Consider the following 288,358-nt stretch of genomic DNA (forward strand, 5'->3'; position numbering starts at 1 on the left):
GGGCGGGGCGGACGGGCTGGTCTGCCCCGCCCCCCAGCTAGTCCCTCCTTCCGCCCATCGCCCCGCCCCCTCTAAAACCCAAACCGGTAACCTCTACCCGGCCGCCTCTCATTGGCTATGCAAATAAGCGAAGTCTGCCGGGACCAATAAGCCGAGGCCACGGCTTGGCGAGCGTCTTCCGGCCCACCCCTGCCACCCCGCCCCTGCCGCCCCCCCCCCCGCGCTTACCTCGCGAGCCGAGGGCGGTACGAGGGGCGGTGGGGGTGCGGCGCGGTGCGGCAGTGAGGCGACGCTGGAGTGTGTGGCGGCGCGGGCGCTCAGCATGGCTCGCCTGGTGCTAGGTAGGCTTGGGCCTCCTCGTCCGGGAGGCCGGGGGTTGAGGTGAGGGGAACAGCTTGAGAGGCCCGCGGCCCGGGGAGCAAGAGGGCGCCTGGCCTTGCCCGGGCCCCGCGCTGGCTAGGAGGGTCGCGGGCCGGGTCCTCGCGGAGGATGCCGCAGAGGCAGCCCCGGGGGCGGTGGGGGAGCTCCGCGAGACGAGACTGTCCTTGACCGGAGCTTCCCCTCCCCCGCGATGGCCCTCCAGCAGATGTGTGGGGCGCGCGGGAAAGTGAGGGGGCCCTTGGCCGGGGGCGACCGCATCCCACCTGGGTGGAGGTGGGAAGTGGAGTGTATGCGCGAGGGAGCCCCGAGGCTGGGCTCGAACCTGGGGCGCTGGGGACAGCCCCGAGCCGGGGGCCGAGTGCCGGACTCCGGGTTCTTGTGAAGGGGCGGGCGGGTGTGAGCGAAGGCCGGGAGCTGCGATCGAGCCCCCTGAGACCGACTATGGCTCGTCCCTGACCGTGGCTGGGTATTGGGATTGGGAGGAGGGGGGCACCTGGAAGGGAGACCTTGTTCTGGGCCTCGAGTGTTCGGGGGAAGTCACGGGCTCCTCATACTGCAGCTTGCCCTCACCACCTGTCTTATGGAATTCCCACTTGTGAAAAACCTGAAATATCAAAACCCAGTCCTGAAATCTATCAGAAGTTTCCTTCAAAGGCAGCAGTACCTTCTTAAAGCGGGTTTCACGATGCAAGAGCGCTTTAGATGTGATTGAACTTTTCAGAACTAAATCGAACCCAGACTAAGGTAAGTGTCTTAGCGACTTCAGTAGTGAGATGGAGGATCCCCTTCCTTCCCTTGGCCCTCTTGGTCCCAGTCAAGGCGCTGTAACAGTGGGTACCTGAGCACGCTCGTCCAGAGAGCAAGGTTTGGGCCCCAGCCTCAGTCCCCCGAATCTACTAGCTGGGTGACTGGGAGCTAGTTACTTAACCACTCTGGGCTTGTACTCCGTAGCGTTGTTCTCGGGATTAAGGAGTTTGTGTGTATATATATATACCTAAAGAGAGAAAGCAAGATAGAAATATTTGCCCTATTCTGTAGGGAGAATAGAGGAGGAGCGAAGAACTTAGTCTCTGTTTAGTTGCCTGCAAGTGAATTCAGGCAGGCTCTGAAAGCGTCTATTTTAAGGTAGTCAGCCTTTTGGGGCGCGCTCTGGGTTTCTAGATGACTTTTTGGGGACCATGTACTCTTGCTAGCAGGTGAGGTACAGAAAGGTTACTCATGTAGATTTATAGCATCCTTAACTATTGTTGAGGAATAATGGGAGGCCACAGATGGCAAAACCATCTGCTCACAAAGCTTCTAGACACTTGGATGTTCCAGTTTCCCATTGGTGCTTGTTATCAGTGAGTGGTATGACCATGTGAATATTAGAAACAGATCATTATGGATCAACATTGACCTACTCTTATCATTTTAAGTGAGCTGAGGGTTTTTGTAGGGGCTAGTTACTGACTGCTGTTACTGCTGTTGGATTTTGTGCACCTTTTAATGCTTTTGGAGTAGCATGTTTGATTTCCTTCTAACCCTACTAGGTCTTACTGCCTCTTAAAGAATTTAGTTCTTGAACCTTTATCAAGACATTTCCATTGATAGCCATTATATGGGGGCGGGTGCTTTTGTGAGATCCAGGCCACTTTATAGAAAGTTAGAAAAGTCCAGCAGCATTACTAGAGGGGAAAAAAGCTGAAATTTATGTTATACTGAGTGTCATTAGGCATGCCCATCTTCGTACCACATTCCTGAGATGAACAATTGAACAAAAATCACTGTTTAATGAGTGAAACAGTCATTAAAACATACTGTAATGACTCCAACCTGCTTGGAACAGCATGAAGAGGAGAGTGCCTTCTTCATTGCTCTTCCCGATTGACAGAAGAGAAAGAAACTGATTCCCCTGCACAGTCTGTAGAACGCCCTTCTGGGGTTTACTCCTGCAGGGTTCAGTCCTTTGGTTAAAATTTGGGGTTGGGTACCTAGTTACTCTTTAGTTATGTGGCCTTAAGCAAGTTACTTTTTCTTTTTTCTTGTTTTTAAACATCTATTTATTTATTTGGCTCTGCTAGGTCTTAACTGCGGCATGTGGGAACTAGTTCCCCAACCAAGAATCAAACCCAGGACTCCTGAACTGAGAGCATGGAGTCTGCCACTGGGCCACCAGGGAAATCCCTCAAGTTACCTTTCCTGTGTTTCCATTTCCTGGGCTGAAAATAGGCATGATGATACATACCGTGTAGAGTAAATGAGTTAGCGGTTCGAAGTGTTTTATAAGTGTTATACTTAGTTGAGATGTCAATTTTTGGAGGCTAGTTGAACAGGTACATATATAAAAATGGTAGCCATCCCCCATCCCCCTTGTAAGATTTTTTTCTTAAGGAAATAATCAAATTTATTTGAGAATAAATAGAATTTTTAGCATTGGCCTCTTAATAGAAAAAAAAATATGGACACCATCAAATTATGTCAGTAGTGAATTAGGAACATGATACAGCCATTAAAAATTGTTACATGGGGGCTACTTATGTAGAAAATGTAACTTATTTCGAGTGAAAAAACTTACAAAAGGGAATGTATAATAAGAGGACATTTATATAAAATTTTAAACCTCTGTATGATGTATAAAGATGTCAGTTACAATATCTACCAAAATATTAATAATTCATTCTAGCAGGACTGTTGATAGTTTTTTTTCTTTTTCTTACTTTTGAAAATTTTGCAAGGAGCTCAATGTATTGAATAAATAACAATTCATACAGTTTTTTTTCTTTAAAGAAGATAAATATATTTTAAAAATCCATAGAATATTTTCTAAGACCAGTTTTATTCGCAAGCTTACTGACAATTAGTATGGTCTCTACTTAGGTTCTTGATTTACTTGCTTTAGTGAATGTGTCCAACTCTAATCTTTTCTGCAGCAAAGATTATTAAGCAGCACCACCCAGTAGAAATACAATGCTTAATTTATGTGGTAACTTAAAATTTTCTGGTAGCCACATTTAAAAGACAAAAAGAAGTAGGTGAGATTAATTTTAATATATATTTATTTATCCAGTATATCTAAATTATCTCGAGGAAATCAGTATCAGAAATACTAACGAGATAATTTGCTCTTTTCCTCTATCAAGTCTTTGTAATTCAGTATGCTTTTTACACCTCCAGCATGCCTCCCTTTCGGGTAGCCCCGTGTGGCTAGTGGCTGCTGTGTTGGCCTGCAGTTATAAAGGGAGCTTGTCTTTGGTTGGCTTCATCTCCGTCCACACTCATGGTTCCCCACCTCTTGAAATGGAAGGAGTTCATCCTGTGGCAAGATACCCCTCTCTCTGACTTTACTCCCCTCCCTGTAATTCAGGCATTTTGTTCCATTATTCCCTGTAGTAGCCTCTGCTGCTCCACATATTTCTTCCCTTCATGCTCAAATCATTCCCATCCTTGAAACCTTCCTTGTATCCCACACTGACTTGGTGTCTCCTGCTCTTTATAAGAAACCTATTTAAAGAGATACTGTATTATTTTCACCAGCTTGTTCCCTCCTGCTGTTTCCAACCTTGTGCAGCCTGACTGCTGCTTACTTTCACTTCTCTACCACGACCGCCCGGGGCCCCAGGGACCTCTCAATATATATCCAGTAGGCAGTTTTCAGTCTTGGCTGCTTGACCTCCTGGTAGCCTTTGTTACTGTAGTTCATTTCATCTTGCCCTCGGTTTATGTGAAACCACTCTCCTGATAATTCTCCATCCCCTGTTCACATTGCAGCCAGAAGACTCTAGAAAGCAAGTCTGATCATACCCATTGCATGATAACCTTTAGTGGCATCACATCACTGTTAGAGTTCACAGTGAAGTTCCTACATTGTGGTAGAGTTCACGGTGAAGTTCTCACCATGCTAGTCATATATGTAATTCAGATGCAGTGTTCTCAAACAGTGTAATTGTTATTCATGCCCATGGCGTACTGAACCTTTTTATCTTGAGTACTGAAAAGACAACATGGTTTAATTGATAGAGCTTGGAAATAGGAGTCAGAGATGCTCCACCAGTTTTAGGTGTGACTGTAGATGGGCCATTTGATCTCTATCTGCCCTTATTTCCAAAATTAGGATGATTCCCACGTTCTAGTTAGTAGTGCTGTGAAAAATCAAGTGGATCCAATGTATTTGAAAGTGATTTGAAAGTTCAGAATGCCTTAGCAGGTGTAAGGTGGAGGATTGAGCAATAGAACAATTGACATCAGTATACACTCCTTCTCGAAGAAGTTTACCATTGGGTTATTTAAAAAGTTCCACATGAAATCTAAATCCTGTCTACAAAGTAAGCATATGAAATTGTGACGTAGGTGGCATATGAGTAGCCAGATAAAGAAATTTGGTCCGCAAGGTGGCTAAACTGTTAATAATGCAGTAGACTGTCTGCCCTCCCTTAGTCAGTTGTTCACGTGAACATTCAGAGCTCACCCAGCAGCGCTTTGAGTGCCTGATGATGTGCCATGGATAATGTTAGTAGCAAGAAAGATACTTAAAAAATCATTGTCCTTAAGAGAGTCACAGTCTAGTCAAAGAGTCAAATAATTATTTTTCCCATCAGAAAGCTTTAATAAAGATAGCATGCTAATAATGCATCTGAATAATGCAAGAGATAGTGGAAGGATTATCCAGGGTTTCAGAGTTGAATGGAACGTCCCAGTTTTTCAGCACCCTTGCCCAGAAGGTGGCAGTAATAATCCTGCCTCATAGAGTGTGGTGGTACAGAATGAAGGTGTTAGCATAGGGAAAGCACTAAGAATAGTATTTAAATCTGTTCCCAACACAGCTCAAGAGATGAGGGTGTGGGCCGTCTGCTCCCTTCTTGTTCAGCACTGTCCCAGAGAGAGTAAAATCCCAGGGGCTCCAACAGTAGCCAGGCTGAAAGTGGGGGAGTGGAGGGAGGGGGCTAGGAGAGAGCTGACCCAGGCTCTGCTCTGTGAACGGCCTTGGTCAGTTGAAAAGGACTTTTCCAGTCAGAGCGTGAATCCTGCTGTTGATGGTATGTTTCTTGTCATTCCAGGTCTGATGAGCTGTACCCTGTTTATAACAGTTAATGGTCTGTATTCGTCTAGTGATGATGTAATTGAATTAACCCCCTCAAACTTCAACCGAGAAGTTATTCAGAGTGACAGTTTGTGGCTTGTAGAATTCTATGCTCCATGGTAAGTAATTATAAAATAGTTGTCGGTTATTTATGGTACTTTATAAAATTAGGGAAAATACTATACTATGTATAATAAAAATGTGATTTTATTTAGCCATCTTGTTTACCTAATTTACTGATTGTTTAAAAGAGGTAGAGGACACATCCAGGTAATGCTAATGAAAAGAAATCTAATCTCATAATGGTAAAAAGTAACAGGCATAAGAGGGAAAGGGTTGATTGACTATTAAAGGGTGCAGAGTTTGAGTCAGTTACAAAAAAAAATGCTGGAAGTAGCTAATAGTTACAGGAAAGAAGGAATTTTGGGAAGACACACTTCTGGGGGGAGAAAAGAAACCTCCTGCAGTGAAGATGTAGTTCCCTTTGAAATGAATAGTGCACGGCTTCACACAGTTGACCCTTGAGCAACACAGGTTACAACTGCGCAAGTCAGTTAATTCACTGTTAATTCAGTTAATTCACAATTCACTGTGGTTGAATCTGTGGATACAGGGGGCTGACTATAAAGTTATATGTGGATTTTTGACTGCGGCAAGTGGGTCAGCAGCATCTGTAACTCAATATTCAAGGGTCATCTACACAGTATTGCACTGATCGTTTATATTGTTAAAATACTTAATGAAAACAAAACCAAAGCCCCAACAAATAGAAACGTAGAAAGAGATCAATGCAATCAGTGCCGAATAGGCATGAGACTGTCACTGCTGCAAACTGCAGGTGCCAAGTGTCTGAGAGGAGATGGAGCACCACCAGCAGTATCTGCAGGTGAGCTGTGTGCTGACTTGAGGTCCAGAGTGGTCCTCTGAGAGGCAGGGCGGGTAGTGAGTGGAACTCTTACAGACTGTCCTTGAGCAGGCACTTTTTAGGGAATGCCTGATGAAAGGTTTTCCTTTATTGCTTTTCAGTGTTTTCTTTGGAAAAAGAAAACAGTTTTAGAAACGGAGTACCAGTTCAGTGTAGTAAATCATGGTAAAATCCTTTACTTTAAAAGTTTGTTACCACATTATGAAAATACTGTTCATCTTAATGCCTTTTTTTTCAATTCCTTTTGTTTTTTTCTTTGTTATCCAAATAAGAATTCTTTATAGGTTCGTTCATTCATTTTAATAAAGGTACAAATGGCAGTTGTACAGGCTTAATATTGTTGAATGCCTTTGTATGCAGCTTTTACAAGTTTGATATTTTTTGTCATTTATGGCATTAGTAATTTACCTTGTTTTGGGGGAGCTGCAGTATATGAAAATATACCTCATTTCAAAACAAAACCAGTCAGCATGCTTGAGAAGATTCTGGATCAAGTAGTTAATTATTATTGTTAACTGGCAAAATTGTGCTTCATAGTGTCCTGGATGAGAGAATGTCTCATTAGAGAGTGTGCTTTTAACCTCTCGGTGTGTTTGAACTTTGGCAGCTTGGCGAAGACTATGAGTTCCTCCTTAGAATAAAGGTTTTACATGCATAGAATAAAAGCTATGGGATCACAAAGGAAACCTGAAATAATGGAAAAAGATTATTAAACTATTAAACTATCAAAGTAAATCTTGATATGGTTTTGTAGTCCTCATTTACAGGGACTATAAATACCAAGGTCCAGCAGCAGATTTTAACAGCTAGCTACCATAATTCTGAAATAGTGATAAACGTAAATGATGTTGAAAGATACTTGCACCAGCTATAGTGCTGGAGAGAAAATAGCTGTGATTTTTATTTTTGACAGAGTCACAAGTACTAACCCACTATGATATGTTATTACTGTTTATAATTGAAAGAAATCCTAAATTAATTATAGGTTAATGAAAATAGAGGATTTTCCCCCCATCAAAGCTTACAGAGCCCTTAAGTTTTTGTCCACTAGCCCTTTGGGGGTCCGTGGACCCCAGTGAAAAACCCCTGAGTTATAGGTGTGCTGCTATATTTATATTTGAGGCATTTTGATCTGTCTTTACATTGCTTAACATTGAAATTACAGGGTGTATGTACTCTGACAATCTCTGATTTAAGTTCTTCCTTCATTAGAATAAATTGAAATTAAAGAGGCACAAAGTCCTATAAAATTTTGACCCCTAGATTTCAAAGTAGCTTACCTGAATAGCAAAATATACCATGGGTAGAATCAGCATTTCAGGGCACTTTGCTGAAAGATCTTGACTTCTAAACTATTGGATTATGCTTAGGCCCCCATGGAAGGTGATGTTACATACTGACTAAGAGCGTGGGATCTGGAGTCAGGAAGACCTGTTGGGCAGCTCCGTCCCTGGGTGACGCTGGAAGGGTTTCTTACCTTCTCAGGCTCTGTTTCATCATCTGTAGAATGAAAATGACCACAAAGCCTGCCTGCAGGCTGGCTGTGCTGATGAAATGAAATCCTGTGTGAAGAATGCGCTTCATGGTGCTGGCACGTGGCATTGGCTCATTAGGTGCTTAGAGACCTAATTAGAAGAAAATTGACTTCGTTTAAAAAAGGAAAAAGTCACCTGTAGTTAAACTAGCTATGCTGTCTTCATACATGGGTATTATTATACAGTGATGAAAATAATGCAGCTGCCTATAACCTGGATGACTGATACATACATAGTAGGTTTCTGTATATATAATTTTTTTAAAGCACTTGTCTGTGTGCTACATTTCACAGTAATTTTTTTCCAAGGACTAATACCTAAAAGATGAAGAATAGTTTCCCTTGTATTGTGTGTCTCTGTCTCACTCCCCTAGTTCTTTTATCACCACCTTGTGGTGTCAGAGCTTTTCACTCCTTAGCCTTACTTGAGATTCCATGTGCATTTTAACTCCACAAGCTGCCATGGGAGCTACAGAACATTAAGACGCAGGCCCCACAGATCCAGGCTCTAAAACAGTCATCTCATCTATAAAATGAAAGTTCTGGACTATATCGGGGCTATCAAACCTTAACAGATTGAAGAATCACTAGTGGGACTTATTAAAGACAGGTTCCTGAACCCCTTCTCTAGGAACTGATTGCTTGGGGGCCTCGGAATCTGCATTTTGCTTAGCATGGAACTCAGACCACACTTGAGGCACACTCAGCAAGGTAAACACTGATGTTCCCCCTCAGGGATGGAGATACAAATGATAGTATTTGTTTAAACTGTTTAAATACAATTTAACTCAGCAGTAATTTGGAAGGTTTTTATTATGATTAAAAAAAAAAAGGATTGTAGTGAAATCACAACAGTGAGCTCCTGGTCGCTGATCATGTCTTTTTTTAGTGCTGTTCTCCCAGCATGCCCCTACCCCCAGTCCATGGCGCTCCCATTGGGGAGTGTTCCTCGAAATGGAATCAAAGACTGACTGTTTCCTTGTGTTTTCATCCCCTGCAAGGTGTGGCCACTGCCAGAGGTTAACACCAGAATGGAAGAAAGCAGCAACTGCCTTGAAAGTGAGTTTCTGGGATGTTCACGTTCACCTGTGTATGTTGAAATAAGTTTAAGCAAATGGGCTTAATGTACAATAGGCGGTCAGTTTGCATGTTGAAGCCCAGTACTCTTGTTCTGCTTCCAAGATTATGTAGGGAACAAGGGGATACAGTACATTCTAATTTTTGTCTTGTCTGTTTTTGTTAATTCTATTTCCCAGTGAAGTGGCATAATTGTACTTAGTCGGGCTATTTCTGGGAGCTGCTGAGTTTCCTCACAGGCTGACTTGCCTCTTGTCCAGCCCTTAGTTTAGGATTGATTTCCCAGGCTACAGCTGTCATCAATTCTGTTGGCAAATGGAACCCTGCCCTTTATTATCTTGTCTCTGAGTTTGCATCATCAGATGATGGGTTCTTGTGGAATCTGCTCTGGTTGAAAGAAAAACAGGTATTCCTTCTTTGTTTCCACAGGATGTTGTCAAAGTTGGTGCAGTTGACGCAGACAAACATCAGTCCCTGGGGGGTCAGTATGGTGTTCAGGGATTTCCTACCATTAAGATTTTTGGATCCAACAAAAACAAACCAGAAGATTATCAGGGTAAGAACTTTTCCTAATTACTTCATGCCCTTGGTTGGAATTCTAATGTGAGTGGGTAGGACCAGATAGAGAACCTGGGATTCTGGAACCTGTTGGCCCTGCTGCCTGCAAGTTTCTCAACCTGCCTTGTGCCTGAATTTCCTGATCTGTGATTCCTACATCTTCTGAGTTGTTCAGAGATTAAACATGTCAAACAGGTGAAAGATTTTTTTTATTATTATTGTTTATGCTAGCTTAGACCACATGGCCTTAGCAATGATAGAGTAGTGATGTTTTGTGCTTTCCTTTTTCTCATTAGCTTTTTAAAAAAAAAAACACAGTTATTCAATATTTTACCTGGAGAAGGAAATGACAACCCACCCCAGGATTCTTGCCTGGGGAATCCTGTGGACAGAGGAACCTCATGGACTACAGTCCACCGGGTCCCAAAGAGTAAATACAAAAGCAACTAAATAACAAGATACTTTTATAAGATACTTTACTCGTTACTATTTAATAAGTTTCTATAATTATATAGTATTTTTAAAGATCTGCAAGTGTTTTCTTGCTCCAATTGCTCATCCCTTCACTGTTAGGAGTTCGAGCATAAGAGTGGTAAAAGAAAGTCCTGTAACTGGAAAGTCAGTTTGAACTGTTGATATTACCGTGGAGTGTTTTGCCCATGAATCTTTAAGTCTTGTAAACATATATAGTATTTGAATTATTAAAGCTATCATTTAGTCTTTTAAACTGGTAATAATGAAGAAGTCCTGCATGTTCTCCTTTTTATAGATGAGGGAGTTGTATCTGCTGTGAGTTACTGAAGCAGCTGGAGAGGACTCTGGCTCCAGACTCTCAAGACTAAATGTTACTTTAGTCAGCTGTTCTTTTATAGAGTTGCCTGTTATTTAAGATGTCACGAAATAGGTATCATATTGAAGATAGTTCTAAAGTTCCATAAAACAAAGTTTCATTTTTCTTAGTAAACACCTGCTTTTCTGCTTTGGAATATAATTTTTTAATTTTGCTAATTTGTGAAAATTGAATGTTTAGAGCAGGGGTTAGCATTTGGTCTGCTGCTTATTTTTGTAAATAAGTTTTCAGAACACTGCATGCTTTTTCACTGGTGTTGTCTATGGCTACTTCCACAGTAAAGACAACAGAGTCAAGTGGTTACCACAAGCAGTGTGGCCTGCAAAGCCAAAAATAATGACTGTTGGATCTTCTGCAGGAAGAATTTGCTCGCCTTTGGTCTAGAATGAGAAAACCCTCTCTTTTTCCCTAGTGTGTTTCCTGATTTGGTGCACTTCCAGGTAGAGATTGTTGGGAGGGGCACTGACTCAGAAAGCAGGGTGTCTGCAGTAGATGAGGAGCAGAAGGCTGTTTTTGTGTTGCGGTCTGCCTGCCTACCTGTCCTAGAAAGTGACATGCTTGGTCACTACATCTCAGCCAGGATGTAGCAGACGATGGTCTGAGCACACTCTTGAGTACTGCTGTGCTGCCTTTTCTTTCTAATGTCAGGTCTGAAGTGTTCTCGGAAGCTTTTATCTCTTCCTGGGCAGTTTGATTAGAAAACTCTAATAAAGAAGAAAGAAAAAACTTTCTGAAGAGATTTTATTAGTTTTGCCTTTGAACTCATAATCTCAAGGCATATATTGTCCATTTTCTTCTGAGTAAATCAGGAGTCTCCTGACTTGTTCTTGAGCACATAGCCCTTGGTAAACTTCCCAAGGCTATTGTCACTGTCTTAAATACAGGGCTTGAAATTAAGAGCAAGTTCAACTACAGAACCTCAAAGCCCAGAATAACTGTGTTTAAACAAGGTAGAAGGAAGTGGGTTGCTTTCTAGTTTCTTAGCTTCAGATGCCTCATATCCTCCTTTGTCCAGTCTTTTCTGTCCATTAATCTCATTTAAATAGTTTTTTCCATTCCCCTCATTTGGTACTTTGTGTTTAGAAATTTATCCTACTCTGTTAACTAGATAACCTTTTTCATCTGTGTACATGTTACACATTCAGTAGACATTGTGGTGAACTGTTCTCAATAGTAGATGGTATTTATGGGTGAACAGAATGTCCTTGTTAACACTAATAACCTAAAACTGAAGAAAAGGAATTAGTTTTCCCAGTGTAAAGTTTAAGCAGGAAATACTTCCTAGAAGAAACTGGTCCTGTCTTAAAGACACTCGAGTTGTTAGGTCTGTTTGAACACCGGATGAAGCTGACAGACAGGTCTGTTGCAGTCTTTAGCTAGCATCAAATAGAGACACCCAGGCTGCCCACTGCTGCTCACCTGATGGCTGTGTCTCCCTGCAGGTGGCAGAACTGGCGAGGCCATCGTGGACGCTGCCCTCAGTGCTCTGCGCCAGCTTGTGAAAGACCGCCTTGGCGGCCGGGGCAGTGGCTCCAGTTCTGGAAAACAAGTAAGGCTCTGTATAATGTCAGTTTTTAACGTGTGTCATGATTTTGAAGCCTGATTGTAAACTCGGCATGAAAGTGAAAGTCGCTCAGTCATGTCCAACTCTTTGTGAGCCCATGCACTAGTCCATGGAATTCCCCAGGCCAGAATACTGGAGTGGGTAGCTGTTCCCTTCTCCAGGGGATCTTCCCAACCCAAGGATCGAACCCAGGTCTCCCACATTGCAGGCAGATTCTTTACCAGCTGAGCCACCAGGGAAACTCTGCAAAGAAGATAATTATTTTTAAAAGTGTTTTAAATTGGTGGACTTTGAGTTTTAAAAAAAATAATAAGAGGAGGTTGAGTCAAATGACTACAGAGGGAGTCAGAGCTGCTCGTGTGGCCCCCTGAGGTCTCTGCTCCTAGCCAGTCAATCCTGGGGCATCCGCCACAGCTGAGCTGCAGGCCAAGAACCAGGCCCCAAAATGGCTTCCTTGGACCCGGGCCTAAGTAGAAGAGTTTGGGAGACAGCAAGAGAGAGAGAGCTTCAGGCCCCGGAAGCTGAACTCTGGCCTCCATGATGTTTGTAGTTCCAAAGTAGTGAGAGTGATATATGCTCTTGTCCAGGTCAACTTAGGGCAAACACGGATGAAATATGGATGGCCTCTTGGCCTGTGTCTGTGGTAGTCAGGCTGAAATCCCTGGACGTTTTTATTCATACGTAATTGGATAGAGAGCCCAGGTGGTGCTCGTGGTAAAGAATCCTGCCAGTGCAGGAGCCACAAGAGATGTTGGTTCAATCCCTAAGTCAGGAAGATATCCTGGAGTGGGAAATGGCAACCCACTCCAGTATTCTTGCCTGGAAAAATCCCATGGGCAGAGAAGCAAGCCTGCTGGGCTACAGTCCATGGGGCCAGAAAGAGTCAGACACAACTGAGCATGTGTGCATATACACACACAGTTGGATAGGGAAGAAGATTCCTGTTCTATAGATGGATATATTAGATCTCCTTGTATGAAATGTGGATTTTAACCATGATGTACTTAGGTTTTTGTGAAAAGGCATTGAATTCCTGATACATGCAGGCACACCTCATTGTATTGCGCTTCTCAAATCTTTGTATTTTTTACAAAGTGAAGATTTGTGGCAACCCTGCATCAAGTAAGTCTGTTGGTGCCATTTTTTCAATAGTGTTTGCTCACCCTGTCACATTTTGGTAATTCTTGCAGTATTTCAAAAGTTTTTTGTTTTAATTATGGTGATCTATGATCTGTGATCTTTGATACTGCTATTACAAAGAAATTATGACTCGCCAGAGACTCAAATGAGGGTTAGCATTTTTTAGCACTAACATTTTTGAATTAAGTTATTTATTGTCTTTTAGACATAGTGCTGTTGCACACTGAATAGACCACAGTACAAAAATTATAGGCTACAATATAGTGTGAACGTAACTTTTATGTGCACCAGGAAGCCCAAGAAATTCATGAGTTGCTTTATTGCGATGCTTGCTTTACTGCAGTTTGGAACCAAACCAGCAGTATCTCCAAGGTCTGCCTGCGCACACAATAAAACGGCCCTTCACTCCTAGGAGACCAGTAAGAGTAGCTTCTTTATACAGACTTAGCTTATCAGAGATTTCGTGCCTTTTATCTAAATTTAAGACGTTTAATGAGCACAGGTTGCCTTTCCAACACTGATGGCTTTTGGCCCAGGCAACAGAAAGCATTATATAAATTCTGACTGCTTTGCAGGTTTAGTATTAAAGAAAATGCTTTGAAAAGATAAAAGGGTTAACAGTTGTTTTTCGCTTTCTCAAGTAGTAGGGACTTTATCTGAACTGTAGGTATCTAGGATGAACCAGCATGGTTCTGAATAAGAAGTATTACTAAAGTGGTTCTGTGAGCCACACTGGAGTTTCTCTTAATGAAGGTAGCAAAAGTAGAGTTCAGATTTATGTTACATGTGATACTGACTGTACTGGTAATTCTTTGAAAGTAAATACTGTTTTTCAAGTAAAAAGAATAATAATACTAAGGAATGTTCCCTATCTGAGTAAAATAGTTTTCACTTGAAAGAATTTAAAACTTTGTTAAGATGTAGAATTGATTATTGCTATATGTATATTTAGAATGGTGATAGTGTTCTTTTTGGCCAAGTTGTAACCTAAGGTTTAATGTCACAAATGACAGGGCAGAGGTGACAGTTCAAGTAAGAAGGACGTGATTGAGCTGACGGACGACAGCTTTGACAAGAATGTCCTTGACAGTGAAGATGTTTGGATGGTTGAGTTTTATGCTCCCTGGTGTGGACACTGCAAAAAGTAAGTGCTTTGTACCAGGTACTTTTTAAAGTCACAGTGCGTTTTGTCTGTTCACCTGGCTCACTTCTGAAGAGCTGAATCAGGTCATAGGTGATCCCCAATATGTTCTCCCCCAAAGTTCTGGCTCTAAGTGAATGTGAAACCTCAGCCATTTGTGCGGAGTGTTTCTTCTGTCATGTTTTCAGAGATGAGCAGGGAGCTGGCATCCAGCGTTGGGAGGGGCATGATGGATGAAGGATGGGGAAGTGAATGTGGGAGGGTGGGGCGTCATAGCTTTCATAAAGCTGCACACGGAGTGTTTCCCAAGTGTGATTTTACTGGACTGGATGGAAATGTGTGCAGCAGTTAAAGTATGTGTGCCTAGAGTTGGCATACCCTTTTAAAGTGCAGGGTGTTTTCTGTAGCCTAGAGCCAGAATGGGCCGCGGCCGCTACAGAGATAAAAGAGCAAACGAAAGGCAAAGTGAAACTCGCAGCTGTGGATGCCACCGTGAACCAGGTTCTCGCCAGCCGATACGGGGTGAGTGTGCTTGGGAGGCTGCTTTCAACTGTCACTCCATCGCGTACTCCTGGCCTCCCTAGGTGGTGGGAGGGGAGTTAAGCCGTTTTGTAATGGAGAAATGAACTCATTCACTATCTTAACTAGTAAATATGGGACTTAAGACTGTTGAGGTTTCTTGGTTTTGCTTTCAGCATTGCACTGCCTATGGGCTTAATGTGAGCCCAGGCTTTCGCAGGTTACTCAGTACTTTTGTCCTTTCAGGTGGGGAAAACTTGTCTTATAAATTCCAGCTTTTCATAACTTTCAGTACAAAAGTAATTGCACTGCAAGCAAAAGGTACCTTAGCTTCATTAAAATTGAATATAGCTTTTGAAGTTGGTCCCTTTGTTCTCGAGCACATATGTTACTGTATTGATGTATGTCCAGCGTTTGAATAAGATTTGGCTAAGCCTGGCAGTGAGACTGTTACTATCCCCTGACTGACAAACCTCTGCATGCTGTCCCTTAGACACTGATGCAGGCTAGGGAGTGTTTTTGTTACATTAAATTACCTATAAAGTAGTTTTAGCCATAAAGATCATCTTATTTATTATTAAATATTAATTTGATTTCTACTCTGATATTTTATTTTGGGGGCTTCCCTGGTAGCTCAGTGATAAAGAATTCACCTGCCAGTGCAGGAGATGTGGGTTTGATCCCTGGCTTGGGAAGATCTCCTGGAGGAGGAAATGACAACCTACTCTAGTTTTGCCTGGGAAATCCCACAGAGGAGCCCAGCGAGCTACAGTCCATGGGGGTTGCAAAGAATCAGACATGACTTAGCAACAAACAACAACAAAATTTTAATTTTTAATAGATTAGGGGATTCCCTACAATCAAGATATTTCAGAAAGGCGAGTCTCCTGTGGATTACGATGGGGGACGCACGAGATCCGACATTGTTTCCCGGGCCCTCGATCTGTTTTCTGATAACGCCCCACCTCCTGAGCTGCTTGAGGTAAACCTCTTCATCACCTGTAGTAAGGAGAGCTTTTCCAGTCTGATGAAAGACAACATTGAAGCAATAAAGACATTTTCTGTCTTTGCCAGTTAGCTCTTTCTCTTTTTTAAATTGTTCTCTTTAGAGTGTTTTTGTACTTTCAGATGGGGAAAACTTGTCTTATAAATTGCAGCTTTTCATAACTTTCAGTACGAAAGTAATTGCACTGCAAGCAAAAGGTACCTTAGCTTCATTAAAATTGAATCCAGTCTTTCATTTATCATTCTCAAAATAATAGCTAGCATTTATTGAGCACCTGGCCATGTGTTGAGCACTGTTCCTTTATGTAGATTTTTCTCATTTAATTCTCGTATGAACACTTGGAGGTGGATACCGTTTCTATCTCCATTTTACACATGGTAAGAGGCAAAGAAAGCCTCAAATCCACGAGAATATATAATACATGTTAATGTCTTTCTTACCTGTCTAAACAACTAAATGTCAGAGCAAGGCTGTGCCCAGGCATCCTGATTTCAGAGACCATTTTTGCATACAAATGGCTCACCCCCACCGCAGATAGATGGCTAAGAGATAAAAACGGAATCCTCGTTCATGTTTCTATAGCGCATACAGGAAGTATTATTTGGGAAGAGCCTTATCTAGCTCTTGAATTACTTTGCTCTTCTAAAATAAGCTTGACGATACCCAGTCTCTGTTCAAGCGCACCTGTGGGTTCTGTGTCACATGGCCTTCCAACACCCCTTGTGTTCTGGGCCCCGCAGATTATCAACGAGGACATTGCCAAGAAGACGTGTGAGGAGCATCAGCTCTGTGTCGTGGCCGTGCTGCCCCACATTCTTGACACGGGTATGGCCGATGGGGGCTTGCTCTCCATTACTTCTGTGCTGCCTGCTCTGAGAACACTTAATAGATGGAATTACTTTACCAACTCCTTTCTTTTTACCTGTAAAATCTTTGTCTGTTTAAATCAGGAGCTGCAGGCAGAAATTCTTACTTGGAAGTTCTTCTGAAGTTGGCGGACAAATACAAGAAGAAAATGTGGGGGTGAGTTAACTGTCTCAGGATCATTTGGAAAGGAGAGTGTAGTGCTGTTTGAAAGTGTTTCCCTCAGTGTTTCCTATAGTCTGTGTTCCTCTGCTCACTTTGGTGTGTTTTTTGTTGTTATTGTTGTCAGTTGCTAAGTCGCATCCAACTCTGATCCCATGGACTGCAGTATGCCAGCCTTCCATGTCCTGCCATCTCCCAGAGTTTGCTCAAACTCATGGCCATCGAGTCAGTGATGCCATCCAACCATCTCATCCTCTGTCATCCCCTTCTCCTCCTGCTTTCAGTCTTTCCCACCATCAGGTTCTTTTTAGTGAGTCAGCTCTTCACATTAGGTGGCCAGGGTATTGGAGCTTCAGCTTCAGCATCAGTCCTTCCAGTGAGTATTCAGGGTTGATTTCCTTTAGGATTGGCTGATTTGATCTCCTTGCTGTCCAAGCACCACAGTTTGAAATCATCAGTTCTTTGGCACTCAGCCTTCTTTTAGTCCAGCTCTCACATCTGCATGACTACTGGAAAAAAACATAGCTTTGCTAATATGGACCTTTGTCAGCGAAGTGGTATCTCTTTTTTTTAACATGTTGTCAAGTTTGTCATAGTTTTCCTTCCAAGGAGCAAGCGTCCTTTAATTTCATGCCTGAAGGCACATTTCACAGTGATTTTGGAGCCCAAGAAGATAAAATCTGTCACTGTTTCCACTTTGAAGTGATGGGACCAGATTCCATGATCTTAGTTTTTTGAATATTGAGTTTCAAGGTAGCATTTTCCCTCTTCTCTTTTACCGTCATCAAGAGGCTCTTTGGTTCCTCTTCACTTTCTGCCTATCTTAGAGTGGTATCTTAGATATCTGCCTATCTAATGTTGTTGATACTTCTCCTTGCAGTCTTGATTCCATCTTGGGATTCACCTAGCCAGTATTTCACATGATATATTTTGTATTTAAGTTAAAGAAGCAGGATGACAATATATAGCCTTGACATACTCCTTTCCTAATTTTGAACCAGTCCTTTGTTCCATGTCTTGTCCTCACTGTTGCTTCTTACCTGCATACAAGTTTCTCAGTAGGCAGGTAAGGTGATCTGGTATTCCCATCTCTTTAAGAATTTTCCACAATTTGTTGTGATCCACACAAAGGCTTTAACGTAGTCAATGAAGCAGAAGTAGATTTTTTTCCAGAAGTCCCTTGCTTTTTCTATGATCCAGCAGGTGTTGGCAATTTGATCTCTGGTTCTTCTGCCTTTTCTAAATCCATCTTGACATCTGGAAGTTCTCAGTTCATGTACTGCCGAAATCTGCCTTTGAAGAATTTTGAACATGATGTTGCTGGCACGTGAAATGAGCACAGTTGTATGATGATTTGAACATTCTATATCATTGCCTTTTTTGGGGTTTGGAATGAAAACTGACCTTTTCCAGTCCTGTGGCCACTGCTGAGTTTTCCAAATTTGCTGGCATATTAAGTGCACCACTTTCACAGCATCATCTTTTAGGATTTGAAATAGCTTGGCTGGAATTCCATCATCTCCACTAGCTTTGTTCATAGTGATGCTTCCTAAGGCCCACTTGACTTCAGGATGTCTGGCTCTAGATGAGTGATCACACCCTTGTGGTTATCCAGGTCATTAAGGTTTTGTATAGTTTTTCTATGTATTCTTGCCACATTATCTTCATTCTGTTAGGTCCTTGCTGTTTCTGTCCTTTATTGAGCCCATCCTTATATGAAATGTTCCCTTCATATCTCCAGTTTTCTTCAAGAGAGCTCTAGTCTTTCCCATTCTGTTGTTTTCCTCTATTTCTTTGCAGTGTTCACTTAAGAAGGCTTTTTATCTCCCCCTTGCTAGTCTCTGGAACTCTGTATTCAGTTGGGTTGTCTTTCCCTTTCTTCCTTGTCTTTTGCTTTGCTTCTTTTCTCAGCTATTTGTAAAGTCTCCTGAGACAATCACTTGGCCTTCTTGGATTTCTTTTTCTTAGGGATGGTCTTGGTCATCGCCTTCTGTACAGTATTATACAGTACCTCCAGCCACAATTCTTCCGGCACTCTGTCTACATCATCTAATCTCGAATCTGTTCATCACCGCCACTGTATAATCATAAGTGATTTGATTTAGATCATAGCTGAATGGCCTGGTGGTTTTCCCTAGTTCAGTTTAAGTCTGAATTTTGTAATAAGGAGCTCATAATCTGAGCCAGTCCCCTCCGGTCTTGTTTTTGCTGACTGTATACAGTTTCTCCATCTTCAGCTGCAAAGAAGATGATCAGTCTGATTTCAGTATTGACTATGTGGTGATGTCCATGTGTAGAGTTGTCTCTTGTGTTGTTGGAATGGGGTGTTTGCCATGACCAGTGTGTTCTCCTGAGAAAACTGTTAGCCTTTGCCCTGCTTCAGTTTGTACTTCAAGGCCAAACTTGCCTGTTACTCCAGATATCTCTTGACTTCCTACTTTTGCATTCCAATCCCCTGTGATGAAAAGGACATCTTTTTTGGGTGTTAGTTCTAGAAGGTTTTATAGGTCTTTGTAGAACTGGTCCACTTCAGCTTCTTTGGCATTAGTGGTTAGGGCATAGACTTGGATTACTGTGATGTTGAAAGATTTGCCTTGGAAATGAACAGACATCATTCTGTTGTTTTTGAGATTGCATCCAAGTACTTCTTTTTGAACTCTTGTTGACTATGAGGGCTACTCCATTTCTTCTAAGGGATCCTTGCCTATAATAGTAGATATAATGGTCATCTGAATTAAATTCACCCATTCCAGTCCATTTTAGTTCACTGATTCTTAAGATGGTCGATGTTCTGTCTTGCCATATCCTGCTTGACCGCATCCAGTTTACCTTGATTCATGGACCTAACACTCCAGGTGCCTATGCAATATTGTTCTTTATAGCATCAGACTTTACGACTTTACTTTCACCACCAGACACATCCACAACTGAGCGTTGTTTCCACTTTGGCCCAGCCTCTTCATTCCTTCTGGAGCTATTTCTCCACTCATCCCTGGCAGCATATTGGACTCCTGCTGACCTGAGGGGCTCATCTTCCTGTGTTTTTTTAATATATAAAAATAATTACCACCTAGGAAGAAACAAATCAATGCAAGTATCTTATTTATACCACAGTACACTTTTTCTTAAACGAATTATGTTCTAATGGTGGTTGGAGTCCTCAGCTAGTAAGCAAAAACCATTAGTAACAGAGCTGAATTCTAGCACAGCCTTGAAGGCTAGATAAAGACAGAAATAGAGGCACGTTTCTTTACCCTCTTCTGAGCACGGGCCGGACATTGGCAAATGTTCAGAACAAAGCTTGTCTCTTGTTTCCACTGTTTAATCTTTCTGCTCTATGTACTCCATCTCCGCTGTGGGTACAGGTCTCACACAGGCCTTGCATTGCTTCTGTTAGTTTAGCGTGTGCATGCAGGAGGCCGTGTGCCCAGGTTCCTTGCTCTTCATCCATGTATGAGTAGAGGGAGCTGACAGTGTGCAGCCTTCTCATTGCAGTGGCTTTCCTGCTGGGGAGCATGAGCCCTAGGGATGTGGGTTTCAGTGGGTGCAGCCTGGAGACTCAGTAGTTGTGACAATGGGCTTAGTTGCTCCACGGCATGTGGTATCTTCCCGTACCAGGATTGAATCTGTGTCCCCTGCATTTGCAGGCAGATTCTTATCTACTGTGCTACCCAGGAAGTCTGGTTGAGCATTTTTTACATGTGTGAATTATGACATAGCTTTAACTTTAAAAAAAAAATGTTGTTACATGCCCGAAGAACATTAATAACCCCAAATGATACTGATAGGATTTCAGGTAACAGAGAAAACTCATCAGGTTTATTGAATAGTATTTTGGGGACTGGGAGGAGAAACAGTCCTGTAGGTAGACCAGTCCACTTAGAGCTAGGGTGTAGGAAACAGGAAAGGAAGCGAGGTTACTTAGGAGCACATCTGGAACATGTTATTTAAAAAATTCATCTTTAGTTTTTGATTTTGTTCTATACCCATCTCATTCCATAAATGATTTGATGTGTAATCTTTTGTTCTTTAATTAATGTCTACTAATCGGGTTCTAATTAATTCAAAAGGGATCTTTACCCTAAAAATCAATCCGCTTTTCTAGATGGCTGTGGACAGAAGCTGGAGCCCAATCTGAGCTAGAGAATGCGCTGGGGATCGGCGGGTTTGGATACCCTGCTATGGCAGCTATTAACGCACGCAAGATGAAATTTGCTCTCCTAAAGGGATCGTTCAGTGAGCAAGGCATTAACGAGTTTCTCAGGTAACTTCTTCCTTCTTTGAGTTGTTTTTGTTTTGTCAAAAAGTTTACTTGGTTCTTTTGTGGTAATAGTTCCAAACTAGATTACTCCAGAGTATGCAATAAGTCGAGTAATTTTCTATTTCACATTTCGGAGAATAAATGTTCATAAATTAGAGCTTTGGAATCATCTTCCTGTGCAATGGAAGTGTTTTACTTAGCAAGTGATCCTACCACTTTTCTCCTCTCAGGCCCCTTTGCCATCCTGTGCACTTGGCATTGAGCCATCCTGGTGTACCAGCCTGCGTGCATCTGGTACACGCAGGGTCTGCCTGCCTGTGCTGAAACCCTCTGTTGTGCCCATACAGCAGTTTAGGGAATGGTGGGAAAGTGACTCCCTGGCCCAGAACATGGAGAGTGGCCGCATTGAGAAACCTGGGGCTCTAAAGTTAGTGTGGAATTTTGTTAATCAAGTATTATTGTTGGTCTAGCCCATGTTCTAGATCTACTTTGATCGTTTTTTACTTACTTGTTTTTTGGCAAGATACGTTTGCGCTGTTTTTCAAATTACTTGTAGTAACTGGCTTTATATGCTGCCAAAACCTTCCTCAGGAATTCCATTATATTGTTATACAGTGACCTTGTTGTCCGTGATGGAAAAGATAGTTCGTGAAGTACTTCTCAGGAGCAAAGAGTTGTTTCTTCACTGGCGCCAACCATCCATTGTTAACACACATCTTCTCATCTTCCCCTCAGGGAGCTGTCTTTTGGGCGTGGATCTACGGCCCCTGTAGGCGGTGGGGCTTTCCCTGCCATCAGCACCAGGGAGCCTTGGGATGGCAAGGATGGTGAGGTGAGTCCTGAGGGCAGCTGAGCCCTGAGCAGGACCCCCGGCTTCGGTCCTGCCTCTGACTTTCCCGACCCATCTTTGCTGCTTGTGACCCAAGACCTCTCCCTCAGACCTGAACCTTGATGTGAGCCTAGCCCTGAAGTGTCGGTTTCTCGGGCCTGTAGGTCCTTCATCCCATCCTCCCTGCCATCAGGTGCAGCACTGGATGTTTGTGACCAAGACAGTCAGAGAAATTCACCGAGCGTGCTTTCCTCCTGGCCCTCAAGTGAACATTTAACCTGGAATTCAGTAACTTTGAGAGAAGTGCAAAATTCAGGCTTTGAAATTAAATATATTCCAGTACATTTCTGCCCATCCTCCTCAAAGGACAGGTTAAATCACTGTTAGCTTTTGCTCTGTATTGATAGGCAGGGTTAAAAGCAGGAGCTGGGGGAGCAGAAGCTGTTGTGCTCAGAGCACCCCTAGAAGTGTACTGCTCTGTGAAGTGAGACCTCAGACTTCAGGGACCCTGTGGTTCTGCATAGACCCTGCAGGGCCTGACCGTGTGCCCTGCCTGTGGCTCTGTGTAGACCCTGCAGGGCCTGACCGTGGTTTTCTGTCCCACAGCTTCCCGTGGAAGACGACATTGACCTGAGTGATGTGGAGCTGGATGACCTGGAGAAGGATGAGTTGTGAGAGGCTCCGCAAAGACTTCAGCTTTCTTTTCTTGGGAGCAGATTTTCCTGCAGTAAAGGAACGTCCTTTCCAGTCCAAGGGACCTACCAGTGGCCTTTTTAACCGAGAAGTAACCCTTGACTGGTCATTTGAAAACACTGCAACAGTGAACTTCTGCATCTCAAGAAAACAATGAAAAATTCTATGAATTGTCGTAGCCAGTGAAATGAGTTGTATCCTGTCAAGTAATATTTTGAAGAAAACTGATGGGCTGTTGAAGCATTTTTCCCTCCCTCTGACTTGCTGCTTGGATGTTCTTGGAGGCTGTTTCTTACATACAAGTTTTTTAATGTGATCATTTTCATTTGAATATTAATAGCTTTTTTTCCATTAAAGAATAAAATAATATTTTGGACAATGCCAATAAACGTATGAAATCAGTGTCCACATGGTAAATTCAGAGTGCGGTATTCAGCCCGTACATTATTATTGTGAAGGGACGACCTTGACGTTTGTCCTCCCTGTAACCTGTGGCTCATGTGACACCGTCTGGATGCCTGCTGTCACACAGGTCTTACCTGTGACCCCCAAGGCCGGGGTCCAGTTGTAAATGTGGAAGGTAAAGCGAGTTTATATAGAAGGATGAGGAAGAGTGTGGATCATCAAGTGGGAACTGTCCTCCATGCCCAATCTTTTGTCTTTGAGCCATCACTAGCAACTACTAGGGAAAAGAGCTGGTTATACACTTAGCCCAAGGTTTTTGATATGTTATTAAACCTTCACAGCGTGTCCCGTTAAGACATGAAATACAGCAGCAGGTTACCAATTGATAGGAAGTCCCCATTCATGTAAGACCTTCAGAAAACTCAACTTTTAAATTACGTTAGAATATAAGGGAAGAGACAATTCAAAGGACTGAGAACATTTCTTTATTGTAACTTACAAAAAATAAATACAACTGTCACTAATCTTCGTGAGCAATTACTCTAAAAATCTAAATTCTGTAGGATACTTAAAATTGTTATCTGGCTAGAGGAAAGACAAATCTGTAGTAGTTCGCACGAATACTCAAGTTTAGCGGCACCAGCTCATCTTTCTAATCAAGAAGACTAAGGTCGATGTGGAAGTAGACGTAAGGAAAGTAGTCTTGGTTGCTGAGTTGGAGTCCAGGGATCTCCACGGATGCCTGCAAAAGATGTCACATTAATGCATAAGCTCATCTCGTTTTATGTTTCTGTGTGAGGAAAGCTCTCTAGGCATTGACCACAATTTCTGCCTGCCACAGTCCACCCAAAACTCACGCACACAATCTCTTGTTAAACTTTCACATTTGTGAAGTGTAGATTTTTCTAATATTCCGGCAGGTACTGTTTGGGGGGAGTAGCTCCATGTGGAGAGGCTGACCTTACTGTAAAAGGCAGCTTTCTCTGGATGATATACCTACATCCAATATACTTGCAGCTGCAACTTCATCCAGATGCCTGAAGACGGAGTTCAGAACCTCTCGTAAACGTTTGGTGCATGACTTCTTATGAGGCTGGAGGAGAACCGCCTGGAAGTTCACTGGCAGTCCATACCTGTTGAGGCAGACCAAGTGTGTAAGGGCGTTACTGACAGTATGGGTGAAATGAACCTGACAGTAAATTCTAGTAAGGGTGAAAAACCGGCCAACACAGCTTAGGAGAAGAAAACTCAGTTGAGCAGAATGTCAAGGGTCAGGAGTGAGGCCAATTATTAGATCTTTCAGCACAGAAAAATCTGTAGAACACGCTCAACAGCTTCTGATGGTGACCATTTTTGACTCGAGAGCCAAGGGATCCCTTGGGTATGTGTGACTCAGGTGGTAAGGGTTCAAGTTGAAAGGAGGCCATCCAACTTAAATATTGTAACTCCAAAGCCTGTGTCTAAAATGCAGCTTAGCAGCTTTACTTTTCTCCACTGAAAGACCAGCACACACAGATCTGGTTTATCAAGATTGTTCATTCCTTTTGCCGAGTTTTGGGTGGACAGAAAGGATTTTATATGGACTCTGGATGCCAGAGTATATGTAAAAACCACTTGCTGGCAGCTTTTCCTATTGTGTTAATCTCAACAAAGTATTTACATTGGGACTTCCCTGGTGGTCCAGTGGATAAGAATCCGCCTGTCAATGGAGGGTACATGGATTCCATCCCTGGTCCAGGAACATCCCACATACCACAGAGCAGCCAAGGGGCTGTGCGCCACAACTGCTGAAGCCCGTGGGTCTAGAGCCCGTGCTCTGCAACTAGAGCAGCCCCTGCTCTCCACTGTTACAGCAAGCCTGCACACAGCAGCGAAGACCCAGTGCAGCCAAAAAGGTTTACACCGAGTACTATATAAGTATACATGCATTTTGTAATGGGTCAGTGTTTTAAAATATATATATATACTACCAGTGAGCAAATGCTTGGATAGTCAATATTTAATCACCCATGCTTCATGCCCGAGTCAGGCATGTGAAAGCTAGCCTTGAGATGCCCTTTTACTGCCTAACCTGTTAGTATGACTTTGTTTTTATTTCAGTCAAGGCCCATAAATTAGGCCCTGACTTTCCTGGTCCTCATTTCTGGCTATTAATGGTGCAAAGCATTCACTTAAGTCCTGAGGTCTCCTAGTGGGTCTACAGAAAAGTAAAATGAAAGGGCCATTTGTAATTGCCTCACTGTAACCAAGCAGAAGACCTAACTAGCCCCATCGCCTTAGGACACTGAGCGAGCGGGGCCCCACCGGAGCTGAGAGGTGAGGAGGGCCACAGGGGCCGCTGATGCTGGCAGGGAATGGCAGGAGCCCCTGAGCTAGATGGTGGGTGACAGGATGGCCCAGCAGACACCCTCATTCCTTCTTTGCTCACATCTCTTATCATCGAAGTTCCGGCTACCCAGAGGACAATGAGCAGAAGGTCATAGTGCTTCCTGGAGAGCCCTTGTCGCTTGAATGAGCGGTGGCTCTCACCCTGCCTTCCCTCCTGAGTCCCATCCGACTCCCAGTGCCCTGGATGGAGACCCCATTGCACACCCACGACCTCACCAGCACAATGTCCCTGCCCACCACAAGGAAGTCCAAGCACCAGACTTTAGAGTTCTCAAAGGGCGACAGTCACTGAACCAGAGCCCAAGGTAAACGTGTGTCTGGAGACAGCATTCCAGCTCACAGACACAGTAGCCAGACCATCACTCTGCCACCCTCTGACCGGTCACCCCACCACGTTCATCGCCAGGTTGCTCTGGGAGGCTGCTTGCCCTTCCCCTGAACCAAGAGGTCATCTGCTGAGCTCTGCTCCCCTGACCTGCCCTTGTTCACCATGCTACCCCTGCATCTGGTGAATAACAGACACCCCTTGCCAGACACTGGCCACAGGAATGCTCCTTGCTCCTCGCCCAGCCTCGACGCTCTGGGCCCCTTTCTCATCCCACTCCCCTTTTGGTTTCAGGGCTTCCGCCTTCTTCCCAGACCCTTCCAGTCCTCTCCCTGCTAGCTGTCCTTCCTGGTCAGCTCGAACACCTCCTCCATTCTGCTCAGAACAGGCCTTCCAGTTACAGGGAGTCAGCTCTCCCACTCCTTTCTCCTCCAGCTGCCCCCAGGCGACCCACTTCTGGACCACTTAGTACAGGAGCCTCTGTCCTCTCAAGGCCCCCCACCTGCGCCCTCTGTACTAAGAAGGTCTCAGTCACCACCCCTGCCTGCTCACATGCCACCATCATGCCCTTTTTAAAAATTCCCCAGCTCTCATCCCACCTATGAGAGCATCCAGGGTCCTATGTCACTGGAGCATCCTTCAGTCACTAGTTGCTCACGTCCAGTGGTCCCATTCCAGAAACACGTCAAGCGTTAACTGTCTGCTTCCTGACTCACCCATCTCTCCTTCCTCTGGCCTCTGACATTCCCATGGGCTTTCTCTGCCCCAACTCCTTAGAGGCTGGGCTCCCCTTTGGTGTACCCTCTAAATGACCCTCCATAGGTGAGCTCATCCAAACACATCAACCGTTATTGGTGATTCCCTAACATCCATTCTCCACCAAGTCCTCTCCCAAGATCCAGACTAATTAATTACCCAGCTACCTTGCTGGCTTCTCCAATCTCATCATGGTCCCACCACTCACCCAGGGCCCGTTTCCATTTTCATCTTGAGTGATTTAAGTGCCTGCCAATGAACCAGCACTTCCTCCACTGAGGGCTGGTCCACTTCTCTTTGATGAGATTTAGCCCACAAACATAGAGTGCCTACTCTCTGTCTGACTCCGGGGTGGGTGACAGGCAGAGAGGCAAGTCACCCCGGCCCTCCCCTCCAGCTCCCAGTGTAGGGAAAAAGGACAGAACCAACTCTGAGGAAAGACAGAGCAGCAAGGGCCAACTGAAGGCAAACGCCAATGCGGGGTCAGAGAACAAGATAACAGGTGAACTGTAGCCATCTGCTCTAATCAAGTTGCTCTAACATCTGTTTTCTTAGCTTATGCTTGCTCCATAAGATGGAATATGAAAAAATCATGAAAAAAGATTGAGTATCTCTATGCATAGTGATGAGACTATAAGCAGATGAAAAAAACAAGTTGCAGAACATCAAGTATAAATAAACCAACTTGGGAAAGAAGAGTCTTAAAACCATTAACTGGGATAGTCCATGGCTGGTGGAACTGACAGGAAATTACTTTCTACAGTACTTATTTCTGAACTTGAATTTTTTTTTTTTAACAGCAGTGATGTGTTGCAACTGTTCAGGAGAAATAAAAGTATAAGTTTTTAAAATGCCATACATTGATAGTTTTGAATAGAATTGTTTTTGCATATACTCCATTTTATTGAGCTTAAACATGATATGCGGGACCTCTGTGGAACATCTGGACCTCGCTCTTGAGCAAAATGGGCCTCCAGTAAGGATGGCAGGCTTTGCTGTGCTGAGCCTGAGGACCAATGATTTTCAAGGTGAGCAGGGACAGACTGGGGCCTGTTGATGGCTGGAACACTCTGGGTTATCTTGAGTCTGCCCTTCAGCCCCTTGTCACAATGCTTGCTGTGACAGAGGTCCGAGATATCTGAGAGAAGACGAGGAGCCACGTCAGACCTAGCTTGTGTTCGGACAAAACCACATTGGCAGCCACATGAAGGATGAGCTGGAGGCAGAGGACCAAGAAAGAGCCTTTGGTGACAGCTGGGAAGGAGATGGTGAAAGAGAGAGCGAGCGAGGGTCAAGGCAGGATGGAGGCTTGTCAGGGGTGCCGTGATGTGGAGGGAGGGGAAGGATGTAATGAGGGGAGGGAGGCATCCACGGGGGCCTTGAAGTTTGGGGAGGAACCTGAGGCCACTGGCAGATACGAGGATCAGGAGGAAAGGACTTGGAGGGAAGATGAGCCAGAAGTCCAGGGGAAGCCTCTGGGGAAATGAATAGCAGGGGGCACCTATGAAGCTGAGCAAGGAACAGATAGCAGGGCACTCCACCAGGCAGGTGTGGGATGGGGTCCTGAGGATGCCTTCGGTGTAGGCAGGGAAGGGGCCCAGCAAGACCACCCCAGAGGGGCCAAGGGGCCACTGGACCTGCAGGCCAGAGCAGGCCGAGCTTTGGGAATGGGGGTGCAGTCAGCTACATGCAGTGCTGCCAAGACCCCCCCCGCAATAGTTCAAGACACAGGAGATGTTCAAATGGGCTTCAATTTCCTGCTTGACTCCATTTTTGTAAACATTTTATCAAAATCATGCGTATCTGCAAATTTAAAAAAACAATCTCAAAAAGCCTGAAGGATGCTAGAAACACCAGCGAGTTAGCAGTGTTTCCTCTTGGTGTTAAAGTTACAGGTGATTTTTCTTCATTCTTTGTGCTTACCGGTAATTGCCAAGTTTTCCACAAAACAGTGAGCCTATTTTGCGTTTGTTAAAAAGGAGGTAAAGTAAGTTTTGTTGTTGTTGGTTCGTCTGGGTTTTATATTTTGTGCTGCTTTTAGGACTAGGCCTCAAAAGTCAAGGATGGAAACAGTGCTGGTGTTTCTTGCAGGAGCTACTGGGCCCTGGAGGGTGGCAGAGAGTGGGTGGGGGGAGCAAGATGCCAGCCTGGCAGGAAAGACACAGAGCACCGGAGAGCAGGGGCCTCCGGACTGAGGGACGGTTTGTTCGAGTCAGGAATCCCTAAGCCTGTTGCCAAGAGCCAAGAATTGCAGAAGAAGAGGGTAGGAGGGCCAGGGCATGTCCCAGAGGCTGGCAGGGTCGGGGGGTCGTAGTTAGAAGGAGGGTGGCAGAGGCCAGGTGGCCCCAGAGCATCACGTCCACACACCTGAGCACAGACTCCACGAACACTCTCAGCGCCTTGATGTGGATCCAGGCAATAAAGGCTTCGCTGAAGTTGACCTTGAGCCACCGCAGCAGTGGGCCCTGCAGAGGACAGGAGAGCGGTGACCCCTCCCAGCCACTCCGCCCAACGCCTGGCCAGCAGAGGGACGTGGGTTTTGGCAGAGCGAGCCCCGAGCCGAGAAGAAATGCCCAGCGGCCCGTAGAAGCAGCAGGTCGGTCAGACAAGGCCCAGGGCCAGGCACGGGTGCGTGTGCTCCAGGGGATGCCTGGTGCCGGGGTGGCTCGGTGGGCCAGCCCACCCGGCACACACACGGGGCCACCGCCGACTAAGCTGCAGGGGGCTGGGTAGCCCCTGACCCAGGGCTCTCCGCAGGCGCTAGCAGGCTTCTCCATCTAACACTGCGCTGCCAAGGAGTCCCCCTTCCGCCAGGTCCTGGCATCATCCACCAGCACCGCTTCCAGGGGTCTCCTCACGGCCCCACTTCACGTGGCCTCAGCCCCTCAGCCACAGCAGCTATCACTAATGCTGGCGTGGCCGTCCTCCACGGATGTCTGCAAAGGTCAGGGGTGGGTCCAGCCAGGGCACCCAGGGAAGACAGCTGAGATGCCCGAGCACCACCACCCCCCCGCCCCCAGCCAGGATGTGCCCCATCACCAGCTCCAGCCACCTCCAGCCAGAACCAAGGCACCCTGGCCAGCAAGCACCCATCACTGCTGGGGGAGGGGAGGGCAGCTCCCAAGAGGCCCTGCGGATCGGGAGGAAGCGTGATTCTGGGGGTCCTTGAATTTAAGACCTCGAAAGCCACAGTAGGTAACAGGAAAGGCGAGGATTTGTTTTCTCCCAAAGGTGCCTGCGCGTGCGGGCGAGGACCTGCGAGCCGGGGAACCCCAGGGCTCCCGGGGGGGGGTTGCTTACCTCACCCTCGCCCTCACTCTCTCTCTCTCTGTCGCTCTGCCCCGCAGCAGGCCTATCGGGGTTCCCTAGCGGGGTTACCTTAACCTTGTGGTCCGGGAAGGTGGATGATCCCTTTTTAAGAGCAACACAGGAAGTTTGCTAAGGGCACAGAAATGATTTATTAATCTTTCAGCAAACAGGCATCACAAACAGAAATCATTCTCACGGCTTGAAAAGCACATGCCTGGCGACTCAGGAATGCCGGCCCACCGCCTGGGTTGGACTGGAGGGAGTGATGATGCCCTTGGCTCCCTGGGGGTGGGATGGGATGGGGGGGGGGCGGTGGCAGAGGCATTAGAGACCCGGGATTCTGTATTCCAGGGGCAGAGTCCACAGCCCCTCCCTCAGCCTGGCCAGGAGCTTTCCCACATTGGCACTGACCAGCTCCACATGCAGGACTGTGTGGGCTCCGTCAGGGTGTCTCCCCCAAGGCCAGACCACAATTGCCTCCTTGGCAATCGGAGTGCACTTAGGCATGTTGCAGGCAGAAAATGAGTCAAGCATCCTTTAACATCTTCCTGTGCAAACAGGGGCAGAGCCCAGGAAAATCCCAGGCTGTACTCTCAAAGGGGGCTGAAACCCGGGACCCAGCCCGGCCCCTCCAGTTAACATGCTAATGACGGGGACGCAGGACGCTGGTCCCACCTCAAAGAAGGCTAAAGGCGGGAAGAGATTTTTAAGCTGGGGTAGAGCTGACCCCAGCTGACCCTGCTTGCGGGCGCACCGCAAGAGCGTCACAAGGAACTAAATGTTTCTCCTTGAGTGAGTCAGTGTGTGTCCTTCGGGGCTCCGGTTCTCCCTCCAGAGAGACTGGGCAGGGCTCCCCAGGGCAGCCAGAGGTGCAGAAGTCTACACCACGTGAGAAAGCGCCAGTGAGCAACCTGAGATGGAGGTGCAGGCGTCAGGTTCAGGTGTATCACTATGATCTCCAGGGGGTCTGTGCCAGCTTGGAGATGGGTGCCAAAGCCCCCGGACACCCGTGAAAGGTGCCACCATCAAGCCCCCTGCAGAGACGCCATGGGGGGCTGGGGCCAGGACTGAAGCAAGCACAAAGGCCTCAGCTAGAGAGAGGGCTCGAACGTCCTTGGGTTATTTTGGTTTCGGGTGAGCTGGGGTAAAGGACGACACCCTTTGGACCTCGGCTCCTGCTGGTGATCATCCTTTCCACCGGTGAGTGGCGTCTGAGACAAGGGGCTTAGGGCTCCAGCTCAGTCCTTAGCCTCAGGAAGGGGCGCCAAGCCCTGGAGCCTTGGCTGGAGCCCGATAGATTACAGATGTAAGAAGTGTGCGTTCCCTTGTATGTGTTCGTGCCTTTCTCCTCGAGGAGTGTGTGTGCGAAGTCGCTTCAGTTGTGTCTGACTCTGTGCGACCCTATGTACGGTAGCCCCCCCAGGCTCCCCCCAGTCCACGGGATTCTCCAGGCAAGAATACTGGGGCAGGCAGCTATGCCCGCCTCCAGGGGAGAGGGGCTGAAACCCCCAACAGGTACTTCTATGTCATCAGTCTCCATTTCCTCCTCAAAGAAGGATGGCTTGATCCGGCGGGCACCGGGGGGCCCCATTCTGGGGGGCTCTGAGCCCGGCTCTCACTTGGAGGCCGTGTGTCTGCTGTCCTTCCTCAAAGGTCACTGACCAGTCAGGTGGCACAGGCAGAAGTCCCAGCCTGAGGCCGCAGGAGGCCCTGAGCGAACACACAGCCCACGGGAGGCACTCGCCCGTCACCCAGACACATACGCAGCCTCATGTTTACACACTGGACCTCCCCCTCCTCCCTGCTCTCAACACTAGAGGCCGAACTGGAAGCTTCTCCGAGGACCCTCACTGCTGGGGCCGGTGGGGGAGGGGACCTGAAAACATCCCACGGGGCTCAGGCTCGCTCTGAGCCGGGGGTGGCCGTGTCCCGGATGCGCCCATTTTACAGCCACAGCCGCACTGCTCACCCGTAAACACTGAAAACCTATTTTTCGGGGGAGGAGCCAAGATGGCGGAGGAATAGGAGGGGGAGACCACTTTCTCCCCTACAAATTCATCGAAAGAACATTTGAACGCTGAGCAAATTTCACAAAACAACTTCTGATCGCTAGCACAGGACATCAGGCGCCCAGAAAAGCAGCCCATTGTCTTCAAAGGGAGGTAGGACAAAATATAAAAGATAAAAAGGGAGTCAAAAAAAGGGAGTCAAAAGAGCTACGGACGGAGACCCGTCCTGGGAAGGGAGTCTTAATAGAGGAAGTTTCCAATCACCAGGAAACCCTCGCACTGGCGGGACTGGGGGAAGTTTTCGGCATTCTAACTGGGAGGAAAAATTAAACAAGGCCCACAGATTACGTGCCTAAAAGCAACTCCCAGCAGAAAAGTAACCCAGACGCCCGCACCCGCCAGCAACAAGTGGGGGCGGAACGGAGAGGAGCGGGCGGCATTGCTTAGGGTAAGGACCGGCCCGAAGACCCTGAGAGCAATCGGAGGGAGCTTTTTCAAACTGTGGGATAGCAAGGGTCAAATTAACCGGCCCGAACACACTGCCGGCGGTTCGCAAAACGAAGGGACTGAGAAACTCCAGAGAAGAGCCGGCCCATCCCCGCTGGAGGTAGGAGGCAGGGGGTAGGGGGAAAGGGCAAACTCAGCCCCTGAGAAGCCACCCCCTCCCACACTGCAAACAGGCCCGCGGTTCCTATCTAAAGACTTCCTGAGACCCGACTGGCGGCGCGCGCTGGGGCCGCGGAGGGAAAAAGTGCGCCGTAACCGGGGGGATTGCGCCCAAGCCTCTGGCTGCCTGAGCCACTCGCCGCGGGGGGAAAAGGCGCGCTGCACAAGGGGAGAGTACGCCCAAGCCTCTGGCTGCCTGGGCTGCTCGACGCAGAGGGAAAAGGCGCGACGCACCCGGGGAGAGTGCGCCCAAGCCTCTGGCTGCCTGAACCACTCAGGCCGGGGAAGGCACAAAACGCAGGGGCAACCGAATCCGCGCTTTTGTGGAGTACCCGAAAACTGGAACCGCACTCAACGCAGGGCCCGCTCCATATAGAGCAGCCGGGAGCCTGAGCAGTGTAGACGGGGAAAGCACAGACACCCGTGAGCGGGGCAAACCCAGTGTGGCCGGAACACGGTGAGCGCTATCCACACAGAGCGGTATCCGTCTGCAGCGCCCCGCCCTCCCCGTAGCAGGACTGAACTGAACTAGAGAACCTAAATAAGAGATCACCTCCGCCCGCCTGTGTCAGAGCGGAAATTAGACACCAAAGAGACGGCAAACAGAAGCCAAATAAAGGGAACCGCTTCAGAAAGGACCGGTGCAACAGATTAAAATCCCAGAAGGTAACACCAACTACACCGGAAGGGGCCTATAGATACCGAGAAGTGTAAGCTGGAAAGAGGAGCTATCTGAAATTGAACTGAACTACACTGACCGCAACAACTCCAGAGAAATTCCTAGATATATATGTATATATATTTTTTAATTAAAAAAAAATTTTTTTTCTTTACTTTTTAAAAATTTTTTATTTTTTCTCTTTTATTTTCTTTTAAAATTCCCTGTTACTCCCCCATTACTCCTCAACTTTCATTTTCATATATTTTTACGATTTTTTTAATTAGGGAAAAAATTTTTTTTTCTTTTCTCTCCTATTTCTTTTTAAAGTCCTCTAATACTCCTCTATTATTCCTTAATTTTCATTTTCATTTCACTATAACCTTGCCCAAAAAAGAGAGAGAGAGAGAGAGAAACCCTATTTTTAAACCAAACTTCATATACATTTCTAAATTTCTTGTGTGTTTTTGTTTTTGTTTTTAAATATTTTATTTCAAAGAGTCTAACCTCTACACTAGATTTTTAATCTTTGTTTTTCAGTATGTGATATAAATTTTGGACATTTAAGAATCCAGTATTCAGTTCCCATTTCTATTCAGGAGTGTGGTGATTACTCTCCCACTTTTGACTCTCTGTTTTCTACCTCAGGACACCTCTATTTCCTCCTTTCCCCTTCTCTTCCCAGTCCAATTCTGTGAATCTTTGTGGGTGTCTGGGCTACGGAAAGCACTTTGGGAACAGATAACTGCATAGATCTGTCTCTCTCCTCTTGAGTCCCCTTTTTCTCCTCCTGCTCACCTCTATCTCCTTCCTCCCTCTCCTATTCTTCATGTAACTCTGTGAACCTCTCTGGTTGTCTCTCATGGTGGAGAATCTTTTCACCATTAACCTAGAAGTTTTATTATCAGTGCTGTATAGTTGGAGAAGTCTTGAGACTATTGGAAGAATAAAACTGAAATCCAGAGGCAGGAGACTTAAGCCCAAAACCTGAGAAAACCAGAAAACTCCTGACTACACGGAACATTAAGGAATAAGAGACCATCCAAAAGCCTCCATACCTACACCAAAACCAGCCACCACCCAAGAGCCAATAAGCTCCAGTACAAGACATACCACGCAAATTCTTTAGCAACGCAGGAACATAGACCTGAGTGTCAACATACAGGCTGTCCACAGTCACACCTAACACACAGACCCATCGCAAAACTCATTACTGGACACTCCATTGCACTCCAGAGAGAAGAAATCCAATTCCACGCTCCAGAACGCTGACACAAGCTTCCCTAACCAGGAAACCTTGACAAACCAATCGTCCAACCCCACCCACTGGGTGAAACCTCCACAATAAAAAGGAACCACAGACCACAAGAATACAGAAAGCCCACTCCAGACACAGCAATCTAAACAAGATGAAAAGGCAGAGAAATACCCAACAGGTAAAGGAACATGAAAAAAGCCCACCAAGTCACACAAAAGAGGAGGAAATAGGGAATCTACCTGAAAAAGAATTTAGAATAATGATGATAAAAATGATCCAAAATCTTGAAAACAAAAGAGTTACAAATAAATAGCCTGGAGACAAAGATTGAGAAGATGCAAGAAATGTTTAACAAGGACCTAGAAGAAATTTTAAAAAAGTCAATTAAAAATTAATAATGAAATAAATGAGATCAAAAACACTCTGGAGGGAACCATGAGTAGAATAACAGAGACAGAAGATAGGATAAGTGAGTTAGAAGATAAAATGGTGGAAATAAATGAAGCAGAGAGGAAAAAAGAAAAAAGAATCAAAAGAAATGAGGACAACCTCAGGGACCTCTGGGACAATGTGAAACGTCCCAACATTCGAATCATAGGAGTCCCAGAAGAAGACAAAAAGAAAGGCCATGAGAAGTTACTCGAGGAGATAATAGCTGAAAACTTCCCTAAAATGGGGAAGGAAATAGCCACCCAAGTCCAAGAAACCCAGAGAGTCCCAAACAGGATAAACCCAAGGCGAAACACCCCAAGACACATATTAATCAAATTAACAAAGATCAAACACAAAGAACAAATATTAAAAGCAGCAAGGGAGAAACAACAAATAACACACAAAGGGATTCCCATAAGGATAACAGCTGATCTATCAATAGAAACCCTTCAGGCCAGAAGGGAATGGCAGGACATACTTAAAGTAATGAAAGAGAATAACCTACAACCTAGATTACTCTACTCAGCAAGGATCTCATTCAGATATGAAGGAGAACTCAAAAGCTTTACAGACAAGCAAAAGCTGAGAGAATTCAGCACCACCAAACCGGCTCTTCAACAAATACTAAAGGATCTTCTCTAGACAGGAAACACAGAAAGGTGGTATAAACGTGAACCCCAAATAACAAAATAAATGGCAACGGGACCATACCTATCAATAATTACCTTAAATGTAAATGGGTTGAATGCCCCAACCAAAATCAAAGGCTGGCTGAATGGATACAAAAGCAAGACCCCTATATACGCTGTCTACAAGAGACCCACCTCAAAGCAAGGGACACATACAGACTAAAAGTGAAGGGCTGGAAAAAAATATTCCACGCAAACGGAGACCAAAAGAGAGCAGGAGTCGCAATACTCATATCAGATAAAATAAACTTTCAAATAAAGGCTGTGAAAAGAGACAGAGATGGACACTACATAATGCTCAAAGGATCAATCCAAGAAGAAGATATAACAATTATAAATATATATGCACCCAACATAGGAGCACCGCAATATGTAAGGCAAGCACTAACGAGTATGAAAGAGGAAATTAATAGTAACACAATAATATTAGCAGACTTTAATACCCCACTCAAAACTATGGATAGATCAACTAAACAGAAAATGAACAAGGAAACACAAACTTTAAAGGACACAATGGACCAGCTAGACCTAATTGACATCTATAGGACGTTTCACCCCAAAACAATCAACTTCACCTTTTTCTCAAGTGCACACGGAACCTTCTCCAGAATAGATCACATCCTGGGCCATAAATCTAGTCTTGGTAAATTCAAAAAAATTGAAATCATTCCAGTCATCTTTTCTGACCACAGTGCAGTAAGATTAGATCTCAATTACAGGAAAAAAATTATTAAAAATTCAAACATATGGAGGCTAAACAACACGCTTCTGAATAACCAACAAATCATAGAAGAAATCAAAAAAGAAATCAAAATATGCATAGAAATGAATGAAAATGAAAACACAACAACCCAAAACCTATGGGACACTGTAAAAGCAGTGCTAAGGGGAAGATTCATAGCATTACAGGCCTACCTCAAGAAACAAGAAAAAAGTCAAATAAATAACCTAACTCTACAGCTAAAGCAACTAGAGAAGAAAGAAATGAAGAACCCCAGGGTTAGTAGAAGGAAGGAAATCTTAAAAATTAGGGCAAAAATAAATGCAAAAGAAACTAAAGAGACATAGCAAAAATCAACAAAGCTAAAAGCTAGTTTTTTGAAAAAATAAACAAAATTGACAAACCATTAGCAAGACTCATTAAGAAACAAAGGGAGAAGAACCAAATTAACAAAATTAAAAGCAAAAATGGAGAGATCACAACAGACAACACTGAAATACAAAGGATCATAAGAGACTACTACCAGCAGCTCTATGCCAATAAAATGGACAACTTGGAAGAAATGGACAAGTTCTTAGAGAAGTATAACTTTCCAAAACTGAACCAGGAAGAAATAGAAGATATTAACAAACCCATCACAAGCAAGGGAATCGAAACTGTAATCAGAAATCTTCCAGCAAACAAAAGCCCAGGACCAGATGGCTTCACAGCTGAATTCTACCAAAAATTTAGAGAAGAGCTAACACCTATCTTACTCAAACTCTTCCAGAAAATTACAGAAGAAGGTAAACTTCCAAACTCATTCTATGAGGCCATCATCACCCTAATTCCGAAACCAGACAAAGATGCCACAATAAAAGAAAACTACAGGCCAATATCACTGACGAACATAGATGCAAAAACCCTTAACAAAATTCTAGCAAACGGAATCCAACAACATATTAAAAAAATCATACATCATGACCAAGTGGGCTTTATCCCAGGAATGCAAGGATTCTTTAATATCCACAAATCAATCAATGTAATACACCACATTAACAAATTGAAAGATAAAAACCATATGATTATCTCAATAGATGCAGAAAAAGCCTTTGACAAAATTCAACATCCATTTATGATTAAAACTCTCCAGAAAGCAGGAATAGAAGGAACATACTTCAACATAATAAAAGCTATATATGACAAACCCACAGCAAGCATCACCCTCAATGGTGAAAAATTAAAAGCATTTCCCCTGAAATCAGGAACAAGACAAGGGTGCCCACTCTCACCACTCCTATTCAACATAGTTTTGGAAGTGTTGGCCACAGCAATCAGGGCAGAAAAAGAAGTAAAAGGAATCCAGATAGGAAAAGAAGAAGTGAAACTCTCTCTGTTTGCAGATGACATGATCCTCTACATAGAAAACCCTAAAGACTCTACCAGAAAATTACTAGAGCTAATCAACGAATACAGTAAAGTTGCAGGATATAAAATTAACACACAGAAATCTCTTGCATTCCTATACACTAACAATGAGAAAACAGAGAAATTAAGGAAACGATACCATTCACCATTGCAACAAAAAGAATAAAATACTTAGGAGTATGTCTACCTAAAGAAACAAAAGACCTATACATAGAAAACTATAAAACACTGATGAAATCAAAGAGGATACAAACAGATGGAGAAATATACCTTGTTCATGGATTGGAAGAATCGATATTGTCAAAATGGCTATACTACCCATAGCAATCTATAGATTCAGTGCAATCCCTATCAAACTACCAATGGTATTTTTCACAGAACTAGAACAAATAATTTCACAATTTGTATGGAAATACAAAAAACCTCGACTAGCCAAAGTAACCTTGAGAAAGAAGAATGGAACTGGAGGAATCAACCTGCCTGACTTCAGACTCTACTACAAAGCCACAGTCATCAAGACAGTATGGTACTGGCACAAAGAAAGAAATATAGATCAATGGGACAGAATAGAAAGCCCAGAGATAAATCCACGAACCTATGGTCACCTTATCTTCGACAAAGGAGGCAAGGATATACAACAGAAAAAAGACAACCTCTTTAACAAGTGGTGCTGGGAAAACTAGGCAACCACCTGTAAAAGAATGAAACTAGAACACTTTCTAACACCATACACAAAAATAAACTCAAAATGGATTAAAGATCTAAATGTAAGACTAGAAACTATAAAACTCCTAGAGGAGAACATAGGCAAAACACTCTCCGACATGAATCACAGCAGGATCCTCTATGACCCACATCCCAGAATTTTAGAAACAAAAGCAAAAATAAACAAATGGGACCTAATGAAACTTGAAAGCTTTTGCACAACAAAGGAAACTATAAGCAAGGTGAAAAGACAGCCCTCAGATTGGGAGAAAATAATAGCAAATGAAGCAACAGACAAAGGATTAATCTCAAAAATATACAAGCAACTCCTGCAGCTCAATTCCAGAAAAATAAATGACCCAATCAAAAAATGGGCCAAAGAACTAAACAGACATTTCTCCAAGGAAGACGTACGGATGGCTAACAAACACATGAAAAGATGCTCAACATCACTCATCATCAGAGAAATGCAAATCAAAACCACAATGAGGTACCATTACACGCCAGTCAGGATGGCTGCTATCCAAAAGTCTACAAGCAATAAATGCTGGAGAGGGTGTGGAGAAAAGGGAACCCTCTTACACTGTTGGTGGGAATGCAAATTAGTACAGCCACTATGGAAAACAGTGTGGAGATTTCTTAAAAAGCTGGAAATAGAACTGCCATATGACCCAGCAATCCCACTTCTGGGCATACACACAGAGGAAACTAGATCTGAAAGAGACACGTGCACCCCAATGTTCATCACAGCACTGTTTATAATAGCCAGGACATGGAAGCAACCTAGATGCCCATCAGCAGACGAATGGATGAGGAAGCTGTGGTACATATACACCATGGAATATTACTCAGCCATTAAAAAGAATTCATTTGAATCAGTTCTAATGAGATGGATGAAACTGGAGCCCATTATACAGAGCGAAGTAAGCCAGAAAGACAAAGACCATTACAGTATACTAACACATATATATGGAATTTAGAAAGATGGTAATGATAACCCTATATGCAAAACAGAAAAAGAGACTCAGATGTATAGAACAGACTTGTGGACTCTGTGGGAGAAGGCGAGGGTGGGATGTTTCAAGAGAACAGCATCGAAACATGTATATTATCTAGGGTGAAACAGATCACCAGCCCAGGTTGGATGCATGAGACAAGTGCTCGGGCCTGGTACACTGGGAAGACCCAGAGGGATTGGGTGGAGAGGGAAGTGGGAGGGGGGACCAGGATGGGGAATACATGTAAATCCATGGCTAATTCATTTCAATGTATGACAAAAACCACTGCAATGTTGTAAGGTAATTAGCCTCCAACTAATGAAAAAAAAAACAAAACTTATTTTTCTCCCCCCTTTAGCTCAGCTGCCCTCACACAGGAGAAGGTTCTGAGTGGCAGCGGTAGGAAGTTTCTGGGAGAAGCACCCACTCTTTGCTAAAAGCCTGGGGGAGGTAAATACAGGTGCTGGTGACTGGTCACGTCCCTCCTGGAGGTCACGCGGTTCAGGGCTTCGGGTGACTGCTGGCTGCGCTCTGCAAGGTGGTGGCCGCTCTTAGCACAAGTGCTGCTGCCTGAAGTGCCAAGAGCCTCACCCGCCCTCCAGGGGCTAGCGAGGTCCTCTCCCAGGGTGCTCGCGGGCCTATGAGCCTCACTTTCTCATCCCCAGGTCGGAGCCCGGAGTCCCTTCCCGGAGGGCAGGGCCTGGCTCGGTGAGATCTCCTGCTGCAGGGCTCGCGTGCCATCTCCGGGTTACCCTGCTTGTCACTGTCCCCCAGACCTGCCCCAGCAGCCCCTCAGGACACATCCCTGGGGGTGTGCACCAGGGGGAGGGGGATGAAGGGCACTGGGTAGGGGGGACTGGGCGGGGCCCTTCTGCTCCAGGCCTGTGCTGCAGAGGTGGGAGGTAGGGTGGGGTTGTGGTGGGGTGGGGACCACCCAGAACCTTCCTGAGGACCCTCCCGGCCAGTATCATATACTCACATATTGTTGCTTCTTATCTGACAGCAATCGGGTCATCTCTTCCCTTTCCCTTTTAATTTCTTTTTCATCATAGTAAAATTCTCGTACAGTGAACCTTAAAACAAGCAGAGTGGCTGTGGCTAAGAAGCTTCCAGTCGGGCCAGAGATCACCCCCTCCAAGGGCAGACGAACCAAACTCGGGGAAAACCCACCAAGGCTGGCCCTTACTTATTCTCTTTGGCTTTGGTTTTGAAATCATCGATCACTTTTCGAAACAGAGTCACGGTGAAGAGGCCACCCTCCTTGTCCTCAGCGATCAACCTGTTGGAGAGAAGGTCTTGTTCACTGGATGCACCACCAGGCCCCTGAGCTGGCCCGGAAAGAGTCCATCATCTCCCTGGGGGCGGTAGGTGGCTGCCAGGGGGAGCCCGGTGGTCCAGGAGCAGCGGCCCTGGAAGGAGCGAGGGCACCAGACGAAGGACAACCCTTCCTTTGTCCTAACTCCAGGCAGAATGTTGTCAGCAGCCTAACTCTGGCTCCTTTCACTCACCCTCCAAGCTAGAGCTGTAGGGGCCTGAGGCCCTGGAGGAAAACGCTGAATTCTTACGCAGATCTGGGCTGTTGGTCCGGACATGAACCGGCCAAGAGCCAGCTGACCATGGATCTCATTCACCTGGCATGTATAGCAAGTGCCCAGCTCTCGAATGCCATGGTGCAATGAAGCAGGGCAGAGTTCCCTGGTAAAAACCATCCCGCAATGGGCATTTCACGTCCAGTGTCACACTGCTCTAATTAGACACGGCCTCTCTGGCACACCCTGACGTAGGAGTGCTGTGGTCACTGGGACCCCTGCTCTAAGGGCCTTGGCATCCTGCTGACCACATGACCTGACCATGGGCGCCCATGGGTCTGGGCAGGGTTTCAGGTCACCTTTCCTGCTTCTCCAAGCCACCCATCAGGGCTGACCCAGGTTTCAGGAACCTTTCCACAGTCATCTCAGCAGGCTCACAGGTACCCCCTGACAATGAGGGCCTGGGGGTTCTAATCTGAGAAGCCAAGCCACCTCTGGTAGCAGCCTCTCCCTTCATGTGGCCACGGACAGCCAGCCCTGGAGAAAAGTGAACATTCTGGCCCAGCAGGCCAGCTTTGCAGGCAGTTCCTCTGCCAGCCTGCACCCCCTCCTCCACCTCCTGCGGGTACACTGCCCCCGGCTCACTCCTCCAGCCTCCCCTTGTGACCTCAGGCTGTGACTGTCCTGTTCCCTGCACCCTTCAGTTTAGTTCTTGATTGCTATCGCTTGAGAGCCTGGGACCCAGGGAGAGCCAGCCCTGCAGCAGGTGCCAGGCCAGAGGCCTCTGGGCTGGGATGGGGGTGGGCAGGGCTGCCCCCCTGCTGAGCTCCGTGTGCGCCCAAGTGTGTGTGTGTGTTAGTCGCTCAGTCTTATCTGACTCTTTGCAACCCCATGAACTGCAGCCCGCCAGGCTTCTCTGGCCCTGGGATTCTCCAGGCAACAGTACTAGAGTGGGTTGCCATTCCCTTCTCCAGGGGATCTTCCCAATGCAGGGATCGAACCCGGGTCTCCTGTACCACAGTTGGATTCTTTGCCGTCTGAGCCACAAGACTCACTGTCAAATCATTTCAAATGACAAGCTGTTTCAGACACAGGGAAAGGTAGAGAGAATGACAAATATCCATGGATATTTGGATATCAATATCAATGACAAATATCCATGGATATCCTCCCCATCAAGCTTAAGACATAGAACAATTTTCATACAATTGAAGACTCACGTGCCCTCCCAACCGCATCCTGCTGCCCACCCCAGGTCATCGCTGTGCTGTTCGGCATTTCTCATCCTCAAATACCCCGTGATCCGTGCACCGGCATCTCTCAAGGCACATACCATCTGGTTCTGTCCATTTGGAGATCTTAAATAATAAATGTCTTCGTGCTGTGTGTCCCCTTCTACAACTTTCTCTCCACTTCACATCGTGCAGTGAGATCTCTGCCTGCTCCTGCCTGCAGCGCTAAATCGTTGGTTTTCCCCACTGGGTGGCACTCATGGGTTGAATATGTTCCTCCATTCCTTCTAAGTCACTTTTCCAGCCCTCACTGGCCGCTCCTGCTCTGACCCCAGCAGGCCACATGCTAAGACTCTTCCTTCCCTGCTCGTGCTCTGCGGCCATCACAGCCAGGCCCTTGCCTGACCCTCGGGTGGGGAAGAATCCAGGCCAAGATGAGCATGTAGAACAGAGTGCTGCACAGGCCTTGCAAGTGCTGAGGGCCAGAAGGTAGTCAGGGAGGGCTTCCTGGAGGAGACAGCAAGGGAGCAGACTTCTGAAAGATGGAGGGAGTCTGGCCTGTGGCTGAGTGTGTGGCCGTGAACGCATGTGTGTGGATGGCTGAGGGCCCTTGCACTTCTGGGGTATGTTTGGTGGCTGGGTGTCTCAGAGTGCCCATACATGGCCCCCCAAACCCAGGACCTGAGGCCTCACTTACTTGGTTGACCGTGGGACGACCATGTCTGAGAGGGATTCGTAGGTTTTTTGCCATTGTACGTAACTTGGTCTGCAAGAGTACAGAATTGTTCAATGATTTTTGCAGAAAAGGTTGTGAGGTGTCCTGAATGTCTATGAAACTGCGTGCCCTTTTCCCTGAGGGACAAGGGGGAGCAGGGCTGAGGGCCAGACAGCGCCCCAAACATCCCCCGAGGCCCTGCCATGGGCATTGGAATGCTCACCTCCCCAGGAGGCCCCAGGCAGCAGGGAGGGGCCCATGGGAAGGACTCAGTGGAGACTGGGAGCTCTAATCCCAGGCCTGTGTGACCTTGGGCAGGCCAGCTGAGCTCTCTGGTCCCGGGACAAGGGAACAGTAACAGCCCCCAGGCGTGTGTGAGATGCCTCCTGTGTATGGCATCTGACAACAGTGGATGGATGTCTGGGAAATGGCCGCTCCTGTCACTGTGACTGCCACAAGCTCTATCACCTGCTCCTGAAACCAACTCCACAGCTGCCATTTAGGGCCCCGGGATCTGGCCGTGGTGGGCTCTCCCTTCCTCTCCACTGAGCAGGACGATTTCCTCTGTGATCGCCAACCCAGCCAGAAACCCCCAACTCCCCTCTCCCCCTGGCCTGCTCACTTGGGGACAATGACCAACAGCGTGATCAGGTACTCGGAATCCAGCACGAAGTCTTCTTTGCTCACAATGTCGCTCAGGGTCCGAGTGAAGAGGTTTCCCCTGGATTCACGGGTGACAAAGAGGTGGGGTCAGCAGAAAGGCACATGGAGGCACCCCTGGGCACACCCATAACACCCAGGGCAGCGGGGGACAGGAAGGCCTGGGACACTCCCCAGGGAGGGGCGGGGACCCTGGGCCAAGTGTCCCTCGGCTGTGTCTGGGCGGCCAGAACTGCAGTAACTGGCAGGACCCCAGATGCTATCACCAGTTGCCAGAGCTGAATTCAACACTTTGGCTGCCTGTGCTGCCCTGGCACAGGCCACCGGCTGTTGGGAGGGGACCGCTGGTGGCAGGCGACTTAAGTTACACAAGTGGCCACACAGTGGCTGGCTCAAGATGCCACCTGGGCTGTGCTGGGCAAACACAGCCCCGGTGAGGGCTCCGTTTCACATTACAAGCCTTGTCGGTCCAGCAGCGAGGAGACATTCACCTGAAACAGCTTTGCGTGTGTGTCCAGTGGAGCCTAGTCTTATTGAGGTCATGGTATTTTTTAGAACAGGGACCAAGGGTGTTGTACCAGCAATTGGGCCAAAATTATAGTTCTTGAGATTGTCTGTAGTATCAGTGCATAGTTGTTCAGTTGCTCAGTTGTGTCCGACTGTTTGTGACCCCGTGAACTGAAGCACTCCAAGCTTCCCGGTCCTTCACTATCTCTTGGAGTTTGCTCAAACTGGTGGTTCCAGTGGTTAGGACTCTGCACTTTCACTGGAGTGGCCTGGGTTCAGTCCCTGGCCAGGGAACTAAGATCCCACAAGACGCAAGGTGTGGCCAAAAAAACACCCCATTGCTCGAAAGAATGAACAGAAGAGGGAGGCAGACAGTGACCCGCTTCACCCTCATCTCCTTCACTCAGTGTATGTGCTCAAAGGATCAAGCACTGCCACTGCTGACCTCCCCACCCAGCACATAGCCCGTGAACATGCAGCAGTGCCTCTGGCCTGACCGCTCAGACACAAACAGACACAGACCTTGGTTCGACCAGTGATCTCAAACGTGCATGTATAAGCCCAGCTTGGACCCCAACTCAGCCAGGCCCTGAGGCCACCAGGATCTCGGAGCCCGAATACTCACATGGATTTCTTCTCCAGGTTCTCTAGGTTTGTCTTCAGAGTGTTGTAGGCAGCCGTTCGGGACTTCAGGTCTGTCTCGATCTGTGCCAGTTGCTAGTTGGAAAAGCAAAAGAGAATTTAAAAAGTTGGTCGAACTTTTCAAAATCACCGCAAATTGCTCCTGGGGCAGTTAAGGAAAAACACTGCACCCTGCCCATTTGCTGGAAAAGCTTACACTTTTCTCCCTTCTGCTTTCACAGACTGCCAGCATCCCAGCCCTACAGAGAGCCCCACGTTGCAGACAGGAGGCTTGAGATATAAATGGCTTTTCTGGGATCACTCAGTGAGTGGAGTCTTGTTCTTATCTCGAGCCCATCTTGTACTCTCACAACCCCCCGGTCCCCACTCCACATGCCCTCAGGCTGTCAGTTCAGTTGCTCAGTTGTGTCTGACTCTCTGCCATCCCATGGACTGCAGCAAGCCAGGCTTCCCTGTCCATCATCAACTCATGGACCTTACTCAAACTCATGTAGATCAAGTTGGTGATGCTATCTAACCATCTCATCCTCTGTCATCCCCTTCTCCTCCTGCCTTCAATCTTTCCCAGCAGCAGGGTCTTTTCAAATGAGTCAGTTCTTTGCATCAGGTGGCCAAAGTATTGGAGTTTCAGCTTCAGCATCAGTGCTTCCAATGAATATTCAGGACCGATTTCCTTTAGGATGGACTGGTTGGATCTCCTTGCAGTCCAAGGGACTCTCAAGAGTCTTCTCCAACACCATAGTTCAAAAGCATAAATTCTTCAGCACTCAGCTTTCTTTAGGGTCCAACTCTCACATTCATACATGACTACTAGAAAAACCACAGCCTTGAGATGGACCTTTGTCAGCAAAGTAATGTCTCTGCTTTTTATTATGCTGTCTAGGTTGGTCATAGCTTTTCTTCCAAGGAGCAAGCATCTTTTAATTTCATAGCTGGAGTCAATATCTGCAGTGATTTTGGAGCCCAAGAAGATAAAGTCTGTCACCGTTTCCATTACTTCCCGATCTATTTGCCATGAAGTGATGGGACTGGATGCCATGATCTTAGTTTTCTGAATGTTGAGTTTTAAGCCAGCTTTTTCACTTGCCTCTTTCACTTTCATCAAGATACTCTTTAGTTCTTGTTTGCTTTCTGCCATAAGGATAGTGTCATCTGCACATCTGAGGTGATTTGATATTTCTCCCGGCAATCTTGATTCCAGCTTGTGCTTCATCCAACCTGGCATTTTGCATGCTGTACTCTGCATATAAGTTAAATAAGTAGGGTGACAACATACAGCCTTGATGAACTCCTTTCCCAATGTGGAACCAGTCTGTTGTTCCATGTCCAGTTCCAACCATTGCTTCTTGACAGGTTTCTCAGGAGGCAGGTAAGGTGGCCTGGTATTCCAATCTCTTTCAGAAGTTTCCAGTTTCTTGTGATCCACACAGTCAAAGGCTTTGATGTAGTCAATGAAGCAGAGGTATATGTTTTTCTGGAGCTCTCTTGTTTTTTTGATGATGCAATGGATGTTGGCAATTTGACCTCTGGTTCCTCTGCCTTTTCTAAATCCATCTTGAACATCTGGAAGTTCTCGGTTCACGTACTGTTGAAGCCTGGCTTGGAAAATTTTGAGCATTACTTTGCTAGCATGTGAGATGAGTGCAATTGTGCGGTAGTTTGAACATTCTTTGGCATTGCCTTTCTTAGGGATTGGAATGAAAACTGACCTTTTCTAGTCCTGTGGCCACTGCTGAGTTTTCCAAATTTGCTGGCATACTGAGTATAGCACTTTCACAGCATCATCTTTTAGGATTTGAAACAGCTCAACTGGAATCCTAACACCTCCACTAGCTTTGTTCATAGTGATGCTTCTTAAGGCCCACTTGACTTCACATTCCAGGATATCTGGCTCTGGGTGAGTGATCACAGCTTTGTGGTTATCTGGGTCATGAAGATCTTTTTTGTATAGTTCTTCTGAGTATTCTTGCCACCTCTTCTTAGTATCTTCTGCTTCTGTTAGGTCTATACCATTTCTGTCTTTTATCGAGCCCATCTTTGTATGAAATGTTCCCTTGGAATCTCTAATTTTCCTGAAGAGATCTCTAGTCTTTTCCATCCTATTGTTTTCCTCTATTTCTTTGCACTGATCACTCAGGAAGGCTTTCTTATCTCTCCTTGCTAGTCTTTGGACCTCTGAATTCAGATGGATATATCTTTCCTTTTCTCCTTTGCCTTTAGCTTCTCTTCTTTTCTCAGCTACTTGTAAGGCCTCCTCAGACAACCATTTTGCCTTTTTGCATTTCTTTTTCTCGGAGATGATTTTAATCACCACCTCCTGTACAATGTCATGAACCTCCATCCATAGTTCTTCAGCCACTCTATCAGATCTAATCCCTTGAATCTATTTGTCACTTCCACTGTATAATCGTAAGGGATTTGATTTAGGTCATACCTGAATGGTCTAGTGGTTTTTCCCTACTTTCTTCAATTTCAGTCTGAATTTCAATAAGGAGTTCATGATCTGAACCACAGTCAGCTCCCAGTCTTGTTTTTGCTGACTGTATAGCACCTCTCCATCTTCGGCTGCAAAAAATATAATCAATCTGATTTCGGTGTCAACCATCTGGTGATGTCCATGTGTAGAGTCATCTCTTGCGTTGTTGGAAGAGGGTGTTTGTTATGACCAGTGAGTTCTCTTGGCAAAACTCTATTAGCATTTGCCCTGCTTCATTCTGTACTCCAAAGCCAAATTTGCCTGTTACTCTTGACTTACTACTTTTGCATTCCAGTCCCCTATGATGAAAAGGATATCTTTTTTTCTGTGTTAGTTCTAGAAGGTCTTGTATGCCTTCATAGAACCATTCAACTTCAGCTTCTTCAGCATTGGTGGTTGGGGCATAAACTTGGATTACTGTGATATTGAATGGTTTGCCTTGGAAATGAACAGAGATCATTCTGTCATTTTTTAGATTGCACCCAAGTACTGCATTTTGGACTCTTTTGTTGACTATGAGGGCTACTCCATTTCTTCTAAGGGATTCCTGTCCACAGTAGTAGATATAATGGTTATCTGAGTTAAATTCACCCATTCCAGTCCATTTTAGTTCACTGATTCCTAAAATGTCAGTGCTCACGCTTGCCATCTCCTGTTTGACCACTTCCAAATACCTTGATTCATGGACCTAACATTCCAGGTTCCTATGCAATATTGTTCTTTATAGGATTGGACCTTACTTATATCACCAGTCACATCCACAACGGGGTGTTGTTTTTGCTTTGGGTCCGTTTCTTCATTCTTTCTGGAGTTATTTCTCCACTGATCTCCAGTAGCATATTGGGCACCTATCGACCTGGGGAGTTCATCTTTCAGTGTCCTATCTTTTTGCCTTTTCATACTATTGATGGGGTTCTCCAGGCAAGAATACTGAAGTGGTTTGCCATTCCCTTCTCCAGTGGACCATGTTTTGTCAGAATTCTCCACCATGACTTGTCCATCTTGGGCGGCCCTACACGGCATGGCTCCTAGTGTTTCATTGAGTTAGACACGGGTGTGATCTACGTGATCAGTTTGGTTAGTTTTCTGTGATTGTGGTAGTCATTCTTTCTGCCCTCTGATGGAGAAGGATAAGAGGCTTGTGTTCCTCAGGCTCTGTTGGAGGTCAATTCTGTCTGACCCTCATCTTGGCCCCTCTAAACACCCACTGTGGCCGAGCCCTGACCAGCGCCCAGGTTTCCAGGCTCAGCTGTGCCCCAGGTAGCCCCTTCATGCTCTGCACAGGGAAGAAGGCTCTTCTCAGTTTGGAGAGAGGTCACCAGCCTGACCATAGGGAGATGTCCCTTGTTCTGGAAGTTTCAGGAGCGCATCCGAGTTCCCCTCTTCGATGGGCAGGGAAATGAGATCACCGAGGCCAAGACCCAGTTCCCTGGGTGCCTGGCCTCAGGTGCCCACCTGCTCTGGCTGTATGACCTGGTATCAGCTGAACCTCTCTGAGCTCAGTGCCATGGAGCAGGTTACCCAGGAAGGCGAGTCCTTTCTCCAGCAGACTGAGCCCCTCGAGGGTGGGCCTGCATCTGGGTCAACTCTGCAATTCTGGACAGAGTGGCCGGCACTTGGCGGTGCTTCGAGAATGTGTCCAGGACCAAACACTCCCAGCTTTGCTCCTTCTGGCCTCTGGCTGGCGTGCACTCCCCACCACCGAAGCATGTGTGCCAGGCAGAGCCTTGAGACCCCATGTACCTCCCTGCATAGAGATGCTTCAGGTGGTGGAGGTACCGGGGGCCAGCGCCCTGAGTGAGTGGACAAGGAGCAGGCCCCCACTAACCACTGTGGACACGCATACAGCAAAGAAAGAAACTTCGCTATTTACTGTAGGCCGGTAAAGATCCAGAGGCCTTTTAAGAACTTCAGTGTGACCCAGCCCACAGAGATGGACGCAGGCATGGGCTGGGCCCCCATCCTTGCTCCTTTTCATTAATGCAGACAGGTGCGCTCAGTTTCCAGCTGTCGGGAGGGTTGGGGGCCCAGCCCTGCCCGTGTCAGCATGGGGCACCTCCCGGGTGGGGAGACCTGCTTGGACACCCAGAAGACACTGGTCATTTTAGAAGGGAGTTTCTCTGACCAGGATATCTCTAGTTAACTGATTTGCATTTCCCACTGGGGGAACAGGCCTGAGCCAGTGCCGAGGGCATCACTCCAGTACTCCTGGGGCAGACACAGGGTGAGGAAGCTGATACCCAGACCCTCTGCCCATCAGTGGAGCTATCTCAGGGCTGCCTCGGGAAGCAGTGCCAGGTGCACACCTGAGACCTTCATCCCTCTCCTAGGGCACTACTTCAGCCCCTGCAGGGCCCAGGGGATGCCATGCCACCTCTAAGCCAACCTCCCCACCTGAAATCAGGGAAGGTGATACCTGCCCATGAGGGTGTGTGGGAAGTAAAAGTTCTACGCATATAGCAAGTGCTTTCAAACCAGGGCTTGCCTCCCCACCCTGCTTTTCTGCCATGGTCACTCTCTGGGCCCCCCAGGGGAGAGAGAGAGAGGCTAGGTTCTGTCCTCTACAACAGCTCCCCAATCAGCTGATGCCCCGATGTGTTCCGGGAGCCCTCATCACTGCCTGTGTCCCCGGGACAGCCATGCCAGCGAGCGTCATCCCCAGTTGACGACGAGCACAGCTCTGGCCATGCTGCCTGGCTCGGCCTGGCCTCAGCAGCGGCAGGGCAGGGAGCGACCAGCCCTGAACACCAGCACGTGCTTCCAGCTTGGGGGTGGAGGTGCACAATGTCCCCCAGGATGCCATACCTGGCACAGGTGCTCTCAGAGCTCCTCCTTGAAGGGCCTTTTAGAATCACTGCCCAACTGTCCCAGGACGGGCTGGGGCCTCTGTGATGTAAGGGGTGCCCAATGAGCCGCACCCAGATTCCAGAGACTTCGGGCCCTGCCCTCGTTCCCAGAGACACCGGCTGGAGCACCACCCTGCCAGCAGCAGACCCACAGAGGGGTGGATCCTGAGACTCATCTCCTACACCCGACCCGCCCAGCCACACCTGGTGGGCCTCAGGAGACATATGAGGGGCTCTGTGTGTCGTGGAGGGAGGTGGGACAGTGGTCATAAACCATCAGGTTAAATCTCAGAATGTTCATCAGTGCCCCCCCTCAGGGAGGCGACAGGAGTCAACACGCCGGGAGACACCCTTGATGTCCCCAGAGGGTTCCACCTTGATACTTTCATTCATGGAGCAGAAGTTGGAGACAATGGCTCACCGAGAGGGCTGAATCATGAGGCCAGGGCTTACTGGCTTCCCAGTGTCATCAGGGGTGGCACGCTGGGCGATGCCTTGCAGGAGTTAGGGCTCCTAAGCCCAATTATCCACTGAAGCTGATAATTTTTGTTAAGTCAACAATCACCCTGGCGGTAGGGGTGTCAGGAAGGGGCTGACTTCTCCATCAGCAGCTTTCAAAGGGGGGTGCAGTGAACAGACTCCAGGGTCTGGGGTCAGAACACTGGGGGCTCAGAGTGCCCCTGGAGGGGAGTGTCCTGTAAGATGAAGCCACCCTGTTGAGTGGTAGGTTTGGAAGAAGTATTCTGGCCTGGAGAATTCCATGGACTGTATAGTCCATGGCGTCGCAAAGAGTCAGACACGACTGAGCGACTTTCGCTTTGGAAGAGGTATATATGGCTTCCCCGGTGGTTGAGATGGTAAAGAATGTGTCTGCAATGCAAGAGACCCAGGTTCAATCCCTGGGTTGGGAAGATCCCCTGGAGAAGGGAATGGCAACCCACTCCAGTATTCTTGCCTGGAGAATCCCATGGACAGAGGAGCCTGGCGGGCAACAGTCCATGGGGTCACAAAGAGTCAGACGTGACTGAGCAAGTAACTCTGGAAGAGGTATAGGGGGGCAGGTGGTCATCAACCTGTTTCCAGGGTACCCTGAACCCCACCCCGCCCCCCGCCTCTGGCATCCTGGGAAGTGCCTCCCTGCTTTGCCGGGGTCCAAAGGCCATGTAGATTCACCCCAATGTCCCCAGATGGTCAGGGTCACAGGAAGGTAACCCGGCTGGAGAGAAGACCCTCCTCATACCTTTGCCAGAGTGTCCACCACGCTCACTAGCGGCTGCTTTGCAGGATACTTGGCCATGTCCCATTCAAAGTGGGTCACAAAGGACGTTAGGTCAACTGCAAGAGACAGACACATCTCAGCAGACAGTGGGCTTCCCGTCTCTCCTGAGACCCAGGCACCATGCCCAGGCCAATGTCCCCACTTAAACCAAGGAATTAGAGAAACTGAAGGACAGACTCGGGGCTCCCTCCTCTCTGGGAGAGCAGAGGCCGGGCCAGCCACCAGCCAGGCCTGCAGGCAGCTCCTAAACCCCTCAGAAAAGCCCACCACAGTCCCCAGGATGCTGTAAGGGTGGGCTCCTGGGCCCAAACTCAAACCCAGACAGTTACCCCAGAGCCCTGCGTGAGAGGCCCTGCCTTCCCAGGAGATGGACCCCAAGTCAGTAGAAACTCAGACACTGGGAGAATTCCTCGCCCTTTCCAGTAGGTTCAGCCATGCCCGCTGCTGAGTTATTGGCTTGAAGTACCCCAAAGGCATGCCAGAGAGCCTCAAGCCACCCCCCACAAACCACACAGCCTGTCATGGGTGCCAGCTGCCCAGCAGATGAGCAATCTTTCTGCCTCCCATGCCCAGCACTAGACAGGCCAGCGCCACATACGTCTGCTTTAACGAAGGCATTTTCAACGTTAGCAAAATACTAGTGTTCGCATATGTGGTTTTCACCACTTGGCACAGACGTGCTTTTATCAGGGTATCTCTGTATAAAGTCTACAGTCAGAAGAACCAATCAGTATCTTTTCAACAAATTTCCTGCTTTCCCTAACTTTCTTCAAAAGCAAACTAAACCTTGCATGCCCAGGGTGTTTGCGATTGTCTCTAACGAGCTGAGGGCAGAGGAAGGGGTTTGGAGGTCAGTGCTGGGGGCGGTGGGGCACCGAAACATGTTAGTAACCAACCTGTTTGCACCTCAGTCTCCTTACCTGAGAAGTGGGGGCACAGAGGGGGCAGTCTCTCGAGGGCCCACTCTGCTCAGGTGAGGGCCCGCACTCCTCTAAGGTGCTACCTGGGGGCCAGCTGCAGGTTACACCCCTGTCGGTCACCCTTTCAGTGTATGACATGCTAAGGGGGCCCCTGAATTCCTCAAAGCCAGCAAGAAGGACCTGGATTCTCAACCCAGATCATGTGGATGCGAGCCTTTCCCAGTCTACCCTCACGCAGATGCAGAGGGACTGGTCACCGTCCCTTGACATTCAGTCACCATGCCCAAAGGCCAGCTCGCTACCATGCTGGGGTCAGCAGGCCACAGCCCGCTCACCCTCGGTCTCCTGGGGACGCTGGTCTAACCTGATACCCCAGTGAGATGTGTGACATGAGGAGGGCAGGACTGTGGGAGGAGGGGAGAGCCAGCACCTGCCTCCTGCTCTGGGGGGGTGGGGGCCCCGGAGGGCTTTGAGGAGACCCTGTATTCATGCAGGTCCTAAGGGGGCCAGAGAGTTTGCCACGTGGCCAGTGAAGGAGGGGGCTGGGTGTCGACCAGGTGGACTGGCCAACATCACTTTCTGGGCATGGGGAATCCCTGGGTCAAGCTGATGTGCCGGGGGTGTGGACGGAGAGGGGTCAGGTCACGTCTGCACCTTCTCCTGCGGCGATCAAGACTCCGAGCCCGTTTACTGAGCCCCTCGTGCGTGCCGGGAGTTGGACACGCGTCCCTCCGACCCCAACAGCAGAGCTGAAAGCTCAGCAAAGCAGGTCGAGACACAAGCCTCCAGGGGCCACGTAGCCCGGTGAGCACACCTGTGTCCTGAGAAGTCGTCTCAGGGTTTGCAGGAGAGAAGGTAAAGCTTGGGGACCCAAGTCCTGCGAGTGGAGGCAGGAGGTCAGCTTAACAGGACGCAGGGACAGTGACCCCAGGGCAAAACGGGGCCTGGGGGGTCACTTGGGTTTACAGGTTGGGTGGTTGCATGGAAGAAGGGGACATGCACTCAGCCAGGAAGCCAGGAGGTGGCAGCCTGGGCCAGAGCAGAAGCGAGAGGAGCCGGGCTCAGCTCGAGATGAGCTTGAGTCGGACACTTGGGGTCTACAAGTCCCCACAGAGCAGATGGAAATGAAGTGGGGCTCTGGGAAGGGAAGAGGTCTGCGGGCAGAGCTGTTAGACGGGTCTTAACATAAGGATGGCTTCCCTGGTGGCTCAGATGGTAAAAATATCTGCCTACAATGCGGGAGACCCGGATTCGATCCCCGGGTCGCAAAGATCCCCTGGAGAAGGAAATGGCAACCCACTCCAGTACTCTTGCCTGAAAAATCCCTTGGATGGAGGAGCCTGTTTGCCCACAGTCCTTGGGGTCGCAAAGAGTCGGACACGACTGAGCGACTTCACTCACTCACTCAACATGAGGATGACGATGCTGGTGACGACCTTCACAGCCAGCTGACCTTGGTTGGTGCTTCACCTTGGCCTGGATGCATGAAATACTGGATTGGTCAGAAAGCTCATTTGAGTTTTTCCATAAGAGGATACTGAAAAGCTTGAACGAACTTTTTGGCCAACCCGGTATTTCGGTTAATTTACTTTTCAACCCTATTGGGTCTTATCATTATCTCCAGCTTAGAGACAAGGAAACTCTGGCACAGAGTAAGTCATGTAACCTCCACCAGAAAAGGAGACAAGGAACGTGGAGCTGGGAGTGGGGGGAGATCCTTCTCTGCCCCGCCCTTGGGCAGGTGAGGCAGTCGTGGAGGTGGCGGGGGGTCAGGGGGACACAGAGAAGCTGTCATGGGTTGGTCCCTTCCTGAGAACCACATGCCAGTACATCTGGTCTCACGACTTAAGAGAGGTTCTTCAGATTCCAAGGGCTTCCCTTGTGGCTCAGCTGGTAAAGAATCCGCCTGCAATGCAGGAGACCTTGGTTCGATCCCTGGGTTGGGAAGATCCTCTGGAGAAGGGAAAGGCTACCCACTCCAGTACAATACTGGAGAATACTGGCCTGGAGAATTCCAGGGACTCTATAGTCCATGGGGTCACAAAGAGTCAGACGCGACTGAGAGACTTTCACTTCTTTCAGATTCCAAAGGCGTTGAGATTGACGAGACTACCCCGGAGGCACCAAAGGCGAGGTCCTGACCCGGTGAACTAAGCGCCCTTAGAAGGAGACACCAGAGGGCCTGCCCCCACCCCTGCCCCATCCTGTGTGTCCTCCCACCAAGGAAGGGACGTGTGAACACACAGCGAAGGAGGAGGTTCTCACCAGGAACCAAACCTGCCATCAACCTGACCCTGAACTTCCAGCCTCCAGAGATAAATGTCCATGGTTTAAGCTCCAGTCTGGGTGTTTTGATATGGGAGCCTGAGCTGACTCATGGGATTTTGGTACTAATTTGGTATTAATATGGACTGGGGGACTGCCACACTAGGGCAGGGAGGTGACTTTGCAGGGAGGATCCAAGCCTGTGAGGAGCTGAATTAAGGTCTGGATGTTGGCAGGGGCATGGTCAGTGGCAGAACCTTAGGTCACAAAGGACTTGTTCTGTGTCAGTGGTCACCCCTGATGCTGCTACTGAACCCTACTGTGGGCCAGGCACTGGACAGGCATGACGGTCACACAGCTCCCATGCTGGTTGCTCACTGCCTGGTAGGCGCCGCCAACACCTCACCCCGCAACAGACCAGGGAACATCCCCCCCAGGCCGATGCCAGGAAGATGTGTGCTCTAGCGATCCCTACCACTGCCCCCTCCAGACTCCGTGGGCACACCACACCACCCAAGCCAAGCCACCCCCAGCTGTTCACTCTCCCTCTCACAGCTGCCCTTGTCCTGAACATCAGGATGGAGACCAACTCCTGAAAACCTGCCCAACCCTCCCTCCCCTTGCCGGCCAGAGCCTGTGGACGCTGGCCAACTCCTTCACACTAACGACGCTACACAACCATGGTTGACTCCCCTGCTCTTTCAGGCTCCTTGAGGGCAGTTGATTATCTCTGTGTCCCCAGAGCTCCATGACAGTGTACAGCCAGGGGCAAGCACTTCATACGAGAATCTTCCTAATAACCCTGATTACTGTCCTAACACCAGCCAGGTTGCTTAGGAGAGGAACCTTTCAGACAAGCTTTTGTCTCCATACATTTTTTACTAACTCCAGGCTTTCCAGCATTCAGACCAAAGAGAGTGAATGCATCCTCCTTTCCACTAGAACGCCTATAATTCCTCTACGACTCAGCCCCTTTCCTCGTGAAGGCTCCCAAGCCCTTGGTTTCCATGACAGTACATGAGGTGCTGCAGGTCTGATCCCCAGACTGTGAGCTCCTGGAGGGTGATCATCTCCGGATGCCCAGAACAGCACAGTGTCTGGTGCTCAATGGCCGAGCGTGAGTGTCTGATGAAGGAGGAGGTGAGATAAGGAGACTGTGACGAGCTCCCTGCAGAAGGCTCCAGAGACCTCCAAGTTGTGACTGTGACTTCCTCCTCTGACGTCCCCTCTCCCCAGTCAGTACCACCAGTTCCAGACACTGTGCCTCGCCCGGATCACGTAGACGAGGACCTTGCCCCTTGCACATCGCCTTTGGTGAGAATGTGGTCTGAGAACGGTCCTCAGTCTTAGGAAGCGGCAGCCCCAGGACCCTCTGGGTGCTCCCAAGCCACAGCCTCCTTTCTGCTTCCTTGTAAAGACAGGTTCCCCTCCCCTCCTGTCCCCGGGCTGAAATCCCGGAAGCCTAGTCTCCAGGAAGCAGTGTGTGCTTGGATCGAAGGCCTGTGAGGTCAGACCATGACCCAGGCAGGCTCACTTCGAATCAAAACACTCAAAACACACAGACGGCTGCCCTCAAGCAACAGTGGTGTCATTCAAGAACCCAAACAAAGACTTCCTGGCAGCAGCGGAACAAAGGACCGGTGACCACACCAATGGAGGCCAGACAGCCAGACAGACCATCAGGTGGTTCCGACCCTGAACCTTCCAGGGCCCCGGCCAGACCAGGGCATGTTTGCTCAGCTCTGGTGCAATCACACACGTCTGTGTCCTTCCCGCTTCAGACGCAGCAAGAAGCAAAGAACAGACGGAAACAAAAGGTGCCCAGGCAAAGCAGAGAACCGTAAAGGGATTAAGTCCATAGAGGCAAGAAAACTAAGACCCAGGGAGGTGACCTACCAAGGTCGCAAAGAGCCAAGCCTGACTGTTACAAGGCCGGGGCCCCTGGTCCTCCAGGAAACATAGCCCAGAAGACCTGGGGGGTAACCTCAGAGATCAGATTAAAATCCCACCTGCTGGTGAAACCCTGAGTTCCTGCAGTTAATTCTATCACTAGCTCCCTGGGTGCTCTCTAGAAGAAAAATAGCTCCTCGTCCATCCGAATAATATCAAGAAAGTTGAAGGTGTTAGTCACTCAGTTGTGTCTGATTCTTTGCCACTCCATGGACTGTAGCCCACCAGGCTCCTCTGTCCATGGGATTCTCCAGGCAAGAATACTGGAGTGGGTTGCCATTCCCTTTTCCAGGCGATCTTTCTGACCCAGGGCTCCACCCTGGGTCTCCTGCATTGCAGACAGACTATCAGGAAAGCCTGAGCCAAACTGTCTCAAAGGTTTCTTGACTGCAGTACTTTTCAGAGACTTTACTGCGCTGCTGTGCATGATGAACGTTCAACAGCAGGCCATGAAGGCTGCCCTAGGGTCCTTGACTTTTGTGTGCACATGTACTGGACCAGCTTTGGAAGGTCTAGGTTTGGAAAGTCATGGGGACCTGACTCCCAGGAGGCCTAGAGATAATGAAAAAGATGGAAACAAATATCACTGAATTCTCTCCTCCTGAGAGGAAACTGGGGATGGATACGATGTAATAATGACACCTAATTTTAACTGACATGAATTTTGAATAGAATGTAAGCATTTTGAGCATTATTGTCAAGTGAGCTCAAATTCTCGAATCCTCAGTTCAGTTCAGTCACTTAGTCGTGTCCTACTCTTTGCGACCCCAGGGACTGCAGCACCCCAGGCCTCCCTGTTCATCACCAACTCCCAGAGTTTACTCAAACTCATGTCCATTGAGTCAGTGATGCCATCCAACCATCTCATCCTCTGCCATCCCCTTCTCCTGCTTTCGATCTTTCCCAGCATCAGGGTCTTTTCAAATGAGTCAGTTCTCGAATTCTCAAGACCAGGTTTTTTAGATAGAAAAGTAGTCCTAAGTCAGCATTTCCATCTAAGGCCCTCTGAGTTACCTGCTGGGAAATAAGAGCAATTCATCAACTCAACAAAACACAGGCGAGGAATCTCAGTGAAATTAACAGATTGCATTTGGGAAGGCATTTTGGTGACTTCTGGTCTGCCAAGATTTGTATTTGTCCTACATAATGGGATTTGCTGGCTTTAATTCCACCAGTCTAAGCAGGTTGGAGAAAAACCAATGCAAATGACACCTCCTAATGGGGAAACCAGAAATGGCCTGTTTGAGCACAGAGGCTCTCCTAGGAGAGGCTTGAAGAGTGTATGAGAGACCCCCATCGAGGCCACACAAAGCTAAGCCTGGCATTTAAGGATGTCAGGGTCCACCCCACAGCCAGCCCCCGCAGGCAGGACGACGCTGGGGATGGCCATCAAGGCAAGAAGCAAACCACAATCAAAAAGATGCCAAAGTCGATACTGAACTCCAGGAGGCATGCGGTGCTGCTGGGGGAGGCAGGGGAGATGCAAGAAAGAGGGGGAAGGGAAGAAGCAGTTGCTGTCTGTGTTATATGGACACTGTGACCAAGCCACGAGGCTGTCACTCGAGAAATCCGTCGTCACCTGGTCACTGTATCCCTACAACCAGACTGAGATTCCCCCTTCCCAGGGGCATGCAGGCGTCACACACACAGCAAACGACACACAACCTACTCTTTAAACACTTCATTTTTTCTTTCAAACCTGCAACGTAAGAGGGTGGAGTCATTAGACTGCAGTAACATACAAAACTAAGTTCTGATTTGGGAATACGAGCATTTCCCTTTATCAATTTAATCAAGTGAATGTAACAGTTTCCAAGGTTCCCCGATGGGAGCTCCCTAATGGTCCAGTGGATAGGACTCTGCCCTTCCACTGCAGGGGGCACAGGTTCAATTCCTGGTTGGGGAACTAAGATCCTGCACACCATGCGGCACCCAAAAAAAATGGTTCCAAGGGGAAAAAACATGAATATATATGTAATAAATTCATAATATCTATATCTTAAATATTATATATGTGTAATAATGTATAATATTGTAATATTGCATAACATTATATATGTATAATAATGTATAATATTAATGATATGTACTAAATGACATATTAATATAGAATATATGCTTTCATTTTCAGTATACTGATGCATAGAGCCATGGGTTTAATTATCTCTACAGATATCGAAACACCTAATTCTAAGGTTCCCAAAGACTCAGTTTTTGTCTTGCACATTTTAAGGGCACTCAAATTGTCTGTACCCTAATACATGGACCAAAACATCCTTGGAATCTACAGGCTTATCCTATCAGTGTACGAGACAGAAATTCCAAATGCAAACCCGCTACACAAAGTGTTTTTGGTCTAACCTTCATCTAATTACTGGGCACAGCTGAAGAATTCAGTTTGAGGCATTCCAGCCTCCTCTGGGGATAGGATTAAATCGGTTAGGGTGTGGGGATAGAAGGGAGGCTGACAGAGAAGGTGGGTGAGCCAACTAACCCCTAAACCCCACTGAATCCATTTTCATCTCAAATTTCACTGAAGAGTTCAGCTACAGGTAAGAAACGCCAGGTGCTTTAGAAATGAGACAGAAGGATTATAAGGGAGATTGGAGTCTTCCAAACAGCACTGCCACTGTGCTCTAAGTGGCGTGCAAGCCTCTGCCTGGCCTGGCAGTTTGGCGCCTCCGTGGCGCCGTGTCATTTCAGCCCTCCTGTGTGGCCACAGCTGGGACCATGAATGGGCTAGAATGAGCTGGGGAAGGAACGCCATAAGCACGCTTCAGGGACCTACCTCCGTTGGCCAGAAGGTTCTCCTGGACCTTCCCCTTGGCGTCTTCCATCACTTCCACCACGCTCTGGGCCATTCTCCTTATGAGACTTTGGGGAAGGAATGCAAAGCCAGTTAAGAATAGAAAACTACTCACAGAACGCTCTCCCACTCTGCTGGGGCCACCCTTTGGGAAACAACTTGGCAATATGTACGAAGAGACATAAAACGCGAACTGGTAATTGAACCAGTATTTCCACTTCTGAGAAACCATCTTAAGGAAATAGGACAAACAGAAAAAGCTTTCTGAATAAAAAGATGCTCTTTGCAGCAATGTTGCTGACAGCTAGGAACTGGAAAGCACCGAATGGCCTAACAATAGATGATTGTTTAAGTAAATGATAGTATACCCAGCTGAGGGATTATTAGCAGCCACTGAAAGTAAGGTTTACAAAGAATTTCTAAGACTGTGGGACAAGGCATGTATTTTAATGTTACATGAAAAAGAAACTGCAAACTTATACAGACAGTATGGCTGCAGCCATGTGAAAATGTCCTTCCTACTTTACATATTTTCTATTATAATCCAGTATTGCTTTTATAGGGCTTCACTGGTGGCTCAGTGGTAAAGAACCTGCCAGCCAATGCAGGAGAGGTAGGTTTGATCCTTGGGTCAGGAAGATCCCCTTGAGAAGAAAATGGCAACCCACTCCAGTATTCTTGCCTGGAAAAATCCATGAACAGAGGAGCACGGTGGGCTGTAATCCATAGGGTCAGAAAAGAATCAAACATGACTTAGCGACTAAACAACAACAAATTGCTTTTGTAATTAGAAAATTAAAGCTCCTTCAGTCTTCAGAAAATACACTGAAGGCTCCAGAAAGTTTAAGAAAGGATAAGAAAGTAGGAGATTCAGAGGCATTCATATTTTCTGTGGCTCTGTCACATGTATGATTTTTGGCCAAATTTATTTAATCTCTGAGAGCCATAGCTCCCTTCTTTGTAAAATGGGATGATATCCATTTTGAGGAATTGTTATAAATATTAATCGAATAAATGGCAAAGAGTGTCTGCTCCTGGAAGCCCATCAGTTAGAATTGCAGGAGGAAGCAGGCGGATCACATCAAAGTCTCCAACGATTCACATCTTTGCCTCAGGCCCTCTCTCCTGGCTCCCAGGAGGGAGCGGCTGTTGGCAGGGAGGAGGAAGAAGTCCCTGAATTCCAAGTGGAGGACGGACTCCCCGGCTGTGGCAGGCACTGGCCACGTGGCCACTCAGAGGATGGCCCAGGGGCCCTTAGGGTCCAACACACAAACCTGAGGCAGAAGACACCGAAAGGAAGAGAGAGGGGAGGGAGGGAAAAAAAGAACACAGTAGTGGGGAAAGCAACTTGCTTTTTCATCTAACTGCTATCTGTTTGGGGCCAAAAAACTGATGAATACAAGTATAAAGTAATTAACCAAAAATGAACAACTACACTTTCCCACCCAATACCATGTTTCACACCCTTCGCAGGTCAACATTTTCTTTTGTTGACCACGTGCCAATTTCTATATCACTGTTATTGAATCATCACAAGAATTCTCGAAGACGGGTATCATTCCCTTTTCCAGATGGGGAGACTGTGGCCCAGAGTAGTATTAATAATTTGCCTCCCAACTATCCAGTCTGTCTGTGGGCGCCACAGCTCTGGGCCACCTGGGTTTAAAATCTCCACAGATGTTGCCACTTTTTAGGATAGTAGTTCTGCCTCCTCCTAATGATAGCTGGGGCAAGGGACCGAGCGAATCTCATCCCGTTTCCTCGGCAACATAGCAATGACACCCCTCCTCTCACAGAGTTTGGAGCAGTGCATGTAAAGAATCAGGCCCCCGGGAGTGTGTGATAAATACCTTCAGATGTGCAGCCTGATGGAGACACTCAGGCTCCCTGCCCTCTGACTCCCCAGGGGACTCAATAGGAGACGGGGGGGATGTGAATCTGGTTCTCTCCCAGTTCCAGTAACCCAACTCCTCTCGCCTCCTACAGCCTACAGGTGGGACAACATCTGTCCTTCTACCTGGGTTTCTGTACCATTCCATGTGCTTCTCCAACAGTCCTCACACCTCACATGCCCCTTCACGAATAATCTTTCCTCAAAATCAGAGTGTGTCTTCTGTTATTTTTTTTTAAATGTATTTATTTTTGGCCGCAGCAGGTCTTGGTGGCTGCGTGCGGGCCTTCTCCAGTTGCGGCGAGACGGGGGCTACTCCTCATGGCAGGGTGCAGGCTTCTCATTGCGGTCGCTTCTCTTGTTGTGGAGCCCGGGCTCTAGGCACACAGGTTCAGAAGTCCTGGTGCACAGGCTGCGTTGCTCCGCGGCACGTGGACTCTTCCTAGACCAGGGATCAAACCTGTGTCCCTTGTATTAGTAACTGGATTCTTATCCACTGTACCACCAGGGAAGTCCCTCTTCTGTTATTTGTTAGAACCCTGATTCTATCAATTCATTTGTTCACTCACTCATTCATTTAGCAAATTCTAGATATTAACCAGCTGTGTGCCAAGCACGGACGAGAGTGCTGTGAATGCAGAGGCTGTGAACAATTCAGCCCCTGCTCTCAGAGAACTTCTTTCTGATGCTGTCAAGGGTTCCTCTTTATCATTATTATAGTGACAATGCAGGTTGCTCTCTTTTATTATTATATCCTCGGCCGTACTTCGAGTAATGTCCTTACATGAGGGTTGTAACTCCAGCCCCAAGGGCAAAGTTTGATGCATAACCGCTGTTCAAGAAATGTTTGTTGAATGAATAAATGAATGTCAGAGCACCTAACTAACATACAGGCCTCCTTCTCAGTAGACCTAAAAGCAGAACCGACTTACCATTCCATTAATGACTATTTGCTGTTTCCAATTCTAGCCTCTAAGAAGTTTTTAACCATAACAAGTATGGTGGCACACCTGCCCCCAGGCATGTACACCACCATGGAACATCTCAGAATAGCATGGTCCGACGAAGCTTAACTGCTGGAAAAATTGCTTGTTGCACCTAACAAAAATGTCCCTGACTTAGCTGTGATCATTAACCACAGGCATCAGTGAACTGCAGTATTGCTAAATCAGAACACTTTTCCCATGGAAAGGAATCTGAGAGGCTAGATGCTGTTTAAATTTTTTTTTTCATTATACAATTTATTGTGAAAACTTTACATATCATGTTAGAGTTTCCTCATTCCTTTCATTAACTGCATAACATCTCATTGCAAATGTGAGTCGTAACTAATTTGCTCTATTGAACATTTGGGTTGCTTATGCTTTGATGGATTTTGCAACAAAACATATACTTTGCCCATTTGTACAGGCACATAAGCAAAGACATTTCTCTGCTGACAAAAGTCTGTATAGACAAAGCTATGGTTTTTCCAGTAGTCATGTATGGATGTGAGAGGTGGACCATAAAGAAGGCTGAGCACTGACATACTGATGCTTTTGCACTGTGGTGCTGGAGAAGACTCTTAAGAGTCCCTTGGACACCAAAGAGATCCAACCAGTCTATCCTAAAGGAAATCAGTCCTGAGGATTCACTGGAAGGACTGATGTGGAAGCTAAAGCTCCAATCCTTTCGCCACCTGATGTGAAGAGTTGACTCACTAGAAAAGACCTTGATGCTGGGAAAGATGGAAGGCAGGAGGAGAAGGGGACGACAGAGAATGAGATGGTTGGATGGCCTCATCTACACAATGGACATGAGTTTGGGCAAATTCCAGGAGATAGTGATGGACAGGGAAGCCTGGCGTGCTGCAGTCCATGGGGTTGCAAAGAAGACATGACTTAGCAACTGAACATGTGCAGAATAAATGGCAAAAGGATAACTACTGGGATAAAGGGTGTGACCACTTAACAGTGTTAACAGATAAGGCCAAATTATCCTTCAAGTATACAGAGCCAATGCACTGTCAAGGGCCTACCTCTTAAACCCTTGCCAACATGACACATTATGTACCATTTTAATCCCTGCCAATCTGAGAGCTGAAAAATTCTCATTGTTGCTCTGCATCTGTTTGCCTGACTTGCATCTGTTTGATCGTCTGTGAGGCTGGACAGCTTTTGATAGGTTTATTGACTCTACAAATGACTATTTTCTTTTGTTAAGAGAGTGTTAATATCTTTTGTTGGTTTTTCAGTGGCTTCTTCATTTTAAAAAAATTATTTTTAAGGGCTCTCAGGTGTTGCAGGGACTCAATTCTTGAGACACTGTTTTGAGCCAGGTAACATCCCCATTTTAAAGATGAAAAAATTAATACTTAGAGAGCTAAAAGTCACCTTATACTGAGCTATGTGTCAGAGCAAAAATTGATCCTAAATCTACATGACTCTAAAGCCATGCTCTTCAATGATAGTCTGGCTAAACTAAACTAAACTCTGGCTCCTTCCTCTAAAATACTGGGCAAAAACTTATACTAACCCATAAAGGAAGATGTATGAATCATATTTTAATTAAAAAAACAACCTGCAAATGGCATATAACTTGATTGGGGTGTTGGTTACACTGATGTACCCCAAAAAATTCATCAACCAGTTAATTTAAGACGTGCACGTTTAACTCTATGTACATTTTACCTGATTAAAAAATTGTTTTGATTGCCAACAGGCACATGAGAAGCATGTGAGCGTGAAAAGATGCCCAATATCACTAATTATTAGCAAAATGCAAATCAAAACTACAATGACGTATCATCTCACACCAGTCAGCATGGCCATCGTTATGTCTACAAAGGACTTCCCTGGTGGTCCAGTGATGAAGACTCCCTGATTCCAATGTGGTGGGCCATGGTTCAATCCCTGGTCAGGGAACTAAATTCTACAAGAGTTTTCATGCCACAACTTAAGACCCACATGCTGCAGCTAAGACCCATCACAGCCAAGTAAATAAATAAAGACTGTGAACCAAAACTACTGAAGTCCATATGCTCTAGAGCCCATGTTCTACAATAGAAGAAGCCACCACAATGAGAAGCTTGTGCACTGCAACTAGAGATTAGCCCCACTTGCTGCAACTAGAGAAAGCTGCACACAGCAATGAAGAACCCAGTACAGGCAAGAAATAAAATAGAATAAAAAACCAAAATTATAGTTACCATATGATCCTGAAATCCCACTCCTGGGCATATATCTAGAGAAAACTCTAACTCAACATAGACACGCACCCCAGTGTTTGCACTATTTACAATAGCCAAGACATGGAAGCAACCTAAATTTCCATCGAAAGATGAATAGATAAACCCTCCAATTAATAAAAATAAATTAAAAAAAAAAGAAAAATGAATAGATAAAGATGTGGTCCATATATATAATGGAATATTACTCAGCCATAAAAAAGAATGAAATTATGCCATTTGCAGCAACATGGATGGACCTAGAGATTATCATATTAAGTGGAGACAGAGAAAGACAAATATGATATAATATCAATTACATGTGGAACCTTTTTTAAAAAGTGATACAAATGAACTTCTTCACAAAACAGAAACCAACTCACAGACACAGAAAACAAACCTATGCTTACCAAAAGGGAGGAGGGAGTTGGGGAGGGATAAATTAGGAGCTTGGGATTAAGATACACACCCCTCTATATATAAAATAGATAAATGACAAGGACCTAATATATAGCACAGGGAACTATGTTAAATACCTTGTAATAACATATAATGGAAAGTAAACCAAATCACTTTTCTGTACACCTGAAATGAACATAGTATTTTGAATTAAATTTCAACCTTAAAAAAAAAAAAGAAAATTTACAGCAGATACTATCTGTTCAAGTCACCAGTAATGGGAAGACGAATAGCATGTGTCTCTTGATATGATGTACTGAGAAGGACACAACTTCACTTCCGGGGTATTCCTGCAAAAGTGCATAATCTGTATCTCATCATGAGGAAACATCAGATGAGTTCAAATTAAGAAGCATTTTACAAAATAACTGACTTGTACTCGTCAAAGAAACTCAATGTAAAAGTCAAAGCCTGAATAACCATTCCAGTTTAAACAAGCTGAACAAAACATGACAATTAATTGTGAAAAAAAGGGAGACAGCTTCATGTTTACCATTATCTAAGGAAAATATGAGATTTTCTATTGGTGATATCCAACTAAATCAGTAAATTACAATAATATTGCATTCCTGATTTTGATCATTGTACTAAGGGACAATGTTAGTGGCAGTCCTTGTTTTTAGAAAATATACATTAAAGTATTTAGAAGTAAGGGGACATTATATCTGCCAGGAGACTTCAGAAAAAGCAAGTGAGAGAAGATAAAGTAAATGTGGTAAAGGGAAATTCTTTGAATAGTCTTGCAATTTTTCTGGAACTTGTAAATTAGCTCAGAATAAAACATTAAACAATATTTGAGCATGTACAGTACCTAATTCCACTTTTGAAAATTATATGTCAGTATATACGTAAATGAGAATCCTGACACGCACGATTCTGTTAATGAGAAACTGTTAATACTGGTTTCCTTCAAGAAGGTAAAGTGTCTGTCCACAATGTGGGAGACCCAGTTTCGATCTCTAGGTGGGGAAGATCCTCTGGAAAAAGAAATGGCAACCCACTCCAGTACTCTTGCCTGGAAAATCCCATGGACAGAGGAGCCTGGCAGGCTACAGTCCATGGGGTCGCAAACAGTCGAAAATGACTGAACGACTAAACTTACTTTCTTTCTTTCTCTTCTTTTTCAGGTGTACAAAAACAGGGACTTTCCCTTTAAATGTATTTCTGTAATGTCATGCTTGAATTGATTAAGATGTATATTACTTCTGTAAGTAGAAAACAAAGAAAAATAAATAAACATAGCAGCATTGTTTACAATTGCCAAAAAAAGCAATCCAAGTGCTCATCAATGGATGCATAGATAAATAAAATATAGTATTACTCATATAATGGAATATTGCTGTTGTGGTTTAGTCATTAAGTCATGTCCGACTCTTTGCAGCCCCATGGACTGTAGCCCACCAGGCTCTTCTGTCCATGGGATTTCCCAGGCAAAGATACTAGAGTGGGTATCATTTCCTAATCCAGGGGATCTTCCCGACCCAGGGTTAGAACCTGCATCTCCTGCAGAGCAGGTGAATTCTTTACTGCTCAGCCACCAGGGAAGCCCAATAGTGGAATATTACGCAGGCTTTAAAGGGAAGGAAAGTCTGTCACATAGTACAGAAAGGCTGAACCTTGAAGTCATTATGCTAAGTGAAATAAAAAGATAAATACTGTATGATTCCGCTTATATGAGGTGAAAGTGAGTAAAGTGAAGTTGCTCAGTCGTGTCCGACTCTTTGCGACCCCATGGACTGTAGCCCACCAGGCTCCTCTGTCCATGGGCTTATCTAGGCAAGAATACTGCAGTGGGTTGCCATGAGGTACCTAGCATTAAATTCATAGAAGCAGTAAGTAAAATGATGGTTTCCAGGAGCTTGGAGGAGGAGGGAATAAGGAGTTAGTATATAATGGATTAGCAGAGTTTCAGTTTTGCAAGAAGACTTCTGAAGTGGTGATGATGGTTGTACAACAATGTGAATGTACTTAATGCCACTGAACTATTTAAAAAATGATTAATATGGCTATAAATAGGAGAGAATTCTAGGCATACAGAGGTGTTGCAAGCACCAGGAAACTGTCTCCCCATCTAAACAACAAGGACACTAGCCGAGTCTGTCTGATGTAGCCATTTCGGAACTCTGGAATCTACTGAAGGCCAGCAACTTCCACGGGGAAGCTTGAACCATAAAACTGCAGTTAATCTTGGTCACTACCAGCTCTTAGCACAGTGGCAGCAAGCCCTCAGAACCCCAAGCCCCAGGCAGGCAGCTGTGTGTTACTGGAGCAATTTGCACACAGTTTGGGGGAGCCAGGGTGGGCAAAGGACACTGTCCTCCAAATAGCGAAGAATCTGCTTTGAATGCTGCTTCTGAACGCAGAGGCACAGACAAAGAGGTGGGCACCCCTGTTGCAACCTCCCCACGTTGTGTTGTTGCAAGCCCCTCTCCCTCCAGGTGTGAGGCAGGGCAGGGAGGGAACAGAGAAGGGGGGGCGTCTTCAGGAGCTGAGCAGGCAGAATCCGGATACCTGGAATAGCAGGGATAAGAGTCGGGAGAGATGGAGGTGCCTATGACCAGGTGTGTGATGGACACGTCCTGTCTTCCCTTTCTGCAAACACTCTGGGGCACCCCTAGCACTGCTGATTTCTGGGCTCCAAGGACACCCAGAGCTCCCGCTGCCCCTTCAGGTGGATGGTGGCTCAAGAGCTGGGAGCACCACCAGGCAGGTGTTCTGAGATTTCTATGTCCACCAACTAACCCTCCTGCAACCTGGAACTCATCTGACTGACCGGCATGCAGGGTCCCAGGGCTCTTCCAGGCATGGGGCTGTGGGTGGGAAAAGGCTGGCCCCACTAGACAGAAGTGGAGGAGACCACTGACCCCCACGCACCCGAGCCCACCCCCCGCCCCCCGGGGCTCAAGCCCAGATGAGATGCTTCCTAAATGGTATCTCCAGTACAGATCGTGCACAGCAGAGCATCCCTGCAGGCCACACATCCATCCAGGCGCTCGGCTGGGCCATCTGCACCTACCTGCCTCACCCCTGCCCTGAAGAAGGGACTGGGTCTCCTATACCCGGTTCCTTTGTAGGGAGAGCGTGGCTATCAGGTTCTGAGCTAAGGAGCACAGGTCTACAGGGACGTGAAAGAGAGGGTATCCCCCCAACTCCAGGGTTTTCTGGATAATTCGGGCAGTGCAGGCTAGGACTGGTCTAGTTTTCAGAAATTACCTCATTCCCGGGAGGAGAGGGCCAACGGGTGACAGTGAGGGCAGAGGGCATTTCCATGGCCTCTGAAGCAGAGGAAAACAGTGGCTCCATCTAGTGAGCTGTCCTGGGTCCTCATGTAACAGGAGAGAAGGGGACAGGGCACAACTTTTTGAAAAATGACCTAGCCCAAGGACACAACGTAAACTGATTAGAAACTAATGGGTCCAATATGACAGACAAGTTGACTTTAATTAGATCTTGATCCTCAATCAAGGTTTTTCCAGTAATCATGTATGGATGTGAGAGTTGGACCTTAAAGAAAGCTAGCACCAAAGAATTGATGCTTTTGAACTGTGGTGTTGGAGTAGACACTTGAGAGTCCCTTGGACAGCGAGGAGATCCAACCAGTCCATCCTAAAGGAAACCGGTCCTGAATATTCATTGGAAGGACTGATGCTGAAGCTGAAATTCCAATACTTTGGCCACCTAATGCAAAGAACTGACTCATTTGAAAAGACCCTGATGCTGGGAAAGAGTGAAGGCAGGAGGAGAAGGGGACGACAGAGGATGAGATGGTTGGATGGCATCACCGACTCGATGGACCTGAGTCTGAGCAAGTTCTGGGAGTTGGTGATGGACAGGGAAGTCTGGCGGGCTATAGTCCGTGGGGTCGCAAAGAGATAGACACGACTGAGTGACTAAACTGACTCGCCCCCTGTGATGGCCCACACTGTGTCTGTGGAGTGTGCTTCTCTCTGAATCTGAATTAAACCCAATTCGTACCTATCACTTTATCTCTCACTGAATTCTTTCTACAATGAGACATCAAGGATCTGAGCTTGATTAGGTCCTGAAACCAGGTACCGTGGGTTTTGGCTGGGTTTGAGTCCCAGCCACATAGGTTGAAGTCCCAAACTAAAGCCCACTCAGAGGACACATGGCAATTGACCTGGCTCCACAGGACGAAGGAGGGGAAGCCCCCAGGAGCTGAGCAAACAGGCTCAGGGAGGCCAAAAACTGCCCCGCCCCCTGCCTGCTTCCAGCCCTCCCACCCTGGTCCCTTCACGGGTGGCCTTACCAACCCTGCACCCTGCCTCTAAAGCAAGTCTCCCTCCTCCACACCAGCTGTTGGCAGCACACCAGGGGCTGTCAGGACCCTCTGTGGAGGACCCACACCCCAAACCTCCCCACACACAGAGCTACTGTCTGCAGCCAGACTGAGGCCCTGGGGAGAGAGGCCTAGAAGCTCCCACTCAGGCGGGCAGTCTGCCCCTGCTGCAGACTCAGGGGCCCCCCCAGGGCACCTCACCCCCCTCCTTTGTCTCTCCACTTCCTCCTCGGTCAAGGGACATGCCCCGCAGCAAAGTCGTCAGGAAAATGTGAGCAGAGCAATTCAGTGACTTTGTTTTTAGAAACAAAAGATCCCCCGTGAGGCCTCTGGGAGGTCCCTGCTCTGGGGACTCTGGCCCCATTTATGGCTTACCGCGGATCCTGTCCGTGCTTCACAGAAACTCAAGAGTTAAAATAATGGATGGATATTCCCATCTTTAGAGCAATTCCACTCAGCAGAGTCACCCATCCGCTCCCCCATCACTCAAACCAGAATCAGCTCTAGCTTTGGGCACCTTGATTCTCCCACATCACAGCATAGACATTCTTTGTGTGTGTGTGTGTGTGTGTGTGTGTGTGTGTGTGTGTGTATGTTAGTCACTCAGTCTGACTCTCTGCGACCCCATGGACTTTAGCCCACCAGGATCCTCTGTCCATGGAATTCTCCAGGCAAGAATACTGGAATGGGTAGCCATTTCCTTCTCCAGATGCTCTTCCTGACCCAGGGATCAAACCTGGGTCTCCTGCATTACAGGCAGATTCTTTACCGTCTGAGCCATCAAGAAATTCTTGGTCCTCTTCAAAAAGCCAACCTACCCTTGGAGGAAATTTGCCCTCTAGTAGAACATGGAAGGGAAGGCTCCTTGTTCTGAATTGGTGCTAAAATGCTCTGAGGTTTTATAGGAGTAACTGGGCAGTTCTGCTAATACTTAGCTGATACTTAGCTGATGATGTGTAAGTTCTGGAGAGTTTGCTACAAGTCAACCCACTAAGGGCTTCTCTAGTTGGCTTAGTGCTAAAAAATCTGCCGGCCAATGCAAGAGATTGTTAGGTAGTTAGAATAGGAAACAGGAGTCCAGAATGGCGGTGGCTAAAAGACAAAGAAGGGAAAAGCCTGGAAAATACTACAAAGGAAGGTCCAGGACCGGAGTGAGGACCTCAGGAAGAACAAACAGCACTCCTGGCTAGCCCAATTTACATAGGGTAGGCCCAGGAGGGAGGAAACAACATATAAAAAGAGGAGCCAAAGGGCCAGGGGCCACCCTCTCTTCGCACATCTTTGGGTCGGCCTGCCCTCATGCCTCGAGGATGGGATTTTCCCACTATTTTCTAAATAAAATTGAGCTGTAACACGGACCTGTAACACGGATTTGTCTAAGAGTTATAACATGGTCTGTTTGAGACCTGAGAGCTATAACACAGTCTGTCCAAGACCCGAGAGCTATAACACGGTCTGTCTGAGAGCTATGACATGCCGAGGGCTCTAACGTATGTCGCTTCAAATTTTTGTTGAGACAAGACAGAACCGAGGAGAATACACTCGTCTGACATCTATAGGCAGAGAGGCCTGACGATGTCTGAGTTCGGAGAGTTTGCTACAAGTCAACCCACCAAGGGTTTCCCTAGTAGCTCAGTGCTAAAGAATCTGCTGGCCAACGCAAGAGATGAAGGAGACTCAAGTTCGACCTCTGGTTTGGGAAGATCCCACATGTTGTGGAGCAACTAAGCCAGAGCGCTATTGAACTGTGTCCTAGAGCCCGGTAGTCACAACTACTGAGCCCAAGCACTCCAGAGCCTGTGCTCCACAACAAGAGAAGCCACTGCAATGAGAAGCCCACGCTGCAACAAAGAGCCACCACTCTCAGCAACTAGAGAAAAGCCCACACAGCAACGAAAACCCAGCACAGCCAAAAACAAGTAAACCAAACTATTTTAAAAAGTGACCCATCAAGCAGCCCAGTCGCCGTGCCCAACTGCAGGGATCCCAGGACTCACAAGTGAAGAGTGTCACCAGAATGGGGCAACCCACAGCCCTCCCAGGAAATGCCAGGGTGACAGCCAGAACTGGCAGATCACAAATGGGAGGAAAGAAGACTCAGAACCACCTGTAAGTGTGCTTACTCAAGCTGGAGATCCAATAAATCCATATTCAAACAATCCCACATTATTTTCATTTTGCCAGGGAAATGAACAAAATTTTCTAAAGGCACTCAATTGACAAGGGTCTGATGAAACAACCTGTTCTTGCGACCTCTCTGGAAAACAATTCAGCAATGCATACAAACAACTTTAAATATGTCTCCATCCCCTGAACCAGTAATTCCACTTTCGGAAGTGCAACTTTAGGAGGTAACCAAAATTGAAGACAGAGATTTATGCCAAGAGGCCAATTAGGGTGGTAATTATACTAGAATCATCTGTGCTTGATTACCATAAAAAATAAAATGAAACAAGCCCTCCTCCCCCATTAAAAATCCTTAACATTAGAGTCATGGAAGTATGACCATAACATAATCTGCCCACTCAGAATCACTGCATGGAGTCACAGCTAGAAGGGCCTTTAGGGACCAAGGTGCGGTGGGGACTTGCCTGAGATCGCGCAGCTCCTTGGGAACTGACCAGGACAGAAACAAGGCCTCTAGGACAGCTTGATCCTCCCTGGGAGGGGACTGCAATGGGTACTGGGTTTTCTTTGAGACAACATTCTGGAATGTGATGGTGGCAATGGCTGGACTGAGCTTCTCACTCAGGTGACTCAGTGGATAAAGAACGCACCTGCAATGCAGGAGATGCATGGTTCAATCCCTGGGTTGGGAAGGTCCCCTGGAGGAGGGCATGGCAACCCACTCCAGTATGCTTGTCTGGAGAATTCCCATGGACAGAGGAGCCTGGTAGGCTACAGTCCATGGGGTCGCAGAGTGGGACATGACTGAAGAGACTGAGCATGCATGCAATGGCTGGACTACGTTGTAAACACATTAGAGACGAATGCGTTTTATACATTAAGGGAGTGAATGTAACAGTGTGTGCATTATACCTCAATTAAAAAAAAAAAAGTCTCGGCATTCTTCTTGGCTTCCAGGGTAGAGACCCAGCCTGGAGAATGTCAAGAACTGGTTTGGCCCCTTATGCTGGGTATCGTCACCTTCCCCAGAATTCCTTGGCTCTACCCTCTTCTTTCCCATCACCACTATATTTTAGCTGGAAATCAGCCCAGGCTCAGCCCTGGGCTGCTGTCCTAGGCAGGTCATGCCGTCTTTGTCCAGATTTCCTCCAGCACCCCGCTCTGGGCTTTCCTCACCTCTCCCAACCCAGCCTCCAGCTGTCCATCCCTCCCACGGCAGCCAGGGGGATCTCTAAAAATACACATCTTTGCATGCCATTGTATTGCTTCAACTCTATCAGTGGTTTCCCAAGAAGTTCAAATATTGACATTCAAACTCCTTAGCAGAGTTTACAAGAAACACCCCACCCTGTCTGGCCTCCTTTTTCTCCATCCTCCTCCCCTCCCTTGCCCTTCCCAGGCCAGCCTTCTGGAGCCACTTGGATGCCACTCACCCCTTCTAACAGCCCAAGGGCCCCCTCCTCAAGGCAAGGCACCCCTAACAAGTACAATCAGCATTGGTGAACACCTCCACCCAAAACTGGTTGCTTCCTGCACTCAGCAAAAGAACATACTGTGTCCCCTATGCACCAGGCAATGTCATGGGAAACAGTAGTGAATAAACAGACCACAGCTACTGCCCTCATGGGGTTGACACCAGGAACCCACCTTCTCCATATAAATGATCACAATGCAGATGTGCTCTGGTCGGCACTAAGCAAAGTGATCTCTGCAAGTTTATTACTCTCGCTATCATCAGCTGCTGCAAAATACAGGGGCTCCGAGAAAACGTACAGATGACTAGCAGATCCTGGCCACCCAGTTGGACAAGTGCCTGAGGATATGAAGCAGGACATCAGTCCAGCACTCTTCAGACCCACAGGGCTCCCTGTCTTTCCTGCTTCACTCATGTCCCACCTAGGATGCAGATGGTCTCTTTACTCCTTCACCTCATCTCCCAGAATGTGACCTTTGCAAAGAATGAGCATTTCTTTAAAAAAAAAAAAAAATCAAGAATTCCCTGGTGGTACAAGTGATGAGGACTCCCTCCACACTTCCACATAAGGGAGAACGGGTTTGATCCCTGGTTGGGGAACTAAGATTCTGCAAGCCATGGCATGGTGAAAAAAAATTAAAATAAAAATCAGTATTCCTTATTTCTACAAAATAGTATTCAATGCAGCCATTATTTCAAGTTTAGTCCATGGCAAGGGGCCACGCCCTGGGACTCCATGATCTGATCTGGCCCTCCTCCCAGCCATACCCATCCCCCAGGGTCAGGAAGCAATGCAAAGGTTTAAGGATCCCAGCTGCCTCAAGGGGTAGGTATTTACCCAAAAGAAATGAAAATTTGTCAATACCAAAATAGTACATAATACATGGTATTCACAACTTAAACAGTCCAAAACTGGAAATCTTCCAATGGGTGAATAAATGGAATACTACTCAACAGTAAAAAAAAAAAAAAAAAGAAAGAAAGAAAGATTAATATACATACCACAGCACAGAAAAATCTCAAATAATGAGGCAGAATGGAAAAACCAAACCAAAAAAAGCATACTCATCATATTATTCCACAAGTTCTAAAATATGCGTGCACTCTCACAGTGATAGAAAGCAGATTAGTGTTGAAGGAGGCGATGCAAAGAACTTCTAAGGGTAACAAATATGTTCATTACCTTGACTGTGGTGATGGCTTCACTGGTGTATATACATCAAAACTCATTATTCAAACTGTAAAGCTTAAAAACCTGCCATTTATTGCACATCATTAATGTCTAAATAAAGCCACTTAAAAAAAAAAAAAGCCCACACTACATTGAACGCAGCATTTCTTACCTACCAGGTTCATAAAGATCCCCAAATTTGACAGCACACTTGATTAGAAAGATTGTAGGAAAATGGGGGACTCCTTTAATTCCACTGCTAGTGGAAATTCAAAATGGTCAGAGAAATCTGATAACATCCATTAGAATTACAGAGCCACCTGACCCAGGACCCAGCAATTTACTTGGAGAATTCATCCTGGAGACACACATGCATAATTGTATGCGCAAAGGAATGATGTAGGAGCAAGATTACACCCTGCAGCACTGTCGGTAACAGGCCCCCTTCTCCATAAAAGTGAACAAGCCAAGTGTCCACCTCTAGGACTGCCCAATAAACCTCCCCCACATGGAATGCATGGTAGCTTAAAACCAAGAAGGCTCTCTACACACTGATGGAGAAATCTCTCCCAGGATACACTGTTAAGTGAAAAAGATCCAAGATGCTAAACATGTGGATTATGACTTTATATTTGAAACTATGTTAGTCACTCAGTCATGTCTGACTCTGTGCGACCCCATGGACCCCAGAGGCCCACCGGGTTCCTCTGTCCATGGGATTCTCCAGGCAAGAATACTGGAGTGGAATGCAAATCAAAACCACAATGAGGTACCATTACACGCCAGTCAGAATGGCTGCTATCCAAAAGTCTACAAGCAATAAATGCTGGAGAGGGTGTGGAGAAAAGGGAACCCTCTTACACTGTTGGTGGGAATGTAAACTAGTACAGCCACTATGGAGAACAGTGTGGAGATTTCTTAAAAAACTGGAAATAGAACTGCCATATGACCCAGCAATCCCACTCCTGGGCATACACACCAAGGAAACCAGAACTGAAGGAGACACGTGTACCCCAATGTTCATCGCAGCACTGTTTATAATAGCCAGGACGTGGAAGCAACCTAGATGCCCATCAGCAGATGAATGGATAAGAAAGTTATGGTACATATACACCATGGAATATTACTCAGCCATTAAAAAGAATACATTTGAATCAGTTCTAATGAGATGGATAAAACTGGAGCCCATTATACAGAGTGAAGTAAACCAGAAAGATAAACACCAATACAGTATACTAATGCATATATATGTAATTTAGAAAGATGGTAACGATAACCCTATATGCAAGACAGAAAAAGAGACACAGCTGTATAGAACAGACTTTTGGACTCTATGGGAGAAGGCAAGGGTGGAATGATCTGAGAGAACAGCATCGAAACATGTATATTATCAAGTGTGAAACAGATCGCCAGTCCAGGTTGGATGCATGAGACATGTGCTCGGGGCTGGTGCACTGGGAAGACCCAAAGGGATGGGATGGGGAGGGAGGTGGGAGGGGGGTTCAGGATGGGGAACACATGTAAATCCATGGCTGATTCATGTCAATGTATGGCAAAAACCACTACAATATTGTAAAGTAATTAGCCTCCAACTAATAAAAATAAATGAAAAAAAAAAAAAAGAATACTAGAGTCAGTTGCCATTTCCTTCTCCATTGTATTTGAAAAGGGAAGAAATAAAAATATATGCTGGAATTTACCTCTACTTGCATAAAGAAGCATCAAAAATGTATCCAAGGGACTTCCCTGGTGGTCCACTGGCTAAGACTCTGCACTCATGATGCAGGGGGCCCCGGTTTGAGACTTGGTCAGGGAAATAGATCCCACATGCTGCAACTAAAAAATCCTGTATGCTGCAATGAAGACTGAAGATCCCATATGCTACAATTAAGACCTAGTGCAGCCAAATAAATAAATAAATATTTTTTAAAAATGTATTCAAGCAATTCATACAAGTGGCTTCCTAAGCAGGGGTTGGGGAGGGGTTGGATGGGTAAGGTGTAAGGGAAATTTCTCATGTAAAACCTTTTATATTGTTTTGTCTTTGATACATGTGAATGTATTACTTGTTCAGAAAACAAAAACAACCTTGTTATAAAGGTTGTTTTAAATATAAATATCTACATTTATATTAAAAGATATTTTATCTTTTAAACATAAATTTAGAATCCCTGGCCTTAATACTTCCTAGAAGTACATTAGGATTCAATGGGCTAATAGCCATATAAGTGCTATTGATAACGTAAGTCCTCAAAGTCAGAAGCCCACCTGACTCAGGATCACACTGAGTACCTCCTTAAAATGCAGATTCCTAGGTCCTACCCCAGACAAACCCAATCAGCATCCCTGGAGGAGGTGCCCCAGGACCCATGAATTTTTTAGGTTCCCCAGGGGATAGAACAAGTGCTAGAAGAGATGGCCCACTACTGTGAGATGGACGTGTACCCAGTAAATATTGATCAGCACCAGCTCTGCACCAGGCTCCACTCTAGGAGATGCACACAGAAATACCGCCCTGTTTCCTTAGAGAAGATATTCCATTAGACACACAAACAAGGAGTGCTTCCCAGGTGGCGCTAGTGGCAAAGAACCTGTTTACCAATGCAGGAGATGTAAGAGATGCCCGTTCGGTCCCCAGATCAGGAAGATCCCCTGGAGGAGGAAACAGCAACCCGTTCCAGTATCCTTGCCTGCAGAATCCCACAGACAGAGGAGTCTAGTGAGCTACAGTCCATGGGGTTGCACAGAGTCTGGCATGACTGAAGCGACAGCATGCACGCACACGTGGAAGGCAGAGAATTAAAATAAGGGACCTACAGGGACTTGGCCTCTGGAGAAGCTGACATTCTAACTGAGAGGACAGGGGCCCCCACCTTCAATGTGGGGCGGCAGGTGGGGGCCTTGTAGGCTCAGGGAACAGGTTGTGCAAGACCCAGATGGAACCAGCATCATGGGAGGTGATTGGGCCAGTGAGCCTTGAAGGGGACACCTAGGACCCGATAGTTAGGGGTCTGGGAGCCAGAGTCAAGTGTATGTGTTTCCTACTGCGGGCACTGGAAAACCACGAGGGGTCTTCCAGCAAAAAAGTCACATGATACTGTTTTTTAAAAAAGATAACTGGGGCTGCTGTGTGGGCAGTGATGAAAAGCGAGCAGGAGACATATCAGGGGATTGTTGCAAAAATACAGAAGGGGTTGAAGGTGAACTGGAGGAAGGCAGAGGAGTGGACACGTTTGGGAGGTTTGGGGCTCAGTCCTCGCTGGGGTCTCAAGGGGATGGTCAGAAACGAGATGCCCAGACTATTTGCTTGAACACAGGTGCCTGGATCCCAGGAGCCTTTGACTGAGGTGGGAGAGACCACAGAAGAGGAGAAAGAATACATATAAGCCGTCCATCGAGAATGACATGAAGCCAGTGCCCAAAAAAGAGCCATTTAAAGCTGCCCTTGAAGCCCCTGAAAACAAGTCTCGTAAAGAGTGTGATGTGGACAGGGCCAGGCTGAGGTCTGGAGGACAGTAGCGTTGTGGTTCCCAGGAGCTGGCCTGGATCTAAAATGAAAGGACCTGATGCTAAATTTCCCCTCCAGAGAGTCACCCTGTGAGTTTCACAGTGTTGCTTGAGGCTGGCGCTCGCATCCTGCACAGAAATCAACAACCCTCCTTCCCTGCAGGTGACTTCTGGTTTGGTGAGAGCTGCTGGGAGCTGGCTGGGGGGCTTTCAAAGCAGCGACTGTACCAGCAGGACCTGATGGAGGGGACTGAGCCAGGGCAGGAAAGGAAGAAGTTAACCGCCATCTGCCCCGAACAGAGAGAAGCAGATTGACCGGGTGAAGGCCCGATGCTCATCAGCTAAGCGGCTTAACTCTGAGAACATCAGGGTTCTCATCTAGAACATGGTGAGGATCTCATGAGGAAACAGAGAAATGGCGATGATGGTTCAGTTGCTAAGTCATGTCTGACTCTCGCGACCCCATGGACACTAGGCTCCTCTGTCCATGGGATTCTCCAGGCAGGAACACTGGAGTGGGTTGTCATTTCCTTCTTCAAGGCATCTTCTCAACCCAGCAAGGGAACCTGCATCTCCTGCATTGGTAGGCAGATCCTTTACCACTGAGCCACCAGGGAAATGGAAGGCACCTAACACAGTGCCTGGCATACAACAGGTAATCAAAGCATGGTGCCTAGCAAAACAGGGAAGTTACAACCAGCAGCATCCCGAGACACTTCTCTGGGGACTCAAGACCAGAACAATGTAACAGAAGCACCAGAGAACATTACAGGGAGTCATAACCATCACAGACCTTTGTGATTCAGCAATAAGAGTAGCAAAGTGCATCAAGATTAGAAACATGGACACAGCAGACATGGAAATCATTGATGCTGTTGCACCAACAGATAAATATCAACTCTATACAAGGAAAACTAGAGACTACATCCGTATAAGGCATCCATATAGGCCCCCATATAAAACGTAGAAAAAGCAGCAAAGAAAACGTCAAATTTCCAAAGATAGAAATAGCACTTATCTCTTTTTTTTTATTCTCTAACAACAAAGCAACAAAAGTACAAAACAAAAACAGAAACAACAAAAAAACTCGACAGTCTAGAAATTGTATAAAGGTTAAAAAACTTGCAGAACACAGAAAAAAATCGATAATGAAAATTCCACATGCCAACAGTTATGGAATATGTCGAGAAAAATCCATTGCCTTAAACATCACAGAATGAAACAAAAAGAACATAAATGAATGCAGCACATAACCCAGTTATGTTTGCAGAAAAGAGCAAGAAAACAAACAAAGCAAGAGAAAGGAATGAAGATAAATGCAGAAATGTGAAAATTAGAAATTGTAAGAGTGTAAGGTTGATTTTTAAAAATTGAGGAAAAAAAGCTGCTTCTCTTAAAGAGTGAGATAGGTAAACTGTTGGATAGCCTTATCAAACAAAAACACCAAAAAACAGAGATAGATAAAGAGAAATTAAGCAGAGACAATCACAAAACAAAAATAGCTGATTATACACAAATAACTTGGAAAAGTCAACAATGTGGATTATTTTTGAGGAAAAATGAAAATTACCAAAATTGATACACTTCTCCCAAAGAGGAAACTCGAGAATCCTGGAAATTTGGAGGAACAGAACTACTCCTAAAAGTGCAGCAAGCCCCAATACCTCAGAGTGACGTATTTTAAACTTTGCAGAAACGGATCATCCCGTCACCATTTAAAGAAGCAGTTCTCAGTTTTAGCACCGAGGCCAGCTGCATCAGCATCATCTGAGAACTTGTAGAAATGCAGATTCTGAGGTCCGGCATCACAGCTACTGAATCAGAAATTCTGGAAGGGGAGCCCAGAAATCCATGTTTTAACAAATCTTCCATGTGATTCTGACCCACACGACACTCTGAGAGCCCCTGTTCAACCGTGCTGCACCAAGGGTGGTCTCCAGCAGTACCAGTATCACTGGGGAGCTGCGAAAAAATGCAGAATCCCAGGCTCAGCCCAGACATGCTGAGTTGGATTCTGCATTTTGTCAAGATCCCCAGGGGACTCACGTGTCTGTTTGAGAAGCACTGCCTTCAGCTCTGGGCTTCCCAGGTGGCGCTAGTGGTAAAAAACCTGCCTATCAATGCAGGAGACCTAAGAGATGAGGGTTCAATCCCTGGACTGGGAAGATCCCCTAGAGAAGGAAATGGCAACCCACTCCAGTATTCTTGCCTGAAAAATTCCATGGACAGAGCAGTCTGGCAGGCTACAGTTCATGGGGTCGCAAAGAGTTGGACACGACTTAGTGACTAAACAACAACAAGGCAGAGATCAACAGACTGACCATTAATGGGCGAACTGTTGAATTTGGATCAAAGGTCTATTCCCCTCTACTCCCCCAGCCCACCCAGTTTTTTCCAGAAGCTTCTGTCTGGGCATGTTTCCTCATCTGGAATATGAAAGAGTTAGATTAGATCTCTAAAGACCTGGTCAGCTCTAATATTCCAGGATTCTTTCTTCTGTTCATTCATTCAGCGGGTTTTCAGGAGCTTACAGTCTAGCTGGGAAGACAGTCTTCCAATGATGCCACAAGAAAATATACAAGGGCACCATGGAAGGTGTTATGAAGGTGTGCTCAGTGGCATTGGGTTGGCCAAGAAGCTCATTCGTGTTTTTCTGTACCATCTCACAGAAAAACCCAAATGAATTTTTTGGCCAGCCCAATACTAAGAGTCTGAAGGTGGGGGCTGAGGTTGGGAGAAGAGTCTGGGGGAGCTGAAAGGGGGGAAACAGGCAATAACAGGGAGAGTAGGATGTGGGGAAGGCTAGTCATTCCAGGGAGCAGGAAGTCGGCTCACATGCAGCAGTACGACCAAGCCCTGAGGACTCCAGAAAGCATAAACAGGCATTCAGCTGATATTTGTCCAGTGTATCTAAGCTGCATCAATGCAGATAATCTTGACCTGATATTCTGGCAGGGGCAGAGAAGAGAAGCTTGGGTAGCATATTTTGCTTGTCTCTAGAGTGCCCTTTGAAGAGCTGACTCTCTGAGACCCGCATCACTAAACAGACATCCACACTCAGACATGGAATCTTTCATCAGCCAGCCCGCAGTCAGCTTCACAGAACCACATGGTTAAAGAAAATCCACCAGTGACTCCACAGGCCAGGTAATGCTCTCAGGGGCAGGTGACAGTCACCAAAGCACCAAAGAAACTCACGAGGTGCGTCTGACAGCCCAAGGGCCAGTGAAATGTAATATTTTAACCAGCACCACAAAACAAGCTAAGATACTGAGAACTCAAACATAGAAGGAAAAAAAAAAGGAGGAGGAGGGAGGGAGGGCTCTTTTCAAGGAAAAATCATTTGGTTTCTCAAATGTTCGTGAATCAAAATGTAAACACAGGGTAAATTACCAAAGACGGTATGGGGCAGTCAATCAAAAATAAAAGGAAGGCTCCAGTAAGCAAGCAAAAACTGCCTTCTAGCTACACGGAAAAACACTCTAGTGCCCCAGGTAAATAAATAATAAAAGGAGGTGGAAACAATATACCTTGAAAACTCCAGATCCTTCTCTGCTCTCCTAACCAGAAGCAGTGCTGACGGGTTCATGCTGCCTGGGTTACATTCCCGGCTAGCCTTTATTTATCTAATAACACTTGCGTCCTTCTAACTGAAGCTGATCTCTGTATTTTATCAGTGTTTCCCATTATTTTACCCCAAGCTCCAGCATTAATCCCCAAACAAAAGTTATCTGACCTCTAGACTGGATGAATGCTAAAAATAAGAATTTCAGGGTGTTCAGTCCATACCACTTTTCTTCTCCTGATAGGAAGGCTCTTGGGAATATGCACCCACAAAGAAAAAAATACAAGGCACAGTGATTTTCATTCTGCCATACCTCACTCTGTTTATATATTAAAAAAAAAAAAAACCCTTTAATTCATTCAGGTGCTGTTTCACAATTACAGCCTTAATCTGCCTTGCTCATTATTTTCTTAAACAAAAGTAATTTGTGTAACCAATAGGCACAGGACTACTGAAAAAAACCAAACCAAAAAACAAACAAAAAAGGAAAGTGGAAGTGATAATAATCTAAGATCACAGAATTTTATGAGAGATAGAAAGGGCTCTGGTGAATAAGGAAGAGGTTAAGGACATGCACCTTTTTAAGGAAGAAAACTGGTAGCAAAGAAAGGTCCAGAAAAATTAAAACATTGACTAGTTGTCATTTCTACAGCAGGCCTAGGAAAAATTCACACTTTTTCTTTTTTTTTGTTAACAATTTACTCTTCTTAGGCCAATGCTGCTGCACCTTCACTGCATAGCATCCTGCTGTTTGTCAGGGCTGCCAAGAAAAGGCATCACCAGTCCAGGATTGCAGGCTAGGCTCCTCGGTATCTGTTAGACCCACCTCCCCATGGGGTGGAGCAGCCTTTGAAAGGAGCTGATATTAAGGGACCAACCCACTTGTTTCTTGGATGTCAGTGATTCTTAGACCATGTCCTGGGATTTGATCATTCTTGATTCAACATGATTTGACTCCCCTTCACTCTTCCCTGAAAGCACAGAGATGATCACTACTATCCCATTTTACAGATTAGGAAGGTGAAGGTTTTCTTTCTCGAGGACTGTGAGCTACAAATTACTTGATGATTAGGATTGCCTTTATGTGGTCACTCCAACATCCCACGCAGAGCAAGATGTTACTAACAAAGGGCTTCTTTTTATTCTTAGGTGATGGGTGGCTGAACAGCAAGTGGAACACAGAAAATGTAATTTCTAGCTCATGGCACCAAGCTGCAGATCAGAAACCTCTAGTATGATCACTAGAAATCCTAGATCTACAATTTCCATTAAAATGAATCAGAAAAGGCCTCAGCATCCAAATCACCATTCCCCTGAGAAGGTAATAAAAGCACATGTCCACAGTCCCTGAAAATAGGCAACCGTGGGTGGCTCAGTGGTAAAGAATCCACCTGCCAATGCTGGAGGCATGGGTTTGATCCCTGCCTCAGGAAGATCCCACATGCCTGGGAGCAACTAAGCCCCTATGTCACAAGTACCGAGCCTACCCGCTGCAAATACTGAAGAAGCCTGTGCTCTGAAACAAGAGAAGCCACTGCAATGAGAAGGCCTTGCACTGCAACTAGAGAATAAACACAACTAGCTGCAAGTAGAGAAAAGCCCACGCAGCAATGAAGACCCAGCACAAGCAAAAAAAAAAAAAAAAAAAAAAGGAAACCCTCTACAGAGGATCAAGCAGCCAAAACCTGGTCTCCCCTGGACATGCAGAGTGGTAGGTGTATGCCCTGGCCCCTGAAGACTCTTTGTCACCTATTTCATCTGTACTTTTCTTAGAACCAAGTGCAAACAGTTGTTAAACCACAGAGTTTCATATACACCAAGACAAGATAGTATTATTATTTAAAATCTACCTAAAAGATAAATTATGGCAAATTCATATGGTGTAACATTACAGTGGATTAATAATGGTGAGATCCAAAGTATAACATATGAAGGGAAAAGCACGTAAAATGTGTGAATCCCATGGACAGAGAACTACAGTCCATGGGGTCGAAAAGAGGTGTATGTCACTTAGTGAATTAACAGCAATAATGATCTATAAATATTTCCCAATGATTATGTACCAGATTTGTAATAATTTTTTAAAATCAATGATTTTAAGGCTCTAAAATAATTATCCCACTCCTACATGGGCACAAAGAAGCACAAAAAAGGACAGTCATTACAGCATTGTTTGTAATAACAGAACACTAGAAAACTTAAATGTCCATCAATAGGAAAATTCAAATAAATTAGGTTACATTTAGTCAAGGTAATATAGCCAGTGTTTTACAATTATGGGCTGACATGAAACTATCCCTAAGAAATGGGTTTCAGGGCAGGGGTACAAGGTGCAAGATATATGCTATCATTTGTATAAAATTATTCTTAAGAATATGCTCATATTTATTGGTACAGGTACAGACTGTCTCTGGAAGGCTTTCCTAAAAATTATAATAACATTGCCTTAAAAGAGGGAAAACAAGGGGACAGGAAACTGGAAAACAGGTGAGAAGAAAGCAGATTTTACTGGACAGCCTTTCTTTGTAATTTGAATTTTTAATGATGTGCATGCGCGTATGTTCCCACAAAAACAAAACCAAACAAAAAAAAAAACTGAAAAGCTTTTGGCGGGGGTAAGCTGCATCATATTTTTCTAAGTGTTTCAGCACCTTATTCCATAGTCTTCTGAAGGGCAGCCCCCTAAAAAACATGCTGCCTGAGCAAGCAAATCTCCTCAAGGTCTCCTGCACCCTCACGAAGACCCACCCGGCTCTTCCTGGGACGTCCGGGGCCAGCCAAAGCAAAAGCACTGTGTCTTCTGACAACACTGGCACATTCTCACTTGTATGTAGTAAATAAGAAATATTTTACCTTTCAGCAAAGATATCGAGCTTCGCCAGCTCATCAGAGAGGCCGACAAGGGAATCCAAGGTCCCCACCTAGAAAGATGGGAGAGAAGTTAGGGGCTCGGACTTTGTAGCAAGGGGGTGGGACAGTGCCCTTTCAGGGCAGGGAATTCTCTAACTTCCACCTTGACTTAGTTTTCCTTGGTCAATGGTCAGACTGGAAACCGAGATGGGCTCTCAAGAGAAACCAGTGGATTTGGGAATATTATTGTTATTACTATTATTTTATTTTTTGGCCAAGTGGATAAACTGTCATTTCAGCCACAGGCAGGAGTGATTATGTGTCCTGGTCTGGCCTCAGCTCACTTTCCTCTAAGAATGGCAGTCTACGGGGCTCCCCAAGCAGTCCAGTGCTTAAGACTCCACACTTTCAATGCTGGGGGCGCAGGTTTGAACCCTGGTTGAGGAACTAAGATCCCACATAACTGAGTGGGATAAAATTTAAAAAGAAACGACAGAAAAAGAGAAGGACAGTTTGCTCTTCAGGGGATTAATCCTGAGAGCTGAGGAAAAGATGTGACAAAAAGCCAATCGAGGAAGTTACCATTTCTGAAAGCCTTTCTCCTCCAAGTTACTACGGCCAAGCCTTCTGTCTGGCCCTCTCTGCTGTTATTAACAATGACCTTTCTGGGGCAAGCCCAGCTTTTCCTCCAGCTCTCATTTAGTAAAGTCCTTTTCTTTTCAGGATAGGTTACTTATGATGACCTGTTTCTTCATGTGGAAATTGCTACCGTGTCCAAAATCATATTGTCTACTCACAGAATCAGAAGGAAAAAGTTTGTTCTCACATCATCAACCACCCATCAGACACTGAGAAGTAATTAGGAAACCATGAACCCTGGATATTCCTAGAAGTGTTATTCCTTTTCAGAGGACTTGATTTTAAGTAACTTTAGGCAGAAGTCATGTCTTTTTTAAATCTTTGTACCCTTGGGCTAATACAATGCCTCACATGTAGTGAGTAAGCAATGAGTGGATGCTTCATTTACTAAGCTTCACATATGTGACCATGGACAAACAACAGCAGGCTGGAAAAATCAGCAAGAAATGAGCTCAGAAGCCAGTGTTGCTGCTTACCAGTTCCACAGCCCCAGTTTCCTTCCTCACAGCCCGTCCTGATCTATAATGTGGGAGTGGTGATGATGCACTTAAAGTTGTGTACAGGCCTCCAGTGTCCCTGTCCATAAACTCTGGCAAATGCAGTAGTCTCAACAACAACGATGCAGCTCTTTTGCCAGAGAGGCAAACAGAGGTTTAAAAGAGGATTATATAGCAATTCACCAGAAGAACTGCCTCTGGGCGCTTAGCGACATCCCTCCAGAACCTGGGGCTTCCCAGGTGGCACTAGTGGTAAAGAACCACCTGCCAATGCAGGAGACATAAGAGATGCAGGTGTGATCCCCGGGTTGGGAAGATCCCCTGGAGGAGGACATGGCAACCCACTCCAGTATTCTTGCCTGGTAGGCTACAGTTCATGGGGTTGCAAAGAGTCGGACAGGACTGACTGTTAGCACACACCCACTCCAGACCCCAAGAGATATTTGTAGGGCAGAAAGACTGCCTTATGCTTCTTCTCCTGGAGGAAAGATGGCAAACAGTCTACTTTTTTTGAAGTTAAGAAGACTACAGGGACTTCCCTGGTAGTCCAATGGCTAAGACTCCACGCTCCCAGTGCAGTGGGCCTGGGTTCAGTCCTTGATCATGGAACTAAGATCCCATTTGCCACAACTAAGAGTTTGCTCATTTGAAAAAGACCCTAATGCTGGGAAAGACTGAAGGCGGGAGGAGAAGGGGACAACAGAGGATGAGATGGTTGGATGCCATCACTGACTCAATGGACATGAGTCTGAGTAAACTCCGGGAGTTGGTGATGGACAGGGAGGCCTGGCGTGCTGCAGTCCATGGGGTTCGCAAAGAGTTGGACATGATTGAGCGACTGAACTGAAGAGTTCGCTAAAGATCCCACAGCATAGCCAAATAAATAAATTTTTAAAGGATTACCAAATTTTTTTTAAAGATTTCACATATCTTGCTCCTATGTCATGTCTGTTTCATTTTAAAATCTCTTTCCGCCATCTACGTAGTTATCAGTGAACATCCTTCCTTCTCTCTCCACCAGAACCAGAGGGATGCTGGATTGCCTATCCTGTTCCCAGCCCAAGAAAGCAATCAAGGATGAACATCTCCAAGCTTGCACATTTAAACCATGTTGGTTTTCTTAGATGTTGAAGACAGAAAGGATCTGAGAACAACTCCTGAGGACCCAAGTGTGTAAGGCACCCTTTCCACCTTTTGAACACACTGCTAGCCACATCCCGTCTCCTGCTCATTCTGTCTGTGGCTCTGTGTCCACAGTTACCACAGGTCATTTGGGAGTATTCATGAAGCCCCCACCCAGGCCAGTCCCATCTGGAACCCCCTGTCCAGCCTCACACCCAGGCTGAACCCCAGTGTTGGTGCCTTTGACATATTTTTTCTCCTTGGCTTTCCAGAAGACACCCACCCCAGCCCATGACCTCCTTCCTCCTCCCCAGGAAATTGTACCTTGAAGTCAGGAATTGTGAATTTGGTGTTATAAGACAGGTTGGACTTGGAGGTAACTGTGTTCATCCTCTCCAGGGCTTGTAAATTTTCCTTATCTCCGGGGGCAGAAATTAACCAAAACTCCGACATGTTTCCAGTCTTCTTTGATCCAGCTACTAACCAGAACCACAGCAACACACACAAACAGAAACAGGAGGAAACAAGTGTCAAATATCTCTACCTCTTCACCACTCCCTTCCCTCAAAATTAATCTTCTCCGCTTTTCCCACTTCCCATTCCTTCTCTGACCTTCCAGTTCAGATTCTATGGCTCCAAGGACAGCCAAGTGTCCCAGGCTTATCTCCACCTGGAAAGCCCTCGGGTCTTCACAAAGACTCCCAAATATCCTCCTTCCCTCGGGTAATTCTAACTGGTTTTGAGGGGAGGAGGAGGAGGACTGAGGTTTCTGTCTCTCCTATTCCAGAGAAAGACCCACATGGGATATCACAAAGCAGGGGACAGTAGCCTGGGTTTGGGCACATCCTGGACTATTTTTCTCCCTCTCCTGGGACTGTGTGTGTGCCGGGATGCAGGAACCAGAGAGGAGGCACTTCCACAAAGGGCAGCCTGGGCAAACCCAGATCTCAACTGACCAACCTTGAGATTGATGCTAATTTTAAAAGACTTCAAGGGACTTTCTCTGGTGGTCCAATGACTAAGATTCACGCTCCCAATGCAGGGTGGGGTAGGGCAGGGACTTGGTGAACTAGATCCCACATGCTGCATCTAAGACCCAGTGCAGCCAAATAAATACGGAAGAAAAAAAAAAAAGACTTAGAAAAACCTCTCTTTTTGTAAACTAAGGTTGGGGCAGGGGAGGGAAAGAGAGGGGGCTATTAAAGTCATTTTCCCACAAGACTAGGTGTCATCTCTGCAGAGGTGGGTAACATGCTGAGTCTGGTTGGAAGTTTCTGTCCAGCGTCTAAAGTCGATTCGTTCTGTTCATTCAAACGTGTACACACCCACACCTTTTTCCCCTCGGCTTATTCTTCCCTTCCATCGCCTCCCAAAGCAGCTCCCCGGATGGTCACAAAAAACCCCAGGATAATAATAGCCAGAGTGCCATCGTGCAAGTCCCGTCGTTCTGGTCGACCCCCGTCTCCCTCCACTCCGAGACAATCTTCACCCCTCCTACCCTCGCGCACACCGAACGCAGTTCCTTTCGCTTTCGATCGCTGATGGCCTAGGGACAAACTGGCCCCGAGGAGATGCCACCTGCCCCGGCCCCTGGGAGGGCGCAGCAGAGGAGCCGGCTCCGGGTTCCCACGGAGGAAGCTCGTGGAGGGCGCGCGTGGGTCGAGGAGCGGGGACCAAGGGGACGCGGGCAGCTCGCTCTGGTCCCCCGGGTCGCGACGCGCGCCCTCTCCCCGAGCCGCCTCGGGTCCCCGAGCCGCCGCGCGTCCTTACCGGGAGCCCACGGGCCGCGCGGGAAGGCAGCGGGCGGGCGCGGGGCCAGAGCGCACGGCCGGCTCCCGGGAGGCAGCGGCTTCTGCGCCGCTTCCCGCCCCGAGCTTTTATTCGAGCGGGAGGCGGCTCCCGCCCCGCCGGGTATTTGCATACCGGCAGCCCGCCTCCCGCTGCAGCCGCCGGGACCGGGGGCGCGGGGCAGCTGGGGCCACCGTGCCGCACGAGGGGGCGGCGGATCCGTTCCCTTCGCCTCTTGGCCAGATCCCCGAACCCCGATTGGCTTGGGCTGGGGACCGGAGGAATTCTGGAGAGCATCAGACGGGGGTCCCAACCCCGCGACGGAGCAGAGCGGACGACCGAGAGAAACAAGGAAGGCGCTGGGGACCCGGACACCTGCCCTCCTCGCGTCTCTCCACCCTCTACTCCATCCTTGGACAGCAACCGGGAACCGGGTCTCAAGGGGGATCACCAACAGACAGAACTGACCTGTGGAAAGCGCCAGGACAGGTTCATTTATGTTTTGGAACACTCACTCACCTGCGCAGAGGAACAGTCTTCCTCTGGACGTGGGCGTGAGCTTGCCCTCGGTTGCCAAGGAAACTCTCCAGGGCGCGCCCACCGGACTTGACCGCCTTTGTAATCGCGGTGACTATAGGAGGAATTTATCAATAAAACTACCGCGTAGCACCGCGGCTTGAGCTCACAATCCGTGCTATTTGAAAACAAGAGAGGGAACCCCCCCCCCCAGAAATTAACGTGTGTGTGTTTAAAGAAAAGAAACACACACACACACACACACACACACACACACCTCTAAGAATTCATTTTCTCTGGAGGCTAGGAGGAAACTTTAGTGCATCCTTCTTCGTGGATGATATTTTCAGTGGTTTCTGGGAAAGATTAAAATCTCTAAATTATTTTTTAGGAGGGAGAGGTTGTTGAAGAAGTTTCAGCTGCGTCCCTGAGCGTGGACTCCCCCTCGCCGCATGAAGTTAGCCAGACTGGCCACCTGCTACAGGGAATGCTCTCAGACCTCTGGAAAGAAGCCTAAAGCGTAAGAACCCCAGATGCAGGACGGAAAGGTGACTTTTAAGGTCACGGCAGGATGGCCCTGCAATCCTATTGTGGAGCTGGGAATGGCAGGTCGGAACTCCCTGCAGCTGTCCACTGCATCATCGTGATTGGGACACGCGAGCACATTAGTCAGTCCTTGCGACACTCCCTCCCGAGGGAGGACACCTGAAACCAAGGATGAGGAAACCCAGTGTGTGCAGGATGGTTAAGTGGCAATTCCAAGGAAGGAGTGGCCTGGTTGGACACTGACGTGGGGTCTCGTATTTTGGACTTTATCTGGAATGCCATTCTTCCCAGCCAAGGAAGACAGATCCCTAGAGTCAGGCTTCCGGCTCAGACAGCAAAGAATCTGCTTGCAATACAAAAGACTTGGATTTGGTTGCTGGGTCAGAAAAATCCCCTGGAGAAGGGAATGGCAATCCACTCCAGTATTCTTCCCTGGAGAATCCCATGGACAGAGGAGCCTGGTGGGCTTCAGTCCATGATGCTGCAAAGAGTTGGCCGTGACTGAACAACTAACACACAGAGCTGGAAGCAGACCTCTTTTATGAACAGCATCAATGCCCACAGATTGCTGGTGTCACATGATTGATAATTGGCAATGCTGTAAGTGGAACTCAGGCCTCTGATCCAAATCCCATGTCCTTCTGATGCTCCCAGAAAGCCTGCAGGCAGGCCTGGGTCCTCACCGTGAGAACCTGTGCTTTCCATCTCAGTCCAGGTTTTCCCATCCTTCCTTGTTCAGATTGGGCAACGTGTTTAGAAGTGTCCCCAACTTTGCTTGTGAATCCTTTTCTTTTTATAAATCTGATTTCCTCTTTTTTGGTGAAATAAAAGTCTGACACGAATTAACTCTAGGACATCTGATTAAGAAAAGAATAAGGACTGTAGTCTTGCTCATCTTACTCAGAATCTGCGATCTTTCTGGTCTTTCGCATCTTTTTTTTAAAAAAAACCACTTAATTATTTAGTTATTGTTGGCTGTGCTGGGTCTTCGTTGCTTTGAAGGTTTTCTCTAGTTACAGAGAGTGGGGTCTATCCTTGGTTGTGGTGCTTGGGCTTCTCATTGCCATGGCTTCTCTTGTTGCAGAGTACAGGCTCTAGAGTTTGAAGGCTATATTTCCACAATTTAAAAATAACCACTGTTAATGTTCAAATTGCCTCTTATTTTTTTTAAATGTATATTCATATATACAAATATGGGCTTTAGGACATGACTGAGATTACATGTTATACATAAAGTTTGGCATCCTGCTGTGGATTGCTTTTTAAAGATAAAAATAAATTAATCAGTCTATGTTATCACTAATTCACCACACTGGAACTTGAGTCAGATACATTTGATTTCAAAGGCAAATAAAAAGATCTTGCTGAACAACTTACATCTTAAAGAAAAAAGAAGAGAGAGAGACTGAGATAGACAGAAACAACTGTCTTGCCCCAGGGCTTTTTAATTTGCAGTTTTCAAGACACTATATGTACTTATCCATTTTGAATCGAGGTGTTATTCTCCTGTTTCCCTATAAAGTGAGATCACTCTTTAACAGAAAGAGAGAGACATCAACCAGAAGTTGTAGAGCCTGATCCTTTAGGATATTGTGAAGTGAAAGTTGCTCAGTCGTGTCCAACTCTTTGCGACCCCATGGACAATACAGTCCATGGAATTCTCCAGGTCAGAATACTCGAGTGGGTAGCCTTTTCCTTCTCCAGGGGGTCTTCCCCACCCAGGGATCAAACCCAGGTCTCCCACATTGCAGGCAGATTCTTTACTAGCTGAGCCACAGGGGAAGCCCCCTTTAGAATATTAGGAGAATACAAAACAGCATTCCCATCCCATACATCAATAGAACAAAAGTGATTTCCTTCCATATATTAGCCTGAAGCAGCATTTAAAACCCATGTTCAAATCCTCCACCTCCCACTCCCAAAGTCTCTGAAAGCTGCTCTAAGTTGAAGTGCCTTGACCAACATTTATAAAATACCCCCAGGTTACGAAAATTAAAAAAAGGTTTATAGACCTTTTTTAATTCTGGAAGAACCCAGGTTACAACCCAGGTTAAAGAATGCTATCTCTTCCCGAGGAAAAAAAAAGGCCGGGGAGGAAATGCCATCAGCCTTGAATCATCTCTAGCGTATTATGAATTTGGCTTTTGCTAAATATTCCAGAAATATTTCTGCAGCTGTCACTGGCTGTGCACTGAGCCAGCTAAATTGTGCAGAAGGGAACAGTCCCATCAGGTTTGGGAACCAGAAGGACAAGGCTGGTGTTTTTGGTCTGTTGTCCACTGGCCTCTCCCACACGGTGCCCTCTTCCTTACTGCATGGAGACAACTCTTTTCAAAGATGCATGATTCCACCTGCAATCGGCTTGGGTGGATTTTCTTAGACTTTGCTGAGAAGGACCCAGGGAAATTTTTCTGAAGGGACAGGTCTCTAGAGGAGAAAAATGCAAGCTGAATTGTCCCTGGAGTGTCAGCATGGGGTTGTAGGAAGAGATTAGGTTTTGGAATCAGATAATCTGATAAACTGCTTAACCTCATTGAGCTACAGTGTTCCTATGTTTAAAAAGGAGGGCAATTATGCTCACCTTTCAGGCCTGCTGTGAGGATGAAAGAAAACAGTGTTCGAAGCACCAAAGTCGGAGCCTGAGAACCAGCTGTGCTCAGTAAACGTTCCCTTCACCTCTCACTCCTTCTGCTTTCTTAGGTCTCTAGGGGTTTACGTTTGGCATATTATTTGCCATTACGTTTGGCATATTATAATAATACCTTGTTATTGCCCGACATCTTTCTCCAGGGACTCAGAGTACTTTGATTTACATTTTGTCATCCAGCCAGTTCCCTTGTGATTTTAAGGACAGCGTCCTGATGGTGTACATTTTTTTTTCTTGAATAAGGCCGAAGAATTCTCATGACTCCTTTACTCAAGTACACAGAGATAAGTGTTCATTTCATTTAACAAGCTTTTTTTCCCCAGTATCTTCCAGCCTCCGTGGAGTTTGCAAAAATAAATCAGTTTTCAGACCCGTGGTAGAGCAAAACAAGCATGGTAAACAGAATTTCGAGCTGTCCCGACTCATGAAGCCGTGAATACAAAACGCAGAGCAGGATGTGGCACATGCATAAAAATGAGATATAAACATTCAAGAAGTGCCATGATCCTCATTTCAGATGAGTGAGTCGACTGAGAGTACAGTCAATGGTAGGCCTGGGATTTGAACTTCATTCTTCTGAGTGTTACACGACAATATCTAAACGACTCCTCCAGTCCACAGAAGCAGCTTCTAACCCACTATGTGGAGTTCAATTCCTGGTTCTTTCACTCATCAGCCAAGTGAACTTGCACAGTTACTTGGGCTCAGGGGGCTGTAAAGTGGGGATAATAATCGTTCCTGTTTTGTAACTTTTTTCTGAAGATTAAACAACAGGGCTCAGCGACCGGTCCCTACCAGTCGTCAGTCAAGGTGTGCTCTGAGTATCAGCCACCTTAAAAAGCCCCTCTGTCTCCTTGGCCTCTGTCTTCTTTTGTTTCTCATTTCCAAGTTCCTTTTCCCCCCTTCCTGAGTTCTTTTGGAAGATACTGATTCTGCCCAGATGTAAACACGTGACCCATCTGTCACTCATGCATTCAGTCACGTCTCACATGTCTTTGATGGAGTTAACCCAGGAGGAAGGAAGGAGCAGCCAGTGCTTAAGGAGGAGTCTCCCGGCTCCAGCAAAGAGAACCCACCAGCGTTTCAAGCCCTGCCTTGGACTTGAGAGGATCTGACCTCAAGTCTCCAGTTCTGGCATGGATCAGCTGTGCCCTTTCCAAGTACAAGCTCCTGTAGTCAGGTTTCCTCACCTATAACATGGGGACACCAAGGGCCTGCTGTTTTTTTGACGTGTACGTGCTTCGTCGCTCAGTCATGCCCTGCTCTTGGCAACCAACTGCACTGTAGCCCACCAGGCTCCTCTGTTCATGGAATTTTCCAAGCAAGACTACTGGAGTGGGTTGCCGTTCTCTTCTCCAGGGGATCTTCGCAATCCAGGGATGGAACCCACGTCTCTTTCATCTCCTGCACTGGCAGGTGGATTCTTTACCACTGCGCCACCAGAAGTACAATAAAAATGGAAATAAAAATGGCCTCTCTGTGTGTGTGTGTTAGTCACTCAGTCGTGTCCGAATCTTCGTGACTCCAGGGACTGTAGCCCACCAGGCTCCTCTGTCCATGGGATTCTCCAGGCAAGAATACTGGAGTGGGTTGCCATTCCCTTCTCCAGGGGATCTTCCTGACCCAGGGATCGAACCTGGGTCTTAGGCATTGCAGGCAGGTTCCTAACCATTTGAGCCATGAAGGAAGCCCAAACATGGCCTGGCATATAGCAAACATTCAAATGTTTAGATATAGAAATAAGTAAATATCTGTTGCAACCCAAAAGGACTTTCCTAGCTTTATTACAACCTTTGAAAAACATGAAGTGAATGTTTTCTCGTGTTCCATTCTGTTCTTCAGTCCTTCATTTCAGTAGCTTCCTAATAGCCAATCCAAAGCATACTTTACATGTTCTACTCTATAGCACAGGGAACTCTATTCAGTCCTCAGTCCTCTGTAATGTCCTATATGGGGAAAGAATCTTCAAAAAAAAAAGAGTGGGCATATGTATTAATATAACTGATTCACTTTGCTCTACACCTGAAACCAATGCAACATTGCAAACCAACTATACTCAAATAAAATTTTTAAAAATAAGTGAATTAAAATATATCTTGAATCTGCCTACTTGTCTTCTTTCTTTTGATTCTTCTAGGTCATTATCGTCTTTACTGTCATCTCCTGTAGCAGATGGAATAGTATTCTCCCCAACAGAAATTCACATCCACCTGAATCTCAGGTGCAGAAGTTTTGTGCTTGCTCAGTCACGTCCAACTCTTTGTGACCCCATGGACTGTAGCTGTCAACTCCTCTGTCTATGGGGTGGACATTATTTAGAAAAGGGTCTTTGAAGATATAATTAGTTAAGGATACTGGGATGACATCATACTGGATTTATCATAAGAGAAGACACAGAGACACATGGGGAAGAAGACTTGCAAATAGAGGCAGAGACTGGAATATTTCACCCCCAGACAGGCCACTTTGGCATATTGATTACTTTGAATGAAAGGCACTTAAGAAATATCAGGGGCAAGAAGGACACTGATCTTGTTCTTTTTCCTGAAAGCAGGAGATAAAGCTCCCTTATGAAAGTGTCCTCCTTGATCCAGGGGGAAGAAAGACTTTTTTATCACTAAAGATGGGCAGCGTGGGAGGGTTGGGGGGAGGGGGAGCTGGCGACTAAGATCTGTACCAACATCCTTGTTAAACTAACCCTTATCTTCAAAGGTTACTTCTTCACCATTTACTACCCCTCATATAAGCCCCTTTGTCTTGTCCATTTGTCACAAATTCATTGTGTGCTTGTCTGAAAGATGTAAAAGCTTCCTGCTTTGGTTTTTAAAAAAAAATTGTATGCTTTTCTCCTGCTCATTTGTTCTGTGTCAGTTTAATTCTTAGGTCCAGCCAGAGACCCAGACAGGATTGATGAGAGTTTCCCCCTCTTACAATTCTACTTTAAGTTTATGACCATGAACCCAAGTTGGGCCCACTATGTTGTGCCACTTCACACTCACCAAGAGAGCTAGAACTTAAAAAAGGAAAACGAGTGCTGATGAGGATATAAGATGATTTGGGACCCTCATACACTGTTGGTGGCAATAAAAAATGGCTCAGCCACCTTGGAAAACAGTTTGGTAGTTTCTTAAATGTTAAACACAGTTACCAGATGACCCAGCAACCTCACTCCCAGGTATATAGTGAAGAAATTCAAACTACATACACACAAAAACTTGGACACAAATGTGAACAACAGCATTAGTCATAATACTCCAAAACAATTCAAATGTCTATCGACTGATGAACAGGTAAATAAAATGTGGCATATCCATACAATGAAATATTATTTGGCAATGAAAATGAGCAGGGCTGGGGAATTCCCTGGTGGCCTAGGGGTTAGGATTCTGGGCTTTCATTGTTGTGGCCAGGCTTCAGACCCAGGTCAGGGAACTGAGAGCCAGGCAGAAAACAAACAGGAAGGAGTGCGGCGCTGACACTTGCTTCAGTGTGGATGAACCTTGACAACACTGAAGCCAGTCACGGAAGACCATAAATTGTCATGATTCACTTTAGGTGAAATATCCAAAATAGGCCAATTCATTGAGGCAGAAAGCAGATGAGTAGTTGTCTAGGGTTTGGGGGAAAACAAGGGGGTGGGGAAGAGTTAGAGGAAAACAGAAAGTGGCTCCTAAGAGTTTCTCTGAGGGATGATGCAAAAGTGAGGTTGAGTGTGGCGATGATTGCACAACTGTGTAAAAAAAGAACTGTAATTTAATGCGTGAATTGTATGGTATGTGAAATATTTGTCAAGAAAGCTGTTAAAATATAGAAAGCAACCACAAATACCATTTACCAAAAAGGTAACTGAAAAACAAACAAGGCACTCAAGCGTGACCTGCTGGTGAAACCTTTCTAAATCCTTGTTTGGATTCCCACCCATTCCTCTCTCAGGGTTTTCAGAGCCGTGGCCCAAGAGCCTGCAGTCCGTCTGTCTGTCCTCATTGCTGGGCTGGATCAGCAGCCTTCACTCTTGTCCGCATCTCCACCTTCACAAGGACGGCTGCCAGTAAAGGTCTGTGTAATGAGTGAATTCTCATAATCACCTTGATACATTCTGTGACACAACAAACATATCATCAGATAGCTAATAGTTTGATCAATAAATATTCATAGCTGTGAACCTTGGCTTGGTCAGCATCTGATAAACATTGCTGAACCTGAGGCTCTGAGAAGCATGTTGTGCTTAATAATCTCAGAGGTCAAGTACGTCAGATTCCCGGAGTGCCTGAACTCTGCTTTGATCTCAGCATTGTGCAGCCAACATTTTGGGGAGCAAGTTGCTGGGCTCATGGCTGGAGTGGGAGCGCCCCGGCCCAGGTGCCCCCATCCCCTCTCTGGCCTGCAGTCTGCAGCTAGCTCTGTAGATGATCTAGTGCGTCCAGACCCTATATCTGAGTCACCAAGACTAGCGCTGTGGGCTCTTCTTCCTGAACTGATCCTGGAGACCTGTGCCTGGCCAGCAGGCCGGAGCACAGGTGACAGTGATGGAGGAAGTGGCCGGTCCTGTCCTCCTCGTCCTGGCATTCCACCGAGAGCCTGCGGCCAGCCGAGAGGAGAGTCCACGCCCCTTGGCTGGGCCTGTGGGGAGGACAGCACAGGCGGTTCCCTGGCTCTACAAAAGAGGCTCCTGCCTGGCAGTTTTTAAAGGGAGGTTGTAAAGGTCCTTTTGACCATCTTCTCTCTCCATAGGTTTATCTGGTGACACTGACACCAGGATGGTATCCATTTGGAAAATGAGCACTGCACTCCTAGGGAGTTTTGAATAAGAATGTCACAGAGGAATGAGGGTCCCCAACATGCAACCGCCGAGAGGAGCAGCATGAATTTTCTGTGAGTCTCTGTGTTTTGGAAACCTGCTGAAGAGTCAACCAGATTGATGAAGCGACAGACAAAGTGGGACTTTCCAGATGTTAGTGAAACTAGGTGCTGAAATCCCTTGGGAGATTGCCATGGGTCTGGGTTGGGGGATGACTCTGACCCATGTGTCTGAGTTTGGGAGGCCCTTGGGGACCCACATGTCTTCGGCCAGCCCATCTCATTCCACCTTGGGCACTTGCAGTTTCTCTGTGCCTTGCTCTCCTCACTCCCGACCTCCCAGGATGCTCCAGGTCCTCCCCCTGATCCCAGAGCCTGGAGGCAACTTGGAGACATCTTCTAGGACAAACACATTGGCTGCGTTTCAACCCACCTCCTTCGTGCTGATCCCCCACTTCGAGGACATCTGGGTGGGGGAAACCGGTGTGGCCAGACCAGAGGCCTCTGTGTCTGTGGAGAAGCCCCTGAGGCCAAGGCTCCAGCAGGGCACTGCCCTTTCCCCCTCCCAGGAAGGGACGGGGAAAGCGGAGACCTGCGTGGTCCTTGGAGATGGCGGAGTAGGTCAGGGAAAGACCCCTGTCTGCCTGGTGGCCTGTGAAGGCAAAGTAAATCGACAGTATTTCCTGAACGAATAAATGAAGATGGATGAGTGAAATGTCATCATCTAGCCCCTCATCCCCTCCTCCGTGAGGACCCAAGCATATGACTTTGGTACAGTGGTTCTCTCCGGCTCAAGTGGGGTGGCTTGACTGTCCCCATGGACAGTGTCCATCCCCAGCCTCCAAGCTCCTCCACTCCAAGGACCTTCCATTTGTCTTTTCAGCTGCCCACTCCCGTGGCCGCACCCTGCGCCTTGTCATCACCTGAAACTGCCCCACCTTGGAAAGCTTAAATACCAGTATCCCACTCTCATACCCAGCTCCCACTGCACTGCCCTCAGCGTGCCCACACACACACACACACACACACACACACACACACCTCTGCTTTCCCCTGCTCGGTCACCTCCTCCCAATGTGGCTTCTTTTCATGCCAGGCAAACGGTCTGAACTGCCTTCTCATCAGCACCACTAATGCTCTTGCATCCTACTCTTCCCATGAATCCACCTCACCTCATTTCAGCAAAACTCTTGGTGTTCAGTCTCCCCCTGCCCCCCCGGCCGCCCAGCCGTGCCCGAGAGGTGCCCCCATGCTGCCCGGCTCCGCACATGGCCTCCTTGCCCTGTTGTCTCTTCCCTCTGTCACTCACCCATCCGTGCTTTCAACAGATATGCACTGAGCACTGACCACAGGCCTGCACTGTTCAAGGTGACAGGGGCTAAGTGGTGAAAGCTAGGTCCGGTCCTGCTCTCACAGACCTCCCTGCTTGTGGTGGACATGGTAAATTGACCCAAGACCATCGTGATGACTCAGCCGGGTCTGCCTTGCTGCTCGGCTGGAGTCTCTCCTGGAGGCTTTGCAGCCTTCATTCTGAAGATGACCTCACTCCCCAGTCCCCAGGAAAGTGATACCCTCAGAAGTCATATTGCTTCTAATTCTGCCAGTCTGTGGATTTACCATCTTATGTAGTCCTTCACCCCGTTGCTGCCTTGTTCATCTTGTTTAGAGGATGTGACAGGTCCCCCTCTTTGAGGCTGGCACCCCCTCCCTGGCTCATCACCAAATCCTCCCCCATCTCCTTTATCAGTTATCTCCTAGCTGTCTTTCATCATCCAGCACACCGTCATTCTATGATCCTTCCCCTCAGCGTGCAAACTCAGCCTTCTTTCTTTCTGAATGATTGTTTCAATTGTTGGCTGTGCCTTGCAGCTTTTAGGATCTTAGTCCCCTAACTGGGGATTGAATCTGGGTCACCATGGTGAAAGTGTTGAGTCCTAACCTCTGAAACACCAGGGAATTTCCTTAATCATCATCTATCTTTAAACCTCCTTCCTTGGTCCGAGCCCCATTCCACTGCCCCCTCAGGTCTCTCTCCTTCATTCTAAACGTCCGGCAGTGTGTTCACATCCCAACCGCCAGGCACACCCGAGTTCCCCTGCCTGCGGAGGACCTACTGTGTGTACAAGCCTGTGCTCATGGCTAGGGTAACCACAGGGGACACAAGGCCCTGGACTCAGGGCAGCTTCCATTCTAGTGTGGAAGGCAGGTCAGATGCAAGTAAGCAGGTAAATAAGAATAAGAAATTCACTTTTTTTTTTAAAGTTCTTACAAAGAAGATGAAAAGGGGGAATGAGACTGAGAGCAGCTGGGAAAACCCACTTCAAATAGGGTCCTCCCTGGAGAAGTGACAGGGCCTTGAAAGTTTAGAGTGGCCCAGATTCGTGAGGGATGGAGACAGGAAGAGCCGCACCTGGTGGGAGGGATCTCCCAGCTGAGCATGTGTAGGTGGGCGCTGTTCCCTCCTCAGGCCGCCCCCATCTGGCTCTGTCCTCACCACTTCCTCGAAAACAATCCTCCTCCCATTTTTCATCCCAGGGAACAGGTGTGGTCATGTTTATGAGTGCTTCCCGATCTAGGTTGTTATTCAGTTGCCAAGTCACATCCGACTCTTTGTGATCCCATGGACTACTGCAGGCCAGGCTCCCCTATCCTTCACCATCTCCCCAAATTTGCTCAAACTCATGTTCATTGAGTCAGGGGTGCCATCCAACTGTCTCACCCTCTGTCACCCCCTTTTCCTCCTGCTTTCAATCTTTCCCAACATCAGGATCTTTTCCGGTGAGTCAGTTCTTCTTTGCATCAGGTGGCCAAAGAACTGGAGCTTCAGCTTTAGCCTCAGTCCTCCCAACAACCATTCAGGGTTGATCTCCTTTTAGGATTGACTGGTTTGATCTCCTTGCTGCCCAAGGGGCCCTCAAGAGTCTTCTCTGGCACCACAAATCGTTTAACACTCTCCTCTGGAATCAGCCCTTGTTGGAACTTGCATGAGTCCATCATCTTATGTGGTCACTGAGGCTCCTTCCTGCATGTCTTTTCTCTGACCTCCCTTTATTTTTATTGTCTCCATTCATTACCCACTGCTCTCTTGAGCTACACTGGAGGTTCATGGCTTTTGAGGGCTCACAGAACCCTTTGATTCTCTGTTGATCTCTCCTCCCAGAAAAAAATATGTGTATATTACATGTATATAAGATTTCTTTTCATATGATATATCAAGGGGTTTGCAGGCCCACCTAGACTCTTGGATTCCAGATTAAGAAGCCTTATCCATACACTTTCCCAGGGATATTTCATCCACTTCCACAGGAACTACTTGTTCTTCATAACTCTTAAAAATTCAACTGTAGTGGAGAGGGATGAGTATATGGAATACAGAAGATTTTTAAGATAGTGAAACTAGTTTGTATCATATAATATTTTTGTAACATCTAATGGGAAAACTGAAATGAAAATTTGAGCCAACCCAATGCTATTACAATGAATACATATCATTGTACACTTTTGTCCAAACCCATAGAATACCAAGAATGAACACCAAGAATGAAACCTAATAAAAACTACAAACTTTGGGTGGTAATGAAAATCAGATGACAATATAAATTGGGAAAAAAAGAAAAAAAATAAATTGGGATTTGTTTCTGGACTCTTCTTTTCCATGATATATTTGTTGATTCTTCCTTCAGAAGCACACCATCTTCATTACGGTGACTTTATAGTAGGCCTTTAAATAGTCTCTAACTTTGTGGTTTTTCAAAAGTGTTTTGAAAATAATTTTTGTACTGGTACTCATTTTAGAATTAGCTTATTAATTTCTACCAAAAAAAAAAAAAGGCTGCTGATGTTTTGCATTGAATCTATAGATTAGTGTGGTGAGAAGGAACATCTTCTCATTTATTTATCTCCCCAAACTTCCACCCCCTTCCCCACCACCACGACCTGCTCTTGTGTTATCTACCATCATGCCTGACCCTGAAACTGGGAGGCACCTTTAACCTTGCCCTCTCCCTTTGCCCTAATGACAGTCATGAAGGTCTGCTGATTCTTCTCATTGTCCTTAGTGGTACCATGTGCAGGCCTTCCTCATTCCTCACTCAGATAATGGCAATCACTGCTTACCAGCAGGACCCAGCAAATATAACCCACAGATCAGCTTGAGAGGCTGCTTTTGCAAATCTGACCCCACCCATCTAGCTTGACACCCACTAGCTCAGGGGGAATTTCCAGTTGCCTTAACTTGACATATACCAGTTCACTATCTGGCTCTTTTGCACCTTCTCAGCTGCATTTCCCAATATCCACTGCCCCTTCCTTTTCCTGAAAGCCTCCTCACCCCCTGAATGAGCTGGGGCCCCTTGTTGATGCACCCATCATGCCCAGTACATGGGACTGGGCACATAATGTAGGGTCTCTTGCTCAAAAATTGTTAAGAATTTCAAGATGCAACAGCAGAGTTGTAAACCAGGTGTGAGTGAGGCTCTTGTGAGCATGAGGCTCTTCATGACTGTACTGGGCCTTTGCACATCCCTTGCTTGTCACTGTCTGTGTTTTGATGGAGCAGGAAGCCCTAGGGCTCTGAAGAGCTCGGGCAGATCATCTGTGAAGTGAGTTGCTTTTTTCCAAAACCAGTGGCATTTGTTCCTTTGTTATAACCGGATCACTTTGAATGCTCTTAGAACAGAAAACATTGACTACTATTATAGTCTAGCTGCTTAATTCTGACAACTGAGTCAACAAATAATTACATTCGATGAGGCCTGCTGTGATCAGGGTATTTCGAGATGAAAAGAATTTGCTTGTGGTTTCGTCAGCCAGTGATGCCACTGCAAAGGTGGAGATGGTGATAAACCTTCAAGCACAGAAGCCACAAGTTTTGGGGTAGTATAATCAGCCTGTGCTCATTCTCAGTAAACATCTGTTCTTAGTCGAAGGATTCTACACATGAAACTCAGGTTTTCCAGGTGGCTTGGTGGTAATGAATCCACCTGCCAATGTAGGAGGTGGGTTCAATCCCTGGGTTGGGAAAATGCCCTGGAGAAGGAAATGGCAACAGACTCCAATATTCTTGCCTGAAAAATCCCATGGACAGAGGAGCCTGGTTGGCTACAGTCTGTGGGATCACAAAAGAGACGGACACGACTTAGTGACTAAACAACAACAAATACATCAAACTTTCCAAAAAAGCTCCTTTAAATAGACTGGAAATGCATGCCCATGTGTATTTGGTGTTATTTACACAAAGTGTAAGTGTGTGATTGAAGGGGGCAATGTGCAGCGAGGTAGCATCCCACAGTCTGGGGCAAGATTTGGGGTGCTTGCTGTGATCTGGTTTGTTCTCAGGTCCAAGCGAGAGTCTTCATGGTCAAGTCTTCTAGTCTGACTTGCTGCTACTTCCCCTGGCTTAATTTCTCCTGCTCTGGACTCCTTTTCAGCATGGACTGTGCTCTACGCAGTCTTTTATCTCTAATACGCATGAGGTCTGGAAATAGGTCCAGTAAATGGCTAATGAATGGAACATAAAGGGAGGAAAAAAAGAGGGAAAGAATCAGAGGGGAGATTTCAGGGTTGGATTATGTTATCTTGTGGAAATAAGATAACTTATATTACCCCCTACCACCACTACCTAGAGCAGACAATAAAACAAAACACAGCCATACTTAACCTAAAGTTCAACTTAAGTTTGTCCATAATGTAGATAATAACTCATTCAGGTTTAAGATAGCTAAATGCCCATATACATAATACTAATGAAAACAAAAAATTAAAAAACTAGTAGAAACAATAATAAATTTATATCGATAACATTTATGAAAGTTGTTTTCTTAATAACATGTAACTTTGACTTTTTAAATTTAGTTGTTCATTTATTTATTCAACAGACATGGAGTGTTTATGTGTTTACCTAAGGAACAGATTTCCATGATCAAACATTCTATAATCCACCATCGTCCATTTGTGGATTTAACATAATTAAAAAGGAAATCTTTTTAACAGCAAAAATATTAAATCTATTCCTCTCTCTTTCTTGCCCAAACTATATAAAATGGACAAAAAGCATAACACAAGGCCATGTGAAAATGCAGGGCAGCACCAATGTGCAAACTGTGTGTGCATTCCAGAAAACTTGAACGTTATCTCATAATATTGACTCTGGAATCTGTGTGCAAATGCAGCCCACAGAGAAAGACTTACATGGTAGTATCTTATTTTCATATAATAATGTCATCTGCAAAGCATTTTCATAGGTGCAATGTCACTTCCAATCTGCCTTCTAGAACCCAACAACTGAAGCAGACATACTGACAAATGCCTGAACACATAGTAGTAACTCAACAGATACATTTTTTTTTGGCTGCACTGGGTCTTCACTGCTGCGTGTGGGTTTTCTCTAGTTGTGGCGAGTGGGGGCTACTCTCCTGTTGAGGAGCTCGGGCTCTAGAGCATGCAGGTTTCAGTGGTTGTGGCACGTGGGCTTTACTTGCCCTGCACCATGTGGAATCTTCCCAGACCAGGCATCAAACTCCTGTCCCTTGCACTGGCGGGTGGATTCTTAACCACTGGACCACCAGGGACATCCCTCAGTAGAAATTTGCTGAATGAGTATATGAGTGACTATGGTTACAGGACACATGATCAAGAGCGAAGTATTAAAAGAAAACAAAAATTTATAGGTAAGTCCTCAATAGCAGAATACACGTGTACTTAATTTAGTTTCTCAAATCCTTGCTGTATCTCAGGAGGGATTCTCTTCTTCTCTGGGTGGGAAAGACAACCTGTCCATGCTGATTGTCATGACAATGATGTGATGGTGACGACTATACAAGCTGCACATGGTTAGGCAGAATTCTCAGATGACCCAATGTTCTTCACCTTTGCATAATTCCCTCCTCTGTAAATATGATATTATGTTACATCACATGGCAAAAAGGTTTTGCAGATGTAGTTAAGGTTACTAATCAATTGATCTTAAGATAGGGCTCACCCACTCACACAAGTCCTTCTCTGTTGGATGCAGAGGGGAAGTCTGAGACCTACTCTGGCTGGCTTGAAAGATTACAAGTGTCTATTCTGTGAATTGCCCGTGGCAGGAGAGGGGGGCAGCAGTCACAGGGGAAGAACTTGTGATCAGCTTCTGGGAGCTAGGAGTGGCCCCTGGCTGACAGCCAGCAAGGAAATAATAAAGGATTTCAGTTCTACAACTGCAGAATACTGAATTCTGCCAAAAGAAAGAATGATCTGGGAAGCCGCTTTCTCCCCAGAGCCTCCAGACCAGCCAGACTGGATGACACCATGGTTTCTGCCAGAGAACCAGCCGTGCCATACTAGTCTTCTGGCGTGCAGAGCTGTGGGTCAATATTCATACTATTTTAAGCCACTACATCCCCTGGAGAAGGGAATGGCTACCACTTCAGTCTTCTGGCCTGGAGAATTCCATGGACAAAGGCGCCTCGCAGGCTACAGTCCATGGAGTCGCAAAAAGTCGGACAAGACTGAGCAATTTTCACTTCACTTTAAGCCACTACGTTTGTGGTAATTTGCTATTAAGTGAAAGTGAAGTCACTTAGTCGTGTCCGACTCTTTGTGACCCCATGGACTGTAGCCCACCAGGTTCCTCTGTCTGTGAAATTTCCCAGGCAAGAATACCTGACTGGGTTGCCATTTCCTTCTCCAGGGGATTTTTCAGACCCAGGGATCGAACCCGGGTCTCCGGCATTGCAGGCAGTCGCTTTACCGTCTGAGCCACCAGGGAATCCCAATTTGCTATTAGCAACAGAAAACCAATCCAGTTGTTGATGATATTTTTAAGGTGTGGAAAATTCCTGTGCAGGTTACGGGCAAGCCTGAGCGATGATTTAGAGAAACAGGGAAATAGGTGGGCTTGGCACCCTGGGCTGGGCAAGGTGTGGCCAGCCACTAGGAACTTCAGTACTCTGAAACGGGGTCTGACAGGCAGGAAGAAGACCATGCTATCAGCAAGAGCCTGAAACAGCGTTATCTTTGGGAATCACTTAAAATAACATCTTCTTTCATTCAACAAATTTATACTTGTTCTATTCTCAGTGTTGTGTGTAATTACATATATGTATAGCAGTTAGATGGATAAGGTCCCTGTTCTCAATCAGCTTCCATGCCAGTGAGCATGAAGGAACCAGAGGATAAAAAAAAACTTTCATCAGTGTCTGAGAGCCAAAGTCATTCCAGGTAATAAATGCAAGAAAGACAACAAAGCACATAAATGTGATGGAGGAAGCCAGGTGGGGGTGGGACTGCTGTGGGTCAGAGAAGGTATCTGGGAGTGGAGAGGGACATTTCAAATGAGATCCAGATGGTGCAAAGTGGCAAAATGCTAAGGTCAGAGCATTCTGGACGGAGAGAACAGCAAGTGCCAAAACCTTGAGGTCAGAAAAGCAAGTAAATAATGTGGTCAAGTCATTGGGGAGAAAGAGGTAGGCTGAAGACAGGCTGTGGAGGATCACATCGGCATCAGGGAGGAGCTGGGATTTAAATGTGAGTGCACTGGGTTCTAAGAAGGAGACGGGAATCATCTGATGTGTTTCTAAAAGGTTGTTCTCAGGGCTAAGAGTCTGGGCAGGAGTGACAGCAGGGAGGCCAGGGATGAGAGGCTTCAAGAGTTCTGGTTCCTGGGCATCCCTGGTAGCCCAGTGGTAAGGAATCCACCTGCCAGTGTGGGAGACTCGGGTTCAATCCCTGATGGGGAAGATCCCGCACACCTTGGAGCAACTAAGCTCGTGGGTTGCAACTGCTGAAGCCCTTGCACCCTAGAGCCTGTGCTCCACAAGAAGAATCAAGTGAAAAAAAAAAAAAGCCTGCACACCACAACTAGAGACTCGCCCCTGCTCAACACAACTAGAGAAAAGCAAACACAGCAGCAAAGACCCAGCCCAGCCACAAATCAATAAATCAATAAAAATAATTAAAAAAAAAAAAAGAGTTCTGGTCCTGGTGGATAGTTGGGAAATCTATACACAAGCCTCCTGTAATGTTCAAGGAGAGAAAACGAGGAAGCGGGCTCCAGAAGAAACGGTGAAGCTCTACGGACCTAGCAGGAGGACTCTCAATATCGGCTGATTCTTTTTTTTTTCTCTCTTTTTTTTTTTTCCATTTTTATTAGTTGGAGGCTAATTACTTTACATCATTACAGTAGTTTTTGTCATACATTGAAATGAATTAGCCATGGATTTACATGTATTCCCCATCCCGGTCCCCCCTCCCACCTCCCTCTCCACCCGATCCCTCTGGGTCTTCCCAGTGCACCAGGCCCGAGCACTTGTCTCATGCACCCAACCTGGGCTGGTGATCTGTTTCACCCTAGATATACATGTTTCGATGCTGTTCTCTTGAAACATCCCACCCTCGCCTTCTCCCAGAGTCCACAAGTCTGTTCTATACATCTGAGTCTCTTTTTCTGTTTTGCATACAGGGTTATCGTTACCATCTTTCTAAATTACATATATATGTGTTAGTATACTGTAATGGTCTTTTATCTTTCTGGCTTACTTCGCTCTGTATAATGGGCTCCAGTTTCATCCATCTCATTAGAACTGATTCAAATGAATTCTTTTTAATGGCCGAGTAATATTCCATGGTGTATATGTACCACAGCTTCCTCATCCCTTCGTCTGCTGATGGGCATCTAGGTTGCTTCCATGTCCTGGCTATTATAAACAGTGCTGCGATGAACATTGGGGTGCACGTGTCTCTTTCAGATCTGGTTTCCTTGGTGTGTATGCCCAGAAGTGGCATTGCTGGGTCATATGGCAGTTCTATTTCCAGCTTTTTAAGAAATCTCCACACTGTTTTCCATAGCGGCTGTACTAATTTGCATTCCCACCAACAGTGTAAGAGGGTTCCCTTTTCTCCACACCCTCTCCAGCATTTATTGCTTGTAGACTTTTGGATAGCAGCCATCCTGACTGGCGTGTAATGGTACCTCATTGTGGTTTTGATTTGCATTTCTCTGATAATGAGTGATGTTGAGAATCTTTTCATGTGTTTTTTTGCCATCTGTGTGTCTTCCTTGGAGAAATGTCTGTTTAGTTCTTTGGCCCATTTTTTGATTGGGTCATTTATTTTTCTGGAGTTGAGCTGGAGGAGTTGCCTGTATATTTTTGAGATTAATCCTTTGTCTGTTGCTTCGTTTGCTATTATTTTCTCCCAATCTGAGGGCTGTCTTTTCACCTTGCTTATAGTTTCCTTTGTTGTGCAAAAGCTTTCAAGTTTCATTAGGTCCCATTTGTTTATTTTTGCTTTTGTTTCTAAAATTCTGGGATGTGGGTCATAGAGGATCCTGCTGTGATTTATGTCGGAGAGTGTTTTGCCTATGTTCTCCTCTAGGAGTTTTATAGTTTCTGGTCTTACATTTAGATCTTTAATCCATTTTGAGTTTATTTTTGTGTATGGTGTTAGAAAGTGTCCTAGTTTCATTCTTTTACAGGTGGTTGACCAGTTTTCCCAGCACCACTTGTTAAAGAGGTTGTCTTTTTTCCGTTGTATATCCTTGCCTCCTTTGTCGAAGATAAGGTGACCATACGTTCATGGATTTATCTCTGGGCTTTCTATTCTGTCCCATTGATCTATATTTCTGTCTTTGTGCCAGTACCATACTGTCTTGATGACTGTGGCTTTGTAGTATAGTCTGAAGTCAGGCAGGTTGATTCCTCCAGTTCCATTCTTCTTTCTCAAGGTTACTTTGGCTATTCGAGGTTTTTTGTATTTCCATACAAATTGTGAAATTATTTGTTCTAGTTCTGTGAAAAATACCGTTGGTAGTTTGATAGGGATTGCATTGAATCTATAGATTGCTTTGGGTAGTATAGCCATTTTGACAATATTGATTCTTCCAATCCATGAACACTGTATATTTCTCCATCTGTTTGTGTCCTCTTTGATTTCATCAGTGTTTTATAGTTTTCTATGTATAGGTCTTTTGTTTCTTTAGGTAGATATACTCCTAAGTATTTTACTCTTTTTGTTGCAATGGTGAATGGTATCGTTTCCTTAATTTCTCTGTTTTCTCATTGTTAGTGTATAGGAATGCAAGAGATTTCTGTGTGTTAACTTTATATCCTGCAACTTTACTGTATTCATTGAGTAGCTCTAGTAATTTTCTGGTAGAGTCTTTAGGGTTTTCTATGTAGAGGATCATGTCATCTGCAAACAGAGTTTCACTTCTTCTTTTCCTATCTGGATTCTTTTACTTCTTTTTCTGCCCTGATTGCTGTGGCCAACACTTCCAAAACTATGTTGAATAGTAGTGGTGAGAGTGGGCACCCTTGTCTTGTTCCTGATTTCAGGGGAAATGCTTTCAATTTTTCACCATTGAGTGTGATGCTTGCTGTGGGTTTGTCATATATAGCTTTTAGTATGTTGAGGTATGTTCCTTCTATTCCTGCTTTCTGGAGGGTTTTAATCATCGGCCGATTCTTAAAAGACAAGCAGGCAAGCAAACAAAAAACTTTTATTCTGAAGTAATTTTAGGTGAATTTAACTCAGATGGCCATTTTATCTACTACTGTGTGTAGGAATCCCTTAGAAGAAACGGAGCAGCCATCATAGTCAACAAAAGAGTCCGAAATGCAGTACTTGGATGCAATCTCAAAAATGAGAGAATGATCTCTGTCCATTTCCAAGACAAACCATTCAATATCACGGTAATCCAAGTCTATGTCCCGACCAGTCACACTGAAGAAGCTGGAGTTGAACATTTCTATGAAGACCTAGAAGACATTTTAGAACACCCAAAAAAGATGTCCTTTTCATTATAGGGGACTAGAATGAAAAAGTAGGAGGTCAAGAAACACCTGGAGTAACAAGCAAATTTGGCCTCGGAGTACAGAATGAAGCAGGGCAAAGGCTAGAGTTTTGCCAAGAGAACGCACTAGTCATAGCAAACACCCTCTTCCAATAACACAAGAGAAGACTCTACACAGGGACATCACTAGATGGCCAACACCGAAATCAGACTGATTATATTCTTTGCAGCCAAAGATGAAGAAGCACTATACAGTCAGCAAAAACAAGACCAGGAGCTGACTGTGGCTTAGATGATGAACTCCTTATTGCCAAATTCAGACTTAAATTGAAGAAAGTGGGGAAAACCACTAGACTGTTCAGGTATGACCTAAATCAATCCCTTATGATTACACAGTGGAAGTGAGAAATAGATTTAAGGGACTAGATCTGATAGACAGAGTGCCTGATGAACTATGGACGGAGGTTCGTGACATTGTACAGGAGACAGGGAGCAAGACCATCCCCCCCAAAAAAAATTCGAAAAAGCAAAAAGGCTATCTGAGGAGGCCTTACAAATAGCTGTGAAAAGAAGAGAAGTGAAAAGCAAAGAAGAAAAGGAAAGATATACTCATTTGAATGCAGAGTTCCAAAGAATAGCAAGGAGAGATAAGAAAGCCTTTCTCAGTGATCAATGTAAAGAAATAGAGGAAAAATAAGAGAATGGGAAAGACTAGAGATCTCTTCAAGAAAATTAGAGATGCCGAGGGAACATTTCATGCAAAGATGGGCTCAATAAAGGACAGAAATGGTATGGGCCTAACAAAAGCAGAAGATATTAAGAGGTGGCAAGAATACTCAAAAGAACTATACAAAAGAGATCTTCACGACCCAGATAATCGCTACGGTGTGATCACTCACCTAGAACGAGACATCATGGAATGTTAAGTCAAGTGGGCCTTAGGATGCATCACTATGAACAAAGCAAGTGGAAGTGATAGAATTCCAATTGAGCTATTTCAAACTCTAAAAGATGATGCTGTGAAAGTGCTGCACTCAATATGCCAGCAAATTTGGAAAACTCAGCAGTGGCCACAGGACTAGAAAAGGTCAGTTTTCATTCCAATCCCTAAGAAAGGAAATGCCAAAGAATGCTCAAACTACCACACAATTGCACTCAACTCACACGCTAGCTAAGTAATGCTCAAAATTCTCCAAGCCAGGCTTCAGTAATGCGTGAACCGTGAACTTCCAAATGTTCAAGCTGGTTTTAGAAAAGGCAGAGGAACCAGAGATCAGATTGCCAACATCCGCTGGATCATCGAAAGACAGCAAGAGAGTTCCAGAAAAAGATCTAATTCTGCTTTATTTACTATGCCAAAGCCTTTGACTGTGTGGATCACAATAAACTGTGGAAAATTTTGAAAGAGATGGGAATACCAGACCACTTGACCTGCCTCTTGAGAAACCTATATGTAGGTCAGGAAGCAACAGTTAGAAGTGGACATAGAACAACAGACTGGTTCCAAATTGGGAAAGGAGTACGTCAAGGCTATATATTATCACCCTGCTTATTTAACTTATATGCAGAGTACATCATGAGAAACGCTGGATTGGATGAAGCACAAACTGGAATCAAGATTGCCGGGAGAAATATCAATAACCTCAGATATGCAGATGACACCACTCTTACGGCAGAAGTGAAGAAGAACTAAAGAGCTCCTTGATGAAAGTGAAAGAGGAGAGTGAAAACGCTGGCTTAAAGCTCAACATTCAGAAAACCAGGATCATAACATCTGGTCCCATCACTTCATGGCAAATAGATGGGGAAACAGTGGAAACAGTGGCTGACTTTATTTTGGGGGGCTCCAAAATCACTGCAGATGGTGACTGCGCCATGAAATTAAAAGACGCATACTCCTTGGAAGGAAAGTTATGATCAACCTAGACAGCATATTAAAAAGCAGAGACATTACTTTGCCAACAAAGGTCTGTCTAGTCAAGGTTATGGTTTTCCAGTAGTCATGTATGGATGTGAGAGTTAGACTATATAGAAAGCTGAGCACTGAAGAATTGATGCTTTTGAACTGTGGTGTTGGAGAAGACTTTTGAGAGTCCCTTGGATGGCAAGGAGGTCCAACCAGTCCATCCTAAAGGGGATCAGTCCTGAGTGTTCATTAGAAGGACTGATGTTGAAGGTCAAAGTCCAATACTTTGGCCACCTGATGCGAAGAGCTGACTCAACGGAAAAGACCCTGATGCTGGGAAAGACTGAGGTCAGGAGGAGAAGGTGACAGAGGATGAGATGGTTAGATGGCATCCCCGACTTGAAGGACATGAGTTTGAGTAAATTCTGGGAGTTGGTGATGGACAGGGAGGCCTGGCGTGCTGTGGTCCATAGGGTCGCAAAGAGTCGGACACGACTGTGTGACTGAACTGAACTGAAGACATTAATGCTAGTGAAGTTCTTATTAAGTAAACTACAGATTTCATTCACATTTTACCAGTTTTTCCACTAACGTCATCTTTCTGTTCCAGGATTCAATCCAGGACACCACCATGTTGCATTTAGGACTTAATTCTTTCTAGTATTTTATTTAAGGATGCACAAATGTAAACCCAGCTATGTTTATTAGGCTTTTAGCTCTTGTATTACTGTACACCAAAACAAACAGATACATTATTTTCATGCAAAATTGATAAAAAATTTAAAACCAATATAACTCAAATTAATTTACTATGATGATTGATACATTTTTTAAAACCAAAATCAATTGCTGCTTTGCTAAATGAGCAGTGCTGCATAGCACTGCTAGGCCTGAGGGCTTTCACATTCTCTATCTCTAACCTATTTACTTCTTCCCACCACTGTTATCGATTTGATCAACTGCAAAACCTTATTTCACACAGCGGGACATGACATCATTGGGTTTTCAATAGGCTCAGACTTGCCCCTACTGTATTTTTTCACACTATCACGTCTCCTTCCAACCACTGAACTGAGACAATAAAAGCAGCGGCACGTGGAACCAGTGAACCGTAAACTTAAATGAAAACTTGGTGATGGTATGAGCAGTAGTACTTTTCCGAAGATGCCAACCAGAGAATCAGATATGCTTATATCAACTGTTTAAAAGGTTATTGTTGAAACAAAAAAAAAAGAAAAAAAAACCCGAGATGCTATTTTACAAATACATCTGTAAGCCCTAGTTCAAGAAACACTGCAGTGAGGTTACATGTAATGCATGATGAGAATCTAAGTTATTTAAAGCCTCCCGGAGATGAAGGAGATTGAGTGGGAGTTACTAATGTACACGGGGAGTGGCGGGGTGGGGGGGTGAAAGTAGTCAGAAGAGCAGGTGCAAAGACTTGAAGGAGGCGTGAGAGAAGGTCTTGTATTTTTCTACTTTTACTTTTTGTTGGAGTTCAGCTGCTTTGCAGTGTTAATTTCTACTGTACAACAAAGCGAATCGGCTATCAGTTCAGTTCAGTCGCTCAGTCGTGTCTGACTCTTTGCGACCCCATGGACTGCAGCATGCCAGGCCTCCCTGTCTGTCACCAACTCCTGGAGTGTGCGCAAACTCATCTCTATTGAGTTGGCGATGCCATCGAGTTGGCTATACGTATGCATATATCCCCCCTTTCTGGGGTTTCCTTCCCTTTCAGGTCACCAGAGGGCAATGAGTAAAGTTCCTCGTGCTCTACAGTAGGCTCCAGTCAGTTGTCCATCTCACCCATCGTATCAATAGCATATATGTGTCAGTCCCATTTGGGGGTCTCATATTTTTCAAGCTGTATGTACTTCAGCTCAGAGAGTCTGGGGAGTGAGGGTGCAGGTGAGAGAGGTGCTGGGGAGGAGCCAGCACCAGGTGTGGCGGCTGGGAAAGTCAGAAGGGGGCAGCCAGGTTGTTCAGATGTGGGGAGAACTAAAATGCTTTGAGTTGGAGTATTAATGTGATTGGGTTTGCCTGTTAGAGACATGACTTTGTCTCCTGTGAGACAGATTTGAGGTACAAAGATCAGAACAAAAGGATTTTGTTGGGCCAGGTGGGAGAGGATGAGATTTGACCTTGTCTCACACTGGGAACACAGAAGAATGAATTCGACATCTGAAAGGTAGAATCAAAAAGATTTGGAGATTAATGGGCTGTGGAAGTAAGGAATTGGGAGAGGGATCTTGAAGGCTGCTTGAAGGTTTCTGGAATGGCAACTAATAACACAGCATTTAAGGTTATTTAAAGTCTACAACTTGATTTTTTTTTTCCTTAAACTGTTTTTAATGTTTTGGTTCCCCAGCATTAATAACAACAACTAGTGCACAGTGCTTACTATGTCAGGAAGTGTTCTAAGTGTCCCATATGTATTTTATTGAATCTAGAAGCTCATTAACTATAAGATGTACCATTATCCCATGTACTATTAGAAGAAAAATTACTGTCAATTAAATATTCTTGACACACAAGACACATCCTGATTTCAAAGTAATAGATATCCTGGACTCAATGATTTATGGCATGCAATCATTTTATCTTTACGTCAAGCCCTCTGAGGTAGGTTCCAAAATTATCCTCATTGTTCAAATGAGGAAATAGAGGCATAGAGATTACAAAACTTGTTCTCTCCAGTCTCTATCCAGGTAGCCAGTGGTAGGGCCAGAATTTGGATCCAGGCAGTGTGGCTTTAAAGTCTGTGCTCTTAGCTCCAAGGATAGGTATTGAATAAAGCACCACATTGAAGTTCATCCTAGTCTACGACTGAATATTTGTGTTAGGGATGAAACTAGAAACACCTGAGAAGCAGCACCTGCTTTGTAGTTCCATCCTCAGGGGAAAACAACTCTATAAAACACTGGATTGAACCCTCAGGCCAGTGACTGTGGGGAGGGTGCCATCCTGGCACTGAGGACCGAGAACACCTTGTTCTACCTGGCAGAGAACACTGCATTCCTTCAAATGTGTTTCCTGACTCTAAGCTACGACATTTCTTGTTGGAGAGACAAGGTGTATAACTGGGCATGTTTGAAACAACCATCATCTGTCAGAGAGCTGTGCTGTTTTCAATATTCCAAAGGCCAAAACGTAGGTAACAAATAACTAGGACTTTGGGTCAGGATGAGAGTGATTAATTGATACCTTTTTTAATCAAGAAATCTTTACTGAGAGTGTGCTATGTGCCAGGCACTGGGGTAGGCCCAGGAAACCCAGAGATGAATTAAGGCCCAGACTTGTCATCACGTCTAGATGGAAGGGGTGGTCAGACAAGTACGTTACAACCCACAGAAGTAATTGTCATGGACTGACTTCAAATCTTTCAAAATAATCCAAGGATGAGGAAGTGGTGAGGGTGTAGCTGAAACACGATGGTTCATGTGTGAATTGTTGAAACTTGGTTTTACATATATGAGTTCAATACACTATTATACTTCTAAATACGTAAAACAAATCCCTATGATAAATGAGGGAGAAAGAAAACAACAGGGTGAAGAACACGTTCAAAAGGACTCTACACCACATGGAAAAAACCTAAGGGTTCATCAACAGGTAAATTCTGTGTATGTGTGTGTATGTCCATCTACACATACAGTGGAAAACTATTCAGTCACAAGAATGAAATCTTGCCATATGCAGCAACATGGAAGAACTTGGAGGGCATTATGCTAAGTGAAATAAATCAGTCAGAGAAAGATAAATATGTATGATATTGCTTATATATGTATGATGTTTATTCTAAAAACTACAGCAAATTAGCTGTAACAAAAGAATGTAACAAAAGAAGCAGAAAGAGAGAACAAACTAGTGGTTATCAGAGGGACAATAAAGGGGTGGGCGAGTGGGAGGTACAAACCACTGGGTGTAAGATAGGCACAAGGATGTTATTTATAACATAGGGAATATAACTAATATTTTGTAGTAACGGTAAACTACAAATAATTGTAAAAGTCAATATTTCATAGTAACCTTTAAAAATTGTTTAGAAATTAATTTTTTAATTTTTAAAAAGGAGACCATCCCAAGTTTAATTAAAGAAAGAAAGTTTTATGGGCTTTATTTTAAAAATGACCTTTTAATTAGCCTTGAGAGATTGTGACTTAAGGAAAACAGTGCCTGAAGGAAACTGCCAAGAATAGGCATCTAGCATAGCACGGCATCCACGTTATTTATTATTTGTAGGATTTTGTGTATTTTGGTAATAAAAATCTACTAAAAAAGGCATTTATTCAGTACAGTGAAATCATAGGAGAATGAGAAAATATTCTACTCCAAGAATTCTTAAGTCCTCAGATCTAGGCAACAGTAAAGTTAGGTCTCTAAGTAACTGGATGATCAGCAGAGAAAGGTTGTGAACCTTCTAAAAATGATACGTAAGTGAGAGGCTGTGACTGTCAATACCGCCACACACCCATCTCATAAGATATCAGGTTCAAATCCACTTCATTCCTGATCACTTTTCCTTTTTATCTTAGTACATTTTTTAAAAAATATATCCTTATTTAGTGGAATTGCCAGGAAGGAAAAATATCTTTCTCTACCCTACTAGGTTCCTTTGGCTGGCTTAAGAATTAAACTGACATCAGACAGATTAATATGAGAAAAATAAAATAAAAGTGTACTAACATGAATACATGGGAGAGACTCAGGGAAACTACTCAGTTACTCAACACGCCAAAACAGTCGAAACCCTCACCTTAAATACCCTCACTGCTGCTGCGGCTTAGTTGCTAAGTCCTGTCCAACTCTTTGGGACTCCATGGACGGTAACACAGCAAGCTCCTCTGTCCATGTAATTTTCCAGGCAAGAATACTGCTTGTTGTTGTTCAGTCGCTAAGTCGTGTCTGACTCTGTGACCCCATGGAATGCAACACACCAGATCTCCCTGTCCTTCACTCTATCTCCCAGAGTCTGCCCAAACTCATGTCCACTGAGTCGGTGATGCAATCCAACCATTCCGTCCCCTGTCAACCTCCTTCTCCTCCTGCATGAATAGTATAAAAAGGCAAAAAGAACACTGGAGTGGGTTGTGATTTCCTACTCCAGAGGATCGTCCTGACCTAGGGACTGAAGCCAAGTCTCCTGCATTGGCAGGTGGATTCTTTACCACTGAGCCACCAAGGAGGTCCAAATACCATGGTTTGAGACTTCAAAGGCGAGGAAGGCAACTGACATGGAGATTAAAAAGCAAATGTTGCTAAACAAATAAATGCTTGCTGGGTACTTCAGAGACAACGGGACACCAAGAAGAATTTTAACACTTTGCTAGGTTCCTCCCTGTCCACCACACCTAGTTCATACTATAGTTATCTCTGGTGATAGCTCCCTTCCTAGAACAGGTCCTCTGGCTACATTCTGCTAGACAGAGAAGGGGAAGATCAAAAGTCTCTTCCCATGTCTTTTGGGCTGTGATTGTTTCCAGATGGAAATAATGCACATGCCAAAGAGACATATTGGGGTGGCAACTTTTTTCTTTTTAATAATATTTGTTTTTATTTATTTCTTTGATTGTGTTGGGTCTTAGTTGCAGCATGTGGGATCTACTACCCTGACCAGGGATCAAACCCAAGGGCCCCTGCATTGGGGGCATGGAGCCTTAGCCACTGGACCACCAGGGAAGTCCCCAGGAGTGGCGAATTTTGCTCTTCTATGGACGAATGCCAAATCCAGATGAAGGGACTTACCCGGTGCCTGTGGTAGATAGCAATCCGCCCCCCAATGCAGGGTTCCACCAGGGGTCTTCCCTGGTGGCTCAGGTGGTAAAGCATCTGCCTGCAATTCGGGAGACCCGGGTTCAATCCCTGGGTTGGGAAGATTCCCTGGAGAAGGAAATGGCAACCCATTCTAGTACCCTTGCCTGGAAAATCCCACGGACAGAGGAGCTTGGTAGGCTACAGTCCATGGGGTCGCAAAGAGTCGGACGCGACTGAACGACTTTACAGTCAGGGGTCTGGGAAAATCCCACATGCTGCTGAGCAGCCAAGCCCACCCGTTGGCCGCAACCACTGGGCCTGCAAGCCCAGAGCTTCACAAAAGAAGACACCGCACTGACATCAAGCATCGCAGTGAAGCCCAAGCATCACAAAAAAGCGCCACACCCACCCAACCCCCACAACTACAGAAATCACATGCAGCAAAGAAAACTGATTGCAGCCAATTGATAAATACATCTGGGGGAAAAAAAAAACACCTTCATTTAATTATTTAATTTTCATCTTTGGCCACTCCATGCAACACGCGGGACCTTAGCTCCCAGAGCAGGGATTGAACCCGTACCACCTGAAGAGGAAGCCGAGGATCGTCGGGGCAGTCCCCAAAAATATTTTTTTTTACTACATCAATCTCCAAAAGCATTTATTTTTATGGGAAGAGTGCAGAAACACCGGTGAGAAAGGAATTTTACTTCCACTCCGCGTTTGCTCACAGGTCTCCTCCACCTGGCTTCATCGACTGGGACTCCCTCCCCCACAAGGCTTCCAGTCAGCCCGGCCAGCCACGCCCTCCGGGGTACCTCGACGCTTCGGCCTGGGCAGCGACCCTAAGAGCTTCCTGCGTCTCCCTGCCGTGAGGAGGGAGAGCGGTTTCGGCCCTGCCCATCTTCACATGGCTCCCAGGACGCTGCCATCTCTCCTAAAGCCTCATCGGCTCCTCTTCCTTAATTCCGTCACTTCCGGGGTCGGCCATTTTGTTCCTCCCCCCCCTCCACCGGCACCCGGAAGTGCGTAATCACCCAGCGCCGGCGCCGGCGCCGGCGCCGGCTCCCGTGCCTCACGCTGCTCAGGCGCTCGGGGAGGCTGTCTTAAGTTTTTGATTCTCGCTTGCTCCGCTGGGAGAGGGTCCCGGACAGGAACCGGGATTGTTGCCTCCTGGGCGCCGCCATGCAGGTCTCCAGCCTCAACGAGGTGAAGATTTACAGTCTCAGCTGCGGCAAGTCCCTTCCCGAGGTGAGTCAGGTCGGGTCCTCCTCCTCGCGGGAGGCCCCTCTTTCCTCCGCCCGGTCCCTGGCAGTTTCTGCTGGGCCCGGGCTGGCCCCAGACCGGGGAGGCCCAGAGGTGAGGGATGGTGTCTGGGGAAGCTGGTCGGTGCTGGGAGACGACGACCATGCTGTCACAGCGCCAGAAATTGGGCCTCGGGGTAATCAGGATGGATGAGTTTTTCTTGAACTCTTTTTGGGGGGAGTTCTCTAGACAGAGGAAGTATCCCTTTGGACTTGTATGGATATTCATAGCCGCTGCTACAACCAAGGAGGAAAACGTGGACAGGTTGGTTGACAGATATTTCTCCCCCGTTTAAATGCCCCTCATCAGCTTCCCTGGGGGCTCAGACGGTAGTAAAGAATATGCCTACAGTGGGGAGATCCAGGTTTGTTCCCTGGGTCCGGAAGATCCCCTAGAGAAGGGAAGGGCAACCCACTCCAGTGTTGTTGTCTGGAGAATCCCTCCGACTGAGAAACCTGGTGGGCTACAGTTCCTGGGGTTGCAAAAGAGCTGGATCGGACTGAGCCACTAACACTTTCACTTTTTTCAGCTGTTCGTTGAATTTCTGTTATATGCCAAGTTCTAGAAATACAGCAGTGAAGGAAAATGCAGGCTTTGCTGCTGCAGAATTTATGACATGGACGGTATTTTTGGACCTTGTTGAACTTAACTTGATATCACTGAGTCTTTGGACTTCAAAACTGGAAGGGGCTTGGAAAGTTAGCAATTCTCTTCCAATCGTTTCATGTTAGAAATAGGCAAAGTTCCAGGGAGGGGAAAGGTGACTTGTCCAGGGGTCACACACCTAGGCTCTGATGCTTCGATGTTATTTCTTAAGAGTGATGGACAAGCCACTGTGGAAGCACTACTAGTGACAAGAAACTTTTGGCAGAAGCTCTTTTCCACTTGAGATTACTTGTTAGACAGTTGTTTTTAAAACATGGCCCTTCCTACATGCTGCTGTTGGTCTGAGTTCTGCTCTTGGGAATCAGAATAAATGTAGCTTTTTCTTGTGTCTGACCCTAAAAGGTTTGGAGCCAGCGATGAGTTTCTTCTCCGAATTCACGTTAAGTAACTCCTTCTCCAGCTGTGACACAGCACGATCCCTTTCAGTTTGTTCTTTTCCTCAGTGCATCTCCTGGGATGTGAGTACGTGCAGGCAGCCCTGAGCTAAGTGTTCGGATACATGATGAACTGGTCAGATATGGTTCCCTGTTGGAGAAAAGGGTAATAAGTAAGTAAATAGAACAACTTCAGATACCGATAAATGCTTTGAGTGCTGAGTGTCTATAAGAGAGCTCTTGTGAATGAAGTGTTCAGAGAAAGTGGTTTGGATTAAAGCCTTGAGGGCAGTCTTCTCTACAAGAGGCAACCTTTGAGCAGAAACTTGGATGATGAAAAGGATGGAGTCTTGTGAAGATAAGGGGAAAGGAAGAGTTTTTTTGTGCTGAGAGAACAAGTGTCAGTGACCCACAATGGAATGCACTTGGCACATTGGAGACACAGAAGCACCACGGTGGTGGCTGTGGAATGCTGTGAGGTGGGAGAGTGGGGGCAGATGAGACTGGAGAGATGGGCCTTGTAGACTCAGGTAGAAAGTTAGGGCTTTATTCTTAATGCTATTGGAAGCTGTTGTTGGGTTTCAAACTGGCTACTCCATGTCAGATTACTGCAGCTGGGGAGAGTGAGTGGGGATGAGCTAGATGGTCCAGCTGAGAGACTGATGCTTGGGCTAGGATGGTAGCAAAGGAGATACTAAGATTTGGTGGAGTAAAGGAGGTGTTTTGGAGATAGGCTAGTGGCACTTGCTAGTGGGTTGAATAGCTGTAGGGACTTGAGGTGAAAGGAAGGAAAGAATCCAGAGAGGACTCTTAGGGTTTGGATCTGAATGACTGGGGACACCGTGTTGCTGATAGTTGAAATGCAGAATTGAGCACATTGTGGGTCAAGGGGAAAGTAGTGGGCAAAAGAGATCAAAATTTTATTTCTTGATGTTGAAGTTTTGACGTAATAAACATCAGATGGAAATGTTGAGTAAACAGGTATGTGTATCCTGCCATGGGAATCGCTGAATCTTCTTTTAAAGTAAATCTGACTTATCAACAAATTGCCTATTTTGCTTTACCTACTTTAAATGTAAAATCCACTAGGGTTCTTTTTTTCTCCCCCTAATGACGGCAAGGTGCCTGTCCAGTGGGAGATTTAGGTTATCAGCATCTCTGGAGCTCTTTTGCTGGGTTTCAGGTTAAATTATTTGGCACTGGTAAAGTACCATTCTCTATTAGTGGTGATTTTTATAGAATGCAAAGAGGATGCCTGGAATCAGTGGCAACTTTCAGGTCTTTGGTGAACTTTTAAAACTTAGACTGATTCATTCCTGTACTAATGTGCAAGACAGACTCTGTCTAGTGTGCTGTCAGTTTGTACAGAAACTCCAGCATGAATTGTTTTTCCTTCCTGTCATCACTGTGGTACAGAATTTCTGGCCCTTTTAAGGTCCCAGGCTCCCATTTAGAAGGCAGTCTCCATCCCCTCCTCTTTGCTCCGTGGTCATGATGTATGAGCATCCCTCATAGCATGGGAATTATAGCATTTGGCTTCCCTCATAGCTCCGTTGGTAAAGAATCCGCTTGCAATGCAGGAGACCCCTGTTTGATTCCTGGGACGGGAAGATCTGCTGGAGAAGGGACAGGCTCCCCACTCCAGTATTCTTGGGCTTCCCTGGTGACTCAGCTGGTAAAGAATCTGCCTGTGATGCGGGACACCTGGGGTGGGAAGATCTTCTGGAGAAGGGAAAGGCTACCCACTCCAGTATTATGGATTGTATAGTCACAAAGAGTCAGACACGACTGAGAGACCTTCACTTTCACTTTTCATGATGTATGAGACGAGCTGTTGAGTGAACTGGCCTCTTCTTGAGCATAACCTCTGAGAAGAGGAAATTGAATGCCCTATTAAAGGAGAAGCCCTGGTAATATACCTCTGTTTTGCTTGTCTTTTGTTGTTCTTTAGTTGTTCAGTTGTTTCTTACTCTTCGCAACCCTGTGGACTGCAGCCCACCAGTCTCTTCTGTCCATGGGATTTTCCAGGCAAGAATATTGGAATGGGTTGCCATTTCCTTCTCCAGGGGATCTTCCTGACTCAGGGATCGAACCCAAGTCTCTGGATTCTTTACCACTGAGCCACCAGGGAAGCCCTTCGCTTGTGTTAGTTTGATGTAAAAGAACATATCGAGTGCTCAGAAATAAAGTTTAACATCACCTTTAGTTGAAGCATTATTGCCTCAAATGAAATCAGAAAAATATAATCACAAAAACTAGTATAAACCCACAAATCAGTATTCTGAATACAAAGGCAGGAGGAGAACTCTGGCTTGGAGTCAAGCCCTTCAAAGAGTGACACGTGTTCCAGTGTCCACCCTTCCTCAGGTATCACACATCACAGTGAGGGTCTTTAGGGGTGGGTCTGTGTGACCAAAGAGCCCTAAAGATTGTAATGTCTGGTGTCTAACATGGGCTGTACGTTGGGTTTGTGCTTTTAGAAATGATATCTATTAATCTTTCTCTTGGTTTTCTTTGATTTCTTGAGCATATGTTTTCTTAACCTCATGATTATTGACACTTTGGGAGGGACAGTGCTTAGCGTACAGGCTGTCCTGTGCATTGTAGGAGGTTTGGCAGCATCCCTAACCTCTACCCACTAGATGCCAGGAGTGCCCACCCCACCCCATTGTGCTACCAGGTACGCTTTAAGAATTGCCAGATGCCCTTTGGAGGCAAAATTGCCCCTGGTTGAAAACCACTGCTTTAAGGTAATTGTACTTTATTAGTGCTTCATCATTGGACCTTTTCATGCAATGAAATTATATTGCTAGCTAAAATAAGGTACAGTAATTACAGATCTAAATGTGGTGTCTGTGAATATGACTTTTAAGAGTATCACTTCTTTATTATCAAGTCTCAGCTATTTATCTAGTTTTATATTTTGTAAAAAATGTGTTTATTTGAGACAGTTTCTCCATTTAATGTTTTGCTTTTTGAAATTTCACTTCAAGTGGTTCCATATGTTAGTTATAACCCATAATGTTTGAGGCTTACTGCTTTCCCTTAGGTTGATTAGATGAACTAGTTTTCTCTTGTGTAAAATATGGTAGTCCTTAAAATTTATTGTCTAGTAAAGGAAAATGCATACCAGAAAAAAATCCATTATGCCAGGATGTAACAGTAGGGTTAGGACTACAGAGTGTTTTCCTTTTCTCTGTTACATAATCCTTTAAGGTTCCAGTTTTTTATATGAGCATGTATTATTTTTTGTAAGCAGAGAGACAGTTCACGTAAATGTGTTTTAAAATGAAGTCTCTTCATTTTCTTTAAGTGGCTTTCTGACAGGAAGAAGAGGGCACTTCAGAAGAAAGATGTCGGTGAGTATAATTTTTTTTCATTTCAGCCACATTTGTGATCCATGTTATAATGCTTTTACTCACTTATTGTTATATTTAAGTGAATGTTCACAAAAACACAGTGGGATTTGTGCAGTGGGAAATAAACATTCTTGCCTTTTCCCTCTGAAGAAAACTTGTTGTGGTAAATACAGTCCCGTGGGCATGGGGTTTGATTTTCACCTACTCACACAGCAGTCGGTTAGCCTCTTACTGTTTCATGGATGATGGCAGAAGTCATAAGTCTCCTGGGTCAGAGACAAGGACCCCATGAGTCATGTGGCACAGCAAATAGCGTGAACACCAGCATTCTTCGGTCACTTCCCTGCCCAAAGTCCGTGCCCAAAGTCCCATGGGGGCACTCAGGGTGGCCCAGATGGGTGCTCTGCATGCAGTAGGTTTGTGCTGCAGCCGAGGAACACTGAACATAGGGGTCCACCGCCTTAAAGCAAGCAGTAAGCCAGCTTTCTCTTTGTCTAGAGGAGACTCACTCGTAAAGCTCCCCAGCTGCATAAATAATGCTGAGAAATGACTCAGGTAATGGACTGGCTGGGGCCTTACAGTCTTGCCATACCCACTGAAGCAATCCTAGAAGGACTAACTGTCCTAACATTTCCATAATTGCTTTATTTTCCAGCATATTAAAATCTTTTTCCGTTTGTTAAATCCATCTATCAGTTTTTGAGATACAGAGATGTTGAACCTTTACTTTCTAAACAAAGTAATTTTATATACAGGACATATAAACATGAACCCTGAAAGATCATTGTAGAAGATTTTGATTCTTTTAAGTTAAGACAGCAGGGAAGATAGGCTTGTAAGATCAGTTTTTAACTTAAATCCTTTCATACAGACTTTAATTAAATTTTCTGTTACAACTTGTCATGTATGAAAAATGATTAACTTTCCATATATTTTGTTCAAGTTATTTTCTACAAATCAAAGACCTAAGATAATGAAGGGGTTTTGGGATGTGAGATAAATACCTCAAAGCAAGTATCTTAGAAAAGTAGCCTTTATATAGTATCTGTAAAATTAGAAAATTAAGGACCTCTCTGGTGGTCTAGTGGTTAAAAATTTGCCTTGTAATGAAGAGGACGTGGGTTCGATCCCTGGTTCGGGAAGATCCCACAGGCAGTGGAGCGACTAAGCCCCTTCACCACAACTCTCGAGCGCATGCACCTAGAACCCGTGCTCCACAAGAGAAGTCACAGCAATGAGAAGCCTACACACTGCACCTAGGGAGTAGCCCTCTCTTGCCACAACTATAGAAAACCTGTGCTCAGCAAGGAAGACCCAGTGCAAACAAAAATGATAAGTAATTTAATTTTTTAAAAATTAGAAAATTAAAACTTTAAATCAAAGGAAAGAAGCAATTGCTGCTTTCACAATGCTTACTGATTCTGATTTCTTCTGTTTTTCTCTTTGCCACTCCAGTGTTCAAGTGTGTAAGCAAACAGACTCAGATCATTTAGAGGAAAAAAGTAGTTCACTGACTACTTTCTAACCCATCTCAAAACTATCCCTGTCTTCCAAGCTGTGTGGCCCACTCCTCCTTAGCTGGTTCGAATCTCATGTTCAGGTTTAGTGACCGAGGCAATGAGGGGCCAGACAGTCATACGCGGTCCTTGCAGAGGGCACACTCCCTTGTGTTAGGGAACCCGTTTTTGAGAGTCCGTCTTAGTGTTTTAACCCAGAGAGATTGCTGTAAGTCTTCCCTAGCCTGGGTCCTCTTGGCTACAGATCAGTGCTGCCAAGGAGAGGCAAAAGGCAGCTTGGTACCAGTTTCTTATATAAATTTTTAAAGATTTTAAAGGTTTAAGCTTATTATTTAGCCATGATCCATGATTGAATAACAGTAGTGGTTTAATGTTTATTCTGTCTCCCTTAATCCAGGGCTTGAAACTGGATGCTTGATGCACTATTACGGACATTTTTTCCCCCTATTAACAGTGATACTCTTTGCTTTTTGAAAAGTACAAATAAAATGGTTTAGAAAAATAAGGCAGGAGCCGAGAGAAAGTCTTGCTGTGTAGTGGGGCTATGTTGGTGCCTTCCCAAGGCTGGGAGGCACTGGGTTGTTGTTTATAGGGACTGCTTTGAATGCTCTGTCTTCCTGTGACACAGAATAAGCACATGGCTTTTAAACCAATTATGTATTTTCTTTCTTTGCAGATGTCCGTAGGAGAATTGAACTTATTCAGGATTTCGAAATGCCTACTGTTTGTACCACTATTAGGGTATCAAAAGATGGGCAGTATATTTTAGCAACAGGTAAGCATCGTTTTTGTTATAATTTAACATACGTTTCATAACAGGAAATACTTTGGAGGGAAAGGGAGAATTATTCTAATATTTTATTATTAAAAAATTTCAAGCATACAGAAATACCGGAAAAATTGTACAGTGAACAGCCATTTACGTATCACCTTAATGCTTCAATAGTTTGCTGTGTTTGCTTTATCACCTGTCTATCCATCTCTCTGCCTTCCATCAGTCCACCCTGTGTTTTGATGCTTTTCGGAGTAAGTTGTAGATGTTAGTATCGTTCACCCATAAATACCTCAGGTGTATGTCATTAAGTGAATGACAGTATTTATTTATGGCTTTTGAAAAAAATTTGCATAAGTAAATAATTTTGATGAGTTTGGACAAATATATATACCTGTGTAGCCCAAACCCCCAGCAAGATCCAGAACTTTCCTTCCACCCAGAACATTCCGTTATGCTCCTCACAGTCAATCCCTGCCCCACCTCATGTGTAGCCAGCCACCTCTCTGTGATTTACTTTTTTCCCACAGATAAACTTAGCCTGTTTTAAATAGACTCTTTTGTATAAATGCAGTTATGTACTATGTATACTTTTTGTGCAAGAATTATTTCACCTAGGACTTCATATTTCAGATTCATTCATGTCATTATATGTGTGAATAGTTCTTTTTTGGTTGCTGTTACCAAGTGATATTTCCTTCGAGGAATATGCCACACTTTGTTTATTCTTCAGCTGATGGACATCTGGGCTATTTTCATTCTTTGGCTGTTACTGATAAAACATTATGAACCATCCCATACAAGTCTGTTTTAAGGACATTGCTGGGTCATAGGGTAGGTGTGTATTTAGTTTGATGAGAACCTGCTAGGTATTTTTTCAGAGTAGTCATATCATTTTATACTCCTACCAACAAGGAGTGAGAGTTCCAGGAAAGTTCATTTTTATCATAATGATTTCCTCTATCATGTATTAGTGTTTCTTATGCTACTAAGACCTCATGTTAACAATAATTCCTCAGTATGAAAAAGCCCTAAAATATAGGGAACTGGTATTGTCCTTTACAGCAACATTACTCAACCATTTTTGGTTCTGCTTTTGCTCCATATATTCTAGATATTGTCCACTTACTTTTTTAATTGTTGTTTTTGGCTTAACATTGATCTGTGTCTCTTTACCAACCACTTTCTTGTTTGACAGAACTTTTATCCATCTACATGCTATTCTCTTTTGCTCTGTGTCAGTGGTTGTCTCATTACTAACACTGTCCGTGCTTTTTAGCCTCCAGTTTTGTGTTCAGGATATAGGCTACAATTGTAGATTATGTATAACATATATATAACGTAGAGAGCATGTATGTGATATATGGTACTATAATGTGTGTTCTCAGTCACCCAGTCATGTCTGACTCTGTGACCTTGTGGTCTGGAGCCCCCCAGGCTCCTTGTCCATGGGATTTGCCAGGCGAGAATACTGGAGTGGGTTGCCATTTCCTACTCGAGGGGATCTTCCTGATCCAGGGATCAAACATCATCTCTCACATCTCCTACATTGGAAGGAGGGTTCTTTACCACTAGTGCCACTTGGGAAGCCCATGCTATACTATGTACTGTTTTTAAGTGAGATCTTAGGCTTTGATCCATGTCAGAAAATATAGGACTACTTCATCGCTTTTTAAAGAAGTATCCTCATTGGTTTATGAACTTGCCTGATGGTCCAGTGGTTAAGTCTCTGTGCTTCCACTGCATGGGGAATTGAGTTTGATCCCAGCTTGGGGAACTAATTTTCCACATGCAATAGAGCATGGCTAAGAAATTTTTAAAAATAGAAATATTCTTACTGGTTTTAAAAATCAGTCTTTTCCTGATTGCAAATGTGATAATCTTATAAAAAGTGTAATAGAAATACACAGGAGAAAATGTGAAAGACCCTGAGATTGTATTAAAATATACCAGGTGTCACTGTGCTTATTCCTCCATCGTTTTTCAGTGCAGAGGGCTAGCATTGTCACAGTTTAGTTTTACAGAAGCTGGATCGTATTAGTATCATGAGCACTACCCTGCAGGGCTCACCGCTCCCGCTGTGTTCCCTCTGCGTTTCACTTTGTACTGTGTTTTCATAGCTTCCATGTCAGGGGTTACAGGTCTTTGTTATCCTCTTTATAAGTCATCTAATGATTTACCATCATTTACATAACCGTTTCCCTCTCAGTGGACGTTTAATTTGCTTTCATCTTTTGGCCATTTGTAAATAATGCTTCAGTGAATATTCTTCATGTCTTTGGTACACTTATGGGTGTGTTTCTGTAGAATAAATTTGTATAAATTGAAATAAAGATTTAAGATGTAAGAATATCACATATTTTACAAATACTGCCAGATTGTCCTTCAAAGAATTTGTAACAATTTAAACTTGTCACTGCGCTTTCGTGGTGGCTCAAATAGTAAAGAGTATGCCTGCAGTGCAGAAGACCCAGGTTCGATCCCTGAGTTGGGAAGATCCCCTGAAAAGGGAATGGCAACCCACTCTAGTATTCTTGCCTAGAGAATTCCATGGACAGAGGAGCCTGGTGGGCTACAGTCCATGGGATTGCAAAGAGTTGGACATGACTGAGCAACTAACACTTTCAAACTTTCACTTTCATGCTTGTTACCAGGATTTTTTTTTTAAATATCCACCTAAATGCAGATATTAACCAATTTCTCATCTTGGCCATTTGATAGATAAAAACTAGTTTTTAAAAAACCTACTTTGTTAGAATATTTGTGAAGTTTATTAGTTATTTGTATTTCATTTTCTGTGTCTTGCTTGTTTATATCCTTTGCTCATTTTTCCCTTGGGATGTTAGAGAGGGCCGCTTTTAAATTCTTTTTGTTTGGTAAACTTATAATTATCCTACTTAACCTCTAAACAAAAAGTATAATCAACATATCTGCAGGATATTGGTAATAAAAAATATGTCCTTTAGGTTTTACATCCCATCGAATTTTTTATAGGAACATATAAACCTCGAGTTCGATGTTATGACACCTATCAATTATCCTTGAAGTTTGAAAGGTGTTTGGATTCAGAAGGTAAGAGATTATATTTGAATTCACGAAAATAGTTTTTACATTTTTACATTTGGGTACTTTTCTCCTTTTTAAACTGGGCATGGGTTGTGTATTAGTTACAGTAAATGTGGCAGCTTTGAAAAATTCATTTCATTCCTCACAGCTCTATAGGTGAAGTCCGTGCAGGCTCGCCTGTGTTCTGTGCTCAGGACTGACCTCACGATGTCAGCGGCATGGGACTCTTCAACAGGCCCTGGGCAGGATCTTTTTTCAAACTTACAGGTGGTTGGCAGAACGCAGTTTGTTGTGGTTGTTGGGTTGAGGTCCCGCTTGCTGCTGGCTGTGAGCCAGGGGGCCACACTTGGCTTCTGGAGGCCCCTGCATGTCTCCTCACCTGCTCTCTGCCTCCAGCTGGAGGACACTCACTGTTTTTAAAGGGCTCGGAAGAGTTATAAATTTCAGCTTTGCCATAAAATGTGATGCACTCACAAGAGCGGTGTCTCCTCAAGTTGACAGGGTCCACCCACACTCTCCAGAGTAGCGGACTACACCCTGGGGAAGGTCAGTGGGGTCGTTCTTAGAATTCTGCCTGGTACCAAGGGCAGGTTGAGATGGGGAAGTTCATCTCCAACATGGAGATGGCCCCATGTTTGAGGTGAGGGAAAAGAAGTTAATGGAATTTGTATTCTCCTAACTTCTTGTACTCTTTTTTAAAAAAAGCAATACAAACTCCATATGCTGCTAATAGTAACTGTTTTCACTCTTTAGTTTTGTTTAGCAGGTATACTATGAATGAGTAAAAAGTTACTGTTATCTTTTTTCAAGCAAACATTTTTGAGCTTTTAATGTTTGTTATTTTACTTTGAACATCTCAGAAAATCTGTGACAAAATTTATGAATCATTATATTTTGTGAATTTATTATCTAATTTGCTGCAGTTCTCTGGAAAATGTAGCTGATCTGTATTAAGAAACTATAAAACATTTAACTTTCTACTTGGTGTTTTTTTTTTCCCCCTCTTGGTGTTGTAGGGGCAATATAGTATGATATCTTTGTTCTTGTTTTATGTAGATGGCAAAAAAGGAAGCAAAGCCCAGCATTTGTGTATAATGTCTGTGTTGAATTAGAATCTTTGCATCAATTTTATATTTTTATTAAAAACATTGATAATTATATTTTTCTTATTTTTCAGTTGTCACCTTTGAAACTTTGTCTGATGACTATTCAAAGGTATGTTTTATAGCATTGGTTTGTACTGCCTGTGCTCAAGAAATGAATGAGTGGAATTTATTTTTATGATAAGTGTTTTTATGGTATTTCCATTGTTAAATTTAAAGTAGCTATGCAGTAAAATAAGACCTGTTGTTTGCTATTAATATCTCTTCAGTTTGTCTTGTGAATGTGACAGCGAGGATGGAGATAGTCTTTGGCAAGTCAAAGTAAGTTTTCCATAGCATGTATGAATGAGGCGGTACCTATATTTTTAAGAATTGGTAGCTGTCATCTTTTTAGACCATCTTATATCCTAGATGTGTGATTTTCATTATTGCACTTAAAGTAGTATTGTTTGCCAGGTTGCTTTCAGTTTCTTATTCATATGTGAAAAGTACAATAGCAGGTTGTTTGCTTAATATTCTTAAACATGCAAGTAAGTGGTTGTAGCATACACTGAAGCAGTTCAAGGCACAGCTTATATATTTACATTTGCTTTTTTTCTTTTTTGGTGCCATTAATGCATCTTTCAGCTCTGTGGCCATTTTCAGCAGTTACAGGATTGTCAGAAGTGCCTTGTTAAATTCACGATGAAAAATTTTTAGTGATGTCAGGTGTCATTGTGAAGGAAAATTGAAATTCCAGAGCTGGCATGTTTTATATATTGTCTTCAGTTCTGGCAACTATGGAGTACAGTTTCCATAGCCTGTGGCAGCTATTTATTGTATGTTTCGGAACATTCAATTTTATGATATATTTTCTCTAGATACTGATAAATTTGCTTGTAAGTCTTTCAGTTACAAGGTAAAGTTTGCCAAAAAACCTATCTAGAATGCAGGAAGGCATTAAGTAACTAATGGAGAGGCTGATTCTTAACATATTTCTTAGCCATGATGGTGAGTTGTGTTTATACACGTGTGTTTACAGAGAGCAAGAAAAAGGAGGAGATGAGAGTTTTTCTTGCTTTACCAGTTTCAGTGATGATGAAATAAACACTTTATCTAGAAACCTAAGCAAACTAATTTTCTTGTTTCATTTTCAGATTGTCTTCCTGCATAATGATAGATACATCGAATTTCATTCACAATCAGGTTTCTACTACAAAACCAGAATACCAAAGTTTGGGCGAGATTTCTCTTACCATTATCCATCCTGTGACTTGTACTTTGTTGGTGCAAGGTATTGGGTCTAATCACCCTTTGTTTTCTCCTTTCCAGCTTCCCAAACTGATTTCTATTCTTAAAATGGAGGAGCAGGATTAAAAGAAGAATAAGACATTATCCCTGCCTTGTGGTTGCTCAAAGAGTGTAGTTCCAAAGTGACTGGCTCATTTAAGGGTCACATCCTTGGCTTTCATTGGCGTGGGGCTCTAAATCTAGAGACATGGTAACCTAGCAGGGCGACGGTGGTGGGAAGTCAGTGTCTTAGCCCCATTGCATGTGTTCTAAAGCATTTTATTCTTACATGCTGCCTTCTTTGTGATTATCCACTTTAGAAAATTGAGAAAACATGAAAAAGAATAAAGAAGAAAAAAGTCACCTATTCTATAATTATGCCACCCAGAGGAAGCCCTTATTAGTATTTTACTGTTATTTCATTGTAGTCTTGTACACTTATAGACACATTTTGGATCTCGTATTCTCCTGTTATTTGTAAATGATATTCTACTTAACAACTTCATAATATTTCCTTGGCACATGGATGATTGAAATCACTCTTATGCATGAACAAATTTACAAATAAGGTGATTATCTTTTAGGTTTAGAGTACATTTTTGTATCGGTTTTACAAAGGGAAGTGATGCCTTATGACAGATACATGTTTCTAAAAATTATACTTACTTGAAGAAAAGTTGCTTTAGTTTACTGGATTTTTAACTCTTTTATTGTTTGGCAGCTCTGAAGTTTATAGATTAAACCTGGAACAAGGACGGTACCTGAATCCTCTGCAGACGGATGCTGCGTGAGTGTTGTTATAAGAATCCTGCTGTATTTATTTTGGCCAGGAGATGGAGCCAGACACCCAATTAGTTGTCACATAGCCTGTGTTGCATTTAATCAGAGCTCTCTGGGCAGCTTAGGTAAAAGAATAATGTTAAATTTTCTCTTACACACACAAAAAAATCGCTGAAAGACCTGGTGATGTCTTAAAATTTAAAAAAAAATTTTTTTTTAACCTACCCGAGAAGGTTTTAACTCAGCCCAGAAATTCAGTTATTGTTTTTTGCTGTGTTCTTTAAATTTTCATTCATGATTTAATTTTCTGATATTTTCTCTTGTAGGGAAATTTTGAATTAACTCAGAGTACCATTTTTTTAATTTTTATTTTTTATGTTTTTGCTAGTGGACATTTAAGATTTTTTCACGTTTTTTTATCATGTGTTATAGTTTTTACTTTTGTTTTATTCATAGAGAAATATTTTAGGAATGAATCTGTAATAATATTAATACTGAGTAGTAGCAACAGCAATACAGTAGTGAAAGTGCTTACTATGTGCCAGGCTTTATTCAGGATTTTATATATATTCACTCATTTGAAGCTTATAGCAAAATTTTACAGTATAGGTACTGTTATTACCTCCATTTTACAAGACAGTGCAGCTGAGACTCAGAGAGGGTAAGTAGCTTGTTTAAGGTCACACAGCTAGTATGGAGTGGAAGCTGGATTACGTCTCACCTAGGTATATAATGAGTTTGCTAGAGTTTCCTTATTGCCTTGAAAGGGATTTTTAAAGGTTGGACAAATAGGTAATGATAAAAACCGGTAAACTCTTGTTATCTTTTTTTTTTCCTCACATTGGTTTGAAGTACCAATTTTATTTTCTTAAATTGTAACACCATGATGAATCCTTGAATAATAAAGAGTTATCTGCTCTTTACTTCTAGAATTTCCTGTTTATAATAGCAATTTTTATTTATTGAGGGTCTTATAAACTTTAGACACTGTGCTGAGCATTTTATAGTTTTTTCATTTAATCCTCATAATGACAATATGAAGTTGGTGAACACCATTTTGCAGAAAAAAGAAAAGCCTAGGAACAGTGGACTCAACAGGCTGGCTAAGCTTCTGGATTGGTGTTGTGATAGCCTGTGTTATTTTCCTTTGGGAGAAAATTCTTGAGAAATTTGTTCTGTGGCGGTAGGATAGTGGTTTTGAAGCAAGCTTTGCCATGTCTCATCCCCTGGCAGGTAGAGTGTCACCCCCCAGGGTCTGAAACTCCAGGGCCCTTGTGCCATGCACTGGACCTGGTGTTGCCTCGGTGCTTTTCATATGCAGATGATCAAGTCTGCTGGCTGCCGCCTTCTCCACAGCAGTGGGTTTCCTCCTTGTTTAGGAAGGTTTTTGAGTGTCCCTCCACCTAAAGCAGATGCTAAAACTCTCTCTCTTATCACTTTACTGTTTTAGGGAGAATAATGTTTGTGACATAAATTCAGTGCATGGCTTATTTGCCACAGGAACAATAGAGGTAAGCATGTGTTGACTTCATTTTGAAGAACATTAGCCCTGCATTTACCAACAGAGTTTCATGTAAAGACAGGTTACTTGGTTCCTAAGAGCAGGGTGCTGGTGGCGAGACAAGCCCCCGATTTGCTTTTCACGTGAATGGTGGGTCACGTTCCTGGGGGACACAGCTGTGCCCTTGCTGCAGACTGTGCCCCTCGGGGCTGGATTTGGCCTCAGGGCTGGATTTGGCCTCGGGAGTGGGGGGCCGTCATCACTGGGGGCGAAGTTGATAGTCGCCAGCTCGTGTGGTGACCACTCTTGCTGTTCACCAGCTCTCTGCTGCTTGTTAGTTTTATGACTGCATTCCTTTCTCTGAGGCTTATTTTTCTCATCAGTGAAATGGAGATGATAAAACTTACTTTGCCAGCTGTGTGGAGGCGTTGTGCTGGTGAAAATCACATGGAAGAACCTACATGAGAGCGTTATAAACTGTAAGGGGACGTAGAGTGTGATTTGGACGTCCTGTATAGTAGCACTCAATTATGCACGTTTTCATTTTAAACTACGTAACACCTTTGATTCAGTGTCTTTCATGCTTAGGAGTTTTTCTAGATTTGCATTTTTTAATTACAATATTGTTAAATACAGTAAAAAAAAAAAAAGGTAAATATGTAAAAAATGTATTGTTAAAAAATGCCCTTCTGTGCCTTCCAGTCACCAAGTCCTGTACCAGAGGTGACTCTTCAATGGCTTGGAATATTCTTTCATTTTTGTTTTTCTGTGTATATGCAGGTATGCATATGCATTAGTAACTTATTTTTAAATGTTTTTTACAAAACTGAAATTATGCTGTGGTTCTTCATTTGCCTTTTTTTTTAGTGTAATGCCATATAATGTACATGTTTATACACTGGTGCTTGTAATTACTTGTAAAACTAAGGTAACTGTTTAAAATTGGTGGATAAGATTCCATTGTGTAGATGTACTGTAGTTTATTAAACCAGTTCATACAGATGTAATGTGGATTTCTTTACTCAAATTATTTTTAGGTTAAAAGATTAATATTTGAAATGGATTGCCTGAGGTTGATTTAATGGAAATATATAAAACTATGTTGACTGTGTTATAAAAACTAGTATGCCAAAGTTAGGCCAGGGAAGCATTATCTCGCTAATTACTTTTCTTGAGATTACCAAGGGGAAATTTTAAAATAACTTCCTTGAAAAATTTGTTTATTTGAATAGAGTCCTTACAGAACAAGCTAGGCTAGACATCAGGAAACAATGTGTAAGAGAAGTTGTGAATTAGAGCAGGCTTCTCTTTCACCAACTGTTTGAAGACCAGCCATGAAACTTGTTGAAGGGGGAGCAGAGCACCCAGCCGAGAGGCTGGGTTCCTGCAATTCCTTGGGTTCCTTGATTACTCTGTGTGTGTGTGTGTGTGTGTGTGTGTGTACATAGTCATGTTCAACCCTTTGTGACCCTGTGGGGAGTTGATACTTGATATGCATAGTCAGACCACTTTAAAGTTCATTTTTACATTAATTTTGATATTATATGTTGGATTTTTATTTCTTCTGTGACAGTTATTGTAGTACATATATTAAATATTTATCACTGATACAATAGTATTTACATTTGAAATTTGCCAGTTATGCCAAAACGTCTTTTATAACTCCTCTCCCCGCTACCACACCAACCAGATCAAGGTCCAGTCAGGTATCATGCATTGCATCTTGGACCGTTTTTTTCCTTAACCATCCTTTTTTACTTTTCCTTTTTTAAATTATAAAAGAAATGCAGTTCATGATGAAACAGTTGACAGTACTAAAAAAGGTACAAGTAAAAAGTTAAAAATGTTAAGTTCTAAAAAAAAAACAAACAAAAAATGTTAAGTTCTTAATCTGCACATGATAATCAGTAAGGCTTTTCATTTTCTTTTTGGGGGGTATTTTTCTAAAAATTTCCTAGTGGCAGCTGTAATTTACAATGATTGTTCTGTTTATTTAGGGCCGAGTAGAGTGTTGGGACCCGAGGACGCGGGGCCGAGTTGGTGTGTTAGACTGCGCATTGAGTAGTGTCACGGCTGAGTCAGAGTAAGTGGAAGTGAGTTTAAATACTCACCAACTTCTGATTTAAACAGATCTATCAATGCTGGGATGTTGGGAAAGGTTGAAGGCCACAGGAGAAGGGAGTGGCAGAGCACAGGATGGTTAGATAGCAGCACTGACTCAGTGGACACAAGTTTGAGCTAACTCTGGAAGATAGTGGAGGACAGAGGAGCCTGGCATGCTGCAGTCCATGGGGCTGCAAAGAGTCGATCGTGACTTAGCGACTGAAGAGCAGCAACAACAGTGTCAATACTAAATTAAAAGCAGTTGCTGAAAGATGAAACTCTTAAAACATGTTTCCCTGGGGTTGTGGTTTTGTGATTGTTTTCTAGAAAAATCCTTCCCTGCTGAAGCTCACTAACTGGGGAAGCCAGATGGAGTTCCGTGTTTATTTAGTTACCGTGGAACTGAGTTAAAATGTATACGCTACAGGAATTTATATTTCCCCTTCTGTAGGATCTGGTGGTGGAATCCAGGCAAACCACACAGTTACCTATCGAGTATTACTACATTTTCATAAGAAAAACAGTGAACTTGTATGTATACCAGGAAGAAATCTGGATATGTTGTAGTGTTGAAAGTAGCTTTACCTGTCGATTTAGTTTTGGGTGATTTTATTTATTACTTTTTTACACTTAGCTTTATTTTTTTCCAGCACAAGTGTTAAAAGCTGTCACCTCTGTTATTGGACATAGGTGACCTTCTGGAAGGAGAAGCCAATACAGTCAGAGAAAGAAATATGAGTTAAATATTGGGTAGGGGAGGACAGGCTTTGTTGTTTACAGGTGATGTATGTGATTGTCTGCCCAAGAAACCCAGTAGAATAAACTGAAAAACTCTAAAAACTAGTATGAGATTTAAGTAAATTGGCTACAAAATAAATGTACAAAATCAATGGCTTTGATGTTTATCAGCAAAGTCCATGTAGAAAGATACAATGAAAACTAGTTCTCATTTATAACAAAAATTGTAAAATATTGAGGGTTAAGCTTGATAAGTAACTATCTGAAGAAAAGGACTACATTTTATTAAGAAACAAACAGGTTTGAATAAATGAGCAAAAACAGTATCACCTCACCAAGAAATTGGTTCCAGAGTTCAGTTTGAAGAGTCAGTGACGGAAGTTGATGCTACCTAGAGGACCCGATGCATCTATGTAGTTGCAGGCTGAGGCTTTAGGTGGCGTAAGAGGCCTGAGGATGCCAGCAGTCAGCGGCCTGGACTCTAGGTTCTGGTCCAAGGTCGTGGAGACAAAGCTGTTGAAATCGGACTGTGGCCCGCTTCTGACTCCTCATCTAGGACCCTTCCCACCCCAGAGTTACTCTTGGTTACTGCCTGAGAAACATATTCTAGATTAATAGCTGTAAACATCCATTACTCTGTTACTTCTAGAGATTCTAGGCTCTCATCTGGGGACTAGTCTTTTTTTTTTAGCTTGATATTGTTGATTTTAAAAATGAAAATGGGTATACCCATGTCTGAATATAAAACTGTTTCCTCTTAAGCCAAAAGAGGCGTTTCTGTAAATACCTCATTTTGGCTTAATCAAAATGAAAGATACTGTCATACTGGTCCTTTTCAATTGGTTTTATATTTTTAGTAACTTTTATTGTTTGTCACTTTAAGAATGTTTCTTACAGTTTTAAAAGAGGATAACCTGCAAATTTTTTCAGGTGGGTTACATTTATAAGTTAAGGTTAGTTTTCATTTTGGCTTAGAAAGTTTGGATACAGTTTACCTTTTAAATAGGAGACTAGAAATGTGATCCTCTCCATTAGAAGTGAAGAGTAATAATTTGTTACTTGGAAGGAGATTTGACCATATACGCATGGAACACAAATATTTTGCCTTTCAGAATCAACAGTTTGCCAACGATCTCTGCTTTGAAATTTAATGGTGCCTTGACCATGGCCGTTGGAACATCCACAGGGCAGGTAAATAGGTTTCAGTTGGAAACTTCGCTCTTAAGTTACTGTTTCAGGGGTGTGTGTATCACGGGAAACACCCACTCGTCTGTTCTGTGTGTGATCAGGCACTGAGGAGTTACTGTTTTGGCCAGCGTGGACAGGGTACTCAGATTGCCGTGTTCCGTCAGGACATTGAGAAGCTCTGCTTCTGGCCCCAGTGATGGGTCTGAGAGATTCTCAAGCTGAAGCTGCAGTGGGGCTACGCCTCAGGTGTCTTTTTGACTGTGGTTTAGAGCAGCGTTTTCTCGAGTGTGTGGAACAGAGTTCTATGGAAAAACAAAAATTTGGAATTATCTAGATTCATATCTTTGAGGTTTATAGCACATTTAAATATATAGTGGAGGCTCTGAGAATCCCTGTAGACAAGAAATGTGCTGAGTCAGTGTTTCTAAAAGGTATTTGTTCAAGGATCCTTTTTTTTTTTCCCACCCAGCACTGTCTCCCACATCCTGTGCAGGGAGTGGTGAGTGGGACATGCCTCAGCGAATGCTGACTAGTCTGAGGAGTATGAATGAAATAGCTTCAGAGATTTAATTTCATCTTTCTCCCTTTCCTTCAAGGCAGAGCCCACACACTTAAGTCCATCCAGACCTCAGCTTAGGCGGGAGCCCTGCTTCCAACAGAGTGCCTGTGTCATCTGTCACCTGGGTCTGAGATCCAGCTTCCCCAGGCCCCTTGCCTACCAGGATAGAGCTCAGAAGAGAACTCTGCCCCCCTCACCCCACCCTCGCCCCCAAAGGTCATAGCCTTGCCACCAGCATCTGTCTCTAATCTACCACCACTGCCTTCATGATGATTCTTGTTCTTGTTTCTTTCCGCCACTGGGAGAGTGCCTGGTACATACTAGGCCCTCAGTGTTTATATTTATTAAATTCATAAATGACACAAATTCTTGTGCACTTTTTCCTTTTGGTTCCTTCCTTAACATATCCAGGTAGTTCTCAATCTCAGTGTGCCTAAAAATTACTCTTCGGGTTGAATCCGTAGAGCCATACTCTGGAAGGGTACTTGAGGAGATTTTTCTGGAGTATTTTTGCTGACTGACACTTACTTTAGAGTCTTTGTACTCTGAGTGAGGATGTTCATTTTTAAAGTTTCTTTTTAAGATGAAATATTTTATTTAAACAGAAATACCTTTTTTCTTTCAGGTTTTATTGTATGATCTTCGATCTGATAAGCCATTGCTAGTTAAAGATCACCAATATGGGCTGCCCATTAAATCAGTTCATTTCCAGGATTCCTTAGATTTGATTTTGTCTGCTGACTCTCGAATTATCAAAATGTGGAATAAGAACTCAGTAAGTATTTTTTGTTGTTAAAATGACTTACTTGCCTATTTTCCTTTTCTTTCCAGTTGCCTTGTTTGAGTTATGTGGGTTCTTGGGAAAAAAAATACTTAGTATCCATTCAGGCCCTTCACTGAAAGTTAGTTAACTTCCAGGTCCTCAAGGTCGTTTTCTTCTTGTTAAGAACTTTTCCTCATTTGCTAGAACTGGCACGCATTTTTACATGTTGTTAGGTAGATGTAAATCATTATTCTTAAAAAATTTGATCCATGAGAAAGTCCCTAGATTTTGAGGCTCTTTTACAACTTTAGGAAACTTTTAATGAGCTACTACTAATCTTTCCGGGCTTCCCTGGTGGCTCAGTGATAAAGAATCCTTGCCTGCCAATGCAGGAGATGCAGGTTCAATTCCTGGGTCGGGAACATCCCTTGGAGATGGAAATGTCAACCCACTCCAATATTCTTCCTTGGAAAATACCATGGACAGAGGAACCTTGTGGGCTGCAGTCCATGGGGTCGCAAGAGTGGGACACAGCTGAGCACACACGCACTAATCTTCCCATATCAGTGTTGTTAATGCATCTCAATTTCATACCCTTTCCTTGTGTCAAACAAATAGATTTTAGATATGATACCTTTACAGTAATTTCTTACGTGAAAAGTGAAAGTCGCTCAGTCATGTCCAACTCTTTGTGACCCCATGGACTTTAGCCCACCAGGTTCCCCTGTCCATGGAATTCTCCAGGCAAGAATACTGGAGTGGGTAGCTGTTCCCTTCTCCAGGGGATCTTCCCAACCCAGGGATCAAATCCAGGTCTTTCGCTTTACAGGTGGATTTTTCACCGTCTGAGCCACCAGGGAAGCCGAATTTCTTATATAGTGTTTTCCTTAAAAGCAATATTTTAAGAATATTTGATATTCTGTTCCCTTTTAAATGTCGTTTAAAAAGTAACAAAACCCTATGTTGTTGATTCTCCTGTTGTGAGAGAGTAGTAAAAGGTTAGTTCATCTACTGGGACAAAATTCATTCAGTGTAGCACTTGCTTCTAAGAGTCTTTGCATTTATTGATTTCAAACTTAGCATCTTTAAAGTGTTACTGTAAATAGATTCATTTTTGAGGTAAAGAGTTGGGGGGGCCAAGAGCCTCAGCATTAGTTGCTGGAGGGCAAGCATCAGTCCTTCCCATGGGGCTCCCCTACACAGGGCAGAGGGGCCACCAGCGGCCTCATCACAGGTCAGCTGCTGATGGGAATCCCTGGCTGCTGGGACAGCTTGTCAGCTCTCAAAGTACTGACCTTACTCTGCTCCCTCTGTGTTTTCCTCTGGATCTTTGTGGAGACTGAGTTATCCCTGGGGCGTGTCCTGTCTCTCAAGCCCTGTCACCTTCTTGGGCCTTCCTGAGGCTTTCTTACAGAGAAAAGGAAGGGCCTCCGGCTCTCATCAGTCCTCGGAAGAATTCCCCTGACACTTCATCACCCAGGAGCCGACTGTCCTGCTTTGAGTTGGGAGGGTCTTGAGGACTTTCTTGAAGATTCATGGTGTTTTAGGCCTGAATTTTTCTCTACTCTTTTCTGATAATCCAAACTAGTGTACTTTAAAACAACATTTCTTTTTACCCATACAAATGCCGACTTTTCATGTTTGAAAGTTCGTAACACACTGGTAGAGGAAGTTTTCCATGGCCTGGCTCCCATCCTATCTATAGGTGATGACAAACCAGTCGGAATGCCCCCTTCCTGGCCCTCCAATGGGCATAGTTTTCCCCAAAGTGGATTTCACAAACTGTGGTACCATCTCTTTTTTGTTCCATACTATTGTTATTCCGATTTCCCCTTCCTTTTTCCTCCTCTCTTTACATTTTTCGTTTCATTGGAAACTTGAGACAAAAGGGAGGTAGCTGTGTGTTTCACTGTCTGTCTGGAATTAGAACCTTGCTGCTGTTTTTCATGGAGCACGAAATTAGTTTTTTAGTACCCCCCCTCCCCCCACCGCCATGGAGCCTCTCTAATAATGGGTTAATAAATGCACGAGCTGGCAGACTTTTTCAACATCAGTTCTTGAAGTCATGTTGGAGTTGCTACAGTTTTACCTTGGCGTTGTTGTAATGACTGAATACGCCCTCTCGACCAACACCCAAATTACTTGCTTTTGCTTGACTCGCTCTCCTTGTTTATCTTTCTCATCACCCTTTCTCCCTCCCATCTATTATCTTCTTTTTTCTTTCACTTAATTTCTGTTAATTTTTAAAAATACAGCATATTTTCCCCCACATTTAAAATAAAATATTCTACCCTTCACTGTGTAATAACTAGCACCTTATGTATTTATAGCATTTTGTTATCTTATATTCATGTTTTTTTCTTATATTCATTATCTTATTTGATCCTCCTCAAATCCTTGAAACACAGGATGGCAGATATCGGCCTCATTTTACCATGTTGACCATCTCTTCTTTGTTTCTTTGAGGACAGGTTTAACTAGGGTCTGTCTTCCAGATTATGGACTTTTTTTTTAAGCTGACATACAGCTTAAAAAAAGTTTTATTTTAAACTTTATCCTTGCCTGTTGTGTAGACATTATCTTTAAAAGTTCGTATTTATTTTCCCCAGAAAGTCAGCTCTCTCTACTGAGCCTCGGTTTCTTCCTGTCTAAAATGAGAGGATTTGATAAATTGATAAATGAAATTCTCTAAGATTTTTTTTTAACCTTAAATTCTGTGATTTCTGTTAGGTGATTTTATTTTCTCACATAAGCAGGGTATATGGAGTTACGTCTCCAGCTTACTTCCTTTATATCACATTGCCAAAAGTTGTCTTCCTTTGACTGTTTTAACACTTCACTTTTGCTTACTCTTTTAGGGAAAAATATTTACTTCCTTGGAGCCAGAACATGACCTTAATGATGTGTGCCTCTACCCCAACTCAGGTATGCAGTGCAGAGCAGCAGGCCATTTTGTGAGATGAATCTAGGCTTTGCTTTACAGGGTTTTAAACTCATTTCATTTCTTAAGACAGGGTTTGGCTCAGTTAGGACAGTTTTTAGATATTGTATTTACTTGAAAAATTAAGAGCAGGAAGTGATATGGATGCTTCAGAAAGTGACATGCTCAGTGACTCAGTCCTCAGCCAGCCTAGCTGTTAGGAGAAGCTGGTGGCAGTCTGTGGGCCAGTGGCAGGCGAGGTGCTATTTTAGTGTGTGCTTTAGCTCTTTTATGGGATTGGTAATTGTGAGTAGAAGTTGAGGTTAGGGATTTGGAGGAGGCCAGGGTTGCCTGATGATACACAAGGCTGGAGAGGCCATGCGTTGAGTATATTCTGTGTGGCAGGCAGTTCTGTAAAGTACTTGGCAGATTTTGAGATTTAATAACACCTTCAAGGCAAATCTGAAGAATTCTGGGGAAGGAGAGGAAATGAGAATGCCTCTCACTCTCCTGCAGAGTTGTGTCCTGAGGACGGACACACACAGATAATTCTGATGGAGGGATATGAGGCAAAACAGGAGTTCTGTTACGGAGGTGCTCACCGGCCCTGTGACGGCAGGAGTGCGAGGGGCTCCAGGCAGAGCAGCAAGAGGAGGGCAGAGGGGAGGTTTTTGTTGGCACCGAGTATGGGTGCTGGGTGAGAGACGTGGTGGGCAGGAGGAGCCCCGTGTGCCAGAGTGTAGGGTCTGTGGGAGGAATGGGGTGGGAAGCAGGTGGTGCGTCGGGTGGGGGCCCCAGAGTGACCACGCTGAGTGGCTGGGTGCTGTCTGTGGTCAGGACCGATGCAGACCATGGTCGCAGAAGGCACTTCTGTCCACTGGGCAGAAGGTAGATCAGTTTTGAGCTAAAATGAGTAGGAAGAGATACGTAGAGCTGAGATTGGCAGCATAGGAGAGAGGGCAGACTCGGAGAGAAAGATGGTGTTGTCTTCTTTGAGCACCTGAGTCTGAGGAGGCAGTGAGGCAGTGGCGGTGTCTGGCAGAGAGTCTCCAACCTGCCTACCCACCAATATCACCTGGGAGCTTTTTAAGAAGTACAGATTCCTCAGCCCCATACCAAGTTTGCAGACTCAGAGTCTCTGGGGGAGAGCCCTGAAATAGGTTATTTTCCACCTGCTTCCCAAGTGGTTGTGGAGCCCCGCCGTTACCTACAGCCTCATACTGGGAGCCACGTCCAGGGCACAGTAGGCAGCGTGGCCCAAGGGAAGTAAGTAAGACATGTAAATAGAGGTCATCGCGGAAGCGGCAGTGGAGGCAGTTACCGATGGGGAAAGGAGACAAAAAGACTAGCAGGACCTGAGTCCGTGGGAAGGGTGATGAGAGGGAAGAGCCAGCGGAGAGGCTGACAGAGTGACAGTGAAGGAACCAGCAGCTATTGAAGTAGAGAGAAGTGATTGCCCAGGCATTGCTCAGTGAGCAGAGCATTGCAGAAGTGGAGGCAGGAAGGGGCAGGAAGGCCCTGTGCTGCGGGTCTAGATGTCATAGTGGTTGTCACTTAATCCTTTCATAACACGGGAGAGTCAGTGATTCCCTTACCATTCCTTTCCTTCCTTCCCTTCCCTTCCTTCCCCCTTTCCTTCCCTCTTACATCTTTGGAGGTGAGGAAACTGAGATATGTGCCTGGGGGTGGTTGCCCAGTCGCTGTGTGGCAGAATCTCAGTTGGAGCGAGCCTCCCCCAATCATGGAGCCTCTGCTCGCTCTTAAGTTACAGGATACTCTCCTGAGAAAGATGAGAAACCCTGGGCCTTCGTAATTAGCTTTTCATCTGTGATCATTGGGAGAATTTTCTTATAATAGGGATGAGTCAAATTGTGATGAATTCAGAAATTAATGAAGGTGCTGGGGTCCTAGGTCAAGATGCTGAGTGGTCTAAAATGGGGTTTGGGCTAAGTACAAAGGTGAGTAAAATCAGGTGAAGCTGAAGTTGGAACAAGAGGTTAGTTGGTTTGAAGGAGTGGGAGTTTGAAGGGTGCAGATGGTGACGAAAGTTGTCAGCCTGTTGCTGACTGGTTTGTGCTTACCTCTGGCTACTGAGAACTTGCAGAGTAACTAATCTGAAATATGTGCTCTAAACATAAAATACACACCAGACTTCAGATGTTATACCAAAAAAAAAAAAGAATGTGAAGTAGATCATTAATTTTTTTTATTGATTATGTATTAAAGTGAAAATATTTTATACTTACTGGTTAATAAAAATATACTCAAATTTATTTTACCTGCTTAAAAAAATTTTTTTAATGTGTCTACCAGAATATTTTTAGTCACTTATGTGGCTTGCATGGTATTTCTGTTGGGCAGGGCTAGTCCAGACGTGGAGGGCTTTAACAGTATAGAATGCTGATAAGGTGCATGATGTTCAGAGTCAACTGCAGGCATGGAATGTGACTGTAATCTCACCAGAGTAGAAGCCTTCTTCTGGTACCAAAAGTACTGTTACCCCACATAAGAAAGCAGTCCTTTCCTAATAATACCTTTCATTTTCACATTCCCCTGCTTGCCCTTCTTAAGCCTTTTTCATCCCATTTATTTGGAACTAGTATCACCAAGGTTGTGGATTACATTTAGTTGTTATGTCTTCCTTTTTAAGCCCATTTATTTGAAACTAGTGTATCACCAAGGTTGTGGATTACATTTAGTTGTTATGTCTTCCTTTTTAAGCCCATTTATTTGAAACTAGTCTATCACCAAGGTTGTGGATTACATTTAGTTGTTATGTCTTCCACTTCTCTTAATCAGGAATTCTCTCCCATCCTTTCTTCCCCTTCCTCCATGGCACTGAGTTTTCTACCATCAGGTCTGTAGTCTCATAAGATATTCTGCATCCTGGATTCCTGTGATTATTTTTCACAGTGTTCTTTACTTGTTCCTCCAGCCCCTTTATTTTTTTTGTTGTTCTAAAATAGAAGTGAAATCTAACAGCCCAGTGCACTGTGGGTTAAATATTGGGACAGGGGTGGTGCTCAGGGCTGACGGGTTCTCCATGTCATTTCCCATCCTGTTGGTCATCCTAGAGCGAGCAAGGTGAAGCATGATGGCTCTGCCTAGATGGCCAGCAGTCCTCTCTGTTACATAGGATGCTTTCCTGGCAGGTAGAACCTTAGAGACGGTGTTTTGGTCAGAAGAGTGACTTTACTGTCAGATAGCTTATAAGAGCATAATCAAACACAAACACTAGCCAGATGATTTATTTCACGAGCTGGCAAGCCCAGAAAGGCAAGCTCCTCCACGGCTGTCTTGGGGTTTGGACCGAGCATGGTTGGTTCACAGGTTTTGCTGTCTTAACCTCACTTTAGCCTCTGTCCCTTTAACATTGTTGGTTAGGTTTTTTTGCTTCATCACTGTGAGCTTAAGCGTTCTTTATTTTCTCACTCACTCATTTTGGAGTGATTAAAGCCGAGTCATGACTGCTTGCTGTTCCGTGTTTCTGATGCTCAGACTGCTCGGAACGCTGAAAACCAGTCCTGCCTTGGTGTCTCCTTCAGCTTCTAGTTGCTCAGACAGTGTCTCCACGTTGGGCGCTGCCCTGCAGGTTGGGAAACTGAGGCCGTGGCCCCACGACCCTGGTCCGCAGTGCTTTCTGGGCCCCAGCCTGACCTGTGGAATCCAGAACCACTGGGAGAAGGAAAAGGAGATGTCCACTCAGAAAGGCTGCTCAGGCTTCAGAATTATACCAGTGATCCAGGCTGTTTCTTACCTGCTTTTAGGCCTGGTGGAGGCTGTCTGTACATCAGACCTGAAGTTGCCTTTTATTCTCTCAATAACCTCCCAGTAGCCTTCCGAGAAATAAGATGTGGCCGGCCCATCACTAGCCTTGGCACCGTGTGTAGTAAAACAGCAGGCTTCCCTCTATCTGCAGGGGTTGACTGCATGAGAAGGCGTGTCCTGTCTTTTCCCCTCCAGCACGGGGCAGGTCCGCACAGCTTGTCTGCTCTGAGCCACTCCAGCTATGACCCGATGCCCTCCAGTGATTCTCAGATGTATCTGGTGAAGGACCAGCCTTTTATGTTTTTTGTTTTGTTTTTAAATTTCCAATCCATTGCAGATGGATACTTTTGTCAAACATCATAAAGATGAATTAGTAGAAAAAGGGTCACATGTTTGGAACTTGCTGCAAGGTCAAGTCGCTATACAGATTCCTAAATTTTTCTGTTTCCACACTTACTGGCCAGCTGGATAGCAGTTTTCAGACTGGCCTGGGGAGCACGCTTTGAGTTGTCCTAGCTTGAGCAGTGTTTCTGATTTCGAGCTGTGACCGTCCCTGAGTCCTCCGCCCCCAAAGCCTGGACAGATGAGATTTGTTTTCTGCGTGTCTCTGGGGAGCACGCCGTGGCCCCACTGGGCACACCATGTCCTGCACTCCGCTGTCCACCCTGGAGCTGTGTGCTCTTCCTCCTCAGTGCTGATGATCTCTGCCTTCTCTTGCGAGGTTCCTATTTTTATTATTGGTGCTGTTGTTCAGCTGCCCAGTTGTGTCCGACTCTTGGTGACCCTGTGGACTACAGCATGCCAGGCTTCCCCATCTTCATTGTCTGCCAGAGTTTACTCAAACTAGTGTACATTGAGTCAGTGATGCCATCCAGGCATCTCATCCTCTGTCTCCCCCTTGTAAGGAAATTTTAAGGAAAAGCCATAACCCCACAATCTCTTCACAAGTGTCATTACTCCTTCCATTAGAGGAATTCTTTTTGGGGGACCACACTGAGCAGCCTGTGGCATCTTAGTTCCCCAGCCAGGGATTGAACCTGCACTCCCTGCCTTGGAAGAGTGGAGTCTTAAAACACTGGACCACCAGGGAATTCCCAGAAATTCTTATCTTATAAATCACGTGTTCATGTGTTTTAAATTGTCACCATGTGTAGTTGTCTTTTGCTTTTCAGTTTGACATTGTTATTAATACAGTTGTCATGTTACTGTATGGTGTTTATATCTGTGTGTTTTAATGATTTATTTGATCGTGCAAGGAGTCTTTTCACTTTATCTTAGTTGTCATTGGAGTTTTGGAGTCCCATGTTATACGGGCTTTGGAATCAGCCCAGTGTCAGCTAGCTCTGTGGTGACCTTGAGCAAATGGTCTAGCTTTCCCGAGCTACTTTTTTACCTGTGGAGGTGGACTGCCTGGCCTGGTACTTCACCCTCTTCTCGCCTTTTACCTGTGATCATCTTAATTTCTGCTGAACTAACTCCATCACTGTGTTAACTTTCCTGCTTCCCTCTTGTTAGAAACTCCTCATGTTCCCTGGGCTGTGTGAGGTTGTTTTCTCATTCATAACTCGGTTATGACCGTCCCGACTTCAGTTTCTCAGTAGGTCAGCTTGTGGTGGTGTCCATATATGGTCAAGTGAGGTCCTGCTCATTGTAGGAAACAGTCTGCTGCATCCAGCCTGGATTCATCTGTGTAATTAGAGCCAAGGCTTTTCTGTGGTCTGTTTTGTAGGGGTGGTATGTTTCCTTGTAGAGTGTTCACTGTTGAATGTTCAGGGGTGCGGGGCTTAGGGGGTGTCTTTGTTGGGAGCCTTCTTTCTGGTTGTAAGATGTCTCTTCGATCTCCAGACTTTCTTCTTTAACCCTGTCTAAAGGTCTCGGAGAAGTTCTGATGGTGCTGTTAGACTTGGGAAGCGCAGGTCAGTAGAGGTGGTTTCTTCCTGTGGTGAACTTCAGTGAACAGTTGTCTCCAGGGCCGGAAAAAGTTTCCACATGAAAGAGTTTGTAGAGGCTACAAGCTATGAGAAAGTGTCTGAGTCTTAACTTGACTTTCACGTAGACGTACATTTCTTGCTTCCTCGAGTGTGCGTGTGTGTGTGTGTGTGTGTGTGTGTGTGTGTGTGTGTTCTGGTGAAGGTTGTGTGTGTGTGTGTTCTGGTGAAGGTGTGTGTGCGTTGTGAAGGGTGTGTGTGTGTGTGTTCCGGGGAAGGTTGGTTCCAGCTCAGGACTCACTCGCCCTTTGGACTTGATGTGTGACATGCCTTTGCCAGCAGAGTGTTGAGTTCCTGCTCTCTGGCTGTCAGTGAACCTCCTCTACCTCAGCGTCGTTATTTCTGTTAACAGCATTCAAGAGCATCCCTTTGGCAAGCTTTTGTGTTAACAGAAGAGCAACACAAAAGTACTTTTTAAATCACAGAATTACATCACCATCCTTAACGTTTGGTGTACTTAATTAGGACTGTGAGCTTCCGTGGCGTCTCAGACAGCAAAGAAGCTGCCTGCCGTGCAGGAGACCTGGGTTTGATCCCTGGGTCAGGGTCTGGTAATCCAAATGTGTGCTTTCTGTGGATTTTTCTGTTGTATTTTACAAATAGACTTTTTAAATGAAGGTAATGTAAGTTGATATGTAAAGGTATTTAAAAACAAGAGTTCTTGACTGAAATTTTGCTCTTAAGTTCTCTAGCTTGTAATGTTCTGAATGTTGTGCTCAGCACTTGTAACTCAGTACATGTGAGCTTTATTTTTTGATATGTAAATAAGGATGATAGTCCTTACCTCAGAGAGTTGTCACGTGTTCACCAAGATAAAGTACGCAGAAGTGTTTTGTAAATTACAAAGGACTGACTTCAGTTTTGCTTTGGTGCATCGTTCTGGAACAGGGCAGAGAGGGTTGGAGCTGCCGTGAGAGCCCCTGCGGGGGCGGGGGTGGGGTGGGGTGGAGCAGGCTGCACTTGTGGCAGAGACCTGAGCCCAGGGCTGAGCCAGCTGAGGGCCCTGGTTCTGTGCCGAAGCGTAGTGGATCCGTTACTGTTGCTCCTGGGGTTGGGGGGGGGGCGGGGGTGCGTCACTGGATCCCACAGGCTGTCCCTCACTCCATTCTCACTCTCTGAGAACACTGATCCCTGGACTAAATTATCAGCCACTCTCTGGGTGAATCATTTTGGTAAAGGCTGTCGGATTCTATCTGGGTCTTTTCTAGTGTAGCTACACATAGCATTCCTCTAAGCCATTTTGTTTTCTATTAAGGTGTAAAGTTTAATTCAAACATGAGGAACTACTTTGCTGTGACATCTTGTGGGAAATGCTTTACTTTGGTTCTTTGATTCCCGATTAGCAGAAAGATCCCTTTCTTAACTTTCATAATACATAATAGTGCATCGACTCTACCTTTTATCGGTGTGTCTGAAGCTTAAAACTTACCCCCTTAAAAATGGCGGCCCTTCTCTGTGGGAACCGCTCGATCACTTAGCTGATACAGCCTGAGCATTTTGCAGATGGGAAAACTGCTTTTTCTGATACTTCAGATGCCCCGTCCAGGAGGGTCAGGGATCAGAGCCCACAGCCTGACTCCGAGGGTGCCTGGCTGCTGGTCTGGCTCTTCTGCCGTTCACCATGTTCTGAGCACTTCACTCATTTCAAAATATAAAGCAAGTAGGAAGAGTATTTTTCTTTTCCCTTATGTTTACCTTTTTCATTGTGTTTATTTTTAGGAATGCTTCTTACCGCCAATGAAGCCCCCAAGATGGGCATCTATTACATTCCGGTAAGTGATACAAAAAGGAGTTATGGTAAAAATAGAACAAGGAAAGACACTGTATTTTTAAACTGGCTGTGTCGAGGGACTTTGGGCCTGCATGTGGCTGTATAAATTAGACACAGTGGCTCACTTGTCCAATCACTGTACTTCCTGGAGCCACTAAAGTAATGAATGCTTAACCATTCTTTTACGGGAAACTGCTTAACATCCCATTAAAAATCGTCAGTAGAAATTCATCTGTATTCTTCAGATTTCATTTGTTTTTTGTTTCAGAGTGTTTCAGAATCTTAAACTTCCAGCTATTAGTGATCAAGAGACCTAATCCTCTAAAATAAAAGTCTAGGACTCTTTCAGTCATCTCATTGTCTTTTAAAAATGGGTTCTGTCAGCATTGAAACATGTATATTATCTAGGGTGAAATGGATAACCAGCTCAGGTTGGGGACATGAGACAAGTGCTCGGGCCTGGTGCACTGGGAAGACCCAGAGGGATCGGGTGGAGAGGGAGGTGGGAGGGGGGACTGGGATGGGGAATACATGTAAATCCATGGCTAATTCATATCAATGTATAACAAAAACTACTGTAATGATGTAAAGTAATTAGCCTCCAACTAATAAAAATTAAAAAAAAAAAAAATAAATAAATAAAGGAAAGGTACTCAACTTATAATAAAGCAAATTTTAATTGATATAAAAATTGCAGATGATGGCTATTGCTCTACTTTTTATACTGTACTCTTCACCCGTTATTTAGTTTTGTTTTTTGGATTTTGAATAAATTTTGAACTTGAAAAAAAAAAAAATAATAAATAAAAATGGGTTCTGTGTATAAGAAACTGTCTTAGATTGCCAAGATCCGTGATGGCATGCAGTTTGCTATCTTGTCCCTTTTTTTTTTTTCTCCTTCCTTAAAGCATTCTTCTATTACAAATGCCAGACACTTCCCTATCTATACCTAAACAGAAAAGCCTGTACTACGAAGTTGGCCTTAGATTCTGTTCAGCACACATCTCCTTTTCTGAGATTTATGGAGAAGAGCATGGGGGATGTAGAAGATCGGATGTTTGGGGGAATAAAGTCTCTATGATCAGCGTTAGCCTCCAGTTATGAAAATTCTTCATATTTATGATCGTTCTTTTGAAATAGCTCAACCATGTGTACGTTACCCCCCGCACCGCCCCACAAAAGAAGATATTCTGTTAATGTTGACTTTCTATGGCTTCAGGAACCTGGTATGTTGTTGGAAGCACTTTGGGATGTTTCTTTTGGTTGATGGTGAGATGTAGGTCATTCAAACAGCAGCTTCTCCATTTTCCTAAATTGTCATGTTGCTTTTCTCCCCAGCCTCTCAGAGATACTGCTTCCGTTTTCCTGTTAGTTTATGTGTTTTTGTCTTCATTCAATCAGTAACTGTTTATTGATTGTATCAGCTGTGTCAGGCCCAGTGCTGTAGGTTGACAGAGTAACAGTGGATAGGGTACTACCCCTTTCTTTGAAGAGCTCATTATTAGGAAGTAAAACAAGAAAGTAGACAGTTTCCAGTCAACGTGATGAACACTCTTAACTGAATAAGGACCTGGAAATGGAAACTGGGGCGAAGTATGGCAGATACTTGGAGAAACCTTCCAGAGGAATTGATTTCCGAGGAGTGACTGGAAGGCTGGTTCTGTGTTCTAGATGAAGAGGGTGGGGTGCAGAATGGGAGAAGGGTCTTAGAAGTAAAGGGAACATTATCTGCCGAGATCCAGAAGAAGGTAATACACATGGCTGGGCATTTGCCCTTGAGGGACAGCGTAGCTCAGGCTGAAGGGGTGCTCTGCAGCCGAGGTACGATGGTCCTGTGGGCTGGGTGTGCTGGTGCAGGTGCAAGAGTGGGAGGATCAGACCTGCATTTCTGAAGGATTGTTAACTTCTGGCTGCCACCAGGAGAATGGATTAGATCAGATCTAACCCAGAAGCAGCAAGAACAGGCTGTGGTGATCTGTAGGAGAGACATGGTCCCTGTGATACCTTTGCCAGACCTCCCCTATAGAAGTTGGGTCTTGGGAGGTCCTGGGGTAGTTTCAGAGAAGTCTGATCTGGCAGGCAGTGATTCCAGGGGGTTATCCTCCTTGAATAGCCAGGCAGCATGTCCAGAGGCGTCCCCCGATAAAGACTTGTGTCTGTCACAAGAAGAGCCTTCCCTCAGTCCAGCGCTGAGTCTTCTCACAGCATCAGCCCGTCTGGGCACGTCAGGAGAGGCAGACTAAACCAGCCTGCCCCTCCCTGAACTTATCCTGGGAGAGGTCTCTCTCCATCTTCCTCTTAGGAGGGCTTTCTGTGTTTTGATCTTCAGCATCTGCCTGCAAGTTCTTGATGTCTCGTGTCGAAGAGCCCTTCCTCGTGTAAGAAGTGTGTAGAACCCACCAGTGGGAAGGGAGATCGAGCACTGAGGTAGAGCGTGGAGCCCGGATCGGGAGTCCTCAGCTGGCGAGGAGCCTCCGGCTGGGCGCCCCTTGGTGTGGAGCGGGGTGGGGCAGTTCTGTTTTTGCAGGAAGGCCACATCACCAGCTTGTGCAAAGATGGTGGCAGTAGGGACAGAACTGGGACAATTGGCAACAGTTGTAAGATAGGCTTGGTCATTGCTTGGATGTGGGGAGGAAGGGAGAGGAAAGAACCACAGGTGACAGCTGCTTTCTCCCTGGTGAGTGTGTGGACCTGGAGGTGACCGCTGGAATCCAGGAGGAGAAAGAGGATGATAGACTTAGAACTGGAGGAGACCCCGGTTCCCTTCTGTTTGTCTGGATCCGTTTCTCTGGCTGGGTTTTTTTTTTTGTTCCAAATACTGGGAGCTTCACACAAGAGGGGACCCGTTGCTGCCCAGGTGGTGAGAAGCAGCCTTTTTGATCAGTGTTAGCTTATCTTAGAAGATCTTCTTAGTGTCAACTCTGTAGCTCAGATGTAACCAAGTGAAGTCAAAAAGCCACCCAGAGACTGCTCTCAGGCAGCTGAGTGCATGTGGATGGTCAGCGCAGAGTTGTTCTTGCTCAGCTGAGCGTTGTGTGGCAGCTTGTACCTAAGTGTTCCTCCCTAACCTATCTTTCTGCCCTGCTGCCTCACACACCGTGAGGCTTTATGGTGCCACTTGTCTTTACTTGGAACCTGTTCTCTGTGACACTCCTTCAGAGCGAAAGAGCCCAGGGGTCTGAAAGCCTGCCATGTTTGCTAAGATTTTATCAAACTCACCAGGCTGACATTTTTCACAGAGATTTATTTGAGGCCTGTAGAACCAGAGAAGTATGTGTTGAATATGCAATTCATGCCAAATACAGGCAGTTTAGATGATGATTTGTAGTAACATCTTATAAACCAGGTATGAAAACTCCCCCCCGCCCCCTGCTTTGAGGCTGTGCTGAAAATGAAGACAGCTTAATGTTCTTTCAGCTTGTTAATTTTTACCTGTCTGCCTTGTACCATCTTTCTTGAGTACTTGAAATCTTTTTAAGAGTAAATGCACTTTCTGATTTATATAGTCTCTGCCACTTACTTATCCCAATAGCTAGCTAGTCTTTTATGACCAAATGGGTTTTCTACAGCTCTTTCCCCATTTTCTTAGTGTTCTCTTTTTCTGTCTCTGAGAGACCAGGATCTGTTCTTTTGTTTGTTTGTTTGCCTTTTAAATTCCAGGGCCTAATTCAGCTGCAGCTTTCAGGACTAATGCCAGAAACAGTTTTTCAACTTTGGGTTCTTCTGAAATATAATTTAATCGTAGGTTGGTTCTTCCTAATTAACACCTTTGGCAACTGCCATGGACTCCAGAGGGAATCCAAGTCCCGTGGCACCCAGCTCAAACCTGCCAGGGTGCCGAGTACTGTTCTGTTGGAAATGCTTCTGGGCTCCATGGCCCCATGGGTCAGTGAGCTCCGAGACCACACGTGACGGACACGTGATGGCTGGCATGCTTGATAATGTGTATGAGTGCGTAAGGGCTTCCCAGGTGGTGCTAGTGGTAAAGGACTCACCTGCCAGTGTAGGAGACGTTCGATCCCTGGGTCGGGGAGATCCCCTGGAGGAAGACATGGCAACCCATTCCAGTATTCTTGCCTGGAAAATCCCATGGACAGAGATGCCTGGAGGGCTATAGTCCATGGGGTCAAAAAGAGTTGGACCCGACTGAAGCGACTTAGCGTGTGTACACACACACATGAATGTGTAAACTTGAGAAAAAGAATAATTACTTGTTTATTAGGAAGCTATTTGAATTAGAAGAATAAAGTCAGTTGATTGAGGATGTATGATTTTTTTTTAAACACATACATTTTTTAAATTTGGAAAGTACTCTTGGAACCAGAGTACCTGCACATAGGGCAGAGTTAAACACATAAAGAGTTATATTTACTCACACCAGTGCTTCTGTTTTTTTTTTCAAGAAATAAACTTATTTATAAACTGGAACTTATTCAGCATAATACATGAAATGTACAGAACTCTTTGCCAAGAGAGATGACTGTGTATTAAGAAACGTAAAATCTCAAGGCCGCTTATTTCACTTAGTTGTAACTCACAAGCACACATCCTCCCAGAGGCACTGCTGCTTGGAATGGGAGTGCTCAGTCGCTCAGTCATGTCTGACTCTGTGTGACCCCATGGAATGCAGCCCGTCAGACTCCTCTGTCATGAGGATTCTCCAGGCCAGAAAACTGGAGTGGATCGCCATTTCTTTCTCCAGAGGATGGATCTTCTTGACCCAGGGATTGAACCCGCATCTCCTGTGTCTCCTGCATTGCAGGAGGATTCTTTACCCACTGAACCACCAGGGAAGGCATTACTGCTTGGGATGTTTTGGCATGATTTTCCAGAATCTCAAGGGCATAGTTACATAGTGCTTCTGAGTTACTCCTTACCTTCACCTCTTAAGATGGTAACGTATTTTTACCAGCTGTCCGTTTGGCAAATACATTATTTTAGTTTAGCATTAGATTTGACAGTACCTTACCAAGTATTTTGTGTCTCCTTTTTATATAGATACTCTCTTCCTCGTTTTAAAGTTTGGGGCTAGGGACTTGGTCTTTTGTCTTATGATTGCAGCACACTTCTGGGGGCAAGATGGTGAAAGACTGGTCTCTCGCACTGTCTCTGGAAATGAGGCAGACGGCAGAGAGAACTTTGGCCGACAGAAGGTTCTGCTTTTCCTGAAGAGTCTATTGTGCAGACAGACGTGCTTTCTCCCATAAAATAGATCTCATCTGCAGACCACTTAGGCAGTGTTTCACCCTGCTCGACCAGGCTGTGCCGGCTTCTGGAAGCCACATTCTCCTGGTTGTCCTCCTGTCGCCCAGTTAGCCCTTCCAGTCAGTCTGCTTTCGTGGCTTTTCCTGCCCTCGTGGCCTGGTGATTGAGCCTCGGCGCTCTTCCTTTGGTGCTGGTGCTTAGTCCTTTCTCTTTGTTCTCCCCTCAGGGAGCTTACCTGTCCCCCAGGCTTTGTAGGGACACCTGTGTGCTACGGACTTCCAAACTTCTGACTCCAGCCTTTCCTTCCCCGCAGAGCTGCAGACTGCAGAGTCACATGCTCACCGGTCTGCTGGGCCGTGGAGGTGGAGACCTCTCCACTAGACATCTCATTGGTGCCCTCTAGTTATGTGTCCACAGCAGAATTCCTGGTCCCAGCTCCCCACCTGCCCCTCTTCTCACTTCGTTGCTTACTCAGTTCCTTGGCCCAGAGCACAGGCACAACCGTGTTTCCTCGCCCATCCTCTTCGCGTGTCCTCGTCCGGTCCATCTGAACCTCCCATCAACTCTTCTTCCAGTATTGGTTCAAATCCAGCCATTTTTCAGTACTTTCGCTTCTGCCACTCATCTGGGTTACCTTAATGGCCTCTTACCGGATCCTTCCTCTTACACTTTGTCTCTCTTGCATTCTGTTTTTCATACAACAGCCAGGTTAATTTAAAATATAAAAATAGGACTTCCCTGGTGGTTGGATGGTGAAGACTCCACGCTTCCATTGCAGGGGGTGCAGGCTCCACACCTGGTCAGCGAATTTCATATGCAGCCTAACATGGCCAAGAATAGTGATGATAAAATATAAAAGCAACCAGTCAGAGTCTATCGCTCTTCTTGGCGGCTTCCAAGGGTTTATCATTTTGCTCAGCATAACATCTTAGCTCCTGTCGTTAACTTAGAATGCCCTACAGAATGGAAAAGGTGAAAACACCAGAGTTTCCGTTTTCTCTCACCCATCAGAGAACAGATCTCTTGAAATCCGTTTATCCTTTATAGAGATCGACAAGTGGTTAGAGCAAAAGACCAAATCCCTCGTCATCGCTGCCAGCAGCAGGGAATAACTTACAGGTTATAAATTAACCCCAAACACAGAATTAGTAGAGAGGAAAATTAAAGTTAGAAAAACAGAGTCCACGCAGCTCTCCTTTGAATTCATCTGGTGCCAAGGGAACAAGCTGTGCTTGGGCTTTCTTCTTGGTGCTAAAGTCTCCCTGACACTTTCAGGTGAGTCCATTGTGTGTCTTGGGTCAAGACACCAAAAACTGTTTAAGAATAATTTTCAGAAAAAAGGGAAGTCATGATATTAACATAGATCTCAAATAAACATGTTAAAAATTTTCATTTAATTTATTTAAGGAATCAGGTACATGTTGTCAAAAGTGAAGTCTAAAATATTTTAGCACAGATTTACGTGGAATAAGGTGATACTGAGTTGGGAATGTACAAATGAATAGATGGGCTTTTCCAAAGGTATGGAGGGTTATCTGTCCAAGACAGAATTCTTTCGCATGACTGTTAGCAATTAATCTTGCATTGCTGTCAGTTACTTACAGTTTACAGAGTTGTAAAATGTATCCCATGGAATCAGAATCAGGTAATCTTGAAAGGCATGCTCTTACACCAGGAGTTTGGCAAACTAAACACCTAACTAAATGCCCACTGCCTTTTTTTTTCTTTTTTTGGTTAAATAAAGTTTTATTGGAACAGTGCACCCGTTCATTTATTATGTGTTGTCTACAGCAGCTTTCTGACCAAAAAGATAGAGTTGAGTAGTTATGATAGAAAGACCCTGTGGTCTGCAAGCCCTAAAATCTTTAAGAAAAAGTTTGTGGACCCCCCCCCCCCCACTCTTGATTATACATAACTTTCCATTGAAGCACAAAATCTTCCTTATATTTATTTACTTACTTATACATTTATATAAATAAAAACATGAATAAATATGTAATAGATGTGTATTTTTCTTTATTATGATATAAAAAACATGGACACAGAGATATTGTTTCTTTTTTTTCCCAGTTACATTCCCACCACCTAAAGCAGTGCCTTTTACGCTGTAGGCATTTGATTAATATGTGCTGAAAAATTAATAAAACATATATGAGATAATCAGATGACTGTAATTTGAAGAATCTTAGATAATGGTCATATGTTTTGACAGTGGCTGGTTTGCAGTGATTTTTAGCTGTTCTTATCCCAAATTTGAATTCAGCATCTGCCTTTTTCTGCTACCATTAGTGAAATTAAAAAGTTAAGAACATGACTCATAAGTACTAGACTGTAATTTTTATACAGCAGGATAAGGATCAGTTCCTTTGCTCTGACAGTATGTTCTAATCAGCATGACCACAGAATCCTGGGGTCATGCAGTCCTTATGCATTTCCGAACTTCCCTGGTGGCTCAGATGGTAAAGCATCTGTCTACAATACGGGAGACCTGGATTCAATCCCTGGGTCGCAAGGATCTGGAGAAGGAAATGGCAACCCACTCCAGTATTCTTGCCTGGAAAATGCCATGGATGGAGGAACCTGGTAGGTACAGTCCATGGGGTTGCAAAGAGTCGGATACGACTGAGTGACTCCACTTTCACTTTCAATCATTATGTTTGTGAAGGCTGACAGATTTCTAAAAGAAATGCCTCGTCCAAAAGATGTATTACTGGTGCTGTTGTGAGATAAACTGTTTCCTAGAAAAATATAGAAGGAGAATGTGAAACTAAGGACATTGAGCTTTTGTTGTACCTTTTTTGAAATGTGTGGGAACATTGGCTTTGCATCTAGGATAGGATGGGCTTATGCATCTTAATGGTTGGAAATGCATCATTTTTCTTCCTGTGCTTTTAGTTGGAGCTGCTGGAAATGCTGTGCCTGCTGCTTTCTAAGATTTGGCTTCTAATCTGGACCATTGATCCAGTTCAATTCAAAGCCAAGACTGACGGCTCTTATGTTTACTAATCTGATATCAGAGATTCCCCAGGTGTGAGATCTCTTTGACCCACTAGTATACGTTGAAATGGCCCTGAATATGTTAGTGTTCACATGGAATCCTACAAGTGATGGATCATGTTTTCCTCTCAGATGCTCATTTAAGCAGAGAGATATTAGAGATAGTGACAGAATTAGTTTTGTTAGAAATTCCTATTTTCTTCTTTTTTTTTAATTTAGAAATTCCTATTTTCTAGTGCCAGTTGCAGCATATTTTCTTGGTTTAAGGAGGCAGTACCAGATGTATCTGGGGAACTTGCTAGCATCAGAGGACATACAAGACAGAGCATGAACTGGACAGATAAATGCTGAAACGTTTTCCACGATAAAGGGTTTCTCCACAGGCTGCAAAGGAACAGGGGAAGCTTTTGAAGCACAGAACATTAGAGCAGGTCAGGAGCTTTGAGGTCATCTAGTCCAGCCCCTTAATTGGTAGCTGAGAAATCAAGTCATTTGTTCAAGGTCAAATGACAAGCTAGTTCCGGAGCTGGATTGTGAAGGCATTTTGTCATCCGAGTTGGTTATGGAAGGAATTTTAAAATTCATCTGACCTGAGTTTGAATTCCTGGATTGCCACTTAAGAATTTGGTGACCTCGAACAGGTTGCTTATCCTGACTGAGCCTCCGTTTCTTGAACTACAAAGGAAAAATGATTTTGTGAGGCAGCTATGTGCAGTAGACACTTAGTCATTTATTATGGTGCTTGCTGCCTGACAGACATTCAGCTGATTATTGCTGTTGCACGTTTTTGCATTGAGTAAAATTTGATGGGTCCAGTGGCAAAGAGTATTTATATTTAGTATTATATGAATGTGGGCTTTTATATAGCTAGGAAGAATGTGATATTGAACAAAATAAAGATATACTGAAAAGGTTGTGACAAAGTCACAGGTGTGAGTGAAGAAAATGACATGAGAAATATGATTTGATACTGTTCAGTCTGTTACAGGTCATGTAAACTAGAGGTTGAGAGAGCACTACTGAATGCCATTGGTTTTGCTGTTAGTTATTGAAACAGAAAGCAGTGATGAAATCTGGTTGCTTAAATTAAAAATCTGAGTTTTAAAACTGAAGTCCATTTCCCACATTCTGTTATCAAAAGCACCGTATAGATAATGGCCAATAAAGACAAGTAGAAAACTCACTCTTCCATTAACCAAAGTGAAAGTGAAAGTCGCTCAGTTGTGTCCAGCTCTTTGCTACCCCATGACTATATAGCCCATGGAATTCTCCAGGCCAGAATACTGGAGTGGGTAGCCTTTCCCTTCTTCAGGGGATCTTCCCAACCCAGGGATTGAACCCAGGTCTCCCACATTGCAGGTGGATTCTTTACCACCTGAGCCACAAGGGAAGCCCAAGAATACTGGCGTGGGTAGCCTATCTGTTCTCCAGTGGATCTTCCTGACCCAGGAATCAAACTGGGTCTCCTGCATCACAGGTGGATTCTTTGCCAACTGAGCTGTCAGGGAAGGGCCAACACATTTTAACATTTTGCTCTATTTTGTCCATTGTTTTTAATTGATATGCTCTCATATCTTGCTTTTTTCTCACTTCCTGTTTTCCCATGTTATTATAAACTCTTAGAGATCATTGTTACGTGGTTGAGATGAGGCATGCGATTCAAAAGGGACTGCTTGAGTGTTTTCTTCAAAAGATATTTGTTCCCAGTACCTCTCATAGCATTGCCATACTGAGGATGATTCTGGTAATTTAAGATAAGAGTTTTTGGTGTGACAAGGCCCTTGGCTGCAGGTTGCCCACTGTATCTGACGCTGGTCGACACCTGAGGCATACGTGCTCTTTTAGACTTACTGAAGGATTTTCAGGTTTGACTTTCATTGCTGCTGTTCTGTCTTCTGCTTAGTTGTGTCCAACTCTTTGCGACCCCATGGACTGTAGCCTGCCAACCAAGAAGTCTAGAGTAGGCTGCCGTTTCCTTCTCCAGGGAATCTTCCTGATCCAGGGATCAAAGCTGAGTCTCTTGCGTCTTCTCCATTGGCAGGCAGATTCTTTTGTACCATATTGTTAATCTTAGCTGCTTGACTTTAGAACCTGGTCTCTATGTAAGAAGTTAAACCAATGAAATTACAGCTCAGAAGTATTAAATACAGTGGTCAGAGTAGAAGAAAGAGAAAAAAAATTTAAATATAGCTAGCAAGTTCAGAATGAGTGAGATAGGGCTTTGCAATGGTATCTGTGAAAAAGGGATCAGGGGTTTTGTTCAGTTCTAAGTCAAAGGAATAAATTAAGCAGGATGTTGGCAGTGTTTCCACATGTGAGTGGGGCTGGGGAAGGACAAGAGATACAGTGAAGGGGTGATCTTGGGGTTTTTAATATGCTGTTCATTTAGAAATATTTCACAGATAGAGGATTAGAGAAAGCTCAGAAAAAGTTCAGGAATTGTGTTATCAGGCACCATCTAGAAAAGGCATGTTTATAGGATTTAGGAAAAGAATAAGTTAATAAAAGAAAGGCACCCCATGGGAGGTAAAGAAAATGATCGCACTTTAGACTAAGGAAGAAAATTTTCATTATTGAGTGTATGGGAAGAGCTGTCAGAATGCAGGAGGCAGTGGAAAAGGAAAGAGAAGACAAATATGAATGAAAACCTGATTCATTTTAAATTGAGTTCAACTCTGAGTTCAGAGATGGGTATTTTTTAGATGTCTTGATTCATGATAATGTAGATGGAACATACACTTAATTTTGTTCTCTTAGAAAAGCATTTAAGAGATAAAGCCAAGCCCATAGGAAAGATCTGTGGGGGTAAGACATCTTATGTAAGGTGATAGACCTAACTTCATGGAGAAAAATATGTGAGGCACTTATAGGCAGAACAGCAGGTTAGTGGCAGTTAATTCCAAGCTCCGTGTATTTTCATTACTTTTTCTAATTAACAGAAAAAGAGAGGGGTGAAAAGCAGAGTGAGCTTCTTTTCTAACTTACCCAACCTCATAGCAGATCTCTTGTAACTGAATTTTCTCTTACGCATGAAATTGCTTTATAAGGTGTTGTGTTCTATTTGTAGTCTTTCAGTTATATGTTCAAAATTGTGAAATGGGAAGTAAGGCACGAGTGTCAGGTGGCTAATAAAGTATTCTGTCCTAATATAAACAAGTTGTTTGTGTCTTTACAAGGGGGAAATGTGGACTTCCTATTTTAATCTAAAGACTTTCAGGCAGTGACAGTATCTTTGGCATTTTTCTCAACAAAGGAAATCCTCTCCATTTCCCATCACATTTTATTGGGTCACTAGAATAGCAGACACACAGAGAGCATTAATGTGTAACACTCAGGAAGTAATTTTCTGAACATCCTGTCACATTTTCAAAAGTTAATTTCAGTTCCGGCGAGGTAAAAATGAACATAATTTCCATATGGAAATATTTGACGCACGTATGACATTAACTTTATTCTGTTAATGTTTTTAGATGATACTTGTTTTTGCTAAAACGTTTGCACATCTGGCATGCCTGTTTGCTTGAAAGCTTCCTATTCAGATGCTGGTTTTTAGTTTTGAACCATATATTGACCAAAGATCATGTCTTTCCAGCTCTGGTGATTCCTTCCGTCTTGGTGCTCACCAGGTTTATCTCTTTACCATTCTTGTTTCAGGCACGAGAGAGATGGGAATCACTCCGTTACTCCAGGGGCCTGTTGGTATGGTCACCTAGGCAGTGGTGGTAGGAAGTAGTGCTTACAGCCAGGGGTCGGTTTTTAGTTTCTGAGTTTGCCTGATAGTCTGGATCCTCTGGCACTTTCTTTGACTGAGAGGCCCATTACCTACTGTGGAGTTGTAGTGTTTTGTTTTTTTTTTCTTTTTTAACCTTAAAAATAGAAGACAAGTTATACAAATAGGTAAGAAATTTGGGCTACGTTCTTTTAAAAGGCCAGGCTAATACAGAAAACAAAAAGAGAGTTCTAGGACTTGGACTTTACTTTGATTTGGTGTCCTCTCAAATTCCAGGCAAGTTTTTCTTCCAGTGCACGTGTGCCCGGATGTCAGCACGCTCAGGGCATGGTTTTTGTGTGTTTTACTTTCTGCCATATCCCTGGTGACTAGAACTGTGTCTGGTACTTCGTGGGCTCTCACTGAACATGCGCTGATTTGAAGGAATGTGTATTTGACACTTCATTTAAACATTTTATTATGTAAATATTTCAGATATGCATGGGGTAAAGATGGATAGCTGAGTGCTGAAAAATTGATGCTTTTGAACTATGGTGTTGGAGAAGACTCTTGAGAGTCCCTTGGACTGCGAGGAGATCCAACCAGTCCATCCTAAAGGAGATCAGTCCTGGGTGTTCATTGGAAGGCCTGATGCTGAAGCTGAAACTCCAATACTTTGGCTACCTGATGTGAAGAGTTGACTCATTGGAAAAGACCCTGATGCTGGGAGGGATTGGGGGCAGGAGGAGAAGGGGATGACAGAGGATGAGATGGCTGGATGGCATCACTGACTCGATGGACATGAGTTTGAGTAAACTCCAGGAGTTGGTGATGGACAGGGAGGCCTGGCGTGCTGCGATTCATGGAGTTGCAGAGAGTCGGACACAACTGAGCAACTGAACTGAACTGAAAGATGGATACAGTGAGCGTCCGTCTATCCATCTCCTTGCTTCAGTGTCATCTGCTTTTCCCCCATGCCCTTTTGGGTGGTGATTGTGGGATTGACTTGTGTTATTAGTGGTTTAAATTGCTCACTTTGAAAATTGTTGTTGTTGCTCTTCAGTCACTCAGTCGTGTCTTTGCAACCCCATGGGCTGCAGCATGCCAGGCTTCCCTGTCCTTCACTGTCTTCCGGAGTTTGCTCAGACTCATGTGCACTGAATCAGTGATGCCATCCAATCATCTCATCCTCTGCCACCCTCTTCTCCTGCTTCAGTCTTTCCCAGCATCAGGGTCTTTTCCAGTGAGTAGGCTCTTTGCATCATGTGGCCACAGTTACTAGAGGGAATTCCCTGGTGGTCCAATGGTTAGGACTCCATGCTTTCACTGCCAAGGACCCAGGTTCATTCCTTGGTTGGGGAGCCAAGATCCCATGACTTCCCTGCATTGCAGAGCAGATTCTTAACCACTGGACCACCAGGGAAGTCCCTGTTGTGAATCTTGAAGGATGTGTAGGAATTAACCAGTGAAGAGGTAGAAAGAAAGGGAGAGCTTTCTGCACATGGGGATTGAAATTAGAGCCTCAAATCTGTTCAGTGCACTGGGAAGGAGGGGTAGGGAGGGGCAAGAGATAAGTAAAACTGGAGAGATAAAAGGCCTATATCTAAACCTTTTGTACAGTGTTTTTGGTTTTGGTTTAAAGAGGAGTGGCATGCTTTTGATGGGTTTTATTAAAGAGTGTGAGATCAGATATGGGGATACGATTATTCTGCCTGTAGGAAGGGGTGACTTTGAAGCAGGGGTTATGCCTGTTAGTTGCTCAGTCGTGTCCAACTCTTGTCGACCCCCTGGACTACAGCCCTACAGGCTCTTCTGCCCAGGGGATCTTCTTGACCCAGGGATCGAACCCAGATCTCCTGCATTGCAGGCAGATTCTTTACCATCTGAGCCACCAGGGAAGCAGGACTTAGGATTATAATTGATCAGGAAAAGTTCTTTGAGCTCCCTCTGAGATATTGGCAATGGGTGGTGAAGGAAGACACAGAAGAGACAATAAGGAGCCCTATCCTTAGGGCTTGGTGATCATTAGGTTGTTGTTCAGTCGGTAAGTCATGTCTGACTTTTTGCGACCTCATGAACTGCAGCACGACCTCATGAACTGCAGCACGCTAGGCTTCCCTCTCTTTCACTGTCACCTGCAGTTTCCTCAGATTCATGTCCATTGCGTCGGTGATGCCATCCAGCCAGCTCATCCTCTGTCACCCCCTTCTTCTCCTGCCCTCAATCTTTCCCAGCATCAGGGTCTTTTCCAATGAGTTAGTTCTTTGCATCAGGTGGCCAAAGTATTGGAACTTCAGTATCAGCATCAGTCTTTCCAGTGAATATTCAGGATTGATTTCCTTTAGGATTGACTGGTTTGATGTCCTTGCAGTCCAAGGGACTCTCAAGAGTCTTCTCCAGCACCACAGTTCAAAAGTATCCATTCTTAGACACTCAGCCTTCTTCATGGTCTTAACTCTCACATCCGTTCATGGCTACTGGAAAAACCATAGCTTTAGGATTGACTGGTTGGATCTTCTTGCAGTTCAAGCGACTCTCAAGAGTCTTCTCCAGCACTGCAATTTAAATGCATCAGTTCTGTGGCACTCAGCCTTCTTTATGGTCCAACAGCATCCGTACATGACTACTAGAAAAATCATAGCTTTGACTGTACGGAACTTTGTCAGCAAAGTGATATCTCTGTTTTTTAATACACTGGCTAGGCTTGTCATAGCTTTCCTTCCAAGGAGCAAGTGTCTTTTAATTTCATGGCTGCTGTCACTGTCCATGGTGATTTTAGAGTCCAAGAAAATAAAAATTGCCACTGTTTGCATTGTTTCCCCATCTATTAGCCATGAAGTGATGGGACCGGATGCCACGATCTTAGTTTTTTGAATATTGAGTCTTAACCCAGCTTTTTCACTCTCCCCTTTCACCTTCATCAAGAAGGCTCTTTTTAGTACCACTTTGCTTTCTGCCATTAGAGTGATATCATCTGCATTTCTGAGGTTGTTGATATTTTTCACAACAAAAGTTGTGAGTGAGTTAAGTTCTTGAATTTTCTGGAGAGAAAAAAAGAGCTTTTGTCTTTCGTAAAGGTCTCTTCTCAGTCAGTGTCACAAATACACTAAGTTCACTAAGGGCCTCGATCCTGAGTTATAGGCTGGACCCTTACTTCTTCATAAAGATCATCTGAAACCATTGCTGTTTCAGTTTGATGTTGTGTGGCTTGTTGATCAGTTGGTAACTCTGTCTGTGTGCCTCTCTCCCTTTGGAAACGTTGTTTTACTTTAGGAAAAATGCTCTATTAAAAAAAAAAATCAAACATATAAACTGAAGAAGTCCTTGATAACTGCCACTCCCACTACTGTTGTTAACAAGATGGTGTACATTTTCTTTCCCTCCATGCCTACCCCACAAACCCTGCCCGCACACTAGCGTGTGATTTTGCAGAATTGGAATTTCATGATGCATACTGTTCTGAGAGAGATTTTTGTCATGTAATGGTATGTCAATATTATTCTGATAAGATCACATAAATATAAAGTAAACCCATTCTTTTTAATGGTTCCACAATGTTTCATTATATAGGTATGTCATAATTTATTTGCCTAGTTTCCTATTAATGGGTGTTCACCAGTCATTTCTTTGAGTTCTCTAAACCAGTGCTGTTCAGAACTTTCTCTGATGGAGACATTCCAAGATCTGTTCTGTCCAACTTGGCAGCAAATAGCCATGTGTGATTATTGAGCATTTGAAATGTGCTCAGTGTGCCCAAGGAACTGAATTTTACGTTTTATTCTGTCTTAGTTAAATGAGTCTAAGTAGCCACATGTAGCTGGTGGCTACTGTATTGGACAACACAGACAGTCAAGTTAGATCATCAAGCTGTTTGCTTGGATCACGTTACTTGGACCTTCATAAATTACAGTTTAATGTTACTTTGATGTGTAACAGTCATATGAAGTTTCTTTTGTAAACCTGTTTTAAAATAATACTGTCCAGTTAGAGTTCCTTAGAGAGAGATCTATGAAATGCTTCTCAAGTTTAGTTCCAAAAGAGAGCTTCTCTTTCCAGACATATCAGTATGCTTCTTTTATCAAGTAAAGGGTGTCCCTGTACCTTATTATACATCACTTTTTGCCTTGGTTGCCATGGAGTTCGATTTTTGGAGTCCAGGTTTTGGTTCTGCTACAAGGGGTGATCTTTTCCCTTTCATCACTGCCCCCCAGACGACATAGCTTTCCTGTCATTCTGAGTTTGAAGATGTCATTATGTGTATGCTTTTCCTTGTAAAGTGCTTCTCTTTTTGAAAATGATTAGATTTATGTCAAGTTTTTGAAATCTATCCTAAGACTTCACTAAAAAAAGATTAATACAATATATACACATCCTTCCCATAACCTTGTACATACACACACATACCGTATATCCTAGTAAGGCCATTATATTGTCATTATATTGTCATGTGTAGGAATCCTGTTTATCATCATAGTGCGGAACACGCATATTTAAAATCTGAAATAGACTTTCCACCTGGGTTGTAGAAAATTACTTAAGTGCATTATGGTTGGTTACATTTTATTCAGTTATGACTTGAACTTGGGTTCTTTAACCCTCTTTTACTCTATCAGTATAATGCTCTACTTTGGCTTTCTTTGGGAATATATGGAAAATCTTCTTTTGTTTGAATTTAAAGTGCATTCTTTAGGATTTCCTAGTTCCACATGGCACCTTGTAGATAAATATTATCTGCTAAATGGTGGGGCAAAATATTTTTTTGACTCCCCCCCCCGCCCCGCCCCAAAATAGCAGTGCTGAGGAGTATAACCTTAATTTTAAAACATTTTACTCTTCCTATGTCTCTGCCAAGTTTCTTCAGGATACCCTTAGATTTTACATGGACTTTAGAATTAGAAGGCATCAGGATATGCTGAAAATTTTTTAATAAATTCCTTTGCCTGTAAGGAAGTAGGATAGAACCAGGAAACTGCTGATGTGGTAACCAGGATAGCACACTAAAGCCATCTGTGTAACTCCTGGCAGGAATAAAATGACAAAACAAGATCTTGGAGAGTGGGTGTTACCAGGTGTGTGATCAAAAAGATAAACACATTCTCAGATGATTAAATTGGCCGAGTGCCTTTAGCACCCATGGGGCTGTTGCGTATATTCTTATGTGCAGACATCGCTGTCAAAGTTGAGCATTTTTAGCATAGTTAGGAAATTGGGACCGGAAAAGACTGGACGCAGAGGATTTTAACATTGCTTGGAGTCTTTGGAGCTGTAGACTCTGGATGTGAAACTGCTTGGAATTTCAAGTGTAACATGATCAACATCGAGTGGTGTTTGCAGCAGAGCCACAGTCAGGCTGTCTTGGATAGAATAAAGAGGGCAACACATATTGAATGAAGAGGAGACCCTACGAGAACACGTTTGTCCTATTTAACAGTGGACTTTGAAAAAGTCAGGGACCATGTTAAGATTCTTCCTTTTTTCTTGAGAATTGAAGGAAGATGGAAGCTGAGGACTTTTTCATACTATTTAATGACTGTAATTTTTGGAAAAAGCAAAAATCCAACAGTTTTTCATTCTCACTCAAATTAGAAATACTTAGGTTAAATGTAGTACAGTTTTGAATACTTAAAAGAACTTGAAGATATTTGGTTCATAAAGGAATGTCATGGTTTTGAATAAGATTTTTGCTCTCTTGAATTGGCCATGGTTCACTTGAGAGTAATTCTTTTAAGCCCTTTTCCTTAATTTAGCTGGACTATTTGGTGTTTACTAAGTTTGCATGTTCTGAATATCACCAAGCTCAAAGTCAGTAGATCTCCAGTGGATATATGCATTTAGTTTTCAGTGCATATAAAAGTTATGTTTACATTATACTATATCGTGTGCAAGAGCATTACATCTAAAAAATATACATATCTTAATTTTAAAATATTTTATTGCTAAAAAAGAGGGAGGCTTTCCTGGTGGCTCAGTGGTAAAGAATCCACCTGCCAATGCCAGAGATAGGGTTTGATCCCAGGGTCAGGAAGAATCCCCTTGAGAAGGAAATGGCAACCCACTCCAATTTTATTGCCCAGGAAATCCTCTGGACAGAGGAGCCTGGTGAGGCTACAGTCCATGAGATTCTAAGAAAGCAACTGAGCAGCACACACACTCATACTTAGTTGCTAAGTTGTGTCTGACTCTTTGTGATCCCCACGGACTGTAGCCTTGCCAGGCTTCTCTGTTCATGTGATTTCCCAGGCAAGAAAACTGGAGTGGGTTGCTGTTTCCTTCTCCAGGGGATCTTGATCCCAGGGATCAACAGCTTGCTAACCGTCGTCTGACAACACAGGGTTGTCACACACCTTCAATTTCTAAAGAACATAGTATCAATATCAACAAGGTACAATAAAATGAGGTCTGTGCCTGTATTGGAGAATTCCCAGATACCAACATCGGGAAGGCTCTCTTTGGGCATCTTTAGTTTTCTATAGAGAATCCCCCAGTTTCTCACTAGGAGTGTTGGGGGTTTAGGCTGGCAGGGATGGAAGCCTAGCAGCACTCGAATGGCTCCTGGCCTTCCGGGAGTTGGAAACAGGGCAGAGAGCCACATACTTTGATGTGTAGGCCACCAGTTAGTTTGCTGATTCCAGCCCTACAGCTCAAGTCACCATTGCCGGGTATCCACTCACGTGGAGCAGCTTTCCTTCACTCTCTCCAGGGAACAGTCCTCTGGTTTCTTAAGGGGCTTCATCAGTTCCATGATCTCCCCTCTGTTCGGGCCTGTCTTCCCAGATACATGGAGCCTGGGAGTGCTGGGTCTCAAGGACTCTAAGGAAAGAATCTAGTCTCCTCTTTGTTATTACCTCTGTAATTTATACTGTGTTAAATCTGTTAACCACTGTATTTTCTTCTTTTGTTCTTTTTGTCTTTGCAGGTTATTATCTTTTATATTGATTTACTGTCATTTTAACTAGGCTTGGGAGGGAGAGGAGATAATATATAGTTAGTGTGCCACTAAAGTGTTTGTTGGCTGATGGTGGTAGGGTGGCATAAGTAATCTTTTTCCTTTTCACCTGGCCTTATTTTATGATCGAGCTTCACTGGTGGCCCAGGGTAAAGAATCTACCTGCCAGTGCAGGAGACCCGGGTTCAATCCTTGGGTGGGGAAGATGCCCTGGAGAAGGAAATGGCAACCTGCTGCAGTGTTCTTGCCTGGGAAATTCCATGGACAGAGGAGCCTGGCAGGCTGCAGTCCATGGGGTTGTAGTTGGACACAACTTAGCAACTAAACAACAATTATTTTATTTTATTATCATTTTATTTCAGTGTCTAAACTACTTTTCAAAAACAGAATCAAAATTGAAACCATGGCAGATAATAATCTTTCTCCTTTTTAAAATATTTTTAAATGTTAAAATTAAATTGCTCTTTTGCTAATCTGATTTTTAGGAATGAGAGAACAAAGCACTACAAGTCAGGTACCTTTAAATGACTCATAATTACTCACGCAAATGCATGTAAACTTGGATATGCAATTAGGCAGCTCATTATGTTGCAAATGCAATTACATGCTCAAATTCATGGTCACTCCCTTGGCTCACCCAGCTGTCTCTCTTGTCTTAGGCTTATTTATGATCGGTTATTAGTAATCCCCAGCTGTCAGAATTTGAAAATGCATGCTGGTGCTAGTGGTGTCATTCAGCTAATAATGGAGGGAAAGTTTGAAAAGGAAGTTTGCCTTTGAGTTTATGTACGCAGGGTTGGTCGTCTTAGTTGGCAAAATCCCATTCCCCTTCTGAAGGTGCAGGCTTTCCATTTAGAAAAATTACCATTAATAGTGGTTAATGATATTTACAGTACAGTATACTCCATCATCTCTGATCTGCCATTCTGAAGTCCAGAAAGCCCTTAGTTGTTTTTTTGTTTTGTTGTGTTTTATTATAACTCATTGGTGGCAAAATCAGAAACGCTTCATTAGGACTCAAATCTGACATGTAATGGCACGACTCTTTCTAGTCTGTTTATCCAGATCACTAGCATGAAGATGTATGGATTTTGCCTCAGAGAACTTTTAATGTGTTTAGTTACGGACCACTGACCCAGACACCACTGAAGACTTTACATAAATGCAGTATACATAACTGTGTTACCTTTTGAAAATGCCTAAGGTTCTGAGTTTCAGATGCTTTTTGGCCCCAACAGTTTCTAATAAAGAATATTGGCCTTATAGTGAGAGTAACAGACTCCACATTAGCTATGGGTTAAAATTCTACTAGGAGGAAACTTTAACTGATATATGTATTAGACCACTTGGGTATTTTACATACAGTTAGTTTCCCATTTTGATTCACAGTTACTGTGAAAAAAGAAAGAAGCTATTTATTGTATGCTGATATAGTTCTAGTAAATGGAGTAATTAAGAGTTTTCTTAGTTACTAAAGTTTTTTTAAATTGTTTTTTAGGTAATTAGTTTAAAACTCAAGATAACAATTTCATATTTAATTGCTGTTCTGTACTGTCAGTGACTTTTAGATTAATAGTAGGAAATACTTTCAGTATTCTTATAAGTAAATGGAAAAAACTATGTCATCTATATTGAGTTAGTACAGTTGGTTCTTTGTCTCTAATAATGTCAATAATTGTTATTTTAATCACCCTTGATCTGTTAAAACCATCCATTCAGTAATCCTCAATGCTTAGTTCTGCCTTAACCCAGCTTTAGGTGTGGCACAGTGGTTTTTCAAAAGAAAAATGAGGGAAGGGGTACCGTTTCTGTCAACTGAGAATTTTAATATTCATTGTCTTTCCTCCCCACTCTTCATCATTTTTGTCTATTACCAGAATATACGAGAATTTTGAGGTTTTAAACTAGGCATATATGCTTAACCTCTTACAGGTAGCTTGTAATTGTGCAGACAGATAATCTTGGGCACGTGGCATGTATTTTCATGTACCTTCAAATTGGTTCTTTTGCCCAAATGGATTAGAGCAAGCAGATAATTGGCTGCATTTGAGTCAAGGGTGTCCCATAGCACACCGATAAAGATTCTCTCCTCTTTTGGAGGATAAGTATTTCTGTTTAAACTGGTTGTCATGAAGGTTGCCGAAGTTGCCGAGAGACACCTCAGTATCCTTTATAGCAGTTTGTTGAGTCAGTTTCCATTTCTGTACTTTTACTGACCTGTGACTTTAGAAAGTGCTTTATAAATAAACAGTGGAAGATCATTGACAGATCACTGAAGTTTAAAATAGAAGAATCTTCACCAAGTGTCTGAAACAAAACTCTTACAGTGCATAAAAATATAGATCATCAAAGAATAATCAGTTGAAAAAAAAAGAATAATCAGTTTTGACTGCAGTAGAGAATATAACAATATAATGATACTACAGAAAACCTAGAAACTTTTGAGATAGTAGTAATAGTATGTCGGTTGTAAAAAAAAAAAAAGATGTTTTCTTCAAGTTGTGAAGTCTGAGTTTTAAGAATAAGTTAATTTATTTTTAAATCTTAGTTGAAGGATTAACATTTTATGAGTAAGGATGGTGAGGAATTTTTATTATTTATACATGAATTAATATTGTGGTCATTACAGATACATCAGAGCTGTGCATGATGTGGTTAAACGCTCTTTGTTGGTTAGGCTGACCACTGTTTTTGCAATTTATTGGGGGTAGACCTTTGCGGAAAGCTCTTATGTGGATAAAGCTCTAGTTAATGCCAACTAAATCAGTAATTTCAACTTTATTGTTATCATTTTGATGTTTTTTTCTCTGAGTAGGAAGTAGGGAAACGTGATTAATAAAATCAGCCCATTAGACTTTCTTGTTTTTGATGGAACTATTTCCTCCTGTAAAATTTGATGGTCGTGAATTTGATGGCAGAGATTATTTACCTAGCCAGACTTGTCCCTAGAGAGGCAATCTGAAACAATTCCATTAGAATCCAGATAACAATCAAGACGAGTGTTGTGAACCATAATAAAAAAGAATCACGTGAAAGTAAGTTCAGATCTGGTGTGATATTTTGATATTCCTACATCTCTCCTCCCAAGAATAGTCAGTAAACACAGAGTAGTATCTTTTCATTGTCTTTGAACCCCATGTTTATGACTGATTTAAGGTTTAAATATGAAACTATTGTGAGGTCCTAGACCATTTAAAAAATACTTTTGCCAGACAAGACCCCTTAAGTCTTGTTTGGAAATCTTCAATGCATTCATATGTGTTTTATGTATGAATAGATTTATTTATGAAATACTTAACACCTGCTACTTGGCAGGCACTGTTCTAGGCACTGGAAATTAAGCACTTAAAACAGGTGAAGTTTGGACGCTCCCGTAAGAACCTACCTTGGGTCTCATGTCCTGGAAAAGCACTAGCAGTGAATGCACCTGCTCCTCTCTGAGACAGAAGACTGCCGTGCTGCGTCGCACAGCAGCACGTGGTAGAGCTTCACTTTGGCAAATCTGTGACTGACGGAACGCAGGTTCCTCTGTAGCTCCGGTGGCTAGACTCTCACTCTCAGAAGGTACCCCATGGTTTTCCTAGCTTGCTCACGTGTTCATTCCAACCGGAAGTCCTTTCAGATATGCTTAGCCCAGCCCAGCCTGTTTCATCTAGCCCTCACTTGTCTTCCACATGGACTTAGTGCAGTCTCTGTCCATTGCTTTAAGCAGCTGAGTGTGTGTGCATGCACATGTGTGTGCACACACATACACACTGTCTGCTCCAGTTACGTTTTTTAAGTCCTTGAGGGATAAGACCATGGTCGGGAACTTTGGTTTAGCACAGTGTTTTATATCTAGTAGTAATTAATATCAGTATTTGTTGACTTCAAGTGACTGTCCTAAAATTGCTTAATATCAGAACAGTTTCTTTAAAGTGGTCTACATTTATTTTTTTTTATTGCCTTACATTTCTTGAAGATTTGTCTTCAAGACACTTAGTCAAACCACTAAGTGTATCAAGACCTTTCCTTCTGTTTTTAAGAATTATATAGATTATGCTAGTAAGAAAATTCTCAGTGGTACTTTTTAATTGTCATTAAGAGTTGTTTTTCTTGTTCATGAGCCCCATAGCCTTTGGCAAGAGTAGTGGGATCATTCTCTTTCTAATCAGGCAAAATAATAAATTACTATGGTTATATCTAACATCTGCTTTTTTCTTTTTTTTTTCTTAATGGTTAAAGAGGATATTAGGGGCCATTTTTCTTTGATGTAACTCTCTTCTTCCTGCCTTCCCTTCTCCAAAAAGTTTAAGCTAGATTTGATAATTTCCACTAAGAGTTTTGTTTTTTTTTCCCCCCTGTTTAATTGATTACTATCAGAATACACAGGCAGGTAGATCCATTTTGTAAGAGCCCAGAGTTCTATCTTCTGAAAGCCTCTACTATGAGCTTGGCTTTCCCGCTGAGTGTTATTTCCTTTGGGATAAATGTTGACCTCAGTGGGTGAGGCATCTGGTGGGAAAGATTTGTATCAAGGGCAAAAAAGTGAAAAACAATCATTATTTTATGGAAGTAATTGGGTTACAAATTGAGGTATTCATATTTTATTACTTGGTTATAAATTCTCTTTAATCCTTTGTTCTTCAGCCTTTCACTGGGACTAATTGTGGATCTTGGCCACCAGTTTTAGGTTAAATCTGAAGAATTCTATACACAGAATTTTAATTTTTTCATCAATTAGATGAAATGGACCATACAAGATAGAATGTAATTATCAAGTCATTAGTTGAAAACTCTGAGGAAAGGGTGATTCTCCTTGTGTTTAGACTTTTGTTTGTCATGCATGACAAACTTAAAAACTCTGCTCTGCCAAGTGTGTGTCTTCATGAATTCTGTTTATGTTTTGAGTGAGAGAGGTGGTGGAACTATATAGATGTGTATTATTCTTAGTACCTGAATTATTATTTATTTTTCATAGTTCTCATGTAAGAATATTCATTAATATCTTTGTATCCCAGACTGAGATTTTTCTTTCCCTTGTAAGCCTAAGCTTCTTCCTACTTGTTTATTCTCTTCCATTATAGACTTGATGATGCATTTTGCAGTTATTTCTCAGTACTTCTGATGGAATCAAGGATTTTAAAAGTGTATTTACGGAAACTGGTTGTAAAATAACTGACTCTTAGTTGATATGATGAGGGTATACACTTGCTAACCTTTTCGTCAACCTGGCAGGTTTTGGGTCCTGCTCCCAGGTGGTGTTCCTTCTTGGACAACTTGACAGAAGAATTAGAAGAGAACCCAGAAAGCACAGTTTATGATGATTACAAATTTGTCACCAAGAAAGACCTTGAAAATTTAGGTAAAGGAAAATTACAATGAAATGTTTATAAAATTATTTCTACTTGTTTTGAATTTTGAACATCAAAAGTGATGGAGTCACATTCATCTGATGTTGCAAATCTTCTCTTTCTGACAAATAAGGTATTAAACATAGTACATATAGTGTCTGCTTAGAAGATTCAGATAAGTTCAATCTACTGAAGCGTTTTTGTGTGTTAAGTGAGGAACAATTTTTTTGGCCTACCACCTGTGTACAGGAAAATACCAGTCCTGGAAGCAGTGACTTTCTTTCAAGTACTATTTGAATATAATAAGATTGTGAGAAATCTCAGAGACTGCATGTAAATGCTTTTTGTCTCCCTTGTAGGTTTGCTTATTAATAGACCTAATCCACAACTTAGAAACCATGGGTTGAATCCTCAAGTATGTAGAACCTTAACTGTTATTTGAATTTAAAGAATACAAACCAAAAATGCTTCTTAATAACGGCCAATATTAAAATAGGGCTTACATTTGCCCAGGCAGTATTCTGAATGTTTTATATACATTTTATTTAATCCTCACATCTGTTGAGTGGATACTATTATGATTTCATTTTATAGGTAAAGAAACTGAGGCATGGAAAGATTAAAGTAACTTCTCAAAGGCTTCAGTGGTGGTAAATGTGAGGGTTAGAATTTAAACCTAGAGTCCGTGCTCTTAACTAACCTCAGCCATACTGACACCCTGAAGAACATATTTGTCTTAGTTGACTAGCACTAGTTTGCAGGATGAGAGTAGGTTTTGTTAATCTTGTTCTTTTGAAAAAAGGCTGCATAGCAAATTATTGAGAATACGAAAACAGGATCCACTCTCTGCAAGCCTAGGCAGCTTAGTTGTCTTTAGAACAGAGAGATATACAATAGCAGTTGAATGTTAAAAGAAAGTAGAATCATGTAACAGATTAGACGAGAGTCTTAAACTTTATATTTAAACCATATCTTTTAGCGCAGTTAATTCAGGCAAACTTATTTTCTGCCAGCTACCACCAAAATAGTTCCTTAAATTTTAATGTGTTTAAGAAGGAAAGAGTTGTGTTTAGCCTTTTGAAAAGTGACTTATGGATGAAATAAGGTAAAATAGATCTTTCTATGGAAATGCCTTCTTAAATATCTCCAGTGTAATTTTTATAGTATGGTTGTGTGACACTCACCTACATTCTTACACTGGAGAATAAAAAGACATTTTTATTTTGTGGATTTTTAAAAACTACTGTGTTTAGTATATTTTGGGTGCTTTTTCAGTCTCTTGACTATGTTTATTTTGGGTGAGGAAGGCAGTTATAAAGGTTTAAATACATTTTGTTAAAATATATTCATGCTGCCAATTTTTTTCTTCAGATGCTTATTTTTTTATTTATTTGGCTGTACAAGGTCTTAGTTGCAGCACATGGGATCTTTAGTTGTGGCATGTGAACTCTTAGCTGCAACATGTGGGATCTTGTTCCCCAACCAGGGTTCAAACCTGGGTCCCCTGCATTGGAAGCGTGGAGTCTTAGCCACTGGACCATCAGGGAAGTCCCCACATTGCCTATTTTTAAGACTATGGAAATAGATATAATATTCAACAAATAAATTATACTAGAAATCATCTTCATGTAGCTTATTATAGCCATTGGTTATATTTTTCAATAGATTTTACCATCAGTATTTTCATTTATCAAATAAGTAGCTTATGTTAAAGTAAAAATAAGGCCATGGAAGTGACTTCCCTTGTTTCTCAAGATTATATCATTTGAAAAGTTGCAAGTTCTGTCATTTCCTAGCTATGGCCTTTAGCAGGTCCTATGCCATACCATTTCCCAAAATGTGTTTCATGGACCCCTGCTTCTGTAAGAAGTGCTAGATGGGCAGCATAGTGGCTAATACAGGCTTTAGGGAGGCTGACATGGGCTCACACCCCACCTCTACCGAGAAATAGCTCTGTAACTTGACCAGTTTACTTAATTACATTGTGCCTTCGTTTCCTCATCTATAAAATAATAATAATGGCACCTACTCATCGAGTTGCTTAGAGAATGAATCAGATCGTGCCTGAGAATTACTCAGCACAGTATTTAAACAGTTCATAATGTTACCTATCATTTAAGAGATTTGTGGCAAATAAGTTTATTTGAGAAATGTTCAGTTTAACCAAGTTAAATCAGTTTCTCTTCTGTGGACTTTGAGCCTTTAATGTCATTATGCACTGTAAATCACTAGGAGGGAGGAAACTTACTTAATCACAGAACCTCGTCTTCCTCCAAGATCTGTTGGGACCAGTGTTGTCTGGAGCTAAGGATGAGAAAACCTGATGCCAGATCTCTCCTTAAAATTGTTTTAATATGAAAAACTTCCTGCTGGATTTTATTCATGACCTAACTTGGAATGGGAATAATTCTGGGCCATAAATATAAGTTCTGTATACTTAATAGAGGAAATAAAAAATTATAAAAACACATGTGCAGGTACCTCAATGCAGATTGTTGTGCATTTGGACATTTCATTAAGGTTCAGCCCTCCCCAGTACCCCTTTAAGTTTCCAGTGTGCAAATTCAAACAATGGAGTTTTATTGACCTAACGTTCTAAGAAAGTACTTTTCTGACCAAGACTTATAATTACCGTATGAAATTATCCTAAATTTAGGTTTGCCTTTTGATATTGTTCTATAATGTATACTGTTTTGTACACCTATGTGATTTTTACCTAGACATTATTTTTAGCCCTGGAGGGTTATTTCTAAAATTTGGAAATCAGGGTAATGCTTTCCTTAAAGCAGGGCCGCTAGACACTCATTGGCTTAGACTTTTCATTCATCCATAATGCAGTATGTGTGTGTTTAGTATATGTGTTGGTATACATTTGCCAGTTTATTCTGTTTTGGGGGACCACATACCCTTTCTGCTTTATTATTGTGACACAGTTTTTCTTTTGTTTTTGGAAATTACGGACCATCCCCCTCCCCCACCCCACTCCCGCCCCTACCCTGGCCCTGTTCTTACTTGGCAATATGAAAGTTGGCAACCTAGTGTTGAGTCTCAGTATTAAATTTAGATTTGAAACTGGCTTATGGAAAAGGGCTTCCCTGGTGGCTCAGAGGGTAAAGCGTTTGCCTGCAATGCAGGAGTCCCGGGTTTGATCCCTGGGTCAGGACGATCCCCTGGAGAAGGAAATGGCAACCCACTCCAGTATTCTTGCCTAGAGAATCCCATGGACAGAGGAGCCTGGTAGGCTACAGTCCACGGGGTCGTAAAGAGTGACACGACTGAGTGACTTCACTTTCATGGAATGAAAACACGCTGAGAACCCAGTAGTATGGGGAGCCCTTCTTTACTAGTCTGTTATAGTTCATGAATACCTTTCCATCATTTTTATGCTTAGTACAATATTACATTAAAAATAAGATAATGTTGCTGAAGTAAATTAAAATTTTCTTTGCAGTTTATTAAAGAAGATTAGTGGTTCTAATCCTTAAATTTTTACTTAGAAGTGAAATTATAATCAAATTGTTATCTGTGAAAAACTGCTGAATTTTAACCAGGATCAGGATTTCATAAAGATCTGCCCTCTTCTGGTTAACTTCCCCCAGGGCTAACACATCTCATTGGATCACCTTTTCTTCGGGCATATATGCATGGATTTTTCATGGATATAAGGCTCTACCACAAGGTAAGTACAAAGCTACAGTTATTTAAGGTGACTGATGATCGCTTTGTGGGCATTTCTTCTCTACTTATGTATATTTTTATAAAACATACTTAAGATTTGTAAAAGATCTATCCTTTGGCATAATATTCATGCTGTATATGAGACATGCTGCTAAATGTAGTTCTCTTGGTTTTAATTTTCTACTCAAAAAGGTGAAATTGATGGTAAATCCATTTGCTTATGAAGAATATAGGAAAGATAAGATCCGGCAGAAGATAGAAGAAACACGAGCACAAAGAGTGCAATTAAAGGTAAATATTACAGTCAGTATTGAATCTACTGGGGAAAGGTTCTTCATTTTTATTTTGTTTATTATTTGGAGGAGCTTGCCATCCATTTCTTACTTTTCCCATCCTTAGTTTACATCATTCACTAATATTTTTGACATGTTTTATTTGTCGTGAGGGTGGATGCTCTAGTTTCATCCTTATGGTAAAGGTAGTAGTGGTGTGGCAAGTAATGCTAGGTGAGCTGATACTGTTGGTCCTACCAAGAAAATGCAATGCTGTTTTCAAACAGGTGTTTTTAGACTTTTGGAATGCTGGGGCTTTGCTAATCCCCATTTCTTGGTGACACATGGAAGGGTCTTAGGCTAGCTGCTTGGATCATGGGAAACAGTCATCGGACTATGCCAGGGCCCAGACAAGAATCAGGCCACATTAGTTCTATTATCAGAGAGAATTTAATGTATAAAAATTGTTACCCGGGTATTAGAGAGGTGAAGAGGCAAAAACACTGATAAAGGAGGCGGTGGCTACAGGGAGCAGCTAATTCGCCAGCACCTGGCAGTAGGAGACAGGCGGGCCTAGAGACTCGGACCTCGGAAGAGGGCTGACAGCTGGCGGTGGGGCCCTCGAGATAGGATGAGGCTGTTCCTGGGAGTGTGGGGAAGCCACAAACTGGACTCCTTTGCTCTACTGGAGCCACGTCGTTACTGCCAGGAGACAGAACTATTGACACATGACACCAGCCCTGCAACCAGCAGAGGGGAAGCGGAAACCCCGTCTCCTCCTGCCTTCCCGGCCTGATTGAGATAGACCACCAAGGGATATGATCGTTTCTAACTGGGCATTTTGTAAAACATACGCACACACTTTCAGTGCAGAGAGTAGTAGCAAGCTTTTCCTTTTATCGGATTATTAGTTAAAAGCAGTGAATATGTGTGTGTATATTGGCCAAGGCAGTCTAGGACATGGAGTCCCTTTGTCCCTACTCTTTGCTTTAACCTCCAAAGCTAAATTATAGGTATTGCAGTACAACCTTTTTTTTTTCCTCCTCCACTAGAAATTGCCAAAAGTTAACAAAGAGCTGGCACTTAAATTAATTGAGGAAGAGGAGGAGAAGCAAAAATCTACCTGGAAAAAGAAAGTTAAGGTAAGATTTTATAAGGCAAAGAAAATATTGATAAATTATTTCTCTGTTTTCTTGATAGTAAATTGTATCCTTTTACTTTGAGAATGTGTTTAGTTTTCCTTGTTCGCTCTGCTTATTAGATAGTATATACTCAATATGGAAAGTTTGTAAAACAGATAAAAGTATAAAGAAGAAAGTCACTCATGTACTTCTATCCAGAGAAAAGCATCATTAATAGTTTAGTGAATTTCTTTCCTGTCTTATTTCTCTTAAAATTATAAACTGTAATAGGATACTACTATATATATATAAAAAATATTTATCTTGGTTCTGTAAAATAACACATGTGGCTTCGCATTTTACTAAACAATCTTTATAAATATTTTGAGAGCTGCATATTTTATCTTTGGATGTATTTTAAATAACCCTTTTATTGTTAAATATTTAGTTTATTGTTTTTCTTTGTATAGTCACTAGGTTTGTTTATAACTGAAAAAGTAACCAGCTTTCATTTAGACTTGGCGTTACTGGGCGCATGCACTGTAAGGATTAACTGCTCTCTGCCTTCCATCCCTGATGTAAAATGGACGAAGGTCGGTCATAAACTAAGTATGGGTCAGCTGATGGTGTCAAGACAGAAGGCAGATTTTTTTCTCATTTTCCCAGAGAAGTGAGAGCTTCCTCATTCCTCTCCATGCTGTTTCCCCGTCGGCCGTAAGTGGGCCGGGCTCTTCTCTGAAATGAGTTGTAAAGGTCCCATCTCTCCTACGAGCCTGTAGGACCTGCTTGCGTAGATGGCCAAACTTTGTATCTGGGCCAGCTGTGTCGAGCTGTCCGGAGAGTTTTCTTAGTGTTTATTCTTTTTCTGTCTCTCTCTAGTTTTTTAACCAGGTAAGTGAATGGAGACAAGTGAGCTCTTCGTGTGTTTATTTTTGTACCACTCTCTTCAGGAGTGTCGGGGCTGCCACTGAAGGGTCTCGTGTCTGGTCCCCCTTGCTCACCAGTTGTGTCATCGTGGGCGACCCTGAGCTTCACTGGGTCATAGCTTGTTCTTCTCTATGAGGAGTAGGACTGAGGTGGGGACGGGGGAGCCTTCTTGGTGCTGTGATTGTGTTTGTGGCTGTTTACCTTCCTAATTTCATCAGTGTATCACATGTATGCTTAGAGCTTAAAGCGTTCAAAATATAAGTGCTTCTGGCTCTCTTGGCGTTCTCTTTGGCATGCTCCCAGTGATTTTCTTGTTAGCCCAGCCTGAGGATGGTTAGGGGTAACTTATCAGCTTTATAAGTCATTCCCCAAGCTTCCCGGATATGATGTTTGGATTTCCATGCCCTGAGGTTGCAGTGGGAGGGTAGAGGAGCTGGTTTACGCTGCAGAGGTCTTCTTTCCTATCTACAATTTATGCATCTGAGTCTGTATGACATTCAGTGTTACAGAGAATACGACACAAATTAATGTTTCATTTTGATACTTTGTGCAGCATGGCTTACACAGTGTACAGGAGCCGTTCTTAAAGGTTTTAGGATTATGAAGATGCAGAGGAAGCCCCTTTTCTCTCTGCCCCCCTCTTCACACTCTTGCTGAGATTAGGGACAGCCAGAGGAGATGGAGAACATAGTTGGCGTTTGCTGTGCCCAGGGGTGCAGGATGGTAGCAACAACCCCAAGGGCTGAAAATATGCAGAGTGACCTGCAGAGTCCATGGGAAAGTCATGGTTGTCTGTGCCTTTGAAACAATTTATAGGGTTATCCTGTAAAGAAGCATCCAGCTATGTGCTGTTCATACTGCAAGTGCAAAGAGGAAGAACCTGAGAAATCCCTCTCTCCTTCCATCAGTTTCCCTTCAGCTGTTGGAAGCTGGAAGCATGGTGTTTGTAGTGGTGTGAACTCTAGAATACTGCTAGAAAGGGGTGTTTTCATTGACTTTTCAGTGGCTTGCTGACCCAAGTCAGGCCTCATTATCAGAGTTCAGTTTCTTTGCAGAAATACTTAAATATAGGAACATCCCCTGGGGAAGGAAATGGCAACCCACTCTAGTATTCTTGCCTGGGAAATCTCATGGACAGAATAGTTTAGCGGGCTATGGGATTTTTGCAGTCCATGGGATTGCAAAGAGTCAGACAACACTTAGCGACTAAACAGCAACAACAAAAAGTCTGTTGTTAGAGAGCTTGTCTGATTTGTTGTTTAACAGTTTTATCTAATTCAAATGACCTTGGAACTTCCCTGGTGGTCCACTGGTTAGGACTTAGTGCTTTCACTGCTGGCACCTGAATTGCATCCCAGGGAATTAAGATCCTGCAAGGTGAGGCAAAAACAAAACAAAACAAAACACAACAACAAAAAACAAAGACCTTAAAAACTGTTCCTGAATTAAGAAAAAAGTCCTTCATTATAATTGTAAAGAATACTTGAAAGAATTGTTAAATCCATCAGCACTTCATTAGTCTTGTCTTTGAACTCAGCTCTTCAAACCCTTAAGAGCCTTAATAGCTCTGGTAACTTCTGATTTAAAAGTCAGTACAGTGCAGTTATGGTCTGCTTTGACTCCAGCTGAAATTTCATGGAGGCAGACAATGAAATATGTTCCCAGATATTGCTCCCACTGATAACATAATTAAATTCTAATAAGATGTTTACCATTCACTTCATGTTGGATCTGCAATGGCAAGTGACCCACCACATAGTGTTAGGAAGCAATTATCTGAACCTTATCCAAACTTAGAAATGTGGTGGTGTTAATTCTAATTAAGAATCAATTCATTTATTCTTTCAGCTAATATATATTGAGCTCCCAATAGGTACAAGCCCTTTAGGAGAGGCAAGCAAATGGTGATCCATTTGATCTATAAGGGTGTGCATTGTAGCTAAGCCACTTTTCTTACAAGTGCCGCTTCTTGCCCATTGGCCTTTTCTGCCAAATTTTCACCATTGCCTTAAAGTCTTGTATGGAGGTACTTCTCTCATTCTGCAGCAGCCCAGCCAGGTACTGTCATGCATGATGTCAGTAGGCTAGGTGTGTTCTGTGGCTCAGAGACCTTGGGAGAAGTGTCCTACCAGCCTTAAGGATTCTTCCATACCAGCATCAGCTTAGATGTTAAGTAATTATTTACCTCCCCAGGGAAAAGACATAATTATTCATAGACCCTGGGTTGGATCAGATCAGTTTAAACATCCAAAATATTATGTTTTAAAGCTTTTCAGTACCAATTAAAGATTGTGTGGTTTCTGTTGTTGTTACAGTTCTGCACACAGAGTTTTGAAAACTAGTATTTCGCCAAGGTTTGTTAGGAGTGTTGCCTGCCCTTCCATCCTTCTATTCACCCTCTTCTTTCCCCTCTCCCATTTTCAGCTCTCCTGACACTCTTGCCTTTTTAGTTCATTATTTTGGTCTAAAACTCTGTTTCTTACTGCTGGCCTATGGTGCTCCTTCTTGATTTTCAAATGTCCAGCATTGTCTTTAAAAATTTATTTAAGCAATAAACTTGATCACCTCACAGGGACTCTTCAGTAACATAGCTCTCAGTTGTCTGAGAATATGGAGGCATTGTCTTTTGATAACCTTTCCTCCCTGGGCCAGGGAGGAAACTTTGTAACTTTGGGTAAGTCAGTACTCAGCATTTCAGTCAGTTCAGTGCAGTTGTTCATTCCTGTCTGACTCTTTGCCACCCCATGGACTGCAGCACACCAGGCTTCCCTGTCTATCACCAACACCCAGAGGTTACCCAAACTCATGTTCATTGTGTTGGTGAGGCCATCCAGCCATCTCATCCTCTGTCATCCCCTCTCCTCCTGCCTTCAATCTTTCCCAGCATCAGGGTCTTTTCAAATGAGTCAGTTCTTCACATCAGGTGGCCAGAGTATTGGAGTTTCAGCTTCAACATCAGTCCTTCCAGTGAATATTCAGGACTGATTTCCTTTAGCATGGACTAGTTGAATCTCCTTGCAGTCCAAGGGAGTCTTTTCCAAGACCACAGTTCAAAAGCATCAATTCTTCAGAGTTCAGCTTTCTTTATAGTCCACTCTCACATCCATACCTGACTATTCAGCATTTACTTTGTTACAAATATGTGTATACTCTTTACATCTACTCCTCCTCTCCCTGAATGCTCTCTGGTATTTGACTCTTTGCAGCCCTCTGGACTGTAGCCTGCCAGGCTCTTCTGTCCATGGGATTTTCCAGGCAAGAATACTGGAATGGGTTGCCATTTCCTTCTCCAGGGGACCTTCCTGACCCAGGGATCGAACCCGTGTCTCTTGTATCTCCTGCGTTGGCAGGTGGATTCATACCACATCTCCTACATGACCTTATTTAGTCTTGTTTCCCGCACAATCTTAGTTGTCCCTGGACTTAGTAATTGACTTTTTGTTAGTTTTCTGTGTACTTAGTCAGTAGTCAACACTCAGTTCTTTGCCACTTGTCTAAATCTTGTCTCTTCATAGTTACATGAAGATCACCAGTTGTTATATAAACTTGACTTTCCTGAAGAAGTCTCTTCTACATCATTCTGCTCAGTTCCATTCTGGAATGGTCCCCTTCAAATCCTGGTTCACAGCCAGCATCCTGGTGGTTCATTCCACCTCACCCCGTGATGGATCCAGAATCGTAAGGACCTTCAGTTTTCTGAAGGAATGTTGTCTCCAGCCCAGACAGACAAGCAGTCAGTATAAGGGGTAGTAAAGAGATCCTCACACCCACAGTTCTCAATAGCAACAACAGCAAATCACTCTTATGTGCGACTTTTCCTCACGAAGTCCCGTAGGGTTTTCTCCTCCAACGTGAGACTAAGGCAAGAAGGAGAAAGAGACCAAGGAAATCTCCGGACCGGCCCAGGGCTGTGCTGGGGGCTATCTTGTCTTCCACCAGAGATCCAGCCGCAGTGCTAGCCTCCTCGGGTCCCCCTCAGTCCAGGAGCTCAGGTGCTGGGAAACAGTCTTGGGTAAAAACGGTACGTAGTTTTTGCCTACTGTGATGCATAGCTGTTGGTTCAGATTTAAAAGAGTGGAGTGCTCGCTTCGGCAGCACATATACTAAAATTGGAACGATACAGAGAAGATTAGCATGGCCCCTGCGCAAGGATGACACGCAAATTCGTGAAGCGTTCCATATTTTTTCTTTTTTTACTCTCCAAAAAAAAAAATAAATAAATAAAAGAGTGGAAGATACAAAAAGCTGAGTGGAGACCCTGAGGGCACCTCAGTCCTGGCCAATCTGTTTGTTTGGGAATGCACCAATCCGCAGTGTCTTTCAGCCTCTCTCTTCTGGTCAGACTCTGTTGCTCAGAGGGTGACAGCCTGGCTGCCAGCGCTTCGAGAACCGGGAACTGTCAGCAGGAGGGTAGGGGCGTGGGGTGAGGCAGCATCTCCCCCTTGCCTTCTTCCCCTGGGTACCAGGTGCGTCCTCAGCGCACCGCGGCCCCTGCCAGACGCGTCCCCCTCCAGAAGGGCCTTCACTTGGGGACGCCGGGTGCTAGACCTTCCTCTCTTGCTTCTGCATCCTCGTTGCTCCCGTCTCCTTTCCTGGCCTCCTCATCCTTGGGGATTCGTGTCCTTTTAAAGCCCCTCTTCTATTGTTTTAGTGGTGTTTTAGCAGAGATTGGAAGGAGATGCTCCTGTTCAAACTACTGTCTTTACTCAGAAGTCAGCATCACCTTACTTTCATAGATACCATTGCATTGCAAGTGTTGATCTGCTTTAAATGTGGAGTATTCCTTATATATGTTGCTGTGCTGGGACACAGTGTGGATAATGAGGGTCCCCACTCAGATCTACCCAGAATACCCTTCTCTGGGGCAGGGCTGCAGTGTGACAGTACCTTATGATGTTTCCCAGATTCCAGGGGCACGTGTTTGGCATACATACACGTATATTTATAGAGCAGACTGCTAACCAGACATGTGTAAACTACTATAGGACATCACTAACTACATCTCATCCTACTGTTTTTTTTTTTTTAAGACAGCTGTGAAAACCATCAATTAGACTAGTAAAACTCTCTGGGGGAAATACTTTTACAGCTTGGTTAAAGAGTTTTTACTTTATATTTGTTCATCCAAGGCATACTTGTCTTTGGGCAGTGCAACTTGTTTTAAATTAAGGGGAAAAAAGAGAATACTAGCCAACTTACTCTTTTTTTAACATGTTTCTCTGTTGTTTATTAAACGTGATGATACAGTAAAATGGAAAAGAAAAGATTTCCCTTGGGATTTGTATATTTACATATGTATATACATATACATTGGCTTCCCTGGTGGCTCAGACGGTAAGGCATCTGTCTGCCTGCAATGCAGGAGACCTGGGTTTGATCTCTGAATCAGGAAGATCCCCAGGAGAAGGAATTGGCAACCGACTCCAGTACTGTTGCCTGGAAAATTCCATTGACGGAGGTGCCTGGTAGGCTACAGTCAGTGGGATCACAAAGAGTCATACACGACTGAGCAACTTCACACACGCATACGTTATATATTTTATATCTAAATATACATTTTATATACATATACATTTTAAATCTGAATATATAAAACATGACAATATGTAACTATAAAACCTGAAAATATATACTTGGCAAATAACTGTTCTTCTGGTCTTGGGCAGTATCACCTGCCCTGTGTTTGCAGATAACTCCAAAATGTATCCAGTGTAGCCCTCTCTTCTCTCCTGAGCCCTGGTGCCTGGTTTTCAGACACCAGATGGCATCCTTCAGAATACACTGAGTTAACTGGTCTTAAATGAAACATAATTTTGTTTTTTTCTCTGTTTAACTTCTCTCATTCACTGGATTTTTCCAAAGACACATTCTAATAACAGTTTTATATTCACAGCAAAAGTGAGAGGAAGGTACAGAGATTTCCCACATACCCCCTGTCCCCCACACATGTGTTAGGCCCACCCCCAGCCCACCTCGCTGTTAATATCCTCCACCAAGGGGGGATGTTTGTTACAGCTGATGAACCTACATTAATATGTGATAATCCCCTGAAGCCCACAGTTTACGTTAGGGTTCATGCTTAGTGTTGTTCATGCTGTGGTTTGAGACATGTGTGTAGAGACATGTGTCCACTATTAGAAAGTCAGGATGTTTTCGCTTCCCCCACACCCTCTGAGCTACAGCTCTTCACCCCTCCCTTTGACCCCTAACGCCCACTGAGCTTTTGCCTGAGTCCATTGTTTTACCTCTTCTACAGTGTCATTTAGTTGGGATTGTAGCCTTTTCAGATTGGCTTCTTTTGCTTAGTAAGGGTCTCTCTGTCTTTTTGTAGCTTGATACCCTATTTCTTTTTAGTGCTAAATAATACTCTGTTGTCTGAATGTATCATGGTGTACTTTACTATTTTTCCGTATTCCTCCTCTCATCTCCTCCATAGAGATATCTATCAATTCTAACTTACTAGTGTATCTTCACCCTTGGATACCATTTGCCCTGATTGAGGCCCTGTCTCTGTTCCCATTTCCTCAAGTGGCCTCTTCATCTTCCTCGTGTCTTGAGTTCTGTCTCAGTAGCCCACCATATACCATGTGGCTGTAGAATCGCAAAGCAGGTTTCTTTGTTGTCTGAGATTCTTGACTTACTCTTCTGTTTGTCACCTTTCTCCTCCTTATCTTCTTTTTCCCTAGTCATTTCCCCTTACCTACAGAGAAAGGTCATGGCATATTAAGTCTTTTACAATCTGGCCTGATCAAAAATGGTTTTTTCAAATTTTGCCACTATCCTTGCATTATCAGGCTGCTCACCACTCCTCAGGGGGCTGGAAATGCTCTTCCCAAATTCCTATCTGTTGAAAAGTACTCTTCTTTCAAGCCTCCTCCCGGATGTGCACTCCCCCCCACCCACCTCCCCACTGAGATGTCTCTTGTTGGAGCTACTTTTACCCCTCTGCTCCTAGAGTACTTTCATGTCTGCTTAGCATCCTTCATAAGGTGCCGTGTAGCTTAGAGTCTGGTTTGTTTATTACTCAAGTTGTGAGTGAGTGAGTGCCTTGGGGTCAAGAACTAGGACATATCTCTGTTTCTTCCTTGATCCTAAATCTGTTTTGGAAATGATAATAGGGAAGCCTTTAGTGTGTCTCAAATATTAATTCAGCATATCATAGAATTTTAGTAAATGTTAGTCAGATTTTAGGTACATACAGGTAATAAATAGCCCAAGTTCCTTAGTGTCTCATGGTTTGCCAATTTTTTTGTATAGTTCAGTTCAGTTGCTCAGTCGTGTCCAATTCCTTGTGACCCTATGGACTGCAGCATGCCAGGCTTCCCTGTCCATCACCAATTCCTGGAGCTTGCTTAAAATCATGTCCGTTGAGTCAGTGGTGCCATCCAACCATCTCATCCTCTGTTATCCCTTTCTCCTCCTGCTTTCAGTCTTTCCCAGCACCAGGGTCTTTTCCAGTGAGTCAGTTCTTCACATCAGGTGGCCAAAGTATTGGAGTTTCAGCTTCAGCATCAGTCCTTCCATCAGGACTGATTTCATTTAGGATTGACTGGTTTGATCTCTTTGCCATCCAAGAAACTCTCAAGAGTCTTCTCCAACAGCACAGTTCAAAAGCATCAGTTCTTCGGTGCTCAGCTTTCTTTTTAGTCCAACTCTCATGTCCATACATGTTTTTCCATACATATGGAAAAACCATAGCTTTGACTAGATGGACCTTTGTTGGCAAATTTTTGAATAGTTGTTATACAAAAACAGCATTCTGAACTCAACAACTTAGAGTCATATTTACTCTCAGTAGTGGAGAAGCAGGCAGTAAGATAAAGTCTGTTAGGTAGAGCCAGGGGCCACCACAGATAGGTTCGTTTTCTCCAGCCTGTTCCTTAGGCTGTCTACTTTACAAACCATGTCAAATAGGTTAGTTTATCTTGTTTCCAAGACTACTGCAGATTAGGACAGTAGGAAGCCCTGAGTGTATACAGTTATCATCTGTTTAAGTTCTATAAACTTGGGCTACCATGATAGCTCAGTTGGTAAAGAATCTACCTGCAATGCAGGAGACCCTGGTTTGATTCCTGGGTCGGGAAAATCCACTGGAGAATGGATAGGCTACCCACTCCAGTATTCTTGGGCTTCCCTTGTGGCTCAGGTGGTAAAGAATCTGCCTGCAATGCGGGAGACCTGGGTTTGATCCTTGGATTGGGAAGATCCCTTGGAAAAGGGAAAGGCTACCCCCTCTGGTTATTCTGGCCTGGAGAATTCCATGGACTGTATAGTCCATGGAGTCGCAAGAACTCGGACATGACTGAGCGACTTTCACTTCACTAAGTTTATAGTACATTTCTAGAAAATGTTCTGTTTAGAAGGGATACAAATAAAAAGGAATTTAGTGTCAGTCCTGAGCTATCCAAACGGGTCTCAATCGTAAAGCTTTATTATGTCGAAATCTCAGTCGTACACTGTATCCTTTGAGAACAGTGAAATGGCCTAGGGGAAAATTGATGAGGCTACCCCATAAGGGAAGGAAATATCTATTATGTTTCCAAGTAACTCAGAGTCAGTAAACTTACACCATCAGCTCCCCCCCCCATGTTAATTCTTAACTTATTATTGGTGCATGTTTTCTTTCCCAGTTTTGGAATCTGAAGTTGACAGACTAATACTCATTCAGCAGAGTAGTCATGCTTAAAAAGCCATGTTTCAAAACCATGTGTTTCCTTGAGAAATATTTTTACATGAAAAAACATAAACTAAAAAAAATTCTTTCCAACATATTAAGCATAAAGTTAGCCCAAAAGACTCATTCTTAGCTCATTGTGTGCAGCAGCCAAGTAATACGTATTTGCTGTGAAATAAGTTAATAGGATTTGACTGTGGATAAGAAATCAGCAAGAAGGAAGGCCTGGAAACTGGTTCTTTAACAATATCATAATAATTTAATAAATTGTGCTTTATGTAGCTTTTTAATAAATTGTTGAGTAAGATGTTTTTAAGCCATCTTTCTGGGAAGATTTTATTCTAATATTAACTTTAAATTTTGACATTCTTTTTCTTACAGAGCCTTCCTAATATTCTCACCGATGATCGATTTAAAGTTATGTTTGAGAACCCTGACTTCCAAGTAGACGAAGAGAGTGAAGAATTTAGACTTCTGAACCCACTCGTTTCCAAAATTAGTGAAAAAAGGAAGAAGAAACTGAGACTCCTAGAGCAACAGGAACTTCATGGAAAAGTAACATACTGTTTATTGTTTAGAATTTGTGTAATATTTAGTTTTATGTATAAGTTGGAAGAGTCATTGAATAAAGCTGTAATTTGTTTGACCTTCAGCTTAGGAGAATATACCTTCTTTCATTAAAGAAGGTATATTTTTTTCCCATTTACGCAATGTCACAGATTCTGATAGGTTAACGCTATTTAAAAGGAAATAACGGTTGGTATTTTTGGCAGAGGGAAAGGAGCTGCTTCTTACTATTTTTGTTTTCAGGAAGAGGAGGAAGAACCGGAAGGAAAACCAAGTGATGCAGAAAGTTCTGAGAGTTCAGATGATGAAAAAGACTGGGTCGCAGAGGTCAGGAAACAGCGCCGGCTTCTCCAACAGGAGGAAAAAGTGAAGAGGCAGGAACAGCTCCGGGAAGATCAGCAGACGGTCCTCAAGCCGCAGTTCTATGAGATCAAAGCTGGCGAGGAGTTCAGAAGCTTCCAAGATTCAGCCGCAAAGCAGAAGATGATCAAGTGAGTAATGCTGCCCCCGGTGCTGGCTTGCTCGATGTCCAGCCTTGCTCTTCCTGGCTGGCCCTGTGCCTTCAAGGGGTCATATTGATCTTTGGAGTTCATGTGACAGTAGCAGCCCAAGGCCAGAGGGGACATAACACTGGTCCTTACTGTGGTGATTCTGAACAACCTTTTGAGGCCTGGTTTACATAGATAAGATGCAGGGTGTGGCCCCAGGAGTATTGGTAAATACGTACATTAAAGCACTTTGATTCCGCAAAACCCACACTCTTAAAAATGATGGTGGCAATTAAAGAGGTAACAGCTTCTTTCACAAAAAGTTATTTTTAAAATATTTCAGTTACATTTACTCTCATCGTAGTTTATCTGAGTATTTAAAAAGTCACTTGGAAAATTTGCCAGAAATTTTTTTTAGCTTTATATAGGAAAACAAAGAGATCAGAAAGAGTGGTATTCTGGAATAGGTGAGTACACAGGGACAGAAAGTGGAATGGTGGTTGCCACAGTTGGGGGCTGGGGAGACACCACTTAATGAGCTACGGGGTTTCCATTTGAAATGATGAGAAAGTCGTAGAAATGGATAGTGATAATGGTTGCACAACAATGTGAATGTTCACTGAAGAATGGTTAAAATGGTAAGTTTTATGGTTAAATATTTTACCACAGTAAAAATAAATAAAAAAGAAATCCTTTAAAAGAAATGATATTATTTGAACAGTCTCAGTTGTCAGGTGTCTAAGTAAGGAGTTAGGTACTTAAGCCCCCCGTGTTTATAAGTCACATGAGAGTCACATGAAATTCTCTGCTTTGAGAGTTTCTCGGCCAAGTGTTGATATACAGGATCTGGATGTGATAGAGTAGACAGTCTTGTAAGAAGAGCTTAAAGGTCTGGAGGGCCAAGGGGAAAGGGCAGGGGGAGCCAAGCAAGGCAGGTGAGGTGTCAGATGGGGGCTGTACCAGTTCTGTACCCTGTGCTTTTCTAACCCCCAGCTTCCTGGTTTGAAAATTGTGCTTTTTCAGACAGAAGAAGAGGGGAAAGGTGGGGAGGACATTGATAGATAGAATTATTTCTTAAATGGAGAGTTGCCTGTTCATCTTTATTTTGGCAGTTTCTAGCAAATGTCTGAGACATGAAATGTTGAGGGAATCCTTCAACTTAGATATAGGAGCATCTAGAAATTCTGGCTCTGCCTAACAGAAGATAAGTTGGTAGACAAACAATCTAATGATAGGTTTAATATCTCATGAAGAGATTTTCTTAACCTACCAACCTCACTTTTTTTTGGTTAACAAGTTTCTTTAACTATAATTTACATAACAGACAGTCACATACTTAAAGTATATAGTTCGTTGGTTTTTGGTATAGTCACAGAATTGGGCAGCCACCACCAGAGTCAGTTTTAGAGCATTTTCATCACAGCCCCACAAGCAGAATTCCTTACCCCGTCCGTCAGTATTCACTCCCATTTACTCCACCTCATCTTACCTCCAGGCAAACACTGATCTGTTCTCTAGCTCTACAGGTTTGTCTGTTGTGACGTTTCATGTGGATGTAATCATATATGTGGCTTTTTGTCCCACTGCTTTCACTTGGAATGATTTTTTAATGTTCCTCCGTGTTGTTGCATGTGCCGGTAGTCCATTCAGTTTTATTCCAGGGTGTGGGTAATGCCGCATTTTATTTATCCATAGATCAGTTGATGGGTATGCGTGGTGTGTCCACTTGTCAATGCTGCTGTGAACATTTGTATATGTGTTTGCATGGACACATGCTTTCATTTCTCCTGGCTGCATACCTAGGAGTGGGACTGCTGGTCACATGGTAATGTTATGTCTAACCTTCTGAGAAACTGCCAAACTTTTTTCCGAGAAGACTGCTTCCCTTTATGTCTCCATCAGCAGTGTGTGCAACTCCACTTTTTATGTAGCTGTCACTTGTAGATTTTTACCTGGAGTCCTAGTCAGAAGCAGAGGGAAGACTGCTTGTTTTCAGTATTCTGTTTCTATGGAGTGAATTTCTTTGTTAGATGATCTGCTGTTTTTGTCTTGCGTTATTAACTTTACCTCAAGCTCCTGGATCTGTGTCTTGACCCGAGTAGGCACTTGATAAATCCTTGTGAGGGTGTGGATCTTCTGTGCACTGATTCCTTATCAGGCAGCCCTGGAAGTTACTCTTCCAAGATGTGCTGAAAAAGAACTCATTTACCCGAAAACCACTGACCAGGACAGTCTGGGAGCAGTCGTTTCAGTGTAACCATGGTAACAGCTGCGATTTGAGGGTGGGAGACATGACCAAACTGTCTGACATTCTTTTTTTGCCTGTGAGCTTTGGTAGGATATTCATGTAGAAAACAAATGGGATGTACATTTAGTATTAATGAATAATGATAGCCAACCTAATACACTGCAGTTACACATTCTTACTAAGTTAAGCATCAATAAATTAGACAATTGTTTTGAGAAGAGGAGCTGTATGAGCGATAATCCTTACACAAGCTTAAAAGTCGTACTGCTTAAAGTAACCACCCTTTGGTAGGAATAGCCCGCAGTTTGCTGGCGTTTGGGCACACACTGCTTGTTGAATTCTAGTCTTGACTGGATTATTTTGGCAAATCCTGAACTTGTAATGTTCTAATATTATTTAATGAAGCATTGCACCATTATCCTTCAGAGAGCTAAAGTGACTCCTTATGTTTATTCTTGGAGTTACCACAAGGCAATCAGCAAAACACAGCATCGGGGTCAAATGGATTATGTTTGAAAGTTCACTTGGACTTGCTCAGCTTTAAAACCACTTCAGTTTTTAAAACCAGAGCGAGTTCTCTCCGTCCCTTAGCCTGGTAACAAGAGCTTCAGATAAATACATATGTCTGTCAGCACATTCTTATGTGCCTTCCAGTGTGCTGTGCTTTCCTTCTGAGTTTATTCATCCACCTGTCAACCTCTCCACCCACCCATCCATCAGTCAGACAGTTGTCTGGTGCCTCGGGTGAGCAGAGTGCCGTCCTGGGCCCTGGGGGTGGGAAGGAAGGGCCCAGCTCACATGCCGGAAGCACCGCCGTTCTCACCGGGGCTCTGTGAGCTGTCCGGAGGCCCTGGGAACGTGTGCGAGGAAGAAAGGGGGTGGATTTTTAGAGGTTCACTGAAGTCTTAATTAGAGGTCGTATTGAAACTGGTCTTTTGACAGAAAAAGGGTGAACACAGAGAGCAGGGTGGGAAAGCTGGCTTTCTTGGCCAAAGGGGCCATATGAACAGGACTGCTGTGGAGGCGAGGGAAGAACGGTGGTCGTGGGGTGAGAGCCCAGAGCGCACGGCAGGGAGCACAGTCCAGGAGCCGGGGAGGCAGGCGAGTGAGGCCCTGGCCCTGGCCCTGGCCCTGGCTGAGATACGGGTGAGCCAGGGGAGACTGGGGCTAAGATTATCATGATCAGATCTGTTCAGTCCCTCCTCCCAATTATGTAAATATTTAACAGTAAAAGCAGTACATGTTTGTTGAAGAAAATAAAAGCATAGGCGTAACAAAGCCCTATTTCCCAGAAATTGCTAGTGAAATACTGCAGTTTTAGAGATAAAATGCAGGGAGAAACTGGGCCCATGAGATCAGCTAGCCAATCATAATAAAGCAGTCCCAGGGGCAAGTGATGAAAGCCTGATATGGGGTGGAGAGGAGCAGACAGACGTGGAACCAGATTATTCCTGAGCGTGTCTAAGAATAAGACACACACTGCAACATCATTTGATTACTAATTTAATATCAAAGGAGTTGGGGCAATGTTGAAATGTCTAGCAGTGTTACCACTGCGATAAAGGATACAGAATGAAAAACAAATTTAAGGCTCAACGTATTGAGCTGGGTGTTCAGCACATTGAGTCCCCAAGACCCATGTGTCCTGGTCATGTTCGGCTGACAAATGGGAATGTAGAAGCTAGGCCAGAGACACTGGTGTAAGAGATACCAGCCTCCCTGTGGGGCTGAGACCCTGACATATAAAGACTTTGCAGAAGTGTGTACACAATAAAGCCCTTAGGAACAACAGATGTTTTTCTTAAGTCTGTGGTGGAAACCATGCACTTCTCTAAAAGCATACAAGTGTGCGCAAAGTAACACATACGGTTTTAGAGGTGTCAGGAATATATTGCTAGCCCGGGGCTGAGAGGTCTGATTTAGAGGGCTGGTGAAGGAGAAGGTGGGCAGTAAACAGTACTAAGGAGTTGCCCAGAAGGTGGGGGGAACTGGAAAGAGCCATGCTTGGAGAGAATGTCACAGAGAAGGACGTGGTACTGATGTCGGGTGCAGAGGGGGTCCCCAACATGGAGGCGTGGCCATGGGAAGAGTGTCAAGGTCAAGAAAGGAATGGGCGAAAAAAGAACATTGTAAACAATTAGCATAGATGGTTCCTTCAGGATACTGGCAGTGAAAGGAAGGAACCAAGGCCAATAGCTTGACAGGAGAGGGTTTTTAGGCTTGAGAGGTGTCTTATTAGTATGCAGAGAGGAATTAACCATGGAAAGGGCAGAGTGACAAAATGACTGGACTGAATTGGCGGGGCTGTACCGGGTGAGCAGTCAGGAGCGAATGGGGCCAAGAGCCACCAGTTAAAGAGATGGTCCATCTTCAGAAACCAAGGAGAGAAGTCAGGATGGGTGGGAGTGACTCTCTTTCTAGGTAGAAAGAGAGGATGTTCACGCTGGCCTCTGTTGGGAATCGGGGCATGTGACCCCCTTCAGTTACCAGGGTAGCCTCGGTCTGGGGCACCTGATGTATGTGCTGGGGGTGTCTGTAGGTGAACCCATGAGAAAGAGTCTTTAGGATAGCTTTCCAGATTTCAGTAGCAGAGGATAGCTCCTCTTCTTAGGTGATAAATGCTACGTGTCGGGAGGCCCTTTCAGCTCAATTCATGAAAACATTCTTTGAAGCACCTACCCTGTAGTCGTTGTAGTTGTTGTTCAGTCACTAAATTGTGTCCAACTCTCTGCGAAGAGATTTTCTGCCTTCAAGGAACTCATCGTCATCAGGTACTTTGGTATCTCGTGGTGAGCTGCTTATCATGTCTGCAACCTTATCCTCTTTGAATTAAACAACTGTGGCCAGCTTTTCCTCGCCAGCTAATTTCCTTCTCACTGATAGTGGATAAGAACTAAAAGTCTAATTCTGAAAGAAGTTCCTTTTCAAACTTCCTCTTTTTTTTAAAGAGAATCTTTTATTACTCCAGTAATCAGTACTCCACGGATACACAAGCATGTTATCATCGCTGTGTGTGTGTCTTTATTATCACAAGCATGCTATCGCTGAAATACAAATGTAGGATGGAAGGTAACAGTCTTCTCTCCCCCGACACTCCCTTCCTGAGGTCCTAAGTGACCTCCTGGTCACTCCCAGGTATGCACACACTCATTTGTACAGTTGTGGATAGCACTATCTTCATTGAAAAACAAGTTTTGAAATGTTTTCTTTGTAAGTGCGTGGAGGTTTGCCTTATGGCTGCATAAGTATTTCATAAGGTGGATGGGCCATAATACCTAATTTTGAATGTTTAGGTTGTTTCTTGGTTTTCTCCTCCATTTTGACAGTTATAAATATGTACCACGTGCAAGAATTTCTGTAGGCCATATTACCTGACGATGGAGCTTGCTGGGTCAGAATAGGTGTGTGTGATCAGTGTGGCCAGGTCGTCCTCCAGAAAGGCCTCGTGTGCCTGTCTCCCCCACACTGGCAACAGCAGTGGAACCTTCTCAGATTTTAACTGAGCAGAAGGTTGAGCTAACAGGTGGTGGTTGCCTGAACTTATATCTGCTGCAGTAGAAGCTTTGAAGCAATGTGTGCAAACTGGAAGCGCTCAGAGTTTCAGTAACCTTTAAGTGTTACAAAGTTACATGTTTAAAACAAAGTGCTTAAAATTCACCATTTATCTGTGGATTCATTTCTCTACTCTCCTTGTATCCCCTTTAATGCAGACTAGGAAGGGGTGATTCCTTTATTTTCCGTCAGTTTACCTCTTCTCTGTGCCTTTATGGATGTCTTCCATTCTCTCCCTCCGTTTCCTCACAAAATGATTTTAACTCCAAGAAGGAGCATTATTTTTAATTAAATATCAGCGCATGTGTGCTTTAGAGCCTCAAAGAAGTAAATCATTCAGCTCTCCTGGAGCATCTAATAAATACCTTAGTATTTCCCCCTGGAGTTTATGCCCCCTCCTCTTTCTTCTAATACAGCTGTACTGATCATGTAGGTTCTTGACCTTGTGTCCACTCCATCCTGTGCTGAGTACTTCTCTCACTTTCCACCTTCTATAGCCCATGTATCTGTCTTGGCAGTCCCCGCAGTCATCTCATGAAAAAAGCTTTTTTTTCCTCCTGAAATTCTTGACCATCAATTACAAAGTAGCCAGAGGCCCGCCGACTTAACGCCTGGACAGGGGTGGAGCGGGACTGGGAGGGCCAGCCGTCCTGGGCGAGTGTGAGAAGGACAGGCACCGGGGCTCCTGCTATTTCTTCTTTGTCCACAGTAGGCAGTCTGCAGGGGTCTGGCCATGTCTCCCATCGTCTCTGACTGAATTCACACTTGGGTAGCAGGCTCAGGGACTGCTGGTTCGCAGCCGCATTCCGCAGGCTGACTTTGAAGGGAGGAGAGTGGGACCTGCTTTACCGCAGAAGCCTCTGCCCTTGGCCCCCGCGTCTGATCCTCTGCCACGGCTCCTTCCAAGCTCAGGTCTCTCCAGGGAGCCGAGACAGGACAAGTCTCTACAAGCGCACGGCCGGGTACCTGGAGAGGAGACCAGAGCTGCTCTGCCCTGTCATGGAGGAGCTGGGTCATCCTGAGAAGGGTAGTAATTTCCCGCAGTTTACTTGAAAAGTCTTTTTCTTCCCAAATTAGCGTTCTCTGTGTACCACCTCGTCTCAGTGGCTCCATGGTTACTCAGAATTCCTGCTGCCTTCAAAATCTCAGCGTTTATAGCCCTGAAAAGAAAGACCAAAAATGAGATGAACGGCCAAAGGCATTTGCTGAGGCTGACATGAGTCACACGTATGCTGGAGTCGGTTTACACTTTACTTTTGAATTCTGGTTTTAAAAAAAAAGAAAAGGCGAAATCAAACGTTCATTTCACTCAGTTTGTCATGTGGAAGCTTGTCATTTAGAATACTTAATGGACACATTTCCTGAACAAAATTTATAAATCAAGCATAGTCTGACACACGCCTGGAAACCAGGAATTCTTAAATTGGAATCCTGGTTTTAGACTTGAATCCTTCTGTGGCCTGGGGCAAGTCATAGAATATCTTACCTCCCTTTTTGCCATCTGTATGTCTCAGGGATGTTGAAAGGATTAATTAGTTAGTCTGTTAAGAACTTTGAAGATGAAAAGTACTTTAAAAGTGCTTCTTAATAGCATTATTGCTTAGAAAAGAGTTGCCACTTTTATGCTAACCACTTATGTCTCAAATTATATAAGGAAGGTATATTTAGTACTAACTAGTAGTCGTAAACTAGAGGTAGAGCTTTCAAAGCTGTGAACATCAAACACTGGCTTTCAGAATTTCAAAGGAGCATCACTTTGTCTCGTGGAGCTGTGTTCTCGTTAATTAGTCCCGAAGATCGTATTTCAGGAAAAAGACCATTTCATACAATGTACCACCACCACCACTCTCTTTAAAATTCAGGCAAGCATTTAAATTGAAAAAGGGTGCATTCAGTTTTAAGTTGGTGCAAGGAGTATTGGAAAGGGAAGTGTTTTTACTTTTTTTTTTTTTTTTTTTTTTTGAGGAAGGAACTGAATAGAAGAGACAACCTTATTCTTTTTGGTTCCGTCTTCTCTCCTCTCCCAGTTTCATCCCAGTGATGTGAGGGTATTGCTTTAACCTTTTCTAGAGGGCTTCCCAAATCCACCTGCCAGAGGAGATGCAGGTTCGACCCCTGGGTCAGGAAAATTCCCTGGAGGAGGAAATGGCAACCTACTCCAATATTTTTTTCTTTTTAATTGAAAAATAATTGCTTTACAGTATTGTGTTGGTTTCTGCCATACATCAACATGAATCATAACCACTCCAGTATTTTTAACCTGGAGAATCCCATGGACAGAGGAACCTGGCAGGCTCCAGTCCATGGGGTCGCAAAGAGTTGGACATGAATGAGCACTCACACATGCAGAAGGGCCAGAGCTAACATTAAAACTTACTGAAAATATCTGTCTTTAGACTTAGTTCTGTTTTTTCTCTCTAAAGCAAGTTAACACTGATGTGCTTTTATAATAAAGCATTATTATAAGAACATGTAATGAAGTGTTATATAACTGGTACTAAATTCAAATTCAGAATCAACATCTTGATTGTTATAGATGTAGTGAGTTGCCAGGCGCAGCAAACCATAACAAGGACAAAGATTATAGAAAGAGACTTTAGAAACATGACAAGAAATGAAATTTGAATTGGGGGTTAATTGTGTCAGAAAGTAAGTCAAGTAAGAAGTTGAAAGGAGAGGTAGCCCTGAATCAGGCTAAGTCAGAACTTATCCCCATTCTTTTGTTATCTCCATGTCATCAGATGATCTCATGTGTCAAGTTGCTTGTGCTGTGGGTAATGAGTGTGGTCGACAAGCTAAGACCGAGTGAAGGAAAAGTTAGAGTTCTCAGCACTTCTGTGTGGCTTGACCCGGAAGGCTTTGTTTGTGTTCACTACTGTGTAGAAGGTGAATGAGTTGCTGAGATGCTCACATACCTAACTAGTGCCTGGATTTAATATAAAATGCTTTAGCAGCTTAAGTGCCTCTGACCGTTACCGTAAATTACATGCTTCAGAAATATGGCTCCTTTGCATTTTGGCTTCAGAAATGTGATTTAGTAACATAAATAGCAAGCATTGAAATATATGGAACCACTACTTAAAACACTTAATTAGTGGGTATTCAGGACAGCCATTGTTTCTACTGTATATTTGCTGAGTCTGGGTAATGACGGTTTGAGTGTCTGCAATTCTGTCCATTGATTGTGTTAAAACAAATGCCATTTTCTGTCTGTACCACATGTGTAAAAGGTCATTCTTCATGTGATCGATTCTAATTAAAGCTTGTTTCTAATGGGAAATCAAAACATAACCCTAATTAATGTGTCATTCTCTTAAATTTCCTGCAGTAAAACCCTTGAAGACCGGTTGAAACTTGAAGCAAAAAACGGAACATTGAGTGTATCTGACACCACGGTTGGCAGCAAACAACTGACTTTTACATTAAAGAAGGTGAGTTGCTTTCTCGTGTTCTTTTTAATTCACAGAAGGAAGACGAGGCTTCCAGCAGTGTTGTGTGTGTCTGACCTCAGGGCTGCCTTCCAGGCTTCCCCCTGTTGAGGGAGCGTGTGCTGTTTGGGCACTTTTTCCCTGCAGCTGGAGCCCCTCCTGGGTTGTGAGCACACTGCGTGGCAGAGCCTTGGCAGAGCCAGGCGTGTGTCTGGTGTCCCGAGGGAGGCAGGCCCCCAGTGACCCCAGACTCGGTACTACTGGCGAAGTGCCGCAGCATAGTTTCAGGGTCGCTGGGTCACTGAGGTGGGACCTTGTAAAACGGAAGTCCTGACCATCCACGGCTGTGAAAGAATAGTTCAGGCTCACATGGACTTGAAGATGATCAAGAACTGGTGATTTCCAACGCGTTCATGACAGTGCAATCAGCTTGCCCAGGGTAGATAGTTTAAGGAGCCACATTACTCTATCCGCAGTAGGTCCCATTCTAAACTGACTTAACAACAGTCATTTCTAAGCCACCTTTGATGACACCTGGCATACAGTGAAGGAAGAATAAGCTGCTTTAAATATTTGCTATGAACTGATGAGTGAAGAAGCTCCATGGTTTTATTTTTCAAAAAAAATTTTTTTGTTATTTAGTCACTCTCACTTAATATGTATTGTCACAAAGAGGGAAAGAATGACAAAGACTTCACTTCTGATCCTTTTCTTAAATTGAGATATAATACAAGTATCTAAAATCTACCCTTTTAAAAATTCACAGTTCAGAGTTTTTAGTAGTCACCAAATGCTGTGCTCATTATCACCATCTAAATCTGGACCATCCTCGTCACTCCAAAAGGAAACCCCACCTTCTCGTGTCCTAGCCTGTGGGTTTGCCTGTTCTGGACATTGTGTATATATATAGAATCATGCAACGTGTTTTCTTTTGTGACCGGCCTCTCTCACCTTAGCGTGTTTTTAAAGGCTAATCCTTGTTGCAGTGTGTATAAGAGCTTTATTCATTTTCATGACTGAGTAATATTTCATTTTATGGATATACCACAGCTTGTTGTTTAGTTGCTAAGTTGAATCCCACTCTTTTTCGATATTATAGACTGTAGTCCACCAGGTTCCTCTATCCATGGGATTCTCCAGGCAAGAATACTGGAGTGGGTTGCCATTTTCTTCTCCAGGGGATCTTCCTCACCCAGGGATCAAATCTGTGTCTCCTTCATTGACCAGTGGATTCTTTACCACTGAACTATCTAGGAAGCCCATACCACAATTTGCCTTAATCTGATGGTGGACATTAGGGTTGTTTGTTTTTTTAACATTTTGAGGAACGACTAGACTGTTTTCCAAAGTGATGGCACCATTCCCCATTCCCACCAGCAGTCTGTGAGGGTTCTATTTTTTTCCTCATCCTTGCCAGTACTTGTTACTGTCGGTCTTTATTGTAGTCATCCTTGTGGGTGTGAAGTGGTATCTCACTACGGTTTTGATTGACATTTTCCTGATGACTAACAATGGTAGAGCATTTTTTTCATGTGCCTATTGGCCATTCATACATTTCCTTCGGAGAAATGTGTTCACAACCTCCGCTCATTCATCTCTGGTTGTTGACAGTTCTTTCTGATGTCGTCAGAAGGCCTGCCAAATGATAAGGATATTTTTTACTTAGTTACTGTTCATTATCTTATATAGACACAATTAAAAAAAGAGAGCAGAAAAAGAAACAATATTGTTTTTTCTTTGTGATGAGAACTCTAAGGATTTACCCTCTGAACAGCTTTTCCTGTAGTCTTCACACTGTACATCACACCCCTAATACTCCTTTATCTCATGACTGAAGTTTGTACTTTTGATCACCTTTTCCCAATTCCCCCTCTTCCCACTCCCCGATTAGAACTTTTTTATTCTGTGGGTAAGAAGCTTTTCGGTTTAATCTGTCTCCACTTACAGCAAACTTGCATCTTACATTTTTCATTTAAATAAGCCAAAACTGGCTGTGTGTTCAAGCTAACTCATTGTGCCTAGTTTCTTAGAGATTCTCTGTGTACCTGCGAACGTTTCCTAATTTCCTCTGAAGTTCATGATGCTGAGGGGGCGGCAGGCGCAGGCCTCCTGTGGGAAGACCTCACAGTCTCCCAGCTGCCCGGCCCAGGGCTCCCTCTGCCACACGGGGTGAGCTGGGAGGACGCGAGCACACTCCTTCCCCACATTTCCCCAGTTGGAAGGTACTGAGTTCAGTATCAGTTTATGATTTGTTGTAAACTGAAAATAAGATGGCTCTGATTCCCTCCCCCCCCCCCCCCCCCCCCAAAAAGCGTGCTACCCTGATGGCGCAGCGGTAGAGAATCTGCCTGCAACGCAGGAGACATGGGTTTGCTCCCTTGGCCTGGAAGATCCCCTGGAGGAGGAGTTGGCAACCCATTCCAGTATTCTTGCCTGGGAAACTCCTTGGACAGACAAGCCTGGTGGGACAGACAGTCCATGGGGTTGCAAAGAGTTGGACACAGCTTAGTGACTAAACTGCAACACAAAAACGAAACATTTAAGTGAAAATACTTAAAACAGCCTGGCGGTTGAGTCTAGCAGAGGCTTTGAAACTAGTTTGGGGAATGCATCAATTGGCATTTGGCTCATGCCTGTTTCATCCTTTGACTAATAGAATTTCAACTATTAAATCTTAGTTTTATTTAAGAATTTTTATGGAATTATTATTTGTGGGTTTTTTTTTAATACAAATCCTTTTATACTAGGTGTGTGATATATTCAGGTAAAATCTCAAGTTTTCCTAGTATTTTCATATGTACTTTCTAAAATGTTAATCAAATTGAAGGAGAAAAACCTATGCTTTAATATTATTTAAAATTGCTTAGTGGCAAAACTAGGATTAGGTCCCAGATTCTACTTTTAAATACCCTGTAGTTCATTCCCTCAGGGGCCCTGGGCCAGCCAGGTACGGGTGCAGGGGTGGGCTTTGCATTTAGTCTCCCCCGTCCTGAGATAGGGCTGTCGTGGATGTGGGGAAGGAGTCAGGACAGGAACAGGAAGGAGAGTCAGCTGGTTGGCTCTTCACTTGTAACGAATCAGTCACACAGTGGCAGCAGCTTGCAAATACAGCTCTTCTTTAGATCGGGGATAAGGAGTTTTTTTCTGGAAAGGGGCTTCCCAGGTGCCACAGTGGTAAAGTGGTAAAGCCTGCCAATGCAAGGGATGCAAGAGACCCAGGTTTGATTCCTGGGTCAGGAAGATCCCCTGGAGTAGGGAATGGCAACCCACTCCAGTATTTTTGCCTGGAGAATCCCATGGACAGAGAAGCCTGGCGGGCTGCCACCCATGGGTGACAAAAGAGTCAGGCACAACTGAGCACACGCTTGTTTCTGGACAGAGGTTTTTCTGCAGGGATCGCTGCTACCTCTGAGCTCACGCATAGACACCTGCCTTTGTGGGGACTCCACGGCCAGGGCCTCGTAGGGTGTGCTCCAGGAGACAGACGGGGGGGCTCCTGGAAGCTGGCTTTGCCACCACGCCCCCAAGGGAAATCCACTACAGATGTCTGTATTATCAAAGATGCAGAGCAGCTCCTGACGTAAAAAGCCCCAGCACTCCCTGTTTATCTTTACTTAGTACGTCATTTCCCAGAGTTACTTGGACCAGAGGCATTTTTAAAGGAATGCTTCTTAATATGAGAGCTTCCCTGGTGGCTCAGAAGGTAAAGCGTCTGCCTGCAATGCAGGAGACCCAGGTTTGATCCCTGGGTCGGGAAAATCCCCTGGAGAAGGAAATGGCAACCCACTCCGGTATTCTTGCCTGGAGAATCCCATGGGTGGAGGAGCCTGGCAGACTACAGTCCACGGGGTCGCAAAGAGTCAGACACAACAACTTCACTTTTCTTAATGTGAAGAAACAATATTAAATAAGCAGTGTTCAGGGGCTTGCTGACACACCATCTTCTGGTCTGCTAGGGAGCGTACAGTTTCCCTTGGCTTTCTGAGTTCTTCATTCACAAAGGAGCCTCAGCCTGCTCTCTGCCACGTGCTAGCGACACACAGAACAGACAGACGTGGCTGTGGGTGCCGCAGTCCCGTGGATGGAGGGAGATCACGTACAGTCACCTCATCGTAATGTGGGATGCGGAGGCCCAGGGCTGGGAGTGTTGGGCCCAGCCCAGCCAGAGGAGTGAGGGACGGCTGGGTGAGGGGCAGGCAGAGCCCCGAGGGGCTGGCAGGGCTCCAGCCTCTCTGGGGGGTGGGAGTGAGCCTATGTGTGTGAAACACAGCCGTCACGGGTCTGCCAACTGTGGCCTCACACGTAGCTGGAAAGGCACGTAGAGCTGTCAGTCGGGGCCCTGTCTGAGGTTAAATTTTAACCCCAGTCCTAAGAACCGTGGAAAGCGGTTGAAAAGGTCTAGTTAGCAGAAGATTGGCATGCCGTTTCTATTTTTAAATAGTTGCAGGAGGAGGCGAACTGAAGGTGGCTGACGGGTTCCTCACCCCGTCGTAGTGAGAGGTCAGGGCCGGCCTGAGGCAGGAGGGACCTCCGTGCCCTGGGCTGGGTGGGGCCAGGAGAGGGACCTGCAGGGGACACACTTGGGCAGGGTCCCTTTGAGAAGGCTTTGAAAAATGGTACATAGTCAGGAAAAGAGCTCGATTCTCCAGAATCTCAGTCCAAGGGTTTCTTCAGATAGGAAAGAGTCAGCAGTTTTTGGTCTCACAAATCGTGTTCTTTTCTCATGATTCCTTCACCTCCCAACTCTTTCACTTTACAGAAGTGGAATAATCCCAGCAGTAAGTGAACACAGAGACTTGTTCTTCAAGGCGGACATATGAATGAGTACCCCCAGGTGCCTGGAGCTAGCAGGTCACAGGCCGGCTGTGCAGGTGTCCCTAAGGCAGCATTTTGCAACTTTGAAAGTGATTGCCCCACCACTGCTGTCAAAGTTGGACCTTCTGTCAGTTCCACCAGCTAAGATTTTTTTTTGAGCTTCACGGTTAGGGGTTTGTATTCTCCAAACCAGACTCAGTGGAATGGAGCTGTATTCTTAGAACTCCGAAGCTTCTCTTCCCTTCAGTGCAGATTCTGCACTGATGTAGCTCTCTTCTGTGAAACTAGTGACACTGTTTGGAGGTCTGGTTCTCTCACCTGAGTGTTGAGAATGGTGCCTTCAAAGCAGCCATCCCAGAACCCATTTGCCCCTTCCAGCCATGAACTTGGGATTGACTGACATGTCTGCTGAGCCTTTATCAGCATTTAGTGGTAGCTCTCTGCCTTTCAAGGGAGTTTGATTCTCTTTAGAACCAGCTCTGGGGGACTGGATGATTAATCGTGGGTTGGTTATTACACAGTTTTGGGACACAGATGGACTTCTTTTGTCTTTAAGACAACGTGAGTAAACTGATGAATGGCTCTGGCTTGTCAGCGAAGGACAGTTCTGCAAGAGAAGTTGTGGGCATTTGGAAAGCCATCGCATCTTCTTCAGGCTGGCTCTCCCCAGGGGACTCTGTGGCGTGTGGTCTGAGGAACCAGCCTCAGGCTGTGTGGTTCAGTCTGGTGCATCCAGGTCGCTCTCCGGCCCGGGGGATTTAGGGCTTCGGGTCTCACAGTGACCGTGGCGGTTGGCATTGGTCCTGCTGTCCGTGCCAGAACCGGGCTAAGGGTGGTGGTCGGGCCTTTGGCATTCTGATGGCCCCCCAGAAAGGGGTGTTGGCATGTCCTTTCTGTTTCTCTCCCCTCATTTGCTCTTCTCTCTCAGTCGGAGCAGCAGAAGCAGCAGCAGCAGGCTGAGAAACTGCACCGGCAGGAGAGGAAGGCCATGCGCCGCTCAGCAGGACATCTCAGGTCCCGGCCCAGGCGGGGGCGGCCGTTCCACTGAGTCCAGAGCCGGCCCCACGCGTGACCCCGAGGAGCTCAGTGCATCTCCCCTGCTGGATCGTCGTTGATTCGGGCGTGTTAGCCACAGCCAGGGTCGGGCAGCCCTCGAGTCCCGGGGAACCCTTGCATCTGCAGAGAGAAGTCCAGACCGGGCTGTGGTCCCCAGGCCTCTGGTCAGACTCTGGGGCTGGGACTGCTGGCCACGTAGCGCCCTGGGGCACTTCTGTGTCATGTGGCTCCCCAAGAACATTGTTCCTTCCCCTGGTTTTAATCCCACGCGAGAGGTGGGTGTCTTCGAATACTGTGAGATGTGCCCGTGAGCCGAGAGAGTCCTGGGCTGCAGACCAGGGCCTGGGGTCTTCTGGGACCATCTGCCCTGCCCACTGCCGCTCACGACTCCGCTCGGCCCCCCACCCCTGCCCCAAGAGGCCACTCCCGTCTCGCCCAACTATGGGCTTCGGTCACGTTTGTGTTTTTAAGAATGTGCCGGTAAGTGTGTTTATGTGTTGGTCTGGGATTTTTTAAAGCACATTTTTATACCAAGAGAATGTAAATTAAATGGTAATAGCCATCTAAAACAGAAAGTGGGAGCTACTGGATATTCTTTTAACTTGGCACAGGATTAAATACAGATTTTTTTTTTCCCCCAATGTCTTAAGTGCAATTAGAGATATACTGGCTGGAGACAACGTTTATAAAAATAAATGCTTTTGTTTGAACAGCTTCTTGGAGAGACACCCATTCCTTGAGTTAATTTGAAAAATTACTTTGGTTTCTTTGTATGCGAATGTGTGAAGAGTCTCTGAGATAGTGACTCTTGGGGTTGTAAATGATAGAATCTAAGCTGAGATGTCACAAGCAGAAAGGCAAAAGCATTAATGAACACAGCCAGGCTGGAGAGTGACCAACTCAGGCCCCCGGGATCCAGGTCTCCGCACTCAGGCTGGCCTCCTTTCTTGTCTCCCTCCTGTTGGGACCTTTCTTCCGTCTCCTCAGTCTCCCCTCCTGTCTTCCTGCAGCCCTGCAGACTGGGAACAGCACAGGTCAGGCTGTGACCTCTGTGGTCTGAGAGGGAGAGGATGTTTCCAGGAAAAAAGAGAGAGTGTGTGAGTGTGTGTGTGTGTGTGTGTGTGTGTGTATGTACGGACACGTCACCAGAAAGAGACTCTTATTATCTGGAGGGCCCTCTGTGGTCTGAGAGGGAAAGGATATTTCCAGAAAAAATAAAAGAGAGAGAGACAGAGTGTGTGTGTGTGTGTGTGTGTGTGTGTACGTGTGTGTGTACACACAGACACATCACCAGAAAGAGACTCTTGTTACCTGGCGGGCCCTCTGTGGTCTGAGAGGGAGAAGATGTTTTCAGAAAAAAAAAAGGAGAGAGGGTGTATGTGTCTGTGTGGTGGGGTGGGGTGGTGTGTGTGTGCGTGCGTGTACACAGACACGTCACCAGAAAGAGCCTGCTATTACCTGTGCAGCCAACACGACTTGTGATACCAGAGGGCCCCCACCGTTCCTTTCTTGGCCCGTCCCCTGGTCTGTTCTCAGGGCTCCAGCTTGCTGTGACTTGTGTCTCCCACACTGTTTGAGAAGAAGGTAAAGAAGGATGCTGCCGGCTGGCGTGTTTCCCCGGGGTTGAGGAACCTATTTCCAGACCTGTGCTGGGGTCAGGCTCTTCTGCACCTATACCTGGACTTCCCAGCCCCCCCTTTTCTTTCTTTGGGGTCCTCCCTGTGGTTTGGGGAGCCAGTACACCTTTTGGGGAGTTTCCAGAAGCAATGCTGCTTCTGGCCAAGGGGCCTTGCTTGCCTGTGAAGTGAGGGCTTGTCTTAAGTCTGGAGCCTCAGCAGGTCCAGGGCGATTGTGTGGGCCCGTCCAGGATGCCTGAGATGGGGGCACCGGGGCTGGCCTGTGACTCAGCGGGCAGTCCCAGCCCTGTTGCTCCCAGCTGGGCGTCCCCTGGCTGTTTAACCTCTCTGGGTCTTGTTTCCTCCTGAAGGTGGACCTGATCCTTGCTTGCGGTGAGGAGCGCGTGGGGCCCGCATGTCCGCAAGCGCCTGGCACAGTGTGAGGTTCTGCAGGGCTCCGTGAAGTGCTGTCGGCACCGTCCTGCCCCCACGCTGCACACACACCCTCCGAACTCAGCGTGTTCCTTAATACCAAGGTGTTCCCAGGCTGAGGTGGCCCTGAGCATTTGTTCTGGGGGATTCCTGAAAGGGCAGATGGAGGCCTGAGCTGAAGCTGTGAGGGACGTTGAAGACAACTTGCCGAGTAGATAGAAAGCTGCAGAATGCATCCTCAGGGCCCTCCTGTTCCCCTAGGGACCCTTTGAAACAGCCTCTCCTCTTCAGGGTGGCTGTTCCTGAAACACCTGCTATAAACCCCATGTTATCGTGGAAGTACCTTGTGTTTCTAAAATGTCACATGAGTTTTGTGCTCCATGATTTCTGATCGCTTCCTTGCAAGCCTGAGAACATGACCGCACTTCTCCTGGGCTTCCACCTGAAAGGTGCCGGCAGGGCGTCCACGAGCCAATGGGAGAGGCCCAGCCGGAAGCTGGGAGCCTGGGTTTTACCATCAGGACCATCCTAGGGTTGTTCAGTTGCTCAGTCTTGTCCGACTCTGCGACCCCACGGACTGCAGCACGTCAGGCTTCCCTCTCCTTCACTTATCTCCTGGACCTTGCTCAGACTCATGTCCATTGAGTCAGTGATACCATCCAACTGTCTCATCTCTGTTGCCCCCCTTCTCCTTATGGAAAATTTCAAACCCAAACCAAAGCCAAGGACAGCGGAATGAGCTTCCGTGTACCTATTCACTGTCCAACTTCAGTAATTAACAACACAGACTCCCCTGGTGGTACAGTGGATAGGAATCCACCTGCCAATGCAGGGGACACGGAGACACGGGTTTGAGCCCTGGCTCAGGAAGATTCCACGTGCCGCAGAGCAATTACGCCCACACACCACCGTTACAGAGCCCCCGCACCACAGCTGGAGCCCGGGCTCTGCAACAGGAGCAGTCACCACAATGAGAAACCCGTTCACTGCAACAAGAGTAGCCCCTGCTTGCCACAACTAGAGACAGCTGGCTCACAGCAGCAAGGACCCAGTGCAACCAAAAACGAGCAATTTTTAAAAATTGAAGAAATGATTAATGACAGTGATGCAAGCGCATCTATTTTCCTCTTTGCTCCTATCCATTGGCCTTTTATTTTGAACTGTTTTATCCCAGACATCATGTCATTTTACCAGAAATACACATAATGCTTTACTAACTTATTGTTTGTCCCATTCCCCCCACCCCACACACACACACCAGAATGTAAACTCCATAAGGAAGGAGAGGAGAGGGGGTTTTTTCCCCCCGTTTCTGGTCTGTTTTGCTTACTGCTATATATCAGTCATCTAGAACAATGCCTGTTACATAGTAGCTACTTAATAGATATTTATCAAATAAATAATGTTTCAAGTTAGATGACGACTGTAGGTTGAATTTTGGATTAAATAAGAGGGGTGATTCTTACTTGACAAGAGCTTTTTCAGAGCTGAAATGCCTATTTGAATAGCTCAGGAAAAAAGAGGGAAAAGGGAATCAGAAATAGTGACTATAGAACCGTTAGTAGGAATTTCAGTGTACAGAAGAATAGAAAATGTGAGATCAAGAGTTTTTGAAAAAGGAGAGATTCCAGCATGACCAAACACCTCTGGGGATAATCCAGAAAAAGGAGACAGTGGTGTCCGACAAGGGATCTTTATTGGTGTGAGATCCATTAGTAGGCAGTTCCTATTGCTGTGTAAGAGATTATCTCAGAACATAGTAGCTTAAAGTACCAGCTGTCAAACAGCATCAGTGGGTCAGGAACTCAGGAGCAGCTTTGCGGGATGGGTCTGACTCCTGGTCTCCACAATCAGCTAAAGGCTTGACTGGGGCCAGGGAAGCCCCTTTCCAAATTCACACACGTGGCAATGGGCGGGAGGCCTCAGCTCTGTGCCACATGGGCCTCTCCATAGGGCCTCATGGGTGTCCTCCCCTCACCCAGAGCCAGGGATCCAAGACAGCAAGAGAGACCGAGGCCACAGTGCTTTTCTGATCTGGTTTAGGGCTGGCACGTCATCACTTTTCTCTGATCTGTCTCTGGTGAGTCACTAAGTACAGTCCATGCACAGTGGAAGAGAAATTAGGTACCATCTTTTGAGTGGAGGGAGTATTAAGTAGGGTTGCCAGATAAAATACAGTTACATTTAAATTTCAGACAAACATAACTTGGTATAGATATGTCCCAAATATTGCATGGGGCATATTTGCCTTAAAAAATTTATCTGAAAATCAGATGTAATGGGTGGCCTGTATTTTTATCTGCTAGATTTGGCCACCCTAGGAAGCATCAGTAGACATATTTTAGCAAGACTTCATTAGCCAAAGAAGGATAGGTTGGAGTACCCAGAGGCATGGACTTTACCTAGACAACACGGGGCAGAGGATGCAGGCAGTTCAGATCGGCAGGCAGCACGGAAGCAGGTGGGTGTTCTAATTGCTTCTGTTTTCTTATTGGGCTGAGGTGAGTTTCTTCCCCTGCTGACCGTGCCCTGAACTTCCGTGCTTGTGACCAAGCTCACCCTTGATTTCAGAGCCTTTGTTCTCTTTGAATCTCTTAATCCCCAGGAACTGTCCATCGGTTTCCTCTCTCTCCTTCTTACCCCTCCACCCCCATGAGCACATTTGGAGAAGACTCATCACTCGTTCAGAGTAATAAATACAGGACATGGAGTTGAGTTGAGAATCCTGGGCTTTTGCTTTTCCTCTGATTTTATTACCCCTCTGAGTTTCCATAATTCTACCTCAGTGTCTTTCAAATTTTTTTTCACTGTGTCCCATAGTAAGAGATACATTTGACCCTGGAGAAGGAAATGGACAATATTCTTGCCTGGAGAATCCCATTGACAGAGGAGACTGGCAGGCAACAGTCCATGGGGTTGCAAAAGAGTCTGAGACGATTTGGTGACTAAACAATAGCAAATATGTATAAATATTATAAGTTGACCCTTGATTGTTTCTTCAACTTCTCTGTCCAAATGGCAGAATTTTTTTTTTCTTCTCCTTGGCAAAATATGGTGCTGCCTTATATTTGGAATTGCCTTTTAATTAGGCCTATACAGTGGCTTGATTTAGAAACTGCTCAGTCCCACAGTCTTGTCCTACTCTTTGTGACCCATGGACTGTAACCCCAGGCTCCTCTGTCCATGGGATTCTTCAGGCAATAACACTGCAATGGGTTGTCATGTCCTCCTCCAGGGGATCTTCCCGACCCAGGGATCAAATCCACATCTCTTGTGTCTCCTGCATTGGCAAGCAGGTTCTTTGCCACACCTCGAAAGCCCAAATACTACACACCTTTTTGTACATGTAAGGAATACTCCAGTCTTAATAGTTTTGATTTTTTTTTTTTGGCTGCACTGGGTCTTTGTTGTAGCATGCTGTTTTCTCTAGCATGTGGGATCTTAGTTCCCCAACCAGAGATCAAACCTGCGTCTCCTGCATTGGAAGGCAGATTCCTGATCACTAGACCACCAGGGAGGTCCCCATTCCTAATAGTTTTTATTCTTGAAATTCATTTTTTTAATCCCCATGTAAATTTTCCAAAATTAGTGCAATAAAAGTCTAACTGATTTGAAAGAATTCTTTTGGGAATTAGGGTGCTGCCTCCTACTTAAGACTTAACCTTCATCATGAGCACATCTGGGTGAATGGAAATTTATTAGAAAACATTCTGTCCTTGCCCTTGAAGATACGACGTCCTGGAGCCAGGTTTTGGGAGGGACACATCTCAGGGTGTTTGTGGGGTGTCCTGCTCCTCAGACCCCCTGCAGAGGCTGGAAATCACCCATGGGCTCCAGGCCTTCCTGCCTGCCAACCCCCACTGCCCCCCCAAACCCTCCCCTCCGCCCCGCCATACACACATCTTAATTGGGGAGGAAGTTGTTATTTTCTGACGGTGCTGGAATCCAGACCCGAGCCTATTATGGAAACCCAGATGGCACTTCAAAGTTGGAGGGCCATACACTTTCCTGTTGGGTGGGAGGAAGGCCAACTATATTTTCCTAGTAGCCTTGGGTTTCTTTCAGACTCAGGGCAACATCACGAATCCTAGGCTCTCGGGATTTGACGGGACCGACCTTCACGTTAAGCAAGCCCTCACACCTGCCTGATTGGATTTCCCCCATCCTGTCCCTTTGAACTCACGGTCCAGCTTCTGCCGACACACCCGGCTGACCAAGGGCCTTCCTCCTGTTTCAGATGCTCCAATTGTGAGTTAAAATTGGAGTGGAAACCTCCCTCCCCTCCTCCCCTTTTCCTCCTACCCAGCCTGGGTTTCTGAAAGGCGAGTTGAAGGTCCCTCTCCCCACCTCCCTTCCCCTGACTCCCTCCCCGACTCCTCTACTGAAGCCCTGTAGACCAGAGGGCCTCATCTCTCCATTTTTCTGCATCTGAGACCCCTTCCTCCCCAATGCTTGACTCCTTTGTGTGTTGGGCACTGTCTGGTCCTTGGCTCGTCTTCAGCCACCTGTGCAAGTGCAGGCGCCCAGGTTTCCTCCTCCTCTCTCAGGACCACTTCCCCTACCAACAGCCTCGCACCCTTCGTGCCTGCTGGGGTCTCCAGTCAACATGCCCAAAACACAGCAGGGACCCCCTGCCCCTTGTTCCTCCCCGTTGTTGCTCATCCAAAAGCCTGAGTCAAAAATCATGGCTCCTATCAGTATCTATTGATGACACTGTGCAAGGGTCACGTTCTTGCAGAACTTGCGTGTTCATGGGGGGGACAGACGACAGCTCACAGGCTTCATGAAGGTGATGAGAACTGTGAGGGCTGGGTCAGGGAGAGGCAGCGGGTGGGAAAGGGCCGTCACTGGGCTGACGAGGCTCTATCAAGATAGCCCCTGTTGAGAAGGTGAGATCTGAAAAAGGCTTGAAGGAGGGGAGGAACATTCCAGGCAGAGAGGCTGGAGAAACCCTCCGAGAGCTTGAGAATCAGAGATTGTCTTTCAGCGGCTCTGAGATGGGGCAGGCCCTCTTGGTTTCTGACACCATGGCTGTTGCTCTGATCTGGGGCCCCTCCAAGAGCCACGCTGAGCAGAGGCCCCAGCACAGGCTTTCTCTGGGATGTTGATGGTACAGCCTGTTGGCCAGCGTGGCTGGCACTGAGTGTCAGCCTCTTGTGACCGAGCTGCGGGAGCGGCTTGGTGTCAGGCGTGCCCTGAGGGCCCCGTGCCCCTGGGCCGAGTGTGTGAGCCGCGCATGCCCGTGGATGTTGGCTGCATGGGCTGAGAGTCTGGGCAGCAGCACCTCCAGCCCGCAGACCCCCGACAGCCCTGCCTCTCTTCCCCCCACCCCCCATCCCTGCCATCCTTGAGTCTCCCGGGCTGGGCAGCTTTTTCTGCACAGGGATGGTGGCAGAATCTGGGGTCCCCCAACCACGCTGTGGGAAACTAAGCCTTTCATGATGAAGGGCTTACAAAACCCGCGTTGGAGACGGATGAGTAGAGAAAACAGAAGGAAACAAGAGGAGACGTGGGTCTGGCCCAGGCTTGCTCCTGGTTAAGTTGCCCGTCAGTGGCCAAGTCACTTAACCCATCCATGCCTTGCTGTCTACGTCTGTAAAATGGTTTAATAATATCTGTCCCCTAAAGACTTCAGAAGATGGAGCTTAATGAATGAGGTCCATTAAACTCCTCAGAAGAAAGGTGTAACTAAATATAAAGCACTATTGTAATTAGCTCTCAGGCTCTTTAAACCTTGTTGCATCTTGTTTTAAGAGAGTTACCATGACAACAAGTTTGTTTGAAAAACACATGTAGAAGAGGCGTGGCTTTAACTCTCACAATAATAAGTGAACTCTATTTCGCTGGTTTCTGTTGTAACTAAGAGCTCCCTACTCCTTAGTTGTCTTGATGGTCTTCTGTGGACAGCCAGCCACCGCTGTGACTGTTAACTTCTGCATCTGTGGCGAGACCTGTGTGGTTATTCTGCTGTTCACACAGCAGGCACTTAATTAATGATTCTGAGTTAATGAGCTCCACAGGCTCTGGGTGTTTGTTGGGCTGCATAAATTGGAGACATGGTCACGCTATTAACCATGCTGACTCTATTAGTCAGGGTTCCCCAGAGAACAGAACCAATAGGAGATTTTACATCTACATAAAGAGTACTATTAGCAATTAATTGGCCCATGTGATGATGGAGGCTGACAAGTCCCAAGCCATGCAGCCAGCAAGCTGGCTTGGGTCTTTCCCAAGAAGAGCCAGTTTTTCAGTCTGAGTCCAAAGGCCAGAAAAAGACCCAGTGTCCAAGTTCACGGTCAGGCGTGAGGAGTTCCCTCTAGTTCTGCCTTCTTGTTACATTCAGGCTCCAGATGACCGGACGAGGCCCACTCGCCCTGGGGAGGGCCATCTGCTTCGCCCGGTCTACCCCATTCAAACGTGCATCTCAGCCAGAGACAACCTCACATGCACACCTGACCGAAGGTTGGTACCCGCGGCCCAGCCAAGTTGACACTCAGCCCTCCTCCCTAATTAGAGCTCCCGGTTGGCAGGCCGAGCAGACATGGTGTCCCTCGGTAATGGTAGATGGTTCCAGATCCATGGGCCTCTCTCTTCAGCCACCAGGGCGGCAGGGGTGGGGGGGCCATTCCTGCTGCCAGGGGGAGATGGGGCATGGATCTTTGAAGCATCATTTAAGAAACGTCTGCTGGAAATAATTATTTCCCCTGAGGGTTTGGCCTCGAAGTAGGGTCTTTGCCTTTCATGTAGTCAAATGTAGCCCCACATGAAGGAAAACCAGCATGTTCTCCTTTCTTCACGGAGAGCTGAGTAACAGACCCTCCATGAAACTACATGAAAAACCTCAGGTCTAGGGGCTCAGACCCACCTGCTCACCCTCGGGGTAAGTCCCCAGGGGCCACGCCATCTGAGGCTTCTGTTCATGTCTCCTCACTTTCTGTTCTTCCTCAGCTTTTATTATTACTTTTCTTCTTCTTTTTGGTTGTGTTATAAGTTTGGCAGTATCCTTTTTAAAATTTTCATTTATTTTTTTCGGCCCTGCAGCATGGCATGTGTTATCTTAGTTCCCTGACCAGGGATTGAACCCAAACACTTGGCATTGGAAGCACAGAGTCCCAACCACTGGACCACCAGGGAAGTCATGTTATTACTTTCTAAACCTTAGCATGTCCGTTCACAGGGTCATCTATCGTCTCCACCCTAAACCCTCCAATTAACTCACCCAGCACTGGCAGCCCAGGAGATGGGCTGTGTCTGCCCTGAGCGGCCCTGTCTTAACTGATGCTGATAAAGGGAAAAGGGCCTGGACAGAACACACTGCACGTTTCCCCCCTGTTCTGGCTCCTGTTGGACCCTCTAGAGACAGCAGTGACATCAGGTAAGGCCAGGGATGTGGGGCCCCAGGGCACCTGTGCAAAACGGCCATCAGATTGGCCTGCACCTTTGCAAACTTTATCAAGCACGTGGGTTGAGTTCCTTCCTGCTACTGTTAACCATAGCAACACCTTCCTGGGCATGGACTTCGCCCACAGCAGTGCCTCCCACCTGCGGGTCTCCAGGTACTAACTGGCTCAGAGGAAACAGCTGGGTTTGTGGGTTACCATATCTAGAAATGTGCTAGATTTCTTTCTCTGTCAAATGGACATACATGTTTTTACTTCCCAAGGCCATTTAATGAGATGAAGTACATAAAGAACCAGACTTCTGTTGTGACCCCATGGACTATACAGTCCATGGAATTCTCCAGACCAGAATACTGGACTGGGTAGCCTTTCCCTTCTCCAGGGGATCTTCCCAATCCAGGGATCAAACCCAGGTCTCCTGCATTGCAGGTGGATTCTTTAGCAACTGAGCCACAAGTGAAGCCCAAAGAACCAGACACTGCCTAGAAAATGATAGGATCTGGTGGATGCTAAACATCCACAGGGTTTCCTTGGTGACTCAGTGGTAAAGAATCCACCTGCCAATGCAGGAGATGCAGGTCCGATCCCTGGGTTGGGAAGATCCCTTGGAGAAGGAAATGTCAACCTACTCCAGTATTCTTGCCTAGAGAATTCCATGGACAGAGGAGCCTGGCAGGGTACTGTCCATGGGGTTGTAAAGAGTCAGACACAGCTTAGTGACTAAACAACAAACACCCTCTCCACTTCCCTGCCCAGTCTGGCCACACAGTTGGCCCAGTGTGGACCAGGTAGGTGACATTTAGGAGTGACACTGCAGGAGCAACCTTCCAGTGGGTTCTGCCCACAGGACCGTCACCTGACTCTGTGGCACCATGGTGGAGACTCGGCCTCAAATGGGGTCCCAGACCCCATGTTAGTGAAGTGGGTTCCACGCTTGGGTCACAGGCTCCATTACCATGGAAACAGTTGATGGAGTCCTAGGCTTCGCTCCCCACTGCCTGACCCTGTTTGTGCCACCACTGTTTTATCAGCAGGAGCCAAATCTTCACCAGATGCTCACTCCCTCTTCCTCGTGAGTCCCATGTGTGCTCAGTCATGTCTGACTCTGCAGCCGCATGGACTGTAGCCCGCCAGGCTCCTCTGTCCACGGGATTTCCCAGGCAAGAACACTGGAGTGGGTTGCCATTTTCTATTGAATCCACCTCTCTGGCGTCCTCAGCATTGATAGGCGGGTTCTTTGCCCCTAGTACCACTGCCTCCATTTTTGAAGGACCATCTCAGAGAAGGCTGTGGATAAAGACCCGAGAACTCACTTCCTGCATCTCCTTCCTCCCGCTACCTGGTGGTCGCTGGGGTCTCCCTTCACTTGCTTGGGATTTTGCCAAGACCCCGAATAGGAAAATCCCTTCTGTTCCTTTCTGTGAGGTTTTCTTGATGAGAATAAAGCCTGAGCTTTGGGTGAAATTGAAAGTTTTTCCTGCACACATTCCTCTCTGTCCTCTCACTTTGATTTCAGAATCCTAATTTCTTTCTAAAAGCATATTTGCAGTTTAAAGAATGACACACAATACTTATCAATAAATCTGACTTCTAGCTCAGCAGTTTTCAAAAGCATTTCCATCATTTTTAGGCTGCAGAATGTCTGGTGGAAAAACCTCATTGTTCGCCCATTTCTCCCCCAAGGGCCCTGGCTGGGCAGATGGTCACCAGGTCAGGGCTAATGGGGGCGGCAGTCAGGTGGGCTTGGCTGTGGTGGGTGGGAGAAGTACCCAAAGCTGAGGGCAATCAGGCCCTGGAGACCTGGCTCATTTTGCCTGCTTCCCTTATTAGGACGTGGTCTCTAAGCAGGGCTTGAGGCTTCCGAGTTTATCAGTTATACTTGAAAATACTTGTTCCTTCAGTTTACTTTCAGAACTCTACAGGCAAGGTATGTTCAAGCCCTCAGTGTGTGCCTGGCGTTGCCCCAGACAGTGGATGGGAGATGGGGGACGTGTAAGAGACAGACAAAGCCAGGTCCTTCCCTCCATGGGGACACAAGTGAGCCAAGAAAAGTAGGACGGGGCTAGGCAATGCAGGGCAGGGTGGGGGTGAGGAGTGCCAGGGCGCCCTGGAGAGTGGGGAATAGAGTCTGAAATTTCAGGCACAGATGTGAGTGACGGGCAGCAGCTGTGCCAGGAGGTGAAAGGGCTTGTGGGGAGCACGGTGGGGTGGGGGTGGGGGGTGCCTCAATTCTGGAGCAAGGGCGGCCCAGCAGCATCTTGAGCCCAAGTGTGACTTGGCCACCTCGAGCAATCCTTCCTCAATCACCACATCACCTCGCTCATCCCAACAAGAGTTTCTTTTCAGAAGTGGAATCTGGACACCCAGAACGCATCAGGAGAAAACTGGGGGTCGTGGGCATGTGTCAGATTTCATTCATATCCAACAGCTTTGAAGCCTTTGTCTTTCCAGGCACCTTGGTTGGGTGAGGACTGGAAGGAGCCAGCCCATTGTGCTCTGGGCTCCTCTTGGACCCGCTGGTCACCCCAGGCATCTGCCCCATATCTGGGGCACCAGATTCTTCGTCTGTTGAGGGGGTGACATCTGGGCACCTCCAGTGCTGAGAGAACCTGCCCAGGCTGTGTTCTTAAACAGTCAGGCCCCAACTTGCAACCTGAGTTTACCTTATTCTTTCTAATTAGGAGAGAAATACATGCTGATTATTTAAAGTGCTTTAAACATCATAAAGAAGGCTGAGTGCCGAAGAATTGATGCTTTTCCACTGAGATGCTGGAGAAGACTCTTGAGAGTCCCTTGGACTGCAAGGAGATCCAGCCAGTCAATCCTAAAGGAAATCAACCCTGAATATTCATTGGAAGGACTGATGTTGAAACTGAAGCTCCAATATTTTGGTCACCTGATTCGAAGAGTTGACTCATTGGAAAAGACCCTGATGCTGGGAAATATGGAAGGCAGGAGGAAAAGGGGATGACAGAGGATGAGATAGTTGGATAGTATCACCAACTGGATGAACATGAGTTGTTTTTTTTTTTTTTTTTGGACATGAGTTTTTGAGCAAGCTCCAGGAGATGGTGAAGGACAGGGGAGCCTGGTGTGCTGCAATCCATGGGGTCGCAAAGTGTCAGACATGACTTAGTGACTGAACAACAAAAACAAAACATTATAGAAATGTAACAAGCAAAGTGAAATTCCCCCAGAACCCAGGTTCTCCAGGAATGACTGCTATTATTACTCGCTTGATCTTATTGTCTGGGAGTTTGCTGGGAGTAAACAGCTACAACCCACAGCCGAGGTTCCAGGCACAGCCCTTCCATGTCTCTGGGCCTCTTGATGGGCAAAGCATGTTTGGGGGTACTGTGAGGGATTGGGAAACACTTTTTGCCATTAAGGAGCTTCCAGTTTTAAGGAGGGTGACAAAAATCCAGGTGAAACTTAGGTCAAAAGGAACCTAAGGAGACATGCTGCTAAAGGTCATGTGGTGACCTGGCTGGGGTCCTGGCACAGAAAAAGGACTTCAACTTAAAACCAAGGAAATCTGGGCCATCCCTGGTGTTCCAGTGGTTAAGACTCCTCACCTTCACTGCGTGGGGAGCAGGTTCAGCCTCTGGTCGGGGAACTAAGATCCCACCTGCCTTGGGGCCAATAAAGAAATAAATAAAGCCAAGGAAATCTGAGTTAACTCTGGACTTAAAGATAACTGTACCCACAATGGGGCCTTAACTATAACAAATGTGCCACGTGGATCTAAGATGCTTCCAAGGGTAGAAATCAGTGCAGAAACACCCTGTATCATATTCTCAATTTTTTGGTAAACCTGAAACTGCTAGAAAACACTAAGTGTATTTAAAAACAAAAAAAATAAAACAAAGCCATAGAACAGGCGAAGTGGTGAATGGGTTTTGAGGTGGAAGCTCAAGAATTTCGGCTCCGCAGGCTGGAAGCACCAAGGGCTCTCGCTCAGGGACCACCTCCCAGCCACGTGGGGGAGGGTGGGGCTGGGGGAAAGCGAGTTGGAAGGTCTGTGAGAGAGTAATCAGAGGCCCCATCCAGACACTGGTCCTCAGCCTCCCGCTGAGAACCTGGAAATGCCACACGAGGAAGGGGATGATTAACTGGCATCGGGGTGGAGGGGGAAGGCTGGCTTTCCTTCCTCCTCTGCCAGCCTCTCGGGGAGGCCCTGCAGGTGCTGGTAAATAGATGCTCAGTACGTCTTCTGATTCCTGTTCCTGTTTACGGTCATTTCATGGCCAGAGATCAAGTCCAGAAAGCAGCGCACAGAGTTTCTCTGCTTCCTGACCCCCTCGGTTGGCCTCCACCACCATGTTCCTGTTAAAACACTCAAGGCACATTGGGGCCAAGGGAATTGACCGGCATGCCTGGAGAAAGCGTGCTTTCTTCTGGTTCCTTCCCCTGGACGTGTGTTTATGAAGGTCTCTGCAACTGCTTGGAAACATCTTGAAATAGGAAGCAGAGTCCCAGCTGAGTGTCTAGGTGAGATGAGAGTCCAAAAAAAAAAAAAACTGAAAATCATTTCCTCGGCGGCTGCCAAGTTTACAGGCCCTCCCCGGATCTGTGTGCATCCTGCCGATGACTCAACTCGAGGCTCCCCTCTGTTCTCCGCGCTCCTGGCCTGCACTAGCGGAGCTGGGACCTGAGGGAGCCCACAGCCAGCGGGGGCCCCGGGCCAGCCTGCTACTCTGTCACAGCACCCACTCTTCCCTGGCCCAGGATCAGGCCCTGGTGCCCGACGAGCTTCTGCTCACAGAAGATGCCATTCTCAGTGCAAGCAACAGCGTCCCGTGCTGTTCACTGGGGAGAATTACTCTGCTATGTTTTGTCTTTTGTTGCTGTGCAGGCTTCCCATTGTGGTCCTTTGCCCATTGTTACGTTGGGTAGTTTGGGTTTTGTTGTTGTTGTTGTTGTTAAGTTGTAGCAGTTCTTTTTATATACTCGATGCATGTCTGAATGCTAATTTGCTTCAGTTGTTTCTGACTCTTTGTGACCACACGCTCCTCAGTAATGGGATTCTCCAGGCAAGAACACTGGAGTGGGTTGCCATTTCCTTCTCCAATGCATGAACATGAAAAGTGAAAGTGAAGTCGCTCAGTCGTCTCTGACTCTTAGCGACCCCATGGACTGCAGCCTACCAGGCTCCTCCATCCATGGGATTTTCCAGGCAAGAGTAATAGAGTGGGGTGCCATTATTCTTAGGCATTTCATGCTCCGGGAAAGGGGATCTGGGTTACCCAGGTGTCTCACGGTGCCAGACTGGGAATGGGAGGAAAGGAGATAAAACTGGAGACCAGAGCTGTGGGATCTCCATCCAGAGTGGCTTGCAGCTCCAGCCTCCAGTCGCCGATCTCTGCACAGCAGTATCTGGAGGACTCTTCACACACAGGTGAGTCTGTGATTCTGCACTTGGAATGGAGCCCATGATAAATACCATGACCACTGTCCCCTCCACCCTGGTCCTACTGAAGGTAACTGCACGTCCAGTAAAACCAGTACATCTTCGGGCAGTCTGGTCTCGACGCCCTTCACACCAGCCAAGGGAACTCTACTCACAGGGCTTTTCTTGTTGGTCTGCCAGGCTCCTCTGTCCATGGGATTTCCCAGGCAAGCATGCATACTGGAGTGGGTTGCCACACCCTCCACCAGGGGATCTTCCCAACCCACAGATTGAACCTGGGTTTTTTGCATTTCAGGCAGATTCTCTACTGTCTGAGCCACCAGAGAAGCCCCTTTCTTGTTACCCCAGTTAAATCAAAATACTTGATTGTAAAAAACGGAGGAACCCCAGTAAGTAGGAAGCCCACCTCTCCCACTGTGGCCTCAGGCTGGCTCCAGGCAGAACCCTGCCCTATGCTCCATGCCCCTGTGCGGGGCTGAGGCTACGGTGGCTTTTCATGTCACAGGACCGAGGCTTCTAAGTGAAGCGGACCACAGTTCTCAGGGTGGAGAGAGTCCCCTCAGATGGGAACCTGTTTCCTTCTCCTAAAAGAGGAGAACCCGGGGGTGGACAGTGACTAGAGAGTCCGTGCACCGCAGCGTGTAAAAGAACTTGTAACCACATGATCCCAGATCTGTCTGCTTGCTTCCACAGTCGTCTTTCTAGCTCTGCTGCGGGCTTGAAAATAATCCTTGGATTCTGAGCACCATTATGCAATAATATGCATGTAGCATATCTTATCAGCCTAGATGGCATATTGAAAAGCAGAGACATTACTTTGCCAACAAAGGTCCGTCTAGTCAAGGCTATGGTATTTCCAGTGGTCATGTATGGATGTGACAATTGGACTATAAAGAAAGCTGAGTGCCGAAGAATTGATGCTTTTGAACTGTGGTGTTGGAGAAGACTCTTGAGAGTCCCATGGACTGCAAGGAGATCAAACCAGTCCATCCTAAAGGAGATCAGTCCTGGGTGTTCATTGAAAGGACTGATGTTGAAGCTGAAACTCCAATACTTTGCCACCTGATATGAAGAGCTGACTCATTTGAAAAGACCCTGTTGCTGGGAAAGATGGAAGACAGGAGGAAAAGGGGATGACAGAGGATGAGATGGCTGGATGGCATCAGCGACTCAATGGACATGAGTTTGAATAAACTCCGGGAGTTGGTGATAGACAGGGAAGCCTGGCTTGTTGCAGTCCATGGGGTTGCAAAGAGTCAGACATGACTGCGATTGAACTGAACTGAACTACCTTAATTCAATGCCACTGACCAGATCATTTGGGAGGTTGTGAGCATAAATAGCAAACTTGATAACAAGGCCTGTCGCTGGCAGGCACCTAGAATATTCCAGACACGGTGCCAGTGCTTTTCCACTTGTGGAAACCCCAGAGTCAAATTCCACCGTTTTGCAGAAGTGAAAGCACGGAGGCTCTCTTGGTTGTTCTAGACCGTTTTCTCCTGAGAGCTGAGGGCAGAAGCCCAATTCCTGTTATCTGGAAGCTCTGATAATTTGGGGCCAATGTCCTCAGTCTCGCGGACTTGAAGTTGACCTCACATTGTTGGCTTGACCGAAGGACATGAGCTGTTGTAAGATTGCCGAGATGAGGTGAGCGGGGGCTGCCGTGGCCCCTCTGGCCCAAGACACTGTGCTGCTTTGCTCTGCCCACCATGCACATGCGTCTCATGAACCTCCTCAGCGCCCCCGCCACCCCACAGACCCACATCGCCTCCTTCCCTTCCTGCACTGTTTGTGCCTCCCTGCACCCACCAGTTCCCATCTCCCCTCTTCAGGAGTAGTTTTGTCTGCAGTGCTTGATGGATCTCTGTGGATCTAGTTTCATCATTCAGGGAAACAGTGTGGATGTTAAATACTTGTTATGGAAGGTGTGGTGTATTCGAGGGACATGGTAGACCTTCCCATCTGAGCCACATCCCGTCTATTTGTCAGATTCCTCCAGCTGTGCAGACATCCCAATTCTTAATCTCATGGGTGTTTGTCACCCACAGTCAGGCTCCATAGATTAGGCTCCTTGTCGTCCTGGGTTTCCCAGGAGTGAACACCTTATGGACTCTGCGGAAACTGTGACGCCGCAGTGAGCAGCACGTCCGAGGGAAGATGCAAGCCAGACATGACGGATCCAGGTACTGGACTGGAACTGGGTGCTTCATGCCGCTCAGGGGCTGTTGGGGCCTCTGTGGCTGCCAGGAGTGAGTGCCAGCTTTATCCCTCTGCTCAGCCTGGCCGTGCCACCAGGACGGGGCTGAGCAATCCCTGAGCCGCTGGGCAGAGATGCGAGGACCCCAGTCTCCCAAAGCTTCTGCTTGGCCCTAATAACTGCCCCTTATATAATCACATCACGATTCACTGTCTCCTCAGCTACGGTGGAGCTCAACCCTTCGGTACAGAAGAACTTGAAGGAATTCGAACCACAACTGATGTCATCTGTTTGAACAACTTTCCTGCCATCATCCCTGAGGAGCCGCTCGCCACAATGGAAAATGTATTTCTAGAACCCTGGATAGAGCGGTGTGCTCCAGGTTTCACTGAGTAGAGAAAACTCCGAAAGCTGGTGGCCCATGGCCAGGCCGCCTGCATCTTCGAGACGGGGCAGCTGGCTGTGTGATCATGGCTGGGGGGGCCTGGGGGTGCCCCTTGAGGGAAGGGAGCCTCCAGCCTGTCAGCCTCCCACGCCAGCCTCTCGCCTTGAGGATGGAGGGGTTCAGTTTCCCGAAGGGACCCAGGCCCAGGTTGGATATGGGGACTTCATCACCTCCCCTGCCCTTACTCACCAGACTGTCTGTGTCCCTTGGGCTCCCTATTGTCACCTGGCCATGGAGTTCACATTTGTCTCCCTCTTGTTCTTCCTGGATAACTGCCTGTATGCAGGACTGAAACTGCAGCCTGCACCCTGGTGGGCCTGATAGTCTAAGTGACTAGGGGGTCTATAGTTTATCTGCTATGTGTGCTGAGTCCCTCAGTTGTGTACAACTCTTTGTGACCCCATGGACTGTAACCCATCAGGCTCCTCTGTTCTTGGGATTCTCCAGGCAAGGATACTGGAGTGGGTTGCCATGCCCTCCTCCAGGGGATCTTCTCGACCCAGAGATCAAACTGGTATCTCTTACATCTCCTGCATGGCAGGCAGATTCTTTCCCCTCTGAGCCACAAGAGAAACCCAGATTATCTGCTATTATGGGTTAAATTCTGCCCCCTCTCCCCCCAAATCCACATGTTTAAGTTCCCACCTGCAAGACCCATGATTGTGACCCATCAGTGTGACCTTATTTGGAGATGGGATCATTCAGATGATCAAGTTAAAATGGGGTCCTTAGGGTGAATCCTAATCTGAGATGACTGTGTTCTTATAAAGAGTGAGCTTTGGACACATGCAGACCCAAGGAGAGGCCATGAGAAGATGAAGGCAGAATCCCAGTGTTGCTTCTCCCAGTCAAGGAATGCCAGAAATTGCCAGCAAGCCACCAGCAGCAGGGGGTTGGGAGACCTGGAACAATTCTCCCTCACAGCCTCGAAAGGAACCTGCTGACACATTGATCTTGGTCTTCCAGCCTGAGTCATGAGCTGATGAATTTCTGTCATTGAAAGCACTCAGTTTGGGGTGCTTTGTTACTGTAGCCCCTAGGCAACCAAACAGCCGACACAGAGTCACTTAGTTTGTAAAAGTGCAGCTAGGTGGGGCTGGAGCAGGGGGCTGGACCCATCTCTGCCCTCCCGGGTCCAGGCCTCGACAGGCTGCACTGCAGGGTCAGGCGGTATTCGTGATCTTTCCTGTGGTCCTCAGAGAGAGCGGACAGAAAGGCCATGTGTGGCTGACAAAGCTTGCCTTGTAATTCTGGTCAGAAGGTAGAGTCCCTGGGTGAGAGAGGGCTGCAGCAAGGCTATGTGTGTGCAGGAGGGGAGATGCGTGTGGCCGGCCTGCAGACCTCCGTTGCATCTTGTTTGCTGGTGGAGCAGGGCGACAGTCCCCTGGGGACTGCTGCGAAGCCCACGTCTGGGGATGGATGCACTGTGAAGTCGCTTTCACGGGCTGGAGGACTCAGCCACTGAGAAATCAGCGATGCCACAGTATTGCTTCCTACGGGCTGGGCTTCCTTCCTGTGAGTCGCAGTTCCCTCCCTGGAAAAAGGCTGGAGACACGTGTATCCCGGACAGCTGGCGTTGAGAGTATTTCCTCTCAGTTGTGCGGAGGAACTCTCAGGGGTCAATGTGGAAAAAGCTGGCTTGTGCAGGCAGCTGCCTGACCTCTAAGCCTGGCCGGCCCCCTGGGAAGTGGCCCTAGGGCTGGGCTGTCTCCCCGCTCTGGGCCTTTGGTCAGATGACCTGTAGGGCTGCTGGGTCTGATGGGACAAGGGCAGCATCATTTCAGGGGTGCTCAGGGGCTCCCCACTGCCTGCAGCAATATGGGGATCTGGGAAGCTGGGCAGGGGACACCCTGCCCATCTGGCTCACCTCAGTGGAGCCGCCAGCTGGGGCTTGCACTCAGGTGAACCCGATTACTAAAGATGCTCACAGACCAGTGACCCTGGGGTAAAGCCCACTCCAAGCCTGTCTCTCCCCCCTCATCTGGGGCAGCCCCCTCCTGGCCTCCTCTCACTTCTGGATGGGAGGGGAGTCCCTTCCTGACCACCCACAGGACACGCACTGTGCCCTGAGTAACTGGAGTTCTGTGTACACTGAGGAGTCCCCTCTCGTGGGCTCTTTGTCCCCTACCCTGGCATGACACCCATACCCCCATTCGGGGGTTAAATTAGGAATAATTTAACCTAATTATTCCTGGGTAGACATTGGAAAAGCCCCTGATGCTGGGAAAGATTGAAGGCAGGAGAAGGGGACGGCAGAGGATGAGATGGTTGGGTGGCATCACCGACTCAATGAACATGAGTTTGAATAAACTCCAGGAGTTGGTGATGGACAGGGAGGACTGGCATGCTGCAGTCCATGGCGTTTCGAAGTATCGGACATGACTGAGCAACTGAATTTAACTGAGAAATTGTGGGCCTGCTTAAGTTCAAGCTTACTCCTTGGAAGATGCTTACTCCTTGGAAGGAAAGTTATGACCAACCTAGCTAGCATATTAAAAAGCAGAGACATTACTTTGCCAACAAAGGTCCTTCTAGTCAAGGCTATGATTTTTCCAGCGGTCATGTATGGATGTGAGAGTTGGACTGTGAAGAAAGCTGAGTGCCGAAAAATTGATGCTTTTGAACTGTGGTGTTGGAGAAGACTCTTGAGAGTCCCTTGGACTGCAAGGAGATCCAACCAGTCCATCCTAAAGGAGATCAGTCCTGGGTGTTCATTGGAAGGACTGATGTTGAAGCTGAAACTCCAATACTTTGGCCACCTCATGCAAAGAGTTGACTCATTTGAAAAGACCCTGATGCTGGGAGGGAATGGGGGCAGGAGGAGAAGGGGACGACAGAGGATGAGATGGCTGGATGGCATCACTGACTCGATGGACATGAGTTTGAGTAAACTCCGGGAGTTGGTGATGGACAGGGAGGGCTGGTGTGCTGTGGTTCATGGGGTCACAAAGAGTCGGACATGACTGAGCGACTGAACTGAACTAAGTCAAGCTGCAGAAGGACCACTGAAGTCAAAGAAGTGAGAACTGCCTTGGGAGGAGATGACGACATGTCACAGGTCTGCTCGAACAGAAGAGGGGCAGCCACATGAGGGGCCACCGATGGAACTAGGAGGCCTGAAGTGGGAACAAGTGTCCTCCAGGCCTTTCGGCCTGAGGGTCTCAGAATCTAACTAACCAGAGCACACCATGGTCTGTGCACTAGGCATGGTGTCAAGGGGCCTGACAGCCCAGCTTCTCCCCAAGGTCACAGACTCCCAGAACTTCGCACTTCCTTCTGCTATCACAACATAGTAACAACAGCCCCAAGACCGCCTCTTCCCATTGGCCAATAGAAATCCCAAATGCTAGCACACGCCCTGCTGGAATAAAGACTACCCTTCCCAGACCTCCTGGAGCTAGGTGTAACCATGTCACTAAGTTCTAGACAAGGGAATATGGTATCAAGAAGTGCCTGGAGTGGGTTGCCATGACTTCCTCCAGGGGATCTTCCTGACCCAGGGATTGAACCCATATCTCTTATGTCTCCTGCACTGGCAGTTGGATTCTTTACCACCTGTGCCACTTGGGCAATCCATCTAGCACATAATAAGTGGGTTTTTTTTCCCACAATATAGCTCTCCATTTATTTAGATTATCTTTCATTTCTTCCAAAATGTTTTATAGCTATTAGGGTTTTTTTTTTTTATAGCTTTTGTCAGAAATATCCCTAGGTGTTTCCTATTTTTAAAAAAGATTATTGTATATATTTGAAATATAACTGCAAATTTAAGGTGTACAACACACTACTTTGGCACATTTATATATTATAGTATGGTTGCTGTTGTAGCAATATCTATCACATTATATATTTTTGATGCTATTGTAAATGGTTTCTGTTATTAGTATGTAGCAGTTAGTGTTTTTATTTTATCTCATCCAACCTTTTAAAATCCTGTTCCTTAGGGAGTAACAAAATCTATACCGTGACTTCCTGCTGTGTCCAATAACCCTTCTCTTTATTTCATTCTGAAAGCTCCCTATTTTAGTTCCAGACAGGCCCTTTGAGGGATGTCAAGCTCACTTTTGACCCAGTTTCTGCCAATGGCAGATCCGGATGACCTCACTTCTTAGCACTAGCCTTTCCAGATGGCAAGTTTCCTCCAGCGGCTGCTGAGTGAAGCCTTTGGCCCTAGCCATGTGTGGGTCAGCATCCCGGAGAGGAAGGGCCTCCAGGAAGGAAGGTCTGGGGTCAGCTGTTCGGGCCTGGGCAGGCCTCTGGGTGTGACGCCTGCGGTGCCCTGGAGACAGGGGCCACCGGGTGAAGGGAGCACATGCCGCCAACACAGGAGAGGAGGAGGAGCTGGAGGGCCAGGACAGCCCGCAGCCAGCCTGGAGGAGGAAACGCCTCGTGTAGGGCAGGGCATCGGGGCCGCGAGGCCAGCTGCCTTTGCGGGGAAAGGCAGCCGCTCTTTTTAACACAGGCAGTGCTTCTGGCTTGGGGTAGGCAGAGAGAAAGAATTTTGTATTTTCCTCTGTACACATGCCTATTGTTTATAGTTCTTCAAAGCCCGTTTGCCTACTTCTGCCATTGAGAAGGAAACATTTTAGATAGATTCTTAAAAAAGAAACTGTTGTTTTCAATATCCTGTGATAAACCCTGATGGAAAAGAATATTTTTAAAAAAGCGTATATATGTGTATAGCTGAGTCACTTTGCTGTACAACGGAAATTAACACAACCTTATAAATCAACTATGTTTCAATAAAAATAAATAAATAAACCTATTATATATAGAATGGATAAACAACAAGGTCCTACAGTACTAGCACCGGGAATTATATTCTATAACTTGGGATAAACCATAAGGGAAAGAACATAAAAAGGAATATATATATGCATAACTGAGTCAATTTGTTGTGCAGTAGAAATTAACACAACATTGTAAATCAACTAAACCTCAATAAAAATGAATAGATAAATAAGAAACCTTTAACAATTAGAGAGAAAACCCCAGGACCATCTCTCGCAGGCTTCTCTGACAATGAGGATTGTTTCCAACCGTGGGGTCAACTAGACAAAGGGTCACTGGTGAGAAGAGCTTTGGGAATTCCAGTTGCTGCAAGAACTTGGCTTTGGGGAGAAAGGTCAGAGTGGAAGCCGCAGGCTCAGACCGCAGGGACGCTGACGTCCCTGCCTCTGGGCACCAGGGGCTCCGGGTCCCAGCACCTCCCTGTAGTCCCTTGACCCGGAGCCCAGCCTCACACTTTAGTTTTTTTCCAGTTCTTTTCTTCCTGAGGAAAAAAAGAGCCAGTCAGCAGTGGTGGGCATGTGGCTTGGGTTGGGGTGAAGCCAGGGTCTTATGACCGTCACATGGCGTCCACAGTGAAAGGACCCCACAGAATCTCTTTCTTGTTTTCCACACAGTTTGTTCACACAGCCACTGAGTGGGGCTCCCGCCACAGAAAGCCAGGGACAGCAGAGCTCTGGGGTGAGCATCATGGCCAGAACCCCGGGTTGGGTGGGCAGGGGAGGAGCACCGTCACCGCGGACTGTGTCCGGGTCCCCCGCCCACTGTAGACTTCGCACCTCTAAGCGCTGGAGACCGTGGGGCACGCTTCACATGTGGTGTCCAGCTGCTGTGCACAATGACCCCAGAAAGCCTGCAGCATCTGCCCATTTTGTAGATGAGAAAATCGAGGCTGACCCACCAAGGTCTCACAGCCATGGAGGGGCCCAGCTGGAGTGTGACCCGGGGCTTCCTAGTCTTCAAGGCTGAGGTGTGTCTGCTCCAGACCTGGGAGGTCCTGACTGCTGACTGGGCTGACAGACACAGAAAGTGTCTCCTTAATTGACCTACAGAGGCAGGGATACTCAGGAAATGTACCATGGTTCATGCATATATATATATTTTTTCTGCTCCGGATCTTAACTGCGGCATCTTAACTAAGCTCTCAAGCTTAGTTCCCTGACCAGGGATCGAACCCAGGCCTCCTGAATTGAGAGCATGAAGTCTTAGCCACTGGACCACCAGGGAAATCCTTGTTTATGCATTTCTGCATTTTCTTTTCAGGCCCCTGGTGGTCTGGGGTGGAGCTCACAGGGGGTTTCAGGGACACACAAGGCCAAGTCTTCCTTCAAAAGCCGGCCCTGGAGACGGAGAAGCAGGGTGCACACAGAGGAGACAGCCCAGCATGCTGGGTGCAGATTACAAGTGCTGAGGGACCCCAGGGGAGAGAAAGCCCCCCCTGGGGTGTGATCCAAGAATGCTTCCTGAAGGGAAGGTTTGAGCCGAGCTCCACGCATGAGCAGGGCTTGCGTTGGTGAGAACAAGGGAAGAACATTCCAGAAGGGAGAAACAGGATGAGCAGTGGGTCAGAGGCTGATATGTGAAAGGCCTTTTGGGCAGCAATAGGTTAGCCTGGCTGCAACAGTCAAGGGCATGGCAGTGTCTAGAGGGAGATAAGTTTGAGAGTTTCGGTTCTGACACCTGGTACAATGAGGTAGACATTATGCTAAGTGAAATAAATAAATAATAGTAAAGTACAAACAAACAAATAAAGGCTTCATTTTCTAAATTCATGCTTCTCTTCTAAATCCACCAGTGACAAGGACTTCCCTGGTGGTCCCGTGGTCAGGACTCTGCGATTTCACTGCCAAGGACATGGGTTCTGGTCGTGGAACTAAGATCCCACAGGCTATGCAGTGAGGCCAAATAAATAAGTAAATAAATCCACCAATTACACAAAGATCTTTTTTTTGTCATTAAAAACTAGTGAACAACTTTCCATCTTCCCTGTTGTATATCTGTTGTTGTGGCAACCTAAGCAGAGGCTTTTTGTTACAGTTTTAATAAATATATTCAAAACCCACCAGGGCTCTTTATAGGGATGGTTTTAAAACAGAGAATTATGTTCCCAAGTGTCTTTGCTATTGTTCCCAACTCCACTTTTTGGAGTGTGCAGATATGGAAGTTGTTTTTATTGATGACTTGATCATCAGTTATCCCTCTCAAAAATCACAAAGCAATGGGAGCATTTTCAATTTTCAAATGCTCAGTTGCACAAACTAAAGCAAGTCCTTTCTTAGAATTATCAGGACAGCGCATGTTTTTCTGAAGGGACACATTGTGTGCACATGCGTGTCTAGGCTTGAAGCATCTGCTAAGTGATGGTCATGTGATCAGAGAAAGTCTCTTTACATTTTGGACACTTGCTTTTTCTTTGTTCTCAGTTCAGAGGGTCTTTTAAGTGCTCTGTCACCCGATCACTTTTGGATCTCTGTGGAATGGAAGATTTTGTTCACTCTTATCTCATTGCAAATTATTGAAAATCTCCTACTATGTTTAAAAGTCTTGTTTTTTATAAAATTAACCACTTCTGGCTGCCTTGCTCTTTGGTGTCACTCTCTGCCTTCCTAAACGATAGAGGCAGTGAGTTCCCTGCTTTGCTATCTTTGTAACCTGATTCTGAATTCTTTTTTTTTTTAAAATTCCGAGTAAAATGCAGCTCCAATTGCCCATAGAGTTTTTCAATAGCACATTGTTTTGAAGAGGTCATTTAGAGTTGAGAAAATACCTTCGCGGGTAGTTTTTCCTTTGAAGGCTCAGGAGAAAGAGAAAATAGTAGCTGTTTGTACACCTTGTTCTTGAAACATGACCTTTTCTAGATACACAAGCAATATCCATAGTTTTATCCAATTGTATACAGCAAGCTTACCACTGAGTAATTTGTTGCAATGATTGTCTGTTCAAATTTCCACTCATGTTTTCTAGGCATTTTCCAATGGTATTTGTTGACAAGGGAATGCATTTTGGTTTGTTACCATCTCGTATTCCATTATTTTAGCCATTTAAGCATTTGCACTCTGGTAATTCCTCCTAGGGGCTTCCCTGGTGGCTCAGTGGTAAACAGCCTGCCTGCCAATGCAGGAGACGCAGGTTCCAGGCCTGGGACAGGAAGCTCCCCTGGAGGAGGAAATGGCCACCCACTCCAGTATTCTTACTTGGGATATCCCATGGACAGAGGAGCCTGGTGAGCTGCACTCCATGGGGTTGCAAAGAGTGGGACACGACTGAGCAACTAAACAACAACAAGAGAGTCTCTTAGGCTTTTTCTACCAAAATAAAACTCAACAGGAGCTTTTAGACATTTTTCATTACATTTGCAAGAGTTTGCAAAGAACTGGGCTGAGTAAAGAAAAGTTTGTAGAGAAAAGCTTGAGGTGTGTCTTGGGCTCTGCAGGCTTAGTTTTCAAACGGGCTGCTACTTGAAGAAGTGTCCCACAATAACCATGAACTCGGAAGGAAGCTTCTTGTCAGCGAGAGTGATCAATATGAATCCACATTTCAACTGGTCTCGATGGTTTTTAAAGAATGTCTGACTTCCTGTCACAGACCACTAGGTCTGCACTATTTTTGCTGCATGTCTGTCAGCTCTGTACCTATTATGCAGTGTTTTTGTGCCATCATTTGTGGCAAATGGTGGCAAAAGGCTGTTTTTTTACTGTAACAATAACTAATTCTCCAATTCTCTGGTGCTAGTGGAGAGACGGTGCGGGGGACTAACAATTCAGTCCAGTTTTGACGTGATGTGCTTTTGTTTTTTGGCCAAGCCGAACAGCTTCCAGGATCTTAGTTCTCTAACAAAGGATTGAACCTACACCCTCAGCAGTGAAATTGTGGAGTCCTAATCACTGGACCACCAGGGAATTCCTAGATGGGCCCCATTTCAGATCCCAGTCATACACGGGGACCCCAGGTGGCCCACGAATTGGCCCCAGTGCCTATATAAATTCAGGTGTTTCCCACAACCCCCTCCCCAACTCCACAGCCCCTGGGGTTGATAATTAAACTCAGAACTCAGGAAATGCTTTACTTACTCTCACAGTTCCTTGTAATGGGCACAAATGAACAGTATAGACCAGATCTGGAGTAGCCTGAACACAGGGGCCTCCTCCCTGTGGAATGGGGGTCCATCGACTGCTGGTACAGGGATGTGTTTGCCAAACCCCATTGGTTAGGGGTTTGTAATGGGGTCCCACTACATAGGCACAATTGATTAAACCATTGGCCATTGGAGGCCGATTGGTGAACTTAATCTCCAGTCCTCTCCCCCACTTATAGATCAGGGGTTGGGGCTGAAAGTTCCAACTCCCTAATCGTGGCTTAGTCTTTCTGGTGACCAACCTCCGTCCTGAAATGATCTAGCAGGCCCTTTGAGAGTCACTGCATTTGCATACAAAATATGTATCATACCAGACAAGCATTTTAGGAGTTCCATGCCAGGAACTTGGGACAGAGACCAAATCTTAATTTTTTCATACTGTATCTATTCACTTGGATCCATATATCAGGATTATTTCCACTTTGAGGTTTTTCAGGGGGTTTTGGTTTTGGTGGGTTTTTTTTTTTTTTTTGGTTATTTTCTGGGATATTTAAAACCACTTCTGCATTTTAACACAGTTAGTAAGTGTAAGTGTTAGTCACCCAGTCGTGCCCGACTCTTTGCGACCCCACGGACTGCATCCCACCAGGCTCTTCTGTCTGTGAGATTTCCCAGGCAAGAATACTGGAGTGGGTTGCCATTTCCTTCTCCAGAGGATCTTCCTGACCCAGGGATCAAGCCCAGGATTCCTGCACTGCAGGCAGATTCTTTACCAACTGAGCTACAAGGGAAGCCCCATTTAACACATTAGCTACTTTACTTTAGTTACTTTAGTTAATATCAGATTATGTAATCCAGATGTCCATATGAATTCCCTGGGTACCAAGGATCTGCAAATGTCACATGATGCTAAAAAGGGACAAAATATGGGACAGAACCTGGGTGAGAGCTCCCTGTATATTGTGTGCAGGACAACCTTCTGACTTGCAGGCCATATGGGACCAGCATCAACTAGAGCAATAAATATTTGTAAATCTTACTTTCTTCGGATGATTGAGTCAGTGGAGATTCTCGAGGTTGAGTGACTCATTCACCCATTCATCCCACAGGCATGTGCTAGGAGCCTCCTGAGTTCCAGATGCTGGGAACGGGCTGAAGCCACGAGGCTGAACGGTGTGGTCCTCGCCTTTGAGAAGTGCATGGTGCAGCCATCCGTCCAGAAGCACAGACAGTCCTGCTGTCGGTGTAAGTACCGCTGGCTGATGACGAATGCTGGAACCCGTACAAGGGGGCACCGACATCAGTCATGAGTCATCGGAAGAGTCAAAGATAAACTTCCAGGAAGAGGTGAGGTTCTGGCTGAAGTTATGATGCCTGTCACGGCAATTAAGATTCAGGAAACTACAAGGAATGCAGTGAAACCAGAGGGAAGTTTCCTGGGACTGAGTTGGTCGGAAGAGAAATCGGCAAGAGCCAAGGCTGAGGAGTTTTGACCGTACCCAGAAGGTAACAGGGGCTGATGAGGGGCAGAAGAAGGGAGGGGCCAGGTAAGAATCGAGGTTTCTGTTTATTTTTTTTAAGTATTTTTAATTTGAGGACTCCTCTCCTTTTAAAAACATTTTATTGATTTATTTGGCTCCACCAGGTCTTAGTTTCGGCACGTAAGATCTTTAGTTGAGGCATGTGAACTCTTAGTTGCAGCATGTGGGACCTAGTTCTCTGACCAGGGATCGAACCTGGGCCCTCTGCATTGGGAGCACTGAGTCTTAGCCACTGGACCATGAGGGAAGTCCCAAGATTTGAGTTTCTGGAAGTAGGTTGAAAGATGATACAGAGCAAAGATAAGACAGGAGTCAGGGAGCCAGTGAGAGGGGCGCTCTAACTGGAGGGGTGCTGTGGAAAAGAGCAAGCCTCAGGAAGGAGTTCTCCCTGGGGTCAGCCACACTCAAGGTGAAGTGCCCCGACTCCACAAGACAGACCTCATTTTAGACCAACCGCAAGCTCAGACCAGCTGGCTATAAACCCGGGGGTTCTCATAGACTCCTTCAGGTCTGATAATCCCGAGTAGCTGAGTGAACTCAGGAAAGTGCTAGACTCTATGGTTACAGTTTTATGACAGCAAGATATGAAGTAGAGCTGCCCAGAGGAAGAGGCGTGTGGGGGTGAGGTCAGAAGGGCCCTGAGCCCAGAGCTTCCTTTATCTTCAAGTCATGGCATTCCTCCAGCAGCCGAGTATGACTATTGTCCAAAAGTACTTCGATGCTCACCCGAGCTTCGGAGTCCAGCATTTTGGGGGGATTCCACTCCCCCTGGCACGATTGACCCATGCGTGTGTGATCAACTCAGTCTCCGCACCCCTTCCCACCGCCATGCCCCAGCTTGAATCTGCTATCTTGTGGCTCAAGTCACGAGCCCCAAGTCACATGGTGGTTGGTCTTCCTGTGACCAGCCCCGGTCCTGAGCCATCGGCTTGCATAAACCGTCAGAGTGGTTCAAGGGGCCACCATGAGTAACAAGACACCCTGGCACGTGGGAAATCCCAAGAGTTTCAATGTTCTTTCCCCCAGGGCAGACACAAGACCCGGACGGAAGAGTGGGATACAGGAAATGCTGGAGGAGGGTTTCTGAGTGATGGTGATGGGAAGGACTGCTGGGCGGGCATCAGTGGGAAGAGACGGGGGGTGGGGGTGGGGCGGTGGGGATGGCAGCTGGGAAAACAGAATCTGTTTTTGTTCACCCATCACTGGCTCCGGGGCCAGTGTCTCCAAGCCAGCTTTGCCCGGCGTGGCCTTGCAGTGCCGGGGGAGGGGTGGGGTGGGAGGGAGAGGGGCGAGGATACTGAGCACTGTCCTCAAGGTACCCTCTTCCCTGCCACCTCCTCTGAGGGCCCCCCGACCCTCTCTCCAGGCCAGAGGCCTAGGGTGACTGTTCATGCTAGGACAGTCCTGGGCAAACCTGGATGTCTTGCCCGTACGTCAGCATCACCTCACCCCCTAGAAATGAAGGAAAGAGTCTGCTCCCATTTTAGAAATCACTGACCCCCAACTCCAATTTGTCTGCAGAGCCTCCCTTCTCTAAACATGCTGGAATCATCTTTACCATTTCAAAAAAGAAAGATTTTCCAGAAACAAGATCAAAGACGAGACGTCAAAAGAATATTAGGTTCCAAGGAAAGGAGTTTCCAAACCACCAGGCCTGATGGTTTCCACATCCCAAGGTCCTGACAAGAAAAGCCCTTTCTTTTCTTGCTGGTCCATCAGTCGTAACAGAGCTAAGCAAATAGCACAGAGCAGCAGTGGCCAGCACACGAGGACTGGTTGATGGCTGGGGCTTGACTGGGGAGGTGAGGGGAAACCTGGCCTCGACTTTAACGGCAGAGGAGCCATCGGACGGGAGGCGCCTGTCTATCTAAGTCCCAGGAAGGAGTGATGCCAAATCTAAAACAGTGGCCTGGCCGCCGATGACGAGACTGGAGGGTGTGTGGGAGGCCTGGCCGCTGCAGCCCAGCTCGGCTCAGCCCACGCCGGGTCTGGGAGCTCGCCAGCTTCCTATGTGAGGAAGGGTGCCTGGGAAAGACCAGGCCTCCTGCCTGTGAAGCAGGCCAGGGCAGGTGGCTGTCTCTGCACGTGCTAGGATTCCTCATCACTGCCATCCCTGCATCTGGGTTCTAGGGGCGGTCTCTCCATCCCCCTGGTGGCTCCTGGCCTTTGACTTGGGTTCAGGGTCCCGGAAGGCCGTTCCAGGTGTCCGTTCCAGGACCCAGTTCCATGCACAACATCCCCTGTATCTGTCCGCCAGGTGTCCCATCTCTGGGGTGAAACCCCTCCCTTGGCTCCAACTGTCAGCCTCCATCCCCCAGTGTTGCTCTGCAGAAGCTGGTCCCTTCCTTCCGCTGACAGCTGTGCTCCAAGGTGACAGGCCTGGCCCTGGGTTGGGGTCGGGGGTGGGGGTGGGGTTCACTTTGGACCAGGCCCCTCCTCGCCACCGTGCTCAGGCCCAGCTACAGAATCTGCAGGTAGATTTCAGAATTTAGGACAGACTCATCCTCCCCACCTGGACTCCAGTTGTGAGTTCAGGGCGTCACTTGTGCTTCTGATGGACCTCCTCCTCTGACTAATTTACCTGCATGGCTCAAAGAACCCAGGGAAAGAGTTCACCTGCTGTTTGCTGGTTTATGATGAAGGGATGGGATCAAAGATGCCCTCTGAACTCTGTACTTTTGAGATGTTTATGGACGTTTTTATCATGCAGGCATGATTGATCATTAACATCTCCAGTGCCTCTTTCCTCTCTTGAGAAGGAGCTGGGGAGGCGGGGCTGAAAATTCCAAGCTTCTAATTATGGCTTGTTCATTCATTTCATTCCTGGATGAGGGGTGACCAGCCCTCACCCAGGAATCATCCAAGGGTCACCTCCTTAGACCAAAACACACCTGCTATCACCCAGGAAGTTCCAAGCTATTTAAGAAGTCGTGTCAGGAAAACGGGATCAAAGGGCAAATATTGGAACAAAAAACTCTCCAATAGCTCTTATCACCATCTCAAAGGTCTCAGGAGCTCTGAGCCAGGAACCAAGGCAGAGACCAGTATATATATTTCCTACTCTCTAACACCAGTCCAAAAAAAAAAAAAAAAAGAGGTGAAGCCCTTATTCAAAAATTGTTATGAATTTCAGGATGGCAGAAAAATGAAAGTGAAGGTGTTAGCTGCTCAGTCATGTCAGACGATTTGCAGCCCCATGGTCTGTCCATGCAATTCTCCAGGCAAGAATACTGGAGTGGGTCGCCATTCCCTTCTCCAGGGGAATCTTCCTGACCCAGGGATCGAACCTGGGTCTCTTGCATTGCAGGCAGATTCTTTACCATCTGAGCTACCAAATGGCAGGAACAGAGCACTAAACCACAGCAGGGTCACAGGGCACACATCCTGGCCACTCCTCTAGGATGCCCTCTGGCTTGTCGATGTCCTGCTTGGAGGGCAGAGGTTGGGCTCCTTTGGCTGGATGGGATGGGCAACCTGCCCACTGTAGCAACCTGTAGGCAGAGAAGTGACCTCTGTCCTCTGAACAGGGCGGGTCCACTAAACCTCGCATTCTCATCCTAAGGTTGCTCCTCAGCCCATCACTCATCCTTGGCACAAACAAGCTTTTTTTCTGACCTTCTTTATAAGAGCACAACCTAAGCTTTCATCACTTGCCAGGGAGAGAAGCAGAGATGGCCTGAAGGAAGGCCGCCCAGTTGCCCAGACGGGAGGACACCCTGGGACTTGGGTCTGTTCAGAGCTCTCGCCATGTTCCCGGGAGACCAGATGTACCAGCAGAGCCACCGGGGCCCAGAACAGTTGACAAGGAGGTGTGGATGTCAGAACACACTCAGGTGAAACAGACATGCGGACGCTTGTTTGCAGCCCTGAAGCCTTGCTGGGCCCCCAGAGGACCTGGACAGTGGCCTTTCTTCAAGGCCCTTCTCTTCCCCCATCTCCTATCTGATTTTCCTTCTTAGTTCCCAAACATGTTTCGCATTAGTTCTACACAGCTCAGAGCGTGAAATCTGCCTCCCAGGGACCCCTGAAGCTCTCAGGACCTCCTGGCTCCAGAGCCTGTGGCCCTGTGAGAGAGACCCCCAAGGCAGGGCTGCCTGAAAGAGCTGGGAGGCCAGGGACAGGGTCAGAAAGAGGCTCTGGCCCCAACCCCTGCTTTGCTTCCTGCCAGGGATGAGTGCAATGGGAGAAAGGTTTCCATCACTATGTGTCAGAGGGCAGGCCCCCTGAGTTGGCCCAGCCCCATCACTGCACAGGTGAGGAGACGGGGTCCCAGAGGGCAAGGGGCCTGACCAGGTGCTTGACCCCACATCAGGGTTCTCCACTCTCTGACTCCTTCCAGTCCAGAATCCTGGCAATGACCTCCTCCTGAGACCGCTTTGCTGGGCTCCCTCCCTTACCCAGAGTCCTGGTGGGTGGACTCCCAGGGCCCCACTCACATGCCTTGGTTTGCTCTTTCCTCTAAGCAAGGACCCCTGGAAATAATTCTAAAGCTCCTGCACCTCTGTACATGCAGCAGCTGAGGACACTGCTCGGAGATAGCCTCTTTTGAAACCTTTAGTAAAAACTCTTCTGAAATAAGGCAGCGGTCCCAGAGTTTTCTTATCTGCTTATCTGGATTCTTGTGCCACTAACTTACAGAGCATTCTGTGGATAATCATAGAAATAAACCCTGGAGGGAATTTTGTCCGTTGCAGATGGAAGTGCTTTCAATATTGAGAGAAACATCATTTTTAACAATAAGGGGCAAGGAAGCCACATTTTTTGGTTGCTAGGTGTGATGCTGCTATGAACGTCCGTGTACAGGTCTCTGTGCTGATGTGTCTTTTCATTTCTCTGAGACCCAGACTCAGTGGTGGTGCCTGGAGTCTTTCCAGGACCTGGTCCCACTCTCCCTGGGAGCAGGTTGGTGTCTTGCCAACCATTAGGGCCTTTAGGCATGGAGAAAACTGTCAAGAGTCAGTTTACTCGTGGGGTCTCCATGAAGTTCCCTGGGTGGGGTCTCCATGAAGTTCCCAGGCCCCTTCCCTCACTTGTTCACTGGCACGCACCCCGGGTAGGGAGCCTGGGAGCAGGAGAAGGGGACAAGTCCCGCCTGGGGAGGCCCTCACCCTGCCGCGTGGGCAACACTCTGTCTCCCGCACAGACACGTTATGCTGCCCCTGGACACACACTCTGACGGAGCACGGCCCGGAATCATTTTCTCACCGATGACCTTCCAGGGGCAGTTTACGGCCCCCGCGAGAATCATTCTCACCCCTTCAGGCCCCCAGACCTGGGCACTCTTCGGCGCAAACCCCTGTGTCCTCACCAGACTCGGTGCAGATATTCCCACTTGAAAGTTGTTGTTCAGTCGCTCAGTTGTGTCCAACTCTTTTGACCCCATGGACTGCAGCACGCCAGGCTTCCCTGTGCTTCACCATCTCCTGGAGCTTACTCAAACTCATGTCCATTGAGTCAGTGATGCCATCCAACCATCTCATCCTCTATTGTTGTCCCCTTCTCCTGCCCTCAATCTTTCCCAGCATCAGGGTCTTTTCCAATAAGTCAGCTCTTGGCATCAGGTGGCCAAAGTATTGGAGCTTCAGCTTCAGCATCAGTCCTTCCGGTGAATATTCAGGACTGATTTCCACTAGAATTGACTGGTTTGATGATAGTTACCTTCTGCAAAGGGCAAAGGCTCCTGGAGAGGCAGCTCCTCAGAACTGACAATGATACTACAGGCAGCGCTCATACAGCCTTAAGCCAATCAGAGGCAGTGGCCTCCGAGTTGAATTTTTCAAGGCGCTGTAGACCCACTGTCTGGTCTGCTCTTTGCAATAACCCCTGAGCTAGAGATTCTTGTCCCAATTCTACTGACAAGAGGTGGAAACTCAGAGGCGATGAAGGACTTTCTAAAGCCACACAATGACTGAGCTAAAAACCAAGAGCTGAACTGAGGTCGGTCTTGGAGCAAAATCCAGAGTCAGAGATGACAGAGGCATCTCGTGTTTGCCTCCAGTGCTGGGTTGGCCCAAGTTCTGGCCTTTTGTCTGTTGTTGGGAAAGGGTTTGGTAGCCTCCTCATCACCCCATTGCCATTCCTTTTTGTGGAAGATAGTTTCACACCCACCATCTCATTGTGCCCCTGATATCTAGGGGATGTCAGTTCCGTTTTTCAGGACCAGAAAGTGAGACATCATATAGGATTCCAGAAAGAGATCAGGTGAGTCTAAGGAGCAATAGATGACAATGCCTGGATCCCTAGGAGAGATGTCACTGGTGTCACCCTCTGAATGGTTGCAAACTGAACCTTTAGGGACAGAAGTTCAAGAGAGGAACAGCCCAGGGGCCAAGTCTCCAGTAGCCATAGGAAGCACCCCCCACCCCTGGCTCCTCCAGGCCACATCCTTCCAGGCTGTGCTCCCGAGTGGCTCCCCGGAGGCATGTGAGTTTTGGGGCTGTCCTTAGGGCTGAGGGGTCCAGACCTAGGACCTCAACACCGACTGGGTGGCTGGGGTCAGGTCAAAGTGAGGCAGGAGATAGATGGGGCCCAGGCTGAGCTGCTGGAATCTGTCCTTTATAGATGGATACACCCATAGCAAGAGCAAGGAGGAACTGAATCCTGCTTAGATGAACGATAAAGAGACCATGTATTTCTCATTCTTCAGGTCAAGGAGACCCCCCCACCCCCATTCCCAACTACACATGCACAAAAATTTCCTTGGAGGTCAGAGAAGGCTTGTGCTAGAAAAAACCCTTCCTCTCTCACCTCACCGCTTGTCCCTTTAGACCAATCACCCAGCAAGATACAGGAAGATGAGCATGGTCTTCTAGAAATAGAGCATTGTCCTCTTCTACCAAAAACCTCTGCCAGTTTGTTTTGTTAAAAACTTGGGGAATATATATGAGAATGGACTTGAGAAAATTAGACTAGGAAGAAAGAAATAGAATTTTAGACTGTGCTGATTTTTATTAATGTGGTTTCACTGAACAAAATTCTGGAGTCCCTGGGCTAGTCCCTGGAACAATGCTGTTGGCTGGGTCATTGACTGGGACCTGGACCCAGTGTTGGCCTGAGATAAGCATTTGGAAATTCCTTGCACTAATGTGAGAATACCCGGTAGGCAGTCTGCCTCATGAGGTCCCCCAGCCCACCCCTCACTGTCCCCTCTGAGGACTTAGAGGAGCCTCCCTTTACCTGCTCTCTGGGCAGTGCCAGCATCCTGAAGAGACGTCATGAGTGCCTTCCCCAAGCTGCTTGGGCAGCTGTAGGATTTGCTGTTGCTGAGATGAGCTCTGATTTCAAAGGAAATTATGGGATACCAAGTAGCAACACCTGATTTCCGGCCATCCTGGGATGCCTGGGACCCAAATAGATAAGCAGCCCCTGAAGCCCTCCTTTGTCTGTGTGACTGAGGATACGTTGAGCCTGACAGGTGGAGACAGGGGTTGAGTCATCAATATGCAAACTCACAGTGCTTCACCAGCCCCCTACACCACAGAGCCCCTGAAATTAGAGGAAGCTCCTTGAGGTAAACCTGCCTAAACATCACCCAAGAAGCCATGGCCATTAACAGGGGATTGTGGAGGGAGAGATTGGAACCAAGATTCTAGGCGTTTATCTGACACTAGTTCTGAGCTTTCAGGACTAAGGACCAGTTAGTAGGGTCTGGTGACTACAGCCCTCCAGTCTGAGTACTGGCTTCTGGGGGTCAAGTGACAAAACAGGTTTTTGACTGATTCCATCATATAAGGGTCTTATGGATCTGGGATCCCACCCCACGGACAGACAGTTAGAATCCCCACTGGCTTCCCATCTCCCAGGATGAGGATGGTCACAGTAGGAACCAGCTAAGTGCCTGTTGCTGAAGCTCCTTATTCTTACAAAAAGTATCAAAGCAAGACTGCATCCCTGGTCAAGTCAGAGAGGTCATTTTCACCATCCAAGACTCAAATGATGCAGATTAATTATAGAGACCTCATCAAATTACCAACATCCGTTGGATCATCAAAAAACCAAGAGAGTTCCAGAGAAACATCTATTTCTGCTTTATTGATTACGCCAAAGCCTTTGACTGTGTCAATCACAACAAACTGTGGAAAATTCTTCAAGAGACAGGAATACCAGACCATCTTACCTGTCTCCTGAGAAATCTGTATGCAGGTCAAGAAGCAACAGTTAGAACTGGACATGGAACAACAGATGGGTTCCAAATCGGGAAAGGAGTACGTCAAGGCTGTATATTGTCACCCTGTTTATTTAACTTATACACAGAATACATCATGTGAAATGCCAGGCTGGATGAAGCACAAGCTGGAATCAAGATTGCTGGAAGAAATATCAATAACCTCAGATAGACAGATGACACCACCCTTATGGCAGAAAGTGAAGAAGAACTAAAGAACCTCTTGATGAAAGTGAAAGAGCAGAGTGAAGAAGCTGGCTTAAAACTCAACATTCAAAAACCTAAGATCATGTCTTCTGGTCCCATCACTCCATGGCAAATAGATGGAGAAACAATGGAAACAGTGACAGATTTTATTTTCTTGAGCTCCAAAATCACTGCAGCCATGAAATCAAAAGACTCTTGCTCTTTGGAAGAAAAGCTATGACCAACCTAGACAGCATATTAAAAAGCAGAGACATTACTTTGCCCACAAAGGTCCGTCTAGTCAAAGCTATGGTTTTTCCAGTAGTCATGTATGGATGTGAGAGTTGGACTATAAAGAAAGCTAGGCACCAAAGAATGGATGTGTTTGAGCTGTGGTGTTGGAGAAGACTCCTGAGAGTCCCTTGGACTACAAGGACATCAACAAGTCCATCCTAAAGGAAATCAGTCCTGGGTATTCATTGGAAGGACTGATGATGAAGCTGAAACTCCAATCCTTTGGCCACCTGGTGTGAATAGCTAATTCATTAGAAAAGACCCTGGTGCTAGGAAAGATTGAGGGCAGGAAGAGAAGAGGACAACAGAGGATGAGATTGTTGGATGGCATCACCGACTCAATGGACATGAGTTTGAGTAGGCTCTGAGAGTTGGCGATGGACAGGGAAGCCTGATGTGTTGCAGTCGATGGGGTCACAAAGAGTTGGACACAACTGAGTGACTGAAATGAACTGAACTGAACTGAAGAGATCTCAGGATCCTGAAGGATGACAGTGGATTTTTGCAGTTTAATCAGATTACTCAAACTACAGCTTCTGTCCTCATTGTGCTCTTTCTGATGAAGCAAACTTCTCCAGCTGTGGCATCTGTGGGCAATTATTGACCTAGGAAAGGCCCTTTCTCTGTTTACATGTGCAGAGGGCACCAGAGGTGGTCTGTTACCTGCAAGGTCTACAGTGTTCTTTTGCCATGAGACTGCTCTCTGAGTCCCTGCATGATTTGGTCACAGGGACCGTTACCAAACCAAACTTGGGTCTGCTCATCCAACACACAGTAAAACCAACCTGCTGACAAGGGGTTGTTGTGAAGGAAAGTATATAGTGTTGACAGCAAGGTGCTCAGAGTGGGGCCAAGTGAGGAGAAGGGGCAACTCATGCACAAAAAACCTTAGTTACCCGATGACTTCTGGGGAAGTGTTTGCAGAGGTCGGGTGAGGGAGAGGGTCTTGGGGTGCCTCATCAGCTCATGGACATTCTTTGATTGGTTGGTGGTGAGATAACTGGGTGATGTTTAGGGACTCTCAATCATTAACCTTCGGGTTCCAACTGGTCTGGGGCTACATGTTGGTGGTCAGCATGTAGCTAATTTCTCCACTTGACTAAACAAAGGTTGTTGTTTAGTCACTAAGTCATGTTTGACTCTTTTTCAACTCTGTGGACTATAGCCTGCCAGGCTCCTTTGTCCATGGGATTCCCCAGGCAAGAATACTGGAATGGGTTGGCCATTTCCTTCTCCATGGGATCTCCCCAACCCAAGGATCGAATCCCCGTCTCCTGAAATGGCTGGTGGATTCTTTACCACTAAGCCACCAGGGGACTTAGTATCTGTAAAACAACTCAAGACTATGGCTCAGGATATTATCTACAGCCTTTGAGGAGGAACTGAAGATCATTGCCTTTTTCTTAATGGCTAAATTATTGTCCTTTTGTCCTGCTTGACTGTTTTCCTTTGTTTCTTCATTTTCTCATTTCTCTGGTTAACTTTGCTGTTTGGAATCTGGGGAAGACCTAGAAGGCTAAAGTTTTTTTACCAACAAGAGGCCAGAGATGAGGGGGGAGTGAGGAGGAGGAGTCTGTCCCTGGGAAGGCTACACAGAGTCCTGCTCAGTTTTTGGTTTTGAATTGTTCCAGAAATGATCAGGCTGGACCATTACATTGATGGGACCTGGTGGGCAGGAAGGATCAGGTGTCATCTAGAGGCTTTAGGAAAACACGTGTGTACCAGTGGATTTGACAAATCCCTCCTGTCTGAGTGAAGTTTCTGGAACTGGTAGGCACATCCACTCCACACTGAGAAAGAAGCACAAAGCGTGGGGAATCCCTATGGATTTTGAAGACAACATATATTCCATTTCCACAGGCTACTCCATTCCACTTACTGAATAGTCTTAACCACTGGCTCTCAGTGTTGTGGCCAGAGTAAAACAAGGCTTCCTGGATGATTCAGGCCTCCAGGTAGGGAATTCTTTCATTTGGCCCTGATGGTCCAGCAGGGTCAGGGATGCCCAAGTGTCTGTGTGACACCAGAAAGTGATGAAGGGTCCTGGACCAGCCCTGATGAAGGAACCACAGCACGGATGCCCAGCATTTCAGAGCCAAGCAATGCTCTCATCTGTCATCAACAAGTAACTGTTCTCCGTTTGAGAAACAGGTCGTAGACTGAATGTCAGCCACTGGAGATGCCAAGTAACCATGAGCCAGCGCAAGGCATCTTGAACTGAGTGTGGTCTGAGCCATCGAGCTATAGGTTGGGTGTGCCCAGTAGTAATTAATCATCAGGGAGGTGGTTGTACACGACTGGGCTTGAGAAGATCCCGGAGGCACGGGTAAGTTGAATGGACAGGTGGCTACCCTCCCAGTGCACCAGCTCCTGCAGAATTACTGCCTCACCCCAGGCCCATCCCATGTCCCACTGGGGAGTCCCTGTGGCCAGTCGTGTTCCTCTCCCAGGGTGGCTGTAACAAAGAAACCACAAACTAGGAGACTCAAAACAACAGAAATTTATTGCCCCACATCTGGAGGCCAGAAGTCTGAAATCAAGGTACTCCTTCTGAAACTGCAGAGAAGAATCTTCCCTAGTCTCCTCCAGCATCTGGTGGTGCTCGGCAATCCACATCCTTCCTCGGCTTGGAGATGGCAACCTCTGCCTCCAGCAGCTGCCAGCATCACTCCAACATCTGCCTCTCTGGTCCCCTCGTGTGTCTGTGTCTCCCTCCTCTTATAAGGACCCCAGTCATTATTGGAGGAGGGGGCCACCTTCTTCCAATACAATCTCACCTAAACTAAATACGGGCTTCCCTGGTAGCTCAGTGGTAAAGAATATGCCTGCCAAACAAGAGACGCGGGTTCGATCCCTGGGTCAGGAAGGCTCCCTGGGGAAGGAAATGGCTACCCACTGCAGGGTTCTTGCCTGGGAAATCCCATGGACAGAGGAGCTGGTGGGTAGAGTCCACGGGTTTGCAAAAGAATTGGACATGACTTAGTAACAACAACAAAACTAAATACATGGGCAATTAGTTTATTTCTAGACAAGTCATATTCTGAGGTTCTGGAGGTTAGGACTTCACAGTATCCTTTTGAGGGTGGATGACTGAGAGGGGATGTCTGAGCCTGGTTTAAGGATGGCTGGGCCTGACTGGCTAATGCCGGCACTGTAGACTTCCGTGGGCAGAGCCCTGGAGGCAGGGGACCCCATCTGCAGGGAGGCTGAGCAGCACACCAGGCAGTCCTCATCAACAGTGAGGCTAGACCCATCCAAGCCTGGTTCCCTGGTCGTCCAGAAACCCGGTAAACTAGCCAATGCCCTGTGATAAATATCTTTGTGTTTGAACTAGCAAGAAGAATCAGTGTTACGGTGACAAAGCACCCCATGATACAAGTACTCCTTTGGAGATCAGGAAAAACAAACAAATAAAGATGCATCTAAGAGCTTCCTAAGGGGAGCTGATGCCAGAAGGAGGATCATAGGGGACATGAAGAAGAACTGGCCAAGGGGACAACAGTCTGTGGGCCAATTTGTACATTGGCGGCCCTGTTTTCACCCAAGCCATCTATTTGCAGAGAGAGAGGAAGAGAGAGAAAGCACAGGGTTTAGAGCTGGCCTGGTTCTCTGAACCTCCCTGAGCCTCGCGGTGCCTTAGCCGATGAGCCGCCATGAATTCCAGCTGAAATATTGCTCATTGGACCCATCTCCTCCAGGCCATGCTCCTTGGTAGCTGCACACACATAGGAGATGGGCAGGATCCAGGTTTTGTGGGGCTTGAAGCATACTCAATCTGGGAAGCCCTACTTGAGAAGAACACACAACAGTGAGTCCAAAATTGCGGGCTTTGTTCTGGAAAGTGGAGGAAGTCCTGGGGGAAACGCAGCTGCAGAGGGAACTGTGAGGAGAAGTCAGGTCCAACCAGCGGCCCTGGGAACCCTGAGGGAACAACCCCTGGGGTGGGGTCGTCCGGGACCACAAGACCCCGAGAAGGCCTGCAGAGGGGCTGGAGTGTGTGTGTGCGTGTGTGTGCGCGTGTGTGTGCGCGCGCGCGCACGCACGTACTACCTGGAGGTGCTGGACCCTCTTGGGTACTCACCTTTCCCTCAGGGAGGGGAGGAGGGAGCCAGAAAGGGCCGGATCTGGGGGCCTCGGGTCTGAGGGAGCCAGCCCGCCCGGAGTGATTACAGGAGAAAATGATTCTGGCAGGAACATGGTGAGTAAATTAAAGGGAAAGCGACGCAGTGAGGCAGGAAGTCAGAGAAGCTGGCTCCCGGCTGCCCTGGGCATGATGAGATGACACCAGCCCAGGCTGTAGAATGCAGCCATTATACCCGATGGGGGCGGGGGGAGGGTAGGCAGAGCCTGGTGGCGGCCCCAGCGATCTGGGCCAAGGGGAGAGAAGGGAATTCCATGTGTGGGATCAGGAAAGCTGCAGGGGAAGGGGAGGGGGCACCAGACAGAGTGGGGAGGAGAAAGCATGAGCAGTCTGTTCTTACCAGGCCCTCCCACCCATTAGCCATGATCCCTCAGGATGCAACATCAGCTCACAGGTCCGGGCACTGGCAGGTCAAAGATGCTTTGGAACCAACTCTAGAGCATAGAGCTGTCACGCGGCTTCTCTCCCCGCAGCTGCTGTTTTCGGAGCTCCACAGCGGGGCTCAGGCCCTTCTGCTCATTTGTCTAAAGTGCCTTTTACCCATTTCAGCCCCTTTTTTTAAAAAAAAAGTCTCTGCGTCAGAGGCCACAGCGGTAGTGCCAGGAGCGGTTCCTGGGGCTGGATAATAGAAGGAGGACTGTGAGTGGTCCCCCAGCTGTGCTCCCCAGAGAAGGACATCTTTCTTCTCTGGGGGCAAATGTGGCCTCCTTCGCTGAGCAGGTGAGAGGTGACCGCGTCCCAGGAGTTCTTTCTCCTCATTTCTAGACGGGGTGGACACCTCGGCCACACTCAAGGTCCTCTGACCTGTATGCACCCCAACTCCACTCCCCCCCAGACCACCCCACACACTCTCTCCAACTTCCCTGTGCCCTGAGGCCTAGGGGAGAGCATGGCCCACCCACACACCGGGAACATGGTGGAAGGAGACCCAGAAGGGGAAGGAGCGAGGCGAGAATGTAGGAAACGGCTCTGATTAGGCCAGGGGTCACCCCAGAGTGAACGCTCCAGTGGATCTGAGTCCAGGCATTTTGAACCCAGGGATGGGCCAGCCTAAGTCTGCACTGTTGCTTCAGGAAGAACCCGGGAAGCATAGCCCTGTGCTCCCATTGCACAGGTGGGCACACTGAGGCCGGAGCTGAGACCTGAACCTGGCCCGTCTCCTCGGCCTTGCTGACTTTTCTGGACATTTTCACTTCCCACCCCTGGGGTTTCAGGCTGCCCATGGAACCTGCCTCCTTCACTGCAGCCCCACTGCTAGTTGCTCAGTTGTGTCCGACTCTTTGCTGCCTCCTAGACTGTAGCCAGGCTCCACTGTCCATGGAATTCTCCAGGCAAGAATATGGGAGTGGGTTGCCACATCCTTCTCCAGGGAATCTTCCTGAGCCCCGGAACAAACCTGGGTCTCCTGCATTGCAGACAGCATTGCAGGCAGATTCTTTGCCGTCTGAGCCACCAGCAAGCCCTCTGTGCAAAAAATAAACCAAAAGCCCGGCACCCAAGGGAGAGAGCAGAGCGAAGCCCTTGATGGGAGCTCTCAAAAAATGGAGGAATTGCAGCAATGCAGAACTCACTAAACATCTGATCTGAGGTTCAGTTAGCTTACAGGCAGCACAGCCCAAAGTGCTGGACTCTCATGAGAACCTGGCAGCGAGATGTGCTTCCGGCTGTAGCCTCCCGTGACCCGCAGCCGCTGTGTTCATCTTCCAACTGGCAGGAGGTGCAGTTGGGTCCCCAGGGGTTTGTCCCAAACCCAGAAGTCAGCCTGGGGCACAGGTCTCCCCCTGCTCCTCTTCCTGCCTCTACCTGCCCTCTTGGGCCATCTCCTGGGTACCATTCCCCGAGCACCACTCTAAGTGCCGCTGTTGTGTAAAATTTGTATACTCTTAATCATGCTGAATTGGTTCATGGTGCTTCTTAGGTCTGCCTTATCCTTCTGCTTTTCTGTATACTCATTCTATTATTTTTTTGAGAGTTTGATACTGAAACTCCAACTAAAAATCTTAATTTATCTACTTAAAAATAATTGTAATATATAGTAAAATTCTATGTAATCTTGTGCTGTATTTTTCAAGTCTCTTGTAAATGTGTTATCATACTTTCATAACTTAAAAATAAAAAAGAGGAAAAAATAGTCATACTGAAATCACATTGCCTACTGTTTTTTATGCTGGTTTTTTTTTTTTTTTTGATAACTGAATATACTATTCTGTGGATTTTCCCACATCAATAAACATTATCTAAAAGCAACATTGACTTAAAAAAAATTCTAAGTTTTTGGAGAGGTTATGATACCTGTGGTGCCTGGCACTTGGCCATGCCAAATAAATGCCTACATAAAAATGCCACTTGGTCCCTGCATTCCACAACTTCCACCTCTGAAAGCTGGTTGGTCTCAGGCTCTGACTGGGGCCAAGGAAGTCAGACAAGAGAGATTTGGAGGCTCTTGTATAATGAGGGGGGGCTGCAGACTCTGATTTAGGGGTACATGTGTGTTATCCCATCAACCCACACAGCCAGCCTGTCATATGGGGCAACAGGTCAGAGATGGCTTATTTTCCCCTGTGTTTGTCCCCCTTCTTCCTTAGAATTATTATTGTTGTTCGGTTTCTCTTTCTGACCCCATGGGCTGCAGCACATCAGGCTTCCCTGTCCTTCACTATTTTTAGGAATAAGGATCCTAATTTTATCTGGACACACAGTTGCTGCAATCAAGATTATGTCCCTCAGAATCCCTTGTTGCCAAGTGAGTCATGTGACAAATTCTGTCCAAAGGTTTGTAAGCTAAAGTGTTGTGTGTAGCTTCCTGGAAGTGTCCTTTAAGAGTCAGAGAGCCCCTCTGTGCTTTTTATTCCTTCTTGCTAACTAGAAACAGGGCATGATGGCTGGAGCTTGGCAGCCGTATTGGGCCTCAAGGTGAAAACTTCTTGCTGAGGATGGCAGAACAGCAAGAGAGAAGGGGCCTGGGTCCCTGAAAGTCCCTGCCAGACTGGGACTACTTACCTGTAGAATTTTACATGAGAGAGACATTTCTATCTTGCTTTTTAAAAAAACTAGAGGCAAGACTTTTGGAGCCCTGGGCCCTCTTCGTAGATAGATCCCTGGTATTAAGGAATGTTGTTAACATTTATTGATGTCACCAGGCCTACTATATACCTTCTCAATTAAGTTGAATGTGGGCTTCCTTGGTGGCTCAGAGGGTAAAGCGTCTGCCTGAATGTAATTTAGCTTAATTTAATTTTCCCAACAAGCCTCCAGAGTTAGAATTAAATAAGTATTGTAGAGATGAAAAAACTAAGGTTCAGAGAAGCTGAGGAACTTGTCTAAATCACATAGACAATGGCAGAGTCTGACTTCCCAATTTCTGTTCTCACTCTCCCTTACTGCTAAGTTCTCCTGGATTCACTTGATTTTGCTCCTGAAAAGAACTCTACCTAAGAAAGTCAAGTTCACTAGTGGTGACTTTATCTTCTTGTTTTCTGCCAGGCTCACATTTGAGATGAGGTTCCAGAAACGGAACCAATTTTTAGAGGTTTGAAGGAAAACTTGAATCATGTTTTAATATTGGTAAATTATTTTCTTTCTCTACTTAAGAAAAAAAAAATAAAAGCTCGTCATCAGCTATAATAAATCCAACTCAATTACCCTTATTATAGTGATTACTGTTCAAGCCACTCTAATTGGCTTCTCTCAGCATTTTCATTAAGAACCCATATCTTCAAAGGTTTATAACACAGACACATTTTTACTTGGAGCTGAAATTTGACTTTGACGGCCAGGTTGGGAACCCAGGCGCCGGAGGTGCCGCCGCCAAAGAAGCAAGCCTGGCCTCCAAGCTGGCCCCTGTGCCTCGGATGGTGCTAGCAGGTCTGCCCAAGGGCTGGTCTCTCTGCACGCTTGTCTCCACATGGGTCTGAGTCTTGGTGGGACAAGCCCTTGGGCTTGTCGGAGAGCAGTGTGGCCATGGCCTGGCCAAGCTCAGGCTCCAGCAGGGAGCTAGCAGCTCATCTTGCTGTGAAACAACCCCTCTCTGGGACCCACCCCGTGTAGTGGAAGGAAGAATAAGAGAGCCTGGGTTCAGTCCTCTTGCTGCTGTGATCTTGGGTACCTAGTGCTTGGCCTTTTGGATGTCTCGGTGTCCCCATCTTCAGAGTGGACAATAGTTGTCTTGAGGCTCAAGTGAGATGATTTCTATTTTATTTATTTATTTGGCTGCACCAGATCTCTAGTTGTGGCAAGTGGGATTTATTAATAGTTCCCTGACCAGGGATCGAACCCCGGGCCCCCTACATTGGGAGCGTGGAGTCCCTGCCACTAGACCCCCAGGGAAGTCCCCTCGAATGAGATTCAACATGGAAAGCACTTAAGGAAAGAGCTGCATAAATCTGAGTCTCTGTTATGGACTCCAAGGCTTCTCTCTCTCTCTCAAGATGGAAGCTAGGACAGGCCGGTTTTCTGGGCCCACAGAGACATAAACGAGAGTCAGTTCTGCCAGGGGGGCATTAGGCCATCAGGAGAGGCAGCCTGCTCTCAGGTGTAAGGTTCCCAGGGAGACAAGGGCTCCTGCAGAGCTCCAGCAAGGCTGGGTACTCCCCTTGGAATGCTCTTAGTTCGAATCCCACCACTCCATTTATTCTGGGCAAATCATTCAGCTTCTCTTAGCCCCACTTTCCACTTGCAGAAAAAATGCAGATAATAATATTCACCTGTATAAAGTACAGGCTGGCACAGGCTGGCCTGCCCCACAAAAGACCTATTGTGAGTAGCGATGGGCAACCTTGCTGGATTCAGAGAGGTTGGTGAGCAGGGCAGGAATCGGCCCTGCCGACACCTTGATCTCAGCCCCAAGCTCGTCTGGGACCTCTGACCTCCAGACCTATGAGAATAACCTGGGTAGTTCAGTTGGTAAAGAATCCGCCTGCGAGGCGGGAGATCCCGGTTTGATCCCTGGGTCGGGAAGATCCACTGGAGAAGGGAAAGGCTACCTACTCCAGTATTCTGGGACACGACTGAGCAACCTTTACTTTCACTTCAAATCCAGGGTCGGTTTTTACAGCAGCGACAGCAAACTAATGAGAGGTGAAGTGGACTCACTGCGACCACAGGTCAGTCTACTGGGGTGGGGACCTGACCCTGTGTCAGTGTGCCCGCCCCTCACATCCCCCCCACAGGGGCCATGCCCTCTGCCATCACTCCCCAGATCCAGGAGTTGCTATGCAGCCCACAAGTCGCAGTGCCCTCCCAGCAGGCTGGACTTGGCACAAAAAGCCACCAGAACCTGGCAAGATGGGCCCCTGCAGGGGGGCCTTACGACGTCCGCGAGGGGGTCTGTCCCTTCCAGCACGGTGCCTTTGACCTTAGCAATGACCCCAGCATCAGCAGCCACTCACCCTGGGGCCTCAGTTCTCCACCCAGGCCACGGCGCTGCCTGAGCCTCCAGGCCTCCACTGTGGTCACTCCAGACCCCCCAACTCCGCTTTCCCCACCGCTCCCTGTGTGTTTACCTCCCCTCCTCCCTGCCAACTCCCTCCATCACCCCCTGCCCGCGCTGGGGCCTGGAAGCCCCTTCCTGGCTTACCCGGCCTCCCTGGATGCAGCACTTCATCCCAGGGAGCTGCCCGCCTTCTGCGTGCCCACCCCCCTCTCTCCTCGAACCTCAGTCCCTCCAGGGCACCGACTCCTGACTGCTCGAGTGCGTAGGGGGCCCCACACCCTCACTCCTTCATTCGTTCACTGGTTCTTCACTCAATAAAGTTACCTGAGCACCCCCCACTCCCGCCCCGAGCCACAATGTCTCCACGCTGCGGATACATCCGGGCACACGACAGAGACAGATCCCTCCCCGGGGGGAGTCCCGCTCCAGCTGGGGCAGACCTGCAGCAAAGTACCAAGTAACGGCAGGCCGGCAGGCCGTGGAAGACAGAGGGGCCAGAGCAGGCGGGAGGTGATAGGGCCCACACGGGGTCTCAGTGATTAGATGGCTTGTTATGTCAACCTCGTAAACAAAGGATAAAATCACAGTGATCCGTGAGACTGACCAAAGTGTCCAAATGACATCCTGTTATCTCACTGGTGCCTATATTCTCAAAGCTGCGTGACCCCCAGATTCCAGACCTCCAGCTACGTGACCATCCCTGCAGAGAATTTTTCATCGGTGGGGTATAAGAAGGACTCCGCCAGAAAGGAAGGACGTTGATTCTCCTTAAGAGCCAGTCACCCCCTCTTTTCCCTCTAATAGATTTCCCTTTTCTTGCCTGACTGCCCGGCTCACTCTCTCTCTGCACTCGCCTTCCTGGGAGGGCTGCTGGGGTGAGGGGGGCAGCATTGAGAAATAGGGGTCCCAGCAGAGCGGAGGTGGGAGGAGGGGGAGTGAGCCAAGGCATTGTCTGGGGACTGTCATGGTGGAAGGAGCACGATGCAAGGGCCTGAAGGCTGCCTGTGTGTGTGTGAAGGACAGAAGGAGGCAGGTGAGAGGCATGTGGGCAGTCAGGGGGCCTGCAAGTTATAGGCCAGGCTGTGTGGTCCCTGCTGCTCCTGGAGTGATGCTGATCCATGCGGGAAAACAGATGGGAGGTCTCTTCTGCACTTCTCCTATGTTCCAGCCTCCCAGGGGCAGGAACAGGCGGTAGGGGTGTGGGCATAGCGGCTGGTAGGGTTCCCACTCCAGCATCATCAGAGCCAAGTGTGGAAGGGTGGACAGGGAGCTGGGAGGGGACAGGTAAGGACCTGACTCAGGTGCAGGCCTCTTTCCAGACCAGCAACAGTAGTGGCTAACCCTCAGAGAGGGCCTGTACCAGGCCAGCACCCTCACAGCAACACTGTGAGGTCTTATGCTCTTTGAGAATGGGAAACAGGAACAGAGAGGTTGACCAACTTGCCGGGATCACAGAGCAGGTAAGCAGAACTGTGACTCAAACTCAACGGCACAGGATGGCGGTCTTTTTTTTTCCCCCAGATCTCTGCATCACATGCGACTGTGTGGACCATACTCTCTTTGTCTTCTTCTTTTTAAAAAGTATTTATTTATTTAAGTACTTGGCTGTGTCATGCAGGATCTTTTGTTGCGGCACACAGATTCTCTATTTGTGGGGCACGGGGTTTTGGAATGGGTGGGCTCAGTAGTTGTGGCACTTGGGCTTAATTCAGTTCAGTTTAGTCACTAAGTCGTGTCTGACTCTTTGAAACCCTGTGGACTGCAGAGCACCAGGCTTCCCTGTCCATAACCAGCTCCCAAATTATGCTCAAACTCATGTCTATCGAGTCGGTGATGCCATCCAACCATCTCATCCTCTGTCGTCCCCTTCTCCTCCTGCCTTCAATCTTTGCCTGCATCAGGGTCTTTTCCAATGAGTCAGTTCTTTGCATCAGGTGTTGGAGCTTCAGCTTCAGCATCAGTCCTTTCAATGAAGATTCAGGACTGATTTCCTTTAGGATGGACTGGTTGGATCTCCTTGCAGTCCAAGGGACTCCCAAGAGTCTTCTCCAACACCACAGTTCAAAGCATCCGTTCTTCTGCACTCAGCTTTCTTTCTGGGGCTTAGTTACCCCGAGGCATGTGGGAGCTTAGTTCGCCAGCCAGGGATCTGAACCTGTGTTCCCTGCATTGCAAGGCACATTCTTAACCACTGGACCACCAGGGAAGTCCTGGACCACACGCTCTCCTAAGAGGAGGACTTGCCCATCCCCTTCCTGTGCCTTGGGTCATTCCAGTTTTATCTTCTTACACCTCATCCTCTTCGATATTCCAGCTCCAGGGTTCTGTCTTGAGCCCACGGGTCCTCCTGATTTCTGCTCAGGCTCTGGGGCTCCTGCCTGCCTGCCGGTGATTCCTGAACCTCCACTTTCAGATGCTACTCGGTCCCCCACAGTGGTGTCCGTCCCCTGGGCAGCTGGACATCTCCACGTGGACGTCCCACCCATACCACAAACACGCCTCTTCTAGGACTGCCTCCTGACATCTCCTCCTGCCCCAGGCCCTCCCACTAACACCCTTTGAGCCAGGGCCCTGGGGGTCTCCTTGCCCCCGGACTCTCACATGCAGCACCCAGGCCATCACCCGCCCCTCCCAACTTTGCCTCCTAAATTTGAGGCATCTCTCCCTATTCTCTTCTTCCCTTCGGCTCCTCCTACATAGGTAATTACACCAGCCTCTACTGTGCTCCCTGCCTTAGGGCTGCCTCCACACTACTGCCCACAGGTCCGTCCCCATCGCCCGTGCATCTGTCGGGACCCTGCTGGAATGTCCCCCTCATGCCTAGTACAGCACCACCCAGACAGGCCTACTGCTCCCTCCAGGGTGAGCGCGGCTGCCTGACAGGGGCCGGTCCACCTCCCCAGCCTCAGCACTGGCCTCAGCTGGCCTCCCTCCAACAAGAACACTTGGTCCTGGCTGCCTGCCCCATCACATTGTTCTCGCATCTGCGCCTTTGTTCAGGCAGCTCCCCGGTGACGTGTCCTTCACCTCCTCCCTCCACTTGGCTGATAGCTACTCTGCCTCGGACCAGGAGCACCTCTCTCACCCACCCTCCCGCCTTCCTGGGCACCGCTAGGTGTGTTCTTTCAGCAGGAAGCAGAGTGCTGGGGAGCCCAGACTGGGCAGGCTCTGTACAACGTGGGCTGGCTCGTCTTAGTCTCCCCAGGTCCACTGGGTGCCATTCAAGGCCAAGCGTTGTGTGATGTCTGGTTCTAAACTCATGAGGAGACGAATTTGCCAAAACCACCCCAAAGACTGTGATAACCCGGGGATCCTTGGACCGCCTGTGGGTCTCCTCCCCAGTTCTTCCTCCCCTGGGAGGGATCTTTGCAAAGTCCTTCAGATGGCGTGACTTCCCTGCTCGAACGAACAGTCCACAACTCTGCAGACACCAAGCCCAGGGCTTGGCTTTCAGGCCCTCATCATCTGGCTCTGGCCCTTCAGGCTGGCCTTGCTGCCGCTCTCCTTGCCACGGCTGCGCGGGCTGTTTTTTCATGCCAGGAGTGCCCTGTCTGGCTCCTCCGTCCACTGGGGCATCCCTACTGGGCACCTGGCCCTGGGGTACGCAGTAGGGGTGAAAAGTTGAAATTTTACATAACCTCCTTCTCCTTCTGCCTCTGTAACTCAGCTTGCCCCTTGCAAAGTCCAGATCATGTAGGTCATGTAGTCTCAGAAGGTGGGGACTTGCAATACTAGGAACTGGAGTTTATCTCACTCACCCTTGTCCTGCTCTTTGCAATCGCCCAGCCCCTGCAAACCTGCTTAATCATGCCTGTCCAGGCCAGGCATCCCCTCCCCATCTTGACTGCTATTCCCGTGCACACAAAACCCCTTAAACTAGCCTATTAACAGCTAGTATTGCCCACTACCGTCTGTCTATAAAAACTCTGTAGTCCCTTTGTTCAGGGCTCAGAGCTTGAAGTGTTAACTCCTCTGGGCCCGCCGGCATAATAAACCTGAGTTCTCCAACTCTCCAAGTGTGATGCTTGGTTTCTCGAGTACTGGTTTCTGCAACAGGGGTAAACTGTGACCTGGGCATGGCCCTGCCCTAGAGACTCAAGGGTCTAGGACCACTGTGCTCTGCACTGTATCGTATGTGTTTATTCACTGAATCAACAAGTGAATCAATTGATAAGGTAAACAGATGACTGAATTCAAAGAAAGCGCCCTGGGAGAGCAGGAAGGAAGACATCAAGGAGTGTATAAGCAATGTGCTTCGGGGCATCCCATGGTGTGAGGAATGGAGTGGGGGCAACAGTATAATCTGTGATAGAAGGAAGGTTTGAATGCAGTTTGTTACAGAGGAATTGATACTTTTGAACTGTGTTGAAGAAGACTCTCGAGAGTCCCTTGGACTGCAAGGAGATCCAACCAGTCCATCTTAAAGGAAATCAGTCCTGGGAGTTCATTGGAAGGACTGATGTTGAAGCTGAAATTCCAATATTTTGGCCACCTGATGCAAAGAGCTGACTCATTTGAGAAGACCCTGATGTTGGGAAAGATTGAAGGCAGGAGGAGAAGGGGACGACAGAGGATGAGATGGTTAGATGGCATCCCTGACTCAATGGACATGAGTTTGGGTAAACTCCAGGAGTTGGTGATGGACAGGGAGGCCTGGCGTGCCACGGTTCATGGGGTCGCAAAGACTTGGACACAACTGAGTGACTGAACTGAACTGAACTGAATAGACTCAAGGTCCTGTCACCTCTCCACCCAGATTCTTATGTTGAAGCTCTAAGCACTCCTCCACAAAGGGACAGTATTGGAGCTGGGGCCTTTGGGAGTAACTATGTTTAGATGAGATCGTGAAGGTAAAGCCCCCATGATAGGATTGGGGTCCGTATTAAAAGACAGACTATTATGCTGTCTCCATCAGCGAAGCCAGCAAGAAGGTGGACGTCTACAAGCCAGGCAGTGGGCCCTCACCAGGAACTGAATCTGCCAGCACTTGCATCTTAGACTTCCAGCCTCCAGAACTGTGGGAAATCAGTGTCTGTTGCTCAAGACACCCTGTCTACTGTATTTTGTCGTAACAGTCCGTGCAGACTAATACACGGGTGAAATGCCACAGTCACACCTGCTAACAGACAATGGCCTTATATGAAGCACACTTGCATTGAGTGGACAACAGGCATATACATCCCCAGATATCTGGGGATGTGCCCACAATGGATGCTCTGGATGCTGGGGCTGACCCTGCCCTGGGACCTCAGAGGGACCTTCCAAGGCTTCGTGTCCTTTGCTGAAGCTGTCACGCGGACTCCCAACTGCCTCCTCCATCCATCCTCACTGACCTGATGCAGCTCTGACCTTGATCAAACATGCCCCAAGCTTAACTCAAGTCTCCTCATATCCAGTCTGTTGAGGGGCTTCTTTTTTTTTTTTTTTACTTTTGAGAGCAAAAACGTACATTACAGAGAATTTGAAAATTATAGAAAAATATTAAAATTACTTGTGGTCACACAATTTGGAATTAGTTATGGTTAACATTTTGTTGTATTTCTTTCCATTTTGGTCCCAGTATTTTCCTATGGGCATTTCCCCACAAATTGTATGACGCTATAGGTGTGATGTCATGCTGCTTCATTCTTTGGTGTGATTGTTTAGCTTAGCTTGTACCGTGAGTGTCTTCAGCGTGTCAGTAGCTGTTCTTCCTTTGTGGATTTTGATGTTTCACTCCTTCATTCATTCAGCAAAGGCAGATTCTGGACCAGCTGAGCTTGTGTTGGACACTGATAACCATAAAACAGACACAGTTCCCACCCTTGAGCAGGTTCCCGTCCAGTGGGAGAGCTGAGCGGTACATGGTCATTTGAAGGGTGACAAGCATTATGAAGGTGGATGCTCTGGGTGCCAAGGAGAGGTGCACCCACCCGTCAGGAGCTTCTGTCAGGAACCAGTGTTGAAACTGAGACCACCTGGAGACTGTGCTGTATTAGACACTCAGTCACATCTGACTCTGGGACTGCAGCCCTCCAGGACTCTGTGACTGTAGCCCGCTATGGACTGTAGCCCGCCAGGCTCCTCTGTCCATGGGATTCTCCAGGCAAGAATATTGGAGTGGTTTGCCATGCCCTTCTCTAGCGGATCTTCCCAACCCAGGGATTGAACCTGGATCTCTTGCATTGCAGGCAGATTTTTTACCACTGAGCCTCCAGGGAAGGCTGTGGGGAAGTATCTACACCAGTGTGTGCCTGGGAGGCAGCCCGAGGTCTGGGATGTGCGTGGTGCGTAGCAGGGGCCAGTTGGCCCCCTCCTCCCTAGAATACCACAACAAGGATGGTCTGCTCGTCCATACACCCTGCCACCCCCCACCCCAACTCACTAACTTCAGGAAACCCTGACCGCCACTCATCAGGCCTCCAGTACTGAAGACCAGAGATGCTTTGCCTGTGTTAGAATATGAAAAGAGGATTTCTGTATAATCACCAGTGGGCTCCCAGATTGAGGTCTCCAAGGATGGGCCTGTCTGTAAATCCTACAAAGGCAGGTACAGTATCTACCCAATGGGTTTATTGACTATGCCACCAATACCTATCAGACTTCATCTTCAAAGTGCGGCAGGTGTGTCCTCTTGGAGCCCGGCCATATCTGATGCTTCAACTAAAAGAGAAAATGCTTGGGTGTGACTTGCCAAAGGGATCATGAATAGGGAGGAAGCTCCTCTGGTTCCAGTATCACCATCTACACCTCTTTCTGGCACAGAAAGAGCAAACCTTAATGGGTTTCATCACCCAGAGGCCTGGCCTGGAAACTGCACACTGTCTTTACCATGACAACATCTGGACTTCCCCACCGTCATCTGCATCCAAGTAGAAACTTTCTCAAGGGCAATCATCTCTCCAAGGCATTTCGTGGATTAAAAAAAAAACAACTATAATTAAGAAAATCATCCTCCAGCTTAGAAGCCCACTGTTGGAGGCTCCCCCAGCAAGGAAGGCTCTTGGGTTCAGTCAGCTGAGTTCATGCTGCTTTGCTGGGAGGTAGGCAGTGGGACAGTGAGATCCCAGCGTGACAAGCACTGGTTGCCTCCCCCCAGACTGTCTCCTCTTTTTCCTCTCCAACGTGACCCTGACTGTAGTCAGAGTGAAATGTGCTCAGTCCTAAGGGAGAACCAAGACTGGTCTAAGAAATCATGAGGGAGCATGGGGGGTAGGGGTGGTTGGTACTTTGGCCTCCCTGATTTAACAGACCAATGTGACTAGCGCTATCATGTTCCTTTTTTCCTGCCTTGAACACAGACGTGATCTTAAGAGTTATGGTGGCCATTTTATAACAACAACAACAAAGAGATGACCAGCACAATGAAAAGTCAACACAAAAGAAGAGAAATACAGAAAAAGCCAGGACCATCCCCAACCCCGATGGCATTCTCGAGCAGATGACCCAATATCACCAACTGTTTACCTCTAGACTTCTTATTTTGTAAGGAAAAAAAAAAAAGCCACTGTTTGTCATGTTTCTACCACTTGTAGTTGAAAGCTTTCCTGATTTATTTTCTAGGTCTAAAATCTCTAAAATTCCCTAAAGCTGGTTTTGTAACTTTTAAAGTTCCAAGGTGTTTAATCTGAGTAAGTACAATCACTGATGTGGCAGACAGAATGTCCTGTTTCAAGGAAAGTTGAAAATGTTTTGAAATCTGCAGTTTCATTTCATAACTTACTGGGACTTAGCACATACACAGTAGACTTATTAGTGTGCTTGGAAGAGGAAAATTAACTTACCAGGATTCAAAATCTCAGACCCATGTAAGGTAGGGAATCTAATAGATCTGCAGCCCATTATGCTAAAACACTAAAGGGCTATACACCCAGGATTAGTGTAATCAGAAGCAAATATTCCCTTCTTCGCTCACTTTGGAGGCTATAAAGACTGGTTTCTCGATGCTGAGGCGGTCAGGGGAAAAGTTCATCTCTGTGAAGTTGTACCCACATGCTAACCCTTGTGCAGACTGGTAGTCTACATCACCTAAAGAGACCAAAAAAACTTCACAAAGCAAGTTTAGAATAAAGTGATGCTGAAGGGGACATGATCCAGGGTACATGGCAGAAGCAAGTGCAAGCCCTTTCTGGAAGAATTCATATTCATCCCAGGCCTCAAAAAGAAAAAAAAATTCCCACTAAGTAATTTTTCAGTAATAGAAAGCCACACTCAGTGAAATATAAGGAAGGAAATAAGGCAATAAGAACATGAAAAAGCAGGGGAAAAAAAAGCAATACAGCTAAGCTGACCCTCAACTACATCATACAGTTAGGATGATGGGGGAAAAAACAACTGTTTATTATGTTAAATAAAATGTAAGCTTTAAAATATCTGCAGGGCACATACTATAAAAAACTGATCTGTAGATTTTTTTTTAAAGAACTAACCTTTAAAAATATAGATGAAAAATACAATAACTGAAGTTTAAATCCAATAGATGGGTTTACTAAGAAATTAGATACAGACAAAGAGAGAATCAGTGAACTGGAGGGTGGGTCTGAAGAAATTATCCAAATAACAGCACAGAGGGACAAAAAGATGGAAATCATGAAAAAGAGGTTCAGAAACTAGAAGGATAGAGTGAGGATGTCCAAATACACTTCACTGAAATTCTGAAAGGAGAAGTAAGAGAGAAGGGGCAAGGGTAATGTTTGAAGAGACCTTGTCTGAGGATTTTTCAGAACTGTCAAAAGATGCCAATCTAAAAATTTAAGAAATCCAACAAATGCTAAGGATGGGGGGGAAAAAAGAAAAAGGAAATTTAGATTTTGAGTGCCCATGACTGCCCTCTGTTACTGGTGGTTAGCCCAGGGATGTGTCCATGGGGCTGGTATTACTTGGCCAGTCCTAAGACAAGGAACTCCTGCCAGAGGATAAGCAAAACAAGCACAGTAAAGGTATCTGCAAAGCTCTTTCCTTCTTTCCTGGCCTAGGTCTGCTGAGAACCATGATCAGAATGGCAGCTGAGGTGCCAGTATATCCAGATCCTCAACTGCTTATTATTTATGGCATAAGAGAGATGGAGAAATTCTGGGAACCCCATTCCTCCAAGGCTTGATTAATTTATTATTAAGATATCTATTATGAATCCACTGTTTTTCCCCACCCTGCCTTTTAACTCAGTTTCCACTTCCACCTTTGTAGTGCCACGCTCTGAGGATTTGATAGCAATCTGGGGACGCTTATCTAGAAAAAAAAAAAAAAAAAAAGACATGTTGAGAAAAGTTTGATCTTGTAAATTTCTTGAAAGTCATAGCTTAGGTTTGATGTGGTCCAATATCTCATTTTGAGGTGGAGAAACTGAGGCCAGAGAAGGTAAGGAACCCAGGGGAATCTGGTCCAAGGTCTCCTGACTCCCAGTCCAGGGTACCGTTCACCATCCAGTTGCTCCCTTCTTGGAGAATAAGGAGGCAGGAGATTTCATTCTCAAGGATGGCATTTCAACAATTGTTTGTTTTAGCATGTACGAGGGTGTGTGAAAAAGACTATTCCCCAGAACTTCCCAGGGGTGACGTTGAAATACAGAGATAGACACCTCAGATCAGAATAGCCCCAGTTACATAACTACGACAGCAAATGGTGAATCATTGCCGTGTAATGAAAAAATCAGATTGGTCACTAGGAAAAGTAAAAGGATCACTGTGGTGAGTCACTGGGCCCACCCTCCTGCAGAGTCTCCAAAACGCTACACCTACTGGTTGATTCAGAGTCTGGGCTTTGTCTTCCTTTCTTCCACATCGATGTTTCGATGTTTCACAATGGAGATTCACAAGCAATGTAAATTTCCAAAGAAGGTTGGGCCAAAGTGCCACAATCTGTCTCTGGACTGTCCTGATGGGTGGGCTCTACACCTACACCTAAGGGAGATGATAGCTTAAAAGATGATAATAATAACTAATGTTATTGGGTGCCTACTGTGTTTCGAAAAGACACTTGGGCTCTTGAGATTTGTCATCCTGACTAGTCCTCACAACAACTCTATGAGTAGGTAGGCATTGTCCTCATTTCACAGATGAGAGAACACAGGCTAAGAAGGATTAAGAAACTACCCAAAACCTTACAGTTAGTATGAAATGTCAGAGGTGGGATTCATCCTGGGCAAATCCATCCTAAGATCTACCCTCTTTCTACCGGAAGAGAAGGCTCCTCCAGTCTTAAGGCTGCCCTTGTGATATAGAGAAAGGCAGACGCCACCCCCCCAGATTGTCGCAGGAAAGGATAGTGAGTGGAGGGGGCCCTGCTCCACCTCCAGGGCTCCCAAAGTCTATGTAGAAAGGATGGGCTTCCCCTTTTGGTAGACTAGAAGAGTTGAGGTGGGAGAGAAGAAAATCAGTCACAGCTCTTGGAAAAAGCCTTTTTTGTTCAGTGGAGAACAAGGCTTCGATTGATCTGTTGCTTCTTTGTGGACCATGTTTTAACTTAGCCATCCGAGACCAAGTGGAAAGTTCTGGAAGGCAAACCTCGAGTCAACATTGATGAGGAGCACTTAGAGGGAGGTCTCCAGGCAACCCCTGCTCTGGCCTGTGCCATGTTGTGGAAACTCCCGTGAATAATATTTATCAAAGCAGCTGTCCACTTGGCAGCCCGGGTGTGGAGCATCACCTCTTCCTCAGGAAATGCCAGCTGAACCACATCAAAAACCGACTGTTTTGATAGTTTGAAGGGTGATTCACTTATTTATATAAGTTACTGGCATGACCCACTTCCTCAGGCACATCTCTTTAGCATTCAAATTAGTCAACTGAGCGTTCCTCTAGTCAGTTTCCTGAGAGTCACAGACTCAGTCCAAAAGGGCCAGACCCTCTGCCTCCACTTGTGAAGTGTGAACCTGAGGCAGTTTCCCTCTAACAGTGGGTTCATCGTGGCCTTGAAGGGTTATTGTCAAGCATAGACCTCCCACAGTCCAGTGGTTTCCCCTCAGCTGGCCTGGAGGTGGTTCCGCAGGAAGGATGGAGGGGTCTTTGCCTGCGTCCATTCAGGCATGACTGCCCCGAACTTCCTGTCAACAGAAGCACCCCGGCCTCCCTCAGCAGCAAGCCAGACCAAGGCCACCTGTGCCAATGCTCACCTGAGTCTCTGACTCCCAGCCCCGCCCACCTCTTCATAGCCTCAGTCTCTTTGGGCAGCAGCCAATGTGTTCTAGCGGGAGACCCACGCAGAGCTGAATGTTCAAAAACGATAAAGGGGTCTTTGGTATAAGAAAGATGGTTCCCCTTGGGAGAGTTGGTGACTGGGAAGGGCCATGACGTGACTTCTGGAACATTCTGCATCTTGCTGTAGGTGGTAGCTTCACCTTTGGAATGTTCATGAAGTTGTTTCCCTCAGAACTTGTGCACTTCCTGATGCAGTTTCAGAATCAAAACTTTTCTTAAAAAAGGGAAGGCATCAAGATTTCTAATTCCTTTCTTTCAAGAGATTGCTAACTGTTTATGAGTTTGCCCACCTTCTCACCGTGCTATGACCTTGAACCCTGTGTTTCAAGGACAGTTTCCAGGAATGGCCTTTGTCTAGACAATGAACACCTGTGGTCCTTCCTTGTGCATAAGTATGAAGGTCACTCCAGGGCCTCTGCCCAGAATAGAGGGGATGTGCTTTGCCTTTCCTGCTAGAGAAGCATCTGGCAGCTGTAAAACAGCAGCTTCTCTCACCAAAGCAAACAACAGACAAGGTTTGCCTCATATCCTGCACACACACACACACCATTTTTGGAATATCCAAGAACTGCAGACCCATAGAGAACATTTAGAAAAGTTAGAAAAGAATACAGAACAACAACAACAAAATCATCCATAATCCTATTACCCGACAAAGGAAGTTACCATTTTGACATGTTTTCTTCCAGTCTTTTTTACATGTATATTTTAGGAATACATTTTTAATTGCTTTATTGAGGTTTACTTTATGTACATCAAAATTTGCCTGTTTTAAGTGTACAATTCAATAAAATGAATTTTAAGACTGTAAAGTTCAATTGACTCTCAGTCAATTTACATTTGTATAAATTTGTGTAAATGATAGGCAACGGTCAATCACCACAGTTGACTTTGAAAGCATCCAGCACTCTCCTAGGGTCCCTGGAGAAAGTGTGGCGTTCCCACTCCAGCCCCAGGCAACCACTGATCTGCTCATTGGCTCTATAAATTTGTCCTTCTGGACATTTAATATAAACGGAACAATACAGTATGAAGTCTCTGTATCTAGCTTATCTTACCATAATCTTTTTTATATTTATTTATTTATATACTTGGCTATGCTAAGTCTTCACTGCCCTGCCGGCATTTCTCTAGTTGTGACAAGCAGGGGCCACTCTCTAGTTACGGTGCGTGGGCTTCTCGTTGCAGTGGCCTCTCTTGCTGTGGAGCATGGGCTCTATGGCACTCGGGCTTCAGTAGTTGTGACTTCTGGGATCTAGAGCACAGACTCCGTAGTTGTGGTGCACAGGTTTAGTTGCCCCAAGGCATGTGGGGTCTTCCGGATCAGGGTTTGAATCCATGTCTCCTGCATTGACAGGTGTATTCTTTACCACTGAGCCAGGAAAGCCTTTACCATAATACTCTGAGGTTCATCTATGTTATTTTAATAGTTTGTTCCTTTTTTGTTGAATATTATTCCAATGTACAAATAGACCACATTTTGTTTACCCATTGATCAGCTGATGATCATTTGAATTTCCTCCATTTTTGGCTATTATGAATAAAGATTCTGTGAAAATTTATGTACAATTTTTTGTATGGTCATATTTTTTTCATCCTGGTTGGGTAGGTTCCCAAAGGGGAATTACTAGGTTATACAGTAAAATTATGTTAACTTTTTAGGAAACTGAAAAACTGTATTTTTTTGAAGTTTGAATATACGGAGTGAGACAAAATGTTTGCTCATTTTTTTTTCCTGTAAGATGGCTCTAGTAGCACATAGTTGTCTAGCTTCATTTAAAGCAATTTTGTTAGACTGTGCTGTGACAGATGTTATATCAGAATGCATTTTTTAAAAATTAGCAAAAGTGGTGAGTTTTTGTGTAGTCATTTTAATACTGAAGATGAAAGGATAAAAGCAAAATTTGGGGCATTATTATGGTTTGTTATTTCAAGAAAGGTAAAAGTACAACTGAAATGCAAAGCAAAAATTTGTGCCATGTAGGGAGAAGGTACTGTGGCTGACCAAACGTGTCAAAAGTGGCTCATGAAATTTCGTGCTGGAGATTTCTCATAGATGATGCTCCATGGTCAGATAGAGCAGTTGAAGTTGAAACCAATCAAATCAAGACACTAACTGAGAACCATCAGCGGTATTCCATGTGGGAGATAGTTGACATACTCAAAATATCCAAATCAAGTGTTGAAAATCATTTGCACCTGCTTGATTATGTTAATCACTTTGATGTTTGGATTCCACATAAGTTAAGCAAAACATCCTTCTTGACCTCATTTCCACATGTGATTCTCTACTGAAGCGTAATGAAAACATTCCATTTTTATTTTATTTTTTTTTCCATTTATTTTTATTAGTTGGAGGCTAATTACTTTACAACATTGCAGTGGTTTTTGTCATACATTGAAATGAATTAGCCATGGATTTACATGTATTCCCCATCCCGGTCCCCCCTCCCACCTCCCTCTCCACCCCATCCCTCTGGGTCTTCCCAGTGCACCAGGCCGAGCACTTGTCTCATGCATCCAACCTGGGCTGGTGATCTGTTTCACCCTAGGTATACATGTTTCGATGCTGTTCTCTTGAAACATCCCACCCTCGCCTTCTCCCACAGAGTCCACAAGTCTGTTCTATACATCTGAGTCTCTTTTTCTTTTTTTGCATATAGGGTTATTGTCACCATCTTTCTAAATTCCATATATATGTGTTAGTATACTGTAATGGTCTTCATCTTTCTGGCTTACTTCGCTCTGTATAATGGGCTCCAGTTTCATCCATCTCATTAGAACTGATTCAAATGAATTCTTTTTAATGGCTGAGTAATATTCCATGGTGTATATGTACCACAGCTTCCTCATCCCTTCGTCTGCTGATGGGCATGTAGGTTGCTTCCATGTCCTGGCTATTATAAACAGTGCTACAATGAACAATGGGGTGCACGTGTCTCTTTCAGATCTGGTTTCCTCGGTGTGTATGCCTAGAAGTGGTATTGCTGGGTCATATGGCAGTTCTATTTCCAGCTTTTTAAGGAATCTCCACACTGTTTTCCATAGTGGCTGTACTAATTTGCATTCCCACCAACAGTGTAAGAGGGTTCCCTTTTCTCCACACCCTCTCCAGCATTTATTGCTTGTAGACTTTTGGATAGCAGCCATCCTGACTGGTGTGTAATGGTACCTCATTGTGGTTTTGATTTGCATTTCTCTGATAATGAGTGATGTTGAGCATCTTTTCATGTGTTTGTTAGCCATCCGTACGTCTTCCTTGGAGAAATGTCTGTTTAGTTCTTTGGCCCATTTTTTGATTGGGTCATTTATTTTTCTGGAATTGAGCTGCAGGAGTTGCTTGTATATTTTTGAGATTAATCCTTGGTCTGTTGCTTCGTTTGCTATTATTTTCTCCCAATCTGAGGGCTGTCTTTTCACCTTGCTTATAGTTTCCTTTGTTGTGCAAAAGCTTTTAAGTTTCATTAGGTCCCATTTGTTTATTTTTGCTTTTGTTTCTAAAATTCTGGGATGTGGGTCATAGAGGATCCTGCTGTGATTTATGTCGGAGAGTGTTTTGCCTATGTTCTCCCCTAGGAGTTTTATAGTTTCTGGTCTTACATTTAGATCTTTAATCCATTTTGAGTTTATTTTTGTGTACGGTGTTAGAAAGTTTCTAGTTTCATTCTTTTACAGGTGGTTGACCAGTTTTCCCAGCACCACTTGCTAAAGAGGTTGTCTTTTTTCCATTGTATATCCTTGCCTCCTTTGTCGAAGATAAGGTGACCATAGGTTCGTGGATTTATCTCTGGGCTTTCTATTCTGTCCCATTGATCTATATTTCTGTCTTTGTGCCAGTACCATACTGTCTTGATGACTGTGGCTTTGTAGTATAGTCTGAAGTCAGGCAGGTTGATTCCTCCAGTTCCATTCTTCTTTCTCAAGGTTACTTTGGCTATTCGAGGTTTTTTGTATTTCCATACAAATTGTGAAATTATTTGTTCTAGTTCTGTGAAAAATACCATTGGTAGTTTGATAGGGATTGCATTGAATCTATAGATTGCTTTGGGTAGTATAGCCATTTTGACAATATTGATTCTTCCAATCCATGAACACGGTATATTTCTCCATCTGTTTGTGTCCTCTTTGATTTCTTTCATCAGTGTTTTATAGTTTTCTATGTATAGGTCTTTTGTTTCTTTAGGTAGATATACTCCTAAGTATTTTATTCTTTTTGTTGCAATGGTGAATGGTATTGTTTCCTTAATTTCTCTTTCTGTTTTCTCATTGTTAGTGTATAGGAATGCAAGAGATTTCTGTGTGTTAATTTTATATCCTGCAACTTTACTGTATTCGTTGATTAGCTCTAGTAATTTTCTGGTAGAGTCTTTAGGGTTTTCTATGTAGAGGATCATGTCATCTGCAAACAGAGAGAGTTTCACTTCTTCTTTTCCTATCTGGATTCCTTTTACTTCTTTTTCTGCCCTGATTGCTGTGGCCAACACTTCCAAAACTATGTTGAATAGTAGTGGTGAGAGTGGGCACCCTTGTCTTGTTCCTGATTTCAGGGGAAATGCTTTCAATTTTTCACCATTGAGGGTGATGCTTGCTGTGGGTTTGTCATATATAGCTTTTATTATGTTGAGGTATGTTCCTTCTATTCCTGCTTTCTGGAGAGTTTTAATCATAAATGGATGTTGAATTTTGTCAAAGGCTTTTTCTGCATCTATTGAGATAATCATATGGTTTTTATCTTTCAATTTGTTAATGTGGTGTATTACATTGATTGATTTGCGGATATTAAAGAATCCTTGCATCCCTGGGATAAAGCCCACTTGGTCGTGGTGTGTGATTTTTTTAATAGAAAACATTCCATTTTTAAAACAAATTTTGATGGATGATGAAAAGTGAATACCGTACAATAATGTGGAATAAAAGAGATCATGGGACAAGTGAAGTGAACCATCACCAACTCCACCAAAGGCCAGTCTTCACCCAAAAAAGATGATACTTGGTATATGGTGGGATTGGAAGGGAGTCCTCTATTATGACCTCCTTCCGGAAAACCGAATGATTAACTCTACCAAGTACAGCTCCCAATTAGACCAGTGAAGGCTGCACTCGACGAAAAGCATCCGGAATTAGTCAACAGAAAATGCCTAATCTTTCACCAGGATAATGCAAGACCTCATGCTTCTTGAATGACCAGGCAAAAACTGTTACAGCTTGGCTGGGAAATTCTGATTCATCTGCCGTATTCACCAGACATTGCATACTAGGTATTTTGGTTTTTACAAAATTCTCTTAATGGAAAAATTTCAATTCCCTAGAAGACTGTAAAAGTCACTTGGAGGTTCCGCCGCCGCCGCCGACGTGCGTGCCGCTCAGCGGAGGGGCGGGGCCTGCGCTCTCTCCTCCTTCCTCCCCGCCTCCCGTTGCTGGCAGGACCCATCTCCCGCTGCCGCTGGGACCCTGTGTCATCGCGCGCCGCGAGCACGATGCCCACCAAAAAGGGAGGTGATGGAATTAAACCACCCCCAACCATTGGAAGATTTGGAACCTCCTTGAAAATTGGTATTGTTGGATTACCAAATGTTGGGAAATCTACCTTCTTCAATGTACTAACCAATAGTCAAGCTTCAGCGGAAAACTTCCCATTCTGCACTATTGATCCAAATGAGAGCAGAGTACCTGTGCTTGATGAAAGATTTGACTTTCTTTGCCAGTACCACAAACCAGCAAGCAAAATTCCTGCTTTTCTAAATGTAGTGGATATTGCTGGCCTTGTGAAAGGAGCTCACAATGGGCAAGGCCTGGGAAATGCCTTTTTATCCCATATTAGTGCCTGTGATGGAATCTTTCATTTAACACGTGCTTTTGAAGATGATGATATCACACATGTTGAAGGAAGTGTAGCTCCTGTTCGAGATATAGAAATAATACATGAAGAGCTTCAGCTTAAAGATGAGGAAATGATTGGGCCCATTATAGATAAACTAGAGAAAGTGGCTGTGAGAGGAGATAAAAAACTAAAACCTGAATATGACATAATGTGCAAAGTCAAATCCTGGGTTATAGATCAAAAGAAACCTGTTCAATTCTATCATGATTGGAATGACAAAGAGATTGAAGTATTGAATAAACACTTATTTCTGACTTCAAAACCAATGGTCTACTTGGTTAATCTTTCTGAAAAAGACTACATTAGAAAGAAAAACAAATGGTTGATAAAAATTAAAGAGTGGGTGGACAAGTATGACCCAGGTGCCTTGGTCATTCCTTTTAGTGGGGCCTTGGAACTCAGGTTGCAAGAATTGAGTGCTGAGGAGAGACAGAAGTATCTGGAAGCGAACATGACACAAAGCGCTTTGCCAGAGATCATTGAGGCTGGGTTTGCAGCACTCCAACTAGAATACTTTTTCACTGCAGGCCCAGATGAAGTGCGTGCATGGACCATCAAGAAAGGGATGAAGGCTCCTCAAGCTGCAGGAAAGATTCACACAGATTTTGAAAAAGGATTCATTATGGCTCAAGTAATGAAATACGAAGATTTTAAAGAGGAAGGTTCTGAAAATGCAGTCAAGGCTGCTGGAAAGTACAGACAACAAGGCAGAAATTATATTGTTGAAGATGGAGATATTATCTTCTTCAAATTTAATACATCTCAGCAACTGAAGAAGAAATAAATTTTAATTATTGCTCAGATAAACGTACAACTTCCAAACGGCATATACTTTTTTTTAATTAAAATTTCTGAAAACTGAAAGGGCAGGTAAAGTTGGGGTGATGGGAATCTTCCACAAACAATTATTTTTATTCATTTTAAAGTTGAAATACTGTGTACCTCCAATGAGCTGCAAGTTCACTAAACGTGAGCAGCTTTGCTTTTCTCGTGATTAAGACCCTACTCCAAATTGTAGAAGCTTTTCAGGAACCATACTACTCTCATGATACTTCATTAATCTCCATCATGTATGCCAAGCCTGACACATTTGACAGTGAGGACAATGTGGCTTGCTCCTTTTGAATCTACAGATAATGCATGTTTTACAGTACTCCAGATGTCTACACTCAATAAAACATTTGACAAAACCAAAAAAAAAAAAGTCACTTGGAATAGTTCTTTGCTCAAAAAGATAAAAATTTTAGGAAGATGAAATTATGGAAGTTGCCTGGAAAATGGCAGAAGGGACTGAAACAAAATGGTGAATATGTTGTTCAATAAAGTTCTTGGTGAAAATGAAAAGACATGTCTTTTAGTTTTCCTTAAAATCCAAAAGAACTTTTTGATTGACCCAATACATTCCTACCAGCCATGTTGACATTTAACATTGCAAGTTTTTAAAATTAGACCCAGTGTGAGGTGTAGCTCATTGTGAAACGGCTTCAGTTAGCATTTCTCTAATGATTAATGAGCCATTTGTTAATCTTTTCAAATGAAATGTCTATTTGAATATTTGACCTCTTTTTAAATGAGTCATCTGTCTTCTTATTGAGCTGTATATTCTGGATACAAGTCCTTTACCTTGATTGATAAATAGTTTTCTCACAGTCTCTGATTTGTCTTTTCATTTTCCTAATGGTATATTTTAAAGTACAAAAGATTTTAATTTTTGGATGAAGTCCAATGTATCAGGGTTTGTTTTTTCTTTTATCACATGTGTTTTTGGTGTTGTATCTAAGAACTCTTTGCTTAGCCCAAAGTCAGGATGATTTTACCTATATTTTTTTGTAAAAATGCTAAGTTCTTATACATATGTCTAGGGTCTATTTTCAGTTAACTTTTGTAAGGTGTCAGTTAAGGGCCTAAATTCATATTTTGGCACATGGATATATAATTATTCTAGCACATTTGCTGAAATGCCACTCTTTCCTGCCATATACATATACATATCCTTATGCCAGTACTATACTGTCTTAATTATTGTAACTTTATAATGAATTTTGAAATCCGGAAGCCTGAGTTTTCCAACTTTGTTCTTCTTCTTTTTCAAAATTGCTTTGGCTAGTTTGGGTTCTTTGTGTTTCCATAAAAATTTTAGGATTAGCTTGTCAATTTCTGCAAAAAATGCCTGATGGGATTTTTAAAAATTAATTTATTTTTTGAAGTGAAAGTTGCTCAGTCATGTCTGATTTTTTGTGGCCCTATGGATTGTAGACTACAAGGCTCCTCTGTCCATGGAATTCTCCAGACAGAAATAATGGAGTGGGTAGCCATTCCCTTCTCCAGGGGATCTTCCTGACCCAGGGATTAAACCCGGATCTCATCCATGCAGGCGAATTTTTTGCCATTTGAGCCACCAGCGAATCCCAATTTTATTTTTTGGCTGAGCTGGGTCTTCCTGTATGTGTGCTTTCTCTAGTTGCAGAGAGCAGGAGCTACTGTTTGCTGTGGTGCGTGTGTTTCTCATTGTGGTGGCTCCTCTTGTGGAGCACAGGCTGTAGGCACACAAACTCGGTACTTGTGCTATGTAAGATTTGCTGCTCCACAGCATGTGGGATCTTCCTGGACCAGGGTTCAAACCTGTGTCCCCTGCATTAGCCGTCAGATTCTTAACCACTGGACCACCAGGGAAGTCTGCCTGCTGGGATTTTGATAGGTATTGCGCTGTATCTGTAATTCATTTTGAAGAGATTCAACACTTATCCAATATTGAGCCTTCCAAACCATGAACATGAAATGTGTTCCTATTTATTTGTCTTTAGCGTCTCTCAGGGAAGTTTCATAGTTTTTGGTGTGTAAGGCTTGTACTACCTCTGTTAACTTCATCTGCAAGCATATTTTTTACACCATGGTAAATGGAATTTCTTTGTTCCATTCTTAACGGATTTTTGGAAATTGATCCTCAAACTGTGACCTTGCTGAATTTGTTCATTGTTTCTAGGTGTTTGTGGGGGCGGGGAGGTGTATTCCTTAGGACTTTCTATGCAGGCATACCCCATTTTATTGGACTTCACAGATAATGTATCTTTTGCAAATTGAAGGTTTGTGGCAACCCTGCATCCAGCAAGTCTATTGTCACCATTTTCACCAGTAGGCTTTGCTCACTTACTACATTTTGGTAATTCTTCCAAAATTTCAAATTTTTGTTATTATTATATTATCTTTGATGTTACTATTGCAAACAGATAACTCACTGAAGGTTTAGATTGTGGTTATTTAGCAATACTTAATGTTTTTCTTTAATTAAAGCATAATTTTTTTTTAGACATAATGCTATTGCACAATTAATAGACTACAGGGTAGTATAAACACAACTTTTATATGCACTGGGAAACCAGAAAAATTGTGTGACTCACTTTATTGCTATATTTTCTTTGCTGTGGTGGTCTGGCACTGAACTGACAATTTCTCCTAGGTATGCCTACATACACAATCATGTCATCTGCTAATAGGAAAATTTTGCTCTTCTCTTTTGAATCTGGATGACTTTTATTTCTTTTTCTTGCCTAATTGCACTGGCCAGAACCTTCAGTAGAAGGCTGAATAGAAGTGGTGATAGTGAACATCCTCATCTTGTTTCCAATTTTAAGGAGAAAGCTCTCTTTTTACCACAAAATATGTTGCTAGCTGTGTTTATTAAAGATATTTTATTAGGTTGAGGAAATGTCCTTCTATTACTAATCTGGAGAGAATTTTTATCAAGAATGTGTGTTAGAGTTTGTCAAGTGCATGTTTTTCTGTGTCTATTAATCATGCGGTTTAGGGTTTTTATTCTATTGATATAGTGTATTACATTAATTCATTTTCTCACATTCCTGGGATAATTCCCAGCTGGTCATGGTGTATACTTATTTTTTATATGTTGTTTTAGAGTTGATTTGTTTTACTAGTATTTTCTGAGAATTTTTGCATCTATTCTCATAAAAGATACTGATCTGTAATTTTATTTTCCTGTGATGTTCTTGTCTAATTTTGTTATTCCAGAATTTCTGGCTTTATAGAATGAGACGGAAATCACTCCCTCCTCCTCTAGTTTCTGGAAGAATTTGTGAAGGACTGTTTTTATTTCTTCTTTAAATGTGAGGTAGATTTCACCAGTGAAGTCATCCAGGCCTGGACTTTTCTTTGTGGGAAGTTTTAAAATGACTAACTCAGTTTCTTTACAATATTTAGACTATCTCTTTCTTCTCGAATTCGTTTTGGTCACTTGCATTTCTAGAAATGTATGCTTTTCATCTTAGCTGTCTATTTGTTGATGTAGAGTTTTCCTTGGTACTCCCGATAATCCTTTAACTTTGGTAGAGTCAGCCGTGATGGCCCCTTTCATTCCTGTTTTTGGTAATCTCGGACATCTCTCTTTTCTTCTTTGGTCAATCTTCTTGCTCAAGTGTTGGTTTCATTCATTTCCTCTTTTGTGTCTCCTTTTTCTTTTTCAGTGATTCCACTTTAATCTTCATTTGATGTGTCTAGTTTTAAATGCAATTTGATGCATACAGCTTTATTTTCCTTAAAGTTGTTATAAATATTTGCTCATCATTAAGAATTCCCTACATCCAGTTTTTGTAGGTACTTAGCCTCACGTTGCAGTATGCAGCCATCTCGCTACTGTGAAACATGCTTCTCATCATAAATGATGCTTAGATGAACTTCTTTCTGCTGACTCTAGTGATTGCTTTAGGGTAGTTTCTCAATAGCAGGTTTCCTGGGTCAAAGCATTTGAATACAAATTCCTTTCTGGAAAGCAAAGTGACAGTTGCTCAGTCGTGTCTGATTCTTTGTGACCCCATGGACTATACAGTCCACGGAATTCTCCAGGCCAGAATATTGGAGTGGGTAACCATTCCCTTCTCCAGGGCGTCTTCCCAACCCAGGGATCGAACTCAGGTCTCCTGCATTGCAGGCAGATTCTTTCCCAGCTGAGCCACCAGGGAAGCCCAAGAATCCTGGAGTGGGTAGCCTGTCCCTACTCCCGCAGATCTTCCTGACCCAGAAATTAAACCAGGGTCTCCTGCTTTGCAGGAGATTCTTTACCAGCTGAGCCACCAGGAAAGCCCAAGAATACTGGGCTTTCCTATCCCTTCTCCAGGGGATCTTCCCAACGCAGGAATTGAACTAGGGTCTCCTGCATGGCAGGCAGATTCTTTCCCAGCTGAGCTACCAGGGAAGCCCAAAGGGTTTTACCAACTGTTGCTCTCACGGCTGCGTTTGAAAGCATTTATCTGATTGTGCTTCCATTATGGATGCCTAAGTAGAAGCTCTGACCTGGGTTTGCAGGGGCTCGGTGACACTGGGTGAGGCTGAATCCCAGCACAGGTCCCTCAAGCTGCCTTTGGGTAGGGGTCAGTGGGGAGAGAGGTGAAGGGTGTCCTCTCCCAGGTCTGACCTCTGAGGTCTGGAGACCAGCTGGCTGGCCTTCGTATTTCACCACTTTGCACCTGATGATTCTCTGCCTCAGCCTCTGCCAGTGGGAACCTCAATGCTGGTTCGTGGGCCTCTGGGAGCATGTGATTTTCTCTGGGTCAAGGGGCCTGTGTCTGCCAGTCAGTTCTGCACACACTTGTTACACACCGGCCACCAGAGTGATCTTCCCAAAGCACAATGAGGTGGGTTTCCCCTTCGCTCAAAGGGCGCTCTCTAGATCTTTTTCTCCTTTTGAATCTTTTAACTTTGTGTTGGGGTATTCAAAGGCTCTCTCTTGTCTGCAAGGAATAGTGTGCAGGCTCTCTGGCTTAGTGGTCCCCAACTTTCCATAACCTGGTCCCCAACTTACCTTTCAAGCTTTATTCATCCTTTCATTCATATATACAACAGATAGGAGCTCCTACTATGTGCCAGGCCCTGTTCTATGTGCTGGGACATGGCAGTGGTACAAACAGAAACCCTTGCCTTTGGGGAGCTTCTGGTGTCCCTGCCCCCCAGCCCCCTCGCTCTGCCGCACACCTGTGCTATAACCACGCCAGCTTCCTGTGAACACACAACATCAAGCAGCTTCATTCACCCTGCCTTCCTAAAGCATCCACCGCACTGTCTGGCTGTAAAGTTCTGCTGCCCGACGAGACCCTTCTTTACTTCTTTAAAGAAGGTTACTTCTTTGAAGAAGGCTTCCCCAGCTCTGTCTGGCCAGAGCTCAGCCCTTTGCTCACACTAGGTCATCAGTAATGTTTATCGAATTTAAGTGTGCTGGGCTGAGGGCCAGCTCTTAGCAGCAGCTTGCGTCCCCTGAACACGGGGCAGCTTTGATCCCTCTGCCCCTTCTTACCGTCTGAAGACACCCAGCAGGAGGTCGTGGGTGGAGAGTCACGGCAGGGCTGTGCGGGATGGTGGAAGCCTGGCTGGACACCAACTGTGTGCCCCCGGCAGGCTACGCACCCTCCTGGGTCTTCAGGTGATGCTCAGTAAGACAAGGGCTTGGGCTAAACTGGGAATCCCCAGGAACTAGTGACCTGAACAGTTCGTTCTCCCTGTGGGAGTTTTGTACAAAGTCAGACTCCTGGTTCTAGCCTCCGTTTCTGATCCAGCGGGCCAGTGGCACAACCCAGGAGCCTGTACTTTCAATGACTGACCGCTCAGATCTGAGGTTTGGTGTGTCCCCTCCACCGAGTCCCAGCCTGGGAGGCCCTTTAGAAGGGGCTCCTCTGGTCTCCTGCGTGGCCCACCAGCCGCTTGCATCCTGCAGGGGTGGATGGTGAGGAGCCATCAGACCCAGCTGAGGGCAGGTGCTCTGAGCAGGGAGGGTGTGCCTCCATTTCCTCGTTTGTTCCATGGGAGATCCCTATGGGCCTGCCCCACAGGTGGTGCTAGTGTGAGGGGCTGAGCCACCCCTCAGGGCAGCAAGGCCCAGGCCCCCATCAGCCCTGGTGCTGGGCTTCTGGGGGGAAAGGCCAGAGAAGCAGGGGTATGACTCAGGTGGGGACCAAGCAGAGGCTGGACCCCCAGGTGGCTGTTGGGCAGAGGCCCGAGCTGGGAGTGGGACTGGAGCAGTGCCTGGAGATGTCTCCATGACTGCTGGGACTCTGCCCACCCAGAGTGAGAGTACCCCAGGCGTTGCTTTCTGCCCCTTTCACAGAGGTGGTGAGCCCAGGGACCAACCCAGGAGTGCCACACCTACACAGGCCAGAGGTCAAAATGAGCAAGGGCCACCGGGATACCAGACCTTTGCCTAAGCTAGAGATTTATGCTAAGTACAAGCGAGGTCAGAGCACCCATGACCATGGGCATCCTCTAGTCCAAAGAGCCCATTTTACAGATAAGCAAACTGAGGCCAAGCAGCTAAGCATGGGATTCCATGTTCCAAATCTGGGACCATTTCTGCTCAGCTATCACCTGAAACTGAGGAGTTTGACTTCCTGCTGGTTTTTCAGTCCCCTTCTCAGGCGGGCCCATGACTGGGTGTTCCTGCCTCAAGACAAGCATGGGAAAGGAGCTTCAGATGGAGGTTCTGGGGAGAGGGGCTGTGGGCGAGTTTCATCCAGGTCTTCAGCTCAGCTTAGATGAAACTGTATGTGCGAAGCCACTGACCTCTGCTAATTATTTACTTCCACTATCTACCTTGAGGTTGACCTTGGGCTGAGGGCTTCTACGTGGGGACAGCAAGGCTCAGAGGCAGGCATCTTTATCTCCTTTCCACAAAGATGGGAAGGGCCCAAAGTCACACAGCCTGTCAGTGAAGGGCTGGAATTTGAACCTTGACCCTTGGACAAGGACCGAGCTCCAGAAAAGGAAGAGAGGGAGAGGAAAGATAATATAATATACACACACACAAAAAAAAAAAAGGAAAGAAAGAAAGAAAGGAAAGGAAGAAATCCATAAAGTTTCAGTATGTCAAGCTTGACAGATGAGCCAGGAAGCAACCCCAGGCCATGTGCTGTGGTCAATAGTTTTCCATGTGTATGCACGCTCAGTGGCTCAATCATGTCCAACTCTTTGTGACCCCCATGGACTTCCAAACTCCTCTGTCCATGGGATTCTTCAGGCAAGAATACTGGAGTGGGTTGCCGTTTCCTTCTCCAAGGGGATCTTCTCAACCCAGGGATCAAACCCTGCAGGGTCTCCTGCATCTCCTGCACTGGCAAGTGGATTCTTTACCACTGAGCCACCTGGGAATCCCTAGTTTTCCATGTATCTGTATCTAATTTTCATTTCTTAACCATGACAATTCTGTGAGGAGGACGTTGCTGTCCTCAAGTGCAGAAGGGCGAGCAGGTTCAGAGGGAGCCAAGTCCCGTCAGGGGTCACCTGGCAGTGAGGATGGAGCCTGATGCTGTTTATCACCCCTTTCTGCCTCCGCTCAGAGCCCTCTGGCTAGTGAGCGGGGTCAGGGGTTATGCTGGGGTTGATGCAGCCTGGACCTGCCCATCCTACACTTGGGGAAACTGAGGCCCAGAGGGGAGGCCTGACACGGCGAAGCTCACACCACTGGCACCGGGGTTCCCACCAGCCGACTGGTCCAAGACAGATACATGTGAGGCCAGCTCAGGGTCTGCCCTTGCAGGGCCTTCTATGCAGATGGGGTGGGGCTGGGGGTGGGGGTCCAGGAGTGCCCAGCAGATGGGGCCATTTGATACTTTCAGCTTTTGGCAAATCTTGAAGTATCACCTTTTAATTGCTTCATTTTCTGCATTCGTTCATTTTATTTAGACTAGCCTGAGGCTTTCCAGCCTGGTGTATTAGAGAACTTCTTACTTTTTAATAATAATACTTAGCATTTATATAGTGCGTTTCATGTTCAAAGTACTTTACAGAGTTCACTAATTAATCAGAACAGTAACTGCCGCTCTGGGCAGGTTTGACCAAGTTCTCAGGCTCCTAATTGTGTGTGTGTGGGGGGGTGATTCTTCCTGCAGTCGCAACTCTGTTCCCTCTCCGGACCCCCATTTCCTCCTGCAGCAGAGACCTTGGACCATTGGTCACAGCTTGGGCCCTGTGGGCTTGGCCATGCTCAGGGCTGGGGACCAGGAGCTGGGTCAGAGAGGCTGCCCCATCTGGGAGCCCTCCGAGCTTTGGGGTCCAAAGCCTGTGTGCACACGAGACTTGTGCTGGAGTGGACGCCATCAGGGAGAGGCGTCCAGAAGCCAGAGGTAGGGTTGGATGGTAGAGCAGGCACCCAGGACATGGGGCCCCCTGGGCCCCCTAGAGCAGGGCTCCTGGAGGAGGAGGAATTGTGGAGTGAAGAGGAGATCTTCAGGCAGGGGAGGCAGGAACATCATCGTTCACGGAGGGAACAGCCTGTGCAAAAAGGCGCATGTTAAGAAGCAGGAGTTCAGTATGGCAACGTGGAGAGGGATGCAGCTGGGCATGGAGACCAGGAGCCGGGAGGTGGTGGGTGGAAAGGCCAGTCGTGGAACTGGGAGGTGGACAGGAACTGGGGCAGAGGGGAGGAAGGAGAGACCTCAGGGCCACCTAATGGGAGATGAACAGGACTCAGTGGCTGGCTGGGGGCAGTGGGGCCATGAGTATCCAAGATGCCCAGTCTTCGAGGGACGGACCCTGGGAGGACGGTGCCTGTGGACTTCCCGCCAGTGTAGCTGTAGGGAGACGTTCACTTGCCCACCCGGCAAATGGCCCTTTGGGTCTAGGGCTCCAAGGAGAATGGAGAGAAGGTCTAGAAAGACCTAGACTTGAGGTCTGGGTGGCATTTGAGACCTGGAGGTGGTGTCTGAGCTCTCTGGGGATGTCCACACTTAAGGAGCGGCGGAGGACAGGGGCTGAGGCGAGGACAGTGTGGGGCAGAGAGTCCGGGCAAGGTCAGCTGGATGGAAGCTCCCACTGAAGCAGAGGAAGGAGGCTTTGAGGACAGGAACTTGCGGCCAGGCCAGGAAAGAAGGACGGGAAGGCCTGATAGTACGTGGCCACAGGAAGGCCGGAAATCAGGTGAGGACAGTGTCAGAGGACAGGGGCACGGAAGAAGAGGGCCCAGCTGATGCATGCGGTGGGAGGGTGAAGGGAAGAGGTGGTCAGTTTGGGATGGTGGTGGAAAGGGCAGCAGGAGGTTTCAAAACTCACGCAGGATTGTGTGCAGAGGGGAAAACAGAGAGAGGCAGGAAAGAGGAGGGAGCCAGCTTGTGGGAGGGGGTACAGAAGAGCCTGGGGCTGGGGTCCGCTATCCGCGGTGCAGGGGGTGTGATGGTGCGTGTCAGAGGGTGGGCAGGCAGGAGTGGAGGGGGTTCCCACCTGTGGATGCTGGTTGCCCTGGTGGTGTGTGTATGTGTGTGTGCTTGTCACTCAGTCGTGTCCAACTCTTTGCAACCCCATGGACGATAGCCCACCGGGCTCCTCTGTCTGTGGGATTCTCCAGGCGAGAATACTGGAGTGGGTAGCCATTCCCTTCTCCAAGGGATCTTCCCAACCTAGGGATCGAATCTCTGTCTCCTACACTGCAGGCAGCTTCTTTACCATCTGAGCTATCAGGAAAGCCCTGGTGGAGAAGGACAGAAACCCTTCCATGGGGCAGAAGGACCCAGCCTGGCACCAGAGGCTGTGGGCCAGGCCTGGACCTGCCCCATCCTCTTCCAGCAGGGCCATGGGAACCCAGGGGCTGTCGGGCTGGATGGCAGGTTTGCTGCTATGGAGGCTCATCACGGGAGGAGGCCTTGCGCTCAGAGGACTCCAGTGTTCTCCTCCTCCAGTTGGGCAGGAGCTGATGGTCTCGCTGGGGCTCCCTGCCCTCCCACGGGCTCCCACAAGGACGGGGCTCCCTTGTTTTGCTAGGGCTCCACCCCAGCGCCTGGGCTGCTCTGTTGAATTGCTGAGGGAAGTAGAATCAGCTCTTCCCAGTTGACCCTGGGAGTGGGGCTCCGAGCAACATGGCTCAGGCAGCCTGTCTTAACTCCCAGTTACCCCACTGTCCACCCACGCTCCAGCGAGAGGGTTGATTAGGCTCAAAACCTGCGTTGTGGGCACAGAGGAGGCAATGCCTTGGATCCCACCTCCCGCTGGTCAGATGCACCCACAGCTGGATGCAACCCACCCTGAAACCAGCTTGGGCCTCAGTCCAAGGAGATTGGGGGACAGCAGAGAACTGAGGATGGGCTGGAGAGCAGGGCCCACGAGCTAGAGCCCAGGTCCTATGCAACTCTGCCCTGGCCGGGGGCACCAGCAGCCTGACCCTTCACCTGGTGACCAGGGGACACGGGGACGTCCAGGATGTGGAAAGACAAGGACTACAGATGAGGAGGGAGCAGTGGGGAGGAGAGGAGAGGTACCCGGAGTGGGAGAGGAGAGGTGCCCGGAGTGGGAGAGGGGATGTCTGATCGTCCGAGACGACAACATGGTGGGGCCAGAGAGGAGGTGCTGACTCCGGGCTGAGGCTCTGCCAGGTCTGTGGCGACTGGGCGACGTGGCTGCCCCGCAGGGAGGGAGGAGCGCGGGTCTCGTCTCCACTCTAGGCTCTGACTAAGGGGGTGCTCAGGGCCCAGGCCCAGCAGCCTCCCGGGCTCACGCGTCCCTGGGGCTGGGAAGGAGAGGAAAGTAGACTGAACAGCTAATAGGTAAGAGGCCCCGGGCCAAATAATAATAATTAACTTTTATTGAGCATTCTGCCGGCACTCCCCTTAGCCCTTCACATGGATTATTTCATCTAAGTTTCATCGCGGCCTATGAAGAGGAGCCAACCACTTTGCAGATGGGGAAACTGAGACAGGCATCTACGGCCACCGCATCAGGACCAAAGCCAGTGCTGCACTCTGGATGCTGCTGTCCACCTGTGCAAGCAGGACGCCAGGACTCGGGACACCCAGAGGATGTGGAGGGTGTGGTGTGGTATGGTGTGGGGGGTATGTGTGTGTGTGCAGAACAATTTACTCGTCACCTAGTCATGAGCTTCCACATGGGCAAAATGAGCACTTTGGACCAGAAGTGAGCCCAGAGTTTAATCACAAACACTTACTCAATGGAAATTTCACATGGGATCCCCGAGATATAAAACAGATCTAAAAGGAACACTTCCAGGTATGGGCCAGAGCTGAATGGACATCTTCTTTGACCCGCCCTGGATGACTCCAGACAGCCAGAAAGGGGCTCAGAGATAGGAAGGGCCCCCACGCTGCCAGTCTTTGCCTTGAAGACCTCGGCTATTGCTGAGAAATTTCTAATTTCCTTGACGTAGAGTTACCATCTTTGAGCTGTATGGAAGCAGTTCACATCCAGGCAAACTAGATAGGAATAGCCCCAGCACAATAAGTTAACTTTATTTTCAATAAACCCTGAATATTCATTGGAAGGACTGATGCTGCTGAAGCTCCAATAGTCTGGCCACCTGATATGAAGAGCTGACTCATTGGAAAAGACCCTGATGCTGGGAAAGATTGAGGGCAGGAGGAGAACGGGGACGACAGAGGATGAGCTGGTTGGATGGCATCACCAATTTGATGGACATGAGTTTGAGTAAACTCTGGGAGATATTGAGGAACAGGGGAGGCCTGGCGTGCTGCTGTCTATGGGGTCACAAAGAGATGCACATGACTTAGGGATGGAAGAAAAACAATTTTCAGTATAAAGACATGCAAATTAATCATGAGCCGGTGATTTTTTTTTACTTACCATTTTGTAGCTTCTCTCTGAAGTGTAGTTTGAAACCACTTTATGGAAAAAATCAGCACTGGCATACTTGACAAACGTTAACCCAGTGGTTCTCTCTGTGAAGCTCTTGGGGCCCGGCCCCCACCCCTACAACTGCAGGAGACTTGGAGGGTGGGCCTGGCCCTTTTGAGGGGCTCCTGGGTGGAGGAGCCCGAAGGAACCCAAGGTCATAGCCGTGCTGTATTTTTCATTTATCCCTGATATTTATGCATTTAAATTCAACCTACATACACTGGGCACAGCCTGTGTTGGGCACTCAAAATTTCAGAGGGTAGGGTGGCCAGGGGAGTGCTGCTCTGCCAGCTGCTGCAGAAGTATGTCCCTATTTTAACCACATAGACAAGCTGGGGTGCTTGGGGTGCACACCCCTGGACCCCTATTCTTCCACTTCTGCCCCAGACTCTGCTCCCATGTTTCATGGGATCCAAGGTGGTGGGGGACGCAGCTGGGCGATGTGCTGGCCATGCCAAGGACTTGCCCAGGCTCTCAGAGCAATGCGCAAACAAGTCAGCTTGGCATGACAGCTGGCAGGGCTCTCCCAGGACCCTGGCTTCCCCAGCTACGCCTGGTGACACACCTCCCTCCAGCCATCCTTCACTTCCTCCTTCAGGGCCTGGCCTCCCTCAATTTGGTGATTCCCATTTGCATGGAAAAGAATTCTGTGACAGTGGCTCAATGCAGTCATCTAAATGGGTTTGTCAAACCTGAATCCTTGAGTTTCACCACTGGAAAGTCCCTTGACGTTAGGCAATCCACAATAACATGACCTAAACAAGTGGATGGCCCATGATGGGAACATCATTACCTTTAAGGCCACCCCATTCCACTTCTCAATGGATCTTGTTAGAAACTTTTTCTCAGGTGTTCCCCTTAGTCGTTTACGGGGCTTCTTTGGTAGCTCAGTTGGTAAAGAATCTGCCTGCAATGCAGGAGACCTTGGTTCGATTACTGGATGGAGAAGATCTGCTGGAGAAGGGATAGGTTACACACTCCCGTATCCTTGGGCTTCCTTGTGGCTCAGCTGGTAAAGAATCCGCCTGCAATGTGGGAGATCTGGTTTCAATCCCTGGGTCTTGAAGATTCCTAAGAGAAGGGAAAGGCTATCCACTCCAGTATTCTGGCCTGGAGAATTTCATGGACTGTATAGTCCATGGGGTTGCAAACAGTCGGTCACGACTGAGCGACTTTCACTCACTCACTTCACTTAGTCGTCCACACATTCTTAGGGCAGTCCTGACCAATGCGCATCCTTTTCCTTGGAGCATTTCAAGTGCTAGAAAAACAGGACTCACGTGGGCAGACCAAAGGTGCCATCACTTCCACAGGCCGCTCACATGCCCCCACCGCCATGAGTGTAGGACCAGTGTCAGTTTCTGTCCCTTCCATCAGACGTGACCAGGCCCTTCACTTCACCACCCCCTCAGTCCTACTGGGTTCTTGGCTTGCTCGCTGTTCTGTAACAGCTCTGTCAATTTCTGTTTTAAGACCAGGAGCATCTACTTTCATTGGTAGTTTGCCAACAAGTCCATTAAGGTGACCTCCTCCTGTGAGAGGCCTTTGCTGGTAGAGAAAGCTGGTGTCGTGTGGGAGGAAACGTGTGGCTGGCTCCCGGGGTCCTGGCTGCACCATCCACTCGATCTCAGGGGCAGATCGGGGGTGCCTGCCAAGGACATGCTTCTTGCGCCAAGTCTTCTGTCCTGGTGGGAGGCTAGATCTCCCCAGAGGTGCAGTCACTTCTCATTCACGTGAAGACAGCTGTGAGCACCAGTTCCAGCCTCACCAGAGAAATCAGACCACCTCTGAGTCTCACTTTTCTTACCTGTAAAATGATGACATGAGTGTTAGTACCTGGCTGGTGCTCAGAAATATTTGAGGGAATGAATGGATGGGTGAACGCGTGAGCAGTAGCCATCTTACTGGGCAGTTGTGAAGACTCAGTCGGATCACGCAGGTGTTACACCGCTCCTGACTCCCAGGAGGTCCTCGATACATGGTCCCTCCTCCCTTCGTCTCCTTCTCTAGGTCAGGAGGAGAAAACCTTCCTTCACACACAAGACAGTCTGCTTTGGGGCCCTGCCCAGCTCTTTTTTTCTCTCCTGACAGACGCTCGGGGCCAGGACAGACCTAGCAGTCTGTGGTCCAAGGCTGTGGTAGCGGCGGCTTCGCGGGGTTGGCAGAGGCATGGCGTCCTTGACATTCGGTGCCTGGCCGGCGGCCTCAGCTGTGGGCGCTGCCACGCCCGCCGTCTCGGGCCATGGCGGTGATTAGAGGCTGTTGACAGAGGACGAAAGTTAGTCAGCGGCCTTGCCACCCGGCCGCAGCTACGGCAGGCCTGTTACATCACAGTTCACACACCCGGCTGCCGTCACCCACCCAAACACACAGGACGACGCCCAGCCCCGGCCCAAGCTCCGGCCAGTGAGCCATCGTGACAGCAACTCCTGACCGCCTCCCCACGTGGCTGCGGGCCCCGTCTTGCCTTGGCACCATTGGGTTTTCTTCTCCCCGAGATCGTTACCGGGAGATTGGCGGGAGTAGCCTCTCTGTCTCCCGAGGCCAGGCAGCTCAGAGTGCTTGCACAGGGATCCATGGGATCCGGGGTTCCCTCCCCACTGGCCCCCCCAGGACCGGCCACTAGAGAGGCCCAGGGGACAGCTTCAGATGAGTGCTGGTGTAAACTGTGCAAATGGGCCAGGGAGGGCTGGGGTATCTGTGGACGTCAGCTCTACCACTGACCTGCTGTGACTCCGGGTGCATTTCTAGAATCTCAAAGCCCGGTTTCATCAGCTGCTGAGGGCGGGTAATAAAGACACCTACTCTGCACCCTGTTTTAAGTTAAAGGAGATGGGGTCTTTCCTGGTTGTCCAGTGGTTAGCAGTCCGCACTTCTGATGCAAGGGACACAGGTTCACTCCCTGGTCAGGGAACTGAGATCCCACATGCCATGTGGTATGGCCAAGAAAATGAAAAAAAAAAAGTTGAAGATGATGCTTGATCTAAGGTTGATGCAGAACCAGGATGCAATCATATATGGCCTCCGTTGATTGCTATAGTGACGCTTGACTTTCTTTCCTTTACTATTGGGCAAATAGCCAAATGCAAATACTTCACTTCAATGAGAGATGGTGGTGAAGCATAGAAACAAAAAAGCAGCATAACCTTTGAATTACAAAATGATTACAAAAATGATTAATAATTGAGTTGGGGACAACAGGTCATGGTGAGAAGGATGAAACTAAAATGGCAAAATGCGGATAATTGTTACAGTGATGAGATGACTACAGGGGTTCATTACATGGCTCATATAGTCTGTTTTCTTGGTATAAGTTTGAAATTTTTCATCATAAAATGATGAAATAAAAATCAGTTGGGTTGACACTTGAGTCAATTCAGGACGCATGTGCTCTCTGAAATGGGACATGGATTTAATAAGGATTTTTATAGATTTTTATGAGGACCTGGTGGCTCAGACAATAAAGAATTCACCTGCAATGGGGAGACCAGGGTTCGATCCCTGGGTGGGGAAGATCTCCTGGAGGAGGGCATGGCAACCCATTCCAGCAATCTTGCCTGGAGAATCATATGGACAGAGGAGCCTGTCAGGCTACAGTCCATGGGGTCGCAGAGAGTCAGAGATGACTGAATGACTAAGCGCAGCACATTCTACAGCTGAGGTATCAGAGATGAAGGAAAGAGGGGACCTGTCTGCTCAGTGCTTCCAGTTTAGAGAGACACACGAACAGGTCATTTCTGAGAGATGAGCACAAGAAGGGGGCCTTCCCGAGATGAAGGTTCCAGGCAGGGGTGGCCTTTTACTGGTAAGAGCAGCCTGCATAAGCATGCAGGGACCGCAGTGATCCCTGGGAAGGTCCGCACGAGGGTGACTTGTGAGGTCAGGGGTCAGAGGTCAGAGGTGACGAAGTAAGGCAAGTGGAATGCAACAGGGGGTCACTTCGCCAGCCTGCGTACCTGGCCCCTCATCTGGGGGCTGAGGAAGAACCCCAGGGGTTCCACCAGGTGAAAGAATGACTGGCATTAAGACGTGTATCCTAGAAAGTTCATTTCCCAACTGCAGGGAGATTTGAGAGAATCAAAGACCAGCTGGGGAGCTGCTGCAAGGGGAGAAGTTCTCATCCCGGGCTGGTAAAACTTGACAGGAAAGCTGGCAGGACTAAGTTTGATTAGATGGAGATGGGGGCAGGCCCCTGGATGGGCCCCAGATTACTCATTGGGATAGTTTGTAGATTCTGGATCCTGGGCAGGGAGGTGTGTGGAATGGCTCCCCAAGGAGGACAAATTTGGCCAAAAGCAAAGATCACAAAGATTGGAGGCAAAAGGAGCCAAGGACAGTGGAGGATGAGACAGCATCACTGACTCAACGTACATGAATTTAAGCAAAACTTGGGAGATGGTGGAGGACAGGGAAGCCTGGTGTGTAGCAGTTCACGGAGTCACAAAGAGTTGAACACGACTTAGCAACTCAACAACAGCAACAACAAAGATCCCAAGGGACCTGCTGTTGGAAGTTTCTAGGAAGTGGATGCTTAATATTTAGTCGTGGCTGGAAATGGAGGTCGAACTTGGAAGTGATGGGGAGCAGATGGGTCACTCAGGAGGAAACCTCAGAAGTGAGAAAGGCAGAGGTCAAGTCAAGGGTATCTCAACATAAAGGATGATTGGGGCAGGCAAAAGAGAGCAGTGTCGTGGGAACCAAGACAGAAGGTCAGGAATCACGTGGGACAGGGATCTACCGGTAAGATGTGACATTTGCTCATTGCACTTGTCAACACGGCCGCCACTGGAGACTTCTCCCAGAGCTGAGTAGGGCCTGCAGCAAGTGAGCCTGGGGATGAGAAGCAAATATGAAGTCAGTCGCTGGAACCCAGATGGAGGAAGTGTGACACATCCCACAAGGCAGGGAGAAGGGGGCGGGGGCTGAGCAGGAGGGGTTAATTTCAGGTGGATTAAGTCCATCCTAAAGGAAATCAGTCTCGAGTGTTTATGGGAAGGACTGATGTGGAAGCTGAAACTCCAATACTTTGGCCACCTGATGCAAAGACCTGACTCATTTGAAAAGACCCTGATGCTGGGAAAGATTGAGGACAGGAGGAGAAGGGGACGACAGAGGATGAGATGGTTGGATGGCATCACCGACTCAATGGATATGAGTTTGGGTAAATTCCGGGAGCTGGTGATGGACAGGGAGGCCTGGCGTGCTGTGGTGCATGGGGTCGCAAAGAGTCAGACACGACTGAGCGACTGAACTGAACTGAACTGGACCAAGTTTCTAGGCAGAGGGGAAAGAGTCAAGAGAGAGGAAAGGATGAAGTTACAGCCACATCCCTCTGCAGAAGGCTCCCACCCTCTTGTCCTGAGTGTGGGGCACACCCAAGAGGCCAGCGGCAGCCTGGATCCAGTCCTGTGGTGTTGGGCTGTTTATACCACAGACACCCCATGACTCAGAGGAGGCACAACTGGTTGTGCACAATTGGAGGCACAACAGAAATTGTCCCGAACCAAGTGTCTGAAGACTTGAGTTCTGGCCCCAGCTCCACCAAATCCTCAATTTCCTCATCAGTGAAATGGGCACAAACACATGAGGCCATTAAGCTTGGGCCAGGTCAGGCACGAAGAAGACCTTGGCCTATGGCAAAACATACATGTGCACAAGGGCAGGGTGCTTCTTACAGGGCAGCACTGGCTATAGCACCTGGGGAGTCCCGTGGTGCTTCTCCCCTTTGTAAACCTTGGTGTGTCAAGGGTCAGCCTCTACGATTCCAAAGAGGCAGACTGACACGTGTGGACGCAGCCGTGGGCTGCTTTCGCTCGTCTCTGTCTCCAGCTCGGGGGCCTCATCCGTCGTGTGGGCGTTTTCCTGAGCTCGTCAGCATCCAAGACACGGACTTGAGTTTTGCAAAAGTAAACATGGCTCAGCCTGGCCGGTTCCCTGAATGGTTGTGGGTGAATCAGTGGGACAGCTTACACATCCTGTTACGTATTCATCCTCTCTCCTGGGGGTTCCCCTCTTTCCAGGAAGTAATTTGTAGAAAGTCTACTGTCTTGGGATATGCTGTCCCACCCCAGCATCACTGTCTGAATTGCACAAATGGCCAGCCTAAGGCAGCCGCTTCCTGCAAAAGGAAGGCAGGGCCCAGTGCAAGTAAAATCCGGGCTCCTTATACAACCACTGGCAATTCTTGCCCCAGCCCGTGTCCTCCAAGGGCCAATTCTCTTTATTTTATTTATACTTGAGTATCAAACTTAACTCTAAGGAAAGACAGACTCGTCTGCAAATCCAAAAAGTTGGTTTGTCATTTCCCTATTGAAACTTGGTCTTCCTTGTGGTTTAAAGGGCTCTGTACCTTGACAGTGTATAAGACTTAGGGCTTAGGAGGGTCATTCATGGCTACTTCTACTGAGGTACAATTGACAAATAAAGCTGTAACATATTTGAACTATACAGCATAGTGATTTTTTTTTATAATTTAAATTTTGATGAAGTTTATTTATTTTTTATTTTTGTCTTTGATTCTTTTGGTATTATATTTAAGAAATCATTGCCCAATCCAAGGGCACAAGGATTTAGTATCTAAGAGCTTTATAGTGTTAACTCTGACATTAAAAAAAAAACCTTTGACCCATTTGAGACTTCTTTTTGATATGCTGTGGGGGGTCCAACTTCATCCATCAGCCCAGCACCACTGAAAAGAGTCTTCTTTCCCCCACTGAATTGTCTTGGTGCCATTGTTGAAAATCCATTATTCATACATGAGTTATTTTACCTTCTCAATTCTGTCCCATGGATCTCTATGTATATCCCTCTATTATTATCCTTTTGTATGTATATCGCTTGATTACAGTAGCTTTGTAATAAGTTTTGAAGTTAAGAAGTGGGCATCCTCCAACTTTGTTCTTCTTTATCAATATTGTTTTGGCTATTCTGGGCCTCTTGAATTTCGACATAAATCTGTGGATCAGTTTGTTAATTTTTGCAAAATAGCCATTTAGCGTTTTGGTAGGGATTGCATCAACCAATTGCATAGGTGAATTTGGGAGTATTGCCTTCTCAACAATACTATATCTTCCAGTCTATAAAGTGGAAATGTCTTTCTGTTTATTTAGGTCTTTCTTTCAGCAATGTCCTTCTTCTTCCTCCTCTTGCCTTTTCCTTCCAGCCAAAACAGCAGCAATCCCCCAAGGTAACACATCAGAGATGGTTATAAGCCCCTCCACTGCCTGGGTGGCCCTCTGAGATGTATTCCTCTTTGTCCAGGCCCCTCTGATGCTGTGGGACCAAGAACCCGAAACACAGAGGTCTCACTCTGGCTTGCATGGCAGATGAGGAGAATTGCAATTTGGGGGCTCCATAGCACCCTAGAATGCCACGCTGACCTCCACCCTCACACTCCTAGGCCTCAGCTTGCTGATCCGGGGTTGTTGTCTGCCTGCCCCAGGACACAATGTACCCATTCAAAGTGGTGACCCAGGCTTGGCCAGCTCTGTGTCTCCAGGGTTTGACTCCAGGTCTTCTGTTAAAGTTTGTGGAACAAGGCAGCTCCCAGGATCTAGAAAACTGAATTTCACCGAAGAATACATTTGGAGATGTTCCAGGGCAGGGTTGATCCTAGGCATGTCTGGTGAATGAAAATCCTTCTCTCTTTGGAATCCAAGCATTCTAAACCTGGTTGGATATTGCCATTCAGTCTCATTTCACAGCTTCCTTCCAGCTGACCAGACTCAGGGCATTTAGCTCTAACTGGGAGCTTAAATGGGAGCATTGTTTGTTTTATGACTACCCAGAGGCTCACAGATGGAACACTTTAAATGTGATAAATAATAATAATAATATTAATAATAATACTCACTTCTCCTGGGGGCTAAGTCTTTAAATTAAATGTTTCATTTGGCTGGCGCCTTCCAACACCCGCAGGCAACCTGCAGCACTTTCAGAAGGGAATTGCGAACAGTAAGAACCATGACTCAGTCGCAGGAGAAACTCAAGAGAATGTCAGCAGTGCTGCTTCTGAGATGCAGTGTCTCCTGGGACAGAAATTTCCCAGTAGAAACAGGACCAGACAGAATGGAAGACACCAGGCACATTGTAAACTATTAATAGATCCAGAGGCTGAATGAATGTGAGCATCATTAGGAAAGAAAGCTGTGACTCCTCTGAGAGCTTGGCTCCTCACCTGGGAGCTTCTCCCCAGGTTAGCCCATCAAGAGAAACCCTGTTGACCCAGAGGCTGACATCCCACGGATGTCCAGATACCAGGCTGGTCCACACTTCTTTTGAGAGAAGTGAGCTGAATCCTTGCTGTACTTCGCCAGGGAGTTTTTGTTTGTCAGAAATTCCAAAGTAGATGCAGTGAGCACTGCCTGGTCTGGTCCTACACTCTGGGGCGTCTTTGTCTCTTGGGAAAGGCACTACAGAAATCAGATTTTTACAAACTCCCATCATGCTCTGCATGAATCTGTTCTCAAATGTTTGTTAGTGGTATTTGGGTCCTGTGTGCATGCTTAGTCGCTCAGTCGTGTCCGACTCTTTGCCACCCCATGGACTGTAGCCCTCCAGACTCCTCTGTCCATAGGGATTCTCCAGGCAAGAATACTGGAGTGGGCTGTCAGGCCCTTCTCCAGAGGATCTTCCCAACCCAGGTATGGAGCCCAGGTGTCCCACATTGCAGGCGGATTCTTTATCATCTGAGCCACCAGGTAAGCCTGTTTGCATCTGTAGCCAGGCTCTAAAATGAAAGAAGTTAGTGGGGGAGAAAAACCCTAATGTATCTTTGTACCAGGCTGCCTTTTGGAGTTGCCACCAACACCAAAATAAAGACCAAAAAAGGAGCGGTCTAAGAAAACGGCCCTGTTGCCCTGCCCACGTGCCCAGGATTTCTAATCAACCTCTTAGCACCTCACTCTGTAATAGGAACATGCAACCAGGGATCTGGGACCTTGAAATACAGAGACCCAAATAAACAAATAAGCCTGATGAGAATGTCTCTACAGGAGGAAGGGAAAATCATTCTCAGGGAACTCCTGAAAAGATTGTTAATTCCACTCATGAAACAAGAAGCAAATTACAGACAAAAAAAAACACTCAGAAAATAGCTAACAGTTCTGGAGGATTAACTATTTGATATTAGTAACGAAATAACCAAAGAACAGGAAAAAGAGGTTGAACACATCTCACAGGAAGTAAGTTGAAAGGCAAGGTGAAGGTCCAGGAGAAGACAAGAACACTAACCACATAATCCAGTTAAAAACAAGTCTCCCCAGAGTAGTCATGTATGAATGTGAGAGCTGGACCATAAAGAAGGCTGAGCACCAAAGAATTGATGCTTTCAAATTGTGGTGTTGGAGAAGGCTCTTGAGAGTCCCTTGGACAGCAGAGATCAAACCAACCAATCCTAAAGGAAATCAACCCCGAATATTCATTAGAAGGACTGATGCTGAAGCTGAAGCTCCAATACTTTGGCCACTTGATGTGAGGAGCTGACTCATTGGAAAAGACCCTGATCCTGGGAAAGGTTGAAGGCAAAAGGAGAAGGGGGTGGCAGAGGATGAGATGATGAGATGGTATAATCAACTCAATGGACGTGAATTTGAGCAAACTCTGGGAGATAGTGAAAGACAGGGGAGCCTGGCGTGCTGAAGTCAAGGGGTCAGACACGACTTAGAGACCGAATGACGAACAACTCAAAAAGTAATCTAGAAAGAGAAACTGAGAAAGTGGGAGAGGAAATAATGGACGAAACAATTTAAGAAAAATTTCCCAAACTATAGGGCCTGAATGTCCAGAATGACAGGTCCCCTAGTTCCAGCTCGCTGGAGACAAGTAGATCAGTGACCAAGGCCTTCCTGGAGAGGTCTTAGCTTTTAGGTCTCTGAAAACTTGTCAGCAGTCATTTTGCTGCTGAAATGTGGGAGAAGGGAGGCTCCTGGGAATCATTTCTAGTTCTGGTAGGTGCAAAAGCCTTGTAGCAGGAATGGAACTAAAGGGGGGTTTAGCATGCCCAACCCCCTGCCCCCCACATGGCTTCTCTGATAACTCAGTTGGTAAAGAATCTGCCTGAAATGCAGGAGACCCTGGTTCGATTCCTGGGTCAGGAAAATCCCCTGGAGAAGAGGTAGGCTACCCACTCCAGTATTCTTGGGCTTCCCTGGTAGCTCAGCTGGTAAAGAATCTGCCTGTAATGCAGGAGACCCTGGTTCGATCCCTGGATTGGGAAGATCCCCTGGAGAAGGAAAAGGCTATATATTCCAGTATTCTGGCCTGGAGAATCCCATGGACTACAGTCTATGGGGTTGCAAAGTGTTGGACACGACTGAATGATCTTCACTTTCAGCCCCTGCCCTCCACAGCATCAGAGTGTACACTCTGGGCCCCCAGTAC

The 288,358-nt window shown here is 45.6% G+C and overlaps 4 protein-coding genes and 2 non-coding genes across 11 annotated transcripts; 5 read left to right on the top strand and 1 right to left on the bottom strand.

The window, feature by feature from the left end:
• The first annotated feature begins 233 nt into the window (after positions 1-233).
• On the top strand, positions 234-22,952 carry PDIA6 (protein disulfide isomerase family A member 6). Its single transcript, XM_020883189.2, has 13 exons — positions 234-341; positions 5,418-5,559; positions 8,901-8,958; positions 9,406-9,532; positions 11,827-11,933; positions 14,102-14,232; positions 14,637-14,751; positions 15,590-15,730; positions 16,495-16,579; positions 16,705-16,777; positions 20,886-21,044; positions 21,777-21,873; positions 22,477-22,952. The coding sequence occupies exons 1-13, from the start codon at positions 323-325 to the stop codon at positions 22,543-22,545; spliced, it is 1,323 nt and encodes a 440-aa protein (XP_020738848.2). The 5' UTR covers positions 234-322; the 3' UTR covers positions 22,546-22,952.
• A 478-nt stretch (positions 22,953-23,430) lies between these two features.
• Positions 23,431-116,638, bottom strand: ATP6V1C2 (ATPase H+ transporting V1 subunit C2). Of its 6 annotated transcripts, none has more exons than XM_020883181.2 (15): positions 87,694-87,761; positions 86,248-86,402; positions 83,669-83,736; positions 59,099-59,184; positions 57,980-58,009; positions 51,137-51,231; positions 44,558-44,649; positions 43,388-43,486; positions 42,748-42,816; positions 40,476-40,568; positions 40,269-40,362; positions 29,738-29,875; positions 28,805-28,902; positions 23,969-24,101; positions 23,431-23,710 (listed from the first exon to the last, which is right to left on the bottom strand). In XM_020883181.2, the coding sequence occupies exons 2-15, from the start codon at positions 86,374-86,376 to the stop codon at positions 23,621-23,623; spliced, it is 1,314 nt and encodes a 437-aa protein (XP_020738840.1). In that variant the 5' UTR covers positions 86,377-86,402; positions 87,694-87,761; the 3' UTR covers positions 23,431-23,620. The 6 variants fall into 6 exon arrangements, with proteins under 6 accessions (XP_020738840.1, XP_020738838.2, XP_070307767.1 ...); XM_020883179.2 differs by lacking the exon at positions 87,694-87,761 and adding an exon at positions 87,422-87,609 and having other exon boundaries at positions 86,248-86,399; XM_070451666.1 differs by lacking the exon at positions 87,694-87,761 and adding an exon at positions 87,422-87,609.
• Positions 58,144-58,216, top strand: TRNAG-UCC (transfer RNA glycine (anticodon UCC)). Its single transcript has one exon. It is a non-coding gene; the product is annotated as a tRNA-Gly (tRNA).
• Positions 116,639-116,696: 58 nt separating the features above from the next.
• On the top strand, positions 116,697-202,888 carry NOL10 (nucleolar protein 10). Its single transcript, XM_070451706.1, has 21 exons — positions 116,697-116,898; positions 121,306-121,351; positions 123,545-123,643; positions 126,635-126,712; positions 127,884-127,921; positions 128,946-129,082; positions 129,800-129,865; positions 131,309-131,369; positions 133,357-133,442; positions 135,313-135,391; positions 136,573-136,722; positions 139,569-139,635; positions 147,106-147,158; positions 171,232-171,358; positions 174,947-175,026; positions 175,218-175,316; positions 176,350-176,439; positions 186,401-186,574; positions 186,830-187,077; positions 196,203-196,305; positions 202,046-202,888. The coding sequence occupies exons 1-21, from the start codon at positions 116,833-116,835 to the stop codon at positions 202,163-202,165; spliced, it is 2,067 nt and encodes a 688-aa protein (XP_070307807.1). The 5' UTR covers positions 116,697-116,832; the 3' UTR covers positions 202,166-202,888.
• LOC139031795 (U6 spliceosomal RNA) lies at positions 181,425-181,531 on the top strand. The gene has a single exon (XR_011484300.1). It is a non-coding gene; the product is annotated as a U6 spliceosomal RNA (small nuclear RNA).
• A 62,034-nt stretch (positions 202,889-264,922) lies between the features above and the next one.
• LOC110136648 (obg-like ATPase 1) lies at positions 264,923-266,552 on the top strand. Its single transcript, XM_020892464.2, has one exon. It carries the CDS (start codon positions 264,945-264,947, stop codon positions 266,130-266,132), a length of 1,188 nt encoding a protein of 395 aa, XP_020748123.2. The 5' UTR covers positions 264,923-264,944; the 3' UTR covers positions 266,133-266,552.
• Positions 266,553-288,358: the final 21,806 nt, after the last annotated feature.

Source organism: Odocoileus virginianus, chromosome 2 (genome assembly GCF_023699985.2).
Source record: "Odocoileus virginianus isolate 20LAN1187 ecotype Illinois chromosome 2, Ovbor_1.2, whole genome shotgun sequence".
Taxonomy (NCBI): domain Eukaryota; kingdom Metazoa; phylum Chordata; class Mammalia; order Artiodactyla; family Cervidae; genus Odocoileus; species Odocoileus virginianus.

Excerpts from the sequence above, each read along its gene's own strand:
- NOL10 (XM_070451706.1), top strand. The coding sequence starts at position 116,833 with ATGCAGGTCTCCAGCCTCAACGAGGTGAAGATTTACAGTCTCAGCTGC. Across the intron at positions 171,359-174,946 it reads GAAAGACCTTGAAAATTTAG|GGCTAACACATCTCATTGGA; the intron begins GTAAAGGAAAAT and ends AACTTCCCCCAG. Across the intron at positions 187,078-196,202 it reads GCAAAGCAGAAGATGATCAA|TAAAACCCTTGAAGACCGGT; the intron begins GTGAGTAATGCT and ends AATTTCCTGCAG.
- ATP6V1C2 (XM_020883181.2), bottom strand. The coding sequence starts at position 86,376 with ATGTCGGAGTTTTGGTTAATTTCTGCCCCCGGAGATAAGGAAAATTTA. Across the intron at positions 44,650-51,136 it reads TGGTGGACACTCTGGCAAAG|CAACTGGCACAGATCGAGAC; the intron begins GTATGAGGAGGG and ends TTTTCCAACTAG. Across the intron at positions 29,876-40,268 it reads CAGATAAGAAGCAACAATAT|CAAACTTCCTGTGTTGCTCT; the intron begins GTGAGTATATGA and ends CTGTGCCCTTAG.
- LOC110136648 (XM_020892464.2), top strand. The coding sequence starts at position 264,945 with ATGCCCACCAAAAAGGGAGGTGATGGAATTAAACCACCCCCAACCATT.
- PDIA6 (XM_020883189.2), top strand. Across the intron at positions 9,533-11,826 it reads CAAACCAGAAGATTATCAGG|GTGGCAGAACTGGCGAGGCC; the intron begins GTAAGAACTTTT and ends GTCTCCCTGCAG. Across the intron at positions 11,934-14,101 it reads GCTCCAGTTCTGGAAAACAA|GGCAGAGGTGACAGTTCAAG; the intron begins GTAAGGCTCTGT and ends CACAAATGACAG.